Source organism: Cydia fagiglandana, chromosome 24 (assembly GCF_963556715.1).
Source record: "Cydia fagiglandana chromosome 24, ilCydFagi1.1, whole genome shotgun sequence".
Taxonomy (NCBI): Eukaryota; Metazoa; Arthropoda; class Insecta; order Lepidoptera; family Tortricidae; genus Cydia; species Cydia fagiglandana.
Window position 1 is genome coordinate 6,371,157 of NC_085955.1, and position 203,011 is coordinate 6,574,167.

Genomic DNA, 203,011 nt, shown 5'->3' on the forward strand with positions numbered 1-203,011 from the left:
CTTTAACACATTCAGGGCCAAGAACCCGACTGTCGGGTAGGTACACTGTTCGTCTACGCGCTACTTGCAGCGAAACCGTGGCTACGCGCTACGAGCGTAACCCGTAGCAATGAATGTGTTAATATTGCGCGCTGTACAATTGATTTCATTTGACGCACATACCACACGTAATACACGTAACTTATCGCATTACGTAATTCTTGTTAGTGGACTCTACTTTTTGTTTACTAATGGAATAGATAATAATATTTTTTTCTGTAAGATCGTAGGTTATAAGGCTTATAGGAGGAAAAGGTAATTATAGTTGGTCATGCAGATCTTATCAGTAGAAAATGGCGCCAAATTTGAAAAATGTAGGCGCGAAGGGATATCGACGTCTCATAGAAAATTTGAATTTCGCGCCTTTTTCTACTGACAAGATTTGCTTGATCATCTATAGATTAGTCTGCCTAATTAATAAACTAATTGCTTGTTATAGTGACCATTGTATCTAATATTGATTGGACATCTTGTAGCTCACTACGCCTTGTTTGATTATGGATCTATTCAAATTACTATATAATGTGCCTTACCGAAATAAACCTTGGAAAACTGATTATTATTTTATTTTATAATAATTAATAGAACTTTATTTAAATATTAGTATTCAACGACAGTTGCACGGACTCCTACACGCGGGACATGTAATAGTAATGAAAGGTACTTGCGCGATGTAACCGGTAATTGGCGTCAGCCACCAATTTTACATTTATGGTGATATTGGAGCCCTCGAAATTGAAAAAATGCCCCAGAACGAAAATACTGGCCTCACAAATTGGTATTCTTTAAGGCGTATCCAGATTAGTCAATTTTACACCAATCTGATTCAATTGCCCGATCGAATCAGGTGGTGCATACGCAAATACCAATTTGGCTCGCTGAATTCAACCACCAAGCCCGATAATGACCGATATTACCGATAAAATGAGGTGCAGACGCAACAATACCAATTTGTGAGGCCAGTATTTTCGTTCTGGGGCATTTTTTCAATTTAGAGGGCTCTAATATCACCATAAATCTAAAATTGGAGATTGTCGCTAATTTAATTTCTGATCAAATCGGTCGATGCAGTCCCGTCTGGATACTACTTTAGAGAGCCACTATGGGGGTGGCATTTGTAAAAACCCTCTATAAATAAATAAAGAAAAATAATAATTATTGGTATTCTCATTTTATCGGTAATATCGGTCATTATCGGCGGTTGAATTCGGTGAACCAAAATTAGCGTTTGCACGTCCTGATTCGATCGGGCAATTTAATCAGATTGGCAAAAAAATGACTAGTTTGGATACGTTTGTAGCTTGCGCATGCTGTTCGTGTGTGTAGCCGGCGAATCAAAACTCGATTTCGATAAAATACCAAATTTTTTATGACGTTGTTAAAAACCGATACAATTTGTTTAGCATCCCCACAGCATCACTAGCCCAGCCTAAAAAAGCTATAATGTCAAATAAACGTCATGCCATTGACATTTAATTTTAATACGATCCGGTGTTGTTTGCTATGAACGCCGCGTTATGTTTTCATTGTTTTGAATGTAAATTTGTTTGTAATGGAGACGCTGACCCCGTGTAGCTGCTGCCTGCTGCGGGTCGCGGACAAGAACCTGCAGACGCCGTATACCCGGCTCGGCGCGTCCGAGATCTACTCCCACATGCTACGAGATTGCTTCGGCATTCGCGTAAGTGTTGTTGATTTGGTTGTATAATATAGAATAACATTGTGGTATTTCTTAAACCCGCGAGTCCCAGCTTATAGACAATCTCTAAGTCCCAGGGGTTTCGACTTTTCTTTTTGTACATATTGTATGAAATCGCGTGTGCGACATCGCGTCCGCGGGGCTCCAGGGGTTAAAATAGCGAATTTAATTGAATCACTTGTGTAACATCTGATAGTGCACTGATATGCTACTGACAAGGAACAAAAATGCATACATCTAAATAAGAGTAAATGTGAGGATGGTTTGTTTTATAGATAGAAACTACATATAATTATTTGGTTACAGATAACACTGAGTGATGATGACGCATGCGGAATCTGCTTGGTGTGTGTGGGCCGGCTGCGAGATGCGAGTGACTTCAAGCTGCAAGTGCAGCGTACTCAGGCGGAGCTGCAGGCGCGGCTGCAGGAAGGGAAGCATGTTAAAGGTTAGCTACTAATGTTAAGACCTCAATTATATTTATACCATGTGATGCAGTACCGTGGGATGTACAGACCCAATCTGAGCGTGGTCACATGAACACATTCATTACCAATATGTTGTAACTTTTCCTAAAAAGTTATTGAAAAGTAGTTGTATCATAAAAGGGTTAAAATATAGAAGAGCTCCTCTTAAAAGATTATACACTTTTCTCTTCCTTTCTTAGATGTGCAGTTGGTAAATCTATTACCTTGGCACCTCTGCATACACATTTGTATACAGGGACGCTGAGCTAATAGCTTTGCTGACTGTACATGAACATGGCTTTATGAGCAAAATTTTCGCGTATAACTAGCCATATAATTTATGTTTATTATTTTTGTGTGATTAGTTTTGCACACAATTTGTAAAACTAACCACAAATTTTGACAGGTTGACATGTTATTAAATGCTATATACTTAATTAAAATAGTTAGGTTCAAGTCAGTCAAGAGCAACTGTAGTCATAATTAATGACAAAGTTATTGTATTTGTTTGTTCTAGAAAAAGAATCAGCAGTGGAATTGGAAAGGGAGAATGGAGCTGCCAGCAGTGACAAGTCTGTGTTAAGTGAGTAATAAAACCTGACTTCCCTAAGAGATTCTTTTAGAAAGGGGTTGTAAAAGAAGTTTCAGAAAGGGATTGACATAACCTTACAAAGAGGGGTTTGCATGTTTACTGCTAAAACTAAAACTGCCTTTGTCGTATCACTTCGTTTTGCGTGTACTCATCTGCCACAGCCTGTATCAGAATTCTTAACGTCAACATCTGAGTGAAGTCCGGTTCCGCAACTATTTATTTAGAGCAGACACCAAATGGTTGTCGGCGGTCCGGATCGTGTATATATATTTCTTTTATTATTTATTAAACTTAAGTACAAACGGACTGTGATGGTCATGTTATTTTAAGAACTGGACCCCTGAAGAAACTAATTGGGGAACCCTGATTTAGAGGGTAAGGTCAAATTAGCCTTGAAAAAGCTTGGTGTGCTCAAAAGATCGAGTATTTCAAACGGGCTCATCGCCTACAGCTACCTAATATAGGCCCTGTTCTTATCAGCGGGCAGGAGCACCCTAGTTACCAGCTTATCCCTCTGGACCGCATCCAACAAGAGCTACTCGAATTGGCTGCCAGCATATTTCAGATCGGCGATGTAAAGATAATAGCCTCGCTCTGCATTTTCAATTGCATGTACAACGGGGAATGCTCCGAGGAATCGTTCAGACTAATCCCTGCCGCTTCTTTCCGCCATCGCTCTACGTGACAATATTTCCGTCTTCACCACTTAGATAACTGGCAGTTGTCGACTATGCGTTTTTCCAGAGACATAAATCATAATGCCACATTTTTGCTTCAGAATCGAGCTTGAGCGAGCGAGAGTGCTTTAGTGACGAGGAGTCGGCCGCGGCGAGCGACGACGACTGCATATTGCGTGAGTATTCGCAACACTATACTATACCAAACTCAGTGGCGGATTTGCCCTAAGGCACAGTAGACCCGGGCCTAGGGCGGCAAGATATTTAGGGGCGGCAAATTGTGACAAAAAATTCACTGATGGTAACAAGAAATAACTCAAAATGTAGTCAATATTATGGGTGCCTTGAAAGGGGCGGCTACAGGGCCTGGGGCCTAGAGCGGCAAAGACAGCAAATCCGCCACTGACCAAACTATAGGAAATAAACTGTCTTTCCACTGAGGCAGAGGTGAGAGGAAGCTCCTCTCTTCTCTGCCTTACTATAAAGGCAGCCAAAACCTTGCTTACATTGTTGTGTACAGTGCAAGTAACAACTATCACCGTTACAATTAGACATGCACCGGATATTCGGTTACTGTCCGGAATGCAGTATATCCGGCCCTTATTATAATATCCGGCCGGATACCGACTAGTGTCCTAATTTCCAGCTGGATACCGGATAGTCACTTTGCTGGATTTCAGAGTAAACAAATTGGATTTAAGAATTAGTCACGGTCATAATCATACTCGTTTATTATTTTACTGTATTTGCAAAGTTGTGGTTGACACAACAAATACGCTTAACACTTTTTTTTGTTTTTTACAACGAAAAGTAGAATGATCCACCTACTGTCAGATGATAATTTTTCACTATCTTGAAAATAAAGTAAGTAGGTGCTGCCCCATACAGTCCACGCACGCTCTTGTGGCCGTGGACTAGACACACACACGACCGGCATTGTTTGCATTACGAGCGGTGCGAGCATCGTCGCCCGCCGCCGCCGCTGTCGTCCAAACGTCAAACTGAATTCAAATCACGTGATGCTTTTGTTTTAGTTGAATTACACGGCGCCGCTGGAGCGAGGACGGAGCCGGTGCTGTTTGTGTCGGCCCGCGCGCGGGAACAGCTCGCGCAGGCTTGCTGCGTGAGGCTCGAGCGCCTCCGCGACTCCCCGCGCGCGAGCCAGCCGCGTCCCGCGACACCACACCGCGCGCCGAGCCCCGCCCGCAGCGTGCAGGACGCGCCTCACACACCCGCCGCCGGCGCCGACCCACAACCCTACACCTGCGACACTTGCCACACACACTTCACACACAAGTCCACATTAATCACACATATACGGAACCATTTCACACGAACAGACGAGAGTGAAAATCTCTTGGTTAAACATGGTGGAAAGAAACCATTTGTATGTAAAGTTTGTAACAAGCGGTTTACACTAAACTGGAATTTCAAAAGACATTTGGCACTTCACAGTGGAGTGAAACCATATGTATGTAAGGTTTGTAGCAAGCGGTTTGCAGAGAAAGGGGGCTTAAATTACCATGAGAAAACTCACAGTGGAGTGAAACCATACGTATGTAAGGTTTGTAACAAGGGGTTTGGAAGAAAGGACCACTTACAAATACATGAAAGAATCCACAGTGAAGTGAAACCATACTCGTGTAAGGTTTGTAACAAACAGTTTGCACAGAGAGGGAGTTTAATAGCTCATGAGAGAATACACAGTGGAGTGAAACCATATGTATGTAAGGTGTGTAACAAGCAGTTTGCACAGATAGGGGGTTTAATAGCTCATGAGAGAATACACAGTGGAGTGAAACCATATGTATGTAAGGTGTGTAACAAGCATTTTGCACAGATAGGGGGTTTAATAGCTCATGAGAGAATACACAGTGGAGTGAAACCATATGTATGTAAGGTGTGTAACAAGCGGTTTGCACAAAGAGGGAGTTTAAATTACCATGAGAAAACTCACAGTGGAGTCAAACCATACAAATGTAGAGAATGTAACATGCTATTTGCGGCAAAAAGTATTTTAAATCGTCATGAGTGAACATTACACCTTGGAGTGAATCCATACATATGTAAGGTTTGTAACAAGCGGTTTTCACAAATGGGACATTTAAAAAGACATGAGAATATTCACAGTGGAGTCAAATCATACAATTGTAGAGAATGTAGCATGCTATTTACAAGAAAAGGTAATTTAGATCGTCATGAGACAACACACAGTGGAGTGAAGCCGTACAGTTGTGAAGAATGTAACAACAAGTTTACATCACAGTGTGAGTTAGAGAGACACAAAAGAATCCACACCACCGGTGAGGAGTCGTACGAGTGCGAGATATGTGAATCTATCTTTTTTGATGAAGCCAGTTTAATAACACATGTTAATACTCATGCGACCAAAATAGTCGAGTTTTGATAAGTTGGATCTTAAATTCGTTAGGCAACTCCGCTTAATGGGGTCAGCAGCTATCTTAACTTTCATTGTGTACAATTTTCTTTTATAATGGTCATCAGCGCCGGATCAAGCCATCGATGTCGTAACCATATCTCGCCTTATGCCCGAAGCGCCCGAAGCATGCTCGGAATCCGGCACTGATAGTAATATGTAAAGTATCATTCTATGGAACTTGCTAGCTATGTAAACAAATCGCCATTCTTAAATCATCATTCAGTGACAGTTTCAATATGGCGGTTTGTGTACATAGTTAGCAAGTTATGTAGAATGACACTTTATATTTTTATAATATAATGTATAGAGTCTGGCTAGCCAAAAATTGTTGACATATGTTTCGTTGTTGTATCACCAATTGTCTATGATTTAAAAAAAAGCTAAAAGTCAGTTGTCAATTTATGTCATTCATTCAAATTTGTTGCGGTTTATAAGGGGTTTATTTCAAATAATATTAATAATTTCTATACTGAGTGAGGTTCACAAATTATTATTTAAGCTCGTAAATAATTACGACAATGTGCGAAGTCGACGTGAAGCGTTGTTTAACGAAAAACTGCAATGTTTACAACTCCTAACCAAATGTAAACAAATGTTGAGGTTGGTGCTCTATAAATATTTTGATACATTAAGTACTAGTTCTAACATTTGCCTATTACTTTGATTAAGTACGTGAATTTATTAATGCCTGAATCTCATAAACAGGAAAAGTGTATAGAAACGGATAAACTGTAAGTTCTGAAAAATATCTATAAAATCTAAATATTGGAACCATATGTGTTTGTCGTTGACTGTACTTTAAATAGTGGTAGGAATTATGTGAGCTGACTTTGAGTGCACGTAAACGCTCATTTAACTTATTTCCTTAGGTACCTTACTGTGCACAGAAAATCAAAAATATTGTCCAGTATCAAAACTATAATTCCTACTACTCAAAGTGTGACCAGCCCAAGATTTTTTGAATTTCATGCCAAACATTTGTGTAAAATTTCAGTAGCCAGACTCTAGTCACAATGTGTACGCTGTTGACGCTCGCCCGCTGTGTGCTAGTGTGCATGTGCATACTTCATTATCACGCGCTGTAAGATAGGGAATATTACGCAAAACTCTGCGTAGGGGGCGCCACTACCACTATCCATCACAATCTGGGGGTCTACCGCGAAACACGAAAATCTAAATTTCGTTATCTAATCTCTGTTACATCTCTGTCAGCATGACGTGATGGTGGGTGTGACATGTCTGTGTGTGTTGTGTGTGACGAGCGATAAGAGGCAGATAACTAAATTTTGATTTTCGCGTTTCCCGGTAGGCCTTTTCTTGTTAAGAAACCGCCTTGATGCATCAATGTCATATTGTACCTATTGTATTAATGCACAGTATGTAAAAGTTACTCTATGGTTTACTAGCTAGCTTAGTACTGCACTCTGGCGGCAGAACATTGCAGTAATACCCCCTATTGATTTGATTTGGCTCTCATACCACTTTATTTTATATTAAGGTTTTGCAATGAATAAATTACCTTTGTAGGCAAATCAGATGTTGACTTTTATTATGCACTACATACTACGCTATAGTAATTTTCGTTAACCCACTCACCCTCTCCGAGGCCAGTCAAATTAGATCCAGTAAAAGTTTTGAGGAGTTAATTCCCAGTAAGCTGGAAATCATGTTAAAACCTTCATTTGGTCCTAAATGCGTATAATGTGAGTTTGCTCCATCCCAGTAGGTGTGGATAAATTTTGGGAGCCTTGGATTAACAAAACCGACTCGATGTAGAAGGAACTGCCATTTCCAGCAAGGTGGTTGAGAATCAGACACGGCCACCGGTTGACTGGCCTATCCGTGCAACAGCGCCAGTAGGCGGACGCCCTCTTGTCTCGCTAGCATCACACATATGCAGTATGGTTATTATTATTACGCTAGTTTCTAGGGATGCCACGAATATTCGGTATTCGGCCACTTTGCCGAATATTCGTTATTCGGCCGAATATTGCCCACTATTCGGACGAATACCGAATACCTGTTGACCCTACCTAGAAAGAAAATTACACAAAAAAATTACCAAAAACTAGGCATATAATGTATTCTTGGAAAGTTAGTTAAATACAATGGTACGGTTTTGAGCATTTGTTGATTACAGAATATTTTATTTCTATCATGGGTCTGATTTGATTGACTCTAACTACATTAATTGATTCTGTTCAACATAAAAATATATGTTAGCAAACGTTGCGATTTGTTGGCGAACAGTTTTCATAATAATTGTGACTCAAAATATTCGCATTTCATGCCGAATATTCGGTATTCGGCCAAATTCACTATTCGGGGCATCTCTACTAGTTTCTTAGTTCGCGCATTTCGAGGCGTGGGTACATGCTACATTCTGGCTACATGCGCGAACAACATGCTCTAGTTATATGTAATACCAGTTAATTTGTAGGTGTATACCCAGCTGCAAAAGTACATACCCTACCCACTTTATAAGTTAATTCCATTCATAACGTTGGTGTGCACCACAGACATCCTCTGGACCAAGCTTAGAACAATGCCAAAAATACAGGGGTGCGGGGACGAGGTGAGCGTGGCGTGTTCCGTGCCGTGATTGGTCCGTTCAAAGACACTTGGGCGTCACACAGACACTTGATCGAAAATGGAGTAAAACTACCGTATATTTGTGGCAGAGGGGGTAGCGCGACTATGCTCAGTCTGGTGCTAAATCTATTGTCTGTATAAGGATTTTTGACGGAATATTTAAAAGTCATCCTTTTGCACACTATTTTTTCTGCTCCATACAGCCGGGGTTTGAACCAGGGATGTTGCGGATGCAGATTTTTTGACATCCGCGGATGCGGATATTTAAAGCCTCACATCCGCGGATGTCAAGATTTGGTACTTAAAAAACGTCAAATATTACATCTTTAGCATTTTTTATTTAAAAAAAACCAAACGTTTAGTATTTGAGCAAGAATATAGGTGCGTTTTATTTAATGAACAGTAACTTGCCCGACGTTTTGGGATATAGACGATTTCGTTATAGGTAATGACGAAATTACCTAGCACTTACGCCGCCGGCGCCGCCGCTAATACGTTTCTGTTACAGACTTGGTCGACATCCGCATCATGCGGATGTTCCGCATCGATTTTATGCGGATGCGGATGTTGAAAATAATGCGGATGTTCCGCGGATGCGTGTGCGAATATTCGCAACATCCCTGGTTTGAACCCACGATTTTTATATTATAGGTTAATTGTTATCTTAAAATAAAACAATAATCAGTTTTCCACGTTTTATTTCGATAAGGCACATTATACAGTAATTTGAATACATACATAAACAAGGCGTCGAGTGCGCAAGCTCACACGAATAGGCAAAGCGGACCAACGCATGAAAAATGAACTAACCTTCATTGAGAGCTAAAACAGTGTTACATCTAACTGGTAAGAGGAACTATAATACTATACACCTCACTTGAAGCTTAGTATATAGTAGTAACACTTACATAGTTCACACAGAGTGATATAATATTCGACATATGCTCATATTTCATTCAATATTCATTGATATTTAAAGTATTCCATAGCAGTTAAAACAAAAATGACAGTCACAACAAGGAATGTTTTTAAAAACATGTATATTCTGTTCTGGGATGAGTCTCAATACTGTTAGGTAAATGTATGTGCAACATAGATAAGTAGATATTTGAAGTTTATGTAATTTATCGCTTTCAAGCTTTTTAGATAAAAAAAATTAATCAATTGCACAGGAAATAATGTGTACGTGTATCTACTTGGAGTATGTGTATGAGGATACACATTATTTCCTTAAAACTTCAAGTTAAACAAAGAACAAGTTACTTGAATTTTTCCTTTTTAATCATCCTAACAATTGATAATTACAATTTATTAAAATACCAATTGTCAAACACAAACAATGTTTGCAACTAGTAACTAGGTAACCCAAATAAATTTTCATCCGCAAATATATCCAATGAAAAAGTAAAATCCTATTAGTTGTGAGATATTTGGACCTTCTACAAACAGAACAGCTACACTCTTAACTGTCCATCGGTGGGCCTTATGCCTTTTGTAATAAGGTTTACGAATTGTCAGTTAACAGCGTGGGCGATGGTACCAACATACAAAAGAGACCTTAAATTATTAGAGCCGAGACATTTTGACATTTACGTAACTGATTTTTCATCTCGAATAACTGTTTCAGATATAAGCTTCATAAAAGTTAGTTTATCTTTGAGACAGGGCTTTTAAATGTCAATCGCAATGGTTCCTACATTCGTTAACGACACGTTATTTTACTGTGTTCTAGACTTTTTCTCAAGTCTACACAAATATAGCTGAAACAGTTACGGAAAAAACGTAGGTACAGTCCCACCTTTAGGATTAAAATATTTTTTTTTCATAGAGTAAATCATTTTTGACATTAAAGACAAAATTATGTCTGGTGGTGTGTAGAAGGCCCATAATAAGCAGATTTCATCATATGATATTAAGTATTTAAAACGAGCGCACTGACTTATAACAAATAAAAAACCGTTTTAAAACTCGGATTAACTAAATACATAATATTTAAACATTATGTCCCACAACCTTGTCGCCCTTATGGGAAATCAGTCAAGCAATTTACTCTAACAACGGTACAGATAAACCATTTTCAAGCTGAGATCCTCTTTATTGAACCTACGATCTACATATTTTATTAATTTTATTATTTACTCCTTAAATTTACACTGACAGACAAGCTCAATCGATTTTTGTGTATTATGGCTCCATCAGGGCTTAATGATTCCGCCAGTATCAAGGTTGGATAACGCACGGCCAGTGTGATAAAGATTGTCGGTGATGTATAGACGGTATCCGGTAGAGTACAGACAAGCTATACATATTAATTATACAGGAGGGAGAGACATCTACATCTAAAGACGCAACGCACACAAAAACCTTTCTAAGTATTATTGTTGTGTGTTGCACCTATTACTTATGATGTGACCGTAGCTCGGAAAGGGATGCGCAGTTGAAAATGGTTTATTTCTATTAAGGTTGATCACGACAAGGTTGTTGACAGTGCTCGGCCAGAGTTCCCAAAGCATACATATACATATATGTAATATATGTCCTCTGTTCGTATATATCATTGGTGTTATTGTCCTATTATACGAATATATACAGCGTATGCCTTGGAAAACATATTAACGTGCCGTATCATTTGTGCATTTTTTAAGATTTTAGTAGCGAATATATCTAGACGAAAGATAATAATTAATGAAAACTGAATGGTGTTTTGAGCACGCTGACCGTCTAGATACATGCCACATTCATGATCTAATAGTCCCTTATAACTTTTAGTACCCCCCTGAGGTCTATATAAATAATTTAAAAGCCTTACAATACTGTAAGTAAAAAAAAGTGCCTCGAATTTACAGGTGATATAAATGGTGACGCTTTTCTTCACCTTTTATATTTATAGACCTTAGGAGGAAAGAGGAATCAACAAAGCAGTGGATTTAGCCCTGACAATAGTTCCGCCGTCCCCTTTAGGGGTATTATTGTCGTATTTTCATCACTTATCCATGTGGAATAGACATGTCTCGCTATCACACACATTTGTCGAAACTTTAAGAACAGATGTCTTAGAGACGTCGAGATTCGTAATGAAAAAACGTTAATTTTATAGATCAGCTTCCAATACAACACACATTTTTGTTTTGGAAACAAAAATGTATCTTCGTTATATTATTATATAAATATATACGCACACTGGACTTGAAACATAAAAAGTTTACAACAATGTGTACCGTTATATTTTGCTTAATATTTTACGCGCTTTAAAGAGCGATAGGGATGCATCTATCAGTTAGAACGAGACTTATTATTGTGTAAAGAACGAGAACCTATCGCATTGAATTCTTATCGTACTTTACACACAGTGGACGGAGGAACTACTGTTCTAACGTCAGCTGACCGAAACTAAAGCCTTATTAAACTAGAACAGTCATACTCAACTCAACGAAGGCTTTAAGTCGTCAGCTAGGTGATCCAGGTATCATATACATAACCTTGGGAACCGACACCTATAATACTAATATAAGTAGCAAATTTATTTTGCGGCCCGGGGCTACAAGACTAGACCGTCTTTGTGGCCCTAATAAAAAGGGTTAATTATAAGTCCAGAAATAAATACAAAGTGCAAAAATTCACTGTCACGGGCGAGGCATGAACTCGTGACTCTGAATCACTTGCCCATTGCGCTGTCAACCGAGCTACAGAGACTTCGAGCCTCGCCCGAGAAAGTAATTTTTTCATCATTTATTTCTAAACTTTGTGATAGGGACCGTGCGCGTTGGAGGGTCTGCCATCTTGTGGCCTGAATCGGAAACATGTGCACATGTACATTGCCAAAGCAAATGCTCTACCGTTCTAGTCTGTACGTTTCCTTGTGCATAGTAGGTTCTGCCATATTGTGGGCTACATCGGAAGCATAAACGACACATTTACGCCTCGCGGCAAAAATTTGATGGCTCCTATGCTGCCCCCTATAGTTCATGCACGGGCCCTATATCGTATACAGACGTTTCTGTTAAAACAGAAGTTTGAGGATGGCTGCCCTAGAATAAGGTTTACAACTAGTCAGTTGACTCGATGGTATAGTCAGCAGCAGAACTTGCTAAGCGGGCCAGGTGTTCAAGGTGATCTTGGCGCGACTTTATAGTTAAGAGAATAAGAGCGTGTCAAGGTGTTTAAACACTTCACCCGCTTAGCAGCTTTTGCTGCTGACTGTACTCTGGACTGGACGGTCTAGTAGTCGTCGATGTCGTAGATGTTGTCGATCTCCTCGTCGTCCAGCTGCATGGATTGGAAGTCCACCTTGTAGCGGAGGAGGCCTGTGGGAGACATAGATGTTAGTTGACGCTGATCACAAACACATATATAAAAGAACAGAATAAAAAATAATACATTTGAAAATCAAAACAAGAAAAAAGAAGACACAACACACACAATATATTTACACTCAGTGGAAGGAGTCACATATTTTAAAGAATGATGACGTAAATAGAATAGAAGATTCTTGATTTCCACGTCAGAAGTAATTTAGAATATGATAACTAAACGCGAAAAACTGTTACCATCATAAAAAAAACAAACACGATATAGTTAAACCAAGAAAAGTCTGCAGAGATTTTGACACACGCAGTGGTGTTATTTTCAACGTCAAACTTCTATGAAATTATGACGTATAAATAACACTTGCACTGCGTGTGCTGTCAAAATCTCTGCAGACTTGGTCTAATTCTACCTTATTTATTCTTTTTTATTTCGATCGGCCTTGAAGACACACCACCTTGAATGCAAACCATTCTGCATAAAATGCTATGGTTGGGTAGCACCTCTCTTCAAGGCCAAATTTTACCTCTACGTCAAGACAAAAAAGCAGTACAGATAAAACTTACAATGTTGGCCACACTCAATATTACCTTTTCTCCCAGTTAGTATGCATGTAAAAATAGTAAAACACATGGAAATGATGAAAGTTAAGGCGATATAGAATTGATTTTAATTTGAAGTGAACACTACTTTAAAAACATATTATTTGTTTTGGTGTTATAATTTTCAGTTTTTTTTATATGTATGTACTAAAATTAACCAAATGTATGTGTGATTTTGATATTGTTTTGCACACAACAATTTTACTTACGCAATAGAAATTTGAACCAGGAATTGTGATGTCATCCATTTAATGTTCCGGCTTGGATTTTAATATATTTCTCGTATGCTTGTACTTTTGACTAATTAAACAGTCGTTGTTTATGTTATTGATAGTTGAAACAGTTCTTTTTTTCATTTGTCTTTGGATACACAATTCAAATAAAATATGAAGTACTTAAAATGCAGGAAACTATTAGTTTTAATAGATAGTTAAACGAATCGTGGTTGCCGTTGCAAACGTTTTTATTACCAGAAAAGCATACAATTTTGTCAAACCATTTTACAATATCTTCTTAGACCTCACGAGTACATTCTAAAAATTATCATTATTCTTTAAAATTATAACTCAGTTGGTCTAAAATTAAAACCGTTTAAAACCTAAATCTATGACTAGAACATATCAAACTTTGGGTAAAATTATAGTTATATTTAGGAGCTATATATTGGGGTAACTCTGGATAAACTATAGTAATACAAAATATATTTTATAAGCCATCTCAATCTTCACTGGTCATGCAGTGTATGCCTTTCAGGCGTCTATATTCGTAGGTTAATATGAATGCCTGCCCTGATGAAACGAAACGAATGTGTTGTAACAACTAACAACTATTATTATCAAAATGAAAGAATGATAACTTCATCTTGAAGCATTTTTGTTCGTAGCATGGAGTCACACAATAAAAAAGTCAAAACTATGTCGAGATGTCAAACCGACTAAGTCTGCTGAAAATTTTAAGTTCTATGACAAGGTATACTATAGTAATATACCCTAATTTGTTGAAGCGATGCTAAAAACCGGGCAGGCAGTTGGTGTTTCGTTTATTATATATTATGCGTCTATGTTACTATTGCTATTTAATGCTGAAGGCATTGCATGGTTTCAAACAAAGGTCATATATAAGTTTACAATATATAAATACATTAGTGTCACGCCAGCGGAGTGTCAACATTACATACTATTTTGTCAACGGGCCTTTAAGATGCTTTCGCAAGATCAGAGTTAAATAAATGGTTTGGTCTAATACTGTGATGAACTATTAACACAATTATAGGCAGATAAATCCATACAAAATTACATTGAAACTGCCCCAGACAATATTTGTATTCATTAAGATTATTATCTTGTTTTTTTTTTTAAACACAAACTCAAAGGAGTGGTCTTATAAATTAAAATGTGTATCCATGTACATACAAATTTTAATGCGGTTTTCAATTTTTATCTCACAGATGGCGCTGTTGATATCATGTGTGACACTTATTCCGCTGGGTGACGTCTAAGGTCTAGTACAGGCAAAAGGGGACGGCGAAACAATATAATACCGAGATTGTATCAAGCCTGGGGTGGGCTGGAAAGCGAGGGAATATTTCCCGATCGTAACCCGCAATAAGCAACGAAGTGGTGTATTCCCATTTGTCCCCGGGTTGTTGCCGGGTACAGATGGGAATACACCAACGAAGTTCAACACATAGTTTGACGTAACACGATTTTGAATAAAAAAAATACCGATTTTGTTGTGGGAATAACTAGAAACTCACGCTAAAAAATAAGTACCTTAAAATATTATAGGTTACGTGGCCAAAAATCGTTTCAAATCGTCTGCAAATGTAGGCTATGATCAGGAGTGACCACCACTATGGAAATATGTTTCGAAGTAAACATATAAAATTATCTTTTTTAATATTAAAGACATTTCAGTCCAAGGGAACATTTCTCAAAGCACCATACTGTACCATAAACATTTGTAACAAAATATTGAGGGCAGGAATCACTTGTTTTCTGAATAGTTGTTATATTTCATACTACAATATTTTTGAATATTGGCAAATTATTTTGAAGTAGAACATATCATCCTAGTGGTGGTCATAACTAAAGGTTTCAAATACTGCAAGCATATTTCGTTAATGATTCTATAAATGTGTTATTTCGAGTCCCACACACACTTGGAGGGATTTACACTTACCATATTTAATATAGAATAAGAAATATCGTAAATATATTTTTTATTAAAACATTAAACCAATTTTACTCAAAACGGGTACTGTACGAGCAATTAAGGTTCAAATTTGAAGCAATAAGAGTGACAAAAAATTTGTAAAGTTTACAGTTAGTGTAAATCGCGCCAAAATACACAGCCGACAAAACATAGAACCCTTTAGTACTCTGTCTCAGTAAAATCGATACATTACAGTGCGTTTAACGCTTAACGCTCTGAGTCTTGTATAAAACGACAAGGTACTAAGTGCAACGTTTTGGGCCGTCTAATAGTCGTCGAGGTCGACATCGTCCAGCGGTTCGTCCAACTGAAGAGATTGGAAATCAACTTTGTATCGAAGTATGCCTGTTTTCACCATTTTTAAGGTAAAATAATTGTTTTTTTTTAGGTACATTTTAGTATTTTATAAATCATATTTAGTGTTTTAGATTTTTCAAGACATTTTCAAGTATAAAAAAGTTTATTGTATATTTTTTTATTGATGGATGTTTAGAACGAAATTTAAGTATTTCAAAATTGGGAATGTGTTTATTTTTACCAGATATTGATTGATATGTCAAAGATTTTTTGGAGTTTTTTTTTTGTTTATCAGAAGTCCAGCGTTGTTATCCAAGCAGCAGGAAAAAGAGAGAAAACATATAGATTAGTATTTGCAGCAGTTCAGGTTAGACATAAGCATATAAATATAGCACAACAATTTACAGAACTTTGCATAAATATGTACAAACGTTGCTACAAGGAGTGGTAGCTTAGTAAGGACCTATATCCATTTTTTTGTAATAGTTTCCTGTGATATCGTTGTTTATAGTCTGTATCTTTAGGTATAAAAAAAAGTAAACAAACAATTTGTACATTTTCAGGTAGTTATAACATTTATTGGTTAACCAACCAAATACAAAACTGCCTGGATCGGTCACTGAACGACTTTAACCTACACTATACAACCCTATATAAACTGGCTTAAGGAGCCACTTGAGGGTAGATTGTGTTTACTTTTATTTAAATACCTAAAGATACAGAGTATATCTTAAGTAGCCTTTTAACCGCCAGCAATTTTTGATCGAGCGTGCTCGTGTCGCCACCGACAGTAATTGTACCACGCAGAGTAAGGTTGGCATAGTTACGGGAGTTATAAATGTGCTGTGAAAACCAAATCAGATCTTTGTCTTATTTATCAGACTGTGGCGAAATGAGCTGGATATGTAATGTCTTATATATCAGACTCTGGCGGTTAAAGGGTTAATAATCTCTCGCGAGAGACTGTGTGTACTGACCGCCGATGCCTCCGAAGCCGCGCACGAACTGGCTGCCCTCCTGGCTCTTGTCGGTGATGATCTCGAGCGTGGCGCCGAACGACTTGTAGTTGTTGGCGAGCCACTCCAGCAGCGGCTGGCACTCCACCAGCTCGAGCTCCACCCCGCTCTGTTATAACAATATTTATTTTTAAACTTTACATGAACAAGAGTACTGTTAGAGTTAGACAAGAAAAGCCTGCAGCGATTTTGATAGCCTACGCAGTGCAAGCGTTATTTAAAACTTCAAACCTATGAAATGATGACGTATAAATAACACTGCGTGGGCTATCAAAATCGTTGCAGACTTTTCTTGGTTTAACTCTATAGTTCGTTTTTTTTAGCATTAGAAAGAACTTGCAAGAAGGTAAGCGATCTTGACATGTCTTTTAATTCATAAACGCTTTTTAAAAATCAAAAACTATTACTTATGAAAGCAGAAGAATATAAATGATCGTATTAGATTCATAATTGTTACATATTTGCCGCGACTTATTTTTAAAACATGTTTTTCAATTAAAAGACACATCAAGATTGTTTACCTTATTTCTAATGCTAAATAAAACGAACTATAGTTGGGTTTCTAAACGTGCCCTAGCTGACATCGCGACGCGATTGCGGTCATCGGAGCGAGCCGTCAAGAGAACTTTCCCCGCTATAGTTCGTTTTTTTTATTAGCATTGGAAAAGGGGTAAACAATCTTGAAGTGTATTTATATTTAAAAACACTTTTGAAAAATAAGTTACGGCAAATATGTAACAATTGTGAATCATATACTATTATTTACATTATTTTGCTTCCATAAGTAATAGTTACTGATTAAAAAAAAATCGTTTTTCAATTAAAGGACGCGTCAAGATCGCGTAGTCCATTTTTAATGCTAAAATAAACGAACTATAAAATGAAGTGGTAACGACTGAATACAAAATGAATAGGAACTGTCAGGACGGTTTCCCATCTGCTAATGACGCTTGCACACGGCGCGTGTGACGTGCACACAAAAGCTGTCACTCAGACGCCATGTCACCAAAGTGTCAAAACTGAAATTGAACTTTATGCATATGGACATAGGTCTATGTTTCCCTGTGGTCTGTGAACGATGAATCCGTCTTTGGCGTTGGACCTGCGGTGCGGATATATCCGTCATTGGCGTCAAAAAGGTTAATCCGCTTGCATATCATTTGACTTTGCAATCTTTGAAGAGCTCCTCATTCTGGGTGGAATAATAAATACGAAATTCCAATGCGAGGCAGAAAAATGTGGTATCGTCTTAGGTCGTCCCATTCGTTTTTCGTCAAGTTCTTAAATTAGTCCTATTCTGCTTTCGTCACTCACGCTACATTCATCACAATCGTCGGTGGCTTTCAATGTAGAATGAGTGACGAAAGCAGAATAGGACTAATTTAAGAACTTGACGAAAAACGAATGGGACGACCCAAGACGATACCGGTCATTGGCGTCCAAAAGGTTAAGTAACTGTCCGTTTTATATTTGTACGTATAGAAAGAGTGGCGTACCTCTTTGTCGGTGAAGTGTGACTTGTCCTTCTCCTGCTCAGGCGTCAGATGCAAGATGGTCTCCTGGTTGGTTGCGTGCGACTTGAGGACGTATCTGGAATTACAAAAAATATTATTGAACAGTGCATATTTTATTAATCAAGCCGCCTTACGTAACACTTGGCCTAATTTTTGTGCTCTCTTTCATTTCTCATCACATGTACTCGTAATTGTGGGCCGATGCGAAACCTAGGTCGACAAACATGTGATATGAGGCTTTGTTATTTACTTGCCGAGGTGTTTATACTATGAAAAATGTGGCATTCCATCAGAGAATGGTCCTTATGGTTCATGTGCAATAAGGACCATTCTATCTTCTGCTGAAATTTCAGATAAAAAGGTCCTTATTGCACTTGAAGCTAGAAGACCCTTCTGTAGTGGAAAGCCACAAATGTATTAGTTAAAATCTCACCTCTGGATGTCGAGGTTCTCCCAGCAGATAAGCGTCTCGACGGCGCCGAGCTCGAGCGCGCGCAGCGTGTCGTCCACACCGAAACAATACTTGCCCGTGTCCTGCAATAACCGTGTTCGTATAAAAATAAAAATATCTGGGAGACCGAGCTTTGCTCAGAAAACATATAAAAACTCAAAAATGCACGTTTGCCCAAAGATAAGACCTAGCTAGATCGATTTTTCGCACCCGAAAACCACTAGCAAATTTCATCGAAATCGTTAGAGCCGTTTTCGACATCGCAGAAATATATAAATAAGTAGCAGAATGGCTCATTTAAAGGTATAAGATAGATAAACAAATATTTAACTTTTTTATAATGATAAGTATTTGAACTGGTAATGACCCTCATATGCCATCCAGGTATGTAGTTTAAATTTTAAAGGGTCACCAATACGACTTAAAAGAGAAGAAATTAAATAAAATTAAACTAAAAAAGTCCATACTAAATTGTTGTCATGTGTCATCATTTCACGTCAAAAATGTGACACGCACGCAGGAATTGGCGCCCTCATTATTTTTTTTCAAATTTCTTGTCACAATGTGGCGGAATATACGTAGCCTTTCTAAAATGAAGTGCATTGTAACCGATAACCACAAGACTAGACGTTCCACATACGTCAATATATTTCCTCTTACATCATCAGCGGCGATGACGCCGCAGCGACCTTGACTGTGGCACAAACTCTTATCATGTCATCAATCAATCTGCAACGAGGAAGTTCGCCGCCGAAAATAAACTATAACACCGCTAAATATGGTGGGTCGTTCAAACATTTCTATAAAAGGCAGAATGTCCAACCGTTTTAAATATTAACGTCTATTATGTTATGCGTAATTGTTTATACAATACTATCCTTTGCCCACGGCTTTGTCCGCAATAATTCCCATATGTTTTAAATGTGTACTCATTTACTGATTTTATTATTGTTGACATTTTCGCATTAACACCATTTATTACTTTCATATTATGACATCCTGAATCGAAAAAATTGCCTTAGTTTCTTGAAATTTCCGACAACTTTCTCCAGCTTTTTTGAAATTTTCCGCAACTTGCATGTACAGTCAAGGCAAGCGGCCAAGGTGTTCACAATATCTGAACACGCACTCTAACGCCTTGACAATAGAGGCGTGTTCAGATATTTGTGAGCGCCTTGGCTGCTCCGATATATCTGATGGCGACTGTACGTATCAATGTAGTTTTTAAAGGACGTATTCTATTTTTAGCAAGTTCCAAATAATTCAGTTTAAATTTCAATGAATCTGAACCAGCGGGGTGACCAACCTGCGAGATCTCGTCGAAGTACCGTCCGATGAGCTTCTTCTCCTGGATGAACTTGACGTTCTGCAGCGACTCGGCCGCCAGCTCGATGGCCTGGTTGAACCCGTTCTCGCCTCCATACGACACGTCCACCAGCTTAATGATCTTGGCTTGCAGCCGCTGTAAGACGAATTTGCTGTTAGTATACATATTACAAAACACAACAATAATAACCTCTAGCCACCCAGAAACCTAAAAAAAGGTCTCCTGTTCCATTCTAATTTGAACTTAGTGTTGACAAAATAAAATTTCATTTTGATCGGCAAGGTTTGACGTATGGGCGGATAGAGGATAACATAAATACTTTTTTTTTTCTTTACCAAAATATAATTTTTGGAACAAACTTTTATCACTGACTGTAGTTTTCTTTCAATAGTCAACTAATACTTATCAAGACTTCGAACAAACCCAATAAGGTTACTGTGTATTGTATTGGATGTACACAAATATCCAATGGACCTTTTTAGGGTTCTGTACCCAAAGGGTAAAACGGGACCCTATTACTAAGACTCCGCTGTCCGTCCGTCCGTCTGTCACCAGGCTGTATCTCACGAACCGTGATAGCTAGGCAGTTGAAATTTTCACAGATGATGTATTTCTGTTGCCGCTATAACAACAAATACTAAAAAGTACGGAACCCTCGGTGGACGAGTCCGATCCGCACTTGTCCGTTTTTTTTCATAGTAATTATAATTTAAAATTGTAAATGACCATGTTAGCTTGTAATCGAGATGAACGTATCAATACATACGATTTCTTCTCTTGTGGTTTGCGACGGACTGGACGCAAGGCGTACGTGGTGCGGTGAGCGGCAAATCAAGGCCACTCATACATTGCGTGTTTAAATATATGTAAGGCCTTGATTTGTCACTCGCCGCGCCGCTTGCGTCCAGTCCGCGGCCTTCAAGTTACTGGAGCAAATATGCAGCCTTTATCTGCAAAACGTAATTCAAGACCAAAAAAAGTTGAAAATGTTGCCACTTTTTCATAAGCGCGTCTTGTATTTATGTAAAAATAAGTAAATAAAAGTACTTTTTTGAATCGTAGGAGTAAAATTACTAATAAATAAATTATCTTAGCGTGATTATTTATCAAAATGAATTTAATATTTAACAAACAAATTATTACAGTGGCAACATTGTCTTACTTTTTTTGGACTTGAATTACGTTTTGCAGTTTAGAAAATATTAATTAGCATGACTCACAGGATCGAACATGTCGGACTGACTGAGCTCCGTCTTGAAGTCAGCGGAACCGGCCAGGATGAGGCCGGCCACGTTGGGGCGGTCGGCGCTGATGAACAGCTGCGTGGCCACCTCGGCCACCTTCCGCACGTAGTTGTGCCGCTTCTCCATGCGGAGACGCGCGAAACGCAGCGCGGACTGACCACCGCGACCGTGCTTCTTCGGCAGGTCTACCGTGAACTTGTGAAGCACCTAAGAATTAAAATTTTAAAGATTATTTGTGCACATAGCCACAGAATAAATAATAGTACTAGGTACACAAGGTCCACCATCTAACAAAACGCGTCTATTACGACAGATATGCCAATGCAAGGGGGCGCAAGCATGAGCAGGCGTCCGTTCCGTAGCAGTTCGCGGCAACTAATTGGTGTGGGCCGCATGTAATTGTAGCGACGCGACGAAATCGCGGAGTGAGCCACGCCTGACATAGCTTGCAGTTTGTGTAAGGATGGTATACCATCATAAGACTAATTAAAGTTCAGGCCACGCAGGATACTCATGCTGTAGAGTAGAGATGCACTGTGCGATTCTTAAAGTACGATACAATGACTTGTAGGCGTCATGCGGTTTGCGCGGCAAGTACGTGCAGTGCGGTGTGACGTCTCTATCTATGCATTACAAGTTGCACGTCACGCCTACGAATACATATCCAATGTGCAACAAACTTAATAATAGACAGAACGACCCAGCGAGAAAATTGCCGCGCGAAGCATCTCGGTAAGTGTAGACGTGCCTTGGGTGAAGCAAACCCACTCGCAACCGTAATGCCTCGGTCGACGCATGTTTCCATAGACTGAGCTGCTTCACGCGGCAATTTTCTCGCAAGGCGGGGGTGAAGACTGTTCGTTCTGTGTGGAACCTCCTAATTAATACACATTTTAAAGACTTCTGCTACTACACTTGCCTCTCTAGTGTTGCCCTGCAGCGTACCGAACAGCGCGCCGTTACCGTCCATGACGATGAAGCCGAACTTATTGTCATCGGCCAGCAGCGCCGTGAGCGCTTCCGTGTGGAACTTGTTGTCGCACAGGTACAGCGAGGTGTTGATGGGCTTGAACGGCTCAAAGTCTATGTTGACTTTCTTCTCCTTGCCCTCTTCGGTGACGATGGTGCCGCAGTAGATCACTAGGCCGTTTGGAGGCACTGTTGGACAAATTAGTTATTAATAAAGCTATGGGAAATATTAAATATATTAAGAACGGGTCACTCGCGTATTTTAAGTCGAAAAATGATCGAACCATATTGAGGAGTGAAACATGTTTGAGGAAGTTATGGGAAGGAGTATTTAAAAATGTTGATCTACAAAATATAAACAATGAAAACTTGTGTCAAGCAATAATCTTGGTTAACAAGACACTTTCTGATATGTTTATTTTCTATACATGTTCCTATTGAAAACATTTGGAGGAGTCGCCATCGTCAGACGCGGCGAGGAGGACTACATACATATATAAATATTTTTTTTACTATACATATTTTGGAACTGGATATTGTCTTTGTCATACCAGACTATAGCATTGACTGGCATAAAAATTGGTCATTTCTGAGAACTTTTCCGACTTTTAGGAAACTTTCCACAACTTGTACTTGTTGTAACATGGTGGGTGTGTACCTTTAGTGTAAAGCTTGAGCCTGTGCTTTACGGAGGTGATGGCGCCGAGCACGGACAGGCGGTTAACGCGCGACTTGATGTTGGACGCGGTGCCGAACTGGTCGGCCGACATGTTGGGTGTGTACCTTTAGTGTAGAGCTTGAGCCTGTGCTGTACGGAGGTGATGGCGCCGAGCACGGACAGGCGGTTGACGCGCGACTTGATGTTGGACGCGGTGCCAAACTGGTCGGCCGACATGTTGGGTGTGTACCTTTAGTGTAGAGCTTGAGCCTGTGCTGTACGGAGGTGATGGCGCCGAGCACGGACAGGCGGTTGACGCGCGACTTGATGTTGGACGCGGTGCCAGACTCGTCGGCCGACATGTTGGGTGTGTACCTTTAGTGTAGAGCTTGAGCCTGTGCTGTACGGAGGTGATGGCGCCGAGCACGGACAGGCGGTTGACGCGCGACTTGATGTTGGACGCGGTGCCAAACTCGTCGGCCAACATCTTGGACACGCGAGAGATCTGGTCCTTGGGCGGGATGATGAGGGATATCATGGATGTGCCATTGCTGGAATGAGAAAGGTACATTCGTTATTGCAGTAATCAAATCTTGGTAAATTCTGTAAATAGTCAAAACATTATAATATTAGAAGGTGCGTCCAGACTGGCAAATATGATGCTCGGACTTTTTTGAGAATTGCTCTGCATTACACATCATATTGGAACATGTTAACTCTGCATAAAAAAAGCTGCTCCAAAAAAAAGCGAAAAAAGCTTTTCTGCTGGTGAAAAGAGCGTTTGAGGGAAAACCGATGGGACGCCGCCCGGCTGGTCAACCTAGGTATCAATGGGCGGATGCGCTGATCTGCGCGAGCTCCAGGTTGAAAACTGGCAAAGAAACGGGGCTGTGCAATAAATTACAAATTATTCAAAATTAATTACACAATGACAGAAAAATTGTTGTAAATCAACATTATCTAATAAGTTAAGGAATCTACATTGTGTAAATATTCTTTGTAGCTGACAATGTTGTATTAAGCCATACATTGTGTCACTTCAAGGTAGTATACATTGCGCAAATGTTGAAATAGTGCAGGGGTTACCAACATTTTTTCTGCCCTCCTAAGCCGAACAGCGATATCTCAAAAACAATTGATTTTAAAAATGAAATTCTCAGTTATAGAAACTAAAGTATAAATTAGCAATGCATTTTTTTTTGGGATAGCGCCACTCGGCTTAGCAGGGCAGTTTTGTACCTCACCAACTTTAAAAAAAAGGTATTATCACCTTTCTACATCAGTAGAGCAATTTGTGGTCCATCAGAAGGGACACAGAACCACTTAATTCACTTTTGGTAGCATTCTGAAAAACTATGGATAATTGTGCCCTATTTCTTCTATATTTCATATGGTATTAATAAATAAAATATTTAAAAAATATGCATAATTTATTTGATACACTAGCAGCTCTTGTATAGTAAGAGTATCCTATTAATAATAACATTTGTAACAAAGTAGTTGTAGATCCATTATGATGTGGTAATGTAATGGTTCGGGATTATATGTATAGTCAAACAATTTCAATTCTGGTCCACTTTTTACCTTGTCCCAATAACAATTTACATGAAAGTCATGCCAACTCTGTAATTTTCATTATGGCTCAGAATTTAAATTGGTTGACTGCATGTTGAAAAAATAATGGATGGTTGCAATTGTTCTGCTGTAATATCCATGATGCAGACTTTTTACTGTACCAATTTATTTTTAAATAATTCAATAGATATAAATATTTTAATTTTTACTAGTTTTTATGAAGATGCAACATGGTATTGTAAATTAATTAACTTTGTCATCAGAAGAAAACAAAGAAAAATTGCATTAGACCAACAATATATAACAAATACATGCGTGATCTCAAAACCAAACTTCCAATGTTATAAAATTTGATTTTACAAGTAATTGTGTTATTGGTGTTGTGTACCAATGGTTTTACTATTTATTGTGCAACAACATATGTCATTGATTTCTAATATTTTTAAAACCAACTGGAAAATTCAACACAGATTTTTGACCTAGCTTTGACCTGTTTTTGACCTAAAATCTTAATAAGGACCTCATTGAATATTAATACTTGTTGCATTTACAGACAACAGAAAGCATGACTCAACAATACAAGCTCATTGGCTTCTTCAAGACTGAAAATTCCCATTGAAATGAATCATATCAGCAATTACTAGGATGTTTGTTTGGATTTGTCACTCAGGTGACGAGAATCGATCGGCGTGCGTATTGTTGTATGTATAAATGCGCATAGTGGTTCTATTTACGATGCGACGCGTGTTGAGGTTACTTTGCGCATGCAGAGAGACGTGCGCATGTCACTGACAAGTGACGCAGCCTCGCTGGCAGTTCCCACCGTCCATGCAGCCAAAAAACCTTAAGAAAAATTTAAAAATAGTCAATAAGCCTAGAAAACTCACCCCCTGGCCATCTCCAAGCTCTTTATGAGCTTCTTGATCTTCCATATTTCGACATTACGATCGGCGGACGACTCTTCAGACATCTTGATACGCGACTTATAAAACGATTACACCACTAAAACACTCCGAATAACGGACAATAATAAATAAATAAGTCTTTAAATACACCACCAAACTTTAAAATTAATGATTAACGGGGAAAAGGGAGCCCGACTCGCGGTTCAAACTGCTAAAATCCAGATCGAACCGGACGGACGAGACACCTCGCGACTCCGTTCACACACTTTCTAGTTCACATTTACGTCCGCGGTCACTCGAAGTTTTCTTCTAGTGCGGGGATTCTTGGATTTCTTCTTAATTCGATTACCCCTAAGCATGTGGGACGCAAAAATCAGTCATTACAAGATAAAAAAGATGACGTGACCAAACGATCGAACGAACGCCTCGTCGACCGTCGGAGAAATGAAAGAAAAATTGTTAGAATTTGTTGCCATAGACAAAAACATATGATGCTGCCACGAAATGTAATTAATAATTTTATCATTGATGTTCAATAGTGAAATTGAAAAAGGATATGCGATTATGATTAAATAATTGGATACGATTATTTTAAATCTAAAGATTATAACAAAAATACAATTAATATAGTTGGTGATTTAAACCATTTTTAAACTTGTAACACTGGCAATATTTTTTTTTCTGTGGCTCCATGGTGGCTCCTATCGGTGGTCCAAATTTACCATTAAAGTTTTCTTTGTAAAATTATATAAACTTACTTAATTTATATTTGTTTCAAACATAAATCAAAAAATCAAGTCTAAGTTGTTCTATTTATATTTGTAAAACTATATTTTAAATAATCCTTGTAGTTTGTAAACCTAATGTAACAGTCTTATTTGGACCACCTTCTTGAGAAACGACATTTTGACAGTTCCTTTTCCGTTATGCTTTTTTTGGCAATTTTGTCTTTATTGTTTTGTGTTGAACTCTGAAATTCGATTATAATAATTATTGAAAAGGTATATGAAAGTTTTCCATTAATATTAGTTAATACTTGGTGATCTAGGAACGTGAAACTGCATAGCAACTGAAAAAGTAGGCCCTGAAAATGGATCAAACACAAACTGGAGCCACTAAATTTAGAGCTCATCTTCGCACATCAATAAACGCTGATGATATAGCAAATATAACTAGAATTCTTGATCAAGAACTGCTAGACTCACAAAACACTTTAAACGAAATTTCAAACATATTCGCTTCTATCAACGATTATAAAAACAGCAATTTACCAGTTCACAACTTGGATAGAGACGCCGTTTCAAAATTTTTAGACGCGGAGCCTTTAAAACTGGTAACGCCAGACTTTGGGGACATTAAATTTGAGGGTGAAGTTGATGAAATTTTGGCGACTATGAAGAAATATGCTGATCATTTAAAAGAGAAATTACCTGTTGTTGAATCACAAATAAATATGGAGGAAATAGTTCATAATTCGGAAACTATTGATGTTAGCCAGTATGCTGCTAGTTTGGAGCAACTGAATAAGCGCCTGGCGCATATAAGACAGAACCTGAGGCAAGAAGCAACTACAAAGGATTTGAATATGGAAGAAAAGTTGGAAACATTGAATCAAAATGTTAAGCTATTTAAAGAGGTAACTTATCACTACATATTATACAACAAAGCCCTCGCGACTGTCTGTCTGTATGTTGGCAATGAACTCAAATTCTACAGGATAGATTTTCATGCAGTTTTCACCTATAAATAGAGTGATTCTTGTGGAAGGTTTAGGTGTATAATTTGTTAAAGTATTGTGTAATCCATGTGAACTTGGGACGGCTCGCTAGTTATTATTATTTCTCAGCCAGTTATTGGTTTAATTCAGAATTTGGTATTAAGTAAAGGTAATAGGCAGTACTATTAGTCATTCTGTGTAATAGGGTAGATATTTCTTAAGAAAGTCGAATAGATTTACCCAAGTTCCATGTTAACACTTTGACTACCGAGAACCCGCCTGGTAGGCACTCGTAATATTTGCTCAGATGCCGGACAACCTGCCCAGCGGGTTGTTTTGTACGCAGCTGTAAACGACTGGTTTCTGGGGTAGCACGCCGTTTTTTGCCCGGTTGCGAAAGTGTTATACAACACATTTGGTCACTTTGCCAGTCTCAATATTTGATGCTGACAACACAACAAACCATACCATTAAATAGTGGTTAAATATGACCTATGACCTTTCTAATAGGAAACTTATTTGATTCCAGATGACAGAAGGAAACGCATTGTTAAGCAAACGCAGTGCAGAAAGTGGCGAAAACATTGAAAATGGACACAACTCAACAAGGCAATATGAGGAAATAGTCAATAAGTTACTGTCTGGTATCAATGATGTTACATATTTAAGACAAAATAAGGGTTAAATGGGGAATTAGTTTAAAAGGTTTTCAGGAACTTTGTATCATATATAGGTCTACTAGTTAACATATTCAATGCCAGCATCCTGCAAGGGGGGTGATCTGTTCTGAGCTTTATATACGGGAATTTGAATGTTACCAGCTACTATCTGGCAGCGTGTAGCATTCACTGGCACTGCCAGGCGTGGCTCACTCCACGATTTCGTTGCGTTGCTACAAGTACATGTGGCCCACACCAATTTTGGTGTCTAGCAGTAGAAGTTTGCCGCGCATCGCTACGGAATGGGCGCGTGCTCGCGCTTGCGCCACCTTGCGGTCATATCTGTCGTAATAGACGCGTTTTGTTAGAGAGTGACCCTTCTGCACCTAGTGCTATTATTTATTCTGTGGCATTGCACTGAATGTGTTAAGTAATTTTTGGCAGTGTTATGACTTATTAGTCATATTTAATATTTATTTTATCTTTCTCAACAATTTGATGTATAATAAAACATGTTATGAAAATTTAATGTATTTATTTTACAATGAAATAACATTCAGCTCTCCTTCCAGTATAACTCAACTCAACATAGTTTTGCGTTGAAAGTGTTATAAAGTAAACCATTTACCCTTACTAAAAGTAGGTGTTTGTATTTTCATTAAAGATTCTGACATATTTACATTTAAAATTAATAAACCTATAGTTCGTTTTTTTAGACACACTAAAAAACAAGAAGGTAAGCGATCTTGACGCCTTTTAATTAAAAAACGCTTGTTAAAAATCAAAAACTATTACTTATGAAAGCAGAAGAATATAAATGATCGTATTAGATTTATAATTGTTACATAATTTTTAAAATGTGTTTTTCAATTAAAAGACATCCAGATTGTTTACCTTATTTCTAATGCTAAAAAAAACGAACTATAGTCAGTTATTAACTTTGTACATTGTCATTATCATTAAATATTTTCCCCGTCATATACGCCGGCGTATCTCTCACTCTTTTGCCCTTCAGGTTTATTGAATATGGCAGTAATGAAGGATATCGCCTAAATATACCTTTGCCTTCAGGTGTCCATGCCGTTGTCACGCAAATATCACCCTTCTTTGCAGTCACAGACACCCAGGCTATAGATGATAGTACTATATCACCACAGCAGATCTTAGGGCCTTCTCCTGTAAACTCTAAAACTTTTTTCTTCATGTTGGGCCAATTTTTTAATCTCTCTGTCCCTCCTGATGGTACCGCGAGCAATTCCGTGCCCAAAAACGTATTATACACCTCGTCAGCGTCTTCAGTTTTCGTCACAGTGATAGGCAATTGATCAGAACAGAAGATTGTCAAGCGACATGGGTTCTCGCAATCTGTTAGGTCCAATCTCGCAAGTCCGGCCACGAAGATAGTTGAGCCCTTGTGCAAATAATAAGTCTGCGGTCGTATCAATCTCTTAGGTATAGTAGCTAATAACTCCTCTGTAGTTAGGAGGGACAACGCTTGGTCTGGATGCACTACTCCTGGTGTATCATAAAACCATTTGCTGTTGACGAATAACTTGTCTTTCTCGTCTAAAACCATCATCCTTCTCTTCTTATCAGCTATATTGTCCTCTATGCCGTCTTCATAATCCATTGGATCTGAAAACGTTCTACCAATATGGCCGATTAAAGATGGCATCTCGCGGATCGTCTGCCCCTCCAACTGTGCTTTTCTTATCTCCTTTTCTATTTTCATGAGTTTGGACTGCGATCGTAACCGGTTCGCTCGCTCATACATCTTCCATCCAGACGGTCTGTTGATAGGGAACTTTAGCAGATTTAACGTTGTCCCAGGCCATCTGCTAACAGTAGCTCTTTTGATTATATCTACTGCATGAACTTTACAGTAGTCTGACTGAAGTAAAGCATTAAAAAGTGAACTTTTCCCAACATTTGTGCATCCAACTAAAAAGACGTCGCCTTTATAAAGCCAAACTTTGAACATGGCAGATATTAAATCTTCAACACCGTAACCTGATTTAGCTGATATAAGAGACACATACTTAATATTAGCCTCGCCTAGTTTAGTCTTGCCTATTTCTTGCATTAAAGAGTCCTTGATCCTTTGCAGGTAACCCACACTATCAGCTGGTATTAAATCAACTTTGTTTCCCACTATAATAATCGGTCGATCGGTTCCTATAATATCGACAATACCAGGCCATATTGAGCATGGAAAATCGAGCAAGTCTACCATGAGCACTACTAATGATTTCCTATGCCTGATAGATTCCAGTAGTTTTTCGTACTCTTCTGGTTGCACAGTAACGTCTAATGCTATATTGTATTCTTTTAGAAAATGGCAACGCTGGCATTCTAAAGTCTTAAGCTCAGTGTCGTTTCTTTGCTTGAAGATCTCACTCGGTAAGTATCCTGGTATAGCTGGATCACTGCAGTGCAGTAAAGCTCCGCAGCCTCCGCACTGTGTCATACTAACCCTCGCGGTCGGATCTGGTGTTCCATAGTTATGGCTCCACTGACTATCTACAGTATCTTCTTCCAATTGACTATCGTCAAAGTATTCATAATTCGTCATCCACTTATCTACGTCTGTTTTTTCTTTAGAATCATCAATTGCGTTGGATTCTTTTGCAATAACTTTATCAATTTTGGCCGTATTGGAAAAAGGCAACTGAAAAGCTTTTTCTGGTTCTTCTACGGTTACATTTTCATCTTCTTTCAACAATTGTTCCTCTTTGACAAAGTACTTTAAAGCCACAGGCAGCGGCGGTCGACTCTTTTGCCGATATTCTTCTTCTTGTTTTTCTTTCGCCTTCTTAACATTCTTTACATAATATCTAAAGTATCCCAATTCTAATTTGTCTTGTTCCAAATAAGAGTTGAACGTGATTTTGTCTTTATGTTTTTCGAAGAGAGTTTTGAAATCTCTTTCTTGTTTTTCGTCCCCCGTGGCTGTGGTTTTGGCATGGTTGAATCTTCTGAGCAAAAGATGTCTTCGACATATTCTTGACAATATGTGCGTTGGTATCATGTTTTTACCTGTAATGAAATTATCAAAAAATTAATTCTGCGTTTAGGGAGAAAATAAATTTTCTAACAAATAAGGCATATGCGTGTAAGTATTGTTTATGTGTTCATATAAGGTTCATATAGACGAATTTCGTGATGCATCCGCGAACTCAAGAAGTAGGCTGTGTTCGTTTTACGCTACGTCTTACGTAGGCGAACAACGCGCGAACGCGGCGCGGCGAAAGCGGCCGCCGCCGCGCCGCGCCGCGCCGCGCCGCCTGACATTCGCGTGCAAATCGCGCCGCACCGCGTTCGCAACGAGATCGCTTACGTAGGACACTTCTATGGGCATCAAAGGATTGATTTCGCCGCGCCGCGCCGCGCCGCGTTCGCGCGTTGTTCGCCTACGTAAGACGTAGCGTTAGACTCACTAGAGAGCGATTTTCTATTTTTATTTTTTAAACAAATTGTTATTATTCATCCCTAATAATATTATAATTGCGAAAGTAACTCTAATAATCTACTTATCTGTCTGTTACCTCTTCACGCAAAGCCGCTGAACCGATTTAAATGAAAGGTATGGTAAATATAATATGATGGTTTTTAGTTTTTGTCAATCATCATCATCATTTCATGCAGATGAAATTTTGGGCCGAAACTAGTTCTTAATATATTCGATATTAAAACGTTTAAGAAATACGTTCCTTTTCTAAAATAAACTTTGTAGGTAAACACTAAAATATGGTACACAACCAAAATCATATAGTGCCGACCAAAGTGTCCAAATATATCGTAACAAGTTGTTATCATAAAAATAAGGACGTGTCCCGAAATAATGGCCACTTTGGCTCTTAAAAGAAAGGGACAAAAGGCACGTTTAACTCTAGAGCGAAGTCTAATATAGCCGTCACACTGTATTTGAGGATGACTGTACTGAATAATTTGTAAGTATCCAGTTTTTAAACTTCCTATACATTTGTATTTACATAATTAAAACAAGTTTTTTAATTAAGGAAAATGTTTATTAAACCTTTACAATTTGAAGATGCCACATTAGACCTGAAACTAAGGTCCCAGACCCAGAGGCTAAGATTACTCTGTTTTAATTTTAGTTACTACAAATGTACTTATTATAATATTAAAACTAATATTCTAGGCCTTAAATCTACTATTAACCTACGTTAAAACACAGTTACATGCAAATACGAAAAAGGATATTCCAATGGGAAAAACAATCAGATATCAATTTTCTTGGCCGATAACTTGCATTACCTAAATTTAGGTATTTTTTGTATTACGAGCAAAATGGATTTAAGAATGAATTGTGTTTTAATGAAAAAATAGAGTGTGCATTACGTTGAGTATAAAATCGTTATTCCTGAAAGTAAAACGGACGAAAAACAATAAAAACTCGACAAAATTGCGTTCTTCTCTAAAAAAATTATACTCTACAACAAGAGACGTCTAGTTTCACTGTCTTTCTTTCACTCGTATATTTTTCGTCGGTGTGGGGAGCTCCACCATCTATTGACAGCTTTATGTTACGTTTATGGCCTCACGGAAACATTGGTTTTGTCTCTAAAATAGTAAACACTCGGATTGTCATTGAGTAAGGCGGTGTAAAAGTTGAATGCCGATTCACACGCCGCTTCTGGACATATGGGCTATAATCGCGACAATCGAAGTTCGCAAATTGCGGGTATCTTTCTCTGTCACTCTAAATACGCCTTCATTGGAGTAAAAGAGAAAGATCCCCGCAAAATGCGGGTTTCGGTTTTCGCGGTAGGCCCCCTAACACTCATACACTGGAGTGACGTGCGAATCAGCATTAAGTGTGATAACCGCGTAAAGGTCGGTTGCACAAAACAGTCTGTTAAATTCTGTTGTATGGTATATTTCTCAGTTCACTGTTTTCTGTAAAATGTGGTTGGTGCAATTGACCCTAGTCACTTTATTATTTGGTCGTCTCTGTGCTCCGGTAATCTATACCACTACTACTAATTTCATTTAAAAATAGTGTTTAGTCATCGTCTCTCCGAGATCTCTTCCGTCTTCCGTCCATTTCATCATCGTCATCTCTCGGCGGTTTCTCCTCGGCTTCCAGAACCTTCATTCTGATCCCGTTCACAGTCTTTCCATGGAGACACGCCATCGCGTTATCGGCGGCTCTCCTGGACCCGTACTTTGCGTAGCCATAGGTTTTATTAGATATTGTCGACACGTCTATCAGATCTCCGAAGCGGCAGAAGATATCTCTTAAGTAAGCGGGCGCAGGCGGGTGAGGATGGAATACTATGAAGCAACGCTTTGCGACCCTGGTGTCACGATCGAGCATCGGCTGCGATGGCGGTAGAGAGCTCCAAAAATCATCAAGCTGAGGACGATCAACACGGGTATCAATGTGATGCCCAGTCTCAACTTGTATGGAAGTCGCTTGTTTAATCAACGACGACGCTTGAGCTATGGCTTCAGCTAGCTCCATGAGGTTAGGGCTCGGACCACCCCCGTCTAGAGACTTCTTAAAAACGTCGACCATATTAGTCAAGTCGTTGGCCACTCTCTTTAACTGATTCTCCGGTTTCACAGTAAGAATTTCGCCTGAAGGGAACTGATAGTTGTTGATTTTTTCGACGGCATATGCTGCCGCGGACGCGTTTGCGTATGTGACTAACGCTTTTGAATAGCCGTTGTAAGGGTCGACGGAGAACTCGAACTCTTGCATTCCTGGTACTATGTTGAAGAGTTGCTCGAGAGGTTGCTGAGGGACTTGAGGGCTGCAAGTTACATTAATCGAGACGTAGCCGTCAGATGGGGTATTTATCATGGAGCTCACAGAATTTTGAGGGTAAACCGGTTGCGGATAGAACATATTTTCGGGTTGCATAACCGGCCATCCACTCATCGAATTGTCTTGGCCTTGACCGCTTCTACTACGTTGCAGCTCCTCTTTAGGTGTTGCGAACATTGGTCTGTACTTGCGATCGCACCCTTCATACCCCTTCGCAGCGTCAAGGAACGTCTTATACTGTACATACGCGAAACCTTTGCTTTCTTTGGTCGATTTGTCCTTGGGCATCTTAACGAATTCCACACAACCAAACTCGGAGAAGTGGTGTTTTACGTCGCTCTCTGAGGCTTGCCTCGATACTTTGATGAACAGGCGCTTGTATTTATCCTCGCTGACTATATCAGTGTCATGTTTTTGATTAGCAACCATGACTTTCAGAGGTTTAGAGTGCTTGTCGACTTTTTTAAGATGGAGCTTTTCAATGGCGGCGGCGGCACTCGAGGTTTTGAAGTATTTTACATAGGCTACGCCTTTACCGTTTCCGGTGTTTCGATCTCTGGGTATGTAAAGGTCTTCGATTTCGCCGTGCTTTTCAAACAGAGGTCTGAGGTCGTCCTCATTGAGTTTGCCGCAGACGACGAAGACCCTGGAGTAGGGAGGGGTGACTTCCGTGTGATCGTCCCGGAAGGCCATGTCTGCAGACTCTGACGTCCGGTCAGTTCAGGTCAAGCTCAGTTCTCTCAAGTGTCGTCAAACTGAAATAGACAGGTCTGTGAGTCGTCGTTGTGTCAATGACTATACTACATGTATTGGCTATATGTGCTTGCCTGGTGCTAGTCAAAGTCTAATCAATCATAAAATACGATGTGGCTTCAATGTATAGTCCGTCCCCCATCCATATCTAATTTTTTTGCCACTTTGGATGCAACAAAGTGAGAGTGAGAGATAATTTGACGTTACTGCTAACATCCCCACTTTGTTATTGCTAACGCCGTGCAGAGATAGCGTGGTCCGACTCTAAACTTGTTAGCTTAGCCCACTTAGCTGTTTTGGCCGATGTCATGTAATATATTGTCTGTCCACATAAAATGTCTACTGTCAAATAATTAATGTCTTTGTCTGTCGCCCGGCGAAGTCTCAGTTGTGCACATAGCCAGTACAGTCAGTATATCAGAGTAGTAAATTTTAACCTCTAGCCGCCCAGAGACCTATAAAAAGGTCTCCTGTTCCATTCTAATTTGAACTCTGCGTTAACAAAATAAAATTTCATTTTGCTTGGCAAGGTTTGATGTTTGGGCAGCTAGAGGATAATGGTAATATTATATCCCACTCCGTCAAAAAAGAGGTCCATATTATTGATGTTATGTAAAACCTACTATGTAATATGTTCACAATAAATCAAGGGATAGGTGGTCAAACACAATAAGTCTAGATATTTTGTCACTTAAATAAGAACTCTACACATGTCGCATATAGTTCTAATCCCAAAAACCCATTTTTACTGCACAGGTTTTACTGCACTCCCCTCAAAATGCTTTTGACTTTGACTTTAATTTGGAGTTTAAATTTTTTGCTACTAATTTATGAATGTATGATTTTGTATTTCATGTAGAGAAAGAGTTAAGTCAGTTAGTAAATGAAGTTCCCAATAAAAAGTCTGTGTCCTCATAGTTTGTATGTCTGCTTGTTAGTACCATTTTTAAGCAAAATCAAAATGCCTTACTCTGTTGTTAATTGTTGCTGTAAAAATACTCTTATTGGCAACCAACAATGTAGTACCTTTTGTCTGAAAATGTCACATTTAGCCCGCGGACTGGACGCACGCGACCGGCGAGACGAGTAGCCGCCCAAGGCCGTTCATAAATTTGCTCTAGCGCAACATATGAATTTATGATCAAGTCAAGTTTTTGAGTGTGTTGTCGGCCCGCTCAAGAAAACAAAATTCAATTATTCATATAACCTGTCAGCATTAACAATGTGTAATGCAATTGTTATCAGGTAGGGCAGAACGTACCGCTTCATTTAACACAGTATTGTTTGACACTTTGTTATAAAACCGCTTCATTCCTAAAATAAATATGAATAAAACTTACTCGCAATTACTCTTATCTTCGTTGAATAGCTATAAATTATAAAAATAGGATTTTTCAAACTCAAAGGAGTAGAGTAGGTTCAGTATAATAGTATCTCAGTAGGCTGACACAATTGACACATGTCAAAAACCCACGCCATTATAGGGTTGTGACAATGAAAACTAGAAACGAATTCTACATTTCTCGATTAAATCTGCAAAGGCCATACAATCGATTCTATTGGTGACGATTTATATTTGAAACTTTACCTTGTTGGTAATGCTTTTTGGTAAATTTCAAGAAGCTGAAAATAATTTTTTTTTATTACAACCTTAAAATACGTATCGAATATACAGGGCGTCCCACGGCTATGCCACATGGAGGGAAAGTACCCTAAATATTGTAGATGGAACATTTTACTGAAAGAAGACATTATTTTAATTTAAAAAACAATTTAAACTGCATTCATAGATTTTTAAATAATTACATGGTTGAACCGGGAATCGAACCCGCCGCACGAGAAAAAAAATCATCCTGTAGCTTTATCATACCGATCGAAAGGCTTGATCATAAGGATTATTTTTTGCTAAATAACATAGTGTCGGAAATAAAAGGAAGCCCATGAATTTTAACATTTTTAATTCAAAATTAATCAATTTAATTTATCAAATGCTCAAAATGTAGTCTCATTCTGTTGAATACAAAGCCGCACTCTTTTGATTATTTCGCTAAATTTCACATCAAATGTTAAAATTCATGGTCTTCCTTTTGTTTCTGACACTATGTTCTTTAGCAAAAAATAATCCTTATGATCAAGCCTTTCGATCGGTATGATAAAGCTACAGGGTGATTTTTTTTCTCGTGCGGCGGGTTCGATTCCCGGTTCAACCATGTAATTATTTAAAAATCTATGAATGCAGTTTAAATTGTTTTTTAAATTAAAATAATGTCTTCTTTCAGTAAAATGTTCCATCTACAATATTTAGGGTACTTTCCCTCCATGTGGCATAGCCGTGGGACGCCCTGTATATCAATCACACAAGCGTCAACATCGGTGGTGACTCCTTTTTTACGTTGATTATAATATAATAATAACAGACTGGCGTATATCTTATCTTTCTAGTTCTAACTCATAAGCCCCCTCCAGACTATGCGCGTGAATCGCGGGCGAAGCCGCGAACGCGAGTGTGGAGTCGATTTCGCTGTCTGCGAAAATCGACGCCACACTCATGTTCGCGGCTTCGCGCCGCGATTCGCGCACGAGTGTGGAGGAGGCTTTAGCTTCCTTCTTCCTGCCTCGGAGTAATTAACAACGGAGACGCCATGTCTAAAATTTTCGGTACAAAATAGTCTGCCGTTTTTTGCGGGGGAGGGGCACATCAAATGTATAGGTACGTCATGTCAGATAAACGTCAGTCCATACATATGGTTGACCGTTGGCCGCCTATTTTCGACAGAGGGGAATGCCTGTTAATGGCGGCTCCATTGTTAATTACTCCGAGCTTCCTGCCGTCCTTAACGTTATTGATCTCTTGGAAGAACTTGGCAATATCTTGGCAACTGCTGTGTCAAAACCGTAAAAACCGATAAAGGATCATAGTAGAAATCCCTATTGGAAACCAAAAAAAAGGTGTTGGCGTCCATAGACATAGACCTAGTATGGAAAAAGCTGCCGTGCGAATGAGGCCTTACTTTTATCTTGTCCATCCTGTCAGTAGAAAAAGGCGGCAAATTTGAAAAATGTAGGCGCGAATATCGTCCCATAGAAAATTTGAATTTCGTGCCTTTTTCTACTGACAAGTGTTGCTTGACCATCTATATCTTATCTATAAACTGGATAGAATCACACGGCAGCGGTGGCGCTTTTTATCAAGCGTTCTTGAATTTTCGACTCTAAAGCCTTGGTCGTTAAATTGAATTTAGAGTGCGGACAGATTCAAGCGCTTTTTTAACACGCGTTGAAAAAGCTGTCGTGCGAATGGGGGCTAATGAGTGTGGAACGTGGAAGTGTTATCATAAATATATCATAAAGTTCATACTTCATAAACATCAAATGCCCGCTCCACACTCGTGCGTTATGCAATTATGAAGTTTAAAAAACACCTCCAGTCTGTGTTATTATTATTAATTTGTCAAACACGCTGCAGAATTAGCTTGGACCGACTAATCGGATTTTTATGTCATTCAAACGCTTTTCTAACGCGCGTTGAAACTGCTGGCGTGCGAATGGGGCCTACTGTCAAAGTCCTGCAGAGTTAGCTTGGTCTAACTCTATAACGGACGTATGTGTTTAATTATCATGATCACATTCTTGTTGAATCTTTGACCGCCACAGACGTCATCGAAAACTCTTGCCAAGAGCGCCAACTACGGCTACAGCCATCAGCTTCGCCAATGCAATAGGGACTTATGCGGGACTCCGTAATGTTTAATTTCGCTTAAATAATCGCGATCGGTGGGCGTCCGGGGCACGGCATATTCCTTCGCCGTCTAGCGTTCAAGGGGTGTAGGAAACTCCAATGATAGGCTGTCCATCGCAATTCAACGCGGTAACGCAGCGAGTGTGATGGGCACCTTTGCGCCGGGGGTAGCGCGGGGAGGCCTCTTTGAGTAGTTTTTATATACCTTATTTTATTTTAGATATATTTAGGGTTGTTAGTTTTAATTTAGTATTATTTATAGATGTATTTAGTTCATAAGTTATTTATTTGTTTTTCTACTGTCTTTTTCCTATGAAATATATTTCACGACTCTTCTCTAATGATGGGCTGCATACAACGGGTTAGTTTAAAAAAAAAACTGGTTAAAAATAGAAACAACTATGCGAGTAATATGTGAGTTTATTATATATAATTATAAAGATAAATAACATATCTATACATAGAGAAGGATTATAAGTTCTACAGAATATAGATTTATTAAAGAAACAACAGAAAATATATTATGATTCATAATAATATAAATTCTAATCAAATTAGAGATATGCTCGTGGACGCGTCATCTTTATGTAAATTCCAGCACTCTTCCTTGCCGTATCCGGCAATGGCGACTCCATCGACAATTCTTATCCGGATTATGAAATGCCCTTATGTGGCTCGCAAAACCAAACGTATAACCAATACAAATATTTCATATATTTTTTTTATTATTGGGAGCCTATAATGTCCCACCGCTGTCTGCTGGGCAAAGTCTCCCCCCACTTTTTCCAGTCTTCCTTAATATATGGTACTTGTAACAGTTATATTGTTACACTATCCTTAATACAGGGTCGTTTTTGGACCGTTAGCCATATTGTGCGAGGTGATTAGGTAGGTCATACTGCAGAACTTTTTCTATGAGACCAACCCCGAAATCATAAAAAAAAATTGGTCTTTCCATAGAAAACGTCAACATCCACTTGACCAAGATGTATGAAACAGCCAAAAAAATTTTTGTGAATTCGACGTTGGTCCCATAGAAAAAGTTGTTCAGTATGGCCTTCCTAATCACCTCGCACAATATGTCTAACGGTCCAAAAATGACCCTGTATATGTGTAATAGAAAATAAAAAATGTATTTAAGTAATGTATATTATTACTTCAGCCAATGGGCTGATTCGCAATGGATTGGCGCGTGAAATAACATTATATAAATAACAACAATTTTGAAACATTCCATCCTTAGTAGTTAAGTAAAAAAAAAACTTCGTATGCAGTTCTTTTTAGACAAATTTCAAGGGTTCTAGGCAAATTGTATGAGGACACCATTTTTCAACTGATATATGTACCAACTTTCTTTGACCTAAGCCATTAGCATTAAGGTGGCCACTGACGAGCCTTCCAACAATCCAAATAGCGTGGCTGCAATCCAAAATCGGTCCGTGTATGTCAAAAACGTACAATGTTTAATATTAGGATGCCGTCCATTTGGATGAATCCATTGTAACGGCATCCATTTGGAAGGCTCGTCAGTGGCCTGCTTTATATTTTAATAATATATGACATGCCATCACAAAATTAGACTACATTTCTCCATGAAGTTACAATCGTCTTTCCCTTGCGATCACAAGGATGTTGTTCTAATTCAACTGATATTGTTAAATTCCTTTAATTTAATAAATTTCGAAGGTTTCTCATGGTGAACTCGTATAAGATGTCTTTTAACACCATTATGTCGTGGAAATTTCTTATAGCATATCTCGCAAGCATACGGTCTCTCACCAGTGTGCACCCGATAATGCGCTTTTAATTCAGCAAGTACTGGAAAAGCCTTTTTACAAACATCGCAAGCATGGGGTCTGTTTTCGGTGTGCATTCGTCGGATATGAACTGTTAAGGCAGATTTATGCCTGAATTGTTGGCCGCATACTTCACATGCATGCTGCTTAAAATCATCATGCACTTTCATGTGATCTTGTAAATATTTCTTCATTTGGAATTTTTTGTGACACGCTTCACACTCGAAAGGTCTTTCTTCATTATGTATTTCTCTATGATTCCTTAAAATACTTTTTGTGGAAAATCGTTTGCTACATATTTCACACATAAATGGTTTTAGGTCTTCCATCCTTCCTTCCTGTCTAGCCTTGTCTCCCCTTGCCTTCTCAGCGTGTTTATTCATATGTTTGACTAGAGTCCCCTGAAGTGCAAATCGCTTCCCACAAATATCACAACAAAATTGTTTGTCCATAACCTGGTTGTGTTTAACTAACAAATGACTCTTTAAGCCACATCTATATGGGAACCTCCTTTGGCATATTTCACAGTTATAAGGCTTTTCACCTGTATGTACTCGCATATGTTGTCTTAAAACATCTTTTTGTATGAAACGTTTATTACATACATCGCACGCGTATCTATAATCCCCAGTATGTATTTTTGAATGAAGTCTTAAAGCACTTTTCGACGTGTATTGTTTACTGCATTCATCACATTTAAAAGGTTTTCCTCCCGTGTGATCCAGTTTATGATTATCCAAGCGAGACTGCGTATTGAATCTCCTTTCGCAAATGTCACAAGTGAACGGATAATCTCCAGAGTGATGTTTTATATGAGCGTTTAAATTGCTTTTTTCTGCAAATCGCTTTTTGCATATATCACACGTGAAATATTCTGCGGGTTGATTTTTCGATTCTTCCGACGACTCTTTCTTACATGCAGTTATTTCTCCTGGCTCAACGCGATTGTAATCATATTTCAGATGAATTTTTTTATGAACGTTTAAGTTGCCCTTTTGTCTAAATTTTTTATTGCATATATCACATTCGAATGGTTTTTCACCAGTGTGTATTAGCATATGTATGACCCATTGATTTTTTTGAGTGAATCGTGTATCGCATAGTTCGCAGGAAAACTTGAATTTTCCCATGTGGTATGCGTAATGAGTATTTAAATGGCTCTTTTGTACAAATCTTTTGTCGCAAACGTTGCACGAGTACGGTTTCTCGCCAGTGTGTGAGCGGCGATGAAGTTTGAGCCGAGCTTGGTGGTCGAATGTTTTGTGACATATGTCGCACGTGTGTGTGCCACGTTTGGAAGCCGAAGCCGGCTTGGTGGTGTCCAGGTTGGTAACACTTGGAGCTGGTGCGAACGAAACGCTGCTGGACGCGCTAGGAACCGGTTGGGCCGAAGGTGCTGGCGGTCCTCCGTATAATGCAACTGTAACAATAATAATTAACATTAGAAATTCGAATGAGGTGCAGTGTTTTTAAGAATTTGAATCATTATTATGTCATTGTCATATTTAATCACTGTTTTTTTTCTTCACGCATGCATAAGGAATAAACAGCAAATTCTGTTATTACACAACATTTGACTACATGATAGCAAAATTATTCCTCTTAGGAATTACCTCGCTACCATGACTCGCCACTTGATTCCATGCTAGAAAATCTCACTATACTCAGGTTTTATTAATATCTTTCATGACTTCTGTATTCAACAATCCTCCCTCAACGAAATATTGCATACCCTAATGTTCACCAAGTTCACCTTATTATAGAGTACGCACCTGATACAACCTCGCCATCAGCCATCTCCACCTCTGACTTTTCCAGTTTGATTTCACCTGCAGCAAAAGACACAAGCTTTTATTTAACTTACAATGTTTGTGTAGGTCAAAACTTGCACGCTAAATTAGACCCACCATTGAGCTGAAACTTGACATACATATGTAAGTTGGGTGACAATACATTTTTATGGTACCATAGAGTTGATCTGATGATGGACACAGGAGAGGATGGAACTGTGATAAAACAATGTAACCTTATATACTCACTCGAAATGGCGTCATCTCCAGTAGCTTTCTCTAACTTGATTTTTAACTTATCACCTGCAGAACACAGAAAAGGTTATGTAATTAGATTGATTTACTATTAATAATTGTGATATATTTTTATGATGTAACATGTAAAATTATTATTTTATAAATAAATTAATTGAATTGTAAGTGTGTTAAGCATTTATATTTCAACATAATCATAGGCCTCCAGAATATGTACAATTAAGAGTACATAAAAAAATTAAAGACAAAATAGATTACAAATCTTTATATTAAATTAGGTATTTTACAAACAGAGCTTGCATCCATAATAATATAATATAAACCCTAACCTAAGAAAAATGATGAATAAATATAATATAAATAAATAATTGTATTGTGCGGTAAACTTCCAGATATTAACCCTTTGACCGCCGAAGAAGTCAACCGCCGTGGGCGGCTACAGCCCAACATCAACCTTCAGGGTTTCCAACAAGGTTCAAAATGACGCACCACTCACGATAGCAAGTGTGTGTCATTCCATAGGCATACTCATGGTGGGGCAAGTGGGGCAACTTGCCCCACCCTGGTCTGTGGTCTGACGAGAAGCTAAAATTTTTTAGGAACAATTAAGTCACGTAACCCTACTTCTGCCCCACCCTTTAAAAAATGCTTGGTACGCCTATGTGTCATTCAGAGGGTAAAGTCTGTGTTTGACTAAGTGCTTAGCGCAACTGCCTACTTAAGTTTTGATAGTTTATGTCTTACTTGCAGAGAGTACTCCCTTGAGCCGATCGTGCAGCTCGGCTTGGCTGCGCTTCACTTGCAGCTTAAAGTCATTCGCGTCCCGCAGCCGGCCCACGCACACCTCGCAGATCCCGCACTCGTCATTTCCTAAACTTAGCTGAAAAATAAAAGGAAAACTGAAACTCTGGTATAGAAAAATTGTTACAGCCTCCTAAGTCCCAGTCTTTTGTGGAAGCTTTTTTTTTTATTTCGTTAATCATAAAATTAATTTATAAATTAAACTAACGGTTTTGGGACCTTGGAGGGTAGATAGAGCAAGTTGTGTAGTTATTTTAACTTATGTATTATAGCTTTATTTATCCATACACTTAGTTACACATTTATAGTGGTTGATATAATTTTATTGTATATGGGCCATACAGTAGTGCGAAACATGATCACACCCAAAAACCCCAATGTGTGATTATCACTTTTATTCTAACTTTGCACCAACTTGAATAGAATTTAAGTGAGGGAGTGTGTTTTTAACATCATATTTTAATATTTTCATAGAAATTTGATATTAATCACGACAGTGCCACACTTTGTCTTTGCAAATGCTATGTAGAATTAGCTTGGTCAGACTCTAGATCTAGTTCTGAACATGGGACAGGTTTCATTAGGGAAATCATCATTCTACGCATACGAAGTCGCGGATAGAAGCAAGTCATTAGTTACATAAAATTTAAATAAATAATTAAACAATATTCTTACACTTATATCGAAACAGTCTTTCAGCATATCGAAATAAACCTCTGTTCTACCGAGATGTTTATACAGCGTTTTGAGGCCTTTTTCCGGAGGGCGCACCAGGCAGCAGCTACATGAATGATACTCCTCCATTTTCTTACAAGCTGCGCATTAAAACACTACGCTAATTCCAACTGATTTATAAAGTATACACTGTAAAACAGACCCATCCATTTTGTATGTGTTTACAAGAAAGATGCTGCATATCGATTGGAAATATTGATATCCATAAGCGCTAAAGTGCTACTTCGGTCTTTCAGGCGTCCATGTTATTGAATGCCATTGACAATTCTAATTGACATATTGTTTTTTTATTATTGGTTGGGTTCATAGATGATAGGATCCTTTAGATGTGCTACTTGCGTGCCTCCGTGAGGGACAAAACATACGCAATGCGACACTATGATTGGTCGAATTTATTTGTTGCCTACCATAATTAATCCATGCTAAATTTACGGTGGGGAATAAAAAAAAGATAAATATATAAGACTATCCTGTTTGGTCACGAGAAAGCGATATCTAAAATATAACTTGGCGTTATATTTTTAATTTGGCTTGTAGAACGTCCCTAGCTTGACAGTTGCCAAGAAAAACAAAATGTCAATGGGGATTGTCAATGGTTAGGTCAATGAACTTTTAATGGCGTCAATGACGTTCAATAACTGTGGCCTATTTTATAAAGCTACAAGTTACAATTTACAAGCGGAAGTCTCTTTCTAACTCCATGTGTTAGAACGAGACTTCCGCTTGTAAATTGTAACTTGTAGCTTTATAAAATAGGCCACTGTTGTGATCGTTGGCACAAGTTTAGGTGAACGCCTCTAAACTAAACCAAAGTATTAAAATTTGAAAGTATACTTATTTAGAGACGCCACGAACAGCTGTCTCTGTGATAGGATTCTGCTCGTTGTGGCTATGATACATGCGCTCGGGCCAACACTTGAAGAAATTGTTCTCGTTGTAATTTCTAAGTGTCTCTTTATTGTTGTGTTGTTCTCATTTTTATTATTCTAGTTTTTGGTAGTTACAATCGTAGTCTCGATTATCTGCTATTACGGGTAAGTAATCATTGGTTCCAATGTCGCTATGCTTTCTATATACAAATATCCTTACACGCCTGTGATTACAATAAACCATGTATAACAAAGTCCCCTCCCTGTCTGTTCGCGATAAACTCAAAAACCACTGAACAAATTTTCATGTCGTTTTCACCTATTGATATAGTGATTCTTAAAGGCTTTAGTGTATAATTTGTTAATCTGTGCAAAGTCAGGGCAGGTTGCTAGTATCCTTATATAGTAGATATCTACTGTTGCATATAAATAATTTTGGAGGCATATGTTTGAATGTGGACTGGATAAGGGAGCGATGCCTGCTGATTTGGACGAGACAGGCTTTGCTGCTCATTGTTATTATAGAGTTGCTAGATTATATGAAATACAAGTGTAGCGAGAACGTACCAGCTCGTTGACTCGCTGCAGGATCTTGGTGAGGCCGGCGAGAAGCGATGCATGCTGATCTGGACGAGGCAGGCTTTGCTGCTCCTTGTTATTATAGAGTTAATCCAATAAATAATATATGATTTGTTACTTTTGTAGTAACAAATCATATATTATTTATTGAGTCATATATTATTTATATAATCCAATAAATAATATATGATTTGTTACTTTTGTAGTAACAAATCATGTATTATTTATTGGAGTGCTCTAAAACTCCTAAATTACATCATGTATTTGTTGTAGTGTACAAATTTGTTGTTTTGTGTTAGTAGGTAAGTATATTGTTTTGTTTCTTTATAGGTTGGTAAGATATTTTAATGAACACCATCTATTGTTGAACAACAAAATAATATGTACATATACTGGCCCAGTCTTATCCTAGGATATTGGCATGATAAAAGATTGATGAAGTAATAACACACAAAGATTTGTTAAGTATTGTCAGCAATTTCAATATTTCCAAAGAATATGCGGCATCATCTTAGAAAACACATAATTGCATAAGTCGGTTGGATATTTATCAGATCCCAGCGAATAAGACCATGGAAACGTATTATTCATGTAGCTGCTGTCTGGTGCGCCCTCCGGACAAAGGCCTCAAGACTCTATACAATCATCTCGGCAAAGCAGAGATTTATTACGACATGCTGAGAGAATGTTTCGGTTTAAATGTAAGTATGAATTCCAATTTCTGTAGCACCATGTCCTGTGGACATTGGTCACACAGGCTTCTTAAATAACATTTTCTATTTACATGCCCCAAACAATTATTTTCATTAATTTTATATTGTAAGTTCTGGTCATTTTGTACTGAAAACGGGGCGCCCGGCACCAAAAGTGTTAATAAGTGCCCTTTTTGTAAAATGTTTTATCCGGTTATACCAGGCTTCCAAAGTTTTTGTATCATGTCAACCTTCCTGTCATGCAAATTGAAATAGCTGCATAGTTAATTATATCATGATAAGTTGTAATGAATATTGTTTTTATTTTGTGTTCCAGCTAAGTTTAGGAAATGAGGAATGTGGGATCTGCGAGGTGTGCGTGGCGCGGCTGCGGGACGCGAGCGATTTCAAGTTGCAAGTGCAGCGCGTGCAGGACGTGCTGCACAAGCGGCTTACGGGAGCACTCCCTGCCAGTAAGCTATATGACATACCAGAAGGCCTCCCACGAACACCTAAGTTCGCAAATTGACCAGTAGGCGTAATTAGAGTGACAGAAAAATGCTCGCAATTTACGAACTTCGGTGCTCGCGGTAGGCACTTTGACTTAAGTGGCCAGTTGGTGGCAAGTGTTTTCAATAGTCGTGCAAAGTTGCTACTACTAAAAAATTTACTGGGGGTACTCGTATATTTTAGACTTTTGAAGGATAGGTATCAAACTACCTTGCAAAACAATAAATGTCTGGTCCCATGCCATCCTGGAACACTGTGTATTGGGTAAGGCAAACACACGAAGCCACACTGCCTACATACATTAGCCTGATGCATTAAAAGAGTCTCACTATATTTGAATTGTTTATTTATTTATGTTTATTACGTTTTTGCCATTATCATTTGACCGAGCCTGTTTGTAAAATAGCTTATACAGTATATTGATTTGAATACTCCTAACTCCATACAGGCTGTCCGTTCCTTTAATCTATGATGAATTATAAATAAGCTAGGCTAGGCACACGCTTATAAATTTATAATAACATTTTTTTTTTCTTTCAGCTGAGGGTGACAACATCAAAATCAAGTTAGAGAAACCTACTGGAGATGACGCCATTTCGCGTAAGTAAGATGTGTACAAATGTGCAAGCTAAATAGGAAAAGTTTCCAAAAAGTTCTAGGATATTTTCAGTAGGTATAATTCACTTCCTGAGCTCCGTTATCTCTCCAAATTTTTAAGCAACTATGTAACGCCGTAGAAATAAAATTTGACGCTAACTTGGGGACGGATATTTAAATATATTCTAGAACAATGGTTGTAAGTCATATAAGTAGTTTCCGCATGAGACAATTTTCACATATATTAAGTTTCATATTATATTCGTGGTATTATGTAGATAGGTAACCCCATATTACAAGTTATTTTAAACTTGTTATCATTTTCGTATAAATCGAGGATGCCGAATTCATTTATAATATCATATTGACACCATACCAAGTACAAAAATTTTCACGCTTAAACTGATTTCGTTAAATAGATAGTTTGAGACCCGGGAAAGAACATAGGATAGAATAGAATACCATATATTGGCATACCTCAGTAATAACATACAAAAACGAAGAAAAAACAACAACAAGGATAGCGTTTGAAACCCTTAAGAGTATAAAAAGGGAGTGGGAAGTTTGTATAGGGAATGAATAACCGCTCAACCGATTTAGATGAAATCTACCTATACCTCTTTGGTTAAGAATTATACCAAACATGACTCAGAACCTAAACTTAAATAGTTAAATAAATAAACAGTTACCTCAGATGCCGCCGACGAAAGTTTTTAACCTTTGTCTACCTACGTGTTCGTGAAAATCTCCACTTATTTGAAGTAAAGCAAGATAAGCAGAGAACTAGAGAGCAGTACCGAAATAAACTATTGGTCCCAAAATGTAATCTAGAAATGTATAAAAATAGCCCACACTACAACTGTATAGTCATTACTAATAAAATTCCATATTCCATTAAACAAGAACCTCGATATGCAGTATTTAAAAACAAGCTGAAAAAATTATTAATTGAAAAATGTTATTACTCTGTAATGGATTTTATTAACGATGACAATTTATTATAAACCTAATTTAATCATAAAATTGTATTTAGAGTATAATTTGACTTTGAAAATTATTAGAATTAATTTATTTTGATTGTATGAAATTATATTTGTTTTAACTTAATTGACTCGAATTTAATTAAATTGATTTTATTATTTTTAATTAGCATTATTTGTAATTTTATCCAATTTATTTTATTTTGTTTTATTGTTTTAATTTAAATTATTTGTTTTTAATTAAATCGAATTTGTTTTAACCTAATTTAATTAGTTTTAAGTACTTATGTTGTGTGCCCTAGCAGGGCGTCATGGACTGACTTTATTTAATTATTTACACCTGTTTGCGTTTATGTACATGATTATACAATGAATAAATGAAATGAAATGAAATGAAATAAGTGTACAATTAAGACGTGTTTTGTTGCAGGCGGGATCAAGCAAGAGAAGCCAGAGGCGGAGATAGCGGACAGCAACGTCGTATCAGGTGTGTAAGCTAATGCCGGAATGTTTCCCTGAACCAGACTTTCTAGTGGTAGTTTTTTTTTATGATATTGAAATAATGTTGAATATATATAATATTGAAAACTGAGTGGAGACCTTTTCAGCGACTCTTAATGATAAGTTGGTTCTGTACTCGTATGTCTCATGTAATATTTAGTTAAATTTGTTTGCGTTTATAAATAAAATTTCTTCTATCTATTCTATTCAAAATATAATAAACATACCTACAGCTTTGACCTGCTTCCACAAAATGTTCCACTATCTTCGCATTCGACCATAGGGAAAAGTACTGCAGAAATTACATACAGATTCGCGATGGTGTTCTTCTAGATTGAACATAATATCAAGAGAAAGAATCCAATGCCCATGAAACTTGCCGGATTCATTGACAGTTTTTAAGTTCGGAAGTTAGATACAATTTCAGTTTAATTTTTTTGTTTACTTTTTACATGCTCAATAATTTGACCAGATTTCACTCCGCATACGTTAGGCCATTATTAGGGAAGTTATGATATGGATTCGATAAAAAATATTTTACTGTGTGCTAGCACGACCTGCAATTTTCTTATGGACCCTTATTTCTAATATTAATTCTTATTGTTCCAGTTGCATTGCACGAAGGTTCGTCAACACCTCTTGCTCAACCCGTTCCTACCGCGTCCGCCAGCGTCTCGGTAGCGCCAGCTCCAAACGTTACCCGGCGCCGCTCTCACACTGCAGAGAAACCTTACGCGTGCAATATATGTGACAAAAGATTCGTACAGAAGGGCCACTTAAATACTCATTACGCGTACCACATGGGAAAGTTTAAATTTTCCTGCGAATTATGCAAAAGGGGATTCGTACAAAAGTATGAATATGCTACTCATATGCGGATACACACTGGTGAAAAACCATACGAATGTGATATATGCAATAAAAAATTTAGACAAAAGGGCAACTTAAAAATACATCAGAATAGTCATTTGAAATATGATCATAATCGCGTAGAGCCAGGAGAAATAACTACATGCAAGAAGGAGTCGTCGGAAGAATCAGAAGATCAAGTGCCCGCAACATGTTATACGTGTGATATATGCAAAAAGCAATTTGTTGATAAAAACTATTTAGATGCTCATTTAAAACATCACTCTGGAGATTATCCGTTCACTTGCGACATTTGTACAAGGAAATTTAATACTCAGTTTGCCTTGAATACACATAAATTTGATCACACGGGAGGGAAACCTTTTAAGTGTCAAAAATGCAATAAAAGTTATAGAACAAAAAGCGCTTTAAATACTCATTCCTTAGCTCACACAGACGGTTATAAGCACGCGTGTCATGTGTGTGATAAACGATTCATAGTAAAGCAAAATTTGAATATACATATGCGCGTACACACGGGAGAAAAACCTTATACCTGTGCAACATGTCAAACTAAGTTTCGCTCTAGACATTGCTTACAAAAACATTTGTTAGAGAAACACAACCAAGTAATAGACAAACAGTTCAGTTGTGATACTTGTGGGAAACGATTTGCACTACAGGGCACTTTAGAGAAACATATTAAAAAACACACTGAGAAGGAAACGGGAGATAAAAAGAAAGAACTAGCATTTATGTGTGAAATATGTAGCAAACGATTTTCGACAATAAGTATACTTAAATACCATAGAGAAATACACAATGAAGAAAGACCTTTCGAGTGCGAAGTATGTCATAAAAAGTTCCAAACGAAGAGGAGTTTACAGGACCACGTGAAGGTGCACGAGGACAAAAAACACTCGTGTGAAGTATGCGGCCAGCAATTTAGACATAAATCTGCCTTGAAAGTTCATATCCGACGGATGCACTCCGAAAACAGACCACATGTTTGCGATGTTTGTAAAAAGGCTTTTGCAGTTCTTGCTGAACTAAAAATTCATTATCGGGTACACACTGGGGAGAAACCGTATGCTTGCGAAATATGTTGTAAGAAATTTCAGCGACTGAGTGGGATTAAGAAACATCTTATAAATGTCCACCGCGAGAAACCGACGAAATTTGTTAAATTAAAAGAATTGAATAAATATGACTAAATTAAAACTGGTTTGTTATGTAAAATACGAAGAAGAAAGTGGTGATGGCATTGAGAATATACAACGTATTTAGAGCTCCGTAATTAATTTATACAGTTGTAGCGTTATCATGCCACTGTTACTACTATACAAATTATTTGTTAAGTGACAGCTGGGTTTAAAAAAAACCATGTGTACTACCCGCCTGTGCCGTTGACTCCAGAATGGTTAAATGCGTTTCAAGATTCTTCATTTTCTGAACACTTCTACATTTGGTTACTGCATAAAAGGCTATCAAATTTAAACAACATTAATGAGCAACTATGAGGACCCGGGTATGTCCTTAAACTACGTCCAAGACCACCGGTGGACGGGCAGCAGCGTCCCTCAAATTCGGTGTACTCGACTGCGATCGCCAACCCGCCTGCCAAGCGTGGCGATTATGGCATACACCCCCCAAAAGGGGGAGGCCTATGTTCAGCAGTGGAAGTCTTATGGCTGAGATGATGATGATGATAATGAGCAAAAACAAAGAAAGTAGTCACGAGACGATATTAATTATTGTTATAACCAATATGGCGCTCGACAGGAAGACCCCATTAATTTCCACAACTGCGGGATGCCAACAAAGGGATTATTTCCTTAAAAATGAGTGTGAATGTAGGGTGCATCGTGATGTAATGGCAAAAACAAGTTTTTAAGGAAATAATGCCTGTTTTAGTAGTTGCATTTTAAGACTCATCCCTTAATATTTGTATTTGTTCGACAAATTACTATTTACATGATTATGTAAACAAAAGTATTATTATTTTTGTATTATTACACGGCTTTATTGTCATTTTCATATGTTATTACTGGTTTAACGATACTTTTGTAATTAAGCTTAGATATTGTGTTGTAATTACCTGAAAATAAATAAATAATGTCTGTGTTACTTTAGATTTAACATTTGTAATTCTATGAATTTTCACAGACATTTAAGTTGTAAATATATTTATAAATTATATCCGACATCTAACTGCCATAATTATGGCAAATAATAAACTATGAATAGGTAATTAAAAATGTAAAAATGAACTCTAGCGTTTAGTTGCTACCCTGGAGGGTAAATAAAATTAAATACATATAAATAAATAAAAATTACTTTTATTTTGACTTATTCCACATTTACTAAGTTTTAATAAAATCTATTAGAGCCTCCCCACACTGGTGTTTTCCAAGCGTCATCGTTCACACGTCGTGACTAGACAGTCAACTCTATGGCTGCTGCTCGACGCAACTCCATCAAACATCATCAAGCGACATCATTTTCTACAGCGGCGACTAGACGCCGATGCTCAAACGACGCTAGTGTGGGTGGCCCTTAATATAAAAATGTACTTATTTATTTGAATAAGCGAACCTCTTCGCGATAAACTCTACTCCCAGTTTTCGCCAAATCTGTCGTGAGCTTCGGCGTATCTACTGTCTACTATCTTTGTCTTACACTAGGTATAGGTACTCGTAGTTCGTTTTTTTAGCTTTAGAAAGAAGGCATGCGATCTTGACACGTCTTTTACTTAATTGAAAATCAGTAAATATTACTTATGAAAGCAGAAGAATATAAATGATCGTATTAGATTCTAAATTGTTAATATTTGCCGTGACTTATTTTTAAAACGTGTTTTTCAATAAAAAGACACATCACAAGATTGTTTACCTTATTTCTAATGCTAAAAAAGCGTACTACAGTACAGTCAACGGTAAAAATATGGGTGTACAAATCATTTCAAAAATATGTCCCATAACTCTTATGTCGGTGAATTAAGAACTATGGGACATATTTTTGAGTAAGTTGTCTACACCCATATTTTTTACCGTTAACTGTACTAGCAGCTAAAAGAAAAGGATGAGTATAGTTTTTCTTGGTTCTTACTGACTGACAAATTGGTTTGACCAACTATTTTCATGAATATATTCTTATTGTTCCATGGCTTATTGATGGCAGCATCATCTTTTTAATAATCATTAATATTCTACCGTTTAATTGAAATGTGGAGATTTTGAAGCCAGCGCATAATACCTACCTGTATTCACCTGATCTGCCTTCCTGCGATTTTTCGTGCTCTGAAACTGCAGCGTTCGGGCCTTCTCGGCTCAGCGTTGCTACGGGTTGGCAAAACTTGACGTCCCTGTGCGTGCACAACCACAGATAAGATAATGACTTGAATTTTGACAACCCTAAATAGCTGAAAGGGATAGTGCCATACATTAGAAATGGACAACGTGATTCGTCTTAGCATCGCTGTCAAACTTCGGTTTTGTAAGAAGTTTCCTTTCTGCATTGTGGCACAGAATAAATAATTAGTACCTACTAACGAGCAGGACACTTCCTACAAAATCGAAGTTTAACAGCAATTCAGGGTCGAATCATGGTGTCCCTTTCTAATGTATGCCACTATCCCTTTTGGCTATTTAGGGTTGCCAAAATTCAAGTCATTATCTTAACTGTGGTCGTGTACGCAGAGACGTCAAGTTGTGCCAACCCTAATAATTGCCTGGAGCAATGCTGAGCCGAACGAAGCCGAGAATGGCCGATCGGAGGAGCAGGAGCAGTGGGGGGACACCATTGCTTGTGTTTACATATTAAGCCGCAAACTTTAGAAATGAGTTGGAATAAAACACTTTTAACCCTTTATAAGGCAGAGGCGATATATCGACCACATACGCTCAATCAGAAATTCAACCATACTGTTTTAATAATAGGGCTCAAAATCGTTTGCATTAATTGAATATTCAACTTGCTTTTAAAATAGATTTTTGAAATGTAGGCTTCTGATAGCTGCAACAAATTCTGCGATAGCACGTCCCTGTCAACGGGCCTTATAAAGGGTTAATTTGTTTCTATATTTTATTTACCTTCCAGAGTGGTTGTGGAGACATATATGGCGTTCATTTTCGAGGGATGCAAGCTACAGAGATAACTGACCACCCCACACTGCAAACAGGTTTCAATGCAGAAGGGTCAGTTATCTCTGCATTTACAATCTACTGTTAATTATTGTACAGTCACCTGCAATAATATGTTACTCTCCGAAAGCTGCAAAAATATGTGACACGCTCTTATAGCTTTACAAATAAGATCGTGTCAGATATTTTTGCGGCCTTCGTTGTGTAACATATTAATGCAGGTGACTGTACAATCACATAACTAATTTCATTAAAATAAAAATATTACATTGCTATTATGCACGAAGTAAGAACGTGCTAAACCGCTGGCTAATCGCTTATCAGTGCTGTAGTGCAGTGGCGTAGCTAGGGGGGGGCGGCGGGGGCGGTCCGCCCCGGGTGTCACCCATTTAGGGGTGACACCCGACCGTGAACATCAGTAGTTTACAAAAATTCGTAAAATCATGTAAAACGAAAGTGAAGGAGTAAATCCTGAGCTATTTAACATAAATTACAATTACTCTTTTTAAGTATATTTTACAATTTTGATTGAATTTTGGGGTGACACCCACAATTTCCGCACCGGGTGCCACCCATGCTAGCTACGCCACTGCTGTAGTGTTTTTCAAACATGAAGGGTACGGTGACAAATGTAATTTCCATACAATTTATTTATAAAGTTAAAACGCCAAATTTTCCCAAATTGTAGCTTTGTAACGACCACAGAGCAAAGTCGCGGACGGACGTAGCAAAACCATAATCGTCCGAGTCGAATACGGAACTCATAAAATGGATGGGGTTTCTCAACCCCCATCTTGTATCCAATGTATTTTACACAACAAATCTGAATTTAGTCATATTTGTCCATTTCTTTTAATTTAACAAATTTCGTCGGTTTCTCGTGGTGGACATTCATAAGATGGTTCTTAATTCCGCTCAGGCCCTGAAATTTCTTAGAACATATTTCGCAAGCATACGGTTTCTCCCCAGTGTGTACCCGATTATGAATTTTCAATTCAGCAAGAACTACAAAGGCTTTGTTACAAATTTTGCAAACATGTGGTCTGCTTTCCTCGTGCATCCGTCGGATATGAACTTTCAAGGCAGACTTATGTCTGAATGGTTGGCCGCATACTTCACACGAGTGTTTTTTGTCCTCATGCACCTTCAGGTGGTCCTGTAAATTCCTCTTCGTTTGGTATTTTTTAAGACATACTTCGCACTCGAAAGGTTTTCCTTCATTATGAGTTTCTTTATGGTATTTTAGAACACCTATAGTCGAAAATCGTTTGCTACATATTTCACACATAAATGCTAGATCTTTCTTTTTATCTGCCGTTTCCTTCTCCGTGTGTTTGTTCATATGTTTTACTAAAGTCCCCTGTAGAGCAAATCGTTTCCTACAAGTATCACAACTGAACTGTTTGTCCATCACTTGGTTGTGCTTTTCTAATAAATGTTTCTTTAAGCTATTTCTATAGCGAAACTTAGTTTGACATGTTGCACAGGTATAAGGTTTTTCCCCTGTGTGTATGCGCATATGTATATTCAAATCATGCTTCAGTATGAATCGTTTATTACACACGTGACACACGTGCTTATAACCCTTTTTGTGAGTTAACGAATGAGTATATAAACCGCCTTTAGTTCTATAACTTTTATTGCATTTTTCACACTTAAAAGGTTTTCCTCCCGAGTGGTCAAATTTATGAGTATTCAAGGCAAACTGAGTATTAAATTTTCTTTTACAAATGTCGCAAGTGAACGGATAATCTCCAGAGTGATGTTTGGAATGAGCGTCTAAATAGTGTTTATCTACAAATTGCTTTTTGCATATATCACACGCAAAAAAATTGGCGGGTCCTTGATCTCCTGATTCTTCTGACGACTCTTTCTTGCATGTAGTTATTTCTCCTGGCTCTACGCGATTCTGATCATATTTCGAATGACTATTTCTATGTACGTTTAATTGGCCTTTATGTCTAAATTTCTTGTTGCATATATCACATTCGTATGGTTTTTCACCAGTGTGTATACGCATATGAGTAACATATTCATGTTTTTGCACGAATCCATTTTTGCATAATTCGCAAGAGAATTTGAATTTCCCTATATGGTTTGCGTAATGAGCATTTAAGTGGCCCTTCTGTCCGAATCTTTTATCGCATATTTTGCACGAGTAAGGTTTCTCTCTAGGGTGGGAGTTGCGCTTGGTAACGTTTGGAGCTGGCGCGACCGAGACGCTGTTGGACGCAGTACGAACGGGTTCAGCCAAAGGCACTGGCGAACCTTCCTGTAATGTAACTGAAACAATAAGATTTAATATATGTGTGGCGACAGGTGTTTTAATTATTAGTATTTTTATAATTAATATTAACGTTCCCGTATTCAAATGCAATCGCCGCTCCGCGCGACGCGGGCGCAGCGTAAGAGTACTTGCCTTATCGCTCGGTTCGTTTCGCCGTAGATCGGCGGCCCGAGTGCGCATTCGTGCGCGCTCGGAAATCCCGGTTAGTCGGCATATTACCACTCTCGAGGCTGGACGCATGCGCTCGCGCCGCCTGAGCTAACGGTTAATGCTTACGCGCCGACTCGCTTGCTTTATATTCGGTTTGCGTGCGCGCCGAATACGCTTATAGCTTTTGCTTTTTATGTATACTTTCTTTATGTGCTTTTTCTATCTTCTGTGCTTACTCTGACTTTCTCTTCAACTATACTGTGCGGTGCTTTGTACTCTTACTTCTTTCCTTTGTGTTTGTGACTCTTGTGTGCCGTTATTTGACAATATATAATTAATGTGGAACTAGCTTGTTTCTCTTATCTCGCTAGGCTAGTTCACCACATATGTATTATAGTCTAACGTCTTAGCTTCGTAAATATAAAGGTCAATTCATGACTGTCAAATTTGACTTCCTAACTTATGGCGACTATAGGAAGTGGAATAAATGTTCATAAGAAAGGAGGGGGGTTATGGCAACTAACACGTATTTTTTGGGCAGAAAATAGTGTAAAAAATTCATGTAATAAATGGACGCCCTCAATGAGTGTTCATAAGAAACTTTTTCGTCCCACTAACAGACAATAAAATATTTTTGTAGTATAGTCGCGGTTCCCTAACATAATCCACTTTTCTATACAATTAGTATGACAACTTGGGTACTTTAGTTGGGACACCGACCGTAGATCTTTCTTAAACCATGGTAAGTACTTTACAAAGCTGTTTTCTACGCAAAGTAGTGTTCTGACGTTCAAAAAGTTTATATAAATTTAAATTCTGTATTTAAACATATTGCGCGGTATTACACTAGCTATTTGACGTTGCCGAGCCGCGTTGTCAAGATGAGTAGCAAGTAGTACAAAACACGTGGTCACAGAATAAATAGTCACCACTACCGGACAGAAAATACACTTTCAAGTTTGACAGCGATTCAGGGACGAATCATGCTGACTCTTTCTAATGTATGGCACTATCCCATTAAGCTATTTAGGGTTTTCATAATTCAAGTCATTATCTTATTATGTGGTCGTGTACCCAAAGGAACGTCAAGTTGAGTTAACCCTGATAATTGCTCCGAGCAGTGCTGAGCCGAACGGAGCCGAGAATGCCCGAAAGGGAAGTGTGGCCTCATTGAGGTGGGCTCAATTTTGAGTTCTGATAACACTTTTCCAGTTCGTTAGGATACAGCTTTCCAGAATACACACCTGATATGTTGCTGTCAGCCATCTCCACTTCCGGTCTCTCCTGCTTGATCCCACGAGCTGAAAACACAGCTTAATTAAACATTTAAAAAACTATCGGAAAAATTACCTTTTCTAACAATACCAATAAAACACTTAAATAGACAAAAATACAAGTTCAGGTATAGTTATTTACGATACAAGTACGCGGAAAAGAGGAAATTTGAAACGAGTGGCGATCAGGTGGCGATCGACCTGGCACGACCGAAGAGTGTTTTAAATCGTCACGGGTTACAAATTACTTATTCGAACGTGTATCGTACAGCGTTCTACAGTACATACATATGACCCTTTAAACTTATAACATACGCACGGAAAGTTTGCTGTATAAAGTAGGGCCATATGTACTGTAAAATACTTTTTGACTGTTCTTTGTGATTGTGAGTGCGCCACTTGCACCATCCCACTAACCCGGGGATAAGTGTCAAATCGTACTGGTAACCATGGTAACTCAAGGTCTAACCGGTTAACCCCGGATTAGTGAATGGTGAAAGTGACTCTGAGGTGTATCGCGTAAGTATTGTTTGTTATACGAGTAAGAACTAGATTACGTAACGCAAAATAGTTTTGGACTAAAATATGCGCAAAATGTTAATACTTTTAGCGTCTTTCGAGCGTCGACGCCTATAACTCTATGGCCGCTGCTCGACGCAACTGCGCAGCGACGTCATTTTCCATAACGCTGACCAGACGCCGACGCTCGAAAGACGCTAAATGTGGGGTGGCCCTTATCTGCTGCCATTATTATGTATAAGTAAATGTATGGGAATCGAAATTTCTCATTTCCATATATGAGAGTTCCCCTTGTTTCTTATGAAAGTATCCTGAAATATCTAGGAACTTTTTGGAAGCTTTCCCCGATTTGCACATGTACACAAATGTATCTATAGGATACTTACGCGAAATGGCGTCATCTCCAGTTGGTTTCTCTAACTTGATTTCGATGTTGTCACTTGCAGCTGAAAGAAAAAGTTATGTTAGAGAGCGAGCCTTCATACGCGCGCGGCTTTTATATCATTGTGTGTGCTTCATCATAGATTAAAGGAACAGGCAGCTCGGAAAGTTAAGAGTATTAAAAACAAAAATCAGGGTATTGGAGTAGGTACAACTCGTTTTTATTGAATTAGGTATTTCACAAACCAAGCTTGTGGTCAAATGGTTAGAAAAATCTTATAAAAAACAATAAATTAATAATAAATAAAAATAGCCTTTTTTAAGCATCCACCTTATCTGTCGCTTCCTGTGTTTGTTCTACAAAGTGTTCCATGGCATGGGACTGGACATTTATTGCTCTAGTTTGTTCTTCAGAAGTCTAAAAGTTACCAGTACACAACTCTTTTGTAGTAGCAAATTTGCCTGCATATTATATGCCTGGTGTGTCATATAGCTTACTGGCAGGGACCGCTCCCATGAGCCGCTTGTGCAGCACATCCTGGCTGCGCTGCACTTGCAGCTTGAAGTCGCTCGCGTCCCGCAGCCGGCCAACGCACACCTCGCAGATCCCGCACTCCTCATTTCCTAAACTTAGCTGGAACACAAAAAAAAACCATCTTCTTTACAACTTATGTGACATGATTAACTATGCAGCTTTTTCAACAACAAATTCGCTTCAATTTGATGGGGTTCAAATAAACAGAATGTTACTTAAGTATCCTATGTGTCTACAGGGCAGGTTGCCAAAGATATTGACAAATGATTTCAATAAAATAAGGTTTTTATACTTACATTTAAACCGAAGCATTCTCTCAACATGTCGTAATATATCTCTGCTTTGCCGAGATGATTGTATAGTGTCTTGAGGCCTTTGTCCGGAGGGCGCACCAGACAGCAGCTACATGAGTAATACTCCTCCATGGTCCTTTTAGCTGGAATTAAGTAAATGCCCAAATATAAATATTGAAATGGCTGTGCATTACTTAATCAATAGGCTCTGCCGCACTTCTTTCAATTTCGGATAAGACAAGTCCAGGGCTATAACCGCGAAAATCGACGTTCGCAAATTCGGGGCATTTTTCTCTGTCACTCTTATTACGCCTTCATAGGAGTAAAAAAGAAAGATCCCCGCAATTTGCGAATTTCTGTTTTCGCGGTAGCCCCTCAGTACAACCAGTTTGACGATTTCTTACCCGTAACAGACTATGTCAGCAACTACCAAACTAGAACAACACTCGGACAACAACAAAACAATAAAAAAAAGACATTCGGAAATTCCATGAAATTCCACCTAAAAACTTTTTTTCAAAACTGCCAGAGAGTCCACGCCGCTACGGGCAGAATCCAGTCATAGGGCCAGCTATACGAGGAGTCTCTAAAAGTAAGTATATTTTGATTTAGTTTAGAGGCCAAAACCGTGCACGTTATTGAATGCCTTCGACGTTATCACTTATCCAACTGTCCATCAAAGAGATAGAATATAATATAATCAGATAATCACTGTTATCAGTGTCCGTCATCACGGCGCCATTACATGTCATATGGTCATTAACCTGACCATTGACAATCCCCATAGATTTATTCATTTTAATTGGTGTTTGTGTGGCAACATTTAATGCTACGCTATACAAGCCAAGTTCAAAATACATATTACGACAAGTTCTTGTTTATGTTTAAATTGAGCCAACCAACAAATTATTTATGAGATGAAATTGACAGATTCGATCAGGAATGAAATTGGCGACAGTCTCATCTCGCGTCCACACGTACACAAATTAATCACCAACAGATTTATGGTGACATTAATAAAATCACTGGCCCCAAACGCGAATACTGGCGTCACAAACTGGTATTCTTGCGTCCACACCTCCAGTTTATTCGATAATTTCGGTCGGAGGCATTAAATCTTGGCGTAATATCTTAACCTTGGCTTCTGAACCCAGCATTAAACATGCCGAAAAAAAAAACAAAATGTCAATTCATATAGTCAATGGTCAGGTTAGTGAAATTAATTAAAGATAAGGATCATTTTCATTTCATGGCCTCGGAGTTCAATATCGTGGACGATGAACGCCTCTAAACCAAAAACATAATCAAAATATACTTAACTTACTTTAGAGACGCCTCGAACTGCTGTCTCTGTGATCGAATTCTGTCCGTCGTGGCGTGAAAACTCGTACTCGGGTCACTTGAAAAATTTGAGTCTCTCCTCACTGCTGCGTTTTTCTAGTTTTCAGTATCGATTAGCTGCAGTAGCTGCTACGGGTAAGTAACCAGTGGTAAAATAGCTGAAGTGGTTCTCCCTGATAGGTAGGACTCCATTCATATTGTCTACAATACAATACAACTAACCAATACAAGAATTTTATTGTTGGTGGACGTAGATATGCATTATGCTCTGTAAAGAAAAAATTTGATGTTGATTCAAAAAACCGGTCAAGTGTGAGTCGGACTCGCGCACGAAGGGTTCCGTACCATTAAGCAATACAGGAAAAAAATCGCGTTTGTTGTTAGGGACTTACAACACTTAAATATTTATTATATTCTGTTTTTAGTATTTGTTGTTCTAGCGGCAACAGAAATACATCATCTGTGAAAATTTCAACTGTCTAGTTTCATCTATCATGGTTCATGAATTCATGATATCTCATGAACTGCCTGGTGACAGACAGACGGACAGTGGAGTCTTAGTAATAGGGTCCCGTTTTTACCCTTTAGGTACAGAACCCTAAAAAATACTTATGCACCCCCTTGAGGTTTCTACTCAAACCTCTTGCATTACATAACTGCTAGCTATAATGACTCAGATCCGCGATTGTACAGATGTGGCCCCTTGTAGTCCACATATAAATAATGTTGGAGGCATAGTTGAGGGATCAATCAAGACACTGATTGTTGACTGGATAAGGGAACTGCAAATCATATATTTATTATTGAAGTGTCCTAAATTACATCACCAATACATATGTATGTATATTACTTTCTTCCATGTGAGATAAGTTGTCCATCCTAATAATTACACTGTTATGTGATATTTTGAATAAATTTCTTACCAAAAATAATCTTAAATGGTAGGAATATGTTTAAGTAGTGTTATCACCCACGGATATGTCACATTGTATTTACTGTAGTGTACAAATTTGTTAGTAGTTTTGTGTTAGTATGTTAAGTTATTTTGTTTCTTTGTAGGTTGGTCAGATATCCTGAACACCATATATTACTGAACTTCAAAATAATATATATACTGGCAACCCTTAATATTGGCATGATAAAGGCTTGATGAATCAGTAATGTAATATTGATTGAGTAGTGCTCGGCAATTTCAATAATTCCAAGAGGACACTTACCCAATCTCAGTCAATAAGACCATGGAGGAGTATTACTCATGTAGCTGCTGTCTGGTGCGCCCTCCGGACAAAGGCCTCAAGACACTATATAATCATCTCGGCAAAGCAGAGATATATGACGATATGCTGAGAGATTGCTTCGGTTTAAATGTAAGTATAAAAACCTTGTCTTTTAAAAATCTTTATCACATGGTTATGCTTTTATTCGGAAATATCTATGGCAATATGGCTTGTGAACACATACAGTTCTTTAATAACATTTTCCATTTATATTTGCACCGACCAAATTATATTAATAAATTTTAACATGTTCAATGCCAAGTGCCCCATTTCCAATACAAAATGAACCCTAAGGACTGTATCGTTTATTATAAATACAACTTTACTTAGCCGTTTTTTCTGGTATTATGTTTTTATTAAAAAATTACACATATAGTTTAATTAGTGCTTTAATAATAAGTAACATTTCGTCCTGGGAGATCACGTAAAGCATATGGTTTGGACAATATTTACCCAATCCTCCCGAGTAACTACAACGATTTCGGACAAATACTACAAGAAAATTTACGGTTTGCGAACAAGATAAGTATTACACAAAAAAAATCGTACTATGTAAACAGCAATTACATATGATTCGTAAAGCGAAACATCTGGGCATAGTCTAATCATTTCTTTTAGTTGGAAAAAAAGTTTTGGATCTGTGCTTGGTGGCCTTTTTGAAAATATGGCATGTTACTTACGACAACCCCGACTTTGGTATACAATATAACCATCATGGAGCGTTTCTATCGACCTGTTCTAGCCATGGTTCAACGCCATGAATGTCCGTTAGGCTTTGGATTTCGGTAGATTCTTTTAGCTGTTTCCGTCATTTCCCTGGCGTCAGAAATTGACGGGAATCCAAAATGTTGCATAAAAAGTCGTTTTCATGTAAAGATAAAATACACCACATTTATTCTGTGGATGTTCAATTGAGCAATCATGAAAAGGACACTTAGATGGCATATTTTGGCAGCATATTAACCTTTTGTTTCTTTAAATCGTACTAAGGAATCGGTGAAATAGTCTCAAATTAAGCTCGATAGGCTTGTCCGAATTACATTTGCTAGAAGGTATTAAAATCATCATAAAGTCCCTAAAATAAAATAAATGTAAAACATTCTTATATCAGATATGTCTTAAAAATACCCCCAGATTATACCTTAAGAACATAGTAATACAAAATAATACACACGTCAACAGTTAGACCAGGTTTTATCTGTATTTATAATAAACGATACAGTCCTTACGAGCAGTTTTCACAAAGCTTTTGTATCATCAACCTTCCTTTTGAGCAAATTTAAGTATTTATTTATAGCCTTATACCAGAAATACATTTTTATATTACATCTATAGTTTTCCTTAATCTACGATAACCGATTCTGTGTGCCTTTGGGCAAAGGCCTCCCACAATCATCTCCACTCTTTCTTATTTTGCATTAATCTGGTCCATGTTTTAGTCCTTTCATGAAACCACTTTTCTACCCTACCCACATATGTATTACCTAACCCTTTGCCTATGTACTTATGATTGTTTTAATGTAATAAATTTTTGTTGGAATGTTTTAGTACTTTCAGCCATGTCTTCGATTTCATCGGACCATCTTTTAAATTGCCTACCTCTGTTTCTTTAAGTCCTCTAGGGTCCCATAGTGTTACAATTTTGCAAATTTAAGTGGCTGCAGGATTAATTAATAATTATATGATAAGTTGTAATGAACATTGTTCCTATTTTGTGTTCCAGCTAGGTTTGGGAAATGAGGAGTGCGGGATCTGCGAGGTGTGCGTGGGGCGGCTGCGGGACGCGAACGACTTCAAGCTACAAGTCCTTCGTGTCCAGGACGTGCTGCACAAGCGGCTCACCGGAGCGCTCCCTGCCAGTAAGCTATATGACATACCAGACTTGAGTGGACAGTTGGTGGCATTTTTATTAGGCAGATTCGCTTAAAACAGGCGGCCTCTCGATGGCATAAGCTGGCTGTCGTGTGTTTATTAGCTTGTTTGTTACTGTACACCGTGGTATGGGGACCTTGCACTTTGAGACTATGTGCTGAAACTTGGCACAGTTGATTGTTAGCTGGTCTTGAGCAGATACAGACCGGTAGACATCGAGAACCACGTCTAATTTAGTGGGGGGAGGGGGGAAGCTCGACACTGCCGCGCTTCACTTGGAGCAATATTTCTCTAAAACTATACCCATTAGGGCATGTGATATATCATTTTCGGATAAATTATGGATGAGGAATCTAGTTTTGGAACAAAAACAATGCACTTTCTAACAAAAAAAAGCATAAAGTAGAAAAGACTAAAAAAACGTAGTTTTGATTTTTTCATAATTACCATTTTTAGGGTTCCGTACCCAAAGGGTAAAACGGGACCCTATTACTAAGACTTCGCTGTCCGTCCGTCCGTCTGTCACCAGGCTGTATCTCACGAACCGTGATAGCTAGAGAGTTGAAATTTTCACAGATTATGTATTTCTGTTGCCGCTATAACAACAAATACTAAAAACAGAATAAAATAAAGATTTAAATGGGGCTCCCATACAACAAACGTGATTTTTGACCAAAGTTAAGCAACGTCGGGCGGGGTCAGTACTTGGATGGGTGACCGTTTCTTTTTGCTTTTTATTGTTTTTTTTTTGCATTGTGGTGCGGAACCCTTCGTGCGCGAGTCCGACTCGCACTTGCCCGGTTTTTTTTTTTCAAGTGTAGCAGGAATCTGAAAACAAAAAATACAGTCGTAAAGCTACACTTATTGCGTTTAAGAAAATATATAGTTTATTATACAAAACTGTTGATAAATGGGAGATAAAAAATAATATTAAGCGTGGGTCAGAGTGATCTCAATACAAAATATTATGAATGTGGGAAAGTTACTTATAACTTGCTCTACAATCGTTTATTTTTCTTGTTTTTCGTAAATAACTCGTAAACGGTAGCCCACAGCAAAAAAATATCTATTACATAATTAATCTTTTTCAGATTTCTTATAAAGTAAGTGCTACAGTCTGGCGTGCGCAACGATTACGTTAGGACGCGTTCCTTTGTTTACCTTATTGTAATACCGATTTTTTGTGTTTTGCTTACAGCATTATGATTCCGAGTGTGTAAAAAGTGATTATAATGACTATAGTATTGATAATAAGTGAAAAACTAAGTTAATTAGTCGTTTATTTTCGTGTAAACACAATTTTAGTGGTTTTATCGAACTACCCTCAATTTGTGAGTATGAGTGAATCGGGCGAGGAACCGGCCCCGCAGCCGGCCTCGAGTGCCGAGATGACCCCAGAATCAATCAGGAAGGTTATCATGGGCTCCGAGGGGTCCTTTCCTCAAGGAGATGGCGAGATGGACTTGCAATGGGATGAAGGAGATTTGAATGTCGGTAACCAAAGCGGTGTGGTTGAGGTGACGAGAGGGGTAGAGAGGTTATTAAATTAAACACATGCGCTCTATCTAATGGTCCGTTTACTACTGACTAATAATATCAACAATCTGTTTCCCTATACTATACCACATTACAGGGGTAGTTGCAAAGAAAAATGTTTGACAATAACATTTTTCTTTGACGTTGCGTACAATTACAATTATTCAATTACACAAACGGGTCTACCGCGATATAATTTCATTGTTTTTACCTTTAATTCCGACGTTTCCGGACGGACCAGTGTACGGATACTGTGAGCAGAGATATATATAACTCCGTATAAGATAAATAAAGTCTAAGAAAAAAACGTGCCTCGGATGTCAAGCAAAAGTCACTGTCGAATAGATGGCGCCATACACCTTTGGCCTATTGTCGTTTAGATGGCGTTGGCGACACCGTTTGATATTTAACAATTTTAACACGTATCAGTGAAAGAACATGGGTCATTGTGGAACAATAAAAATTAATAATCATATGTCCGTAAACATATTTTAATTCATTTATACATTTTCAATTTTATTTTAAGTTTTAATCGTGTGTCGATAGATGGCAGTAAATGTACCGTGACTATAAAATTTACTTTGACAGGACCCCTCTATACTATCTATTCTTTTTGCTGTGAGTGTTGCGTGTCGTGCCGTGGACAATAAACATTAAACTTTAACGGGTAGCTGCAATTTCTTTGTCTACCCCGAACATTTTTATAAACTAATTTCGGGTAGTTTAGTGTTGTTTTATTAATATCTCCGTTGACATTTGTTGGGACGTCAGTCTTTCCGTGACCACAGCTGGTGCAACTCAGCTGAAACGTCGTAATTAAAGGTAAAAACAATGAAATTATATCGCGGTAGACCCGTTTGTGTAATTGAATATGTGTACAAAACGCGAGAGTTTAAAGTGTTACAATTACAATTACTTAAGTACAATTAAGACCTTAAATGCTAGGTACAAAAAGTTTAGTTCTATTTTTGTGAACCGTTTCATGTTTGTTACATTTTTGTATGATGACATTAGGTTCCTTATCTTCTAAAACAACGTAAGGGCCGTCGTACAAACGGTCAAGTTTTCCACCGGTTTCGTTAAGCACTAACACTTTATCACCACACTTGTATGTCACTGGATTAAGTTTTTTGTCGTATGCACTTTTACTGTCCATTTTCACTTTTAACAGGTTTTCGCGCGCATCTTTGTGCGCCACTTGTAAACGGTACTTTACTTCTAAACTATAGTTATCAACATTATACAATGGTTCTACAAAATTACTTAATCTACTTGGAATTTCACATGGTTTTCCGAACACTAGTTCGTATGGGGCATATTTGGTTGCTGTGTGAACTGTATTGTTGTAACAAAAACACCAAAAGGGAAGCCAATGACTCCATGTCTCAGGATGTTGATCGCATTGTATACGTAAAAATGAACCTAAATTTTTATGTGAATTTTCTAATGCTCCTATTGTTTCGTGATGGTATGCTATGCTGTGGAATTTAATTTTTCAATTTCTAGTAATTTACATACTTCTGTTATGGTTGATGAAATAAATTCTGAACCCCTATCTGTTTTTATGCATTTTGGAATTCCAAACCTTAAAATAAAATTATTAACTAATGCTCTAGCTACTGTTTTAGTCTCCTTATTAGCTAATGGATACGCTTCCACGAATTTACTTAACTCACATTGTAATGTAAGTATATAATTATTACCGCTATCGTCCCTATCGACAGGACCAACTATATCTAAAAATATTTTTTCTAAGGCATAAGTTGCGGTGGTCGTCACCACCATAGGCTCTTTTGTGATTGTGTGCCTTGAATGTTTCATTTTTTGACATTTTTCACATGTTCGAACAAACTCTGTCACGTCTTTATCGATTCCTGGCCAGTAAAATTTCCGTTTAATATTATTTGTCATTCTTCGCACCCCAGCATGGCCACTGGTAGGCAGAAGATGATAGTCATTTAGTATATGTTTAATATCTCTTTCACTCTCTACTCTCGTAACTCCTCTCAACACTAAAATCTTGGGACCTTCATATATATTTTTACATTGTATTTCATTTAACAATTGTTTCATAAATTCTTCATTTTCACTTCTTTTAATTATCATACATATTTTGTCGACATTAATTGTTTTACTAAATTTACTCAATTTTTCCACAAATACGGCTCGCGTGAATTGTGTTGAATAACTGAGATTTATATATAATATTTTTTTATTATTCGTAAATGCAAAACACTCCCATTCTGCATCTATCTCTCTTTTATTTCGTAGCTGGTTAATTTTATACTCATCTGACAAAACCATCTCCACGGAATCATTCGGTATCCTTAATATTTCCACAATTCGCGGTTGATCAAGCCGCTTATCTTTGGCACTATTAGGGATACTGTCAGTCTTTACCTTACTCTCCTCTTCCTCCCTTCTTTTCGCTCTTGTCATTTACCGTGAAAAGCTTTTCATTCATCTCTTTCAATTCCTCTGATGTTATAGTTACTCTAGATAATGCATCCGCGATGACATTTTCTGAACCCTTTACATATGTTATATCAAAATTGTATTCTTCAAGAGTCAACCGAAATTTTAACAATCTACTACTTGGATCTTTCATACCAAACAAATAAATCAGTGGTTTGTGATCAGTCATTATAGTGAATTTCTTTCCGAATAAATACGGTCTAAAGTATTTTACACTCCATACTATAGCTGTCAATTCTTTTTGAGTAGGCTCTTAATAAATTTTCTATAATAGTTGCAAAACGCTACAAATCTGCGAACGGCATCGGCATCAGTGGGGGTCGGGTAATTTTGAATAGCTTTTATTTTATTTGGGTCGGGGGCTGTGCCGTCTTTGGTAACAATATGACCTAAATACAAAAGTTCTTTTTTCAAAAATTGGCATTTACTCGGGTTTAATTTTAAGTTAACTTTTCGCAATCTATCAAATACGGATAGTAAATTTTTGTTGTGAGTATCTAAATTTCTTCCAAATATAATGAGGTCATCTAAATAAATGAAGCATTTCTCATAATTGAGTCCTGACATTGCCACAGTCATAACACGTGAAAACGCACTAGGTGAAATTTTCATCCCTTGAGGGAGGCGTTTCATTTGCCATTGCCCAGTGCTAGTCGTAAAAGCAGTTAGTTTTCGGCTTTCCGGAGCTAATTTTACTTGATAGTATGATTGGCTAACATCTAAATGTGTATAATAAATAGCTCCCGATAACGAGTCTAAAATTTCATTTATATTAGGCAAAGGAAATTTATCATCCTGTATTGTGTCGTTAACCTTTCTATAATCGATAACTAATCTCCACGATTTATTTCCAGACTCATCAGATTTTTTTGGTACTAGCAAAATAGGGCTCGACCACTCACTTTGAGCCTCTTCTATGATATCATTTTTTAACATATTTTTAATTTGTTTTTCTACCTCTGTTTTATGACAATGTGGAATACGATACGGCTTAGTGTATACAGGCTTAGCATTCTGTTTTAAATTAATAGACTGTTCATATATCTTTGTTGTTGTCAACAAGTCCCCAGGCAAATGAAAGATGTCAGCATATTTAGTGCATATAGACTCTATCGTCCGGCGTTCCTCAGAATGCAAGTGATCCAATTTCAGTTGCGATAACAACACATCAGCTCGACTTGAAGTTGAGTCGCATTTATTAAATGTACAAGCTGTATAATTATTTAATGATTCTAATTTAGGTTTAAAAATTGGAATGCTCACATCGTTTTCGCTATTATTAAGTATTCTTATTGGTATGATGTTTTCCCTTGGCGATACTATCGTACTGCCTAAAAATATATTTTCCTGAATTTCCTGTGGGAAAATAACACTATCTTCGGTTAAATTTTCGTATTTAATATAATGTATAGATTCGCTACGTGCCGGTATTTTCAAGAAATCCTCACTTACAGAAGGTGTATGTATCATACCGAGTTGGTATGAAATTAAGTCATTTTTCAAAATCAAAATCGAATTTTCTAAGTCAAAAGTCACAGTTTTGAATTTATAAAAGAAATCTTGTCCCAGAATTCCATCCGATTTACAAGGTAAAGAATCGAAAATATAAAATTTATGATTGAGTTGAAACCCATTTGGAGCCTCTAATGTAATGTAAACATATCCCTCGGAATATATTTTACCACCTATTCCATTTATAACAATCCGATCCGTAAACACGGGTGTATTTCTCGGAAGTGCACGTGTACAAATTGCTGACAACGATGCACCGGTATCTAAGAGATGGGAACACTTGTTATTGCCTACATATAAGAAGGTATAATTAGCTTTATTTAAATCAACCGTTAAGATGTATCCTTTAGTCTCGAAAAAACTTATTTCGGCTGAATGTATTGTTGTCTGTGGTTGGCACTACGGGTGCCTCTCCCTGTTGAGCCATGTGAATATTATTGCTATGATAATATCCCCTACCACGGGCAGCTCGCCCGCGACTCGATTGTGTGTAAGTGCCTCGAAATTGAGTACCGCGATAATTTTGGTTGCCGCGATCATTATTGTACGTCTTATTATAATGCGCAAAAGGCTTATAATTATTATGTTGGTTACCCCTGAAACCTCTATTCGAGTAACTTGCACGCCCTCGAGCCGGTTGTCGATACGACTTACCTCGCATGTGCATCACCGACGAGTTAGAAGTCGATGGTTGGGGTTGGGACGTCTCTTCGTCCTCTGCTGCTCGAATAGCGTCCTTAAGTTCTGTGTACTTACGTGCTGATATGATAGTGCTTAAACGCCTATTCCTTAGCCCGTCTGCGAATTTTTTGATAGCCATATTTTCATTAAGTGGCCTTAAAATTTCGTAAGCTTTCTCGTTTGCGTCGGCCTGCGAAATTGTAAGGTCAACAAAGAGTGACTCTAGCTTAGCGCCATATTGCGCAATGGACATATCACTTTGGGAAATGTTGTTTATTTGCGTGAGTAACGCATTTGGCGACTTTTTTGTTAGCAAAAACACTTTTATGTCCTTAATTAAATCATCACACGAGCTGTACTCCTGCTTTAACTTAAGTTTCGCTGATTTAGTCAACCTAGTCTTTAAAACTAACCAATAATTTTTGACATGCCGAGTCCTTGAGACATTCCTTATATAATTCGACACTATCTATAATTTTTTTCTACTGTCTCTTCTTTTCCGTCCATAACAGGAACCAAATTTGCCGCCGTTTTTAAGTCAAATTTCTCCATTGTTCTAATTTGTTTACAAGAAGTTTCAGAAATAGTGGGCTTTTTGTCCGATATGTTCGTATCTAACTTACAATAATTCTTAATTTTCTCATAGGATTCTTCGATCCTATTTACTAAAATATGTAATATATAACCTAAACAATATTCTTCTGAACATTCACTTTCATTTAAAATAATCGATTTGTAACATTCATATAATTCAGTAGCGCGTTGAAACTTTACGTGAACATTTTCTTGGTACTTTTCTCTTCGCTTACCTAATTTTCTTAGTGAAATTCTTATATTTTCCAATTGTTCATATATAAACTGAAGGTCAGTTGACATTTATAAAATTCATTCGTACAAAAGAAAATTACTTAATTATCTGGCATAATAAAACTTAAAATATACGGACTATTACGGACCTTGTAATGTTAATCTAAATTAAAATCGCTGTCCTCTTACGACATGGCCTTCAGATGGGTGCTGGCTCTGCCGGCTGCTCCTGCTGCTCATCAGCTGGCTGCTGGCCCCGGAGACGTCGGACCAACGACGCTCGTTGTCGCATGCGATTGAACCTGGTCAGCTCCCGCTGTACCATCCCACGGTGGTACTTGAAGTATTGTCGAATCTCGAGGATGACGGTGGTTGCGACGCAGATGGCCAGTAGCGTGGCCACCATAATATTTATGTTGTAATGGTGGGTCTCGGCGTCCAGATCCCATCCCACCGCCATGAGATGACGAGAGGGGTAGAGAGGTTATTAAATTAAACACATGCGCTCTATCTAATGGTCCGTTTACTAATGCAATCAGTGTATACCACTTTATTGATCTCTCCCTTGAGTAGGCAATTATGAAAGCACCCATGAGGCTGACATGTTCACCCAGAGTGTCCAAAGCCTCTATAAAAATTAGATAAAAAAAAAGTAAGTGCTACTTTTTTTCGCTAAGATCAATATTTAAAAAAAATATTGAAGGGAGAAAATAAATACTAAGGTCCCCTTTTTTAGTCATTCGTAAATAACTCGTAAAGGATAGCCAATAGCAAAAAATATATTTATACATGAATAATTAGCATAAAATTTCCTACAAAAAAGGTTATTCAAACTTTTTGGCTAGGATCAATATTTAAAAAGGGGACCTTAGAATTTATTTTCTCTCTTTAATATCGTTTTTAATATTGATCCTAGCCAAAAAGTTTTAATAACCTTTTATATAGGAAATTTTATGCTAATTATTCATCTACTAATTTTTTTGCTATTAGCCATCGTTTACGAGTTATTTACGAAATACTAAAAAAGGGGACCTAAGTATTTATTTTATCCCTTCAATATTTTTTTTAAATATTGATTGTAGCGAAAAACAGTAGCACTTATTTTATAAGAAATCTGAAACAGATTATTTACGTAAAAGGTTATTTTTTGCTGTGGGCTACCGTTTACGAGTTATTTACGAAAAACTAAAAAAAATAAACGATTGTAGAACAAATTTTAAGTAACTTTCCCACATTCATAGTATTTTGTATTGAGATCACTCTGACCCACGCTTATTATTATTTTGTATCTCCCATTTATCAACAGTTTTGTATAATAAACTATATATTTTCTTAAACGTAATAAGTGTAGCTTTACAACTGTAATTTTCTTTTCCGATTCCTGCTACACTTAAAAAAAAATTGGTAATTATGAAAAAATCACAAATATGTTTTATAGTCTTTTCTACTTTATGCTTTTTTTTTTGTTAGAAAGTGCATTGTTTTAGTTCCAAAACTAGATTTCTCATCCTTAATTTATCCGAAAATGATATATCACATGCCCTAATAGGTATAGTTTTAGATGTATGTTGCTCCAAGTGAAGCGCGGCGGCGTCGAACTTGCCCCCTCCCCCCCACTAAATGAGACGTGGCTCTCGACGGTTCCCGGTCTGTATCTGCTCAAGACCAGCTAACAATCAACTGTGCCAAGTTTCAGCGCATAGTCTCAAAGTGCAAGGTGTCGTGCAGTAACAAACAAGCTATATAGCCTGATGTGTGGATGAGTCTCACAATACTATACTTACGAGTATATTGCTTATTAATGTATTATATACTTTATACAATTTTCCTGTCGACAAGCACCGTTTGTGAAATACCTAATTTAACTGAACTTCCTGAGACTAAATGTGACGTCCCACGGGAAAAGCTACCTTATGGCGGTTGGCGCTTCGCTATTATTAACGCCGCTCCAATATTATTGAGGTGCTATACGACATAAGCGCCAGCCGCCATAAGGTACCTTTTTCCGTGGAACGTCACAAATGTACATTACAATGTACATAATCGTGCAATCGAATTTGAATCTTTTATGAACCAAATAAAGTAGGTAGCATTTCTTTTTAAAACAAACGAAATTCGTTCCTATTTACTTAGAGAATAAGGTTCATATAAAAAAATTGTTAGCTTTTTTACGAGGATAAACATGTTGCATTTATTATGTTTTTAATTATATTAAATACTCTGAACTTCATACAGACTGTCCGTTCCTTTAATGTATGATGAAATTTTAATGCATGCTAAGCACAATTACAATAATATAATAACATTAATAACATACTATATTTGTACGCCAGTCATGACAAAACAAGGATCGTACAAAAACAAAAATGTAACACCTATATACTCGTATATACGCTTGTTTGATGCAAATACACATTCATTCATAATATTTTCTTTTAGCTGCAGTTGAAAACATCCATATCAAGTTAGAGATATCAACTGGAGATGACGCCATTAGTAAGTATCCTACAGATAGAGTATAGACATGTGCAAGATGGGGAATTTTGCCAAAGAGTTAGGATAGTTCTTAGATATTTTCAGGAATAAATCACAAGAAACCAGGGAAACCTTCATTACTGAAATTGAATGCAATTTGGACATGTGGGTGTGAATTAACTTTGGGGACAATCAATTATTGGTTGCAGTATCATTTTTATCTGAATGATATATTAGTCTGTACAAGTGTACATGTAACCAAAAGTGAAAAAAAAAAATTAAAATTAAAGCATCTGTATAAATTATTTTAAAAATATTGAAAATATGGCTTGTTGAATTCCCACGCAATGCAAGTGTTATTTATACGTCGTAATTTCATACAAGTTCGACGTTTAAAATAACACTTGCACTGCGTGGGCTATCAAAATCGCTGCAGACTTTTCTTGGTCTAACTCTACCTAATCTTGAGTTGTTTGAAGGAGCATTCCACGGGCTGTCCCGTACAAACGCATTTTATTTCCTGTGTTGCGACTTTTTTTTCGGCCCTTAAATCAGGTGATTATTTTTCTGTGCATATTTTTGATCATTTGTCATAGAAAAGGAATCTCATATACCTGCAAATCCTCAGAAAATTCGCGTTTGTACGGGACAAACGGTGGACAATTTCATGGAATGCTCCTGAAGTGTTCAATTAAGACATGTTTCTTACAGGCGGGATCAAGCAGGAGAGGCCGGATGTGGAGGAGACAGCAGAGGCTGACAGCAACATCGTATCAGGTGTGTTGTGTACTCTCGATAACTGTATCTAGAAGTCTAACTTTAACTACTTACTTACTAAAGAAGAATACACAATCGCAGTTGACCATTCATGAGTAGGCATTCCATACCCGTCATGCCAGTGCGACGCAGAACCGCCGAGTTGTCTTGCGGCCGGAAGTTTCAAACAAAACTCGGTTTCGCAAGTCACGTTCGAGCCCATGCACGTCAGGCTTTACTAAATACTAGAGATGCACCGGATATCCGGTTACTATCCGGTATCCGGCCATTATTTTATTATACGGCCGGATACCGGTTAGTGACCTTCTATCCGGCCGGATACCGGATAGTAACATTGCTTGATTTCGGAGTAAACAAATTGGATTTAAGAAACAGACACGGTCATAATCATACTTGTTTATTATTTTAAAACATTTTAATCATACCACTGACTTGCACGCGCACTCATTTAGAACCTAGAAATGAGTCCGCGCGAACGTTTACTAGGAAACAGGTCAAACCTGCAGAATGCGCACCTGAAAAACCGAAATGTAGGTATAGTTCCGCCGGCCGAATAACCGGCGGCCGGATACCGGATCTTCGGCCAGTGTCGAGGCCGGATATCCGGTATCCGGCCAAACAACTATCCGTTGCATCTCTACTAAATACCTGATACTGATTTGTCCGGGGCGACGTCGACGGATACGTCTGGGAGCATCATCATCAAAAAGAATAACTTTAGAAGTCTGATTAGATCTCAAAAATGAGCCAATTTGATATTAAACTTTCGTGAGACATATTTTAAATTGTTTATACGACAAGAGTTTCACTCTCTTGAAATTGAAGTGAGTGAAACCGTTGTCGTATAAACAATGAGCCCACGTGTTTTGTACTGTGAGTGTATGTACTATGCGCAGCACGCAAATATTGTAATATTATGTAATTAGGAATGTAATAAAAATGAATGGCAAAAAAATACACGTTTTTGCAGATCCGGTCGGCATTTAACAGCTTCGTAAAGCACTACTTTTTGAGCAAGTGTATTAATTAGAGATGCACCTGATATCCGGTTACCGTGTCTGTTTTTTAAATCCAATTTGTTTACTCCGAAATCAAGCAATGTTACTATCCGGATACCGGATAGTGACCTACTATCCGGCCGGATACAGGATAGTAACATTGCTTGATTTCGGAGTAAACAAATTGGATTTAAAAAACAGACACGGTCATAATCGTACTTGTTTATTATTTTAAAACAATTTAATATTTCCATTGACTTGCACGCGCACTCATTTCGAACCGAGAAATGAGTCCGCGCGAACGTTCACTAGGAAACTGGTCAAACCTGCAGAATGCGCACCTGAAAAACCGAAATGTAGGTATAGTTCCGCTGGCCGAATATCCGGCGGCCGGATACCGGATATTCGGCTGATGGTCAGGCCGAATATCCGGTATCCGGCCAAACAACTATCCGTTGCATCTCTAGTATTAATAAATATTTTACGACGAAAAAGTTTCTTATACTTAACGTTCACTAGGAAACAGGTCAAACCTGCAGAATGCGCACCTGAAAAACCGAAATGTAGGTATAGTTCCGCTGGCCGAATATCCGGTATCCGGCCAAACAACTATCCGTTGCATCTCTAGTATTAATAAATATTTTAGGACGAAAAAGTTTCTTATGCACACTCATTCCACTTCTTAATATGAATTCTTATTGTTCCAGTTTCATTAAACGAAGAATCGCCAGCGCCTTTTGCTCAACCTGTTCCTACCGCGTCCCACAGCGTCTCGTACGCACCAGCTCCGAACGTTACCAGGCGCCGCTCCCACACTGGAGAGAAACCTTACGCGTGTAATATATGCGACAGAAGATTTGGACAGAAGGGCCATTTAAATGTTCATTACGCAAACCATATAGGAAAATTCCAATTTACTTGCGAAATATGCAAAAGGGGATTCGTACACAAACATCAATATATTACTCATATGCGAATGCATACTGGTGAAAAACCATACGTATGTGATATGTGCAACAAGAAATTTAGAAATAAAGGCCAATTAAACCAACATAGAAATACTCATGTGAAATATGACCAGAATCGCGTTGAGCCAGGAGAAATAACTACATGCAAAAAAGAGCCGTCAGAAGAATCAAAAGATCAAGGACCCGCAAAATGTTTTGCGTGTGATATATGCAAAAAGCAATTTGTGGATAAACACTATTTAGACGCTCATTCCAAACATCATTCTGGAGATTATCCGTTCACCTGCGATATTTGTACAAGGAAATTTAATACGCAGTTTGCTTTGAATACTCATAAAGTTGAACACTCGGGAGGGAGACCTTTTAAGTGTGAAAAATGTAATAAAGGGTACTCAACGAAAGGTGCTTTAACTATACATTTGAAAGTTCACACTCAGGATTATAAGTTCGTATGTCATCTGTGTAGTAAAGGATTTATAACAAAGGAGTTATTTAATGTACATATGCGCGTACACACGGGAGAAAAACCTTATACCTGTTTAACTTGTGGAACTAAGTTCCGCTATAGATATAGCTTGAAGAAACATTTATTTGAGAAACACAACCAAGTTACGGACAAACAATTCTGTTGTGATGCTTGTGGGAAACGATTTGCATTACAGGAGATTTTAGTAAAACATATGAAGAAACACGAAGTCCAGACTGAGAAGGAAAGGAGGAAGAAGGAAAAGGAGAAGAAAAAGGACCCCGCTGATAAAAAGAAAGAACTAGCATTTATGTGTGAAATATGTAGCAAGCGATTTACGACTTTAGGTATTTTAAATACCCATAGATTTATACACAATGAAGAAAAACCTTTCGAGTGCGAAGTATGTCATAAAAAATACCGAACGAAGACGAATTTACTGGACCACATGCAGGTGCACGAGGAAAAAAAACACTCGTGTGAAGTATGCGGCCAGCCATTCAGACATAAGTCTGCCTTGAATGTTCATATCCGACGGTTTCACTCCGAAAACAGACCACATATTTGCGATATTTGTAAAAAAGCTTTTGTAGTTCTTGCTCAACTAAAAGAGCATCATCGGGTACACACTGGGGAGAAACCGTATGCTTGCGAAATATGCTATAAGAAATTTCCGTGGCAAAACGGGGTTAAAAGACATCTTAAACAAGTTCACAATGAGAAACCTACGAGATTTATTAAATTGACTGAATTGAATGAATGTGAGTAAATTAAAAGTGGCTTGTTGTGTAAAATGTAGAAGACATTGGATACAAGATGGCATTGACAAAAACCACCCATTGTTAGAGTCATCATTTTATTCCTTTATAGTTTTGCAAGGTCCGTCCGAGACTTTCAAATATAAAGCTACAATTTTGAATGGGTATACATTCACTCTATCAAAAAAACAGCATTAAAATGTTTTGTTGTTGGAGGCGGGGTGGCCTTGGTCCCAAGACTAAGGGCCAGTTGCACCAACCACATTTGACAGACTGATCATCGTCAGCCGGCGCGCCCCGGCGCTTTACTATAAAACTTTCCATACATAACAATTCAGCGAACTTTTTAACGATACGAACAGTTTGGTGCAACCGACCCTAATAATAAGGATCGAGGAAAGAATATTTCGGGGTGACAGTCTCGACTCCCCTGTGCTTTGTGGCAAGCTTTATGAACCAAATAACCAATACTTTTGGTACTACTGAAGACTGTCGAAGTTTCAATAATATTATCTAAAGGGAGTTCTCTCATTGATTCATGCATAACCGCATGTACAGTGGGGATAGTCCACAACGTTCGAATGCAATGTCGTTCATATTTCGCTCAGAACCAGAAACCTATAAAGGTAAGGATGAGAGCATTGTCTGTAGTAGAAGGAACGCTTTTTCAAAAGACCTTTATAAAAAAAAGAATGATAATGTTATCAGTCGATCAGCTTTGTTATGTGAATTGTGGATCAAATGTCCATATTGCAATAAAGTGAAAAATTATATTTAAAATCTGACAATCGTATTCTACTTACGATACACTCCTAACAAAATGGCATGTAATCGTGACGTCACTATTGCGTAGAGGCCGCCTTGAAGTATGGAAAACAAGGAGATTGCGATTTTGTCGGTGAAATATTGCGTTTATGTGTAAAGCTGCTGTGGTTTTTTTTTTATAAAATGTAAAGAATCAAATAGTACCACTTTTTTTTCTATTTAGTTAAGAAAAACTTAAATGTAGAAACTTTGAAGTCCTGATGTTTTTTATAATTTTCATATATTTTTAAAATGTCTAATGTATTATGTTATGATCAATTGTTCATTGTCTATCTATTTAACTAGATTTTATTATAAAATTGAACATGTGTTATCATTATCATTCCTATAGTAGAGGCTGTGCGGAAAGAGAAGAGTCGTGAAATGTATGGGATCCAATACATTGTACGACTCTTCTCTTTCCGCACAGATTCTACCATAAGTACATTAGTAAATTACTTAATAGTTATTAGCCCGGTGGCAACAAAGTGCGCGGCTTCAACGCCTTAGGGCTGCGCTAGATTAAATGATTGTTTAAAAAAAGTATTATTATGTCCATGTGTTATGTGTAGATACATATTACTTTAGATTTGACACATTTGCTATGGTGTCTTATTCTTTAGATGAGTTCCTCCAAATGTAGTAATATTAAGTAGAAATTATAGTTTTAAGTAAACAATGTGATAGATTAAGACCACGTACATAGTAATATAGCTTTAACATTTGCATGCTTAACCAGCAAAATGTCACGGTACGGGCAAATCTGTCCAATAGGTGATATGTAAATATTTTTTTTGTTATGAATCGGGCTTAGGATTTTAAGTTTGTATAAATTATATTTGACCTCTAATGTACCACCATACCTACACAATGCCCTACTATAATGTCTAGCAATAAAAATAAAAATTAGACTAAGTACATCTTTTAGGTGGTCTTTGTTACTTTACTGGAAGATAAATAAAATATAGAAACAAATGAAAAGCTGTTTTATTTCAAGTTTCTATGAAATCAAAATAAAATATAACTTGTTGTCTGACTTGATGTCTTGAGAGAAATGATTGTGGAGGCCAGCCTGTTATGCTACCGCGGAAAAAGTAACCATTATATATAGTTTATTCCTATAAATCTTTGATACATGAGATCAGCTAAAAATCAACTAAATTCTTACAGAGTGCGTAAACTTGGCGGCCTTTTAATTTGAATTAAGGCAGCAGATTGTTGATTGTCCATAATGCCTAATAACTGAAAGTTACAGAAGTACTTATGTTAATCCTTGGTTAATCCATTAAGAACCTAAACTTTATTCAAGCAGCCTTGTGTACTTATAGTAATTACTTACCTATTCAAATATTTTCGGAAACTTGGTCATGACTACATCGCAGATCAAAGTATAATTCCAGTAATGTTTGAAGATAACAGCCTCACCAGCTTAGGCATACAACGCCAGTTACGGAAAAAAGAGACCTATAGTTCGTTTTTAATTAGCATAAGAAAGAACTTGCAAGATGGTAAGCGATCTTGACAAGTCTATTAATTGAAAAAACACTTTTTAAAAATCAAAAACTATTACTTATGAAAGCAGAAAAATATAAATTATCGTATTAGATTCATAATTGTTACATAATTTGCCGTAACTTATTTTTAAAATGTGTTTTTCAATTAAAATACACTTTAAGATTGTTTACCTTATTTCTAATGCTAAAAAAAACGAACTATAAAGCCCTTCCTCCTACGTGTACACGTTTACCGCAGCTGGACAACTTTATTGTCACACGTGCAATAGAGTATCTAAGATCAAGTTCGACCTGGCCACCCACTAAAAGGGCTCACGCTATAGTTCGTTTTTTTTTAGCATTAGAGAGAAGGTAAGCGATCATGACATGCCTGATGCAAGCGATGACATGTCATTTATTCATTGAAATAAGCTTTTTAAAAATCATTACTTATGAAAGCAGAAGAATACATAATAAATGATAGTTTTAGATTCATTCATTCTGAGACAAATGGATTCGGGAAGTTGCCATCATTAAGAGCTATTATGTATTCGATTTTTATCGAAACTTGAAATAAAAAGGCATTTCATTTATTTCTAGATATATTTTATTCATCAATTCATCATTCAGAGTAGCAAAGATCACCTCCAAACTTTTGGGTATAGTACAGTCATCAGCAATAGTATCTTACACAACTAGGGCCGCAAAAATATGTGACACGTTCTTATTTGGAGCGCAATAAGAGCGAGTCATATATTTTTGCGGCCCTAGTTGTGTAAGATACGATTGCTGATGACTGTACCTGTTTTAATTTCTTATTTATTTTAGTTACATTAGATGCAGGTATAATTTAAGGTGTAGCGGGGTAATCCTGATGTGGGAAATATCAACTATTTAATGGAAATATCTTCCATGTTTGACATTAATAACTACAGTGTCATCCGTGTCTAGACTGGAAAAGCTTGTTCATAATTATACCATAGATCGATTTGATAGACCAAATGCTCTCTGTTCTACGCGCTTATTTTGTCTTCAGTAAAATTCCTTGTGTGCACGTGCGAGTTGGCTCCTGAAATATTCTATAAGAATAGTGGTTTCTAATGTATTTTTATACGTTTTTCAAAAATGAGTCGCATATTTATAGCCTATTCAAAATTTATGGATGCGTGTCTTAAAAAATAAAACCTTGATAGTAATCTACCGTATGAAGGCAATCAATTGTCAGTAAAAGTACTGTAGATAGTAGTTTTCGGTAGTCAAAGTTGTACTTTATAATTTACCAGTCGAAAATGACCCGCTGCACCTTGTACAAATATATACAACTTCAATTTCAAGTCCTAAGCCTAAAATTCAAGTTAACCCCTTACTTAATGTCATAAAAAATAATTTATTCAAAAATGAACTTTAATAGTTTTCAATAGAGGTGAAAATTATAACTGCCATGTAGTGCTGCGTATGCGGTAAAGGGCGAAATAGATACGTTTAAGTTAGATATTTATAAACTACCTAGCTTACACACATTTATAGGTACCTTGTCTGCCAGCAAACCACATTGTGGTTTTGCAGAAGAATTAATGTAATTATATGTAAGCACGATTCATGAATAAACGTTTATTTATTTATGTTTTATCAATTCCGATCTCCATTTTGGTAGTATTAATGAAAACTTCGATAGTCTTTAGTATCTCTAATAGGTCTTGGGAGTCGAGACTGTCACCCTAGAATATTCTTTCCTAGATTCATATTAGTCTTGGAACCAGAGTCAACTGGTCAACCCTACCTCCAAAACTATTATTTTTTACATTTTGCAAGCTCCAGTGTATATCAATGCCAAATTGCAGCTTAATAGTTGCAACGACCACTGAGCAAACTCGCGGACTGACATGGCGAAACTATAATGTAATAAGTTGACTAAGGAACTCTAAAAATGAGTGGATTTTCTCAATGTCACCTTGCATCTAATGTCTTCTACACAACTAATCACTTTTAATTTAGTCATATTTATTCAATTCTACTAATTTAATAAATCTCGTAGGTTCCTCGTGGTGGACATTTATAAGATGTTTTTTAACTTTACCAGGGCGCTGAAATTTCTTACAACATATTTCGCAGGCATACGGTTTCTGCCCAGTGTGTACACGATTATGAATTTTTAGTTCAGCAAGAACTACAAAAGCTTTATTGCAAATATCGCAAACATGTGGTCTGTTTTCCTCGTGCATCCGTCGGATATGAACATTCAAGGCAGACTTATGTCTGAATGGCTTTCCACATACTTCACAAGAGTGTTTTTTTTCTTCGTGCACTTGCATGTGATCCAGTAAATTTGTCTTCGTTCGGTATTTTTTATGACATACTTCGCACTCGAAAGGTTTTTCTTCATTATGAGTTTCTCTATGGGTTTTTAGAATACCTTTTGTCGAAAATCGTTTACTACATATTTCACACATAAATGCTAGGTCTTTCTTTTTATCTGTGGTTTCCTTCTCAGTGTGTTTATTCATATGTTTTACTAAAGTGCCCTGTAATGCAAATCGTTTTCCACAAGTATCACAACTGAACTGTTTGTCCATAACTTGGTTGTGTTTCTCCAATAAATGTTTCTTTAAGCTACATCGATAGCGGAACTTAGTTTCGCAAGTTACACAGGTATAAGGCTTTTCCCCCGTGTGTACGCGCATATGTACATTTAAAGTCTCCTTTATTATGAATCGTTTATTACACAGATGACATGCGTGCTTATAATCCTCAGAGTGAACTTTCAAATGTAGAGTTAAAGCACCTTTCGTTGTGTACCCTTTATTACATTTTTCACACTTAAAAGGTCTCCCTCCCGAGTGATCAACTTTATGATTATTCAAAGCAAACTGCGTATTAAATTTCCGTGTACAAATGTCGCAAGTGAACGGATAATCTCCAGAATGATGTTTCGAATGAGCGTCTAAATAGTGTTTATCCGAAAATTGCTTTTTGCATATATCACACGTAAAATATTTTGTGGGTCCTTGATCTTCTGATTCTTCTGATGATTCTTTTTTGCATGTAGTTATTTCTCCTGGCTCAACGCGATTCTGATCATATTTTACATGAGTATTTTTATGTTGGTTTAATTGGCCTTTATGTCTGTATTTCTTGTTGCATAAATCACATTCGTATGGTTTTTCACCCGTGTGTATCCGCATATGAGAATCATAATCAAATTTTTTTACAAATCCTCTTTTGCATAATTCGCAAGAGAATTGGAATTTTCCTATATGGTTTGCGTAATGCTCATTAAAGTGGCTCTTCTGCCGGAATCTTTTGTCACAGATATTACACGCGTAAGGTTTCTCTCCAGTGTGTGACCGCATATGAGTAATATATTGATGTTTGTGTACGAATCCTCTTTTGCATAATTCGCAAGAGAATTTGAATTTTCCTATATGGTTTGCGTAATGAGCATTTAAGTGGCCTTTCTGTCCGAATCTTTTGTCACATATATTACACGCGTAAGGTTTCTCTCCATTATGGGAGCTGAGCTTGGTAACGTTGGGAGCTGGCGCGACCGAGACGCTGTGAGACGCGGTAGGAACGGGTTGAGCAAAAGGCGCTGGCGATCCTTCGTGTAATGCAACTGGAACAATAATAATTCATATTAGAAGTGGGAGATGGTTCTCGGCCAACGGAATGATATGAAACATTGAAAAAACTAACATATTCCGCTTCTGCTTGCGAGGTAACAGAGTGCACGATTTAAATATAAGTTGCAACGGACAATACGTCCCTCAAGTTGACCAAGTGTGATACATAGGCCTGATAATTGACTCCGGACTAAAGTGGAGTCCGCATATTGATCAGCTATGTGACTTCATCCGATTGCTTGGCCTTGGGCAGACTTCGCCCCATTCTAAATATTAATAATATCAAGAAAACTTATTACGGCTACTTTCATTCAACATTTGCTCGAAAAAAGATCTTTTTCATGCAGGTGTACTGAAGGACAATTGCCTATATTGTACGTCGTCGCCCAAATTTAATGTGTGTGTAAAAAATGTTTAGGGGGGGGGGGGCGGGGTCTGGACTTCGGATTATGGTAGCATGACGTAGGAGGAAACGGGGTCATTCGAAGCATGATCATTGGACGATGTTATGGGGGGGAGGGAGGTTCAAACTCGTCAAAAATAGATGACGTAATTTATGAATAGCCCCTTACTTATTTAATCAATAAATAAATAATTGACCCGCGGTAATGGATGGTAAACAAAAACTTTAACTCCATAGGTAGTTCCGTAACTACTATACTACTGTTAGTACAAAGCACGTGGGCTCATTTTTGAGCTTTAATCAGACTTCCACGGTTATTCCAGTCTATTAGGATACAGGGCTATAACCGCGAAAATCGAAGTTCGCGGGCATTTTTCTCTGTCACTCTTATTACGCCTTCATTGGAGTAAAAGAGAAAGATTCCCGCAATATGCGAATTTCGGTTTTCGCGGTAACCGCTCTGCTTTCGAGAGTACACACCTGAGACGTTGTTGCTGTCAGCCACCTCCACCTCCGGCCTCTCCTGCTTGATCCCGCCTGCCGGAAACAGGTGTAAATTGTACACTTAGGTAGAGAAAAATATAACTCAAGTTTTGATAAATACTTTCTAACTGTTCCTTGTGATAAGTTTTTTTTTTATGTAATAGTCAGCAAACGAGCAGACGAGCCGCCTGAATTGATGGGAAGCGGTCATCGTCGCCCATGGACATAAGCAACGCCACAGGAGCCACTTAAGCGTTACCGACTCTTGAGAACCCTAAATACCCGCTTCTTGAAGAATCCCATGTCGTAGCGCAAAGGAAATACCTCAGGAGGCAAGTCATAGTTTGCAATTATCAAAGGTTTTTATAGATACCCGTCTCTAATTTATTCTACGAGATATATCATAAAGAGCTAGCTTGTTTTATTTAGAATTCTATGGTCAGCCATAATATGACATTATTCATGGTGTTCAAAATCCTTTCCCTTCCCTGACAGTTGGAAAGTTGCTTCGGTAACCCCTATCTATAAAAATGGAACTAAAGATACACCAAGTAACTACAGACCTATTTCGTTGCTATGTGTTTTTTCAAAAGTCCTCGAAAAGCTAGTTAATTCAAGATTAATAAAATACATAGAAAGACACCACCTGATTTCCAATCGCCAATTCGGTTTCAGAACTGGGAAGTCGACAGAGGATGCAACCATTCTCCTTGCAAACCAGATATCTGGTTACCTCGACGACGGTAATATGTGCATAGGCTTATTTTTAGATCTCGCCAAGGCTTTTGATACTGTTTCACCGATTATCCTCTTGAAAAAAATGGAACACATGGGGGTGAGGGGCCCTGCTCTTGACTGGTTTGCTAGCTACTTAACCGGACGCCATCAAAAGGTAAAAATTGACCAACACAGTAGCGATGAACTTCCAGTTCTTTTTGGAGTCCCACAGGGAAGCATTCTGGGTCCAACTCTATTCATTTTATATATCAATGACATTTTCGACTTAAAACTCAAAAATACAGAAATCTTATGCTACGCTGATGACACAGTGATTCTGGTACACGACAAAACATGGGACAGAACCTTCTGCCAAGCAGAGAATGCTCTAGCTACAGTGGCTTCTTGGCTAAGTAATAACTTGCTCACGCTAAATAGAGACAAAACTAACTTCGTGACATTTTCAAAATCGCGTACTACTACTCCCTCGACAGATCGTGATATTAAATACCACACATGTGTATCAAACCCTGTCGCCACTTCTTTTTCACCAGCAAAACCTTGCTCATGTCAAACAATTACGAGGCGCGCGTATGTCAAGTATCTGGGGCTTCTATTTGATCAGCATCTCACCTTCAAGCAGCACATTAACACCCTGGCCGCAAGAGTGAGGAAACTAATTTACGTCGTAAAAAGACTCCGGGATAGCGCTTCTCGCGAAGTGCTACGCATCGTGTATCTTGCACTGTGCCAGTCTATTATACAATACGGGGTGGCTGTCTGGGGTAGCACAGGAAAGAGCCACATGATAACTATTGAACGCGCACAAAGAGCCGTGATTAAAGTAATGTACAAAAAACGCTATCGCTTCCCCACGAATCGGTTGTACTCTGAGTCCAAGTTACTAAGAGTACGGCAGCTCTACATCCTAAAAGCAGTCACGCGTACCCACCGCTCCTTACTTAACTCCTCGTCATATAAGGAGATGCTACTAAAGAGAACCTTCAAAGCCCGACTACCCCCAGTTAGGTCTGCGTTGGCTAGGAAGTCTCCAGACTTCGCACATCCATACACCTACAACAATATTTGCCGGGCTCTTGACATAAAATCATTGTCCGTTCACAATGTCAAAAGTAAAGTAACAAATTGGTTGACCACTTTATCTTATGCTGAGACGGAAAAACTGACAACGAAGGCTTAACCACCACATAACACATCTTCTGGCACACACACACACACACTTCCCACACAAACTCACGCCCACACTCAAAATTGAATAGCATGATTAGTCCTCTTAGTTTAGCATGATTAGTCCTTTTAATTTAGTTTAGTGACTTTGTATCATATAGCTTGTACTGTAGTAATTATTTTTAGTATTAAGCACTGTACAAAAAATCTGAATATAGTTGTCAATCGCTCTCGCAGACTTCCAAGATACAGGCTCAGCCTAGTTTGGAGTCTGATAGATATATTCTGCACATGTATACTACTCTTTTATGATAATAAATTATTTGTATTTGTATTTGTATAAAATCATTATTGGTTCGACCGAATGAAAAAGTGTATTGAATATCACGGCAAGTTCTTCGAAAAACAATTTGAGGTTTAAATTGTCTTTAAATTTGACACAAAACACAACTTAAAAGAGACCCCTCGTATTACTTACGTGAAATGGCGTCATCTCCAGCAGGTTTCTCTAACTTGATTTTGAAGTTGTCACCCGCAGCTGAAAGAAAAAGTTACTATTTTATTATATCATTGTAAGCTTATTAAGCGCCGCTTGCACCGTCCCACTAACCGGGGTTAACCGGTTAAACCAATAACCCAGTGTCAGTGAATGGTGCAAGTTGCCGTTAGCATTTATTTAAATTTCATAATAGTTAAAAGAAACCGACACCGTCAAACAGCCGTTATGAAGTTAAAACAATTAAAAACAGAATTAGTTAAACAGGTGAGCGTTGATGTCAATTCTGTTTGAGCTTTTGCTGAAGCCGAGTTCCGACGCCTTTAAGTTCTTGAGTCTAAGGAGGACATAAAATCGTCCTTCTTGTAGCGCGCCTGCAATTATGGGTTTTGTTTTTGTACTGTCAGTGTCATTCCTAATAGTGACGCGCGACATTAGCGACCCCACACTAGCGTCTTTTGAGCGTCGACGCCTAGTCAGCGCTATGGAAAATGACGTCGTTGCGCAGTTGCGCTAACGTTGCGTCGAGCAGCACCCATACAGTTGACTATATTCTGTATCTTTAGGTACTTAAATAAAAGTAAACAAATAATTTGTACATTTTCGGGCAGTTGTAACATTTATTCATTAACCACCCAAATACATAACCACCTGAATGTGTCACTGAACGACCTAACTTTAACGTACATTATTTGATCATGTAATGTTTTCATCTGCCCTCAACTGGCTTAAGAATCGATTTGAAGGTAGATTTAGTTTCATATTTTTTAAATACCTAAAGATCCAGACTATAGACGCCGACGATCGAGACCGAGAGACGCTATAAATAGTAGACTCAAACCAAACGGACGACCGGGACCGGGGTCGTAAAACTTCTCATTCACACTCGCATGGTTGAAGGTGGGATGAGAGAGATAGAGATATGATCCTAGTCGTCCGTTTGGGTTGGGTCTAGTATAGTGTGGGGTGGCCCTTAAAGTTAACGGCCGTGTTCGTATAACTCGAATCCGCTTTTCGTGGTTCACTTTAGAATGGTGAACAGTTTCCCACCCATCACTTCCGGTACAACATTGATGTTCGAGCGTCTAGCCCAATGCTCGTTCCTCGTCGAGTCCGTAATGACGTCATCAACTAATTTCGCCAGTCGGTCCAGCTCCGTTCTGCTTTCCTCCAGCACGCCGGCGCGGGACTCGATGGTGTTTTCTCGAACTGTGTTCCAAGTTCGCTCGGGACCGGACGTTTCTTGCTCTGCAACATAGATTCCTATTCTTGAGTCTAAAAGTTGAAGGCCTACCACGAACCACGTTGGGCGTGTTGCCTCCCTGTCACACTTACGTACGAATTTACAAGTGCGACAGAGAAGCAACACGTCGAATGAGGTTCGTGGCAGGCCCTCTGTAACAGGCGTACTGGACCGCGACCTTGGTCCCGTCCGAGGTCTACTCGATCGTGTGGAAGGTGGACCGCCGTACGTCCGTTAAGGACGCAGCCGTAAGTGAGGGAAAAAGAGACCTGTGCCCTGTTTATCAAAAGCTTGTAACTTGTAATACAACAATTTTTGTCAGTTTTTGTTAGAAAGGGACTTCCACTTGTGTTATAAGTTACAAGCTTTTGATAAACAGGGGACTGCTGAGTGCTGACCGCACCAAGGTCTACTAAGCTGACCAAGAAAATTTCGTGATGGGCACCTAATGTTTTATTTCTCTGCTTTGGTTGTCTATACATATTCATACATGCCTTTTATCTTTACCAATGTCATGGTCCAGTATGCCCCACCCATCTGTCACAGCTCTACAAGTTATTTTATACACTAATTCTTAAATATAGCTCCAGAGAATTATCAACTTTACAAAGGGGATTATCAATTTGCGTGTTTGGGCCCCCTCTATGACATCGCATGTAATTATTATATACAGAATCACTAAATATAAAAGGAATTTTGGATAGCTTACTGGCAGGGAGCGCTCCCGTGAGCCGCTTGTGCAGCACGTCCTGCACGCGCTGCACTTGCAGCTTGAAGTCGCTCGCGTCCCGCAGCCGCGCCACGCACACCTCGCAGATCCCGCACTCCTCATTACCTAAACTTAGCTGGAACACAAAATAAAAGTAATGTTCTTTACAACTTGTCATATAATGAATCATGCAGCTACTTAAGTTTGCACGACAAGGTCAACTTGATACAAAAGCTTTGTGGGACTGGTGCCTGTCCTCCGCCGCTTTTGCCTGTCTGTATGTTTGTTGAAAACTCAAAAACTGCTGTTTTCACTTATGAATAGAGTGATTCTTGAGCAAGGTTTAGGTGAATAATTTGTTAACCTGCACAAAGCCAGGACAGTCACTAGCACTGAATATATATAAAATAATAAATATAATTGGTTGGGAACATAACAAATAATTAAGAACCCTATGTCCATGAGACATGTTGCCTCAGATATTGCATAAGAAAAATTATAATAAAAGCATAAATGTTTAATAAATCTTTAAATAAGACAAGGTTTTAATACTTACATTTAAACCGAAGCATTCTCTCAGCATATTGTCATATATCTCTGCTTTGCCGAGATGATTGTATAGAGTCTTGAGGCCTTTGTCCGGAGGCCGCACGAGGCAGCAGCTACAAGAGTAATACTCCTCCATGGTCTTATTAGACACAATCGGGTAAATGTCCACTTGGAATTATTGAAATTGCTGAGCACTACTCAATCAATATTACATTACCGCTTCATCAAGCATTAATTATGCCAATATTAAGGTAGAATAAGACTCGGCCAGTATATATATTATTTCATAGTTCAGCAACCAATGCAAATAAAATGTGATTGGTTGATTGATTGATTAATGGTGTTCAGTAGGATATCGGAACAACCTACCAAGAAACAAAATAACTTAATATACACAAAACTAATAACAAATTTGTTCACTACAGTAAATACTATCATATCCACGGGCGGTAACACTACTCAAACATATGTCTGCAATTTAAGATTATTTTAGTTGGAAATTTATTCAATATAACACCATACGATGTAAAAGTTAATATTGGCTGGACAACTTCACTCACATGGAAGAAATGAAAAAAAGTAATATACAGGTGATATTATTTAGGACCCTCCAATAATAAATATATGATTTGCAGCACCCTCATCTAGTCTACAAACAGTGTCTTGATCTTGATTGATCCCTCAACTATGCCTCCAACATTATATTATGTGGACCACAAGGGGCCCACATATGTACACTTTAATAGAGGAACTGAGTCATTTTGAGTTATGTAATCGGGGAGATGGTTTGAAGAACTTTATCTGCTATTTTATCACTGATTACTTACCCGTAGCAGCTAATGGAAACTGATAGTAAAGGATAGTAACTACATAACTAGAAAAATAACAGTGAATCGGAAATTTCATCAAGAACAATTATTTAAGTAGCCGAACACGTGTTTCAACGCCACGACGGGCAGAATTCAATCACAGACCAGCTGTTCGAGGAGTATTTTGTCCATGTTATTGAACGCCATTAAATTTTCAGTTCGCTGACCTGACCATTGACAATGTTGATAAAATGTTTTTTTTTTGCAACGTGTATTGCTGCGGAAGCCAAGTGCTAGGCGATTTTCGGTAGTTATTTTTTTTGGTTTTTACCCCTTCACCTTTGGATTTTTATGTGTGTTAAGTACCTAGCTACTTAGTTAAAATTTAATTTCTTCGTATCTTTATCCGAATAAACGGGTTTATCAATAATTTGTTAGCTGAAGTTTACATGAACTAAAGCCCCATAACCCACGGGCGCTTTTACAACGTGCGTTAAAAAAGCGTTTGATTTACACAAATGGATACATGCTTCGAGCAACACGGAAGGGAGGCGGCATTCACACTATTTCCCCTCTGCCGAGGTACAAGATTAGCGCGTCAAAATAATCTAGCGCGGGTAATAAAACTAGTTGCACTTGGATTTTTCACTAGACCGAGTCCAGACGCGCGCGTGAACACTGCTGCACAAAAATGCCTGTTTGCTCGGTTTTTTGTTATAAAAAGAGGTCGAGGACATCAAATTTATAAAAAGAAAGTGTTACATTTCACATGTAATATTTTTTTTACATATCATACGTTTAATTACATTTAAATACAATTATTATATTTTAGTCTCACGTAATTGTTGGATTTATCGATTTTGCTCGCTCAGTACAAATTGCGGATCGGTCGAGCGACAAATCCGACTTCTCATCTCTCAGAATACAATGACATACTTCAACGAAAATGTGTTAGTGTGCGTGTTGTGACACTAATCACTCGTCCGTACATAAAAAGAGATCGAGGTTTGCAAGATTTGTCTTTGACGTGTGTCATTTTCTATGTATTTGTGTCGTCATTACAGATTGGATTTTGTACGTAAGTGTGTGAGAAATGCGACTGTGTGCATCTTTCCCCCCGCGAAAAATGGCAGAAAGATTTGTACGGCGAGATATCGCTTGGGCCCCTCCCTTCCGCCGTGTCGGAAGCCGGTGTTGCTCGAAGGATACATGTGTGTTTATTCACACGATGGCGGTAGCGCTATCTATTAAGCGTTGTTGAATTTTCAACTTTAGGCGTTAGTCGTTAAATGTAGTTTAGCTTGCGGACGGATTCAAGTACTTATTAACGGGCGTTGAAAAAACGCTCGTCAATATGAGCCCTAAATCTTGGCGATATTGTAAACTTGGCTTGCATCGCAGCAAAAAAAGTGGCCAGTATGTTGCCAATAACAATAAAAAAACAAAATGTCAATTAATATTGTCAATGGTCAATTGGTCAGGGCAATGAAATTAACTGAGGAATGTTGCTTATCGTGAATATCGTGGAAGATGAATGCCTGTTAAATTAATTCAAAGACTTACTTTAGGGTTTAGAGACGCCTCGAACAGCTGTCTCTGTGATTGAATTTTGCCCGTCGTGGCGTAGACACGCGTGCTCAGGCTGGCAATTGGAAAAATTGCTCTCGGGGTCCGTAGTTTAGTAGTTACTATCATAGTCTCGATACTCTCGATTAACTGCTATGGGTAAGTAATCAGTGGTAAAATAGCAGATAAGGTTCTCCCTGATACGTGAGACTCCAATGTCGCCATGTTGTCTACAATACAATACAACACCAATATAAAAATCGACATTTGATGGATGTAAACATACATTATGCTCTGTAATTAAAATTGACGTGCATTCCGAAAAAACTTACTTCCCTGACGACTTTACCTAACTTAGATAACCCCTGGAGCCATTAGAACTCAGATCCACTATAAAAATAAACAGATGTTGGCCCCTTGCACTCCCAGTGTTACGACCTGTGGATGTTTTAAGTTGTATTTGTTGGTAGTGTACAATTTTTTATTAGTTTTGTGTTCTTAAGTATGTCAGTATATTAAGTTGTTTTGTTTCTTTGTAGGTTGGTCAGATATTTTACTGAACACAACTGAACGCCATCTATTGCTGAACTACAAAATAATAGATATACTGGCCGAGTCTTATCCAACCTTGTCATTGGCATGACAGAGCCTTGATGGAGCCATAACATACAAAGATTGAATGAGTAGTGCAATTTCCATATTTTCCATTATATTTATATCAATTGTGATATATTGATTGATTGCAGCATTTTAGAAAACACATAATTGCATAAGTCGGTTTTACAGTATAAGTATATAAGTCAGTTGGACATTTACGAAACAGCTAATAAGACCATGGAGAAGTATTACTCTTGTAGCTGCTGTCTGGTGCGCCCTCCGGACAAAGGCCTCAAGACGCTATACAATCATCTTGGCAAAGCAGAGATATATTACGACATGCTGAGAGAATGCTTTGGTTTAAGTGTAAGTATATATAACCTTTTTCATATTGAAATCTTTATTTTACACTATATTTAACAGGCAGGATACTATGAATTATAACTTTCAGTATTTGTGACTGAAATGAGAAAAAACTTGATAGATTGGTATTGGTACCTGGCTTGTTAACTTTAATGTACAGAAGTGACCTTTTTCTAAAATATGTTAGACCTAATTATATGACAAATTGTAATGAACATTGTTTCTATTTTGTGTTCCAGCTAAGTTTAGGAAATGTGGAGTGTGGGATCTGCGAGGTGTGCGTGGGGCGGCTGCGGGACGCGAGCGACTTCAAGCAGCAAGTGCAGCGCGTGCAGGACGTGCTGCACAAGCGGCTCACGAGAGTGCTCCCTGCCAGTAAGCTATGTGAAGGCGTGTCTCCATATTGCGCGGCAAACTATCGAACATTGGCTCGCAAGGCAGCCGCGCGCAATGGATACCGCCCGGGTTGGCTTGCGAGCCAACTCGATCTGATCGTGTTAGCTCGCGAGCCAACCTGGTACCCATTGCGCGCGGCTGCCTCGCGAGCCAATGTTCGGTAGTTGGCCGCGCAATATGGAGACAGGCCTTGACATAATAATAATAATAAAGCCATTTATTCCGAACTAAATTAAATTACATTTTTTTTTCTTATAATATATCCCTCAGTTCGGTGTGCCGTAAGGCATAGGCCTCCTCCAACTGTCTCCATTGGGCTCTGTCTGCAGCAACCCTCATCCAGTATGGCCCCAGAGTCAGACGGATGTCATCTTTCCATCTTGTGATTGGATGTGCTTGCTTTCTTGACATACCAGATGTATATTATTTTATTAATTTATTTAATTTTATGGAATTTTATTTTTGAAATACCTAATTCAATACAAACTTGCTGTATTTTATTCTGTTTTTAATTGTTTTAAATACTCGTAACTTCATGAAGGCTGTCTGGCTGGCTTTAAACGATGAAATTCGAATTAATGTTAAACACGCTTACAATGACACATAATAACAACATTTTCTTTCAGCCGAGGGTGACAATATCAACGTCAAGTTAGAGAAACCTACTGGAGATGACGCCATTTCGCGTAAGTATTCTGTAGACATGTGGGTGAATTAAGGGCACTAATTTGGAAGCAGGGTCAATTATTTCTCAGACCTATATTTTTCGCTCCCTTGAAAACATACATATTATAAAAAATTTGAAATTAGAAAGCAGTGGTTGGAAATTAAATTTTTGTAAGGGAGAAAACTGTTGCGCTAAGGTTTCAAAGAGTTTTTAGATTTAATGAATACTTGTGGAAAAAATCGCTCCGAAAGACCAAAATAATGTATCTCGTCCTGTTCGTAAACTTGACTTATATTTTTGTCCACCTGAGTGTACAATACACCTGTTTCCGGCAGGCGGGATCAAGCAGGAGAGGCCCGAGGTGGAGGTGGCTGACAGCAATAACGTCTCAGGTGAGTAGCAAGAAAAAAAGTTTCTTATGAACACTCATTCCACTTCCTAATATGAATTATTATTGTTCCAGTTTCATTACGCGAAAGATCACCAGCGCCTTTTATTCAACCAGTTCCTTCCGCATCCCACAGCGTCTCGTGCGCACCAACTCCGAACGTTAGCAAGCGCAACTCCCATACGGGAGAGAAACCTTACGCGTGCAACATATGCGACAAAAGATTCGGACAGAAGGGCCATTTAAATGTTCATTACGCAAATCATATAGGAAAATTTAAATTCTCTTGCGAATTATGCAAAAGGGGATTCGTACAGAAACGTGAATATGTAACTCATATGCGGATACACACTGGTGAAAAACCATACGAATGTGATATTTGCAACAAGAAATTTAGACATAAAGGCCAATTAAACGTACATAAAAATACTCATGTGAAATATGATCAGAATCGCGTAGAGCCAGGGGAAATAACTACATGCAAGAAAGAGTCATCAGAAGAATCAGAAGGTCGAGGCCCCGCAAAATGTTTTACGTGTGATATATGCAAAAAACAATTTGTGGATAAACACTATTTAGACGCTCATTACAAATATCACTCTGGAGATTATCCGTTCACTTGCGATATTTGTACAAGGAAATTTAATACGCAGTTTGCTTTGAATACTCATAAAGTTGATCACTCGGGAGGGAGACCTTTTAAGTGTGAAAAATGTAATAAAGGGTACACAACAAAAGGTGCTTTAACTCTACATTTGAAAGTTCACACTGAAGACTATAAGTACGCATGTCATCTGTGTAGTAAACGATTCATAACAAAGGAGAATTTTAATGTACATATGCGCGTACACACGGGGGAAAAACCTTATACCTGTTTAACTTGTGAAACTAAGTTCCGCTATAGATATAGCTTGAAGAAACATTTATTTGAGAAACACAACCTAGTTGTGGACAAACAATTCAGTTGTGATACTTGTGGGAAACGATTTGCATTACAGGGGACTTTAGTAAAACATATTAACAAACACACTGAGAAGGAAACGGCAAATAAAAAGAAAGATCTAGCATTTATGTGTGAAATATGTAGCAAACGATTTTCGACTATAGGTATTCTAAATAATCATAGAGTTACACATAATGAAGAAAAACCTTTCGAGTGCGAAGTATGTCATAAAAAGTACCGAACGAAGACGAATTTACTGGACCACATGCAGGTGCACGAGGAAAAAAAACACTCTTGTGAAGTATGCGGCCAGCCATTCAGACATAAGTCTGCCTTGAATGTTCATATCCGACGGATGCACGAGGAAAACAGACCATATGTTTGCGATATTTGTAATAAGGCTTTTGTAGTTCTTGCTGAACTAAAAATTCATAATCGTATACACACTGGGGAGAAACCGTATGCTTGCGAAATATGTTGTAAGAAATTTCAACGCCCTGGTAGAGTTAAGTACCATCTTGTAAATGTCCACCACGAGAAACCTACGAGATTTGTTAAATTAAAAGAATTGAATAAATATGACTAAATTAAAATTAAAAGTAACTTGTTGTATAAAATATATTATGTTTATTATTTTAACTTTACTGTCCGAATCCGAATTTTAACCGTGATTGTGGTTACAAGCTGGAAAACCGTTTTGGGTACTACGTCGGTGGACAGTGTGAACGAACCATTAGCGAATGACGTAGTGAGTGTTGGGTGCAACCCATCATTTGACAATAATGCGATAAACGAGGGTAGTTTCTCGCTCCCCCTGCCGCCACCGTCGCCTGCGCCGAGTCATCGGGCGCGGATGGCTGCGGCCCGCAGTTTGCGCCGGTACGGAGTGAAACATGTCGAGCGTTTTTCGACTTAAAATACGTACAAGTGACCCGTTTTCAATATATATAATATGTCTGTGTCTCACGGAAGTATTAAACTTTACTGCACAATAAAAATAAGTACAAATGGCGAACTTAATGCCATAAGGCATTCTCTACCAGTCAACCATAGGGACAGAAACGAACGTGGGTACAGTGGGAAATATTTCAGAAGACAGCAACTGTTAATAATTTGGGACATTAAAAAAATACCAATCTTACATTATATATATATATATATATATATATGTAAGGTGATTTCTGGGTCGTGATCCAGAACCACTTTTTCTGACTCTGTAAATGATCCACATTATCATATGGTAGTATTTGATTAAAAGATAATTACTTTAATTATTCTTATTTTTCAAGTAAAATTAATGTTATACTAAGTAATTATGGTCACCCTATGACTTTTGACATACGCTGTATGGAAAGCGACAAGACGTCACATTGAGTAGGGTCACCAAATTGTATGCAAAAATGTTTTTTCATACTTATCATCTGGAAAATAATCATCATTATTGGTGATAAACAATAATTAACAACATCATTAGGCTCATCTTTGTATGATGTCTGGCTCTCTTGCTCCACGACCCCGAAATCACCCTGTATATATATATATATATATATATATATATATATATATATAATTACCTAATATTATTATGAATATTAGACGACTGGTTTAGTCTAGTGGACAGTGATGCTACCTATGAAGCCGATTGTCCCGGTTTCGAATCCCGGTAAGGGCATTTATTTGTGTGGTCACGGATATTTGTTCCTGAGTCATGGTTGTTTTCTACGTATTTAAGTACGTAAATATATATTATATCGTTGTCTGAGTACAGCCTTCTTGAGCTTAGTCAATATGTGTAAAAATGTCGTATAATATTTATTTATATGCATGGAGGGGTGGTTGGACATAAACTCACTAGCCCCCCATTCACACTCCTACCTTGTAGTCCGCCTCATTATGTAGGATTGTGTATGGGGGTCGCGGACTACCCCAAGTAGGATGTCTCTTGGGTCCTACAAATCCTGCCAGCCCCGCCCACCGCTGCAGTCCTCCGCGCAGGATTGTGTGTGGATTGTTCTACGTTGCGGACTGCTGTGTTTGACGTATGACAACAACGCGCGCTGTTGTCATACGTCAAACATTGCTGTTTGTGGGACCAAAAATGACCCAATCACTCCGACAAACAATAAGAATACTTAAGAAATATGACGCTCTCTGGCGAATTTTTAGCAGTTTCTTTTCCCACACTTTTTTAATTTTATCCAATAACAAGAAAATAGATAGCAGAAGGGCTATTTTCTATTTTTTCTAATTGCACGTAACATCAAGAGTAGGTAGACTTGTAAGAAACGAAGCAGTACTGAGGATGGACGGCAAAACAGTACCGTGTGGTGTGCAAAGAATATAATACTCACTAGGAGGTGGTGTGTGAGCTATTTCTTGCTCAATAAGTAGTCCTGCAAGGCGTACTACAATGTAAGGTGTGTGAGCTATATCCTACTCCGCAGTCCTGCGAGCCGGAATATAGGTACAATGTAGGAGTGTGAATGGGGGGCTTTTAGGCTGTACTACGTAGTGCACTCGGCGGGTGCATGTGAATTTGTGAAGCTTGCATTCAGAACACTGGATACAAGATGGCCTTTGCTGCTCTGGAAGTTAATAAAATATAGAAACAAATAAAAAGCCTTTTATTACGACTTATTTTTTAAATGGACGCCTTAGTTTTTTTGTACATAAGTTTCAATGTTTTGTTATCTGTATGTGGACCATTACCGAGAAACTATTGCGAAAGCTAGCCTGTTCTACTGGCAGTGGTTTTCTATATCAGAGGGCCTACCCATGATGCTAATCGTTTGCTTCGTAGCGAGTTATGTACCTAATCGGGGGGTAGAAACTACGTCCATCATCAGGGAGAACTTAATCTGCTATTTTACCACTGATTACTTACCCCGGCTACACACGTTAACGATAAACTGCTACAAGTCACTGACCCATCTACACAATAAAATTGTTTCTTAATTTTAATTTAATTGTGATAATACCAAATGTACCTAATAATAATTTATAGTACCTACTTATAGAATAAGAAAATGACATGTAATTTTTTTTATATTTTTATCAATAAATGATCTATCTATCTATCTATCGTAGCGATTAAACTGTGCAGTCCGGTTTGCGCAGTTTTATCTAATGACACACAATGCACAGTTTTAATCGCTACGATTTTGTAGTACGTGTGTAGCCGGGGTTACTCCTAGCAGCCAATGGAGATTGTTAGTAAATGGATAGTAACTACATAACAAGAAAAACAACAGTGAATCGGAAATTTCATCCAGAACAATTATTTAAGTGGCCGAACACTTGTATCAACGCCACGACGGGCAGAATTCAATCATAATATGGCTCCTCTACACGATGGACCAACGCCGGCCACTCCAAGGGACGCATTTATGCGTTAGAGGGAGCAAGTGATATTGCTATCTCATTCTATGTTATCCATAGATTAGTATATGTTATATGTTATCATATGGTTATCATTAAGTAGCTAACACACTATCGCACCGCACCAAGGTCATTGTGGGACGCACCCATAAGTAAGAGGGAGAAAGGGATATCGCTTTCTCCCTTTTACTTATGGGTGCGTCCCACAATGACCTTGGTGCGGTGCGGTAGTGTGTTAGCTACTTTATTGAACGCCAGAGACGCCATTATCATTTCAGTTCACTGACCTGAGGGCTTATCGCGAACCACGTTCGATGTGTTGCCTCCCTGTCACACTTACGTACAAATTTACACGTGCTACACCTGCTACACAAAGAGAATCGACCAAGTGACCATTGACAATGTTGATAAAATGTTTTTTTTTTTGGCAACATTTATTGCTGCAGAAGCCAAGTGCCAAGTGATTTTTGGTAGTGTTTTCCCTCTTTGCCTTTGTATTTTTATGTGCGTGATAAGGTAGGAAAGTACCTAGGCTAAAATTTAATTTCTTCGTATCTTTATCCGAACAGCCTCCTCCACACTAGTGCGCGAATCGCGGCGCGAAGCCGCGAACGCGAGTGTGGCGTCGATTTTCGCGGACTGCGAAATTGACTCCACTGTCGCGTTCGCGGCTTCGCCCGCGATTCACGCGCATAGTCTGGAGGGGGCTTTACATGAACTAAATCTTGGCGATATTTTGAACTTGGCTTGCAGCGCAGTAAAAATAGTTGCCAATAACAGTAAAAAACAAAATGTCAACTAATATTATCAATGGTCAGGTCAATGAATTTATATGGCGTTATGGTGTTTTATAGCGTGGAAGATAAATACCTGTTAAATCTCGGGGTCCGAGTATCATTACATTGTTGTGTTTAGTTTAGTAGTTACTATCATAGTCTCGATTAACTGCTATGGGTAAGTAATCAGTGGTAAAATAGCCGATAAGGTTCTCCCTGATTGGTGACTCCAATGTCGCCATGTTGTCTATGTCGACGGCCGATCGTACAGACCAGGCAGATCGTAATGTTCCTGTGTAATGTTTTGACGATGGTGACATTAAACCAATGTATAGGTAGGATAGATCGTTAAGTTGCTTTAGATGCCCGAAGGGAACGGGTCAAAGATTTTCACGTTTCACGATATGCCTAGGAATTTCACGATATGCCTGATCTTACGATCGGCCGCCGATATCTACACCAATGTAAAAATCTACAATTGATGGACGTAGACGTAGACATGCATTATGCTGTGCAAATTGATGTGCATTCCGAAAAAATTTACTCCCATGGTGATTTTACCTAACTTAGATAGCCCCTGTAGTTATTATAACTCAGATCGTATATACGACACCCACGGGACGAGATGGCGTGGTGCTATTCAGAAAAGAATAGCACCACCCCATCTCGTCCCGTGGGTGTCGTATAATGCCGGCTACATACGTAACGATAAATCGTTGCGATAAAACTGTGCAGTCCGACTGTGCAGATAAATCGAACCGTGTGTATGACAAATCGTTACGATAATCGTTACGTGAGTAGCCGGGGTAAGGCGAATAAGGGAAAACTGGCGACAGATATGCATATGAGTAAGGCTCGCCCGTATCCTTAGCGGGGTCCTTGCTCACAAGAGTTGTGCGCGCGACGCGCCACATCGAAAAAAAAAATGAGAGCCACTATTAAAATAACAGATGTTGGCCCCTTTGTTGTCCCAGTGTTCGACCTGTGGATGTTTTAGGTTGTATTTGTTGTAGTGTAATATTTTTTTACTAGTTTTGTGTTCTAAATTATGTAAGTATATTAATTGTTTTGTTTGTTTGTAGGTTGGTCAGATATTCTACTGAACACCATCTATTACTGAACTACAAAATAATAGATATACTGGCCGAGTCTTATCCAACCTTGTCATTGGCATGACAAAGCCTTGATGCAGCCATAACACACAAAGATTGTTTGAGTAGTGCTCAGCAATTTCCATATTTTCAATTGATATATTGATTAATTGATTGTTTGCAGCATTTTAGAAAACACATAATTGCATAAGTCGTTTTTACAATACTATATAAGTCAGTTGGGCATTTACGCAATCCCTGCTAAAAGGACCATGGAGGAGTATTACTCATGTAGCTGCTGTCTGGTGCGCCCTCCGGACAAAGGCCTCAAGACTCTATACAATCATCTCGGCAAAGCAGAGATTTATTACGACATGCTGAGGGAATGCTTTGGTTTAAGTGTAAGTATTACTATTATTATATAAGCTTTATTTAGAATTGACTATTCTTTTGTTATATTCTCATGATGTGTGATCCCTTAAGGGTAAAAGCCTCCTCCATCTTTTTAACAAGCTTTTATTAGGTCGACCTGTATGTAACTAGCTATATAATGGAATCTAAGCTAACTAATTTAACCATCTTCTAACGATCGTAGCATCATGAAAATTGGCAACTATATGTAGTTAAGTTAGTTTTACTCATTCTTAGATTCATTTTAGTTTACAATTTATATGTTTAATCTATTGTAATCTAAATGTTTATAATAAAACTTTTAACCCCGTTCTGATGACAATACAATAATGTGGTACTGTCGAACTTATCTGATGATGGAGACAGTAGGTGGGCATAGGAACTCTCGACCTGTATGTAACTAACTATGTAACGGAATCTAAGGTAACTAATTTAACCATCTTCCAAGGATCGTAGTGTCATGAAAATTGGCAGCTGTATGTAGTTCTGATGACAATACAATAATATGGTACTGTGGAACTGATCTGATGATGGAGACAGGAGGTGGCCGTAGGAACTCTGTGATGAAACAATTGTCTGTCGTAAGAAAAGTACAGTCAGCGATAAAAGCTTGTACCAAAAATGAAATTTTGACAAGAACTTGTTCCATTTCTCTTTGTCTGGAGCTTTATTCTCCCAAGTCTTTCCTGCAATTGCTGTGATGTTGTCAACCCATATTTTTCGTTGTTTTCCTGAGTTTCGTTTCCCCAGTGGGCCTTTTGATTTGGTTATTCGAACAGTCCACCTTTTGTCTTTGTGTCTAGCCAAATGTCCAGCCCACCTCCATTTTTGTCTTAAACTAAACTGTAGTGCGTCTGTCAGTTTTGTTTTCATCCGGATATCTGTGTTTCTTACTTTGTCTATTCTTCTAAGTTTCAATAGGCTGCTTTCCATTGCATGTTGGCAAGCTAAAAATTTTTCTTTAACTATCTCGATAACCTTAATCATATTGAAATCTTTATTTTATTTATCAGGCGGGATACTACAAATTATAACTTTCAGTATTTGTAACTGAAATAAAAAAAAACTTGATAGATATTGGTACCTGGCTTGTTAACTTTAATGTACAGAAGTGACCTTTTTCTAAAATATGTTAGACCTAATTATACGACAAATTCTAATGAACATTGTTTCTATTTTGTGTTCCAGCTAAATTTAGTTAATGAGGAGTGCGGGATCTGCGAGGTGTGCGTGGGGCGACTGCGGGACGCGAGCGACTTCAAGCTGCAAGTGCAGCGCGTGCAGGACGTGCTGCACAAGCGGCTCACCGGAGCACTCCCTGCCAGTAAGCTATATGACATATCAGATATATATTGTAACTTCATGAAGGCTGTCTGTTTCTTTAAACCAGCGGTCGGCAACCAGCGGCCCGCGGGCCGCATGCGAGCTTCCCTGGCTATTGTCTGTAATATTGACAAATGACAATGTCTGAAAAAGTCATAAATATTAACAAAGTGCGGCCCGCGTCCACTTCGTTAACTGCTATGTGCCCCTTGGCCGCTAAAAGGATGCCGACCGCTGCTTTAAACGATGAAATTCGAATTAATGTTAAAAATGCTTACAGTGATATAATAACAACATTTTCTTTCAGTTGAGGGTGACAATTTCAACATCAAGTTAGAGAAACCTACTGGAGATGACGATATTTTGCGTAAGTATTCTATAGACATGTGGGTGAATCAAGGGCATTAATTTGGAAGCAATTTCAATTAGTCATCAGACATTCGCTCCCTTGAAAGCTTATATTACAACAAAATCACAAATAGAGACAAAATTAGATAGCAGTGGTTGGAGATTAATATTTTGTAAGGGAGAAAACTGTCGCGCTAAGGTTGCAAAGAGTTTTTAGATTTAATGAGAACTTGTGGAAAAAATCGCCCCGAAAGCAGGGGTGCGAAACTCCTGAGATCGGTCAAACTCGGTTCCGCTTGGCTCAGCATTGCTCCGAGCAATTATTAGGGTTGGCACCACTTGACTTCCTTCTGCGTGCACGACCACAGATAAGATAATCACTTGAATTTTGACAACCCTAAATAGCCGAAAGGGATAGTGTCATATATTAGAAAGGGATAGCATGATTCGACCCTGAACCGCTGTCAAACTTCGGTTTTGTAGGAAGTTTCCTTTCTGTACGGTAGTACTATTATTTATTCTGTGCCGAAAGACCAAAATAATATATCCCGTCCTGTTCGTAAACTTGACTTATATTTTTGTCCACCTAAGTGTACAATTTACATCTGTTTCCGGCAGGCGGGATCAAGCAGGAGAAGCTGGAGGTGGAGGTGGCTGACAGCAACTTCGTCTCAGGTGTGTAGCAAGACAAAAAAGTTTCTTATACATATACATTCATTCCACTTCCTAATCTGAATTATTATTGTTCCAGTTACATTAGAGTCATTACACGAAAGTTCGCCAGCGCCTTTTGCTCAACCAGTTCCTTCCGCTTCTCACAGCGTCTCGTGCGCACCCACTCCAAACGTTACCAGGCGCCGCTTCCACCATGGAGACAAACCTTACGCGTGCAACATATGCAACAAAAGATTCGTACAGAAGGGCCATTTAAATGTTCATTACGCAAACCATATAGGAAAATTCAAATTCTCTTGCGAATTATGCAAAAGGGGATTCGTACAGAAATGTGATTATGTAATTCATATGCGGATACACACTGGTGAAAAACCATACGAATGTGATATTTGCAACAAGAAATATAGACATAAAGGCCAATTAAACCAACATAAAAATACTCATGTGAAATATGATCAGAATCGCGTAGAGCCAGGAGAAATAACTACATGCAAGAAAGAGTCGTCAGAAGAATTAGAAGATCGAGGACCCGCAAAATGTTTTACGTGTGATATATGCAAAAAGCAATTTGTTGATAAAACCTATTTAGACGCCCATTCCAAACATCACTCTGGAGATTATCCGTTCACTTGCGACATTTGTACAAGGAAATTTAATACGCAGTTTGCTTTGAAAACTCATAAAGTTGATCATTTGGGAGGGAGACCTTTTAAGTGTGAAAAATGTAATAAACGGTACACAACGAAAAGTACTTTAGCTCTACATTTGAAAGTTCACAATGAAGATTATAAGCACGCATGTCATCTGTGTAGTAAACGATTCATAACAAAGGAGACTTTAAATGTACATATGCTCGTACACACGGGGGAAAGGCCTTATGCCTGTGTAACTTGTGGAACTAAGTTCCGGTATAGAAAAAGCTTGAAGAAACATTTATTTGAGAAACACAACCAAGTTACGGACAAACAATTCTGTTGTGATACTTGTGGGAAACGATTTGCATTACAGGAGATTTTAGTAAAACATATGAAGAAACACGAAGTCCAGACTGAGAAGGAAAGGATGAAGAAGGAAAAGGAGAAGAAGAAGGACCCCGCTGATAAAAAGAAAGAACTAGCATTTATGTGTGAAGTATGTAGCAAGCGATTTACGACTATAGGTATTTTAAATAATCATAGAGTTACACATAATGAAGAAAAACCTTTCGAGTGCGACGTATGTCATAAAAAATACCGAAAGAAGGGAAATTTACAGGACCACATGCAGGTGCACGAGGAAAAAAAACACTCGTGTGAAGTATGCGGCCAGCCATTCAGACATAAGTCTGCCTTGAATGTTCATATCCGACGGATGCACGAGGAAAACAGACCACATGTTTGCGATATTTGTAATAAGGCTTTTGTAGTTCTTGCTGAACTTAAAGTTCATAATCGTATACACACTGGGGAGAAACCGTTTGCTTGCGAAATATGTTGGAAGAAATTTGAGCGCCCTGGTAGAGTTAAGAAACATCTTGTAAATGTCCACCACGAGAAACCTACGAGATTTGTTAAGTTAAAAGAATTGTATTAAATTGAGTAAATTAAAAGTGACTTGTTCTATAAATGATATTATGTTTATTATTTAAACTTTACTGCACAATAAAAGTAAGTACAAATGGCGGACTTAATGCCTTAATAGAACAGAATAGTTTATTTGTGTAAAAAAGGGTATAAATTGATGTTACATAATATTGTTTCCAATCCTTAATTTACCATAATACATGGCGTATAAATATTCTTAAATTACTATCTAATATTAAACTTCCATTAAAATGACACGTTGAAAAATAATAAAAAATACAATTAATAATAATGACGAAGCCTGTTGCGGATATCATCATTGGTTTGTGTTGGACGAAGTATGTTGCGGATTTGTATTTGTGGCCACCTGACGAAACCTGCGTTGTGGATAACCTAACTGAAAATTTGATCATATCTATAAAATAGATGTTAAATAAAGATTTTTTTGACAATTAATAATAAAATCATAAATTGTCAATATCATTTAACACGTTGATGTTGATTTAGGGCAAAACAGAAACGAACGTGGGTACAGTGGCGAACATTTCAGAAGACAGCAATTATTAATAATTTGGGACAATAAAAACATTATTCACAATGTTACACATACATAACTAGTATTACAATCTACATAGGTATATAGTCATAATGCTATTAAATAAATCATATACATATCAATATATATACAATCAATATTTATTTCAGTTCAGTGTCAGTATAGGTAGTGTATATTATTAGAAATTCGATGATTCAAATTTCAATAAATACTGTATTTACAATACCAATTTTACATACATATAATTATGCATATTAGACGACCGGTCTAGCTTAGTGGTTAGTGACCCTGCCTATGAAGCCGATGGTCCCAGGGGGCCGATTTTTGAATTTCGATCGTTCGATTTCGTCACTCGAAAATCGGTGGAAAACGGCGAAATGCTAATTTTTGAAATACGAGCGATAGAAATTGGGAATCTAGTGGTATTGACCACTCGTTTTCAATTCTATTAGTAAAATTTAAATGCCTAGTAGTGGAGATATTATTGAACGAAATACACGAAATCGAGCGGTCGAATTTCAAAAATCGGGGCGCAGGTTCGAATCCCGTCCGGCATTTATTTGTGTGATGAACACAGATATTTGTTCCTGAGTCATGGTTGTTTTCTACGTATTTGAGTACGTATATATTATATCTGGGGGCACGGGAGTGCCCCCGCCAAGTCGAGCAAAACAAAGACGCACGGCCGTACCATCCTTTTCCCGAAACGATTCAGGCGATTTTCGACGTCCTTTAATTTTGTGCTGGCTAAAGCAAGAACCCTGAATTTTGACATATAGGGCTTAACATGCTTTAGATATATTCTCATAATTTGAACTAGTAGTTTAAGAATTATTGTACGTCAAAGTAAGGAACTTTGTAAGTCAAAGTAAGGAAGTTTCGACACTGACACACTCACTCACGTACGATCATCATAATTCTAAGGTGCTTCTAGCATACCCACAAGCTTCAAATTTTAAACATAAGTAGTTTTCAGCTTATCAAGCCATAGAAAACCTAAAAATATTGCATTATCAGTCACGTTTTAAAGATATATGAACTGCATAAGTAAGTTTGTAGTCCCATATAAATATATGGTATTACAAAGTTACAGTTGCAGTTCCAACAAATAGTAGGTAAAGGTCTGTGATGTACGATGTGTTGTTATTGAATATTTTGTGATTTTCTAAGTTTTTCAGATAATTCGGAATGTAATTATAAATTTTGAATCAAAATTTTTGATACACATAAAATGAGGGCTAGATTTTGACAAGGTCAAGGTTTAATGAGGAAAAAGGCAATTCTAGTTTGTGTGAATTTCGGTTGTTTCTTCTATGGTCTATTATTCCCCATTCGCACGACAGCTTTTTCAACGCGCGTTAAAAAAGCGCTTGAATCTGTCCGCACTCTAAATTCGATTTAACGACCAAGGCTTAAAGTCGGAAATCCAACAACGCTTGATAAAAAGCGAAAAGCGCCACCGCTGTCGTGTGAATATTTAATATACATGTATCCATTTGTGTCATTCAAACGCTTTTCTACGCGCGTTGTAAAAGCGTTGGACGAAATAGTCAAATATGGTTTCGTATCGTCGTATGTTATGTTCGTTTCTTACGGTCTCGTTTTGTGGGGAAATAGTTGTGATGTTGAGACAATTTTCATATAGCAAAAACAATACATTAGAATACTGGTAAATATTGATCAACATTTCTGTAGACCTCATTTTATTGTTGCTCGGTTATTCCCACTAGTTACCACCAAGTTGGCATCATCGGTTGCATGAAATAATTGCTCTAAACTCGGTCTAGAGAATTCCTAGTCTATGACATATACCTACACTATGTCATTAACGTATAATATCTAAGGACGGGCTAATGGGGCACTAAAAATGGTACTAGTTCAGCGGTGTTATATACTCACGAATTTCAGCCAATCGTGCAGTAACCGTGCAACTAGCTGCAACCAATAGCGCGCGTAATGCAAACTCATCAATCAATCGCGCGCGTGATGCAAACTCATCAACCAATCGCGTTGTAGCGGTTTCACACCGCTGTACTGGCCCCTGTCATGCCTCATTATTATTGCCCGTAAAGCCAGTCCCTAGATCTATGTAAATGTGTACGTTTTATTTAATTTAGTGAAAGATTAAGTGAAATAAAAGCTTCTAAAATCTAGCGAGCAATCCACTAATTTACAGCATTTACAAGTAGGTATGCGGCAATTTTAATCTCACTACTTTCTTCAAATTAGTATGGAGGCCCATCCGTAGTATAAACTTTCTATCATATTCTTTATAGTACATTTATGTTTATTTCATATATTTCGATTTAGTAAAAGTGGTATAACAGACAAAATATAATTATGTGTTTTATAATTAGAAAATATTCCACGGCCTGTGAAATGCGACATGCAACGTTCACACCACTTGTAACATCTGTTGACAGCGTCCATGCACCCCAAATGTCCTCCTTTATAAAACATGGCAGAAACCATCACCAACCACCTCAACAGTGGAACCTTTCTCTAAGGAGGCAGGATCACTATCGCCGTTATACGCGCCACCAGCATGTGCATCCGAGGCACACGCCACCGGTTTAAGTCCACCGCCAGGTTCCACACACCGACTGAAACCCCTTTTCTACCCTACCTACATATGTCTTACCTAACACTTTGCCTATGTATTACTTATGATTGTTGTAATAAATATTTGGTTTTTTAATTTAGTACCTTTGTCATTCTATTAAGGGATCCTTTTCTAATTAGATTTTGTTTGCACACTGAAGTGTAGCAAACGTGTTTGATGCACTGTTTTGTAATTAATCTTTACTATTAATTCCTTGCTCCGTTAACAATGGAAGGGACTCGAGGAGGCTTTAGTACCCAATAGGGATCAGTGAAATTAAAAACAATATGAACACATAAAATAAACTAAAATTATATTTATCAAAAACACTACATTGTAAAATGTACAAAAGTTCACTGGAATAAATAAAACTGTAATAATAATAATGTGTGGTTGGATCAAGGGTCAGATGTAGAAGGCGGTAATTTTTGACACGGCGCGTATAGTACGTCGGTCCCTCACTCTGCGGCTCTGACCACCACGGCGGCACCCTAGGTTAGGTTTTTTTTATAATGTTTACATGTATTTTTTATCGTTTTGTAAGTGTTTTTAGATTTTACTTTTATATTCATATTATAAATCACTTAGCCTAAGAGTTCAAATAAATAAAGAAATAATAATAAATTCCTTTAGTTAATTTCCTTTCACTCACTCGGTCACGGGTATCTTTTCAGAATGAATATGTTTATGTTTCTCTAAAATATAATTCTGAGCAAATTGCGCGCCACATTTTGCACAAATAAATGGTTTTTTTTTAGTGTGAGTTCTTACATGAGCTTCTAACTGATGCTTGTGTGTGAATTTCTTGTTACATTCATTACAACTGTGAGATTTTTCTGCGTGATTTTTTCCATGTTGACATAAATTATATTTTCGTTTAAATTGCTTACCACACTTGTCACAGGTGTATGGTCTGTCTCCTTTGTGCGTTATTTTATGGAAATCTAATAGATCTTTTCTTTTAAATCTCTTGTCACATTCTTCGCAGCCGTACGGTTTCTCTCCGACGTGCTTATTTTTATGTTTATTTAAAAGTATTATTTGAGGAAATTTCTCGTCGCAAAAGTTGCAGCTGTAAATATCACCTCGAGCATGCATTTTTTTATGATTAGTTAAAGAGTTTTTATATCCAAATAATTTATCACATTCATCACACTTATATAATTTCTCACCTGTGTGCAGAACCCTTTTGTGTGCAGTTAAAGTGTTGCTTTGTGTAAAATGTTTGCCGCATTGATCACAGCTATATTTTTTGACACCGGTGTGAATATTTTTATGTTTGTTTAAACTATTTTTATATTTGAATTGTTTGTTACATTTTTCACAGTTGTATCGTTTTTCACCAGTGTGAACAGTTTGGTGTAAATTTAAATATTCAACAAGTGCAAATTTCTTATCACATACCTTACATTTGTATGGTTTGTCACCAGTGTGAAGTCTTTGATGTTTCTTTAAGCACGCCTTGTTTGCAAGAATTTTGTTGCAAACTTTACACACGTCATTTATCTTCATATGTACGTCAAAAATATGTCTTATTAAAACTGATTTCAGCCTGAATTTCATATTACACATATCGCAAATGTATAGTTCCATGTGAGTGTATTCATGTTGTTTGCGGAGAGATTTGTTTGAGAACTTTTGTGGACAGATTCTGCATGAATACACTGCATCAGTGTCTGTGTTATTTATATGTCCCATTAAGGTAGGCTGGTGTGTGTGGGCTTGATGGCGGGTGGCGACGGGCAACTTTACACTCGTCGCTGGAGTGGGCCCGTGTGACGTCACGGAAGTCGCCCGCGCGGGCGCTGAGACGTGGCGACGCTCGAGCTCGGCTCGGCTCGCGCGGGCGGCAGGCTGCGCTGGCTGAAGCTCAACAGCTGCGGCTGGACACAAAAACAAAATATATGATGATGATGATTCGGAAAATTGCGGGGCACTTTTGGATAAGACTAGCCCAGGACCGGGATAAGTGGCGTACACGAAGAGGCCTATGCTCAGCAGCGGGCGACTGAAGGCTAGAATGATGATGATGATTTTATTTATAGTTTGTATCTTTAGGTATTTAAATAAAAGTAAACAATTTGTAGATTTTCGGGTAGCTATAACATTTATTGGGTAACTAACGAAATTACAAAACCGCCTGGTTCAGTCACTGAACGACCTGACTTTAACCTACATTATTTGATCGTGTAATGTTTTCATCTTCCCTCAACTGGCTTAAGGAGCCAATTGAGGGTAGATTTTTTTTGCTTTTATTTAAATACCTAAAGATACAGAGTGTAGTTGTACATCAGTCACCTGTAATAATGTGTTACTCTTCGGAGGCTGCAAAAAGTATGTGACAAGCTCTTATGGCTCTACAAGTAACTTCTATAAACACGGACAGTTAGGATAAACTTACATGACGCATCAGGCAGCTGCTCATCTCCCACGGCATCACACGGCTCTGATTTTACAACTAAAACAAATATATTAACATTTATTATGATATAATACTTTAAGTTTAAACTCTCGCGTTTTGTATAGTAGATTTGTAACTGGCCCCGAACTGCTAATAATTTGCAGTGGCGGCGCGTCAAACATATCCATAGGCAAGCCGGGGTTAATTTGGCTTACTTACATATTTACTTGCAAGCATGCAATATTTACAAAAAGTTATTTATAAGTACAAAAACAAACTAACAATCACATTTTATCTTTCCATCCAGTTTCACGGGTAGCAAGATATCACTCATATCTAAATCTGACACACTGGAGTAAGGCCTGAGTTACACTTGTAAGTTTTACTTACGTAAGACAAAGCTATTTGTTAGAATGAGATAACGATATTCATCTCTCATTCTGTAGTATAGCCGTGTCCCTACTTACGTAAGTAAAACTTACAAGTGTAACTCAGGCCTAACTACAAAAAATCTCTTGTGCTCCTCTACTATAACTAAGTAATAACATTTGGTGATTTTTGGTGAATTTTAGCTACAAATAAATTGTCTATATAAGTTTTTTTTTAATGGGATAGGTTTTTTTTGAAGTAAATATAAACAGTAAAGTATGTTCTTGGTCCAGATGTTTCATGATGAGGGAGAGGGTGTCTCTAACTCAATATACCTTTCCGTGAAACACGACAATCGAAAGTTCGGTTTCTGCCACACTGGGAGCGTTCAAGTATTACGTAACGCAATTTTTGGACATTTTTGACCCCCCTCCCCCCCATGTAACGCGCCGTAACGTTTTTCTGTACCCCCCTCCCCCTAGTAAAACGTTACGTAACCACCAAGTGACCATTTTTTGACCTAAAGGCCACAATTAGGTATGTGGCGTAAAGTACCGGAAAGTCACTAAAATACCTTTGTTATTGTTTTAATCCGTTCTGAAGGGTTAAAATACAATGTTACGTAACGCGTAGTTCAAACCCCCTTTCCCGCCCCTGTAACGCATCGTAACGTTTTACAAGACCCCCCCCCCCCCAAATTCGTTACGTAATACTTGAACGCTCCCTCTATCACTCTTGCTTGTTCGATTCGATGGAGAGGCAGATAACGGAATTTCGATTTTCTCGTTTCGCGGTAGGCCACCAGTAAACAAACCGCCCTGAAACCCTAATGCATCAATGTCATAGCAAAAACTTGTCAAAAAATCGGACAAGTGCGAGTCGGACTCGCCCACCGCGGATTTACTTTTTAGTATTTGTTGTTATAGCGGCAACAGAAATACATCATCTGTGAAAATTTCAACTAGCTATCACGGTTCGTGAGATACAGCCTGGTGACAGACGGACGGACGGACGGATAACGGAGTCTTAGTAATAGGCTCCCGTTTTACCCTGTGGGTACGGAACCCCAAAAAACTGTTTAAGGCCCACTACGTATAAGTTACTCTGTGGTTTACTAAACAAATTAGTGCTGCACTCTGGCGGCAGACATTGCAGTAATACTCCCTATTATTTTAAAACAATTTTGTAGCATAAAGATTTGTATAGACGGAGTAGACTATTGTATTTACTGAACTTAACATTCATTCAATTAATAGTGTGTACTTACGTAACAGATGTTCGTCCCGCGGCTCATCTTTACACGGCGGACCCAGGGGCTCCTCGTCTGAAGCTGAACACAGTAATACACACACTGAACTGACGTTGTTTACGAGAGTTTTTTGATACAAATACGAATGGTTTTTTCGCAGTAATATGGTTACATAGTATGGTGGTCTTAAGTACGTACAAAATTGTTCTACATATTACGCCTTTTCTGGCGTGCGAATATCAAATGAAAAACTTAAAATTAAAGGACTAAATCGCTAAATCATACAACTAACTTAACTAGTATATTACAGAGTCTTCTTTGTAAGCAAAGAACTCGTTTATTGAGTAAAATACTCTATGAGTAAGCCATTGGTGGATGATTTATACCTTTTCGTTTTTATTTACCCTCCTCCTCATTTTCATTTACCCTCCTCATTTGCATTTAGCCTCCTCCTCATTTTTATTTACCCTTCTCCTCATTTTAGGGTCGCAACCCCTACTAATATTATCAATACGAAATTTGTTTTTGTGTAATCAGTCCATCACACTCCGAGATTGTTGCGCCATTTAGGGTCCTACCTGAATTTATTGTTCAACACTATAAAGTTTCCAATTTTAGCAAGAACCCTAAATGGCATAACTGTAAATGTAGACTGCATATAAATAAATATTATAGGACATTTTTACACAAATTGACTAAGCCCCACGGTAAGCTCAAGAAGGCTTGTGTAGTGGGTTCTCAGACAACAATATATATAATATATGTATAAATACTTAAATACATAGAAAACAACCATGACTCAGGAACAAATATCTGTATCATAATACAAATATATGCCCTCACCAGGATTCGAACCCGGGACCATCGGCTTCATAGGCAGGGTCACTACCCACTAGGCCAGACCGGTCGTCGACTATCTTACTGCTAAGTAGCTCGTTTTCTTTTATTATAACTGCTGTCAATTCATTCTACTTAATTTTGAAAAGCATACTAGATACTTACTTAAAGGCTCGGGAGACTCGCTGTACGCGCCATCTGAAGATAGTTCATCCAAGGCTTCTTCGTCTAAAATATAACGTGGTAGGTACAGTCAGCAGCAAAAGTTGCTAAGCGGTCGAGGTGTTCTAAATTACCTGGACACACTCTTATTCTCTTAATAATAAAGTCGCGTCAAGATCCTTTTGAACACCTGGCCCGCTGAGCAACTTCTGCTGCTGACTGTATAAGGTTTAAAACAAACGAGTAAAGTAAACACCAGAGGAGCTACCGCGAAAACCGAAATTCACAAATTACGGGCATCTTTCTCTTTTACTCCAATGAAGGCGTAATTAGATAGACAGAGAAAAATGATGATTTTCGCGGTTATAGGCCAGAAACGGTTCCAACGTTATCCGCCCAAAATATTCGTAACATGAACCTCTTTCCTTGATATGGAAAACGTAAGTGACGAAAAACGAAATTAAAATATTTACATAGAATGTAATTGAATTTGTAATTTATAGAAGAAATATATTTTGAGAATTATGGCTCACGGCCATGTCACAACATAACCCTTAATATAAATAATTTTTAATTAATTTGAACAGTATAAAACCATGGTTTAAAGCAGGAGTCTCAAAACTTTTTAACTGAGGGCCATATTGCGCCTCAGAAACTTTCGCGCGGGCCACCACCGGTTTTTGCGCCGGGGAAGGGTGTTCGAACGCATCATGGATTTGGCCCACGGGCCGGGATTTGGAGACCCCTGGTTTAAAAAGTGACCCCGAGAATGTAACCATGACAGTAAGTGACAAAAAATTATTGATTTTCCCACATAAAAAATTGAAAAAGAAGAGAAGCCAAAGAAATTGAGAAGCTCCGGTTCTTTGCTTCTCGAGCATGGCATTGATCTACTGTGGCATGGCTGTATGTTGATATCAAAGCATATTAATATGTACCTTTGTATTGAGGTCCTTAGGTCAGGATTAAAACATAAGAATAAGAATAAATTCAAACATCACATACATTTTATCCAAATATATTTTTGATACTCCTTAAACTATATTACACAATAGCATACATCCAACAAACAGTATTATAACTAGCAATCGCGCCCTTTAGAGAGATCCGTCTCTTTCAAAGGCTCGCAACAGAATGCCCCACTCAGGTACTCGCTTGTGTTTTTAAAGCCAGCTGTTCCCGCCAATCTACCCCCGCAGTCAATCCGTTGGACAAGTCACGTGACAGACCACGTGACTTGTCCAAAGTGTCAACTGACTGTCTCTTATGGATATGAATTCTCAAAATATATAATTACCTTACAGCTCGGCCATCCTACACATAGCGAGTCCCTTCGCTATTTGAAAACAGAGAAAAAAAAATCTAAAAACAAAATGGTGATATAATAATTCAAGAAGTTTTGTTATTTACTGTACACTTATTCGCTAAAATAATATAAATTATATTATCAACCAAAATCGTTACATGTCTATTTTAATTCCTTAAACACATCAAGAGTTTACAACACAATCAAAAATATAATAAGTGCCAAAGTGCTTTAGGATATATTCTAAACGTTAGCCATTTAGGTACGATTTGTTCCCTCATTGTTTGTTACAAAACTAACAATAGGACAATATAGTGGATATAATTCAACATAACAGACACTAATATGATTCCTCAAGACTTTATATGCACATATATATTATCTAGCAACATCATCGACATCCTCATCTATATCTCCGATTTCTAATTCTCTCACGTAAATATCATCCATCGCTGAATTTTATCTGTGTCCACGACAGCAGCATACTTTCATCGGTGTGTCAAGGAATCTATCGTTCGGTAAGACTTTTAGTACCGTAACATCGGGGTACTTTGTCCCAAAATCAAGATACTTTTTACTTTTCGTTTGAGCACTTCAATTTTAATCGCATTATGACACTTTTATACTCATAGGTATTTAATTGTATTGTATTTATTGTATTTATTTATTTGCTGAATATGGGTTTACAAAGGTGTACAATAACATATTAATTAGTTCAACCATACCCTGCTTGGTGTAGCATGCAAAATTTAAAGTATAGTCGCACTAACATAAAATTATAACATAAAAAATATTAGAAATAACATGTCAGATTAATTATTAACATTAGAAAAGTCATGCAATTCATTATTTACAATTTCAAATTCCTATTTCTATTCCATTTCATAATCAAAGTATTCATGTATGGAATAAAAACACATGTCATTAAGCCATAAAAATAATTTCTTTTTAAACTTGTTGATTGGAAGGTCTTTTATGTCAGCTGGCAACCTATTAAATATTTTTATACACATATAAAATGAACTTCTAGCTGTTTGTTTGAGGCAGGTTTTTGGCAAAAATAGTAGATTGCGCTGTCTAGATATACGGTCATTGTAACTTATCATATCACAGTTTTTTTTAAAATGAGTTTCATTGAGGCGAACAAAAAGAGCCATTTCATATATGTACAAGGATGGTAGTGATAACAATTTATTCTTTTGCATTACTGGCTTACAGGATTCCATTTGTTTCATTTTGAAGATGGCTCTTATACATCTTTTTTGCATTATGAACGCCCTTTGCACATCAAATGAGTTACCCCATACTATTATACCATATCTGAGTGTAGACATAATGTAGCTGTGATATGCCAGTAATGCTGATTCTCGAGATACTGTTTGTCTGACTTTCCTCAAAGGGAATATAAATTTATTTATTTTACTACAAACACCATCAACATGCTCATTAAAGGTTAAATGTTCATCCAAATCTATACCAAGAAATTTTAAGCTTTTATTTTCGCTGACAGAATCACCTAAGCAAGTTATATTTAGCTTCAAACTTTGACGCTTACTAGTTCTAAATTGCATATACCTAGTTTTGCTTACATTTATTGATAGGTTATTAATTTCCAGCCAGTTGACTAATGCATTCAGAGTTCTATTAATGTCACTTTCAAATGTTTGCATATCAGTACATGGTATTACTACGGAAGTGTCGTCTGCAAATAGTACGGTAGGAAAATCTACGGCTTTAGGCAAATCATTTATGTAAAATGAAAACAGTAATGGGCCCAAGACACTGCCCTGTGGCACAAAGTAATTTTCTCTGCAGTTAGATTTGTAGGTGTTTAAAGACTTGCCTTCCCTCCTAACAATTTCTGTATATTGCGTTCTTTGACTTAAGTATGACTCTATCCAGCGAAGCACATTTCCTCGCACTCCATAGTGCTCAAGTTTTGTCAAGAGTCTCTGATGAGCAACCAAGTCAAATGCCCTTGTCATGTCCAAAAAAAGGACTAATTGTGGGTATAATCAACTCATGCACATACGTAAAACTTAATAAATCAACCTCTAAATATTTTTTAATTTTTCGCAAAGTTTGAGCCAAAGTTGCGCTTTCAAGCGGGTTTCTTTGGCCCTCGATTTTTCATTGAGTACAACGTAAATAAAAGCGCAAAGAAAGCTGTTTAAATTTATTACACAATACACATGTATATCAAATAAGGACATAGTAGTAAGATTCATTTGTTTTTATTACACTAAAAAAGCAAACTAATCAACACAAAGTAATAAATCTATACTTGGTCAAGCAAATCTTGTCAGTAGAAAAAGGCGCGATATTCAAATTTTCTATGGGATGATAACCCTTCGCGCCTACATTTTTCAAATTTGCCGCCTTTTTCTACTGACAAGATCTGCTTGACGCAGTTTATTAAACATGATTTTTTAATAAAAACTTTGCCAAAACAATCAGAAAAACCCTCTAAACTTATCGATCATAATCATAATCATTAGAAATAGTTAACGTGTATAACTATAATTTTCATATGAAAAATTTTTTTTCCTATAGAATTATTTTACTAGGTAGGCACCTAGTTAACAGTCGACTGTAACTAATCAGTCTTAAAAATTGATAATCATTTTATAAGATATTAAACTTATGCGGCAGATGTTCTTTATCTTTGTTTTCATTAATTCCATTACAATCTAGAGAATCTGTCTTTGAAACCTGAGCCTGTGGTTCATCCAGTGCTCCAGCACAGGACGAACCACACTGGCTGCTGTTCCTGGGATCGCGATTTATAACCTGCGTCAATAGTAAATTGTCTTCTTAGTTAGCAGATTGATCTCGTGCCGTTATGAGAGCTTCAGTAGATGAAGCGAGACTATATCTGCGTCGCTGTTCTCTCTGAAGGAAATGTTTTCCCATGGGTCAAAGAAACCCGAAAACGATAGCCAAAGAATACTTTGATTTTCAATAACATATACTTCTCACAATAATGTCTTAAATTCTATGATTTATATCACATTAGGATCCTAGATACATATCTGTTACGATTAATAACAATCAAACACTTAAACTTATTTGCTTTCTTTGTTTCGAGAAAAAGTTTGCACATTATAGAATCGCGTAGTTTATAGGTAACAACTTGTGACCGAAATTATGGACTGACCAATCAGCGTTGTTAACGTGAAACTGTTTCTACCCACCGCCCCATACGGTCATCTATCGATGAATAGCGCGAAATACATCGATAGGTCCTGACGTGCAGCGTGACGGGAAGTTCAATCTTTTTTTCGTTTTGGGACAAAGTAACCCCCATGAGCTAAAGTACCCCGATGTTACGGTACATAAGTATGTGGGAAGGGCCTGATATTTGTTGCAAAGCTTCTGAGATTTACCATCATGAGGGACTTGTCTGGACATACGTACCAAGTCACCTTCGCTTTAAACCGTTGATGGCTTTTTATGATCATTAAAGTTAGCTGCACCCTTACCTCGCTGTTGAGCTATTTAGTTCAGGCGTTGTTCTAATCACAGTATCACTAAAAACTGAACCTAGTTTACCTTCTGACCTGCTAATAATATTGAAGCCGGATATCCGGATAATCATCATCTCTGTTGTATTTATATATCCAAGATCCTTGATGCTATTAGAGAAACAATCCTTATATTGAAATAATACCTTGTTCAATTCAGCACGTTGATGTCTTTATTTGCTGTGTCGTTGTTAATAGTCACGCAGCCGTTGTTAAGTATGTGTCTAGAGTCCTGTGAGGTTTTTATAAGTGCTCGCATTAATAACTTACCCTTCTGAATGCTCGTCTTGTCTGCCGAAACATTATACACCAATAAAGTAGTGCGCTGGTTCATAAACTAACACATAATAATAATAATAATAAGCCCGCAGGGCAGCTTGTGGCGAGCTGTTGGGGAGTAACGACCCCACGGACCCGAGTGCTCCCAAGAGTCGGTCAGGGTCTCCGTCTCCGGCGTGTCTTCGTCGGTCGGAGTGGACCCCAAGGGGACCCGCAGGACTCTCAGCTCTGGCTTGCCTTCATTGGCCGTCCAGAGAGGAGTCGCTAGAGCTATATGCTCCAGGGGTGGAAGTGAAAGATGCATAAGACGCGAGTTGGCACAGTGGCTGGTAACAGCCACTGGGTAGAAAGCGGCGCACACCTCTCGACACCCCTGAGCCGCTCACATCGATGTTGCTCCTGGTCGTCTTTACGACGGCAGTTTCAGGGGCCCATCTAGTCAGCGGCGAGTCACCACCTGCCTCGATGACGGTGTTAACATTGTTATGGCAGGTGTCCGGACCTCTTTGCAATAGCCCAGTTTCATTGTCCACCCAAACTGCAATCTATAGACCGGAACGCTGTTCACTTTTTCTACAATAGTCCCAATGCCTGCTGTGACCGGTTCATGGGTGTCTATTGTTGCGCCTGTGAACGGGTTCCAGCAGGCGTTCTACATGACATTAAAGCTCTCCAAACGGCCTCTACGTGTTGGATCTGTATCCCCACGCAAGCCTATCAAAAGACCGGGATTTATAGGCCCGTGAAATCCAGAAAGGAGATACAAACAATAATAATAATAATAATAAGCCCGCAGGGCAGCTTGTGGCGAGCTGTTGGGGAGTAACGACCCCACGGACCCGAGTGCTCCCGAGAGTCGGTCAGGGTCTCCATCTCCGGCGTGTCTTCGTCGGTCGGAGTGGACCCCAAGGGGACCCGCAGGACTCTCAGCTCTGGCTTGCCTTCATTGGCCGTCCAGAGAGGAGTCGTTAGAGCTATATGCTCCAGGGGTGGAAGTGAAAGATGCATAAGACGCGAGTTGGCACAGTGGCTATTAACAGCCACTGGGTAGAAAGCGGCGCACACCTCTCGACACCCCTGAGCCGCTCACACCGATGTTGCTCCTGGTCGTCTTTACGACGGCAGTTTCAGGGGCCCATCTAGTCAGCGGCGAGTCACCGCCTGCCTCGATGACGGTGTTAACATTGTTATGGCAGGTGTCCGGACCTCTTTTACAATAGCCCAGTCTCATAGTCCACCCAAACTTCAATCCATAGACCGGTATACTGTTCTCTTTTTCTACAATAGTCCCAATGCCTGCTGAGACCGGTTCACGGGTGTCTATTGTTGCACCTGTGAACGGGTTCCAGCAGGCGTTCTACATGACATAAAAGCTCTCCAAGGGGCCTCTACGTGTTGGATCTGTGTCCCCACGCAAGCCTATCAAAAAACCGGGATTATAGGCCCGTGATATCCAAGGAGATAATAATAATAAAATGCTTTATTGCACACTACAAAACATACCATGGAAGACATAGTATTCTTCTCCCTCGGGACCTCTCAATGACCCGCTGACGCCACATACTGTCATCTACAGTGTTTGCGGTAACTAATATTGATATCACTGCTTTACCTTAATGTTGGTGGCCTTTTCCAGCAAAAAGACGGACTTTGCTAAGTCAGGTCTTACGCCATTAAAAAGTGGTAAGTCAAGCTGACAGTCGATCTGAGGTTCTAAACTGGCTGTCCTACTTAACATTAAGAACCTATTTAGTAACATTGTTTTTGTCAGCAGCCTGAGAATTGTCCTTACTATCTGTGATTTTATTCTTATAGCAGTTAGAAGCCTGATGCTCTATCTTATTGCAAGTCGTACAAGTCAATAAAGGCTTGTTACATTTGAAGCTCGGGTGGCCAATCTCGTTGCAATTAAAACACCGTATAGTTGAATTACTAGAACCCGCCTTACTAGTTTCCGAATTACGGCTATCGGCAAATGAGCTCTCAGATTCGTTATTTTTTTTTTTTAAAGGATGCTGCATTATTATTGTCACGGGGTTGGCCAACTTTTATAGTTCTAAAATATTTAAGGACTTCTTCAGGTTCCTTAAACTGAGCCGCTTGAGCACTGACTTTGACAGTGCGATCCTCTATACCGTTAAGAAGGCAGTCAACTGCATGTTTGTTGTAGATCTTACAGCGGTTAAGCAAGTTGACTTTCGCGTAATAGTAGTGCTCAAACGACTCGCCGTATTTAACTTTCTTAGCTAACATTTCCGTTAATAGTTCAGCGTAGTCCTCCCGATAAGGAAATGATTCTATTAACTTCTGTTTCCATTCAGTCCAAGTGAATAACAACGTGGATAAGCCCTGGTACCATGTTTTAGCTAGACCAGTCAGCTTGGGTAACGAATAGTGGATTATTTCTTTATCCTCCCATCCATAAATTTGTGCACACTCTTCCACTTTCGTTAGCCAAGTGAGAATGGTCTGCTCCTTCGAACTCGGATCAAATTCAGGCACTACATTTGTGTTAAAAGTTAATTTGGGCTTATCCGAACGTTTGAAATTATCAAGGATGTTCAAAAATTTGTCTAACATAATATTAGGATCAGATCCCTTACTTCTCTCTCCTCGAGTCCTTCTGGTAGGCAGTACCGGTGATCCTCCAGGTCCAGATGATCCAGATGACGAATAACTCCTCCTCCTCCTTGTTCTCCTGTTCCTTCTCCTCCTCCTGTACTCTTCCTCGCTGTCATAGTCACTTGATCGATGTCGCGAGCGACTCCTCCTTTGTGTCATATTTTGTCCATGTGCTATCCGCTCTGTCCTCGAGCCTGACGCACTTCCATTCAATCCATTATCCTTTCCCTTGCCCTTATCCCCGGGCATTCCATCCTGAAATCTATGTGACAGTCCTTCCCCTCGACTGTTCACATAGCCTCCATCCTTATCCAATCCAATCCTTTCCTCACGAGGACTTGGCTCTTTCCTCGAGCCAGCCTCGCTAGTCATATTAAGCGTGGTAATCTGAAACTTACATCATAAGCTTAGAATCCCATTAAAGTAAGAAAAAAAAACACGTGGAGCCAAAAAACACGCTATCGCTAATTACATTTAAGTAAAGTAAATAAATCATAGTAGTATAATTTGTTTTAAGATAAATGCGTATCTGTCTTTTTTTTTAATCATCCATTTGATGGTAGCTAGTAATTATGCACGTATTTTTGAGGCACATGAAATTACAGTGCGTAACATAACTGATGCTAGCGTGAAATAAATCAGATCAAAAGTACTTAGCATGTAATAGAATCCCCCTTCAATAAAGTCGATTATAATACGGTGCTTACAAACTCTGTTAGATACAGAGTAACTAAACTGTAAGATTAAGTAAAAGAGAGGGAAAAGAAAAACGATCAGTAGAATATTAAAAAGGAAAAAAAAGTAACTTGGTTTTTCCAATAATCGTTCAATAAGATCAACCTTACAAGTAATAGTTTAATAACATGTGCCATCATTGAAATCTTCCCAGCTTTTACATTTAATTAGATTGTACTCACATCCTACTCTTATATTTCCATAGTTTTACTTGATTGTTTGTCTGAAGTATTCAAAAATGTACTTACGTTTCTTTTTGTTTCGAGCGGTGAGCGTAGAAAGACAAGTTTTAGCCTTATTTTATCCCACTTCTGACCTATTGAGGTCCTTAGGTCAGGATTAAAACATCACATACATTTTATCCAAATATATTTTTGATACTCCTTAAACTATATTACACAATAGCATACATCCAACAAACAGTATTATAACTAGCAATCGCGCCCTTTAGAGAGATCCGTCTCGCTTGTGTTTTTAAAGCCAGCTGTTCCCGCCAATCTACCCCCGCAGTCGATCCGTTGGACAAGTCACGTGACAGACCACGTGACTTGTCCAAAGTGTCAACTGACTGTCTCTTATGGATATGAATTCTCAAAATATATAATTACCTTACATTTGACACTCAGTTTTCTCTCTAATCCCATTTGCAGCTCGGCCTGGCAGTGCTGCACCTGCAGCTTGAAGAGGCACGCCTCCCGCAGCCGCCCCAGACACACCTCGCAGATACCACTCTTACCATTGTCACATGAAGTTAGCTGCAAAAAGTTACACAAAACACTGACTACATCATGCCATACATGATTTCATTATGTCTATATTCTTAGCACACAAGACTCATACATTATTCTATGAGATCTGGACATAATTAAATTGCACAACGGGGACTTAATCGGGTATTTAAGTTTTAAGATTTACCTCCGACAAACGCAAAACGTTCAAACTGATAAATCATTGAATCTAACCACAAAACAATAGTTGTAAACAAGCTGCCAGGGGGTCGTCCAGAGTTGTCCAGGTTTGGAAAGAAGAAGATAATCTTCTTCTTTCCAAACCTTATCCCATTTACATGGGGTCGGCCTTCCCTGTCCTTTTCTTCCATTGTGCACGATTTAGTGCCAGGTGTGAGTCATTTATCCCATGCTGTACTAAGATAATGTGTAAACATTCCACACACATTTCAGGCAGAGGCGACTTAGGGCTTCGTAAAGCACCAAATTTAGGTCTTACCCTACCCTACCGACTTAATATTATTACTTACTTTGATTACAAAGCATTCTTCGATCATGACCGAGTATGTTTCCGTTATGCCGAAACGCGTGTACGGTGTCCTCAGATCTTTCGCCGAAGGCCGCTGCAGGCAGCAGTGGCACTGGTTTGTCGATTCCATCACATTAGTTGCTTTTTAAGTTCTGTACCGCTTTTATATTCATTTATATATTGAAACAATAGCTCTTTTCAATCCAATTTCAAGTCAACCAAAGAGCATATAATCACTACGTTCTATTATAAAGTCAACAATCAAGTCAATTAACAACATATCATAAACATATCAACGGTGAACGCATATATTTAGTATGGAAACCGCCTTTAGGAACATTACCGTTCAAATTCTCGGGCCAAATTAGCACACATACAAAATTACGCCTACATTTAAATAAGACGACGCGTTTACAGAGCCTGTAATCAAAGCTGGTAAACAAAATAATAGTCATCTTTTTTACACTAATGGTACATAGCTAAGTGTAGATGAAATGCATATAATGTCAATAACTACCAATCAGCGACATTAATCCGCTAATAACCTTCTTGCTGTACGTACTGGCCGCTGAGAGTTTGCGGTTCATATTTGATTAGAATATGACTTGGACAGGGATAGGTTTATGCCATACATTGAAGAACCAGTCAAATAATACACGTATAATAATTTAATGCAGATTAAAAGATAACTAGTTAAAATGTTGTTGTGAAATGACAGACTAACTCAACATAAGTAAATATATCATTGTTGTATAAATGTATTCCGCTATAATAAGTATTTTGTATATTTTATTATCAATTTGTATGGCTGTGCGAAGTCACATTCAGGTATAGTCTGTCCGTTTTTCTAAGATCAAGTACGCCATTGTAAATGTATGGTAAACTTGATCTTAGAATTCGGACTGGCTATACAGCCTGCAAAATTTACATGGGTACACGAATCGGGTCAATAATATTTGAAAAGGCGGAGTCACAATAAATCCCCACTTTCAGTTCCAATAGAAATATTTTATATGTATATAGCCGGTCAAGCAAGTTTGTCAGAGAAAAAGGTGCAAAATTAAAATTTTGTATGGGACCACACCCGTTCGCGCGCTTACATTTTCTAAATTTGCCGCTCTTTTCTACTGACGGAAATGGCTTGAGAGAGAACCTACATATATGTGACGGTAGAGGGTGGATTCGAATGACCAACATTTTCAGATAATGTGTGTATTTGTTAAATTAATTCAGTGGAAGTGTATCTACATATAGAATACCGGGTATGATTATCTCACGAGTTATATCTCATGAATAGAACATATTCTAGATATCTTTCCAGGCATCCACTTAATTTCATGTCTCTCTAATTGGACAGCTTTTTTCCATAGTTCTCTGCGAATAGCATCTTGTGGGAATCTGAATGGAAAGTAATGTAAAATGATAATATCAAATTTGATTATTAATTTGAAATAATTAGGTAGTTTTTTTACAGCTCCATTCCATGAAATAAAAAAGGAAAATACAAATCTGTAAGAAACAATTCATTACTACATTTATAATTATATAGAAAATACCTAAACCAAGCACAAGTTAATAAAATAGTCTACTTCATTTGGCATAACACCATCCCTATTATCCTCGCAATTTAAAAAGTTGTATGTTGTTATGAAAGTCGTATGCAGTTATTACGTTTTAGATTAGCACGGTAGTATTGAAAACAAATCGTCATGTTTATTCCAAATTTTACTGAATTTATCTGTTTACTACAAGTGAAAAGTGATTCCACTATCCTTGGTATGAACTAAAATAACTTCTGCACCACTTCACGACACATGAAGACACTTTTAATTACAAAAAAACGTTGTTTTTATAAATCAATTTAGCCATCCATCACTGACTGTCATCTCGGACCAACTAAAGCAAAGAGCATATAATCACTACGTTCTAAGAGACGGAACTCCATAGTACGTTTTTGTCAAACGGTTCGGTTTGACACATGTTTGACAGGACTTGACTGATGAACATCTATTCATACCAACATAAAGAAAAATGTTTATAGCACAGATAAAGAAATATATTATCTGTATATTTATCTATGGTTTATAGAAAGCAGTGCTGTGAAAAATCGATAATAGTGAGTTCTCGAAACGATAATAACCGACATGATAGAAAGTAGTGCTGCGAAAAATCGATAATAGTGACTACCTAAACCGACAAAAACCATCCTAAACTCATTCAAATTTTTTATCGCAGAAAATAAAACACCAGTGAGTTTATTACAAACTTTATTAATTTCTTATGTTGATACTTGGTATATATACAAAAACTCATTTATTATAAATACTAAGTGTTCTAAAATGAATATAAAACTAAAATTAACTACAATTAAGATAACTGAAACTAAAAATTTTGCGCCCTTGGTAGGGTGCCCATCACGCAGGCAGCGTGGATTGGATTGGATTGCTATGGCCAATCTTTGCGCGAGAAAGCTGCCGGCGCGAGGGTCACCTGTGGCCTCCCTTAGGCGTTTACTGAGCGCCTTGTGGAGTCCCCGAGCCCCCCTACCCCACGGACCTAGTGTCTCGACGCCAAAGGCTACAAATTCGTAGTATGCGCCGAGACAATTATATTTATTCGCCTTGAAGTTCTCGGACGTCAGCCGCCGCCCCGGCCTGTTTGCTGGTGGCTGAAATGTAGGACACCGCCAGCGTATTTGCGCAGGTGGCGTCCCACACCAGCGCCCGGCCCATCCACCAGGGGATCAACGACATCCCGTCGGGGCGTTTGCCGTCATCCCTTGCGATCAGGGGCTCCAGAGCCGCAGGGACGTCGTCACTGACGAGCGCTCTCCTCAGGATGTCGTTGAGCACGGCATGACGGGATAGGCGGCCGGCGCCCGAGGAGCAGGCGAGTCCGTGGTGGCCAAGGCGATCAACGGGGGCCCCACTAGAGACACAGCTGTGGCCTGTGGTCCACGTATACATCGGCCCCGACCCAGAGTCCGATAGCAATTCAGGGCTATAACCGCGAAAATCGAAGTTCGCAAATTGCGGGCATTTTTCTCTGTCACTCTAATTACGCCTTCATTGGAGTAAAAGAGAAAGATACCCGCAATTTGCGAATTTCTGTTTTCGCGGTAGCCTCTCTGAGTGTTTGGCTCGATCAAAGTACCGGTGTTGGGTGATGGATAGGCGTGCGGCCATAAAATTAATAAAATAATTTATTTACCAATAAACTATGGTTAGGGCCTCCGCACTAGGTGAGACCTGTATCGCGGAGAACCGTTAAGGCCCCTGTACATAATGGGCCAGCGGGGGCCATTCTGGGGGACGCATTTATGCGTTAGTGGGAGCAAATGATATTGCTATCTCATTCTGCCGCATGGCTGCGTCCCTTGGACTGGCCGGCACTGACCCATTGTGTACAGGGGCCTTTAGATTTGTACAGTATCTGGATTAAGTTACTTAATAGGTATAGCATGCAAGTTACAAAATTACAAAAAATTACACTTAAACCTTTGCGTACATTATAAAATATTACTCAGTATAGCTTCTAGCTGTTTCCATGTAGTTATTTAAGTGATTGAAGAAGAGTGTAGGTAAGATTTTTGGCCTCAATAACTGATTTGCCTTTGAGATAACAATGCTTTAGTATGGCATTGTAGGTTGAAGCCTTAAGGTGGTCCCCAAATCGTTTACCGAAGGCGGAGAAGACTTTTGGAACAGGTAGGTTAAAGATTCGCTTTTTGAGAAGCGAGACGTAAGAAGTTATAAGTGTAGACAATTTGTGTGTAAGCAAAACGATTCTGTGCAAAAATAACTACCGAACAGTCAGGCCCTTAGCTTCAGCGTAGAGTTCAGAAGTTGGAAATCGAAAGGGTCATTGTCCAGCCTCTGGGCTGGACACAGCTAGGAGCCTTGCGTGGTCCCTTCCCGACGAATTATCAATTAGGGATTTTAGAACGGCAGTGGGGGCTAAGTTGTCCCAGGCCCTTTGCTTCTCGGGTCTAGGTGGCACAGGTTTTAAGGATTTTACCTGCGAGATCAGACGTGCTATGGATTGAGGACAAGAATGCCGGCAGAGCAATACTCGATATTTTGCGTGTTCCTAAACCGCCAAACCTAATGGGCAAAGAATCTTGGGTCCAAGCCGGTTCATTAAATCGGACATTTAAAATCGATTCCAGTTGTGACTTAAGGAGACTATCGATAGGTTGGACTAAACTAGCGACTTTCCAGATAGGGCAGCAACGGAGCAAGTACGTAAATTTGGGAACCAAGAAACAAAATTTTAAAATAAATAAGGCCGAATGGCTACTAATTTTGATTAAACGATCTGAATTAACATGAAATTTAGAAATCGATTTGGCCAAAACAGACAGAATGGCTTCATCGAAAATGGGGGAGCCGAGAAGATGGAGATTATCCTTTGGTAAGATTTTAATGTTTGGGGCTAAACTCGAAAAACTTTGAAGTACCTGGGCTGCTACAGACGGTTCTAAGTTTTCGGAAATGTAGGTACAATTCACATTTGTAGAAGTTAAGTTTCAGGCCAATGTCGCTAAATTTCTATATAACTAGGGATAAGTCACGTCGCTCTCCAGATAGCCTGGAAAGAATAATAATGACGGGCAAAGTTGAAGGCACGACGCCTCAGGGCCCTCCTCCTACTAGATGGTGTGCTCAAATTACGGCACCTACGTATATGCTATTAAAACTGCACGAGGCCATGCATTTGGCGGGGAACAGAACCCTATGGAGGAACCTGGTCTTCAACAGAAGGAATATGATGGCACGATCCTCAGTATTGAGGGACCCACTGAAGAAGAGGGATAAGTCTGCCAGGACCGTTTGTGAGTCTCCGCCGATGGTGCCGTCGTCCATGTACCAAACATGCAGTATGAACGTGAGACTATGAATAGCTGAATTAATGGCCAGACTGAATATATGATATATATATATATACATATTTGTTCTTATTCCACAATTTGAATACTGAATGTACAAATATGCTGTACCTATGTTTTTACACACTGAACTGTACAAAATATATTCTGGTAGAATTTACAAACGGATACACTGTAGGTACTCGTTACAAAATCTAACATATTTGCCTAAGGAATTTTCAAAAACTATTCTTAGAATTAATATATTTAAATAGGATAAGGTAAACACAAATATAACTGTAAAAAGGAAGTAGGAACTAACTGAATTACCGTCACACTCAACTCAACAGTCCAAATGATATACCTAGGTAACATAACTTTAAGCCGTATCATCTGCTGTGGGCTGTGTGTATGTGATAGTCTGTGTGTGTTAATTATTACGCTATGATCTGATCCTGGTTAGCCCCTGCCGCAGAATGGCTACAGAATCACAATCTCCAAGTTAATACGCATAAAATAAAACTCATTCAATTAAGACCCTACCAAAACGAACCCATAGATCTAACTTTAATCAAAATAATAGGTTTTTGGCAAAAAATATATTTTGGGTACAAGCTTTTATTGCTGACTGTACTTTTATTCCACAGGCAACTAACAGTACTCATCGAGACAATTCTATAAACCCCAAATACAATTAGGTTTCGTTGTTTTATCACAGAATTCCTAAGGCCACCTCCTGTCTCGCCTTACTTATGTATACACCAGCTTCATGGGAAGTCGGGAAGTGGGTCAAATTTAACTTGTAAGATTTGACCCGTACAAACATAGTTACATAGTCCGTACTAAAGACCGTATCGTTAATTATAGGAACAACTTTACTTAGCCGTTTTTTTTTGGTATTATATTTTTATTTCAAAATTACACATGTGTTTAATTAGTGATTTAATAGTTAATAATTAAATTAGGGAACACATTTCGTCCTGGGACCTCGACGAAAGCATATGGTTTGGACAAAATTTACGCAATCCTCTCGAGTAACAATTACGACTGCTGACAAATATTACAAGAAAATTTGCGGTTTGCGAACAAGACAATACCTATCACACAAAAAAATCGTACTATGTAAACAGCAATTACACAATTCGTATAGCGAAGCATTTCTTTTCGTTATAAAAAAAGTTTAGGATCTGTGAATGGTGGCCTTTTAGAGAATATGGCATGTTACTTACGACAACTCTGACTTTAACATCTAATATAACTATCATGGAGCGTTTCTATCGACCCGCTCTAGCGATGGATCAACGCCATGAATGTCCGTTAAGCTTTGGTTTTTAGCTTATTCTTCTAGCTGTCTCCGTCATTACGCTTGCATCAGAAATTGAAGGGATTCCAAAACGTGGGGTGAAAAATCGTTTTTATGTAAAAATAAAAATTCACCACATTTATTCCGCAGCTGCTCAATTGAAAAATCATGAAGAGGACACTTAGATAACATGTTTTGGCAGCGTATTAACCTGTCGTTACTTTAAATCGTACCCAAGAGTCCATGAATTAGTCTCAAATTTAGCTCGATAGGTTTGTCCGGACTGTATGTGCTATAAGGTATTAAAAGCATTATAAAGTATTTAAAATAAAATAAATTACAATCCTTCTTAAATCAGATATAGCTTAAAAATACCCTCAGATCAAACTCTTAGAACATAGTAATATAATATAGAATAATACACATGCCAACAGTTAGACCAGGTTTTATCTGTCCCGATACTTAACGATACGGTCTTTATGGTGGGCATTGATACCATTAATGAAAATAGAGTGTATTAGAGGCGTTTTGTCAAAGTAAATTATGTAGCCACTGTAAATTTACTGCCAATATCTTTCGACAGAAAATTAAAATTGGGCGATTGTGCACTACAATGAATTTTACTGTCCGGCAGTCCGAGTTTTTACGGTCCGATATGGCATGCCATTAAATGTATATATACAGTGAAACCTCGATAATTGAGACTTCAAGGGACGAGCAGATTTGTCTCACTTAAAGAGGTATTCCACTTACCCAGGCTCTCAGTTAGCCAGGTACAAATAAATTTCTGTCTCATTTACAGAGGGTCTCATTAATAGAGGTGAGAATAGAGGATATTTCAGTTACAGAGGTGGTTAATAAGGTATTTTGTAATTATCTTTAAAAATAAATACATTTACGTTTTATTTGAACCTGGTTAAGTGGAAAACTGGATAAATGGAAAACCTGGATAAGCGGAACTAAACAGCCGGTCCCTTGCGATTCCACTTATGCAGTTTCCACTGTAAGTTAAAATAATCCTTGTCCCTAAATATTTTTTAAGTCTTAATTATTTTTTTTTAATTTATTGCGAATGATTCTATCTTCAAATGACTTTGATCCATAGGGCTGATTTAGACGGAGCGCGAAGTCGTATGCGATTTTAGCTACATTGCGGACTGTTGGTTAAGTCCAATTCAACCGACCGATGAAAAATCGCAATGTCCGCAATGTAATGAAACTCGCATGCGAGTTCTCGCATCGTCTAAATGAGCCCTTTTATTGTTTCACTGATATGTGTAAATTTGTTAAATATTGAAATTATAACGCCATGCACTCGACTGTAGGCCAAAGGTTATGGCGCCATCGCTCGAAAAGATTGCACCATACCTTTGGCCTACTCTCGAGTAGATGGTGTTAATATTAATATTTAACAAGTTTACACATATATATATATATATATATCAAATAGGTACTATTACTTATTTGTGATATCAGTGAAAGAATAATGATCAAAGTCAAATGGCGTTCTAACAGGTTTAATTTTCTGTCGGAAGTTGGCAGCAAATGGTACTGTAGTACTGTAAAGTACTGTAGCTACATAATTTATCATCATTACAGTAACTCTCTATTTAAAATTCTCTTTGATACCATGTTTTAAAGATGGATTTAAAAAACAATTTATCTGGTTTAAGTCCTAAGTTACCTTAGGCAAAAGGTTAATAAAGTAAACTCGATTTCATTTCAGGTTGAGCTTCTTCAGCAATTCTTTCTTCGTTGTATTGTAATCTGTAACAAGTAAAGTTAATTTAAATGAAACTCCGTAGAAATCTTTGGTCTCTTAAATGCATTCGTACAATGCAACCATAAGTACATCCGCGGAAAAATTATAAGATGTATGAGAACCTTTTACCAAGTGAATGAAATTAGGCTTGTTTTAAGCAATGGTATGTATGCAGGCAGAGATTAAAAACCCGGCCAAGTGCGAGTCGGACACGCGTTTCTAGGGTTCCGTACGTAAGTCCGACTCACGCTTGACTGCACATTTCTAATAGGTTTTCCTGTCATCTATAGTTAAAGAACTATTTTATGTATTTATTTCAAAATTTTAGACCCAGTAGTTTCGGAGATAAAGGGGGAATGGTCACTTTTCGGCTATTTTCTTAAATAACTTCGAACCTACATAGGTTTGATGAAAAAAAATTTTTTGAGTTTCAGTTCTAAGTATGGGGAACCCCCAAAATTTATTGCTTTTGTTCTATTTTTGTGTGAAAATCTTATTGCGGTTCACAGAATACATCTACTTACCAAGTTTCAACAAATAGTTCTTATAGTTTCGTAAAAAAGTGGCTGTGACATACGTACGGACAGACAGACAGACAGACATGACGAATCTATAAGGGTTCCGTTTTTTGCCATTTGGCTACGGAACCCTAAAAAGTATTATTTGGTACTATTCCGCCGTATACATCCTTTAAAACGAAGTTGAGATAATAATATGCTGTGCATAAATATTAACCAATAACTTTGGAATTAATGCTTAAAACTCCTGAGAGATAAACATAATTATTTTTTTAATACGAGTAACAATACCTACCATATTCACTTACCTATAGTCTATTGATTTGCTCGCTGCGTTTTTCGATTATCAGAAGCAAGAACTAGAGTATCCCTAGATCCGCCAGATTGTTCGTCAGCAAAGCGGGGGCGTTTCGCTGGTATTGACGCTGAAATCAAATAATCATAATTATAGAGGTACTATTATACGAGCGTTGTACCTGTACCTACGCGCCGTCACCGCGTACTACGCACGCAGCACGCGCAGTGAGGACGCGGCGCTAGGCCATCGTGAGGGTGAGGATAACCTCTAGCTGCTCGCCTCTTTATTAGTACCTAGTTTCAGGCGTGGCTCACTCCGCTATTTCGTCGCTTTGCTACAAGGTAGCTAAAAGTAGATCCGTTCCGCTCCAATTTTGAGGAAAGCCATAAGCCGCGCGTGGCGCTGTCGCCACCTAGTGGCCATATCTGTGCTGATCGTAACAGACGCGTTTTGTTAGAGAGTGAGGCTTCTGTACCTAGTACTATTATTTATTCTGTGGTAGTATTAGTACCTACTTAAAAACTACTTAAAAATGGAGACCTATAAGCTCTAGAAACCACGGACTGGAAGGCGCAGCGTGGGAAGGCCCTCTACAAGATGGAGTTGCATGGGGTCGGCGCGTGACCGGCCGCTGTGGAGATCTTTGAGGGAGTTCTTTGGCCATCAGTGGACGTCTTTCGGCTTATATGGTGGTTATGATGATGATGAAGCTTTCGGAAACCCGTCGTGCGAGTGACTATAAATACGTAATGCTCTACCCATCCATGCAGTATCATACCATGACCGTGCTGTCGTGAACGTATCAAGCATGGAATGTAACGCGATACGGACTAGGTAAATACTAGGGTTGAGCGTCGTTGTATACAAAATATAAATTTAGAATAGAATAGAATAGAATGTTTTTATTCGTGACAAAACTTAATTTGATTTTCAATGCGGAACCGGGACGAAAAGTTGCAGTTTGTCATGTAAATTATAGTGATTATATCAAGTTTCAAAATAAACAGTACTTTTAGCCCTTTAAAGAAATTAATAAACGTAAATTTTCATCAAGTAATTATTTAAATAATTATACTATTTCACTAATATGTATGCATTTTATTGAAATTATACAATACTAAATAATTTATCTGGGAGACCGAGTTTTGCTCGGAATAAACATATAAAAACTCAAAAATGCGCGTTTCCTAGTTCAAAGAGATAAGACCTAGAGCTAGATAGATTTTTCGCTCCCGAAAACCCCCATATAGCAAATTTCATCGAAATCGTTACAGCCGTTTCCGCGATCCCCGTAATATAATATATATACTCGTATATATACATTTTTTCTCAACTCTACGCTCACCTTTATCCGGTCGAATGCTTATTCCAGATTGCAGACAAGCTTGGCCTGTACTCGTAGATGCAGCAGCTGAAGTTTGTGCTGGAACATGTCACACGTTAAAATAAGTTTTAAAGATAAACTACAAACATAGGTACCATTGGTACCAACATAAAACATATTTAGTTAGTACCTTCACTTTTATTCTTATTTGTCAGTCGTAGTCAGCTGTTAACCAAGCAGGTAAGACTTAGACCATTTAAATACCTTACTTTGAACTTCTTATCTGTTTTATACCGATCTATGTTTTACCTAGTAATAGCTGATACTAATGACCTGCTTCAAGACATGCAAATCGGCGTCCGCGTGAGAGCAAATCTCGCAGACTACCGAATACCTAGTAGGTAAAGAATCCTCAAGTAAACTATTAAAGAGCATGCGAAGACCATCTCCGTATAAATCCTTAACCGGACTTAGCGGACGCACACATTTAACCGGTTTCGATGAAACTTGCATGGGGTGGCAACTTTAAGATGATGTTTTGCCCCGTTTCTTCCCAATGATGCTACACACTAGTAGTTCGTACCTATCAATAAGCGAGATTGTCATACTAATACGTACACGTACATTACAACCGGTTTTGATAAAACTTCAACTGAATAACCTACCCTAAGTTGAGATAAATGTACCTATGCCAAAAATAATCTTTAATAAAAGAAACCGACTTCTCAAAACAGTCTGAAATGCCATATATGTAAATTATTGGCTGGCATTTAACTGATCACTATATATAGTAATTCACTTCGTCACCTTTTTCTAGTAGCATTTCGTTTCTGTAAGGGTCGCAGTTCTAACCTAACCTTACCCACTTTTATAGTAGCATTTCCTTTCTCTAAGCGCTAGTGGTCTATTAGCGGTAAGAGCGTGCGTCTTGCAATCGCATGTTCAAACCCGGCTCGTATCTACCAATGAGTTTTTCGGCACTAAACTTATGTACGAAATATCAATTGATATTTACCAGTCGCTTTTAGGTGAAGGAAAAAATCGTGAGGACACCGAACTAATCCCAATAAGGCCTCGTTTACCCTCTGGGTTGGAAGATCAAATGGCAGTTGATTTCGTAAAAACTAGTGCCTACGCCAATTCTTGGGATTAGTTGCCAAGCGGACCCCAGGCTCCCATGAGCCGTGGCAAATTTTCCGGACATCGCGAGGAAGATGATGATGATGATGATTTCGTTTCTCTAAGGGTCACAGTTTTATCCTACCTAACCCACAAAATCGAAATCGCCAATCATTGTAGAGTTCCGTTCTTGATCATCATCAGCAGTTCTACTTCATTAATTGTTACTTTTTTCAATGTAAATGCTTGATTTGTCGATAAAATCACTATATGTATGCCTTTAATTATAGATTTGAGGAGTTCCCTCGATTCCTCATGGATCCCATCATCAGTAGGTACTAGAGCTTAACAAAAATGTGGCTTAAAACCTTAACTTGCTTAATAGTAATTTGAAGACCTATCGAATGATGTGCTTATGTTGATATTTCTCAAGGATAAATCAATTTTAGTTTCATACGACGACGACCGGTCTGGCCTAGTAAGTAGTGACCCTGCCTGTGAAACCGATCGGATTCAGGTAAGGGCATTTATTTGTATGATGAACACAAATATTTGTTCCCGAATCATGGGTGTTTTCTATGTATATAAGTATGTATTTATCTGTATAAGTATGTAATGTATATCGTCACCCATAGAACAAGCTTAGTTGGGGCTAGGTTGATCTGTGTAAGATGTCCCCTAATATTTATTATTTATAAGTTTCACAACCTACCTATGGAGTGTATTTTAAACTACGTACCGAAGCGTAAAGTACATCAACACCACTTAATTAACGTCCATTAATGGACGGCTGCCAGTCCTCAAGTATGAGCTTCTCCAGAAACTTCCTACCTCGCACAGACAAACTGGAATGAACTGCCGCGTGCGGTATTTCCGGACCGTTTCGACCCTACGGTGTTGCGACTGTAATGTTGCGGGTATCCATGGGCGACGGTAATCTTATCATCAGGTGATTCGTGTGCTCGTTTGCCTCCTATATCATATAAGTAGTAGGTACATAACACATGTGTAAAAAACACATGTTCCAAATTTTATTAAAATGCCCTTATATCTTAGAATAGTTTACGATAAGTGTTTCTTTTTTGCCATTTTGGCTACGGAACCCTAAAAACATGCACAAATCGCACTATCGGTTTCGAAGAGAAACGTGGATAAACTACTTGAGATCTGTGTGAAAACTAAAATACTTTTACCTAAAAGCAAAACTAGCATAATTACCATTTTCACTGTTTGATGTTGACAGAGGTACTCTGGCATGTGTAGATCTGATTTGAATCTGGTTTGCAGCTGAAATATTAAATTATTGTAAAAGAAATAAGTTAACATTTTTAGATTAAGTACTATTAGGATTTTGTACCGCAATAACGCGGTTGGGAGCGGGAATTTATCTAAATAACAAAGGTCTTCATGGACTTTCCATGTGCGACGGGAATCGCTTATTTACCATCAGTGGCCTATTTTATAAAGCTACAAGTTACAATTTACAAGCGGAAGTCTCGTTCTAACACATAGGGTTAGAAAGAGACTTCCGCTTGTAAATTGTAACTTGTAGCTTTATAAAATAGGCCACAGGTGATTCGTGTCCTCGTTTGCCTTCTATATAACTTATATAGAAAAGCCTATGTTTGTTATAATATCCTTATATCTTATAGTTCCTGAGTAAAATGTTTGTGCTCTACGGACAGATGGACGGACAGACGGACTCACCAACGGACATGACGAAACTATAACGGTTTCATTTTTGCCATTTTGGCTGCGGACGGAACCCTGAAAACGATCACAATTCGGACTAACCAATTCGAAGAGAAACGTGGGTAAACTGAGGGCCTATCGCGAAACACGTTCGCCGTGTTACTTCTCTGTCGCACTTACATACGAATTTACAAGTGCGACAGAGAGGCAACACGTCGAACGTGGTTCGACGTGTGAACTAGCAGAATTACCATTTACCTACACTGTTCGATGTCGATGGTCTGGCATGTAAAGATGCGTCGATCTGGTTTGCAGCTGAAATTTAAAATTCTTGTGAAAATTATGTTAATATTTTTAGATTAGGTACTATATACAGGGCCGTCTTGAACTATGCTGGGGCCCTTGGGCACATAAGAATTTGGGGCCCTCCTTTGGGAAAATAAAGTAAGCTAATTATGTAAATTATCATTTTTCTACAATGATCTATTTATTATGGGTATCAAATATACTGTTACTGTCTGTCCTTCGGGGCCCCTTTAGGATGGGGGCTCTGGGCACGGGCCCCGTATGCCCTTATGGGAAAGACGGTACTGACTATTTATATTAAACCACTTATTCATAAAACTTAGCCGGTATAACAACGAATACTAACAACAAAATAAAATAAATATTTAGTGGGGCTCCCATATAACCAACGTGATTTTTTTGCCGTTTTTTGCGTATGGGCACGGAACCCTTCGTGCGCGACTCCGATTTGCAGTTGGCCGGTTTTTTAAATCATAATATTAGGTCTTGGTTCAAAGTTTGTTTGGGGTTAGCTACTTAGCTCGGTGAAGGGATAACTTCATCTTTATACTTTAAAATGTATTTGTTGCTGTGCTGCTGTTTTAAACTTACCTACGATAAAGTATTTATTTTATTACTTACCTAATCACTTAGTGGGCTACAACTAAGGTTAATTACTAATTATGGCTAATAGAAAGTTACCTTGTCTACTTGCAGCATATTGAGGAAATTCTCATAATAATTCGTATTCCGTCAGTGGAGTGGAAGTGCGGAAAGATTTAACTTTGGATAGGCTCTTTTTAGGGTTTTGTAGTCACCTAGAAACCCTTATAGTTTCGCCATCTCTGTCTGTCCGAGGCTTTGCTCCGTGATCGTTAGTGTTAGAAAGCTGCAATTTGGCATGGATACATAAATCATGCATTGGGGGCTATTCATAAATTACGTCATTTCAAATTCGAGGGGGGGGGGGGGTCTAGACATCGGATGACGGTAGCATGAAGTAGGAGGAAATGGGGTCATTTGAATCAAGATTTTTGAATGATTATAGGGGTGGGGGGGGGTCAAAAATCGAATTTATGGAAGCCCCTTGCGGCAGAACGGTAAAATAAAAACTATACAAAACATTTTTTGTTCCAATAGCGAGGGGTACCGTTGGATAGGTCTTTCAAAACGAACAAGGAGACCCTTTTTTGATATAGTAAATTATTCGGAAATAATCGCTGCGAGAGCAAAAATATGTGCCCAAAAATATGGGTCCAAAAAGTATGACAAAAATCGTGAAACAAAAGCTTAATAAATAATTTCAATGAAAGCTATAGCAAACATTATCGGTCCAGTAGTTTTAGAGTTATTGCTAAAAATCTCCTTTTCATAGTAAAAAGACGTTCAAAGCGCTGCAAATAGGTACTCCCTTATGCTTGTAATTTGTAATGTACCTACATGATACTTACGAATATCCCCCGTTTAGCCTATTTTGACACAATTGTAACTTCGACACAGCATGGCTCGACATTTAGCTTATTTCTTGTCTTGCCAAAGTCTTTCCGTTCATAATTATCGCCACAAACGTGACAAATCTCCTGCAACTTTTCTATGGGTAAATGAACGAGATCTTCTTTTCCAGTCCAGCTTGTCTAACCCAAGTTATACACCTGTAAGCAAAGTGGTTTTGGCTTCCTTTTAATTGTGTACTGTAAACATAATACTTATTGAGGAACACAAATGATGCAAATTAAATCAATAAGTATTGCAAACATAAGAGGAACATAGTAGGTATGTGCTTTAAAGTAATTGGGACATTTGGGTCCATGAAGGACTACTTTTAGATGACTCAAATATGAAATTGAATAACACGTACGCTTTTATAGTAATAAAAGGTAATATTTGAAAAAAACAGGTAGCAAACATAGCAAATTCAAATTTCAAATAATACACCGTATAAGTAGCTAATAACATCTTTAAATGCCTGGGAAGTTTTTGACCAACAACTTTAATAACTAGAGACCTGATGACCAATGAGTTTGACTGTGGTCATTGTTGAGTCTTGCTGGGCTATGACTATTTTTAAGAATACCTCTGTATTTTATTAAATAAATAAATAATAAATAAATAAATTACATTTAGGGCAAGCAATACGTGCGTTCCTCCTATTACGTAGTGGCGGAGACCGGATTCGAACCCGCGTCTCGGTCGGTCTTCAGCTTACCTACGCGGCTGATAAATCAAAATGTTTAATAAAATAATTTGATTTGTTCCCTGGTAGTTGTATTTCAGAACTTGTTGACTTACCGCTGTTCATCCTTGGGAAATCTGGCAAAGAATCCTCCTCGATTGATTTCTCGGACACCGCATATTTCACAATATCGGTTTTTGCCGGCCATTTTTACTATTTTACAAAAGTACGGGTTTACTTTTCAAAAACACCACACAACTCTATCTCAAACACAAGACACGAGTCGCTATCACAGAAAAAACTGTAATTATTTTGCAGTATGTTTGCACACGAATTTCGTATTTCAAAATGGTTGCCGCTCGTATATAGCGATGGGCGAGTCGAGTTATCTGATTCGAATAATCCGAATCAACCTACAGATGAGTTGATTCTTCGAGCAACACCGGCTTCCGACACGTCGGAAGGGAGGGGCCCAAGCGATATCTCACCGTACAAATCTTTCTGCCATTTTTCGCGGGGGGAAGGTGCACACAGTCGCACTTCTCACACACTTACATACAAAATCCAATCAGAGGCCCTACCGCGAACCACGTTCGACGTGTTGCCTCTCTATGTAGTAGAAGAGCCGGCCGCAAATTTTCTAACCGACTTGATACCACGATGAAATGCACAATGGTTTCCCATAAAAATGATGCTAAGTCCGAATTCGATAGTCTGCCACGGCGGAACTTGCCGAAAGTACGAAAAGGAAGGCCACTTCCGGTGCCAAAAAAGGGGGTTGATTTAACCCATCTGATACCGAAATAATAGTTATGGCAGCAGTTAGAAATTTACATGTAGACCCATAAAAGTGAAGTCTGCCAGTATTTTTTTTGCCGGAAGTGCTTGGCAGACGCTCTCAAAGGTGGCCACCGGGACCCCTAATTTAACCCATCTGATACCACCATGAAACCAATTCCAGTCGGTAGGTATGAACCCTCATGTCAGGAATATATAAGTCTGCCAGGGCTTTTCCTGCCGAAACACCTTGGCAGACGAGATTATGTGAGCAAGGTAACCATCGGTTACCGTACACTAACCCATCTGATACCACCATGAAACCAATTCCAGTCGGTAGATATGAACCCCCATTTTAGGAATATATAAGTCTGCCATGGTTTTTCCTGCCGAAACACCTTGGCAGACGAGATTATAAGCAAGATGACCATAGGTTACCGTACACTAACCCATCTGATACCACGATGAAACCAATTCCAGTCGGTAGGTATGGACCATCATTTCAGGAATATATAAGTCTGCCAGGGCTTTTCCTGCCGAAACACCTTGGCAGACGAGATTATGTTAGCAAGGTGTACATCAGTTACCCTACATTTACCTATCTGATACCTTGTTTGACAAGTCCAGTCTGCCAAGTCAAGTCTTCTAACGCCTTGGCAGACTTATATATTCTTGAAATGCGAGTTCATACCTATCGACTGGAATTGGTTTCATGTAACTGATGTACATCTTGCTAACATAATCTCGTCTGCCAAGGTGTTTCGGCAGGAAAGGCCTTGGCAGACTTATATATTCCTGAAATGAGGGTTTATACCTACCGACTGGAATTGGTTTCATGGTGGTATCAAATGGGTTAGTGTACGGTAACCGATGGCCATCTTGCTTATAATCTCGTCTGCCAAGGTGTTTCGGCAGGAAAAACCTTGGCAGACTTATATATTCCTCAAATGGGGGTTCATAACTACCGACTGGAATTGGTTTCATGGTGGTATCAGATGGGTTAGTGTACGGTAACCGATGGTCATCTTGCTTATAATCTCGTCTGCCAAGTTGTTTCGGCAGGAAAAGCCTTGGCAGACTTATATATTCCTGAAATGGGGGTTCATACCTACCGACTGGAATTGGTTTCATGGTGGTATCAGATGGGTTGATGTAGGGTAACTGATGTACACCGTGCTAACATAATCTCGTCTGCCAAGGTGTTTCGGCAGGAAAAGCCCTGGCAGACTTATATATTCCTGAAATGAGGGTGCATACCTACCGACTGGAATTGGTTTCATGGTGGTATCAGATGGGTTAGTGTACGGTAACCGATGATCATCTTGCTTATAATCTCGTCTGCCAAGGTGTTTCGGCAGGAAAAACCTTGGCAGACTTATATATTCCTAAAATGGGGGTTCATACCTACCGACTGGAATTGGTTTCATGGTGGTATCAGATGGGTTAGTGTAGGGTAACCGATGGTTACCTTGCTCACATAATCTCGTCTGCCAAGGTGTTTCGGCAGGAAAAGCCTTGGCAGACTTATATATTCCTGACATGAGGGTTCATACCTACCGACTGGAATTGGTTTCATGGTGGTATCAGATGGGTTAAATTAGGGGTCCCGGTGGCCACCTTTGAGAGCGTCTGCCAAGCACTTCCGGCAAAAAAAATACTGGCAGACTTCGCTTTTATGTGTCTACATGTAAATTTCTAACTGCTGCCATAACTATTATTTCGGTATCAGATGGGTTAAATCAACCCCCTTTTTTGGCACCGGAAGTGGCCTTCTTTTTCGTACTTTCGGCAAGTTCCGCCGTGGCAGACTATCGAATTCGGACTTAGCATCATTTTTATGGGAAACCATTGTGCATTTCATCGTGGTATCAAGTCGGTTAGAAAATTTGCGGCCGGCTCTTCTACTAATGGCACTTGTAAATTCATACGTAAGTGTGACAGGGAGGCAACACGTCGAACGTGGTTCGCGGTAGGCCCTCTGTAATGACGACACAAATACATAGAAAATGACACACGTCAAAGACAAATCTTGCAAACCTCGATCTCTTTTTGTGTACGGACGAGTGACTAGTGTCACAACACGCACACTAACACATTTTCGTTGATGTATGTCATTGTATTCTGAGAGATGAGAAGTCGGATTTGTCGCTCGACCGATCCGCAATTTGTACTGAGCGAGCAAAATCGATAAATCCAACAATTACTTGAGACTCAAATATAATAATTGTATTTAAATGTAATTAAACGTATGATATGTAAAAAAAAATATTACATGTGAAATGTAACACTTTCTTTTTGTAAATTTGATATCCCCGACCTCTTTTTATAACAAAAAACCGAGCAAACAGGCATTTTTGTGCAGCAGTGTTCACGCGCGCGTCTGGACTCGGTCTAGTGAAAAATCCAAGTGCAACTAGTTTTATTACCCGCGGTAGATTAAATTGACACGCTAATCTTGTACCTCGGCAGAGGGGAAATAGTGCGAATGCCGCCTCCCTTCCGTGTTGCTCGAAGAGTTGATTCGAATCAAGACTATTGGCAATCCGAATCAACTCGGCCACTAAACTGACTGGTAACTTGGTATCCGATCCGCTGACTCGGCGAATGAATCGCCAATTCACCAACTCTCCGAGCCGAGTCAACGCTACGCTAAGGCCATTCAAAACTAAACCTTAATTCGATAGCCCGAAGGTTCTTTTTACAACAACTGCCGCTTGATTCGCCGTTTCAATCCGAGTTGACTGGTACTATGACCATTCAAAAATAAACCTTAATTCCGTAGCCCGAAGGTTCTTTTTACAACAACTGCCGCTTGATTCGCCATCCCGAGTCGAGTTCACTGGTAGTATGGCCATTGAAAAATAAACCTTAATTCGATGTCCTGAAGGTTCTGTTTACAACAACTGCCGCTTGACTCGTTTGCGGCTCCGCGGCCCGTGACCTTGTCGCGAACCACGCAAACCGTCGAGTCGAGTCAGTTCGAATTTCAACTCGGATCAGTGGCCGAATCGATTCGAATGATTCGAATCGAAAAAAAGTGGACTCGTCACATCGCTACTCGTATACGCATAATGTCAAGTTAGCATTTCAACAGTGCTGCCGCCAATGCCTCGCCGCTGAACTAATTATGTCAAATGAATATGACAAATATCTTTGCCGTGCATCTGTTCGTAGTATGAGAGTTTCTCGCCACTGAACTAAAGTTGCGAATCGAATAGTCTGTAAGCACCGCCTACAATCGAATAGTTTACGTTGGGTCATAACTGAGCGGACAGAATACTCTGAATACTTCCATGTATATCAGTTCGCTGCATATCAACAACTATTCAACATCATTGAAATGACATTGACATGTTAGTGACAGTATTTTTTTTTATGGCATCGCGCTCCTGGGCACTCCTGGCGCATTCAGCCAAACAAGTAAAACGGGGAAACGGAATTGAAGGATTACAATAGTAATCTGGCAACAAGACTCTCGTCAATGTCAATAAAGTCATGTCATTTTGATTACGATCGGACAGTGAACGAGATGACGCCATTGCTCGGTCGCCCCCCGATTTCGAGTTTTGGATCGATAACATCTCCCTGTTTGTCTTACGAGACCCAAGATTGAATAAGTGAACTTCTGTTGTGATTCTCAAGAAAATGGAGGAGTTGCACTCGTGTAGCTGCTGCCTGGTGCGGCCGCCGGAGAAGGGGCTCAAAACGCTGTACAGACATCTTGGCAAAACAGAGATATATTACGACATGCTGAAAGACTGCTTCGATATTAATGTAAGTACATAAGTAGAGATAGTAACTTTATCGATCTTGTTATTACTTGTAGATACTGTTCAAATAATTATTTGGATAGTTTTGTTTAATGTGTTGACGCATAACAATGACACTTATAATATTTTCAAAAGATACTCCGCCCAAGTACGCGTACATGACTACATGTTTAGTTGTGTCGCTTAAATTCAAACTCGGGTAAATCTACCCTATTACCATATCTTATTACTAAAATAGCATAATCTGACAGATGGATTTACCTGAATTTGAGTTTTGTGTTGTAGTGACCGTGTATGTCTTGTTATCAGTGATGTTTAAGTACAAAGAATTTCGTGCTTTGAGCTGCCTGATCCTATCTCTATCATGGGATAAGGTATAAAGGGTTACGGCCTAGCAGGGAGTATGTGGAAGGCATTCAAATACACATAGATGATCTTCTGTATATTCTTTTCATAAACTTCAGCTAAATTACATTGATTATATTCCTACTACTAGCCTCGATGGCTACCTCTTTAGGAATGCTAATCCGCAATTCCACACCCCGTTTCATCTGACAGCAAAATCAGATTCTAAATTCAAATATGCATGACTAGCCAGCCACTGATAAAAAAGGCTGTAAAGATTGCAAACCTTTACATATCTTGCCTCCTCAGGTGAAAGAGGCTATCTTTCACAAAACTACGCCCTATCCTACTCTACCCTAACTACCGATTGGCCCTACCTAGGTCAACCCCTATAATATTTCCTAACACCCCTTCGCTAGAGTCAGCCTTATACAAAGTAGCCAACATCTAAAACAAAATTGAAATTAATTATACATCATGTCCTTAATAACATTAACAGTAGGTACATATGGAGCTACTTTATCACCCCAAGGTGGGATTAAAAGGACAATACGTGCCTATGTCAGAAATTTAAAGGGCCATGTACAGTCAAGGAATTTAAATTCCGACTCATTTCGTACTTTGTCACAGTGACAACCGTATGAGGTCTCTAGCGGCTTTCATATTGATTGTCACTGTGACAAAGTACGAAATGGGTCGGAATTTAAATTCCTTGACTGTACATGTACTGTAAAACGTTGTACAATACACATGCAAAAAGGTAATTCGCAACTCATGTCAGTTTAAAACATTCCCTTCAGTCTTGTTTCGTTGCGAATTTCCTACTTTTCGCACTTGTATCGTAATGTCAATTGTCAGTAAAATAATTTGGTCTCTCCTTTTGATAAAAGAGTCAAAGGGATAGATAAATCATCAAAATGATTTATCTATCCCTCAATAAAAAACAAGCAGTGAGTTTTCTTTCTAAATAACTTGCAGTTTATTGTACTTTATGTGATGTTTATAATATAACTATGTAGAAGGTAGAGAGAGTACTCTCTCCAGGCGGGTGTTATGCCTGGGGACCGAAGTCCGTTGAGAGTTGGTCAGATGTTATATATATTATAGAAACTGACATTATAACTCCGTAAGCGTGATGTAGGGTCTCATACTAATTGCGTTCTAGACATAGTATCTTCTTACCCCCCTTATTCATAAACGTTTACTAAAGTTGACAAGCTGATAATAATCGTTTGTCCCTTTCCGACGTATTGGTATGATGGGAAGGGACAAACGATTATTATCGGCTTATCAACTTTAGTAAACGTTTATGAATAAAGGGGTTAGTAGTTTGTGCGTTCTAGCTCCCTAACGCCATCTGTTAGGTTATTATGGCACGACGTTGGCAGTGACAGCTAGAGGAGACGCACTAACTAACTAGATATGGTAAACTTTAAATTAAATAACCAATTTTAATTGTAACTTACAGCTAGGCATGGGGAATGACGAGTGTGGGATCTGCGAGGTGTGCGTGGCGCGGCTGCGGGATGCGAGCGACTTCAAGCAGCAAGTGCAGCGCAGCCAGGCCGAGCTGCGCGCGCGGCTTAAGGGAGTGCTCACTGCTAGTAAGCTATATGACATACTAGATTGAACTGGATAGTTTTGAACTCGCATATCTAGGCCTATGGTAAATATCCATTACTCAATAAAAAGCGTTTTTCAATTAAAAGACATGTCAAGATCGCTTACATTCTTTGAAGTTCTTTCTAATGCTAAAAAAACTAACTATAGTACACATAACTCAAGCTTTGCTTAATTTAGAGCTAGGTCGAACTGTGTAAGATTGTCCCCTAATATTTATATCTCAGTCCTTAACTGTACAATGAAATGAAATAGACCAAAACGTGAACTTATTTTTTGCTGCAGGTAACAAGATGAAAATCAAGTTCGAGAGAGCTGCTGGAGAGGAAACCGTCATACGTGAGTATATTAGTTGTAAAATTAAAGATTCAGGACATAAAGAAATGAAAAACTTTTGATATACACAGTGTTTCTTTTAACTCCGTTAATTTCAAGGGTGCATTGCGGAATTAAATTGAGTTTATTTTCTCAAAGACACCGGTATTCTAATTGACTCCATTTTGAAGATAATCAATAATTTATTTACAGTGTGTACACTTGCCTTAGGGCAAGTTTCCACATTGCTTAGTGTTTAGTACGAGTGTATACATTTGTTACTAAACACAAAGTCATCATCAGCCATAGTATCTTACACAACTAGGGCCGCAAAAATATATGACGCGCTCTTATTGCGCTCCAAATAAGAACATGTCACATATTTTTGCGGCCCTAGTTGTGTAAGATACTATTGCTGATGACTGTACTATCTCGGACGATCAATGTTCGAAATGACAAATATGTATGCCATCCTAAATGTACTTAGCCATACCCCAAAGTTAGCTGAATTCAATAAAAACACCGTGCATACTCAAGTTACACATGTATTTATTTAAAATTGAATTGTTCTTATATCTTAATAAAATCTGTCTGAATAAAACCTTGTTTTCTGCAGCGGACATCAAGCTGGAGAGGTCTGAAGTGGAGATGGCTGACGGCGAAGTCGTATCAGGTGTGTACTTTATTAAATACATATATATAGTGCATAATTGTTTTCCATCGTATATTCTCGGAAACGTTCGTATTTGTCATGCTTATTCAACCTCAGTACTTTTTGTACCGAGACTGGCTGAAATAGCAAGACACGTTCGTACGCTTACGTGAAAATACGATGGAAAATAATTATGCACAACATCTGTAAGCTTCTTTCTCGATCCGTTCGAAATTAAAAATCGCCCCCCCGTGTAGGTTTTAAAGTAAATTCTGGGTGATTTTGGGGTCGTAATCCTGAATGTCATGAATGTATCGAGGTCATACTGAACAACTTCGAGCAACATTGGCTTTCGACACGTCGGAAGGAAGGAGCCCAAGCGACCTCTTACCGTACAAATCGTTCTGCCACTTTTTTGTGGGGGCGAAACGTGCACACAGTCGCACTTCTTACTCACTACATGCAACATCCAATCTGTAATGACGACACAGATAAATAGAAAATGACACACGTCAAAGACAAATCTTGCACACCTCGACCTCTTTTTGGGTACGGATGAGTCACGACCTCACGACACGCATCGCGCTAGTTGTGTGCATGTCCAGTTGGGCTGGTGCTTCGGCAGAGGGGAAATAGTGCGAATGGCGACTCCCTTCCCTGTGTTGCTCGGAGCTGAACAAGGTTTCCCATGGGACCGATATGTTTATTGTTATTGTTTCAGTGGCGATATACGGAGGACCATCAGGGCCTTCAGCGCAACCCGTTACTACAGCGTCCAACCACGTCACTTTTATGCTAGAACCAACTCTTACCGACCTCGACGACTCCAAGTCGGCCCCTTCTGCCGACCGCGGTAAGCTCTACGAATGTGACATTTGCCGCAGAAGGTTCCAGAACCCATGTGCAAAAAGAAAACTCATGATCCATCGCCGCTCCCACACCGGAGAGAGACCTTACTCTTGCGACGTCTGTGACAAAAAATTCGTACAAAAGAGCCACTTAAACACTCATTACGCACAACACATGGGGAAGTTCAAGTTTTCCTGCGAATTTTGTGAAATGAGATTTACCCAAAGGAGTCCTTGGGTTGTGCACATGCGGATTCACACTGGTGAAAGACCGTACTCTTGTGAAATATGTAATAAAACATTTAGACTTAAGTGCAACTTAAATGTACATCAAAAAAGTCACTTTAGATATGATCCCAATAGCGTAGAGCCAGGTGAAATAACAGATTGTAAAAAAGAGCTTTCAGAAGAATCGAAAAATCAATTACCTATAGATAAAATAAATTTCACCTGTCATATATGCAAAAAGCAATTTTCAGAAGAAAAATACTTAAACACTCATTTGAAACATCACACTGGAGATTATACATTCACTTGTGAAGTTTGCGATAAGAAATTTAAGACGCAGTCTGCATTGGATAGTCATAAGTTCGATCATAAGGGGGGAAAACCTTTTAAATGTGAAGAATGCGGTAAAGAGTTTGTATCAAGAAGTGCTTTCGGCCTTCATTTAAGAATTCACACCGGGGATTTTAGATACCCGTGCGATGTATGTAATAAACAATTCATACAAAAAGCTGGTTTGATTCAGCATATGCGCGTACACACTGGTGAAAAACCTTACACCTGTGAGATATGCCAAAAGAAGTTCCCATATAGATGTAGTTTTAAGAAACATTTATTAGTCAAACACAACAAGGTTATGGATAAAAAGTTTTCTTGCGATATTTGTGGGAAACTATTTTCGCTGCAGGGGACTTTGGCTAGACATATGGAGAAACACGCTGAGAAGGAAATGAAAGATGACGTTCCAGGAGAAGCCAAAGAATGCAAAAAAGAGTTTTCAGAAAAATCGAAAAGGCAAACGTACGATTGTGATACATGTAATAAACAATTCAAAAGCAAAGATTATTTGATTGAACATATGCGAACACACACCGGTGAAAAGCCTTATACCTGTGAATTATGCCAAAGGAAGTTCAGATTTAAAGGTAGCTTTAAAAAACATTTATTTGAAAAACACAACATTGCTGACAAACCATTTTGTTGCGATATTTGTGGCAAACTATTCGCACTACGAGGGCCATTAACTAAACACATTAAGAAACATTTTCAGAAAGAAAAGCAGGATAAAACGCAAAAGGAAGAACCAAGGGATTTTATGTGTGAAATATGTAGCAAACGATTTTCAACAAAAGGTATATTAAAAAATCATAGAATAACACACTCTGAAGAAAGACCTTTTGAGTGCGAAATTTGTCACAAGACATTCCGAAAGAAGAGACATTTACAGGATCACAAGATGGTGCACGAGGACTTTAAACAACACTCGTGTGAAGTATGCGGACAACAATTCAGGCATAAATCTGCCTTAACAGTTCATATACAAAGACTTCACACAGAAAGTAAGCCACATGCATGCGACGTTTGCAAAAGACCGTTTTCGGTCCTTGCCGAATTAAAAACGCATTATCGCGTGCACACTGGTGAGAGGCCATATGCTTGTGAAATATGCTATAAGAAATTTCCACGACACGACGCGGTTAAAAGACATCTTGTAAGAGTTCACCATGAGAAGCCTACCAAATTCATTAAATTAAAAGAATTTAATAATCCTTACTGAAGTTATGGAGTAATCTTGTGATTCCATTTGAAAGAACTCTTTAATGTTAACTTAATGTTTGTAGAAAGTCACAATCATAATAGTAACCCTGGAGCAAGATAAATAATTGTAGGGAAAAAAGATGATAATAAAAATAAAACATATGCATACGTAAAATTAACCTAAAAATACGTATAAAGTCTTTCTTCATACTATTTATAGCACAATAAACAACGTTTCTCTTACCTTATCTGACCTTATTCTTACTGCGCAGTTACTCCTCCTAATGTAAAAATAATTTAATTTGTATAGTAAGATAAATCTTATACTAAAATACTAACCTATATACTAGCTTAGAACGGACAATATATTCTATTTTATATGTATTAAAGATTTTTTTAAGAATTATTCTAATATTTCAAGGATTGTTATTATTTAAGAGTACTAGTTCTAAGTCGTTAAACGGCCCATGGAACATGGCCCGTTACTATTATCCTCCATCAAATATTATATTATCAATTGTTATTCATTCACATCAACTATGTAAGTTAAGTTTATTTTGTTTTATTTAATCTGTTGTACAAAATATGTTTAATAAATAAAATGCACATATTTTGGTGTCTATTTCATTTATAGGTATCCTACCTGTATGTGGTATATTACTGGATCGCTACCACATCTATATACCACTTAGGGTCGGTTGCACCAAACTGTTCGTATCGTTAAAGAGTTCGCAAAATTTTTATGTATGGAAAGTTTCATAGGAAAGCGCCGGGGCGCGCCGGCTGACGTTGATCAGTCTGTCAAATGTGGTTGGTGCAACTGGCCCTTAGAGAGCTAAACTCAAAACACGTGTCACTCCGTTTCAAGATGTACTACTTTTAATTTTGAGACTAAGATAATTTCAATTGTGTATACCTACATATTTTGGCACTTTGTCCGTATCGATATTTTTAGACTTGACTGTACAATAATATTGCATTGTCACTCAACTTACATACGTATTTGGATCTGGGCCAAATTTTTTATCTGTAGGTTTTTAAGTTTTGTTGTTTGTTTATTTATTTTTTTGTTTTTATCAATAAAGACCTTTGAAGTTTCATCTCAATCGATTAATGGGAAATGGGTTTAATTGTGATGTTATCTATTAAAACGGACCTTATTGTCGATGGCGCTTACGCTATTATTAACGATGCTCCGATATAAATACAATGCCGCGCGACGCTGTGCGGCGTAAGCGCCATCGACAATAAGGTCCCTTTTCATAGATAATGCCCCAATTTATCTTGCAAGATTTGACCCGAAGGTATACACACTTTGCTATTTACATAAAGCAGTAGCCGGCCAAAACGTCTACTTGACACCGGTTGACAAGGTAGGAGTGTGAATGACGAGAGGCTTTAAATTGCCAAGGTCTGTTGGACCAGGCCGCGTAGCCATCATGCCAATCGCTTACGCTTCGTGGCTAACGAAACTGTTGCACTAATATGGAAGAGTGATAAAGAGACACAAAACGTTGTCGTAGGTAGCGCCAGGGCTGCGAAACTCCAGCCTTCGGGCAAACTCGGCTCCGTTCGGCTCAGCATTGCTCCGAGCAAGTATTAGGATTGACACAACTTGACGTCCCTTTGCGTGCACGACCACAGATAAGATAATGGCTTGAATTTTGACAACCCTAAATAGCCGAAAAGGATAGTGCCATATATTAGAAGGGGACAGCATGATTCGACCCTGAACCACTGTGAAACTTCGGTTTTGTAGGAAGTTTCCTGTGTGTACGATAGTACTATTATTTATTCTGTGGTAGCGCAAGCGATTGGCACCTTGGCTAGGCCGGCAGGTACGATCGGAACGAGAATACTTACTTTGTATGCCTCTGCTTATCTGCATACTCAGCAGCCGAACCAGCAGTACTTAGTGTGACTCAATTGGGACGCGACAAAGCTAATAACACAAGTAGCGTCCATTAAGAAGGCACCGAATCTTCTGCCAAGGATCCAGTAATGGTAAGTGGAAAGTATGGTACCACTAGGTGGGCCAATGTCATTGAATTAAATTTTTGCATTTATTTTAGCATGGCAAAAAAAAGGAGGGACGGACGTATGGCTACGCCGTTGGGCAGGCATAATAACGTCAGAAACTAGCCACATTACAGGTGAATGGATAAGATCAAGCGGCTTGGAAAGCACTGGTGAAGAGAGTCCACTTTCGTTCTGTCATTCATGAGGATACGACAAAGAAGACATACTATTATTTTGTTCATGTATATATTCTGCCCTAATAAGCCGAATAGCGCTATCTTTCGAATGATTACGAAAACTGAATTCTCAGCTATAGAAACCAAAGTATAAAGTTAGCAATGAATTTTCTTTTGATATAGCGGTATTTGGCTTAGTATGGCAGTATTGTAGATAGCTTTAAGAGTTCCTAGTTGACTATGAAACCCTCAAAAGGATAGGGTTAGTGAAAAGGTTTACAATCAATCAAACATGTATTTATTTAACCTTGATTATGATAAAACTTTTGTCTTAGGTTAGTTTTCTTACACTATTCTTATCAGAACTAAAAAAATATTACAACAATTAAAATATTTCTCAAATTCTAATAACTATTAATATTTTAAAGCAAGTCATTTTCGGAAACTCCAATTATACAATCCAATACAAATACTCTTGATTGCACACACCAATATAGAAAACAATACAATGATTTAAATGAATATAGAAACACAAGAAGGGGTAAACTACAGACCATCTTATCGCGATCTCTTCTCTGTTGTATACAAATTAAAATTATTACCTTTACAGTACTTATGGTGCTAATTTTCCCGCACTATAGTTCGTTTTTTTTAGCATTAGAAAGAAGTTGCAAGAAGGTAAGCGATCTTGACATGTCTTTTAATTGAAAAACGCTTTTTAAAAATCAAAAACTATTACTTATGAAAGCAGAAGAATATAAATGATCGTATTAGATTCATAATTGTTACATATTTGCCGTAACTTATTTTTAAAATGTGTTTTTCAAATAAAAGACACATCAAGATTGTTTACCTTATTTGTAATGCTAAAAAAAACGAACTATAATGCAGGAAATAACAATTTCCGTGCGTTTGTCAAAAGTTTTAAGGACCATATGTACTGCAAAACGTTGTACGATACACGTGCGAATAGGTAATTCGCAACTCGTGTCGATTTAATACACTCCCTTCGGTCGTGTTTTAATTTATCGCCACTCGTCCCGGATTACCTCTTTTCCGCACTTATATCGTAAATAACTAATATTTTACAGTACAGGTGCTACATTACGACACCAGGTGCTATAATAAGCACATTACGTAACTACGTTGTAAATTTAAAGGGATAAAGGGCCATACGTAATTCGCACTTGTATCGTAAATAACAATTATTAGTTACATACAATTTTACACGATATAAACATTAAGGTCGCGGACTGGACGCAAGCGACGCGCGGCGCGGCAAGCGATAAATCAAAGCCATTCATAAATTTAGTCTAGCGCAATGTATACATGTCCTTGTATTACCGCTTGCAGTCCGTGGCCTAACAATAAAATACATAATAGCTATGGTATAACTATAGTATTCAACAATACCCTAAAAATGTTGGATATTCTCAATGTTATCACCATTTTTTTCCTCTTTTACACGAAGATTCGCTTTTGATTTAGTTATAATAAATTATTTGATGGTTTTAATTTAATAAATCTGTTAGGTTTCTCGTGGTGAACACTTATAAGATGTTTCCTAACCGCACTATGGCGCTGAAATTTCTTATAGCATATTTCGCAAGCGAATGGTCTCTCCCCAGTGTGTACACGATAGTGCTCTTTTAATCCTGCAAGAACTTTGAAGCCCTTTTGACAAATGTCGCAAGTATGTGGCCTAATTGTTGAATGCATTCGTCGAATATGAACTGCTAAGGCAGATTTATGTTTGAACTGTACACCGCACACATCACATGAGTACCGTTTAAAGTCCTCATGCACCTTCATGTGGTCTTGCAAAACCTTCTTCCTTCTGAATTTCTTATGACATACTTCACATTCGAAAGCTTTTTCTTCATTATGTGTCTCTCTGTGACTTTTTAAAATACCTTTCGATGCAAATTGTTTGCTACATATTTCACACATGTATTCCTTCCTCCCTTCCTTTAACGCTTTATCCTCTATTTCTTTGTCGGCATGTCTCTCCATATGTTTAGCTAAACTCCCCTGTAGAGCAAATCGTTTATCACATTTACTGCAACGGAACTGTTTGTCCATAACTTGGTTGTGCTTCTCTAATAAATGTTTCTTTAAGCTATATCTATAGCGAAACTTCGTCTCACATGTTGCACAGGTGTAAGGCTTTTCCCCCGTATGTACACGCATATGTACATTCAAATTCTCCTTTAGTATAAATCGTTTCTTACACACGTCACACCCATACTTGTAGTCCTCAGTGTGAACTCTCAAATGCATATTTAAAGCGCTTTTTGATGTATAACCTTTATTGCATTTTTCACACTTAAAAGGTTTCCCTCCCGAGTGGTCAAATTTGTGATTATTCAAGGCAAATTGCGTATTAAATTTCCTTTCACAAATATCACAAGTGAACGGATAATCACCGGAATGAGATTTTTTATGAGTTTTAAATGCGCTTTCGTCTGCAAATTGTTTTTTGCATATATCACATGTAAAATCTACAGTTTCGTCTGAATACTCTAGTTTCCATGTAATCTCACCTGGCTCTACATGAATAGGATCACATTTTCTTTTATGACGGGTTAAGTGGCCTTTTTGTAAGAATGTTTTTTTGCAATTTTCACACGAAAACGGTCTTGAACCTGTGTGTCCACGCATATGTACATCGTATTGATTTTTTTGAACGAATTGCGCGCTACACAGTTCGCAGGAGAATCTGAACTTTCCCATGTGGAACGCGTTATGTGTGTTTAAGTGGCTCCTTTGAGCGAATCTTTTATCGCATACTTTGCACGCGTAAGGTTTCTCTCCAGTATGGGAGCGGCGATGGATCATGAGTCTGGTGTTTGCGTTTTTAGTGTCGAATGTTTTGTGGCATATGTCGCACTCGACCACTCTACCGCGGCTGGTGACCTTGGATACGGGCTTCGCCGAAGGCCCCGGTCGTCCGATTGTCGGCACGTGTGAGAATACGGCCACTGGAATAATAAGAAATGTCCGATCTTAGAAGCAAGTACTTACATACATACATACATATAATCACGCCTATTTCACTTAGTATCTATAAAAACATAAATAATATTTAATTTGAGCGCTGGCTTTAATTTTACGAAACTTTATTTGCAACTTCAAAAACTCTTTTAAGACTATAAATTATCAGTTATTTCGAGGAAAATAACACGAAAAACTAATTCATATAAGTAGGTATTATTCCTTTTATTAAGCGCTGGTGGCCTAGCGGTAAGAAGCCCTGGTGGCCTAGCGGTAAGAGCGTGCGACTTTCAATCAGGAGGTCGCGGGTTCAAACCCCGGCTCGTACCAATGAGTTTTTCGGAACTTATGTACGAAATATCATTTGATATTTGCCAGTCGCTTTTCGGTGAAGGAAAACATCGTGAGGAAACCGGACTAATCCCAATAAGGCCTAGTTTCCCCTCTGGGTTGGAAGGTCAGATGGCAGTCGCTTTCGTAAAAACTAGTGCCTACGTCAAATCATGGGATTAGTTGTCATGCAGACCCCAGGCTCCCATGAGCCGTGGCAAAGAGCCAGGATAACGCGAGGAAGAAGAAGAAGTAGGTATTATTTCTGAACAACTGTAAAATAACGATTGAATAAAATAACATAAATAAGAAAAAACTGTTTTTCCCTTGACTCTTCGTAAAATCATTGTAGAGTGTCGTTGGAGAGGTAAAATGCGTGAATTGGGGTATATTAAGGCAAAATTAAGCAACACTAGTTTACGCTTTTACAACGCTTAAGATCGGTTTTCCTAGGATAGCGGTGCCGTCATATAGCGGCCGTCTCCATACTAAATCATCATCATCATCATCCTGGCGTCAATCCCGGCTGTGCCCCCGCGCGGGGCGCGAGGACCCGGGGTCCGCCTTCCGACTCCTTCGTGACCACTTTGCCCGATCTTCGGCATCCCTGGTAGTGAGTCCGTTGGCACGCATGTCCTCCTTGACGACATCAAGCCATCGCTTCTTGGGCCGGCCTCTTCTTCCCGTACCGGGAGGAGGCGGCATGGCCAGGCATTTGTTACCCACGTAACTTGCCGGTCTGCGCGAGACGTGGCCATACCAACGAAGGCGACACTCTTGCAGTTTGTCTGCGATGTCACGGACGCCAAGACTACCCCGAATGTGGGCGTTTCGGACGCGATCCTTGCGTGAAACTCCGCACATCCACCGTAGCATCTTCATTTCCGTGACACGCAGTTCCTGCTTGTGCCGCTCTAGTAAAGGCCAAGTCTCGCTGCCGTACAGAAGGGCAGGTCTAATGATGGTCTTATAGACCTGTCCCTTCAACTTAATCGGCATTTTGGGGTCACAAATAACCCCAGTCATCTCCCGCCATTTGACCCAAGCAGCGGAAATTCGGGCTTTGACGTCGCTGTCGATGTCCCCGGTAGTGCTAAGTACAGATCCTAGGTACTTAACTTGATCCGTGCGCTCGACCATGTCCACGCCTATGCGGACGGGTAGAGGATCTGTACTATTGCAGGCCATGTACTCTGTCTTCGCCACATTTAGTTTAAGACCGCCGTTCTCCAGCGACCCCCTCCATCTGTTCACACGCTGGACAAGTCGGCCCTTATCAGAGTCTGTCAGCGCGATATCATCAGCATACATGAATAGCCACGGTGGCTGCTCATGGTAGTCTCGGATGCTGGCTGACAGGGCGTCTAATATCACGCTAAACAGAAACGGGCTGAGCACAGAGCCCTGATGTACTCCAACAGTGACAGAGAAGGGGTTGGTGTCACCAACAGCGGTCCTGACTATTGAATCAGAATCGTGGTACATGTCCCGGATAGTGTCAATATAGGCCTCAGGTACAGCCTTGGACCGCAGCGCCCACCAGATCATCTCACGAGGGACACAGTCAAAGGCCTTTTCCATGTCCAGAAACAGGAAATGTAGAGGCGTGTTCTTTGCTCTGTATCCCTCCATGAGGGTCCTCAGGGCAAATACAGGGTCCATCGTTCCGCACCCTGGCCGAAACCCATATTGACACCCCGAGACTGTACACTCCTGTCGGAGCCGAGCATCGATTATGCGCTCAAAGAGCTTCATGGTGTGAGACATAACCTTTATACCGCGATACTTGCTACACTCCCGCACCGAGCCCTTACCTTTGAATACTGGAGTAATGATACTCAGCCTCCACTGGTTGGGTATCTTCCCGGTGAGGAGTATGCGGTTATAAATATCAGTGAGTATGCTCACACCCTGAGAGCCCATCGACTTCCACGCCTCTATAGCGATTCCGTCGGCTCCGACAGCTTTCCGATTCTTCATGCGGCGAAGAGCCGCCTCGACTTCCTCCGGCGTTATCGGTGGCACTAGTCCTTGATTCGGAGGGAGATCCGGAGGTTGCACCTCTTTGTGCTGGTTATTCAGCAGGTTGTGGAAGTAAGAGCGCCATCTCTCCTTTACCGCGCGATCCTCGCATAGCAGGTTACCGTGAGGGTCATTTACGCAGCCATACTAAATAATACGGCTAAATATGGATATCGTAATATTTGTATGGAGACGGCCGCTATATGACGGCACCGCTATCCTAGGAAACTAGAGCATTAGTGCCAAGACATTAACCGTTGTAATAGAAAACCGTCCTGTTGCTACAGTAGAGTACCCCAATGCACTTTACTGCTTAATTGACTGAGTGAGTACACACCTGATACAACCTCGCCATCAGCCAACGTCACGTCCGACTTTTCCAGCTTGATGTCGCCTGCACAAAAACAAACTTTTATTATTAGACCGCTAGAACATTTTATAGCAAAAACGAGAGATTGACAGTATGAAATATCGACAAACCTGCTATCGATAAGCAAAGGAAGTCAAAGATAAATATGTAAAAGGGCCATTCCAGCGAAAACGACACCCCTGATGAAGAATTCAGACACTGTTTTATATTGAAATCAATATCTAAAGGAAAGTTCATGAATTATATAATTTAGGAATCAATAAGTTTGATTCTAATTTGAATCGTTTTTTTTTTTCATTTTAATAATTTTCAAACGTGCCTATAGTAGTATTTTTGATCATGCCGTCACAAGGTGTTGTCCTACCTGTCACAAGCTATGAAAAACATTTTTAATTTTTTTTTACAAATTGCATAAATTATACATGTACCCAATTCAGACAATCTCAGAAACAATATGTAAAAAAGCTGATTGAAAGCTGGTGACGGGTTGGACATCAAATGGCCCCTCCTCTGCGAGGTTACAGAGACACTTCGCAAATTGTAACAAACTATGCAACTTTTATGTAAGAGAGTTTAGTTTAGAGGATACCCCATAAGTTTATGTACTTAGTAATTCTGTAGAGCGGTCACCACGACACAGGCCTAGCCTAGTGTGAGACCACTGAGCTAGTTATGTAATTTTATTTTCTTTTTTAATAAACGATTTTTTATTTTATTTTATGAAACAGCCTTTTTACATGTTCATTGAATATTCATACCAAATTTCATGTTATTTCAGCAAATTTCTAAGACATTTTCAAATAAGAGTGTAACTTCTATTGTATGGCGGCGGTTAGGTTCGTGCAACTGAAGAAAATATGTCACAGAAAAGATCTTATATCTAAATGAATGTAATTAAGTAATAACAAAGTTATTAATATTTCAACCATTACATACTGCATGTTCAATTGCCCCCTTGTATAGCATTTGTCTACAACGCTTATTAATTGTTTAACAATGAATATACTCACGTATGGGGGTTTCATCTCTACCCGCTTTCTCCAACTTAATTTTGAACTTGTCACCTGAAGCAAAGATAAATATTTAAATTTAAATTGTAATGAGAGTAATGACTTACACTAACATAAAACTAAATTTCCGGCTTACGCGAGTCCAACTGTGAAATTAGTTTAATACTAACAACCCGCCCCAGCTTTGCGCGGATTACACAAAACCTTAACAAATTATACACATAATGCTTCCCCAGGAATCACTTTATTGATACTATTGATAGGTGAAAACTGCATGAAAATCCGATCAGTTGAGTTTTGAGTTTATCGCGAACGAACAGACATACAGAATGACACGCATTGGACTATGTTTTGCGTAGTGACAGTGATATAACAAAGAGTTATTGAGTATAATAGAGAGGTAAAGTCCAAAAAAAAATGTGACTCGTGGAAGTTTGACATCTGAAGCAGATGTCTCTGTATTACGCCAAATGCATTCTCACACCATACAAAAAAGGTTGTATTTATCTAGTAAAATCAATCAAATTTTGATAATGATCAATAATCAAAATTTATTACATATATTATGTATATCATATGTATACATGTGTTTGTTCAGTCTGTATCTTTAGGTATTTAAATAAATGTACACAAACAATTTGTACATTTTCGGGGTAGCTACACCATTACAAAACCGCCTAGATCTGTCACTGAACAACCTGACTTTAACCTACATTATTTGATCATGTAATGTTTTCATCTACCCTCAACTGGCTTAAGGAGCCATTTGAGGTGAATATCTAAAGATATAGAGTATAGTATGTCACAGTATGTGTCATATCTTACCGGTAGAGAGTACTCCCTTAAGCCGTGCGTGCAACTCGGTCTGGCAGCGCTCCACTTGCTGCTTGAAGTCATTTGCATCCCGCAGCCGCCCCACGCACACCTCACAAATACCACACTCATCATTGCCCATTCCAAGCTGCAAGATAAAATTCAAACATTGATATAATAAATAAATTAGTCTATATACGTCCCACTGCTGGGCACAGGGCTCCTCTCAAGCACAAGAGGGTTTAGGCTATAGTCCCCATGCTAGCCCAAATATACCAAATCAAAATAAATAATTGTCAACAAGGTTATTTGAAATAAATATTATTCTTATTCTAATTTAACGTTGTCAGGCCCAAATAGCCCAATGTTCATTCCATTTCAATCTAAGTAGAATCTTTTATAACAAATAAAGTAGTATTTCTTTTTTATTCATCATTCTTCTTAGGCTAGGTTTTTATAATATGAATATAAAAGGTAAATATAAAAACACTTACAAAACAATAAAAAATACATATAAACACATTATAAAAAACCTAACCTAGGGTGCCGCCAGCAGCGGGGCAAGGCCCAAGCTACCGGTGGTCAGGGCTGCAGAGAGAGGAACCGGCGGACTATCCGTATTTCTTTATTTTTATTGCTTTCCAAAATTTATAGGTTTAATTTTTATTTGTGCTAGTTGTAATTTGTATTCCTATAAATCAAACCATGTATTCATTTTCTCTCAATAAAACAATTATCTGTTTAATATGCTATAAAATATATGTATGAATTTCTCAAAATAAAACACTAAATAAAATTTTGGGTTAATTGAGGCAGACATTAAGTGAAAACTTATGCAGCAATAGTCAAAAATCAAATTGATGTACCTATCAAAAATATTGTATTACTGTAAAAAAAAAAAACTATAGTCCAAAAGCTCCCAACTATAGTCCATATTATTTTACGTTATTAGAGATTATTACTTCAATGTCGTAGGTCAAAGACATAATATTTTTAGAATTTTTATTTTTACTCTTTTTTTCTTGAGGGTATTTATAGAAATGGCAGAAATAATGCAAATAAAACCAAAAAGAACATTGGTATACTTAATTACGTATTGAACTTGTGGACCATAGCTGTGGTACTGGACATTGGATGGTTTTATGGTAGGTAGTCAACGTAATAGTATTTTTAGTGTGGCCATATTTACATTAATATTGAAGCAGTCTTTCAGCATGTCGTAATAGATCTCGGTTTTCCCGAGATGTTTATACAGCGTCTTAAGCCCCTTCTCCGGCGGCCGCACCAGGCAGCAGCTACACGAGTGCAACTCCTCCATTATTTTACTTGCGAGTCACTATAATATACGGGTATCATTCACAACGGAATTAACTAAATTAACACAAAAAATCTGTTTGTCGATTGTAAACTTCAGTTGAGGAGCGACCAAGGCTTAGATTTAGGACAGATTAAGACGACGCGTGGCTTGCGTTGATACCGTTAACCGTGGCGTCTTGTATCAATGGCGTCTCATCCGACTATCCACCCCATCATTGATTTGAGGTCATTGATCTGTCAGCGCATGACGTTGACGTTTAGTTTTTTTTTTTTATATGACCCTAATAGTGCTGTTCTAGATAGTGATGTAAAACTTGGCATGATTATTCCGAACTTGGCCATCGAAGTAACGATAACAGCCAGCAATTGAAGCACTATCGGCAAAAAAAAAACTTAACGTCAATTCAATGTGACAGCTGAGACGCAGTCGCCAAACGCCGCTGTGATCGCCCCTCTATTCCAAGTATACGATCGATATACTGCCTGTCTTTTGTATTGAAAAAGTAAATTTCTGTTGTGAATGGTACCCAATTCCTGTAGTGATTCTCAAGCAAGAAAATGGAGGAGTTGCACTCGTGTAGCTGCTGCCTGGTGCGGCCGCCGGAGAAGGGGCTCAAGACTGTGTATAAACATCTCGGCAAAACAGAGATATATTATGACATGCTAAAAGCCTGCTTCGATATTAATGTAAATATAGCAACTTTATCGAGAAATATTATTACGATTATGCTGGGATTAAGAATTTCACAATATAGCTGCAGAAAGTTAGACGATTTTTCTGCAGCTATATTTTGAAATTCTTACTTTGCAGGATTTTATAGTTTTATTTGATACATCAGTTTCTCAATCAATCGGTCTACAATAGTTGATGCTATAGCCTATTGCTAGTTCTACTAATATGTTCATTAAGTACTTTATAAATCAATACTGGTACTTGTATTTATTAAAGTTGGTACCAGCTAATTAATTAAGTTATTTGTGATAATTCATTATGGAATTTATATGGCAACTTAATCTTTATATTTTATTTTGCAGCTTGGTATAGGAAATGAAGAGTGTGGAATCTGTGATGTGTGTGTGGGCCGGCTGCGGGATGCGAACAACTTCAAGCTACAAGTGCAACGCAGCCAGGCCGAGCTGCATGCGCGGTTCAAGGGAGTACTGTCTACCAGTAAGATATCACACATATAAGCTTGAAATATATAACTGGGATCCGCCTTGTTCTCTGTGTTTTAGTTATAATAGTCCATAATTTCATTACTTCAAAGGAAACATATTCTAATCTGATCACATTTATATATGTGTATACATGTATAATATATAATGTAACAACCAAGAACAAAAACTGGTTGGACTGGTAGTTTAAAGAACTTACTATGTAAAATTACTTTAAACAGATTTTTTTCCATAAAGCTTAGTGACCTGTCCTCTTAGTTATAACTATTAAGTAAAACTGCGTTTGAGATATTTATTCATCTGTGTTTTAGATGACAAGTTCAAAATTAAGTTGGAGAAAGCGGGTGGAGATGAGACCATCAAATGTGAGTATGAGGCACAGGGCACACATATGTACAGTCGCCATCAGACATGCTAGCATGAGTTGCGTTCTCACGCGCGACTCCATACATCTAGCGCGACTTCAAGTATGGACTCGCGCGCTAGAACGCAACTTATGCTAGACCGGCAAATATATTTATTTATTTATTTAAACTTTATTGCACAGTAAAAATTGTACAAAAGGCGAACTTAATGCCAGAAGGCATTCTCTACCAGTTAACCTTTGGGCCAAACAGAGAACAAGTAGTAATAGGTGCAAGAAAAATTAAAAGTACGAAAAATTAACTATTAAGTATACATTTTTATGTTGAACAACATACAATTTCAAATATATATATTGCTATAATATACTTACTTATACATACATAATATACTAACATACATATGGGTGCATATAATATAATATATATATATACCTGCTTTCAGATTTTTATGAGACTTAGCTAAGAGACTATTCTAAAAGATGTCTGCGCAACTTGATTTTAAACAAAGTTTTGGTCTGACTTTGCCTTATCTCGAGAGGGAGGGAATTCCAAAGACGAATCGCATGCATGGTGAAGGAGTTGGTCATGGATCCGGAGCGATACAATGGAACTGACAGAGTTAGTTTTCGGGAGGAACGTAGCTCACGGCCTGGCTGTGCGGTAACAAACTGGAATTTAGACCGCAGGTACTCCGGTATCGCTGGGTCGTTTAATATGTTGTAGAGCATACACAGCACCCTGAGGCACCTGCGTTCCCGTACACGAAGCCAATTAAGTTTCCGTCGAAAGGCAGAGACATGGTCGTACTTGCGGAGGCCGAAGATGAATCTAATACAGCTGTTTAAGAGTGCTATTACATTTCGGGGTTGAGCGAGTTTAGGTATTTTACGCGCTGCGGCAGGCCGTGCGAGCTCAGTATTCCGATCCCTTCTACCACACTCGCACTACAATGATGGATTAAACATTCTTGATCCTTCGCGAAGCATATTGAAATCAACCATAACAACACTAACTGTACTTAACTTATAAAGTCCTAAAACTGTTATTTGGTAAGTACGAAAATACTAAATGCAGTGCAAATGTACATAGGGGCTGTTCATAAATTACGTCATCTATTTTTGACCCCCCCCATCCCTCAAATCATCCAAAAATCATGCTTCGGATGACTCTGTTTCCTCCTACGTCATGCTACCATCATCCGATGTCCAGACCCCCTCCCCCCCCTCCTCCCATTTGAAACGACGTACTTTATGAATAGCCCCATACTCGTACTTATGAACGTATATTACTCGAAAGAAATTATAGGTACTCGCTTATTTACAAGAAACAAGTTACAAGAAACTGAAGATACACAGGGTCTGATGATGGAGCTGGAAGGTGGCCACGGGTACCAGTCTATCATGTAACTAAACCACTTCGTGTTTGGGCTCGTTTGATTCGTCTCAACAAGATCTTTGACACTGAAGATACACAGGGTCTGATGATGGAGCTGGAAGGTGGCCACGGGTACCAGTCTCTCATGTAACTAAACAATTTCGTGTTTGGGCTCGTTTGATTCGTCTCAACAAGATCTTTGACACAAGACAGTACTCAGGGTCTGATGATGGAGCTGAAAGGTGGTCACCATTACCAATCAACCATACAACTAAACCACATCGTGTTTAGGCTCGTTTTATTCATCTCAATAAGATCTTTGACACTATATAGGTGATACTCAGAGTCTGATGATGGAGCTGGAAGTTGGTTACCGGTACCAATCAACCATGCAACTAAACCACTTCATGTTTAGGCTCGTTTGACTAGTCTCAACAAGATCTTTGACACTAGGTGATACTCAGAGTCTGATGATGGAGCCGGAAGGTGGTCACCGGTACCAATCAACCATGCAACTAAACCACTTCATGTTTAGGCTCGTTTGATTAGTCTCAACAAGATCTTTGACACTAGGTGATACTCAGAGTCTGATGATGGAGCTGGAAGGTGGTCCCGGTACCAATCAACCATGCAACTAAACCACTTCGTGTTTAGGCTCGTTTGATTCGTCTCAACAAGATCTTTGACACTAGGTGATAAACCAAACACGAAGCCCAAACACAAAGTGGTTCAGTTATGTGATAGACTGGTACCCGTCGCCACCTTCGAGCTCCATCATCAGACCCTGAGTAGTATCTTGTGTCAAAGATCTTGTTGCGACGAATCAAACGAGCCCAAACACGAAGTGGTTCAGTTACATGGTAGACTGGTACCCGTGGCCACAGTCCAGCTCCATCATCAGACCCTGAGTACTTACTTGTGTCCAAGGTCTTGTTGAGACGAATCAAACGAGCCCAAACATGAAGTGGTTCAGTTACATGATAGCAGTGTTGGCAAAAAATCAATTTGAATTGACGATTGACGATTGAGAATTGACCGATCAATTCGAATTGACGATTGACGAAACTAATTCTAAATCTACTGATTGAAGATTGACGATTACTAATCGTTAATTCGAATTGATCGGTCAATCCTCAATCGTCAATTCGGATTGACGATTACTTTTTATGTACCTACCTAATGTCCTTTTTATTTAGGCCATTTTTGTGAAACTGACCAAATGCGTTTAAAAGCGGTGTCTGAGTTTACCAAAGGTTCCGAAACATGTTTCCGACGGCTATATGAAGGATGTCCTTTTTGGAACATTTTCGGGACTTCCTTGAAATTAACCGATAGCGTTCAAAATCGATATCTGAGGTGCCCAAAGGTTTCGAAACTTGTTTCCGAGGGAAATATTGAGAGATGTCCTTTTTTGGGACATTTCTAGAAATTACCCGATTGCGTTTAAAATCGATATCTGAGGTAAACAGAGGTTTCTAAACATTTTTTCGACTGCAATATTGAAAGGTGTCCTGTTTTGGGACATTTTAGTGACATTCTTTGAAAGTGACTGATTGCATTCAAAATCGATATCTGAGGTGCAAAATATGGTTTCAACGGCAATATTTAGATTCTACACTTTAGCCGCGTACTTACTTTACTACCTGCATTACGCCACCCTGCTGAAAAAAGGTCATTTTTCGGTATTGCCGTCAGAAACATGTTTCGAAACCTTTGGGCACCTCAGATATCGATTTTGAACGCAATCGGTTAATTGGAAGAAATGTCCCATAAATGTCAAGAAAAAAAAGGAAACTCCGTCTGTATTGCCGTCGGAAACATGTTACGGAAGCTTTGGAAATCTCAGATATCATTTTAAAGTGCCAACGATCAATTTAAAAAACCGGCCAAGTGCGAGTCGGACTCGCACACGAAGGGTTCCGTACCATTATCTAAAAAAACGGTCACCTATCCAAGTACTGACCCCACCCGACGTTGCTTAACTTCGGTCAAAAATGACGTTTGTTGTATGGGAGCCCCACTTAAATCTTTATTTTATTATGTTTTTAGTATTTGTTGTTATAGCGGCAACAGAAATACGTCAACTGTGAAAATATCAGCTGTCTAGCTATCACGGTTCGTGAGATACAGCCTGGTGACGGACGGACGGACGGACGGACAGCGGAGTCTTAGTAATAGGATCCCGTTTTACCCTTTGGGTACGGAACCCTAAAAACAAAATTTCCTAAAGAAACTCCTATGAAACAAACAAAATTTAAAAAGACATCAACGCGTGCCGACTGAACCTCATTCACTTTGATTACTATACAACACCTTATCTTAAGTACCTACTATTTAAGACTAATGCCTTGAGCATAATAACGAGGACCATCAGCATTCATCAAATCGCGCCGCACCGCGGTCACAACGAGATCGCTTACATAGGACACTTCTATGGGCATCAAAGGATTGATTGAGCCGCCTCGCGCCGCGTCCCGCCGTTTCGCTTCGGGATCGCGCGATGTTCGCCTACATAAGACGCTGCGTAAGCAAGATCCATATTTATTAAAAAACTTTCAACTTTCAAGATTCTTACAGATTCTGTCAAACAACATCCCATTTGACAGTATCTGTCAACAATAATACTTAAGTAATTTTATTTTGTACTTAACCATGACAAAATATGATCTTACACTAAATTTGACAAAAAAACTGTCAAATTTGACAGTTTGACAGATCATGTCAATATACACTGGGACACTATAACATGTCACTTTGTACCAAACATTCCCATACGAAACCCAAAAAGTCGCCCAAAAATATATAAGCACAGCGATCACTGGGGCTGCAAGTGCGTTGCCGGCCCTTAAGATGAGAAATGCAGTCTACAAAAAATTACCCAACATTGACATTTAGTACTAAACTATGACAAAATATAATACTTTACACTAAATTTGACAAAAACGAACAAATTTGACAGTTGACAGATTATGTCAATATACATTATGCCATGTCATTTTGTACTAAATATTACCATACACATAAATGCATGTATATAAGTAGCGTACACGAAGAGAGGCCTATAGGTCAGCAGTGGGCGACTGAAAGCGAAAATGATGATGATGATGATTACCATATAATTACCTATTCTATTCTATTCTATTCAATAATAATATTTAATTAATTTTATTTTGTACTTAACCATGACAAAATATGATCTTACACTAAATTTGACAAAAACTGTCAAATTTGACAGTTTGACAGATCATGTCAATATACACTGGGACACTGTAACATGTCCCTTTGTACCAAATATTCCCATACGAAACCCAAAAACTCGCCCAAAAATACATACGCACAGCGATCACTGGGGCTGCAAGTGCGTTGCCGGCCCTTAAGATGAGAAATGCAGTCTACAAAAAATTACCCAACATTGACATTTAGTACTAAACTATGACAAAATATAATACTCTACACTAAATTTGACAAAAAAAAACAAATTTGACAGTTTGACAGATTATGTCAATATACATTATGCCATGTCACTTTGTACTAAATATTACCATACACATAAATGCATGTATATAAGTGGCGTACACGAAGAGAGGCCTATAGGTCAGCAGTGGGCGACTGAAAGCGAAAATGATGATGATGTTGATTACCATATAATTACCTATTCTATTCTATTCTATTCTATTCAATAATAATATTTAAGTAATTTTATTTTGTACTTAACCATGACAAAATATGATCTTACACTAAATTTGACAAAAACTGTCAAATTTGACAGTTTGACAGATCATGTCAATATACACTGGGACACTGTAACATGTCCCTTTGTACCAAATATTCCCATACGAAACCCAAAAACTCGCCCAAAAATACATAAGCACAGCGATCACTGGGGCTGCAAGTGCGTTGCCGGCCCTTAAGATGAGAAATGCAGTCTACAAAAAATTACCCAACATTGACATTTAGTACTAAACTATGACAAAATATAATACTTTACACTAAATTTGACAAAAAAAAACAAATTTGACAGTTTGACAGATTATGTCAATATACATTATGCCATGTCACTTACTAAATATTACCATACACATAAATGCATGTATATAAGTGGCGTACACGAAGAGAGGCCTATACTCAGCAGTGGGCGACTGAAAGCGAAAATGATGATGATGATGATGATGATGATGATGATGATGATGATGATGATGATGATGATTACCATATAAATCATGACCCGAACTTACTAACCCGAAATTACAAGAAAAAAAATTAATCTATGTAAAACGGTCAAGTGCGAGTCGGATTTCAATATATCCATACAAAAAAGTCATCAGCGCCTGATGGAGTTAATAGCAAAGTTTTTTCGTAAATTCGTACCTTCAGAACGATATATCTGGAAAACGGTAAGAGATAAAGCAAAATGGACTTCAGTTTTGAGCTGTCGTTAGTACGAAGTACTAAACGATTGATGCATTTCCGTATACATAGACCTTTTTTGGGACCGATTTGGACAAAAAAAAAATCAAAAAATTAAAAATAAAAATTTGACCCGGGTCTAAAATCTTTATTTTTAGAGCTAGAGAGATGAAAAAAAAACCGTTTCTGTAAAATTTTAATATCTTTTGTTCAACCCCAAATCCAACCATATAGTCTTGTAACTTTAATTTAAAAAAAAATAACTTTGGTCAAAAATCACGTTTGTTGTATGGGAGCCCCATTTAAATCTTTATTTTATTCTGTTTTTAGTATTTGTTGTTATAGCGGCAACAGAAATACATAATCTGTGAAAATTTCAACTGTCTAGCTATCACGGTTCGTGAGATACAGCCTGGTGACAGACGGACGGACGGACGGACGGACGGACGGACGGACGGACGGACAGCGAAGTCTTAGTAATAGGGTCCCGTTTTACCCTTTGGGTACGGAACCCTAAAAAATGTCCCGAAATGGAAGGGACATCCTTCAATACTGACGTCAGAAACATTTTTGGGGACCTATGGTCGATATCGATTACGAATATGAACGTAATTGGCCAATTTCGAAAAATGTCCCTAAAAGGGACATCAGTCAATACTGACATCAGGAACACGTTTTCGAACCTCTGGGAACCTCAGATATCGACTTTAAGTCCAGTAAGTAAGTCCCTAAAAAGGACACCTTTGAAAACTAATCTTAGGGAAGGGAAAGGGACCCTTTCTTATCTTAGGGAAGGGGAAGGGGTTAATCTAGATTGAGAATTGATTTAATCCGAATTGAGGATTGATGCGTTAATTCCAATTGATTCAATCGGATTGACGCGTCAATCAGAATTAAATCAATTCGAATTGATCAATTCGGATTGGTCAATTCGGATTGACGCGTCAATTCGATTGATCAATCCGGATTGATTTAGTTCAGATTGATGCCAACACTGCATGATAGACAGGTACCCGTCGCCACCTTCGAGCTCCATCATCAGGTCCTGAGTACTATCTTGTGTCAAAGATTTTGTTGAGATGAATAAAACGTGCCTAAACACGAAGTGGTTCAGTTACATGATAGACTGGTACCCGTGGCCACCTTTCAGCTCCATAATCAAACCTTGTGTATCTTCAGTGTCAAAGATCTTGTTGAGACTAATCATGGACTAGTTGCATGGTTGATTAGTACCGGTGACCACATTCCGGCTCCATCATCAGACCCTGAGTACTATCTTGTGTCAAAGATCTTGTTGAGACGAATAAAACGAGCCTAAACACGAAGTGGTTTAGTTGCATGGTTGATTGGTACTGGTGACCACCTTCCAGCTCCATCATCAGACCCTGAGTACTATCTTAAGTCAAAGATCTTGTTGAGCCGAATCAAACGAGCCCAAACGCGATGTGGTTTAGTTGCATAGTTGATTGGTACCGGTGACCACCTTTCGGCTCCATCATCAGACCCTGAGTACTATTTTGTGTCAAAGATCTTGTTAAGACGAATAAAACGAGCCTAAACACGAAGTGGTTTAGTTGCATGGTTGATTGGTACCGGTGACCACGTTCTGGCTCCATCATCAGACCCTGAGTACTATCTTGTGTCAAAGATCTTGTTGAGACGAATCAAACGAGCCCAAACACGAAGTGGTTTAGTTGTATGGTTGATTGGTACAGGTGACCACCTTCCGGCTCCATCATCAGACCCTGAGTACTATCTTGTGTCAAAGATCTTGTTGAGACGAATAAAACGAGCCTAAACACGAAGTGGTTTAGTTGCATGGTTGATTGGTACCGGTGACCACCTTCCGGCTCCATCATCAGACCCTGAGTACTATCTTGTGTCAAAGATCTTGTTGAGACGAATCAAACGAGCCCAAACACGAAGTGGTTTAGTTGCATGGTTGACTGGTACTGGTGACCACCTTCCGGCTCCATCATCAGACCCTGAGTACTATCTTAAGTCAAAGATCTTGTTGAGCCGAATCAAACGTGCCCAAACACGAAGTGGTTTAGTTGCATGGTTGATTGGTACCGGTGACCACCTTCCGGCTCCATCATCAGACCCTGAGTACTATCTTGTGTCAAAGATCTTGTTGAGATGAATAAAACGAGCCTAAACACAAAGTGGTTTAGTTGCATGGTTGATTGGTACCGGTGACCACCTTCCGGCTCCATCATCAGACCCTGTGAGTACTATCTTGAGTCAAATAAATACATATAGAATGTCAGGTCGTTTCAAATATTTTTAATCCTGTCCGGTAGTTTATTAAACTGTACCATTATAAATTATAATACTATAAAAACAGTGCTAGGATCAAAGTCTCTCGTTGCGGTTTACACGCACACAGTATAGCGTTTTACACGGCGCCCGCCGCACACAATGATAAAAAACCTCGTCGTCGCCGTTGAAAATGTGCGGAGCCGACCGACACACGTCCTGCCTGTACAAGCTCTGCCGCGGCACTGAGCTGGCGAGCGTGCGTCATCGGTAATATAGAGTAGTTTTCAAAAAATTGCCAAAAAATTATAGTAGAATTTCATAAACACAAATGTATACCAACAGTATAAGCAAACGTTGCAGATTGCTTGAGTATGAAAATGACTTCGATATTAAGTAGATTTTCGTAGAAATTGACACTTGTTTCGGAGAGAAAATTGAGTTCGTTTTACTTTGATTTTCTCTTTCTCAAAGGTACGTAGGAAAAATATCGTTTGATATGCCTAAAGTACAGGGTATTAGTAATACAAAATAGCCAGGTTTAGCAGAGTAAACTTCTCAACATTTCCAAATAAGAGCTTGCCGTTCAGTGCTTCACGCGGTTTTTCGGAAACGACCATCAGAAAAAAATTCATTAGTAATTTAATAAGTCCTTTTTCTAATATTTACAACGATATTTAAAAAGATAAGAAGATGCTTTTATTGGAACAAGTACTCATTGTTTCTAATAATTAGCACAAAGTCCTGAATTTCGTCGACTAGTATCATCAATTTTATTTACGCAACGCCTGTAGTAACAAGTTGTTGTCAAACGCTCCGGCATTAAAAATGGATTTAAAACTATCTAAAGTGAAGTTCAACAGCAGTGATAGTGCTAATTAGGACGATAAATTACTAAACTTTAGCAGTGTGTAATAATCCAAGACAATTAGTGCTAAATAACAAGACAATTTCATTGAATCTATTGCAAACCATTGAACGCGATTTTGTAAGTTACCCGACATAATAGAATTTGACCGTCTCGACCCGAACTCGTAAGTACGCGCTATATACGGCGGTTAAGACTTATCGTCCGCGAAGGTGGCGTCGAGTGCGGTACTGGGAGCATTTGTTACCGGGCAACTACAACGAGTTTTGTAAACTGATACTGGCGGTCTCCAGTGCGTGCGCATTTATTACAGTGCATGGTAATTATATTAAAGAAAATAAAATAAACTTTTTTTTTCGCGCTGTCTTACCAACGCTGAACTATGGCCGATCAAGTTGTGGAATGGGCCTGCTGTCCATCGACTGACACAAATGAAGAATTCGTACAATGCTGTCAGTGTAAAAAAGGCTTTCATAATATATGCCTAGCCCTTGATTTGTCTTCTGAACTGACGGACTGGACATGCCCAATATGCGCTGCATCAACGTCTAAAGTAAAAAAAGACGACCAAACTCCGATAAGATTCAACACCAGCGCTAGCCTGCGCGCCGGCAAAAGACCTGCATTACAGTCTCCACCGGATGTATCAGTGGCACCGGTTACAGAGCAGGGCATACGTACAATTGTAGAGGAGGTAATGGAGAACCAATTTGAGATATTAATGGCAAAATTTACGTTGAGCATGGGAGCGATTCTAAACAGAGAATTAAAAACAATGCGAGATGAGATAAAAGGGATTAATGATTCTGTAACTTTTATGAACCTTCAGTACGAGGACATAAAAAAAGAGAACAAAGAAGATAAAAAAAGAATTAAGGAACTGCAAGACCAGAACAATAAAATGTCAACTACCTTGCAAGATATGACAGGCCGTCTCAATTATTTAGAACAACAGAGTCGGGCCAGCAACGTCGAAATACAGTGTGTACCCCAGAAAAGTAATGAAAATTTGATTAAAATTGTTATGGACTTGGGGAAGGTTGTAAAAAGCGAGGTAAAAGAAGCTGACGTCTCTCACTGCACGCGCGTTATGAAGTCAAATAACAACAATAACCGGCCTAAATCCATTATTGTGCAATTTAATACACCCAGACTTCGAGACTCATTCTTAGCTGCTGCTATTAACTTCAACAAATCTAGACCTGTTTCCGAAAAATTGAACACGTCACACTTGGGGTTTGTGGGTGAGAAAACCCCGATATACGTTATGGAACATTTGAGCCTCGCAAACAAGGCACTTCATGCGGCAACACGAATAAAAGCAAAAGAGAAGGGATATAAGCATGTCTGGGTGAGAGGAGGCCGCGTCTTCGTGAGAAAATCTGACGTTTCCGAATATATACTTATTAGAGATATGGACTCTTTAAATAAGATAGTTTAAGATACCTAGCAAGCGGATATGTTACAAATATTTTAAAATTCTCGAACCTTAATATATATTATCAAAACATAGGTGGTCTTAGAACCAAAACTCATAGTGTTTATACCAAAGTTTGCTGTTCTAATTATGATGTTATAGTTTGGACTGAAACCTGGCTAAACAAAAGTGTTTCGTCACATGAGCTTTTCGATGACCGTTACACTGTATTCAGGAGGGATCGAGAGTCAACCGGCTTTGATAGTTGTAAGGAGGGTGGTGGTGTTCTTGTAGCAGTATTGAAAAGGTTCGCGCCTGTAAGAATGTATAGTTGGGAAACAAACTGTGAAGATCTATGGGTCACTCTCGATCTCCCCATGCATAACTCATGTGCCAGGACTAAAATTGCCTTATGTGCTGTATACTTACCTCCTCCTGTTGTGAAAACTACCTTAGACTATTTCCTCTCAAACTGTAATGAGGTCATGGAGTCAATTGATAGCTCGACTATTCTTATAGGAGACTTTAATCTAGGACGGATAAACTGGGCACAACCGAATAATCAGCAATCACTTAACGTTAGATTGTCAGTAACAGAAGAGATGTTAGTCGATTTTGCAAATTTAAATAACCTTGTTCAGCGTAATGTCATTCTTAATAATTTCGGCAAAACACTGGATCTGGTTTTGACAGATATTATAACTACATCTGTTTCCAATGCTAGTGAGATTCTTTCTAATCCTGGCTCTCATCATCCGCCCATTGTTATCACTATTCCCTTAATCGAGACCAATAATTTAAAGAGCAACAATCTTCCCTTGATTCCAAACTTTCGTAAGGCTGATTATGAAAGCATAAATAAACATTTAGATCGTCAAAACTGGGATGAATTATTTGGTCAATGCGAAGATGTTAATGAAATGGTATCAACGTTCTATGAAGTACTTAAGGACGCAATTATGTTACTGGTCCCTTTTTCTAAAAAAAAACACTCGAATATATATCCTATCTGGTTTAATTGTACTCTTATAAAACTATTAAAAGAAAAGAATAGTGCAAGAAAACGTTACAAAAAATTTAATAATCCGCGTGACCTAATTGAATTAAAATTACTTAGAAAAAGATGTGATGCATACGCAATTTCTTGCTATAACTCCTATATTTCTCACGTTGAAAGTAACATACATAATAATCCAAAATATTTCTGGTCCTTCATAAAAGCAAAACGAGGAGGTGCGAGTAGCTTTCCTGCTTCGATGACAGATGGGGTTACTGTAAGCTCGGAAGGACCTGAGATCTGTAATTTATTTGCTCAATACTTTTCATCAGTTTACGGGGAGGAAGACAGCAATAACCTCAATATGGCCAGTATCATAAGATCATCTGAATGTCTTAATAACGTACCTTTAAACCTTGACTCGATTAATAAAAAACTGAAACACCTAGATGCTGCTAAAGGAGCTGGCCCTGACGGCATCCCCCCATTTTTTATATCTAATTGTTCAAAAACATTATCTTATCCGCTATATATTATTTACCGTGAATCGCTTGAAACTGGTATTTTTCCGGATATATGGAAAAGGGCTAAAGTTACCCCAATACACAAGGCCGATGATATTAGTGTAGTAAAGAATTATAGACCGATATCTATACTTTGCACTTTTGCCAAGATCTTTGAATCCCTTATTTGTCCCTTTATTCAATGTCACTTCAAACAGTATATAACCGAACACCAACATGGTTTCGTCACTTCACGGTCAACTTCCACCAATCTTGTCTCCTTCTCTGAGTATGTCACTAAGGCTGTTGATACTAATAAGCAGATCGATGTTATCTACACTGACTTTAGTAAGGCCTTTGATCGAGTTTCTCATACGGTCTTGATTCAGAAGCTTTCTTCCTACGGCGTTACGGGTCCCCTACTAAAATGGATTGACTCATATCTCCATAACCGATCATTTTATGTAGTTATTAATGGTTTTTCGTCTCGGACTTATAATATTCCTTCTGGCGTCCCACAAGGCTCCCACCTTGGCCCTATATTATTCAATATATTTATAAATGATTTGCCCGTCCAACTTCATCACTCCATCCCGTTCATGTATGCAGACGACCTCAAATTCGCTAGAGTGGTAAATTGTCCTTCTGATGTCGTCCTTCTCCAGGCTGACATTGACAGACTTAACAAATGGTGTTCAGAAAATGGTATGTCTCTCAATGCCAAAAAATGCTCGTCTATTAGTTTTACTCGTAAAATCAATACAGTTTCTTCATCATATCATATTGCTGGCGAATGTCTTCCTAAAGTGCAAACCATACGTGACCTGGGAATTATTTTTGACACAAAACTCACGTTCGTTCCTCACATCGATGCAATAGTAAAAAAAGCTTCATGTATGTTAGGATTTGTTATAAGAAACGGAAAGGTATTTCGTAAGATACAAACCAAAAAACTTCTCTATTATAGTCTAGTACGCAGTCACTTAGAGTATGGTAGTATCGTCTGGCGACCACATTATGCAACTCATTGTCTTCGGATTGAAAGATTGCAAAAAAGATTTATGTGGCACTTGTCTCGATCGGTAGGTCTTGCGAATAGATCTTTCTCTTATAAGGATAGGTTAAAACATTTTAAAATGTTATCACTTGAGAACCGTAGAGATCTACTGGATTTAAAATTTCTCACTAAGCTTTTAAGAAATAACATAGATTGTCCACAACTTTTGAGTAGCTTTCGATTCTCAGTGCCTAGAAGAACACCGCGTTTTGCTATCAAACCACTGTCTCGCCCTAAGCGCCGAACTGTGTTAGGGTCAAACTCCCCGGTACCACGCCTGAGCAATTTAATCAATAAATATAGCAACAGATTCGATATTCACTTTGACTCTCTGACCAAAATTAGAAATTTATTCACTAGTAATTAATATATTTAGTTTTAATTCCATACTTATCTAGTTTATTCACTTAACCAGTTGACATCATGGTTGCGCTTTGCTCCTTATTCTACAATAATAAGGTGTTTAAATGTGCCGGCTCTGTTGTTGACTTTGCTTTTTTTAATTACTTGCATGTGGTGTTTACCAGTAATTAGTTATACATTCAGCATGTTGTCATTGTTTGTATAGATGTAAGCTTCAATGTAATAACTGTTGGTGAACCTATAAATAAATAAAAATAAAATAAATAAATAAAAAAAATTTGCATTATTTCGACTTTTCTTGTAAGAGCGCTCTGTCTAAGAGTCCTTGTGAAAGGTTGGTAAGGCACACATAATCAATGACTGGAAGCACAAGAGCCTGAATGAGTGAAGTTTTAGTACTGGCCGGCAGGAAATGTTTAAACCTGTACAATGCTCTCAGGGTATTTGTAACTCTGCGACACACGGCAGAAACCTGTGGCTCCCAAGTAAGGCCCCGATCAATGATCAACCCAATACCACCAAGACCAATATATCAGAGCGGCCGAGGTATTAAAAGATACCTTGACAATAGAGGCGTGTTCAGATATTTGTGAGCACCTTGGCTGCTCTGATGGATCTGATGGCGACTGTACTTGGATATTAATGTTAAATTTCATGTTATTTCAGAAAGTCGTTTTGATGACACTTTTAAAACTATTTTTGTTTTTGAATGTAATGTTGATTGCATGTGAGTGGATTTTAGGCGGTAGGTTCATGTTACTGTAGACAAAGTACTAGTACTAGTGAGATGGGGTCGTTGTATTTCAACCCACCAAGGGTTGAAATAACAATGTTTAAAATATGTAGCAAACGATTTTCAACAAATCATATTTATAAAATCACAGAGAAACACACTCTGAGGAACGCCCTTTCGAATGCGAAATATGTCATAAGAATTTCAACAAATACTATACAAAGTACTAGTACTAGTGAGATGGGGGTTGGGTGGTTCGAAATAACAATGTGTAAAGAAAAGATCGTGAAATTTTTAAATCACTGTTAGAGTCTGTGCGGAATGAGAAGATTCGTGCGTGTGTAAGGGAAGCGACTCTTCTCTTTCCGCACAGACTATATTTGGGCGGGTTTACAGTCGCCATATAAATATTATAAGCCCCACTAAGCCCCACGGTAAGCTATCATCATACAAAAAATGCCCTTACCAGGATTCGAACCCAGGACCATGGGCTTCATAGGCAGGGTCACTACCCACTTGGCCAGGCCGGTCGTCAAGTCAATATATAAAATAAAAGTTTGTTTTTGCTGCAGGCGATATCAAGCTGGAGAAGTCAGAGGTGGAGATGGCTGACGGCGAGGTCGTGTCAGGTGTGTACTCAGGCATATATAAATCACTAATCAGTATCTATAGATAAAATAGTTTTAACTGAGTCTTCATTAAGATTTCGTTTCATGGTTTTATTGGCAAAACTTTGGATCCACTTTTCAAAAGTTAGAGTAGTAAGTAATCTAAATTTTATATTCGTTTCGAATTACCTATCCAATCATTATACACTATAATTTTGAAGTAACGAACATACCCAATTTAGTGTAATAATTTTCTAGTTTTGATTTTACCACTTTGTTGGCGTGATTGCTATGTGTATATGCCCATGCTTATATTAATATCACTGGGCTAAGCAGTGGGCGGTCAGATATACGGATATGGCAAAACAAAAAGGGTTGGAAGTTGACTACAGAAATAAAAGCTGAGAACCAGTGGCGTGTCGATAGGATCTCTTATATGTATTCCATGAACATTTCCAGATTTTAAGATGAAGTATAATCTTATTGTTTCAGTGGCCATATACGGTGGGCCACCAGGGCCTTCAGCGAAGCCAGTTTCTACCGCAACCGACGGCGACACTTCACCGGCGGATACCGTCACCGACCTCGACGACTCCAAGCCGGCTCGAGCTTCTGGCCGCAGTAAAGTGCACGAGTGTGACATATGCCACAAAAAGTTCGAGAATACAAACGCTAAAACCAGACTCATGATCCATCGTCGCTCCCACACCGGAGAGAAGCCTTACTCGTGCAATGTATGCGACAAAAAATTCGCACAAAGGAGCCACTTAAACACACATTACGCATACCACATAGGGAAGTTCAAATTCTCCTGCGAAGTGTGTGGCACGCGATTCATTCAAAGAAACCAATATGTTGTGCATATGCGTGGGCACACAGGTGCAAGACCGTATTCATGTGATTTATGCAACAAAACTTTTAGACAAAAAGGCCACTTAACCGTTCATATGAGAAAACATTTGAAATATGATCCTAGTAGCGTAGAGCCGGGAGAGATTACGTGCAAAACAGAATTTGCTGATGAAACTGAAGATTTTACATGTGATATATGCAAAAAACAATTTGCAGACGAAAGTGCATTAAACACTCATAAAAAAAATCATTCTGGTGATTATCCCTTCACTTGCGATATTTGTGAAAGGAAGTTTAATACGCAGTTTGCCTTGAATAATCATAAATTTGACCATTCTGGAGGGAAACCTTTTAAGTGTGAAAAATGCAATAAAGGGTACACATCGAAAGGTGCTTTAAATCTACATTTGAAAGTTCACACTGAGGATTACAAGCACGCGTGTCTTCTATGTAGTAAACGATTCATAATAAAGGAGAATTTAAATGTACATATGCGCGTACACACGGGGGAAAAGCCTTATACCTGTGCAACTTGCGAAACTAAGTTCCGCTATAGATATAGCTTGAAGAAACATTTATTGGAGAAACACAATCAAGTTATGGACAAACAGTTCTGTTGCGACATATGTGGGAAACGATTTGCATTACAGGGGACATTAACTAAACACATGGAGAAGCACGCTGAGCAAAAAAGGGAGGAAGAAGCCAAAAAGGAAGGGCGCTTAGAAGACAGGCCCTTTATGTGTGAAATATGTAGCAAACGATTTTCAACAAAAGGTATCTTAAGAAATCACAGAGAAACACACTCTGAGGAACGACCTTTCGAATGCGAAATATGTCATAAGAACTTCAGAATGAAAAAAAGTTTGCAAGATCACATGAAAGTACATGAGGACTTTAAACGGCACTCATGTGAAGTGTGCGGCCAGCAATTTAAACACAAATCTGCCTTAGCAGTTCATATCCGACGTATGCATTCAAAAAGTATGCCTCACACTTGCGATGTGTGTGATAAGTCGTATCCAGTTATTGCTGAATTGAAGAAACATTATCGCGTGCACACAGGGGAGAGACCATTCGCCTGCGAAATATGCTATAAGAGGTTTCCTCGGCAAGATGGTGTAAGAAGACACCTTAGAAAAGTTCACCACGAGAAACCATCGAAATATATTAAATTAAAAGAATTTAATAATCCTTACAATAAATAATAAAATACAGTTAACAATACAGAAAAACAGTGGTGACTGGATGGATTATATTATGTATATGCATACCCCGGTTTAACGGGTACTATTTGGTTTCACTTTTAAAAAGTGGAAGGACAAGGAAAATGTTGATAAAGCTATTACTTAAGAAATCTAATTTTTACTATTATATAATTTTAAACCTTATAATAGCTATCATACATACAATCAAATGAACTGAATTATTATTTGATGTTATTTTAATTATTGCTGTTAAGATACTGATGTAGGTGTATACTTATGGGGCACTATCTATGAAAAGAGACCTTATTGTCGATGGCGCTTACGCCGCACTGCGTCGCGCGGCATTGTATTAATATCAGAGCATCGTTAATAATGACGTAAGCGCCATCGACAATAAGGTCCCTTTTCATAGATAACGTCACATATGGCTGAGGGCCAAGGGAAAGGGGAGGGGCATACATTGGCATACCTACGCCCGTGAGTCCATGTAAACTAACTCTGCAGCGCGTTTGATAGCACAGAGTGTGAAATCACTCTGGAAGTGTTATTTTAAAGGCCTTCCAAACGGGATGATGAAATCGGATCGAAATTTTACGTTTATGATAACTCTTCACACGCTGTGCTATTAAATACGGTGCTTAGATAGACTATTGCAATAGGTTGTCCATACTATTCATGCTCGGATATGTAGTCTTAGAGAAATAAATAAGCTTACAGTGTTATCTCCATAGATAATAACCCATTTACATACCTATAATCAGTTTAATCAAGCTTCAAGAAAACTTATTTGGAATAAAATTAATAAATATTCAATTCTAATTGAGTTTTAAACTTATTTAATACTTTTACCTACCTACAAGTTCGTATAAGTTTTGATTGGCTAAGATCACAGAATATGTAATAATATTACCGTACATAAAGGACACTTCCTACAAAACCGAAGTTTGACAGCGATTCAAGACGAATCATGATATATCCCATTCTAACTTATGGCACTATCCCTTTCGGCTATTTAGGGTTGTCAAAATTCAAGCCATTATCTGTGGTCGTGCACGCGAAAGGACGTCAATGTCAACCCTAATAATTGCTCGGAGCAGTACTGAGAAGAACGGAGCCGAGTTTGCCCGAAGTCTGGAGTGTCTCCCCACGCACTGCTATTACAGACGAGCGAAAGCACGCCAGCGACCGCCCGCGACAGCAATCGGCGACCGCCCGCGACGGTCGCCGATACGCCGCGGCAATCGCTGATGTCGCAGCGCGCACTCGTCGATGTGTGTGTGTAGTAGACTACACTCCAACGAGTGCGCGTTGCGACATCAGCGATTACCGCGGCGTATCGGCCGGCGACGGTCGCCGATTGCTGTCGCGGGCGGTCACTGGCGTGCTGTCGCTCGTCTGTAAGGGCCCTAAGATAGAATGCTACATCTTGCGCGGCATTAGAATATTGGACGATGTCAAGCTGCGCGCAGTAGTCGCTCGCGGCACAACACGTGGGATCATTTTTAAGCTCTAGTCAGTTCATTGTTTACAGGTCACAAAATAAAAAGGGAAACACGTTTAACGTATATATTTTATTATATAACAGATAATACAAAACTTTAATTCTCACTTTTTCTTATTAATAATAATCTTTATAACATTTTGGGCCGAAATAATTTAAGTCATAAGTTTATAACGATATTATATGACACATCGTCCGTATAGTTACTACAAAAAATAAACCTCGAATCTATAAAGTGGTTTTAGAATTAGATAGAGAAACTGACAGTATTTATATAAAAATAGTAATAACGTTTCTATTGCTAAATAATGATAATTTAATAAAAAAAGTCTAATATTTGATTGTAATTTAACCTGTCTTATGTACAATAGGTAAAGTGTTTACATACATACATATTTAGGTATTTCATAACATAGAGTATGGTCAAACTAACTCTGCATGGCATTTACAATGGCAATGTCATCATTAATGTCATATTTCTATGAAAACATGACCTATATAATAACACACCATCACTGCTCATGTCAAGTCGATGGAAAGTTAGCCGACACGGACTCTAATTACAGAAAAGAAAACTTACTCCTTATCTAATTCTAAATACCACAATGATCCACAGTCCCCGAGATTATGATAAGGGTCTACACAAATAAAAGATATTTCACGAGAATGTCGCTTACAAAATGCCATTCTTTTGATACTTCTGAAAATAATGAGAAAGCGATATTTGGTGTTGTAATATTCCATTACTTAGTTAACACATTGGCAGTATATTCTCGAACTTTACGCATTTGATTAAGGTATTTACAACAAGGCAGAATCATTTCGTAAGCGACATTCTCGTGGGATGCTCCATAAGGATTTTTACATGGCCTTGAAGATCTCGATCCAGTAGCCGTCTGGGTCCTGGATGAAGGCCAGCCCTTTCATGGTCCCGTCCTGCGGTCGCTTGATGAACTTCACTCCTTGCTCCTCGAATCTGTCATATTTTTTATATTTATTTTAGTTCTTATTTAAACAACATGATCATATTTTTAATCGGCTTCAAAAAAGGAGGAGGTTCTGAATTCGTACTTTAAATACCTGTGACTTAGTATATTATTATACTTAACTAAGTAATCGAGGCTTGTAAAGTTTCATGAATAAGGGGGTAAATCACTGGACCAGTAGGATTATCAGCGCAGGAGTGCCGCGGCAGCATCTCGCCCGCGAGATAGACTACCCGACTTTTTCTAACTATATTAATTAGAGAGGGATGGGTAGGCTATCTCGCGGGCGAGATACTGTTACTGTCGCGGCCCTCCTGCGCTAAGCCTCCTGAAGAGATTATGGTCATCATTGAAAAAGTACCCTATACAGGGTTATTTATTATTGTATGTATTTATTAACAATATTTTTAAAATACGTATAAAGACGTCAAAATATGGTAAAGATAAATGGACGCACGCGATCGGCGGGGTGGCAGGCGACGACCGCTGCTGTTGTCCAAATTTGTTCATTCAAGCCCGATCATGTGCGTCCAGTCCGCGGCCTTACAAGCGGTTTACATGCTCGCGCGAGCCACGAGCCGAGCCGCGCCACGAGACGCGAGAGGAGCGGTTTTTTGGACACGAGCCAAAGGGGCTCGCGAGGGACGCGCGCTTGCGTTTACATCGTTCGGCTTGTCATTCGGCTATAAACCTTATGCCGTGCCGTTAGTGTTTAAAATATATTAGCTCGACGAGCTTACGAGCCTCGAGACGAGCCACGAGGCGAGAGTATAATCAGTAGCTCGACGGGCTTACGCGCTCGAGGCGAGCCACGAGACGCGCCGCGAGCCGAGCCACGAGCCGCGAATCTAAACTGGCCATTAGATCTTCAGTCGACTTACTTAGCACAGGCCGCCTCTACGTCGGGCACCAGTATACCGATGTGGCCGTACCCACGCGGCTCACTGTTGCCGTTGTGGTAGCTCGAGTCGTCGCTCTCGGTGCCCCAGTTGCTGAAATAAACAAAATTTTCATAAAACGTGGTTAAACCTTTAATCCAGCGGTCATCAATAATCAGAGAACCGATTTTTTAATTTCGACTACTCGATTTCGTGTGTTTCGTTCAATAATATCTTCACTACTAGGAGTATCTACTCCTATGCCTAGTACCTAGGCATTTAAATTCTACTACTAAAATCAAAAACGAGTGGTCAATACCACTAGATTCCCAATTTCTATAGCTTGAATTTCAATAATTTGCATTTCTCTGTTTTCCGCCGATTTTCGAGTAACGAAACGATCGAAATTCAAAAATCGGCCACCAGATTTAATCACGTATAGGCTAAAGTAGCCGGTATCGTATTCCAGTTTGCGCAAAGGCTACATGACACCCACACATATTACGCAAACCTGCACATTATGGTTTACATTCCACAACAGTAGGTAATGACCTAGTTGGAATTATGTGTTACTAATTGCAAATTAATAGAACAGCATGTTAAGAATGTCAAATGTATTCATCTTAAAACACTTTGAACATTTGTTGACATGTAATATTTTAAGAATATTTTGAGTGAGTATTGGCCCTCATAATATTATTAGCATTTTGGTTGCATCATGGGAGCATAGTATTTAGCAACTAAAAAATGCTTATCTTCAAGATACAATACTGGAACTCTGGAGTCTATGTCTACAATGGTAAATCTTCGAAATACAAATATTGGGTTATTCCCACCAGTTACCACCAAGTTCTTACCAGTGGTAACTACTGGGATTTTTTTTCCCATCTTTTACCACTGGTAACTACTGGGAAAAAAAATTCACACTAGTTACCACCAACTCGACTTGGTGGTTTTTTTGTGACAGGCCTTTACAGACACAGAAAATCCTGAAAAGTTAACGTATAAGTTTTAGGACTAATGACAATCAGACAATCATTACATAATGACTTTCAATAATGATGTCAAACAAAGGGACCCCTATTGAAACCTTACTGTGTCAGCTCCAGGGTAGCTTTCCTCGTTGTAGCCCAAGTCAGCCTCTTTGCCTCGTCCTGCGGCACGTCGGCCGGGTTCTCATAACCCATGAAGTACAGAGAGAACTTCATAGCAGGGAAGTCCAGTTTCTTGAGGAGGGTCATCCCAAGCACACCGGTGTAGAACGGGAGCGACTTGCGGGGGTCTTTGATGCGGTACATGGTTTGTTGGAACATGAAGTCCTAGTGGTATAAGACATTTTATGAATTTAGTTAAAAATAAATTACTTCGTGTTTGTTATTTTAGTGTTTATAAAAACAAAATTTGTAATCAAAATTGTTTTTGTTTGTCCATCACAGGTATAAAATAGATCATAAGTACAGGCCTTATAATATTATTGTTGTATCACCATGTTGAGCCTGTGACTACAATATGCTGTGCGGTTACGATTACCTATAGTCATATAGTGTAACAAAAAATCACTTATACTATAATATGCTTTATACAAAAAAGATAGTAGTGCGGAATTAATAATAGAATATTTACCTTAGTTCCTTCATGAGGCTTCACACAGAGGGCCTCGACCTCTTCGTTAGTCAAACCTTGAGCCATGGTCCTAAAAAAAAACTTTAAAGTTGTAGTTTCTTTAAGGTTATGTTGAATATCTATGTAAAGCGTCGAACCAAATAAGTATCCAGTAAGAATGGATTTGGGAATTAAGTTATTTACCTGTAGATATTTAGATAAGGTCTATACGTGCAAGTTCTAGAAAAGAAACTCGATAGGCGAATTGATAACACGACCATTGACTTGTGCCGCTTTGACAGATTGAGGGTGACTTGACCACTCTTGACACATTGATAATTGCGTTTCGTTACCGCTTTAAACATAGTATCTAGAATCATATTTATTGCAAATTTATTGATTTATAATGCCGGCAACATACATACATCATCACTGGCTCAGTGACCCAAAGAGGATCTTGGCCTCTGACACAAGAGAGCGCCATTCTGCCCTATTTAAATACGTAACGATAAATCGTAGCGATAAAAGTGTGCAGTCTGAACTGCGCAGTTTATAATCAAAATTTACTTGTGTAGCCGGGGTAAGGTAAATTTGACTTTGTAAAAATTGCGTTTCAACTTATAAATGGTCAAAAAAATCTTGTCAGCAGAAAAAGGCGGCAAATTTAAGAAATGTAGGCACGAAGGGTTATCGTTCCATAGAAAATTTTGATTCCGCGCCTTTTTCTACTGACAATTTGCTTGACCAACTTTATATTTTATACCAAAAAACTTGGCATAATATTTACAAACTTGGCCTTCAAAAATGTTGATCAACACTCAGAAATAAACAAAAAAAAAACAGAGCGACATGACATTAGCAGTCAGTCAGCCATTTTTTTTGCCCATTTACAGTGACTGTCGGACTGCCTGCGCTGTAGGAACCACTCGCTGATACCCATACTTCCAATCAGAAATCGATATGCGACTGTTATCTTTATATAGATGGAATCGCAAAAGTAGATTTTAAAGTGTGAATTATGTATTAGCGTAATCAACTGTGTCTGTGACTCAATTATCACAGTGTTTTATAAGTTAAACAATGGAGGAGTTACATTCCTGTAGCTGTTGCTTGGTGCGACCCTCGGAGAAGGGGCTCAAAATGTTGTATAAACATCTCGGCAAAACAGAAATATATTACGACATGCTGAAAGACTGCTTCGACATAAATGTAAGTTTAAACAATTTATTGCTCGTTTTCATAAGCTATTATGGCTCTGAGGCTCATTTTGCTGTAATAGGTTTTTTTAATGAGATCTCAGTGCGTTCTGTGGAGATATGATCATCTTAATACCATTTTCCACGAATCTGATTAATCAAATGTCCTTAATGATAAAAATGTTCAATTCCCAGATATGGTTGTGCCAATTGGGGTTAATCTGTCTTTATGGGCAGAACTTTGAGCAAAAACTTTTAAAGAATGAAAAATATTGCATAGTTTTGTCGGTTTGTATTTAATGTTGTTGTTGTTGATGTTGAGCAATACACCTGATTGGTGGATATTGTAAAATCCTAATTTAACCACTTGACCGTCCGATGATAGCATATTGTGACTGATACCTATTTAATGAATATTGACCTTAATAACAATGTAAATTATAATAATATTGAATTGACATAGTAATGAATAAGATAGCTAGTAGGTAATAAACAATAATGTTGCTTTATAATATTATGATCTTTATAATATATGAGTAGGGTTGAATAGTTTTTTTTTATATGTATTTTGTACCTTAGACATTTTTTTTTTGTTTAATCATAAGGTTATTTGAATTGTACTATATGTATTTTAGGAATAAGGACATTGTATACCGTAAACCGGTTGATTGTGACACTCTCTAATCAAATAATATTGTAACATCTGTATACTGACATTGCATAATCTGACAATAAATGATTACTTACTTACATAGTATCAGAAAAAAATATGCTCTTAACCGTTCGCGGGAACCTTACTATCTAAAGGGGTGGAAGAAAGAATTGATTTCAAAGCCATCTAATGGTATATTTCGGCATTATTTACTAATTCTCTTGATGCGACAACGTAGCCTAACTAAATAGTTAGCTCTAAAAAATTTTAGATAGCAGTGTAGTTATAATTTTTGTAGAAAGCTGTGAATGCGCTGCGCGGGGCGTGCATCGTTAAAAAAAAACAGACGGTTGACAGGAAAACAGTCTCGCGGGCTGGACGGTGGAGTGGTTAAGAAATTAGATACTTAAGTATGAACCTGAACCTTTAAGTATTGAAATACACGCCAGAGCTACACAAGGTTAACTGGATTGAGCAATAAAATAAAATTGGATTCATTATTTTCTATTACTAGGTACAGGTCTATATTTAAATGAGGCAGTTGGTAAGAAGTAATTGTGTTCAGCCAAGAAAAGGTTGAAGTTTGGATGCATGAAACTGATTTGTATTATTGTACCACATAACTTTTTTGCCAACCCCCCTGAAATAAGTAGTAGGCCTATAATCATAATAATCATAATAGCCTTTTATTGCCAAAAACTAAAACAGTATTACAAAAAATATATAAACAAATTTACTTAAAAACTAACACATCGTATTCACCGGATTAGTGTTCAGCGTGTCATCTGACACATAGGCCTCTCCCAGCTGCTTCCATTCCTTTCTATCAATGGCTTTTCTGGACCAGGTGGCGCCCCCTATCGACTTGATGTCATCCATCCATCTTTTAATTGGTCTACCTCTTTTTCTGTTACCGTCTCGTGGTTGCCAGTCTGTAATTATTTTGGTCCATTTTTCCTTACTATTCCGTGTCATATGGCCTGTCCATTGCCATTTTAACTTTCTTACTTTCTTGATTACGTCTTCTATTTTCGTTTTTGCTCTTATTTCATCTGCTCTTTTACGATCTTTTAATGTGATGTTCATCATACTTCTTTCTATTCCTCTTTGGCAGGTTCTAAGCTTTTGGAGATGTTTCTGAGTCAGTGCCCAAGTTTGGCAGCCATAGGTTATACATGGGAGGATACACAAGTTGAAAACTTTTTTCTTAGCTGACATTGGAAAGTGATTACTTTTAAGTATCTCCTTAAGCGACCAGAATCTTTTCCAAGCACTTGATACTCTTCTCTCTATTTCTAAAGTTGTCTGGTCTCTGAATGATATAATTTGTCCTAGATAAGTATAGTTCTGTACATATTCGATATTTTCATTGTCTACTATTATGGGCCTTTCTTCTCTGTTTGTCATTATGTTCGTTTTTGATTTATTTATGGTAAGTCCGACTATTCTGCTTGCCTCTGTCAGCTGTTGCAGCATGTGTTGGAGCGTCTGAGCGTTGTCAGTTACCTATAGATTATCTTATAAAATCCAACATTTCAAAATATTACAACAAATTTTTAATTTTATTTTGCAGCTAGGCTTAGGGTATGAGGAGTGTGGGATCTGCGAGGTGTGCGTGGGGAGGCTGCGAGACGCGAGTGACTTCAAGCAACAAGTGAAGCGTAGCCAGGCAGAATTGCAGGCACGGCTCAAGGGAGTTATCACTGCCAGTAAGATATATGAGATATTAAACTTAAGTACATGGTTAGGGGACATTTACCCTGCTAAACTGAAAATCGTAATTAGATTCCAAAAAAAGTAAGACAATGTTGCCACTGCAATCATTTATTTTGTAAAATAGTAAATTCCTTTTTATAAATAAACACGCTAAGATAATTTATTTATTGGTAATTTTACTCCTATTATTTAAAAAAGTACTTTTACTTACTTATTTTTACATAAATACAAGACGCGCTAGTAAAAAGTGGCAACAATTATTGGAATCTAATTATGATTTTCAGTTTAACATATCCCTACAACTGGCATACATAATTTTTAGTCATTCAAATATTAATGCTCTCTCAATTTGTTAATTTTCTATGTTTACATCCCCTCTAAGGGGGTTTCGAAGTGTTGTTCTTGTTTATCCTCTCTTTTCTTATGTAATTGTGGACCTCCCAGTTCCTTGGTCCGACCTTTAGGTTATGACCTATCATAACAAACCTGCAATACATAATTTCATATCAAGTTGGATCTAGAGACTGTGCCTCTTCATTGCAGATAGATGGTATGGACGAAAGCTACTTGTTTAAGAGATCCAACTCGTGAAATCATTGGATAATTGCTAATATGTATTTCAAATGTACAAATAAGTCTGTTATGACAATAATTACTAAACTTAATTTGAATGATATTTGGTATTAAGATCATGGGTACATTTAGCACTATTTTTTGTATTTATTTTGACATAAAGTCAGAAGATCATCTGACCTGATCATCTGATAATGAGCGTGTGCTCATAATTAGGTTCTTAAGGTTCCATAGCCTAAATTACAAAGTTTCGTTATGTCCCTCTGTACATTTGTCACAGCCATTAAACTCGAAAAGTGTAATTTTTATTTGTTGCAGGTGACAAGTTCAAAATCAAGTTGGAGAAAGCTGCTGGAGATGAAAACATCGTGGGTGTGTATATTTGATGTAATATAATAAGTGTTTCTATACATTTTTGTACACAATTACCATATTTAAAAAAGTTAGGGTCATTACTAATTGTAGTTGTCAAAAAGTTTTAGTTCATTATTTCATTTCAGTACTTAAATGACACTTAATTGCATGTTATTAAGTTTTGAAATTCTCCAACGTTACAAAGAGAACATCTCTAAACTGTAAAAATATACCTACTTTTATTTTTGGTTAAAGCACTCATCTTTTTGGTACTTCCCTAAACTTGATTAATCTTCATATGTGTCGCTTAAAACTCGGGTAAATCCATTTGACCCTCTCAGCAAATATCTATCTTATTTCCTTTTTTTAATACCAAAATAGCATAATCTGACAGATTAATGTGTATCAAAGTATCACATAGTGTTATTTTGCTCCAGGTGACATCAAGCTGGAGAAATCTGAGGTGGAGATGGCCGATGGCGAGGTCGTATCAGGTATGTACTCGACTAAAGGTGGTACAACGAGTTGCAAAAGTGCGTACCCATTCCATTCATAAAGTGGGTACATATAATAACAAAATAATCACTTAAATAATTAGCAATACATTAAACTAAAATAGTATTGATCTCAAAAAGAAAATAAAATCTAGAGCGGTGAATTACTGAGATAAATCTGTAATACGCCACTATTTTATTCCAGCAAGATATTTGCATAAGGGCTTATGCTTTTGTGTTGTTTGCCAGTCATTACATTTTCATTAATATTTTATTTAATTACCTCCTTTGTATCTTGTATACCTGCTTCTAAAATTTGACTTATTGCTTCAGTGGCCATATACGGAGCACCAGGACCTTCAGCGGAACCCATTTCTACTGCGTCAAAACGAGACACTTCCCCGGTGGAGGTGGCTGACACCAACCACGACGATTCCGATCCGGCTCCGGCTCCCAGCCGCGGCCGCGGTAAAGTACACACCTGCGACATATGCCAAAAAACATTCAAGAACCCTAATGCAAAAACCAGACTCATGATCCATCGCCGCTCCCACACTGGCGAGAAGCCTTACGCGTGCAACGTATGCGATAAAAGATTCATACAAAAAAGTCATTTGAATACACATTATGCATACCACATGGGAAAGTTTAAATTCTCCTGCGAAGTATGCGACAGGAGATTCGTACATAAAAATGAATTTGTTATACATATGCGGATACACACAGGTGCAAAACCTTTTTCGTGTGATATATGCAACAAAAAATATAGACAAAAAAGTCACTTAACCGTTCATAAAAAGACACATTTGAAATTTGATCACAGTCAAGTAGAGCCAGGAGAAATAACAGTATGCAAAAACGAGTTTGCAGATGAAACTAAAGATCAAGTATCTTCAGACCAGCAAATATTCACTTGTGATATATGCAAAAAACAATTTGCAGAAGAAAGCACCTTTAACGCTCATAAAAATAATCATTCCGGGGATTACCCATTCACTTGCGATGTTTGTGAGAGGAAATTTAACACGCAGTTTGCGTTGAAAAATCATAAATTTGATCACACTGGAGGAAAACCTTACAAATGCGATAAATGCAATAAAAGATATACATCAAAATGTGCTTTAAAACTACATTCGAAACTTCATGACGAGGATTATAAGTACGCGTGTGTTGTATGTAACAAACGATTCATAAAAAAGGACGCTTTGAGTATACACCTGCGAGTACACACGGGAGAAAAGCCTTATAACTGTGAGATATGTCAAATGAAGTTTCGCTATAGATGTAGCTTAAAGAGACATCTTTTAGTTCAACACAACCAAGTTATGGACAAACAGTTCTGTTGCGATATTTGTGGGAAGCGATTTGCACTACAGGGGACGTTAGCTAAACATATGGATAGACATGCCGAGAAAGAAATGGAAGATAAAGCGTTAAGGGAAGGGAGAAAGGAGTATATGTGTGAAATATGTAGCAAACGATTTTCAACGAAAGGTATCTTAAGAAATCACAGTATAACACACTCTGATGAAAAACCTTTTGAATGTGAAACTTGTCATAAGAAATTCCGGAAGAAGAGAAATTTGCAGGACCACATGATGGTGCACGAGGACTTTAAACAACACGCGTGCGAAGTGTGCGGCCAGCAATTTAGGCATAAATCTGCCTTGACAGTTCATGTTAGAAGAGTTCACTCGACTGACAAGCCACATGCTTGCGACGTTTGTAAAAAGGCTTTTCCAGTTCTTGCTGCATTGAAAGAACACTATCGTGTTCACACTGGGGAAAGACCATATGCTTGCGAAATATGCTACAAGAAATTTCAGCGCCATAGTGGAGTTAAGAAACATCTTATAAGCGTTCACCATGAGAAACCTACGAGATTTATTAAATTAAAAAACATGAATAATTTTAACTATAACTAATTTAAAAAGATAGTCCCATTGAAAAATCCAGGCTATTTTACATTGTGCAGTTTGTTATAAAGAACGCTTACATAGATTCGTATGCGTAATAGTTAAATTAATTATAAAATACCCTCGATTTTATACTAAACATCCAGATATAACGCAACGCTACGCCAGTAGGTTTCAAAATAAGCTGGTGCAGGCCATCCCTTTAAAACTAAAACTACATTCAAATAAATGTAATATTTAAATTGTTCGTGTACTGTCTGCTTAATCAATGTGTAATTTTCTTATTTTGTTCTTTTTAAGTCAGTGCAAAGTAATCTTAGACGGACTAGGCAATAAGTTAAGATACAATTAGTTGTGCAATAAAGATTATGAGTACCTACCCTATAAATAGTTTCCAATCTTGTTACTTGGGAAGTAGCTCCACCGTTCAGAAATTACACCACTTTGAATGTACATGGTGCCTGGTGGCCCGAAAGTATATTGACATTTTTTTACTGCAACATTGTTGATAATTTAACAAACGTTTGAGTTTGTGTGTTAATGCCAAAGGAGTTTATTTTAAAAATATACTTTATTATGATTGCAATTTTAATTTATAATTACATTTTGTTAAAAGATGAGTAATTAAGAAAATTATTCTTAAAATTCTTTGTCAATGTATTTTTGGGCTGTCCCGTAGGTAGGTACGTACAGTCGCCATCAAATATATCGGAGCTGCCGAGGTGGTCAAAAATATCTGAACACGCACTCTAGCGCCTTGAAAATAGAGGCGTGTTCAGATATTTGTGAGCACCTTGGCCGCTCCGATATATCTGATGGCGACTTTACTATGTGTGTAGGATATAAGGGGCCTACATTTGTCCCTAAACTGTACTTAAAAGATGGGCAACGCGCTTGTGATAACATGCCGTGTTACCATCGTAGTATATCTTCTTCTCAGTCGTGCACCCTTGTCAGTGTGGTGGTGGCTGTTTGTATGACGCACATGGCTGGTCTTCATTTCTGGTTATGTTGGTATTGTTAGAACTATTAACAGTGAGCAGTGAGTCAAGTAGGTACTTTTATTCGGACAAATAAAAAACAATATGGATTTAAGGATTAGTATAATTATACATCAAATATCTACAGTTCTGAAATCAGACAAAATAACATATATTATTTCTATTGAATGGAAAATAAAGTTTAATAAACGTATTTACAGCATTTCGTATTTGTTTATTATTGTTTTATCGAAAAAATACCTTAATTCCTGAATAATTTGTTCCTTATATGTAAAAATGTTTCAAATAACTCAAAAAAGCAATTTTATAGACCTCTATTCTAATATAAGTCGAGATCAGGGATGTTACGGAGCTCCGTTTCCGTTAAGACTGAACTTCCGTTTGGTATTACACATCCGTTTCTGTTCCGGTTCCGTTACTTTTGAAACGGAAGTATATCGGATGTCAATGCTTAGCGCGGCAGCGGGACATGAGCAGTGTCCATCAAAAACAAACAAGTATACCAATCATTCGCTCATCGCGAAAGACCTGTGTCGTATGCAAGCGGCTGAATGGCGTCAGATCGCACAGGAAAGGAACGAATGGCGCAATCTAGTGTCGGAGGCCAAGATCCACTTCGGGTCGCTGAGCCAGCGAAGTATGTAAGTATTCGCTCATCGCCCCGCTTGTCACATGCTGCACTAATTGGTTGTTTGGGGGACACAACACCACGGACTATAACATCTCGTCTACCTATCTATCACTCAGGTTCTATTCTGGTTCCAGTTCCGTTTCTGGTTCCGATTCCGTTAAACGAAACTGAAAACATCTGTTTTCGGTTCCCATAAACCACATCCGTTACATCCCTGGTCGAGATGAAGTTTTATTCGAAATTAAGTGTCAAATCTCGCATGTTGCTTAGTAAATAACCAACTATATGGGACTGGGGGTCAAGTTTGTCCATGAATTAAGAAAAAAACAACGGTTACGTGCAAAAAGTTTTCATTTACCGGAATTGGACGTTCAGTTTATCTTTTAATTCGTTTTTATAATTTTTTTTTATTGTTTATAAACTAACTATAGCACCACTTTCGTTTAAAATGCCACTTAAGAGCTTTTCGTTATCAGCCTCTATCACTCTTGCATATTTGAGCAATAGAGTCCGACAATGAAATTTTTTTTCGCGGTAGATCCTTGATATCCGCGACAGAGCGACGATACCAATTATGTCGGTGGCGTTATAACCAACATGTCATAACCTCCTAAGGCCCAGCCATACAAATGAAAAATGCAAAATTTGCCACAGAAATTTGAACCTACAATGTAGGAAATAGAGTTGATTTTGCGTTGTTCAAACACTGAACAAAACAGCAAAAGCAACTCTGTTCCAATCGAATATGATTTAAATTTCATTGAACTGAATAAGTACTATTTTGTAGGTAGGACCTTGGGCATGGGTAGGATAATATGCTGTTCCTGAATATATTATACTGAGATAAAATATAAGCAGAGTCTCTCTTCGCGTAACAGTGATCCCAGTCGATATGATGACGTGATCTCTGTGCTGTTCGGAGGCGGTCGGTCCAGAAGTGGGCTCAATCACTGCAACGCGAAATGGATAAAATAAGTTTTCATTGTTAAAGATTTCATTCGAAAACCGGGAAGCAGGTCGAATTTTAACTTGAAAGATTTGATTACAGACACACACACAGACAACGGGACAGGTGAAACTAAATAATAGCTTGTATAAAAAGTAAAATTATTATGACACTTAGTTACTGTGAAAAAGTTCTATGGTGGGTCTCAAATCAGTTCGTTCGGTAGTTGTGTGAGGGCGCGGCCACACTGGCGATTTGCGAGCGAGTTGAAAGCGAGACGAGCGCGCAACGATCTCGCCGCGAGCGCGGAACGAGTTCGCTCCCATGCCAGTATGACAAGTAAGCGAAATCGTTGCGCGCTCGCGGCGAGGTCGTAGCGCGCTCGCCTCGTTTTCAACTCGCTCGCAAATCGCCAATGTGGCCGCGCTCTAAGGTCAATGTAGTATTACTGAATCGCGATTAGAAAGGGATTGAGATAGCTGTCAATCCATATTGATTTTGACGTAAGTGTATGGAAATCTGTTATTTCTAATCCCTTTCTGATCGCGGCATGATTTATAGTAGCAGTAGTAGCTAGTACAATAGGTATCTATATTTATTTTAAGGTAGATAAACTTTTCTCAAATGATACTTACGAGTAACTTCCTGACGTCTGGGTATTCGAACTGGCTAGTTTTAATTTAACTCTGCCGAACTGACAAAAAGTCAAAACTTTATTGGGGCCAACCTATGTCAGACCTATGGAACTATACTAGTACCTGAAATAACGCCTGGTGGCGGCAGGGTCTCTTCTCTCGTGTGATCCTAGTCGATATGATGACGAGCGCCACTGCGCTTGCCAGTGGCGCTCGGTGCAGGACTCGGCTCAATCACTGCAACGCGGAATTGATAAAATAAGTTAGTTTTGTCAAAAAAATCGTTTTTGATCCAAGCTTTTATAGCTAACCGTATTTTTCTTTCAACAGGCAGCTAATTATAATATATAGAGATAATTCTAATGCCAGGCCTCAATAACGGTAAACGGCGATGACTATCGCCATAATCCCGGTGTGGCCGTATGAAAAGTAGAGATGCACCTTTTTTAAACATGACAGCGATTTTTGCAGTACCACTGTCACATTTTGATGTGCTTGTAGATAGTACAATTTGAGTACATTTGTTTTGTATTCATTTGACCATTAAATTAACCATAATATAGTGTGGTCGTGCTAGGCAGTATCTACACAGCACGACCACGACCTGTATGTCGCTATGCCAAAACCGTGCGAGTACATTTTTAGGGTTCCGTACCCAAAGGGTAAAACGGGACCCTATTACTAAGACTTCGCTGTCCGTCCGTCCGTCCGTCCGTCTGTCACCAGGCTGTATCTCACGAACCGTGATAGCTAGACAGTTGAAATCTTCACAGATGATGTATTTCTGTTGCCGCTATAACAACAAATACTAAAAACAGAATAAAATAAAGATTTAAATGGGGCTCCCATACAACAAACGTGATTTTTGACCAAAGTTAAGTAACGTCGGGTCGGGAGTGGTCAGTACTTGGATGGGTGACCGTTTTTTTTTGTTTTTTTTTTTTGCATTATGGTACGGAACCCTTCGTGCGCGAGTCCGACTCGCACTTGCCCGGTTTTTTTTAAACATATGTACATAAAAGTGCATTTCTTTTCATGAATATGTACCGCAAAAGAAATAATAAAATCATCCGTGGACGTGCTGTATCTTAGTACCATCACACGAATAATGACAAAGAATAGAGATGTATTTAAGAAGGACCGTATCGTTAATCGGGACCCGGGTATGTCCTTAAACTACGTCCAGGACCCGGGAATGTCCTTAAACCACGTCCAAGACCACCGGTGGACGGGCAGCAGCGTCCCTCAAATTCGGTGTACTCGACTGCGATCGCCAACCCGCCTGCCAAGCGTGGCGATTATGGCATTCACCCCCCAAAAAAGGGGGAGGCCTATGTTCAGCAGTGGACGTCTTATGGCTGAGATGATGATGTATCGTTAATCATAATTACACATAATTACACATGTATCATGTATCTATGGATACAGATAAAACCTGGTCTAACTGTTGACATGTGTATTATTTTGTATTACTATGTTCTTAAGGTATAATCTGGGGTATATCTGGGGTATTATTAAGCCACATCTGATATAAGAAGGTTTTACTTTTGTTTTGTTTTGTTTTTGTATGATGATTTAAATACTGTCTAGCAAATATAATTTGGGCAAGCCTAATTTGAGACTATTTCACCGATTCCTTGGTACGATTTAAAGAAATAAAATATTAATATGCTGCCAAAATATGTCATATGTGTCTTTTTCATGATTGCTCAATTGAACATCCACAAAATAAATATGGTGAATTTTTATTTCTAATGTGGTTTCTTACCTTTATGCCTGATATGCCTCTCTTCATGGACTCGCAAATTACTTTTGTAGATAGAAGAATAACTGCAGTGGCCACATTTGTAAGGTCTTTCACCAGTATGTCTACCTTTCATGTTGTATTATATTAACTTTTTTGTTACAAGTATAGCTACATTTGCTACATTTGTATATGGGTGTTTTCCTGTCACCTGTCACATAAATACAGTATGTCTCTTCGCATTTGTAAGGTTTTTCACTGCTGTGTTTCATTAATTCGTGGATTAGTAACCTTTTGCTGCTTGTAGTAGAATAGTAACATTTGCCACATTTATGTATGACTGTTTGTGTTTGTTTAGCATGCCTTTTTTCATGACGTCGTAAACGCCTTTCGGTGTGGCTTACGTAACTGCAGTGTTCACATTTGTAAGGCTTTTCTCCTTTGTGTTTATGCCGAGGTTTGCTGGGCTTTTTGCTGGTACATCTTGTTTCGTGTACGAGTGAATCGTGTCTCTTTTTATGGAGTTCAAAATTTCTTTTATAAATAGTTGCAAAATTGCATACATCACATTTGTATGGTTTCTCAATGTGTTTCCTTTCATGGATTTCTATCTTACTTATACTTTTATGAACATAACTACAATGACGACATTTGTAAGTTGCGCTATGCTTCCTTTCATGTTGTAATAATGCATCTTTGTTGACAGATATGAAACTACATTGACTATATTTGACTGAATGGTTAATTTTTTTTAAGTGCATTCTCAAATGCCTACTCAATAAGCCTTCACTTTTGGCTGAGTATTCACAATACTCACACTTGAGTTTCTCACTGGTGTGTGTCCTTATGTGACTAACTAAAGTAGACTTTCTAGCCGCTGTGTAACTGCAGTGATCACATTGGTAGGTTTTATTAGTAGTAAATATTGTGGAGCTCCCGTTTCGTTCCTGCTGATGATTTTGTGCTGCAATTAATATAAATTATGTTGATAACATGGAATAGTGAACAATCACAAGGATGCAAGTAGCAAATATTAATCAAGTCAATAAAATAGTTATTTTAAAAAGACTTGTAAATTTTATCTGAAAATTTTCGCAACTTACACATCTGAAATTTCTAGTCACAATTCTTAAACCTGTTTTAAATTGGAACTGTCAAAACACAAGGCACATTGATTCCAATAGACTTATCTGATAATGCCTGTATTCAGAATCATCATAGCAAGTCTACGGGACTATTAATTAATTGATAATTATATGAATGGTTTTTTTTTATATTTCTGACATAGTACCTACCTATTCCAATAAATCAATGTTATTATTATCTTTAAAATGAATTGTACATATTATTTTATAATTTTATTGCATGATTGTAAAAATTAGTTTAGGATATTTTTAAGACTTATTTTGTAAGCAATAATTGTACATGCCATTTATGGTGGATTTCAGTGGACACTTTATTTTTTGTGTTACATCCAATTGTTTCTTACCTGAAATCGTGCAAAATAAATATCATTTATCATTTAAATTTTGCAAATTTCTTATCAATCCAAATAGCTCTATCAAAGATCAGTATGGGTTGGGTAAGTGTAGCTGGCCTTCACATAGGCGTATGCTCACTCTGTGTGGACCCGGCTAATTAATGTAAACAGATTACAACCTCACTTACCCATATATCCTAAGCACCAAGGATGCTTTAATTTTTTTATTGTTTTAACACACTATAAATCTGCAAAGACCACTTTCGTAGGCTACAAACTGTTGATAAAATATGTGAACATTGATGTGCATGTATCAGCTTTAAGCTGCCTGTGTGTTCATATATACTATAAATAAAGATCTTGAACTGCACCATCCTCTGGGTCAGAGGTTTCCTCTTTTATACACACATCAGAGCGTAAACTCTCGTCTTTTATGCAGACCGCCGAGCACGAGGTAGCGTCCTTTGTACACACATCATCCCATGAGGGTTCAGTTTTCACGTGCAACTCCGATACTGCAGACTCCATTATCAACTTTACTATTGTGGATCTAAACTAAACATACAGGGTGTAATTTTTTACGTGATACAAAATATGTTTTTCTAACTCCATAAACAACTAGCAATTGAATGCTCCTACTCTCGTTGAAATCAGACAATTTTATTTTTTATTTTTTTATTTTTTTTCGTGATATTTTTTGTACTTTTAAAGGATATTATGATATTAAAACAGCTTTAAAATGTAAAGTGAACTAAATTACTTTTCAAAGTAGCGTAAATCACAAGTCATTAAACATTTTTTGTGATTTATGCTACTTTGAAATGTAATTTAGTTCACTTTACATTTTAAATATCTTATAAAGCTGTTTTAATATCATAATATCCTTTAAAAGTACAAAAAATATCACGAAAAAAAATAAAAAAATTAAAAAAAAAATTGTCTGATTTCAACGAGAGTAGGAGCATTCAATTGCTAGTTGTTTATGGAGTTAGATAAACATATTTTGTATCACGTAAAAAATTACACCCTGTATATGATTGCGATTCTGTCAATGTCAATGTTTTGACATTTATAGGTTTTTTTAACAATGAATTGCCAAGATTGCCATGTCAGCGCAAACAGCATGTCAAGAAACTAGCTAACTTTTATTTGATAATTATGGGCCAAAATTAAACAGATTTCGCTGCCATTTCAATGCTTCATACACCTTTAATTTATGGATATTACCCATGAAATCGAAGTTCGAAAATTTGGAGCCTCTTTCTCTGTCACTCTAATTAATTCATTGCACTAAAAGAGAGAGATGCCCGAAATTTGCGAACTTTGGTGTTCTCGGCAGGCCTCAGGTCTTCATAACCGGCACAAACTTGGTCATCAACAGCACAGTACAGCACTAAGAAGTTAAAAATCAATGTGTCATGTTATGTCTATGGATGAATGTCAATGGCCGCTTCGAGCAGCTTAGAGGATCGCCTCTACTTTTTCTGCTGGAAATTGCTTAAATAGATTATAATGTGTGTATATCGGTTCCGATTGTGATACAACTGCCAGTATTTTATACGTTACATGATGGAGGAGTTACACTCTTGTAGCTGCTGCCTGGTACGGTCGCCGGACAAGGGCCTCAAGACCATGTATAAACATCTCGGCAAAACAGAGATATACTGCGAAATGCTGAGAGACTGCTTTAATATAAATGTAAGCTCGTATACACCTTCAAATCCATTTCTTCACCAGCGTGTTCTGTAGACACATAGTATACCTTTTTCCACGGAAATCTGCCTTAACCAACTAACCATAATGTTGTTATCAAGTTGATAATGATTGATTGACATTTTTGAGTAAATTATCAGGAACTAAACTTAATCCAAGGCACACACTTGATACCCGCTATATGAAAGTAGAAAACAAATGCACATTAATTTCTGAGTCAATCCTGGGGACCGTTTCTCAAAAGTTAGTAACTTGTAATACAAGTGGAAGTCCCTTTCTAACAAAATCTGTCAAAAAATTATATCCACAAGCTTTTGAGAAACAAGCTCCTGGTACACCATGTGAGCATGAACAAAAACGAGTTGTTGCTCTATGTTCGCCTTCCCATCAAAAATATGATATGCCTGCCAGTCTTCTCCACATTGTCCTCATAATCATAATAGCCTTTATTGCCGAAACTAAAACAGTATTACATTATATATCTAAACAAATTTACTTAAAAACTAACACATCATATTGACCGGATTAGTGTTCAGCGTGTCTTCTGACACATAGGCCTCTCCCAGCTGCTTCCATTCCTTTCTATCAATGGCTTTTCTGGTCCAGGTGGCGCCCCCTATCGACTTGATGTCATCCATCCATCTTTTAATTGGTCTACCTCTTTTTCTGTTACTGTCTTGTGGTTGCATTGTCCTAACATATTTTAATAAATGTGATTGTTTGACTTTTAGCTAGGCATGGGAAATGACGAGTGTGGGATCTGCGAGGTGTGCGTGGTGCGGCTGCGGGATGCGAACAACTTCAAGCAGCAAGTGCAGCGCAGCCAGGCCGAGCTGCAGGCGCGGCTCAAGGGAGTTCTCACTGCTAGTAAGACATCACATACTAGACATAACTATTAGCTATTTCTTTATATACTGTGCAGTATGTCCTCTCTGAATAATGACTATATAACTAATAGTTAAACTTCCCATCGCCATGCTCCTTTGTTGCTTAGGATTATATATTATCCAGAGCCCACTGTGTCCCACTGCTGGACAAAAAAGAAAATATAATATATATATATATATATATATATATATATATATATATATATATATATCTAATCTTAGCAAAACAATAAGAAAAAACATGAGGAATGACAGGAAGCTAAAAAGACTACGAACTATAGAGGAGCATATAATAAGAACAGGCGGTACTAAGAAAGCGCTAAGAGAGTTAAGGGAAAAAGGAAAGGAATGGATTCCCAAACTGAAAAAGGCAGAGACAAACCTCACTAACCGAACAGAAATCCAGAAAGTAGCAACTGAGTACTATCAAGCCCTATACAGCAAAGAAAGTTCAAGCCCAGATCAAGAAAACGTTGAACCACTGACCGGAGCCTTTCCACTGCATGAAAGCGATGTGGTACCACCTATACTTGTACAAGAGGTCAAAAAGGCAATAAACTCTCAGAAGCTAGATAAATCCCCTGGACCAGATAAAATACCCAATGCACTTATGAGAGGAACAGTGGTATTTAACGAAATTCTAAGAACAGGGATAATCCCAAACCAATGGGGAGAATCAGACATCATCTTGATCCACAAAAAAGGTGCGAAAGACAATATCAGCAACTACCGGCCAATAAGCCTCATGTCAAACATATACAAAGTTTTTGCTAAGGTGTTACTAGAAAGAATATCAAGAACACTAGACGAATGCCAACCAATTGAACAGGCTGGATTTAGGAAAGACTATAGTACAATTGATCATATCCATACAGTAAAACAAGTAATTCAGGAGTATAAAGAGTTCCGAAAGCCTTTGTTCATAGCATTTATCGACTACTCGAAAGCGTTCGATAGCCTTAACCACACCTGTATATGGACAAGCCTGAAACAACAAGGAGTACACGAAGTATACGTGGAAATTATCCGAAGGATATATACAATCAGCAAAAGCAGAATTAGACTAGAATCAGTTGGCAAAAACTTCCCTATACAAAGAGGTGTCAGGCAAGGTGACCCACTATCACCAAAGTTATTCTCCGCTGTCTTGGAACAAATTTTCCGGAAACTCGAATGGGAACACCTTGGCCTCAACATAAATGGCACACGCCTAAACCACCTCAGGTTTGCCGACGACATAGTCTTGTTTGAGGAAATCCCAAAAGAACTAGAATGCATGCTATTAGATCTAGCATAACAGAGTGAGGCAGTGGGACTGGAGCTTAACTCAGACAAGACTAAATTGATGACAAATTCTAGGAGACAAGAAATTGCAGTTAATGGATTCAGTCTGGACTATGTTGAAGAATATGTATATCTAGGTCAAATAATATCTTTCAAGAACCAAATGGATAAAGAAATTGAAAAAAGAATAGCATCCGGCTGGAGCAAATATTGGTCACTCAAAGAAATCATGAAAAGCAACCTTGGTATACGGATAAAAAGCAAAACTTTTAACACATGTGTGCTTCCATGTCTAACCTATGGCTGCGAAACTTGGTCTCTTACTAAAAAACAACGAGATAAACTTGCAAAGTGCCAGAGAGCTATGGAGAGGAGCATGCTCGGTGTAAAATTACAGGATAGAAACCGCAGCTCTGACATAAGAACCAGAACAAAAGTGACAGACATCCTCACCCACATAGACATGCAAAAATGGAGGTGGGCAGGCCACACTATAAGATGCCAGACAGAGAAGTGGAGCCAAAGAATTCTCATGTGGCACCCTACAGATGGATCAAGATCGCAAGGCCCTCAATTAACACGATGGGAAGACGAAATTATACTCACAGTGGGACCACTCTGGACAAGGGTGGCAAGAGAGAGGAAATACTGGAAGGAGTTGGAGGAGGCCTTTGCCTTTGCCGACAGGCACACTGAACCAAGAGACTTCATATAAACATTCAAAACTAAAAACCAACAACCATGTTCAGAATAAAGGGCTATATAAAAATATATATATATATATATAGGAGGAATATTGCCGAAATTCGGGCTGGGGGGAGGGGGGTACATTTGTGTACCTTATAAATCCAGGCTAGTTTTGAGAAGTATCCTAATATTACACTACAAGGTTCCAAACTTGGCCAAGCTTATATTATAAATGCGAAACTAACTTTGTGTGTTCCTAACTGGACTACCTACACTTCATTCACTTTTGCAATAACAAAAGCTTGCCCTGCTCATGGATAAGGCTATTTTATTTTTCGAAAATTGGAGTGGTGAAATCTTAAACCCTTGTAGCATTCGGTAGAACTAGTATAAAATACATAATACATTTAAATCATAATTTAATAATACATAATCATGTTTTTTGTACCTGTTTTACCATATATATAGCTCGGAGGCCGCCTGTAGCACAGAATAAATAATAGTACTAGGTACAGAAGACTCACTCTCTAACAAAACGCGTCTGTCACGATCAGCACAGATATGGCCGCTAGGTGGCGACAGCGCCCCGCGCGGCTTATGGCAAACCCCAAAATTGGGGTCGCACGGATGTACTTTTAGCTACATGTAGCAAAGCGACGAAATCGCGGAGTGAGCCACGCCTGCCTGTAGTGAAGTTAACAATAGTGAACTTAATTTTTCTTTCAGGTAACAAGTTAAAAATCAAGTTGGAAAAAGCTTCTGGAGAGGAAACAATTACACGTGAGTACGAGTCTAATCGTCAAAAAATAATTAATTATTGTAGAGAGTAGTGTTTTTGACCCCTTAAACTTGTTTTTATTAAAAAAAGAAAAGTGGCCAGATTTGCTGTTTTAGATCTGTACATTTGCTCACTTGGACGGTTATTTAAGAAAGAAGCACTAATTAAATTTCTCTAGTATTATCTTTAATGGCTTCTTTTATTTGTGTTTCGAATTGTGTGTATTGTGCATTTTATTTCAAAATCTAAATCAACTTAAATACATAAGTGTTTTTAGTAATTCAACCATTAAATATAGCTCTCTTTATAGCTGCAGCTTATGGGCTAATTACTCGCAAAGATCGATCAGCGCCCTACGGGTTCAGTTCAACAACGCCTTCAGGGTGCTGTTGCGTCTGCCACGCTTCTGCAGCGCGTCAGGCATGTTCGCGGACGCACAGGTAGACAGTTTCTCTGCTACAATAAGAAAGCGTGCCGCCGCGACGCGTCGCAGAGTGCTTGACAGTAGCAACAGTATCCTGAGTGTGATAGCGGGTAGGCCCGATAGTCGCTATATGCAGCACTGGTCGAACCTGCATCGTTCCTTAGCTCCTTATGAAATGTAGTAGTTAGACATCTAATAAGTTGAGTAAGTACTAACATAGTCTTAAACAAGTTCCTGCATGTACATGTTCGACTAACCTTTTTGTTATGGATTTTTGTGGTCCGAAATAAATGATTTTTATTTATTTTTATTTATTAAATAAATATTGTTTTCTGCAGGTGATATCAAGGTGGAGAAGTCGGAGGTAGAGATGGCTGATGGCGAGATCGTTTCAGGTACTGATCATACAGATTTACAGATAGACTGCGCTCTCTTAAGGCCGGTTGCAGACGTCCGGACTTGTCGCCGGACAATTGTCCGGGTTCGCACGCAGATGTCTTGTTTTCTTGGGTCTAGTTGCCACACACAAATCTGGACGTAGTCACGTAACACGGTCCGGTTTCCGGCGAAAACACCTGACGTTAACAACCGACCTCATACTTCACTGTGGACGTCTACGTAGTGTCCATAAAACTCGATTTCCACCGGCTTGCATATTTCAGTTAAATTAAAGGTTGTAAGTCCAATTTGGGGAAGTCCGTCTCTGTTTTGTTTGTCGGAAAACTTAAGAAGGTCGGTAGAACAGAAGCTACGAAGATCTTCTTTTCTGAATGTGTCCTGTCTGAATAAATACGAGAGCTCTTGTTCTGTGATGATGTTTAATTGGGAAATTGGAAATTGTATAGTCGACGTCAAAGATATGTTTATTTTTCGTTTACAAAGGAGTAAGGTGCAAAAGTGTAAACATATCTTTGACGTCGACGGTAAATGTCGGTTTTCCTCACATTGACTTTAAATCTTATTTTCAGTTTCGGTGGCCGTACAAGAAACACCGCCAGCGCCTTCAGCGGGACCAGTTGTTACGACCAACCCTAGTTGTTCTGCCCCCGCCCCGTCCCTCACCAACCTCGACGGCTCCGTGTCTGCTCCGGCTCCCAGCCACCCTAGAGAACACACGTGCGAAATATGCCAAAAAACGTTCCACGGGCCAAATGCCAAATCCAATCTTGTAATCCATCGCCGCTCCCACACAGGGGAGAAACCTTTCGCGTGCAATGTATGCGACAAAAGATTCATACAAAAAAGTCACTTAAATACTCATTACGCACTCCACTTGGGAAAGTTCAAATTCTCCTGCGAAGTATGTAACGCGCGATTTCTACATAAACACCAATGGATCGTACATATGCGGATTCATACTGGTGAAAGACCGTACGCGTGTGATATGTGCAATAAAAAATATAGACATAAGAGCCACTTAACTTTTCATAAAAAAAGTCATTTCGATTCTGATCCTGTGGACAAAAAGTACGGTTGCGATGTTTGTGGGAAACGGTTTGCACTACAGGGGAATTTGTTTAAACATAAGGAGGTACACGATGTGAAGGAAAAGGAGGAAAAAGAAGGACAGCAAGATGACCCAAAACCATACGAGTGTGACATATGTCACAAACGATTTGCATTAAAAGGTGTCTTGAAAAATCATAAAGAAATACATACTAATGAAACACCCTTCGAATGCGAAACATGTCATAAGAAATTCCGGGTGAAGAAGTATTTAGAAGTGCACGTAAAGGTCCACGAAAACACGAAGCAACACGCCTGTGAAGTTTGTGGCCAACAATTTACACACCGGTCGAGTTTTAAACGTCATATTAAAATACACACTGGCGAGAAACGCTTTTCCTGCGAAATATGTCACAAGCGATTCGGACGCACAACAATTTTGCGAGACCACATGCTTATACATAGCGGACTTAAGCTACACTCTTGTAAAGTGTGCAATAAGCAATTTAGACAAAAGAATGCTTTAGACGTTCACGTGCGTCGACTGCACACTGACGTGCGACCATATCCTTGCGATGTATGTAAAAGAGGATTCGCTGAACTATCCGCCTTAAAATTCCATTATAGAACGCATACTGGAGAGAAACCGTATGTTTGTGAAATCTGTCAAATGAAATTTGTTCGGCCTGAAGGTGTCAGGAAACATCTCATACGTGTTCATAAAGAGAAACCTAATAAATTTGTGGTTATTAAATAATGAGTTAACAGACATACCAGAGTATTGCAAATATACTGGATGTGTCCTCTAATAAGTTCAATTTAGGGAGATTTAATATATAAATAAACTAGTTTTACGTTTAGTTATCTACAAATTAACAATTAAGTGTTTTTATTGGCAAAAGTTATGGACAACAGTGTTGTATGTATACAATCTTATTAGTTACTTTAAAAGGTTAATATAATTTTATTTAAATAATTATGTCTCGTACTTTTGGCAAACTAAAGCTCAATAAAGATGTTTATTGCATTTCGGTTTTCTAAATTATTATTTAAACGATTCCATAGAGAAGTACCAGTCCTTGGTTATCTTAGATTAAATTGTTGTTGTTGGCTGTGTGAGGTGTGCATATTTTGCTTTATCCAAGTTAGATAAAAAAAAACATTGTAATTCTAGACCCGTCAACATACACTGAACAC

At 38.3% G+C, this 203,011-nt stretch overlaps 13 protein-coding genes and 1 long non-coding RNA gene across 38 annotated transcripts; 6 read left to right on the top strand and 8 right to left on the bottom strand.

The window, feature by feature from the left end:
* Positions 1-9,187: 9,187 nt before the first annotated feature.
* Positions 9,188-26,048, bottom strand: LOC134676184 (eukaryotic peptide chain release factor subunit 1). Of its 4 annotated transcripts, none has more exons than XM_063534510.1 (9): positions 25,566-26,047; positions 23,479-23,654; positions 22,396-22,634; positions 21,453-21,683; positions 20,212-20,367; positions 18,888-18,988; positions 18,437-18,530; positions 16,902-17,049; positions 9,188-12,810 (listed from the first exon to the last, which is right to left on the bottom strand). In XM_063534510.1, exons 1-9 carry the CDS (start codon positions 25,646-25,648, stop codon positions 12,725-12,727), a joined length of 1,314 nt encoding a protein of 437 aa, XP_063390580.1. In that variant the 5' UTR covers positions 25,649-26,047; the 3' UTR covers positions 9,188-12,724. The 4 variants fall into 4 exon arrangements, with proteins under 4 accessions (XP_063390580.1, XP_063390578.1, XP_063390581.1 ...); XM_063534508.1 differs by having other exon boundaries at positions 23,229-23,654; XM_063534511.1 differs by lacking the exon at positions 9,188-12,810 and adding an exon at positions 13,859-15,972 and having other exon boundaries at positions 25,566-26,048.
* A 478-nt stretch (positions 26,049-26,526) lies between these two features.
* On the top strand, positions 26,527-28,483 carry LOC134676516 (uncharacterized). The gene is made up of 2 exons (XM_063534901.1): positions 26,527-27,219; positions 27,830-28,483. Exons 1-2 carry the CDS (start codon positions 26,674-26,676, stop codon positions 27,983-27,985), a joined length of 702 nt encoding a protein of 233 aa, XP_063390971.1. The 5' UTR covers positions 26,527-26,673; the 3' UTR covers positions 27,986-28,483.
* Positions 28,484-28,593: 110 nt separating this feature from the next.
* On the bottom strand, positions 28,594-35,937 carry LOC134676169 (RNA-binding protein 45-like). Of its 2 annotated transcripts, none has more exons than XM_063534468.1 (2): positions 35,847-35,935; positions 28,594-30,995 (listed from the first exon to the last, which is right to left on the bottom strand). In XM_063534468.1, the coding sequence occupies exon 2, from the start codon at positions 30,985-30,987 to the stop codon at positions 28,894-28,896; it is 2,094 nt and encodes a 697-aa protein (XP_063390538.1). In that variant the 5' UTR covers positions 30,988-30,995; positions 35,847-35,935; the 3' UTR covers positions 28,594-28,893. The 2 variants fall into 2 exon arrangements, with proteins under 2 accessions (XP_063390538.1, XP_063390539.1); XM_063534469.1 differs by lacking the exon at positions 28,594-30,995 and adding an exon at positions 32,042-34,508 and having other exon boundaries at positions 35,847-35,937.
* A 2,721-nt stretch (positions 35,938-38,658) lies between these two features.
* LOC134676171 (gastrula zinc finger protein XlCGF57.1-like) lies at positions 38,659-158,291 on the bottom strand. 5 transcript variants are annotated; one of them, XM_063534478.1, is made up of 5 exons: positions 157,976-158,283; positions 42,831-42,966; positions 42,081-42,134; positions 41,814-41,870; positions 38,659-41,461 (listed from the first exon to the last, which is right to left on the bottom strand). In XM_063534478.1, the coding sequence occupies exons 1-5, from the start codon at positions 158,102-158,104 to the stop codon at positions 39,888-39,890; spliced, it is 1,950 nt and encodes a 649-aa protein (XP_063390548.1). In that variant the 5' UTR covers positions 158,105-158,283; the 3' UTR covers positions 38,659-39,887. The 5 variants fall into 5 exon arrangements, with proteins under 5 accessions (XP_063390548.1, XP_063390549.1, XP_063390547.1 ...); XM_063534479.1 differs by lacking the exons at positions 42,831-42,966; positions 157,976-158,283 and adding exons at positions 58,451-58,586; positions 58,784-59,429; XM_063534477.1 differs by lacking the exon at positions 157,976-158,283 and adding an exon at positions 58,784-59,428.
* Positions 44,392-78,463, top strand: LOC134676172 (zinc finger protein 431-like). Of its 2 annotated transcripts, none has more exons than XM_063534483.1 (6): positions 44,392-44,656; positions 45,401-45,771; positions 46,100-46,235; positions 46,813-46,872; positions 48,280-48,336; positions 75,239-78,463. In XM_063534483.1, exons 2-6 carry the CDS (start codon positions 45,643-45,645, stop codon positions 76,732-76,734), a joined length of 1,878 nt encoding a protein of 625 aa, XP_063390553.1. In that variant the 5' UTR covers positions 44,392-44,656; positions 45,401-45,642; the 3' UTR covers positions 76,735-78,463. The 2 variants fall into 2 exon arrangements, with proteins under 2 accessions (XP_063390553.1, XP_063390551.1); XM_063534481.1 differs by lacking the exon at positions 48,280-48,336 and adding an exon at positions 73,468-73,533.
* Positions 48,966-50,458, top strand: LOC134676542 (zinc finger protein 836-like). Its single transcript, XM_063534930.1, has one exon. The coding sequence runs from the start codon at positions 49,151-49,153 to the stop codon at positions 50,411-50,413; it is 1,263 nt and encodes a 420-aa protein (XP_063391000.1). The 5' UTR covers positions 48,966-49,150; the 3' UTR covers positions 50,414-50,458.
* Positions 80,345-88,766, bottom strand: LOC134676168 (zinc finger protein 431-like). 3 transcript variants are annotated; one of them, XM_063534466.1, is made up of 6 exons: positions 88,436-88,766; positions 87,880-88,015; positions 86,978-87,130; positions 85,910-85,969; positions 83,524-83,580; positions 80,345-82,633 (listed from the first exon to the last, which is right to left on the bottom strand). In XM_063534466.1, exons 1-6 carry the CDS (start codon positions 88,562-88,564, stop codon positions 81,012-81,014), a joined length of 2,157 nt encoding a protein of 718 aa, XP_063390536.1. In that variant the 5' UTR covers positions 88,565-88,766; the 3' UTR covers positions 80,345-81,011. The 3 variants fall into 3 exon arrangements, with proteins under 3 accessions (XP_063390536.1, XP_063390535.1, XP_063390537.1); XM_063534465.1 differs by having other exon boundaries at positions 86,978-87,175; positions 88,436-88,765; XM_063534467.1 differs by lacking the exon at positions 86,978-87,130 and having other exon boundaries at positions 80,346-82,633; positions 88,436-88,763.
* LOC134676173 (gastrula zinc finger protein XlCGF57.1-like) lies at positions 91,195-103,764 on the top strand. Of its 5 annotated transcripts, XM_063534486.1 has the most exons (6): positions 98,355-98,489; positions 99,394-99,803; positions 101,002-101,137; positions 101,444-101,503; positions 102,103-102,159; positions 102,236-103,764. In XM_063534486.1, exons 2-6 carry the CDS (start codon positions 99,675-99,677, stop codon positions 103,729-103,731), a joined length of 1,878 nt encoding a protein of 625 aa, XP_063390556.1. In that variant the 5' UTR covers positions 98,355-98,489; positions 99,394-99,674; the 3' UTR covers positions 103,732-103,764. The 5 variants fall into 5 exon arrangements, with proteins under 5 accessions (XP_063390555.1, XP_063390557.1, XP_063390554.1 ...); XM_063534485.1 differs by lacking the exons at positions 98,355-98,489; positions 99,394-99,803; positions 101,002-101,137; positions 101,444-101,503 and adding exons at positions 91,195-91,766; positions 92,003-92,138; positions 92,786-92,845; XM_063534487.1 differs by lacking the exons at positions 98,355-98,489; positions 99,394-99,803; positions 101,002-101,137; positions 101,444-101,503 and adding exons at positions 91,196-91,766; positions 92,003-92,138; positions 92,786-92,845 and having other exon boundaries at positions 102,103-102,161; positions 102,247-103,764.
* On the bottom strand, positions 107,244-108,688 carry LOC134676189 (zinc finger protein OZF-like). Its single transcript, XM_063534518.1, has one exon. The coding sequence runs from the start codon at positions 108,575-108,577 to the stop codon at positions 107,528-107,530; it is 1,050 nt and encodes a 349-aa protein (XP_063390588.1). The 5' UTR covers positions 108,578-108,688; the 3' UTR covers positions 107,244-107,527.
* LOC134676556 (uncharacterized) lies at positions 118,999-120,017 on the bottom strand. The gene has a single exon (XM_063534947.1). It carries the CDS (start codon positions 119,998-120,000, stop codon positions 118,999-119,001), a length of 1,002 nt encoding a protein of 333 aa, XP_063391017.1. The 5' UTR covers positions 120,001-120,017.
* LOC134676206 (uncharacterized) lies at positions 129,401-137,294 on the bottom strand. The gene is made up of 6 exons (XR_010099886.1): positions 137,078-137,294; positions 136,240-136,440; positions 134,030-134,098; positions 131,714-131,791; positions 130,379-130,495; positions 129,401-129,557 (listed from the first exon to the last, which is right to left on the bottom strand). It is a non-coding gene; the product is annotated as an uncharacterized LOC134676206 (long non-coding RNA).
* On the top strand, positions 141,240-189,361 carry LOC134676166 (gastrula zinc finger protein XlCGF57.1-like). 9 transcript variants are annotated; one of them, XM_063534460.1, is made up of 5 exons: positions 141,240-141,512; positions 143,322-143,457; positions 143,759-143,812; positions 144,405-144,461; positions 174,723-177,109. In XM_063534460.1, exons 1-5 carry the CDS (start codon positions 141,384-141,386, stop codon positions 176,288-176,290), a joined length of 1,944 nt encoding a protein of 647 aa, XP_063390530.1. In that variant the 5' UTR covers positions 141,240-141,383; the 3' UTR covers positions 176,291-177,109. The 9 variants fall into 9 exon arrangements, with proteins under 9 accessions (XP_063390530.1, XP_063390531.1, XP_063390534.1 ...); XM_063534461.1 differs by lacking the exons at positions 143,759-143,812; positions 144,405-144,461 and adding exons at positions 159,591-159,644; positions 174,195-174,251; XM_063534464.1 differs by lacking the exons at positions 143,322-143,457; positions 143,759-143,812; positions 144,405-144,461 and adding exons at positions 159,139-159,274; positions 159,591-159,644; positions 174,195-174,251.
* Positions 177,847-181,560, bottom strand: LOC134676521 (lactoylglutathione lyase). Its single transcript, XM_063534905.1, has 5 exons — positions 181,462-181,560; positions 181,279-181,348; positions 180,751-180,974; positions 179,659-179,769; positions 177,847-178,767 (listed from the first exon to the last, which is right to left on the bottom strand). Exons 1-5 carry the CDS (start codon positions 181,536-181,538, stop codon positions 178,653-178,655), a joined length of 597 nt encoding a protein of 198 aa, XP_063390975.1. The 5' UTR covers positions 181,539-181,560; the 3' UTR covers positions 177,847-178,652.
* Positions 189,362-196,102: 6,741 nt separating the features above from the next.
* Positions 196,103-202,732, top strand: LOC134676176 (gastrula zinc finger protein XlCGF57.1-like). Of its 2 annotated transcripts, none has more exons than XM_063534492.1 (5): positions 196,103-196,293; positions 197,040-197,175; positions 199,893-199,946; positions 200,707-200,763; positions 201,337-202,732. In XM_063534492.1, exons 1-5 carry the CDS (start codon positions 196,162-196,164, stop codon positions 202,569-202,571), a joined length of 1,614 nt encoding a protein of 537 aa, XP_063390562.1. In that variant the 5' UTR covers positions 196,103-196,161; the 3' UTR covers positions 202,572-202,732. The 2 variants fall into 2 exon arrangements, with proteins under 2 accessions (XP_063390562.1, XP_063390563.1); XM_063534493.1 differs by having other exon boundaries at positions 196,164-196,293; positions 197,044-197,175.
* The last annotated feature ends 279 nt before the right edge of the window (positions 202,733-203,011 follow it).

What these genes read in the sequence shown, in the direction of transcription:
- LOC134676184 (XM_063534510.1), bottom strand. Translation starts at nt 25,648, where the DNA reads ATGTCTGAAGAGTCGTCCGCCGATCGTAATGTCGAAATATGGAAGATC. An exon ending in GAGAACCTCGACATCCAGAG is followed by an intron (nt 18,531 to 18,887) that starts GTGAGATTTTAA and finishes TTGTAATTCCAG; the next exon opens with ATACGTCCTCAAGTCGCACG. An exon ending in CACACTTCACCGACAAAGAG is followed by an intron (nt 17,050 to 18,436) that starts GTACGCCACTCT and finishes TTGTTATAACAG; the next exon opens with AGCGGGGTGGAGCTCGAGCT.
- LOC134676516 (XM_063534901.1), top strand. Translation starts at nt 26,674, where the DNA reads ATGGATCAAACACAAACTGGAGCCACTAAATTTAGAGCTCATCTTCGC. An exon ending in ATGTTAAGCTATTTAAAGAG is followed by an intron (nt 27,220 to 27,829) that starts GTAACTTATCAC and finishes ATTTGATTCCAG; the next exon opens with ATGACAGAAGGAAACGCATT.
- LOC134676169 (XM_063534468.1), bottom strand. Translation starts at nt 30,987, where the DNA reads ATGATACCAACGCACATATTGTCAAGAATATGTCGAAGACATCTTTTG.
- LOC134676172 (XM_063534481.1), top strand. Translation starts at nt 45,643, where the DNA reads ATGGAAACGTATTATTCATGTAGCTGCTGTCTGGTGCGCCCTCCGGAC. An exon ending in GAGAATGTTTCGGTTTAAAT is followed by an intron (nt 45,772 to 46,099) that starts GTAAGTATGAAT and finishes TTTGTGTTCCAG; the next exon opens with CTAAGTTTAGGAAATGAGGA. An exon ending in TGGAGATGACGCCATTTCGC is followed by an intron (nt 46,873 to 73,467) that starts GTAAGTAAGATG and finishes TGTTTCTTACAG; the next exon opens with GCGGGATCAAGCAGGAGAGG.
- LOC134676542 (XM_063534930.1), top strand. Translation starts at nt 49,151, where the DNA reads ATGGGAAAGTTTAAATTTTCCTGCGAATTATGCAAAAGGGGATTCGTA.
- LOC134676168 (XM_063534465.1), bottom strand. Translation starts at nt 88,564, where the DNA reads ATGGAGGAGTATTACTCTTGTAGCTGCTGCCTCGTGCGGCCTCCGGAC. An exon ending in GAGAATGCTTCGGTTTAAAT is followed by an intron (nt 88,016 to 88,435) that starts GTAAGTATTAAA and finishes TTTGTGTTCCAG; the next exon opens with CTAAGTTTAGGTAATGAGGA. An exon ending in TGTTGTACCGGAAGTGATGG is followed by an intron (nt 85,970 to 86,977) that starts GTGGGAAACTGT and finishes TTTTTCTTTCAG; the next exon opens with CTGCGGGTGACAACTTCAAA.
- LOC134676173 (XM_063534485.1), top strand. Translation starts at nt 91,638, where the DNA reads ATGGAGAAGTATTACTCTTGTAGCTGCTGTCTGGTGCGCCCTCCGGAC. An exon ending in GAGAATGCTTTGGTTTAAGT is followed by an intron (nt 91,767 to 92,002) that starts GTAAGTATATAT and finishes TTTGTGTTCCAG; the next exon opens with CTAAGTTTAGGAAATGTGGA. An exon ending in TGACAGCAACTTCGTCTCAG is followed by an intron (nt 102,160 to 102,235) that starts GTGTGTAGCAAG and finishes TTATTGTTCCAG; the next exon opens with TTACATTAGAGTCATTACAC.
- LOC134676189 (XM_063534518.1), bottom strand. Translation starts at nt 108,577, where the DNA reads ATGGGACATATAAATAACACAGACACTGATGCAGTGTATTCATGCAGA.
- LOC134676556 (XM_063534947.1), bottom strand. Translation starts at nt 120,000, where the DNA reads ATGACTAGCGAGGCTGGCTCGAGGAAAGAGCCAAGTCCTCGTGAGGAA.
- LOC134676166 (XM_063534455.1), top strand. Translation starts at nt 141,384, where the DNA reads ATGGAGGAGTTGCACTCGTGTAGCTGCTGCCTGGTGCGGCCGCCGGAG. An exon ending in AAGACTGCTTCGATATTAAT is followed by an intron (nt 141,513 to 143,321) that starts GTAAGTACATAA and finishes TGTAACTTACAG; the next exon opens with CTAGGCATGGGGAATGACGA. An exon ending in TGGAGAGGAAACCGTCATAC is followed by an intron (nt 143,813 to 144,404) that starts GTGAGTATATTA and finishes TGTTTTCTGCAG; the next exon opens with CGGACATCAAGCTGGAGAGG.
- LOC134676171 (XM_063534478.1), bottom strand. Translation starts at nt 158,104, where the DNA reads ATGGAGGAGTTGCACTCGTGTAGCTGCTGCCTGGTGCGGCCGCCGGAG. An exon ending in TGGAGATGACGCCATTTCGA is followed by an intron (nt 41,871 to 42,080) that starts GTGAGTATATAA and finishes CTTTTGCTGCAG; the next exon opens with GTGAAATCAAACTGGAAAAG. An exon ending in TGATGGCGAGGTTGTATCAG is followed by an intron (nt 41,462 to 41,813) that starts GTGCGTACTCTA and finishes TTATTGTTACAG; the next exon opens with TTGCATTATACGGAGGACCG.
- LOC134676521 (XM_063534905.1), bottom strand. Translation starts at nt 181,538, where the DNA reads ATGGTCGTGTTATCAATTCGCCTATCGAGTTTCTTTTCTAGAACTTGC. An exon ending in CCTTATCTAAATATCTACAG is followed by an intron (nt 181,349 to 181,461) that starts GTAAATAACTTA and finishes GTTTTTTTTTAG; the next exon opens with GACCATGGCTCAAGGTTTGA. An exon ending in GTAGAGGCGGCCTGTGCTAA is followed by an intron (nt 178,768 to 179,658) that starts GTAAGTCGACTG and finishes AAAATATGACAG; the next exon opens with ATTCGAGGAGCAAGGAGTGA.
- LOC134676176 (XM_063534492.1), top strand. Translation starts at nt 196,162, where the DNA reads ATGATGGAGGAGTTACACTCTTGTAGCTGCTGCCTGGTACGGTCGCCG. An exon ending in CAAGGGAGTTCTCACTGCTA is followed by an intron (nt 197,176 to 199,892) that starts GTAAGACATCAC and finishes TTTTTCTTTCAG; the next exon opens with GTAACAAGTTAAAAATCAAG. An exon ending in TGATGGCGAGATCGTTTCAG is followed by an intron (nt 200,764 to 201,336) that starts GTACTGATCATA and finishes TCTTATTTTCAG; the next exon opens with TTTCGGTGGCCGTACAAGAA.